Here is a 222,152-nt window from a genome sequence, read left to right on the forward strand (position 1 = left end):
CCTTGATGTTAGCTGAGGGTCTGTCCCAGTGATGTTGTATCATTTGTCTTTTAAACAACATGTGAACAGACCACACAAGTACCAGGAGGGCCGAAGCATGGTGAGGGATTAATTGCAAGCAACAAGCCAGGACCACCAATTTCCACTCAGCAGCCTTAGCTGTGCCCTGCAGTTCAGAAACACGACACGTGAGAACCAGCCCTGACAGCACTCACAGGCTATTAGCAGGGACAAAACAACCCCCTCTGTGCAAAACATTTCATTCTTTAATTACAACATGGCAACAGAAGTGACATAAGCCTATTATTTGATTTTAGGATCCTGTTCCCACCTATACCAGATGCATTTGTGCCAAGGCATTTGACTGTTTCTGTACTCAGCTTTGCCAGCTCCTCTTTGCACCTGGAATGCTTTCTCATTAGCAGTTTTTAGACTTTAATTTAGCAGAGTTTAGAAATGTTTCAAAGAGCTTATCTCATGTCAAAAATGTCTTTAAAGTAGATTTCTCTTAGATCACGGACTATAGCATAGAAAATACAATAAATGTTTAAAGTGGAATATTCTCTGTGTCCCTTTGCAGTGCTTGTTTTGCATTTATCAGCTCACAAGGGAAATGCAGGCTGATCACCACCAGTTTTATACTGCCTGGTTTCCTGTTGCTTTCACTTTCATTTATATTCAGTTTCCAAGCTGTTTTCTACAGTTACTTGTAGGCTGATTTACTGAGACCACAGGCGTAAGCTCTGAAATTTCAAACAATGAAAAAAGAGTAATTGAGATACTTTTTTTAAAAAAATAATATATATATATATATACCTGGTTTTCATAGTGACTTCAGATAGTGGAGAAACACCTCAGCCATTCAGCAAATACATTACACCAGTACCACGCTGGAGAGCAACAGTCCTGCATTCCTCCTGCCACGGATGCTTTCCCCCTTCCCCTCCCCTCCAGTTCCCCAGAGCCTGCACAACCATTTGGGTAGTTGCAGGGAATGAAATTCCTGCAAAATAGCTCAGGAAGAGAAGTTTCCATTTCAATCCTGTTTGGTTGCCTGACCTGGTGCGACGCTCGGAATTGCTTGTTCTGGGGCAGCAGAAATGAGGCGGTGAGGTGATTCTGAGGTTCCTTTTTCCATGGTGGTGACAGCTCATGACAGTTCATCACGTTCGTTGAAATGTGGCCTTAAGACCTTCCAGGATATGAAGGACCCTATTATCCTTGTTCTGCAGGACAACAGAGGGATGCAGACAGTCAGAGGACCAGGTGATGATTACTCCATGCAGACCTTTTGATGGTTACTCCATGCATGACTTTGAGCACACGTTCACAGGGCACAGCCCAAAGTGAGACACCTTTAAAATGAACCAGAACTTCTTGTATGGGATTCATCCTGCTTTACTGAGATGCTTGAAGCAGGCAGGCAGTGGCTCGAGGCTTCTTCTGGTGTCACTGGGCAGAGAGAGACCCTTCCAGAGGGACATTCATGCCCTGGCTGGGATGAGTGGTCCTGGGATGCTCCTCTCTGCACAGTGACTCCAGAGGAAGCCAAGAGCTCACAGACTACCTGCAAAGTTGAAATGAGTGTGATTTACTCCTAGGTACAGCACAATTATCCTAAAAAAGGGTTGTACCTTCCCTGGTCCCAAGAAGTGTCGTCTTCCTCCAAACCACCTCTGTTTATGTTTGCTACACGAAGGAAAAAAACACATTAGGGGGATCTGCCATAAACATGTAATACAAGTGTAAGCACATAAAGACAAACCTCATCAATATAATAATAATAATAATAATAATAATAATAATAATAATAATAATAATAATAATAATAATAAATGCATTGAGTGTCTGTAGCCAGCAAGCTTAGAATGACCCTGTGATGATTCATAGCAGTCACTTCCCTCCCTTGCCCCACAGCCCCCACAATTTGCTACAGCTCCAGTGGTCATTACTCACTGCAAACTGCACAGCTGGATAAACTCAGTGATCAGACAGGTCTTTCCTATTTCTAATGGGAATCCTGCCTGAACTCTGGCCTGTCTGGGTAGCCCTGGGAGAAATTAGCTGATTAAAAAAGTCCAGGGGGAGCTGCAAATTGGAAGAGTTCTGTACTTCTAAAATGCAATTGGCAATGCACCGTGTTAGTGAGTTATCACAAGACACTGCAGTGACCAGAATATTTCCTTTAAGGCATCTCCTTCCTCCGTTTCGTTGTCTGTCCTGGCTTTTACATACCCTGAGCTGGGGGGAGTGCTGGTTCTCCAGCCAGAGTTCCAGGGAAGGTCAGACTGGGTTAACACAAAGTACTTTCTGGTTTTCAGCTCTGTTACGCTATTTACCTCCCTTTTGCCTCCGAGTTTGTTTTACCGTGTGCTGCCCCCTCCCTGCTCCGTGTTTTTTCCTTTCACTGCAAAGAATGCTCTTAACTCCTAATACATTAGAGCTAGAATCTGGCATGTTTTGCCAGCAGACGCGTTCACTGTCACCCTGGGGGAATTCTTCGCGGTGAAATCCATCTTACTTGGCTTTCCAGCCCTGTGCCTGCAGACATCTCCATCTGAGCTGCATACCCTGTGCTCCTCAGACGTGAGAGTCAAGAGAGGAAAACAGGCACTTCGGAGGGGCAATTCATCTCAGCCTCATGTAGACATTTCTATTAGGTCAGAACCATGCTCTGTTTCTCTTCACTGGCTATAAAGGGAGCCTGGGGTGAGTGGCTCCAATGGAGGCCTCTATCATGCAGATGTCTATGGTAGGTGAGATTAATTTCTGTTCTGTAAGTCGATTTGAGAAGAAGTCAGTCACTCAGCTTTATTTTTTTTTTTGGATTTTGGAGTTTTACCTACTTTTATTATTTTTAATTTGCCCCTCTACTGCAGTAGTTGCAGAAGGGCTCCGATGAAGGCTAATTAACCTGCTGTAATTCTGACAAACCTTGACGACACGAGACCCTGCTGGCTGCTGCTTTGGCAACTCATGGCAAGCACGGGAGCCCTGATGGGTCAAAGAGAAGCCGTGGTGCAGATGATTCTTGCAGAAAGCTGCCACGTCACTCAAGCAATTCCATAGCATAGGCAATGGCAGACTTTGCTTCATGTGTGTTCATGCTGGGGATTCGGTGTCCTCTGCTGAGCATGACCTATCATCAGCTCAGTAATGACAAGGTGCAAATGTTGGCAACCTGGACCACAAAGCTCTGGGTCTTTTAATGTGTCTCTGGCGGCCAGCAAAAACCAAATGGAAGAATGATGAGAAGACACAGGCAGCTTGAAATCCGCAGACACGGAGCACTAAACCAAAACACCACCACGCTGCTAACGCAGATGTCAAAACAAAGCATGAGCTCTGGGATTCATCCTTTGCCAGTTCAGTGCAAACAATTTCGCTCACGGAAATTAAGCGAGGAAGTCTAGCTTCAAACACGGCCAGAGAATGAGTGGGAATGTGGATGACATCCAGCTCTTTTGAACTGGGTCGATAATCAAAGAGGGGTGGATAGTCACTGGGTAGCTGTAGAGGACAGTGGTACTTATTCCCCAGTGCTGCTCATGGGGCAGGGTTGACTGGTGAAATAGAGTCTCATCTTCTCTCAGTGATGAAATAGCAAACAAGGAAATGTCCATGAAAGGGTGTTTAATGTAACCTATATATGTATAGAACATCCTGGTCTAGGTCCACCTCTACTCAGGATCTCTTACCTTAGAGTCTCATGCAAGGAGACATGGTCAAACCCAAACTTCTAGCTACCTAGAAACTGCATAGCTTTAGGAACATACAGCCAAATCCAAGCTGGTGTCTCCAGTGGGACTTTGAGATTTAGAGTTTGGTTCCATTTCAGCTGGGCTCTTAGCTGGGCTAGTTTCTGCCTCACAGCTGACATGACATCTATCCAGCCAAAAGGCTCTGCAGAGCCAATTTGCGTCTGCACACCAAAATCCATGTAGTAGTTGGTGCATCTGTGCTTCCTCTGACATGGACACTGCCCGTTAGATGCCTGGGCTGAAGCTCAAGATTATTAAAGTCAAGATCATTGAAGTCAAGAGGGGCATTTGCACTGGCTCCTGAGGTCTTCACGTTTGGGTCTGATGAAGGACAGCAACAGAACACACCAGTTTTCATGCAGCCCCCACTCCAAATTGTCCATGCCTAGCTTTGGGTATCAGTAAAGACTGGGAAAGGCTCTCAGGGTTAGATTTTAGCAACCAGAGAGTGTGGAGGCTTTTGAGTGTGTGGCACACACTCAACACATGTGGCCTGCTGAGCCAAAAAGGACCCCACTGAAACAAACCTGCTGCACACCAACACTGTCACTGTGGGGACAAAATAGGTGCTCCAGGCTCGTGTCTTCACCTGCTAATTGCAGTCAAGTATTGCTCGCCCAAGGTTAACCATGGAATATTTCCTAGAGTGATGCTGAGTGTCCTGTGGAGAGAGTCTGAAGGGTGGTGCCTGAGGACAACATCAGCTAAAGACATTTTCCAGAACCAGTCTGCATTCAAAGAATCCTGCCAAAATCACTGCATGGCAGCTCAGATAACAAACACTCTCTTTCCAATAGAAGAAAGCCTTTTATTTTTTTATTTTTTTATATTTTTTTTGCCAGTGAAACTGTGAGACAGATCTTTCATCAGATCAGATCCACTGGCTGCTGTTCAGTCAATCTGCTGTAGCACTCCAGGGTAAAAAACAACCCTTCTGGGTGGAGATGATTGTTGTCTATTGCTTCTCTCTTCCCATTATTTTTGACTCTCCAGTCTTCCTGCCCTTCCTTTTTTCATGCCATTCTTCTGGGTCTTTCGCCTTGTCAGAGACCATGAGCATCCCCCAATACAATCACTGCAACCTCAGGCCCAGAAAAGTTTCTGCTTTGCAAAGAGAGGTGAAAGCAGGAGGAAGGCCCCAGATGTTGGCAGTGAACATAGCTATACAACTGCACTTCCGTACAACCATGATTGCCATCACAAGGAGCCACCGAGACTGATCTGGACCAGGGGAAGAACTTGCTTAAGGAGGACTTGGAGACAATGTGGCAGCAACCTGGTTGGTAGCATACAACAGATCTCCTGAAATACAGTCACGTAAATTGTCCTGTGATGCAGACTAACAGAGCAGCTTATTTTGTCTCTCTTCTGGCCACCTTTCTGCTTGCTTATTACAAAACACAATCCCTGTTCTAATGCACATGGACATGAAGAGTCAGGTTGGTCCTACTCCACTTTGTACTTACTATGGAAATGGTGACTTAGGGCTGGTCATTGAACCAGTTCTTAAAGCCTGCTCTGGTATGAGCTGCTTACCATGTGCTTCAGCAAGAAGTCAGCACTTTTAGCCAAGGAATTGTCTGGCCTATTTTGGGGATCCTGGGATCCTGTATTTTGTCATCTTAGTCACTCCCAGAAGTGTGCAGCTCTACTTTACCCATGAGGAAACTGCTGGACAATTTAATGCTCTTTCCATACAGAACCTTTGTCTGACAAGGAATGAATGATAAACCTGGAGAGATCTAGTTAGAGACCAGTGGATCTTGCTGTCTTTCTTCTTGGGAATATCTTTTTAATCTTCTTTCCAGAAGTCTGGTGTCTTTATCTCTGCTGCTACTGGTAGACAGAGCTCTGGAGAAGCTCAGTAGAATTTCAGCATGTTTAGTCAGTGCTTTGGTTCAAATCCAGGATGATCATGTTGGCTCCTCTGCCTAGGACCCCAGCAGCTGTATCAGTAAAATGAAAGTAACTCATTAAGGCAGAAATCACCCAGACCCTGGTACTCTCTCCCAGTATAAGGACAGCTATGAGGGTTTCCAAATTTACTGGCAAGTAAACACCGTGTAAATGGGAAGATCTCTGGAGAAACTGGGAATATGGGAGAAGTTGAAATGATGCTAGCATAGTTCTGTGGTGAAAGAGCTGATCTGGCTCATGCATCAGGCTTCTTGTGAGGCCCTTGAAGCAGTCAGTTCATCTTTCTGTCTCTTAGTTCCCTCTTTGCAAAGCAGGGATTTTAATATTTCCTTTATCTGTCTTGGCAATTACAGGCTCTTTGGGACGAGGACTCATCTTAATTTAGGTCTTAGCATCACAGACCCTTGGTCTCAGCTCACATTTCTAAACAAGTGTGTCCTGATTGTGTGACCACAACAAAGTGTCATACAAAAATCAAGAACTTGCATATCCAAAGAGCACAACAGTAGAGAAATACCTAAGTCTGAAGTCACAGCAAACAAGTTTTGCTTCAGCTGCTATAAAACAATTGTGCATTTCTACCTGGCCTCACTGTAAGACACAAGTAAAGCAGAGGAAGGAAAAACCTGTACAAACCTTTCTTATTGTTTTATTTTTTATTATTATTTCTTTGTTGCTTCATTACTGACTCATAAACCGTAAAAACATAGCAAAAGCTACATTTTCCTTCCTCCAGACTTTCAGATGCTGCCATTGGAATTGCAAGGTGGCTCAGGAGAAAAACATATTTCTCTTGGCACCGCGGCATTTTCTTTTCACACTGGTTATAACAGCAGCAAGCTGAGTTAAAGTCCATGGCCATTATCTAAATGCTCATTGACACTACAGAAGAAAACAGTATTGCAACAAGTAGCTGGCTGTCCTGGTGCTGAAAGTGTACAGACTCCATTGGAACAGCCACTGGGGAATTTGGATTTTTTTTTTAATTTTATTTATATTTTTTTTTTTACCACAGAAGCACTGGGAGAGATTCTGCACAAACCCAGTGCCTAGTCCACAACCTCACAACCAGAGAAACAAAAGGGTCAGGGGATAGACTTCATCTGCTCAGTTCTGTGTCCTGGGCTCATTTCCATACCTTGTATTCTGTCAGATTTGTTTTCAGAGCTGGTATTACAAGTCCTGACATCCTCTCCAGGCAAGCCAGATATTGTTCTCAAACCAGCAGATGCCTGGACTGGCTCGAGTGAGTGAGATCCTGGGTGTTTGCAAACTGAGCCCTAAAGATGTACTAAGAACAATGTGAATCTTGGATGTACACTGCAGCTGCATGGCACGATGGCTAAGTGACAGCCACAGGGGATACAAGAAGTCTAGCTGTGACAAAACAACTGCACCTAGATGGATGTGCCATCTCTTTTTACCTGTCCTCTGCTTTTCCTCCCCTCGGTAAAGCAGCTTGCAAGCTTTCAGAGATGGGGACTGCCTTCAGCAGGAGTCTGTGCGAGGCTCAGCCTATTTATAGTCATTTCCCTGCTTAGGACTGTTCAGTGCTACTGTGACATAAATAGTAAACTCTTTATTAATAAGCAGATAAGAAGCTCCCCAGGTCTTAGGTCACTTGGACTACATCCCAGTTCAGGAATTATCTCACAGGTGAGCTCCCCTTCTGATCACATATGGTCCCACCAGCAACTCCCACAGTTACTTACACATGAAAATAATATTATGAAAACATTTACTGTAAGCTTTAGATTAATTTGGTAGAATTTAGCAGCTGGAAATAACGAGGAGGAGCCAGCACCTTGCGAAGAGCCAGCACTCTGCAGACCACCAGCAAGTGCTCCACAGACCTCAGTTTGGAAAGTGATGAGACAGATGGAAGTCATTATTTTGTTTTGAACAAAATACCATCTGGGGCCAACATTTGCTGTCTGTTACTTCTGAGTAAATCCAGAGAAACTCCATCGTGTTCCTTAATAATCAGTCCTGGGACCGATCTTATTAAATATTTTCCTTAATGAACTTGGCAGAAAGAAAGTAGGCGCCTGGTCATGAGATCTACTGATGACACAAACTTGAGCGACTGCATCGCTGTTGCAGAGAAGGATCAGAATATGATATGGATGATCTTGGAGGAAGGCTGAGTGAGAGAAAAGGGTGTGTTTTAGCAGTAACAGAGGAAGACACTGCACTTAGAGGCTAAAGTAGAAACTCGTCGATTGGAGGTAACAGTAGAGAAAAAAAGGACCTGAAATTGTCTGTTCGAACACAGGGGCCTTAAAAAGAACAACTGCAGTTGTAATGTATCTCAAATAAGATGCTTGGTAAGAGTCTGGGTTGTTCAGCTGAGGAAAATGGGCAATTTCATAGGTTACATCTGCACTGGTTTATTAAAAATTCCCAAGACGATTCTCTGACCAGGGTGGTTATACCTATTCTGCCAACAGGGCAGCCCATGATCCGTGTCGACTACAGGAAGACCCAGAGCACTGCCTGAGAGCATCCCACTTGGCACAAGCTGAACCTTTGCCATTGATGTTCCAGCAACTGAGCCATCTGGATGACTGAGCACCCCTGGCAGCACTAACATCATGAGAGAAACACCATCAAAGGAGAAGAAACATGCAAGCCGTAGGGAAAGATGGCACCAAAAGCATCAGCTGTAACAGAGCACTGATCAAGTTTGGACTAGAAATTGGAGGTACACCCTGTATTTAGGTGTGCATGTCTGTACACATCTGCACAGGAGAGGAGAGGGACCACCCGTGGGGTGACCATTTCTTTCTAGGATGGTGTCCCAGTTACATCCAGACTGTTGCCTTCAGGAGTTGGTTACTTCTGTCCTTTGGTACCAAAGGCCACTAGAGAGACTTACACATCTGATTTATAGGTATGCTAGAGGAAATGCTACGCTAGAGGAAATTAATCGCACCCTGGAAATTTTTCAGACAACCTGTGAGCAAATTCTGGAGCAGACGTTGAAGGCATTCAGGGATCACACGCAGCCAGCTGCTAGCATTGCCTCCTAGAAGACTGTGCATCAACATCTAAGCAACGTGGTGTCCAACTTGGTGGTGAGCTTAATCCTAAGCGAACAGGACCGAGCAGACGGAAAAATCCCTCCCATCGCTGGGCTTAGAGCATCCTTGACTTTGACATGACGATATTATGCCAAGGCTCCAGCACTGGTTAGCTTTATGCCAGGTGTTGTGCTGATGTGATTGCAGAGAACCACTCAAATAACTTCTCAGGGTTTATACTGAGCTCAGAATTACTGTCTGCAAACCAGTAGCAAATATAATGTCAGTTTACATTCGAAGACTTTTGCCCAAACTTCTTTATGTTACAAGAACGAATCATTTTCTGAGTGGGGTGAAATGTAGCAGCTATACACAGCTCAGAAGAAGTACTTTGGTTTTACTGCAAACTCAGTGTAGCCTGTAAAGGGCAACATACGAGCAGAATACATAAATGTCAGTCTAGTGTCTCTGGTTGTCTGAATTTGGACTTGCACAGCAAACACAGGTTACACAGTGCTACATGACAGAGAGATCCCCAGCCAATGGAAATTGATGTAATCCTTGGAGCTTCACTGACTTACAATAGCAATAGTCTGGTTCATCACATTTGTTTCTGTGAGCACAAACAATGAAGCAACTTTTTTTTCAGAATGCACTTACCAAAGACTGTGACTTTCTTCATGAATACTGGGGATGCTACAGTGATTTTAGTAAAACCGCTGTCTGTTTATACTCATACAAAAATAGAACCAGAAATTAAAATTATAATAATTATAATAAATACAATTATAATAACTCCAAAACACGTTTTCCTGCTTAGGAACTCCTCGCCTAGTTAATAAAAGACAAAAGGGAAAAATGCCTCAAGTCCATGAACGTCCTTTGAGATTTGCAGTGCTGACAGTCTTTACACCTTGCTTATTTGCAGGGCACACCTGGTGTCTTCCTCCGAAGCATGGCTCTGCTGCTCCTGCTACAGCTGAGCATCAGCCTCAGCAGCCGGGCAGATGGATGGGCAGGGGAGAAATGCCAATTAGTGCATCCTTGAGCTGCTCAGCCAGCTCTAATTAAGACCAAAGAGCTTGTCTGTCTGTCCCTACCATGACAACCTTTTTACTTATTTATTTATTTTCGGTGCAGTTTCTTTTTCTGTGCAGTTTCTGGCATGGGTCAGAAAGCTGCTAGCACCAGGTATTGAATGACCCTCTGAGCTGGGACATGTGAGCCACTAAATAGCTGAATCTCCACCTCCTGCTGCTGGTTGTGCAGGGCTAAATCACAATGCAGAGAGAAGAGAGACCAAGATTTCCATGCGAGGTGATCTAAATCATGACTAATTGTGTTGGACCAGTGGTTAAGGGCACCAGGAATAACCAGAGAGCCACTGCAGTAGGTGCTGCATGGACACACACAGCTTCCCCCTGCCACACACACGTTTGTGTATGGCTGAAGGGGTAATAGGCAGCACACATGCGCACATGTATGCATACCCTTTGATCATCCTGGTTGCTTTTGTCAGGGTTGTTCAGCCTCAGCTGCACTCATTTTAACTTCAGCCAAACTCTGATGACATGCACATTAAACCCTCTCCTCTTTAGACTAGGGGAAGAAGGAACATTAACGAGCAAACTGTTTTCCAAACTGCACAACACAATTGTCCTTGTTTTACAGTGTTGTTTCTTCCTCACTTCAGCCTTGCAGCATCTCACCTTTCAGGCTTATGCCTTAGCTTTACCTGATGGACTGACTTTTTTTTTTTTTTTTTTTTCCCCAAGTTTTCCTCCTTCATAGTTGGGGAAGGGAGGGAGAGAAAAGAAACGATGATGATGATGCTTAGCACGTGTACCATGGGCCCCTGCACAGCGAGCAGCTGGGATGGTGTGCTCAGTGGTACAACTTTGCACAACATGTGCTTCATCTGTCTCTTTCTGCACTAGTTTCTTTCTTCTGTTCACTCCTCTCTGCTTTGATGATTTTTTTTTCTTGTTTTCCTGCCAACATTGCTTGAGAGGCAGGGTTTCCAGCTCTACTGCTCCTGGGCAGTCCTGCCACATGAACTGCTCAGCGTCATCAGTGTCTGGGCTATGAAGACGTTTAGCTTTGAGGTTACACAGCCATCTGGTTCGCCTGAAGACAAGCAGCTTCATTTCCAGCTCCAGAGCTGATCCACAGCATGACTTCTGTGGGGCCAAGGGCACCACAGCTAAATTAAGCTCTTTTCTGTTCTGCATGTCAAGGTTTCGAGTTCCTCCAGGCTTCAGTAAATGGGCAAATGGGATTCTGGAGATGCTGATGGCCTACTAGGATGAGGCAGGATGAGTCTTAGGCTTGCAGATGCATGGAAGGGAGGATGAATATCCCATTATGTGAATCTCAAGTTTGGAAGGTTTGCCTTGGGCTGGTCCTCCTGGACTCTCAGATTTCCTGTAAAGAAATGAAAATCTTGCAACTTCTGGACTCTGGTTGTCTGGGCAATCTGCTGCCGTGAGACTTCCCAAGCTGCTCTCTCCATCCCTTCATGTCTGGGAAGCCAACAGGACCCAAAGGGTGAAAAAAAAAAAGGTCTCTGGGGTGATCTGCATGGCTGGATAACCCAGACCCCTGGGATTTAAAGGCTGCAGGAGTTCCTGGTAGCTGAAAGCCTTTCCAAAACACCCATGGGCAGGACTGGCACAGTGATTTGGGGGGTATTTGGTTACACAGAGAGTCCTGACACTTCCATTCTACCTTGAGAAATCTGCCTTCGTATTTGGCTGCCCCAGCAGTGGAACAAGAAGGCCGGTGCCAAGCGAATACATCATTCACACAACATGTGGCTGCCGACAAGCCTGCAGGGCTGAGCTGAAGAGCTCGAAGCTCTCAGCCTGGACTGAGGCACGGTGCTGAGGTTGTGCAGTGCTGGCTGGGTGGCTGGTGATGCATAACATGGGATCGTGACATCAGCCATCATCGGGTGGTCTCCAAAAGATCACTGAGATAAGAGTTTACCTCCTTCATCCCCAGGAATGTTATTTCTGTACAGGATTTTAGACTGTAAGTCCCTGTTTGAGGAGATTGTAGGAGCAGGTAGGCTGTCCTGCAGTCCCACAGAGGTCAGACTAAGGGATAACCTCATGGGACAGGTCTGAGACATCTGGACAGAGCTTAGAAAGTTTTACGCCTACCTAGCACATTGCCTTTTTTCCCGCACTAACAGGCTTTAAAAACAAAAGAAAATAAATAAATAAAATAAATAAATAAATAATGCACAGCCCATCCGTCCTTATACTCCGGGTTTAAACATTGACAATCTCAGTAGCAGCATCTCAGGATCTGTCTGGAAAAGCTTTCCTTCTCCTGGAGGATTTACCCCTTTGCTGTATATTCCCCAGCACGTATTCCAACAGTCCTTCAGAAGCAGGTTCAGGCTTTCTGGTGCAAGGGCCCTTATCCAAACCAAATAATACGGAGTGCAAGAGGCAAGCAGATGAGTGCTAAAGGACTATGGTCTTCCCACATGTTTGCTTGGGCAGTTCAGACACGTTTCCAAAAACCACAGTCCCCAGAGACATTCTTCTCTCTGCAAGGGAATGCACTTGTTAAGCCAGGGAGAGAGAAAGCTGCCTTCTCAGAAATGAAACAGGTCATCTTCCAGCACTTGGAGGCAGAGACAGTGGCCACTGAGGTGGCCGAGGTAAAAGCATGCATAAACATCCATGCTGGAGCCACCAGCTCATGATAGCATGTAAGACAGTGATCTGGAGTTCCCTGTACTCCAACATGTTTTGTGTTCTACCTGTGAAGGTGCTGGAGCGTGGATTTCCAGATGAGAAGAGGACGGGAGGTTTTGTAGGAAGATTGCAGGGATTTGGGAGGGTGGCGGTGCTCACTGGGAAGGGAAGAAGATACGGGAGCATGAAGTGTAGGTTCTGAATTTGGAAGACAGTAGTAGGGATAAGGAGGGAAAAAAGCAGGACAGACAGCTCAGTAAAAAGGGAGTTTTTAGGAGGAGAAAGTTAAAAAAAAATAAAAAATAAAAAAAAAAGTAATAAAAATTAGGGAACCTGCTTCTAAATATTGATTGGGGATTGTCTCAACCCAAAAGGCTGGCAATGGTACAAACAATCTCTAGAAGCATCCCATATCCACAGCCCACATGAGGCAGTATCTATGGGTCCACACTAAGCCATCCTATAGCTACAGATGCTCGGCTCCATGAAATGATCTAGCGACAATTTTCCAACCCTGAGTGCAACTGGCACAACATATCTCATGTCCATACAGCTGAACTTTCTTACCTTTTGTCTCAGGTAGCTGGGTATTGGTTCTCTCCTGAGCCTGAAACTTACTGGCTTGAGACTCGTGTCCAGGATCTCTTCAACCTCCTTGCAAAACCACTAATTAATTATGTGGTCCTGGAGCTTGACACCCCCTTCTCCCACATGTACATGTCCCTTCTGGACTGCAGCTGAACTCTGCAAGGATGCATGACGGATGCAGCGCATAAGATACCTGCCAAGATACCTTTTGCAAAGGGTCCCTGAAAACACTATTACTCTCTTTGCCTCCCCATTGACCCAAAATACTTCCCTCACTGCCATAGGACAAGCGGATGGCAGCTCCTGTAAGCCAAGGAGACAGAGTCACTCACCAGCCCTTGCCCCGAGCATTAAACATCTGGTTGTTGATGCGGGAATGAATAAGCTAGAGGGCTGATGTGAACCAGATTGCTTGCACTCTGTCCAAAAATTCCTCTGCAAGCTTCCAGTGTCGACTTTTGGCTTATCTTTCGCACATAGGCTCCGTGGGCACTTTCTGGGAAACCAGGAGAAGTATGGGTTCACACCAGCTGAGAAGCAGGATTTGTCATGCTCATTGGGATAAGCTTTTGTCTGAGCAGACAGGTTTGGGCTTAATTAAGTGTGTCCTTAATTAAGGACACAGTCCTCCATGCCATTGGAGTAAGGCAAGGCTCTTCCGAACTCCAAATCAAGCAAAGCAAGAAGGGACAGGAGGAAAGGACCTGGGGAAGGAGCCCAGAGTGGGAGAGAGTGGGAACCCAAGGCTGGCTCAAGAGCCATGTTTGAAGCTCCAGCACACTCCTGCTGTTGTGCCTCGTTTGCCATGGTCAAGGGCTCATAATCAGCATTCACATCCTCCCTGTCCACAGTTCCACCAGATCCTGAGGATTACTGCAGAGCAGAGTTTGGTGATCAGTTGCTACTGAATCTTGACCCCTCTCTGAATGCAAGGAAGTGTATTTGTTGTTGTTGTTGTTGTTGTTTTCCAAAGCCCTCTTCCTCAAAAACAAATGAATAAAAGAAGTCCTGACCCAGCAGGAGGGAATCCCAGGTCTGCCACCACCTCTATCCCATTGCAGGTCCCACTAAAAAAGGAAGGCCACAACTTCAGCACAAGCCCAAGTGTGAGACAAACACTTTCTTTCCCCTCCATTTTTTTATTTTTTATTTTTGACATGTTCAAGTGATGAATTTGAGAAGGGATACCTTGCTTTTTAGAAATATTTTAAAATGCACTTAAACCTTGGCTGGATGATGTTCATTGTTCACAAATACCTCTAACTGGGAAAGATAGGGTATCTTTTCTAACTAGCCATTCTTGACATGACCTACAAATCTCAGGACTTCTGAAATGGTCATTGATCAAATGGGTCTTCAAAAATGAGTGTCCATCCTCCTTCTAATGGAGGCATGAAGGGAAGGAATTCCAGGAAAATAATCCATCAAAAGCTACTGAATTTATCTATAGCAGTGGCTGTGTCAAGAGGCAGAATCCATCTACAGCATTGATACCATCACACTCTAATCCTTGGTGCCCAACACTGACATCCTTCCCTTCTCTGCTTTGCCTTCCACAGAGCTGTGCTTTGTTCCCTGGATAGCAATGGTTGTTTGTAATGTTTTCTCAAGATGAAACCTTGAAATCATCCCAGAATCTAAACTATCTTCTCCTCTGGCCCATATGAACCACTGAAGACCCTTTTTTATAGCAGGGAGAACAGCATCGTCCATTTAGCATTGCATAGGCAAGATACTGAGTAAACATGGTAAGAAATTGTGAAGTTCCCTTGCAGCAAGGATGATTCAGATCAGACAAAGATCTGAATTTTTTTAGAAAAACTCGCTAACAGAGAGCAGGACTCTGGAATCAGCTGTCTGAGGTCTCTGTAGTCTCCAACACTACAAGTCATTAGGCAGAATCTCTTTAAGCATAGAGTTAAAATCAACCTCTGCAGGGAATGGCATTGGCATAGCTGATCTTTTCTTGGTCTAGAAAGACAAATCATGAGATCCTTCAGGATGCCTTTCATGTTTACTTCTCTATAGCTTCACAAAATTTCCTTTGAGGATAGCACAAAGTCTTGCCAACCCCCATAAAACAGTGCACAGCCCTTTGCTTCCCTTTTGGAAAGTCTGGCTGGAGTTAAAGAAATGGGAGGTGTCTATATTATTTTCTGAAGAGCATCTCAAGGCCACCTTTAGGACCAGGTGTGTCCTCTGTGCAGACAATCATTGTGCAAGACCACGCAGAGACCTCAGTGATGAGCTCAAGGTCCGTGCTCCACAAGAGCTCAGCATGACCTTAGATGCACTGCATGACCACCACCACCATTTTCTGCCTCCCAGTGCTGAGGAAATGGCACGAATCTGAAAATTCAGATCCCAGCACAGGGAAAGGACTGAGGTCCTAACATTATGCCTCGCAGAATCCCTTTGGAATTGCTAACACGGGAGCCAGGAGGAAAGGAAAATCATTATGTTATAACTTGATACATGAAAGAAGACCATGGAAAATGAGGGACCTCTCAAGTCATTTGATCTAAATGTTGCTGTCACAGGTACCCTGCCATATATTCCAATTCACAGCTTTAATATTATTAGAAATCTTTCCCAGAACCACATTCCTCTGATGCCTTTTTCCACTTCAAAGTACCCATGGCCCAATTTACATCCATTTACATCCATGCCAACAAAGACCTGAAATGTAAATTCCTCCTCTCCCTCCTGCATATTTATCATGCACAGCATAGAAAGCTCACCTATCCTGTCTACCCCATAGAGGGATTTTATTCTCCACTCTATTTTAAATATATATTTATATATATATATATATATATATGTAGGTATAAGCAACTATGGGCCATTTTTGACAAAACTGGCAGTAGCTCTTAACATAATGTCATATAAAACCAGCTCATTTTCTTATTAGCACAATTATAAAACTTCTATTTCCTTCCTTCCTGTTCACACCCCCTCTCTACCCTAAGCTGAAGGCAAAGATTTTTGTAATGATTACTGCTAACCCCTAACAACTCAAAAGAAATCAAGTCTGGCATATAGTGTCTTCATTAACTGTGTCTTTCAATAGATTATTAAATATTTCACATAGAAACACACACACAGAGATACATGTTCACCAAGAATGCATTTTTTAACATTATTTTATGAGTCTCCCACAGTGCCAAAAGAGTGAGTAGAGGAAGCTGGAAAATTCTTTTGGATCGTGAGGTTGAGGAGACACAATCTGAGAAATGTCGATGTTGAAAGTCAGAAAGAACAGTCAAGTCAAACTAAGGTGGCTTCTGGAGATGTCATCTAATAACTTAAACTCATACTGCATTTTATATCCTGAAGCGCTTTAAGATACAGACTGTGATTACTCATTTTCTTTCGTAATTCAGCTGGGGAAAGGAACAGTAGCCAAGCCATGTCAGTAACACAGCAGTTTTCAGGAAGGAATGCAAATACAGGATGAAATTTAGTTAAAAGGCAATCCAACCTCGAGAAGGTAGATTGGGCGGGATTCATCTCACTCATGTTTGGATGTCAGCAGTGTGTATGTCTCCATCCAGACTGGACACCCTGAGCTCTCATTTCTGTCGAAAGAAAGAAATGGCCACATGTATCACACAGATCATTTAATCTGTTTTAGTTATCTGTTTGAGATGAGATGAATCACATCCTGCATGCCCCTGCTTCCCTCTCTTGACTGCAGAGAGTCCAAATGAATAATTACTCGCAACATAAACATATAGGGTGGGATTTATTTCATGCATTGTAGGTTTACAAAGCACATGTTTTCCTCTGAGACAGAAATCCAGGCTTCTGCTCAAGTCAATGGAGTCCATGGTGCAAAACCTACTCAATATAGCAAATGGAATTTTAGGGTGCAACCCAGCCAAAGAGATACAGATTTTATACGTATTATATATTGTCTACTTAATGTACTTCATTTATTGTTATTCTTTGTTCTCTGTACTAGCTAGATCTCCTTTTACTCTCATGAAAGCCTTAATGCTCAAATGAGGGATGAATATCTACACTGAAAACACAGTTATTTGAGGTTAATCTCATTCCTGAAGTTAGATGGGATGGATCCCCACAATGAGATGGACTTGTTCCCTTATGGCATGCCAAGACTTCCCATATTCCATACCATACCTAATGATCAGATGTGGTCTACACCCTGATTTTTACATCCTAAGGTGAAACTGGTGTTTCCAACAGTACAATACCGCCAAGCATCACGCTGGGTTGCCTTCACTGTACTGCAGCTGATGAAAAATAGCTACAGGTTCTTCCAGAGTTTCAGATTTCCTTGGAGATTCGATGTACTAACACTGATGTCAGAAAACCTGGCCCTAGCAGAGTAAGGGATATTTAGAAAGTGCACAGTTTTTGGCACCAGTTCTGAGTCTTGTTGGCCAGACAATGGCTTCAAAAAATGGCAAAGCATCTTCAAAGTACTAACTGGCACAGTCCCAGATGAGGTGTGGTAGTTGCCTGTCTGGGGTTGAATTACAAAGTTAAAAGGTTTGGTTTAGACTGCTGTGACTTAGGTGTTGACTTAAACAAGTCATGGCCATGACTGGATCTCACGACTGAAGACTTGTGGCCATCCAGAGCCTGACTCAGTCAAGGTCTTAGGACAGCATCGCTCCTGCTTCCAGCTCCAGCACCTCCACAGGCACCGGCTGGGCCAGCACATGCTCCTGTGTCTCTGACACAACTGTGGTCAGGCAGCTGGATCGAGCTAAATGCATCTTTTCCACATACAGACCCTCTGCAAAGCCTCAGCTAAAAGTCTGTTTGGTTAGGAACACAGTGTGGAGCATGCATACCTCCATGGCAAAAATGCCATAGGCTTGAACAAGAGCTTGGAGGTATTTCAGCACAAAGTCATACGCCACAGGCCATTCTCTCTTAAGTCATGGCAGTATTGCTCCATAATCTTACTTTTCTTGCAGAAAGACAGAGAATATGTTTTAAAATGTCACGCACAATTCATGGAACTAACAGATTAGGCGAGACAACCTAGCAGGTTTGATCAGGGCATGGAAAATATCTGCTGAAAGCCACATAACGGAAAGGGAAGGGAAGGGAAGGGAAGGGAAGGGAAGGGAAGGGAAGGGAAGGGAAGGGAAGGGAAGGGAAGGGAAGGGAAGGGAAGGGAAGGGAAGGGAAGGGAAGGGAAGGGAAGGGAAGGGAAGGGAAGGGAAGGGAAGGGAAGGGAAGGGGAAAGGGAAGGGAAGGGAAGGGAAGGGAAGGGGAAGGGGAAGGGGAGGGGGAAGGGGAGGGGGAAGGGGAGGGGAAGGGAGGGGAGGGGAGGGGAGGGGAGGGGAGGGAGGGAGGGAGGAAGGGAGGAAGGGAGGGAGGGAGGGAGGGAGGGAGGGAGGAAGGAAGGAAGGAAGGAAGGAAGGAAGGAAGGAAGGAAGGAAGGAAAAGAGAAAGAAAAAGAAAGAAAAAGAAAGAGAGAAAGAAAGAAAGAAAGAAAGAAAGAAAGAAAGAAAGAAAGAAAGAAAGAAAGAAAAGAAAGAAAGAGAGAAAGAGAGAGATAGAGAGAGAGAAAAAGAAAAAGAGAAAGAGAAAGAAAGAAAAAGAAAGAAAGAAAGAAAGAGAAAGAAAGAAAGAAAAAGAGAAAGAGAAAGAAAGAAAAAGAAAGAAAGAAAGAAAGAGAAAGAAAGAAAGAAAAAGAGAAAGAGAAAGAAAGAAAAAGAGAAAGAAAGAAAGAAAGAAAGAAAGAAAGAAAGAAAGAAAGAGAAAAAAGAAAGAAAAAGAAAGAAAGAAAGAAAGAAAGAAAGAAAGAAAGAAAGAAAGAAAGAAAGAAAGAAAGAAGCATTTGATACACATAAACAGAAAAAGGTGCTTTGTTTTATACCCTGAGTGGGGTGTTGCAATTTATAGCAGATAGACAGAAAACATATGTGAATCATCATGTAGATTATATTTATATTGCCTAATGCTCAGGTTTGTTTGGTTGGCATTAACAACAACTCCTGGCTTCCTTTCCTATAATGCTGGTTTACTTTTAATAAAATCTTGCATTCACATCGTCTCAGCGAAGCATTCTCCTGGGTTGGAGTCAAGGGCAGAGAGAGAAACCTCTGTGAAATTCATTTCAAATGTTCTCTCCCTTCCTCCCCTCCCCTTTTAAATAAATAAATAAGTCAATGCAAGATACCCACTTATTGCTCTTGAGACAAATGCAATAAATAAATAAATAAAATGCAGGGGAGAGTCTGAGAAATGCTTGCCTTGTCTTTCCAGATCTGTTACCCTCCTGAGATGTGCTCAGCATGTTGTAGTACTCATACTGAGAGCTAACAATGAGTGTCAGTATATAAGTTTTGGATCCAAAGATGTTTCAAGATCACTAGAAAGATCAACTTTATCCTCGATTGTGGCGATAATGTTTGGAGCAGTGGGTGGGATGACAACTGGGAGAGAAGGGGGAAAAGGAGATAGAAGTGAGGGGGCTTTGGGAACTTTGAGAAGACTGGCCCCAAGTTTGTTTGTAGGTATTTCATAGAATGATAGAATCACAGAATCATTAGGGTTGGAAAAGCCCTCCAAGATCATCTGGTCCAACTGTTCCCCTACCACCAATGTCACCCACTAAACCATGTCCCTAAGCACCACGTCCAACCTTGCCTTGAACACCCCCAGGGACAGGGACTCCACCACCTCCCTGGGCAACCCGTCCCAATGCCTGACCACTCCTTCTGAGGAGAAATGTCTCCTCATTTCCAACCTGAACCTCCCCTGGCACAACTTGAGGCCATTCCCTCTGGTCCTATCACTGGTTACCTGTGAGAAGAGGCCGACCCCCAGCTCCCCGCACCTCCCTTTCAGGCAGTTGCAGAGAGCAATAAGGTCTGCCCTGAGCCTCCTCTTCTCCAGCCCAAACCCCCCCAGTTCCCTCAGCCGCTCCTCACAGGACTTGTGTCCCAGGCCCTTCCCCAGCTTCGGAGCCCTTCTCTGGACACGCTCCAGGGCCTCGATGTCCTTCTGGTAGTGAGGGGCCCAAAGCTGAACCCAGCACTCGAGGTGCGGCCTCACCAGAGCAGAGCACAGGAGGACGAGCACCTCCCTGGCCCTGATGGCTGCACTACTCCTGATATTTGGGACACTTCATATGAAGATGGTTGCACTCACTTGCCAGTCAAGAATGAAGGTTTGGTGGTAGCAGAGGTCCATTGGCTGCAAGTACAGGGCTAGCAAGGTGTCTACAGGATGGCTCCTCTTGCTAAAGGCAAGGAGCTGGGTGAAGGAAAGTGAAGGGCTCTTCTGTATCATCGGCTTCACACCTGCTGCAGGAATCAACTGTAGAGCATTAGCCACAGCAGAATGCAGTGGACCAGAGATGGCTGAACATCAGGGCCCAGAACAGTCATTGCTCATGGGGAATGGGAAAACCTGTAGGGAACTGCACCATTACAAGGTTTTCATAAAAGACTACTGTACTTAGTGTGTGAAGGCTCTGATTATACCGAGTAGAGCAGCTAGTCCTAGGAGACCTTGATTAGATTTCATGGCACATCATACAGCATTTTTGGAGGTCCCATTCTCAAAACCAGACTTAGAACGTTTACAATATGCAGCTCCTAGCTCTGAACAATTCCTGAATAACTTAAAAAGTGGTGAACTTCCAGCCTGGAAGTTGAAATGCCCTGTTCATCCACAGAAAGTGAAAGGAAAACCCATAGTGATCTTTCAAAGCATCTGAGCCCTTCCCTAAAAGGTCAAATCTTGAATCTGTGACAATTTTCCCCGACCAGGTATTCCTGTAATATCACAAAAGATAGGTCTGGAGGAAATAGCAAGTTTTGCCCAGTCCTTCTCCCTGGACCAAGGCAAGATCAGCTCTCCCTCCCACCAGGTTGCTGGTTAGCCAACACCAGTAATCTGGGAATTGTAGCCTTCCTCTGAGGGTGCTGAAGAACAATCATCCACGTGTGGCAGGGGAAATGGAGGCACAGGGAAATTTAGAGCATTTTGCTAGAGTTTTTTCACCTGCCCAAGGAAAGGGATGCCACTGGTCCTGGCATTCAATGTCTCCTTACATCCATTCCTCTCTCAAGTCAGATATCAATGTGTTTTTCCTCATTTGCTGCCAAGGACTTCACTTGTGAAACACAGCAAAATGAGGTCTCCTACAGCAAGGCCTGGTCCTTCATCCTCTTCCTCAGAGCCATGGGAAGCAAAAGCAATTATCTCTAATCTCCCAAGCCCAATCAATCCCCATTGCTTCTCCTCCATCACACAGATGTCAAAGCAGCTGTGGCAGGAGCAGAAAATGGGCTTTGCATTATGTCCAGCTGTTAGGCAAATCATGGAGTAGAAAGACCACATTTGGGATCTTTTTCCTTTTCAGTGCTGTCAGTCAGATGGAACAGCAGGTCCCTAAAACAGTTATGAATAACCATTAGCAGGAGAAGACTTTGAAAATGTTCCTTGTTTATACATTTGCTGGAGGGTCTAAATCCTGGTAGAGCTTAGAAAAATCCACCGTTTTCACTAAGCTTTCAACTCTGCTTGGGCAAAAGCTCTGCAGCCCAGGATAATAAATAAATGTCATGCCACATGTATACACATTTTCTTCCAAGGCTGTTTTCAATTTCTCCTTTCAGGCATGTTTTGCCCTGATGGTTCCCTTTGCTGGCTGTATAAGAACCAGCTTCAGCACGTCTCTGAAAGCTTTCCAAACAGAAAGCTCATTCATGTCCTCAGCTCAGAGATGAGTAACAATCTGTAGCCATGTACCTTAGGAGCCATAAAGCAGAGTGGACTGGATTGGAAAAGCTCCTGTCCCCCTTCCCACAATGTTTTTTTTTTTTTGATGGTGATAATATTCTGGAGGAACATGGGGTTTGAAAGCAATGCCCATTGAAGGGCCCTGGAGAGGCAAGTCCTCACATCTCTGAATTTGGCAGCCTCAGCCTCGTCTTATTCTTACTTTTGCTACAGATGCATTTCACGACCCACATCATGAGCTGAAGCCATGGGGTATTCGGGGCTCTACAAACCACTGAAAGTGATTTCACCTGGAAAGCTCTCAGAAAAAGGGTAGTATAAAAAGTAAAACCTAGCAAGTTCTGGAACTGCTCACCTCACCCATCCTGTCCTCGTTGGCAGGACAACTCAGAAGTACTGCATGCCCTTCCAGTCTTCCCATGCAGGCTGCTGCTGATAGATGTGTCCTTTGGTTGATGCTCCTTTCCAGTCTGGTCCATGGCAGCAAGCAGCTCAACAAAGACCCCAGGTTTGTGTGGTGAGACTGCAGAACAGCTCACAGCAAAGGCCCAAATCCACCAATTCAAAGCCCTTGGACACACTTTCATGCCATGGTCCAAGTCAGAGAGAAGTGGCCTTCCGAGGAGACATAAGGTAAAACCCTCATGGACACCAAGAGTAGCCATGACGCTGTTGACTTCAGCAGACTTTCAGGAAATATTTCTTTAATGTGTGGGTGAATGAGCATTGGAACAAGCTGCCCAGAGAGAGGCTGGGGGCTCCTCCTTGGGGATCTCCAGCAGCCGCCTGGACTTGGGGCTGGGCCCCCTGCTTGGGGTGGCCCTGCTGGAGCAGGGCTGGCACCACAGGGACCACAGGGACCCGCAGCTGCCCGACACCACCAGCCACATGGGGATTTGGAGATTTTGTGACTTTTGGACATTTTACCTGCAGTGCGAGCAGAGAGAGCAGAGATACCTCACGCTGCCAAGCACTGTGGCCACCCTGAAGTGGCAGAGGTATTTCCTATGCGTGTTAGGGAAGTGATCAGAGGGAAGCTTATTTGTTGTAATTTGTTTTTGTCTTCAAATCTTGGCTGGGTTTTCCCTTACAACAATAAACTGTTGTCCCCTTCCCCTTTTTTTAAAATGATATCATAGCAATAAAGCACTCCAGAGTGAATTTTACCAGACCGTTCATACACAGCATGGGTGGGTGAAGGCAGAGGCCACACTGCAGTACCACCCCCAGGCACATATTAATGGGGCCCATAAAACACACCCTGTTGCGTCTTCTGGCTTAATTATCAAATGGTTTCCAGATTTAAAGCCCCTAAATAGAATCTTTTAGAAGATCTACGTTCATTAGGTAACATCAAAAGCAACATAAAACATAGGAAATGGGAGCTGCCATTTCAAACTCACTGAGACATACATCAGTCAGGGGTTTGCTAACATTTTCTTTCATATTGGCCCAACCCGATTAAAAAAGGAAAAAGCAAATATATATATTTATATATATATATATATATAACCTAGCAGACAGAAACTGAATACACCAAAAATTATGTTTGTTTCCCTGACTGGTGGTCTGCTTATGCTCTCATGGTCCTGGCTGGTTCTCTGCTTGCTTGTTAAATTATAAGCATGTATAAGAAAGCAGAAAGAAAATTAAATTTTGAGGATTAAAGAGCACTGGCCACAATTTGTAAAAATGGAAAGCAACTTTGAGTACCTCAGAGTTTTGGGGTCCCCATTCTGAGGTAACTTGAAGTTGTTTTTAACTCCACATTATTAACTCCATCCCTTTGCCATGTCTCAGACAGGGATCTCAAGGATCTTTCAAAAGTTGGCTCTGTTTCACCTTGTTTCAGTCTCCTTTTTCTTGAATTCAAACCATAACAGGGTGGTGCAGTAACTTTCTTCAGATGTCTCTCTTTTTCATCATTGCCTACTTCAGGGCTTCTTGTAGCTCTTTTCATGGCATCTGGTACTGATCACGGGCAGAGACACAACAACAAACTCACTGGAGCACAGCGCTGGTCTGGGGTGGTCTGGAATCAGAGACCTCCTGCTCACAGTTGTCCTTTGGTCCCAAACAGTCCTGCACCCCTGACGGTGACCATCTGACATCATTCCTGACAATACCCTGGCTTTCTTCTAAGTCTTAGTTTGGCAAGTTTCACCAGCAAGGGAAGGAAGGAAAAAAGAAAAGGCAGCTGTCGGCTTTGTCAGTGGGATAGCTGGGAACCACAGCTGCTATGTTGTGTAGGTGACCTTCATGGGAACCACAAATCCCCTACGTGGGGGACTCACCACCTGTAAAATGACTGCCATGTGTCCATTTTTCTTCTTCACTCTTCTTTTCCCCTCAGATTTTAGAGCCAGGGACCCCTATATAAGCAATAAAGCCATTTTCAGGGATTCCTCAGGCTATGGAATAGAAATCAGGGGAAGAAATAATCTATACTTCAACAGTATATACAGTATCTTTACTTTCATAGATCACCTGTAGAGGCCCATGGCACAAGTAGGTACTTTAAGACTATCTGTGTCATTCTCAAGTAGATGACTAAAATAGTCTTCTATCAGTTTTCTAATATAAGTGTTTGAAAACAGCCAGATGACTTGCACTCTGGAATTGTCTATTTCTCTCCAGGAACAGTAAAGGGAGTTTTTCAAACTGCAAACTACCCTCAACATGTTGAAAATTATATGTCATTAAATTTACCCTAGGTCCCTGCCTAAGCTCTTCCTGAGATCCACAATTCCAAGAGAAGGCAGCAAGAAAACCCATTGTGCATAATAACATGGTTTGTAAAATAAGGCTGGTAACACTTTCTTTCTCTCCTCCCCATCCCATTTTGTCTATCAGTGCTGGAGATTCTCCTTTTTTTATATTATTTTTTAATTTTCAGAGTGTAGTGCCTTGCACATTACAGCCTCAACCTTGGTTCGGGTTACCTCTTTCTCTTCTAAGACAGTTCCTTTGCAAAACTAATGATGGTGGAAAACGTGCCTTACAATGCACTGATGTGCACCTTGGCTTGCCTTCGTCCAAGTTCAAACCACAAAGGTGATTTGAGCTAGCAGAGTCTGAAAATAGAGCAGTGTCCTTGAGTTCCAACCTGAGAGCAGTTAGGAGCATTTGGGAAGATCCTCAACTGTTCTGCTAGATTTCAGGCAGGATGAGGTCTCATAAAGCTGGAAAGAAATGGAACAGTTTGGGCCATAATTGTCTTCATAAAGGATTATATCACAGCATTACACAACTGGCATTACCAAAACATCATGCCAAAGCATCAAGATGGCTCTTTTGGGCAATGATGCACGTTAGTGGTGCAGGAACTTCTGCAGAAGGTTTTTCCTGAATCCCTTTGCCATCCACCTGAGCTGCGAGAGACTCATCTCTTCAGTCCTGAGAGAGTGGTATATTTCTTGAGTGCGAAATATGGTGAAGATTAGCCGGAAAGCCAAGCCATAGAATCGTTAAAAAGAGGGCTGGAAGGATGACGAGAGGTCATCAAGGCCTTTTCTTTCCCTCAAGGCAGGATCAGCTGTTCCTAAGCCATTCCTGACAGATGTTTGTCTAATATGTTTTTAAAGATCTCAATTGGTTTAAGAATCACAGCCTCCCCAGGCAATCTACCTCAGTGCTTAACTGGCTTTATTGTTAGCAACTTGCCTCTCAAGTTTAACAGGGCTCTCCCAGGGCTCTCCCAGGCATGGTTTAAGACCATGACTTCATGCCTGGCTCCCTGAGGATATGGAGAAGGGCTTATTCCCTTCCTCTTTACAGCCTTTTTTATATAGTCAAAGACTGCTGTGAGGAATGCTGGATAATCCTTTCTTACTGCGTTTTTGATGTCCAGGCTGTTGGCTAACTTCAGCTGCAGGATGAGCTCCCATCTATTCCTGTAGGGTTTACAGAGGGCTTTGAAGCTTTATTCTCACTTCTTCTGAACCAATACCCTATGAAGACTGTCGTTACCAGCTGTGTCCACTACGTGAAGTGAAGATCAAGCTTTAACACAGTCTATGTAATTCCTGTGCACATTCCTGCCCATCAGCCTATATGGTTCCCATCTAGGTGAATCCCACGAGGAAACTCAATGGCCCAAAGCGTTTTGCTTCATGTGTGCCAGATATGTCCTATTTGTGAATATACAAGCCTCCCTCCAAGCCTGCTTAAAGTCTCCCCTACTAGAGAGCTGGTGTGTTAGTCAGAGGTGGTATAAGGACGAGACGGCTTTCAGCATGGTGGGTAGACACATCTCACAAGAGGTCCCACAGTGCCCTCTTCTCTTCCTATCCCCAACACTCAGCCTGAAATGGCCATAATTTGACCCTCTGCACCCCGTGCCTATCATTTCAGCCCCCCTTGTACTGTCTCTCTGAGCACATACAAACACCCTAGAAAAAATTCCAGCCTGTTTGCCCACAGCCATGTCTCCTTCTGTGATGAAAGACCAATCTAGTAAAACCTCGAGGAATCCCATTACACTTTATGCTGGAAAAACAACCAAGCCTTGCTAGCAGGTCCCGAAGACAGATAATAATATATGAGATGGGTTGAGGCCAACAGCTGCTCCCGTTCCTCCTCTCTGCAAGGGTAGTCAGAAAGAGACATTTCCGACAAATTATAAATGACTTTCTGTAGCTGTCATCTTTTAGAACAGCCACAGAGTATTGTCTCACTGTGAATATAACCACTTTTTCTTTTTTTTACCTTTTTTTTTTTTCTCTGTACGCCCTCCCCACCACCTCTCTATCAAGGTCTGTATCAGTTTGGTAGCCTTCCATTATCAGCCCACATTGCCAGGCAGGAGACTTCCCTCCAGCCCCCAGACTGTTTTTTCACTTCAAAGGCCAGCAGGGAGTGGGAAGCACAGCAGAGGCCACATTCCTGCAATTTATTTGCCTTGCAGCCTGGTTGCCTCACTCTGTTTTCCCTGTCAGAGGTACTGGCAGCCCCCTCCAAGACCTCATCTTGCACTTGGGCATATAAAGTGGCTCCAGAAGAGAAAACAAGAGTGTGTCATACCCAGGAAAGGTCACTATCTCCTCCTGCGTGATGTAGACCTGCATCTCTCTTTAGCAGGAGTTAAAAGCCTGTTCCATCTACCCTTGGTTACATCTGTACTGCAATTCAGCTTTGTGCCTGGGTTGATCAGAGGATGAAGGCTAATGTCTCTGCAAAAATGTTGGGAATGGGAAATTCTGAGGTCCTGGTATGAGAAAAGAGACACAAATGTAAACCTGTGATAAAATGGCACCACTGGGATAATCCACACTTTTCTGAGACTCCTCTAATCCAGTTCAGCTTGATTGTGACTCAGTGCGTGGAGATGAAACCACCTTGTTTTGTTCACAGTAATTCAGGAGGGCTCACTACAAAAAATATGCAATGAAGGTGCCAAAGATTTCTGCCCTTCATGGAAGGACAAAAGCTGTTACGGGCACTTGTATGTAAGGTGTCTGTTCTCCTTGAACTTATAGCTGAAAGAAGTAGTGCTTTCTAATTTACTGCTTTTAGGGTCCAGGTGGTGCCTCTGTGATTCGTCTCACAGGACCAGCATTAAGCAGTCAGGAAGAATGGAAGAGTCATGGGTGATTTTCTCAAACCAGACTGAAATGAGAAAGGAAGTGAAGTTATTGCATTACTCCAGCACAACTACTTTCCCAGTGCCATTGTTTTTCCCATGCCTCTTTCTGTTTTATAGTGGGTGAAGGTTTTGTTCCTGTTCCTGCCGAAACCCAGGACATTCCCATGCTGCCCACCCCATGGAGTTAGGCTAATAAATGTTAACCAGCGACAATCTGTGATGAATTGACACCCTGTGCACCAAGAGATGGCTCACAAGTGCCTTGTGCTGTAAGCAACAGAAGCTCTACTCAATGCTCATTAAAGCATTGTAGAATATTTCTGGGCACAAGAACATGTTTAGCTGTGGTTTGGGATCCAACAGAAGCCAAGAACTGTTCCCAACAAGCAGTCTGGGTGACTAGTTATCTAGTTACCTAGATTTGGAATCTACCCAAGTTTAAAAGGATGGATGCAGGCTCTTCCACCCAGATGGGTTCAAAGTTACTGGACAGTCCCAGGCACATTTAATTTATTTTCATGGACATAAGCATTGAGTCAAGTCTTTGCTATTTCTTTCACCATGTCATACAAACTTTCTCATAAATATATTTGAGCTCAAGAGCCCAAGGTTGCCATGAAAAGAGTGGACAACTGGTAAGGTCCCTGTAAACTTATTAGTCCTTTGAGTCCCTTGGTAGAAAGAATTTAGTGTAAGTTAGTTCAAGAAGTAAAACCATAAGGAAATATTATAGAAGGAACAGATCACAGGCAAGAAAACATTAGATGTAGAGAGTTCTTACTTTTCTACATTAAGTATAATGTCAACAGTTTATGCTACTTAGCTTTGCCTTGACCACATTATGGCAAAACTAGTGTCTGGTTTCTCATTTCTATTAATGCAGCTTTCTCGTGGAGTTTAGATGATTAAATATATCAAAATAAGTAAGTAGGTAAGTAAAAACACCACCAACCCTGAAACATTTCACCTTTGACACCGGGATTATCTCCATTTTGAACTGAGGCTGGTAGTTTCCCTCTGGGACAGCACGAACCTTATCAATGGCTGGGATTTCCAGACTTATCCCTACCTTTTCAAAGGACTTCTGTTCATAGCTCCCGAGACAGTGATCACTGTGTAAATTTCCCAGTCGTGACTCAAGGTCTCACAGTGCTTGATGAGGCACAGGCACAAAATAAAGTGACAGCACATAACCCTGAAGAGCTTTTACGAAATGGCACTGAAGCTAGCGGAGGTTACACGGAGGAAAAAAAATAAGTACCTAACAGCATTATTAGTTGCATTATCTATCATTTCAGGGCAACTCCGCTGAAAACTGCTGCCACGGGAGGTGGTGTTTGTGTCTCTGTGTGTACGTGCCGACTGTGTTACGGCTGTGGGATCTGCATGTCCAAAGTGCACAAGGACACTTGAGCCTCCCCAGGCCCTTGGCTGCATCTTCTGCTCTCACTCAGCTTCTTTCCCTCTACTCATCCCCTGCCAAAACCTGGGCGCTCAGTGGTTGCCAAACATGCGATAGAAACATCTGCCTGCCAGAAAGGCATCTGCAGGGAGTCTGCTGCTGCTTCTTCTCCATGGGAGCTGACAGCCTTTGGGGTTTGGAAGGGTTGCCCAGCTCCTCTTTGTCTTTCTGCTGTGCACCCTGAGCTTGCACTGCCCTCCACGACCATAGCACTTTTCTCACTGTTTTCAGATTCCTGAATAAATTCAGACAAAGCCCATTTCTCCATATCCTCCGTATTTCTTTAGCACCTCCGTGTTTCCTACCTTCTTTGCTCATCTTCATGGCTCAACAGCCAAAGCCTCCATGTGTCGCAGTGGGAGAACGTGTTAAGCTGTAATAACATAAGGGATTATGGAAATTTACTAATTAAAGAAATCGCTTCAGGTACTGGGATGGCACTGGAGATCTAGATTACTCAAATCTTGAAGCTTTAGTTCAAGAGCTTCAGTTTCTCTGTGTCTTGCTTTCCCATGGTAATATTTCCTCTCCCCGCTCTTGTCTTTTTTATCTGTCTATGTAACAAGCTCAGTAGGTCTCAGCCTACATGTGTAGTGCTTGACATAGTGACATCCTGACCTTGTTTACCCTTTACAGGCTTTATTGCAGTAAAAATAACGTCTTTAGAGCATGTTTGGTCAGTCAGAGGCACCTTTACACATCCTTGGTACGGATTTCTCCTTGCACCTCTACCTCTGGCCATGAGATGAACCGCTTGGAGTCAAAGCACTACAGTGCTGTAACACAGAGGTAAATGAACAAACTTGAAAATATTTCTTCTTCCCTGCAAAAATGGAGGCATTTAGCAGAACCAGGAAAAAAAATACAAAAAAAAAACACAAAACACCACCAAAATAAACCGCCAAAAAAAAACCCCACACCTTTCCTTGCAGCAACCAAGAGCTGGTCCTGGACAGGAGGAGCAGAGCTGCAGATCCCAAGCACCAGCTCATGCCCATCTGGCGACCAAGTTTGCTGAGCATCACTCCAGAGCACACCGGCACAATTCCATCCTCCCCTGAAGTGTTTTTTTTTGTTCACTGGATCTGAGCCAAAATAAGAAGAAACCCGTTTCTTGCGATGGCTTTCAAGGAGCAGGAGGGAGGGAAGCTGCGTACCACATGTGTTTTGTGGTAGGACATCGTACCTCAGACCTATTCATCATTGTCCATCCACCCTGCTGGGCCCTGGCGGCAGGTCATCGGTGGAGTCCCAAACCCACTGCCCTTCCAGAAGTGATCAAAGGGTGAGATCGGGAACGGCGTCAGCTTTCCCGGATGGGATTACAGCCCAGCCGGAGCAGACGACACTCTCTGAGAGCTCCTGCTTTTCATCCCCCTTGATCAGGCTCATTTTACCGCCCTCCCAGCACCACGAGCAGGAGTGCTCATAGGAGGGGCAGGGGGGATGATTTGGGCACAAAAGGAGGACACCGGTGCAATTTCCAGCCAAAAAGCCTGCTGCAAACTGGTGGTGAGTAAGGCTCCCCCTCTGCAGCAGCTGTCATTCCACGGGACATCAAATGAAACAGCCAGCTGCCAAACTCTAAACAAGGTCACTGAGCGGATTGGAGCTGAGGTGAGACCAAACAGCATCCAGAAAAATTTACGGCAGAGGAATTCCACTGGGATCCATTAGCATGAGCACACGCTGCTTCTGTCTCATGACATCCCATCTGCCAGCGTGGCTGTGGGTGCCAGGGCAGAAGGTGCCAGGCTCTGGTCTTCTGCGGCTGCCCTTGGGCAGTAATGGGGTGGAAAGGGGTGGCCTCCTGGCTGTAGGATGCCTGAGTCTGCAAGTGGCAGAAAGAAACATCTTTTGTGGGTCCATTGTCTCCTGAAAGGTGAAGACTGCGTGCCTGGGGCCTTACAAGATTCAGGGTGCAAGCAGGGTCCAGATTCAAGGTGTGCAGTAGGGTCCAGACTGATGGCTAGGACCAGAAACATAGAAAACCCACACGTCAACCAGACAAAACTTCCAAAAACTAAAAGGGAATGGGGAAGAAAACCCCACCAGCACCTGGCAAGGTTAGCTTTGGTCCATGGAAGGGTGTAGAGGGAACAGGGGCAGCCTGTGAGCACCTGTGGGGAGCAGCAGCCTGTGTGCTTACCAGATTTTGGCACAAGCCATGGGTACGCTGTGCTCTAGGATCTCCTGCTGTGCCCCTGCAGTGACACAACTGTCCTGTGGTCACTGCTGACTGTGCCTCTTTCCCCTGTGCCAGCAGTGGGGATGGTCTCAGGAACATGGGACTCAGAAAGATCTCCTAAACCCAGTCTACTATCTCAGTAAGCACGTGCTACAGAGCCTTTCACAAATGAAATGCAGGCTATCTGAAGAATTTTGGCCTCCCCAGCTGGAAACTACTCTGCTACCCCCCTGCCCTCCTCTCCTCCGGAAAAAAACCTACGACTTCTCCCAGTGACTGCCTGAGACTTCTCAGCTCCTTTCCCTGCCTTACTGGCTTAGGTGAAAGGCTCAGTGTGTCAGCTGTGTGCTGGAGTTGTCACGGCTCCTTGTAAGCACTCCATATATTACGAGGAGTGACTCCCACAAAGGCTTTGCACTTAAGATCCATGACAGTGTTTTCCAGCGCTGCCTTGTTGCTTCCAATTACCTTGACATGGAGCTGACGCAGAAACAAAGATCCATGTCTCCCATCCGGAGACTCGCTGGAAGCTTCCCCCCTGACACCCTTGTTCCCCATCCTCCTCGTGGATGAGTTACAGTACAAAGGAAAGAAAAAAGCCTGCATCCTCCCTGGCCGCCTGCTTTGCTGAGCAGCCGGAAACTCACGCGTAAGGACGAAATATGTATGTACTGAGGCAGAACATGTCATATTGTTTAGATGTTAAGGGCAGGCAACAACGTAGGACGTGGCATGAATCACAGCTGCGGCTTGCCTGGAGGATGGGGTACCCCACAAGAGGCAGCTGGTGCTGATTATCCGGAGGAGTTCTCCTTTTTTTTCAATTCCTCCCGTTATAATAGGATCCAGTAATTCATCCTCAGCATGGGCTGCACGCCTGTTCTCTCTGGAATATCCCAGGGATGGGTTAGCAATCCATCACAAGGAGATAGTGAGCTTTTCCCCTTCTTTGTTTTTCCCCAGGTGACTTCAGTGCAGCCAATGTATTTCTACCACCTGAGGCACACAGAGACTGTGGCCTGGTGTGTTCAATCTCCGAGAAGAGGCATCATTAAAACCAGTGTTTCTAATTAAATAAAATGGAAAGATGAGCAGATTGACAATCAGGCAGAAAATGCAAGGAGTGGAGGTCTCAGAAATGCCTTGCAGTGGAAAAAAACCTTCTCATATCACGGCAGCTCACACAACGATATAATCCCATATCAGATCAACTGTCTGCCTTAAACTGCAACTCAAATAATTGTCTCTCTTTCTTTCCACTGGCAATTTGCATCCTGAAAAGCATTAAAAAGCTTTGCAAAACCATGAGCAGATGACCACGAAGGTACCTCCATCTCCTGAATGAAACATGGGGCACCGAACAACACAGCTGCCCAGGTGTCCAGAGCAAGAAGTGAGATGTTTCACACACCATTTGAAATTATGCTCTGGAAATGTAATGAGCAGCATCCAGCCAGGGGATTGTTCATTTCACTGGGTGGCAAAGTGAGCAGTGCAGTGATTCTGAATGCTGGTGGAATACACTTTGTACCAAATTTAAGTGTATCAAATTTAAATTTTTCGGTATATTTATTTGTAATATTTTTATCAAATTTAAAAAATCTACGATTCTGTGAAATTTAAAGTGCCTGGTAAATATATTCATAAGCAACAAAGCATCTTCACATGTTGTAGTTTTTGGAAAGTACTGCAGGTACTGCTAGATAGCAAGTTAGATGGATCCTTAACCCAACCCAACATAACTAAACACACTTAAAGGAATGACTTTTGTAAGGCCTTCCAGACAAATGCTCCAAAAGATCTGAAAAATCTAGACTTTAGTCTTCATCGTGAGAAAAGATGTTAAAATGAGAGGTGTAGAAACAGTCCCATCTTAACCTGCTCAGTCATAAAAACACATGCATAGTTGTGTTGGGCTGGGTCAAGGATCCGCCTGACTTGGTATCTAGCGGTGGCAAAAGTAGAGATTAAGGCAAGTACATGACTACGCTCCCAACTCCTAGCATTCCCGTTTAATTCAAGATATTTTCCTATACCCCAGGTTATAGTTTGGGGGCTCTAGCTTGAGTAATGTTCCGGATACAAACCTTTGGGGCGAAAGTGGGCAAGTCTCACCTGGGGCTGCTGAGAGCATCCCGTTTTTCTCCACCGACCTCCTCAGCTCATTCATCTCTGCAGCCCTGCTCCCAGGTGTTGACAAAGTTGGCGTGTCCAGCCACAGTAGCTTTTCACCAATGGCTGCTAATACCTCAGCAACCCATGCCATGTGGTTAGGAATGATTGCAGAGCTCTGTAGTTCATAAAAATTCCAAGATTATTAGTTTAATAATAAGTCTAGTATTTCCATGTCAGTACATTATAGACCCCCGGCTAGGCGTTTTAAATCCAGGACTATGAGAGAATGTTGTAAAGTCTCCAGCCCACAAGTCTGTTTTTTTCTTTGAGAAATAGGAAAATTAATAAGACAAGCTAGAGAATGGGAATAAATCCAGGAGACAAAGCTAAAGAATGAGAAGGAAGGGAAGAAAAAAAGAAAAAAAAAAGAAAAAAGAAAAAAAAGAAAGAGAGAAAGCAAAGGGTGGAAAAAAGCCAGAGGGAAAAAGATGGAGGCTGATAAATGGTTCTGTAGAAAGGCATATTGAAACTTTGTTTACAATCTCATGGTACCAAAGCGTGCAGTATTAATAGCCTTCGACACCCTGTAAACTCAGCAAAACTAATTTTGCAGAAAAGAAGTGCTTTCCCAGAAGTCTCCTCTTTCTTACCTAACACACATTTTCAAGGGCTGACATGTCCCCTTTCACCAAGACAGCGGCAAGGAAGTTGGAAATTTTGCCAGGACGCCTGGGGTAATGCCCCGCTTGCTCCTGCAAAGACAAAACACAAAAACAACCCCATCAGATCTTTAACGACCCTGACCGCCCCATAACACTCTGCTGGGACAGCGGGTCCGCAGGCGAGCTCGTACACTCCACTTGTGAGGTAGGCAGTCATTATTGTACCAGTCCAACAGCGGATGAATTGTCAGCTCTGCCAAATGTATAGAGTCAGACCACGTCCAAGGTCTATGTTAACACAATTCCCTCACCCCATGCCAAGGCACAGAAGCACCCACATGTTTTAGCATCCCCATGGGAAGAAACCATCTTTGGGCCAACCCTACCCACATGTGGTATTCCCCTAAAGAACAGAAGCCTCATTTCCCTCTTACCAGTGACCGTGATGGTCAGCAAAGTGCAGAGGAAGGTGAATTCTAAGGTGCCATACTTGCAGATCCTGAGGATGGAGGTGCATACGGTTGAAACAAAAGGGATTTGGGATGAGCTGAGATGAGCAGATGCAGATGGGCTTATTCAGGAGCACCAGCGACAGGGGCAAAGAAAGTAATGGGAATAGTTTTAACTCAAAGCTTTCAGTTAGCCTTTTGCCCTCAAATGAAACATTTTACATGAAATTTCCCCTTGTTAACATTTTCTGCGATTTTTTTTTTTTTTTTGGGGGGGGGGGTGGTGGAATTTATCTGATCGCCCTTGAAATTTTCCGTTCCAATGAATATTTCCCTATACATTATGAAACACCATTAGAAAGAGAACAAGAAAAGCTACCCCGGATTAGCAGGAATGGCAACCATCTGCACTGAGGGAAACTGAAAACAAGGGTCCCATTAGAAGCTGGTAAAGAAGGATTACCCCCTCCTGTCCTCCCCAGGCTTGTGGTGATCACTTACTCCAAGGCTGATACGTGTCTGTCTTTGGTTTTGAGCTTCTGTTTTTCTGTGGAGCTGAGAAATCCTGGAGCTCAGAAATCCTTCTCTCTGAAGCTTCACCGAAAGAGGTAAATTTCATAAAAAAAAAAAAAAAAAGTTGAGTTTGAGGGGATGCTTTGGGCACAATAGAATTTTCTGATGAAAAACACTGGTGGATGAAACACAGAGCAGGTCCTAACACTGCAGACGCAGCATCTTTGTGTGCCTCCTTCTTCCACACCAGGGTACAAAGTCACAGGGCACTTGCTTAAAGAAGGAGCTCCCCTCGAGATGCCTCCTTTCAAAAGACAATGGGCTGACTCCAGGAAGCTGTCAGGACAGCCAGTTTATGGGCCCTTGTCAGCCTCCAGTTACAGGTCATTCTCACCTCCTACCGCTGGTAACCTGAGCTGGAGCTCCCCAAAGAGAGCGAGATTAGCTGACAGCTGTAAAAGTCAGCCTGGGAGCTTGACCTGGTCATGCTGCCTCTGCCACATTTGCCCTCCCCTCTGGCTCTGTCACCGGGCTGCTGGCAGCTGATGTCACATTGCTGATCTATGTCTCAGAAGATGCAATTTTTTTTCTTCCCTGGTGAAGTTTGGTGTAGCTGGTGACTTTCTGACCCTTTTGGTAGTGCTGTGATTGTCAAGACCAAAATCAATGAAAACAAAACAAGGCAAAACCCATCGTTCCCCGCTCCCCAGCTCTCTGAAGGTCAAGGGCAGTCCTGCAGAGTTAAAGCTCCCCTTTCCTCCAGCCCTGCAACATCACAACAGGCTCTGCTCTACAACAGGCTTGTCTTGGCAGGCAGGAGATGCACCAGTTCTTGGGTTGAAAGGTTCTTGCACAAACTGGATCAGATGAGTCCTTTTCCAACTGGAAAGATCATCGCTGGGGCTTAGTGGTTTGCCGGTGCAAACCAAAACAAACAAGCAAGAAACTCTGCAGAGCCCTCCACTCCAAGTGGAACCTTAATCCAGATACTCGTCTGGCTTCAGTGATGCTGAAGAGTTGGCCCAGACTTGGCAGCAGAAAGCATACATTTGATGGAAAGTCATAACCATGGCCCACATGCTGACTCAGCAAGAGCATTCAGTTCTTCTGCCAGCTCTTGGGACTCTGGCTTGATTAGTAAGTACATTGGGATGGCTGTGTATTCATTAAACAATGTATTCATGTGCTTGCTGTCACCACATGGACAGCGAATTCTCTAATGACAGAGAGAAGCAACATAAAACACATAGGAAAGAGTTCATCCAGTGCATCTGTAACAGCACAGTGCAATCAGCCTCAGTGCTCAGCTCTGTTGTGCCAACATAGGACAGGATTGTACACCTAACAGAGGTTAGCTGGAGAGAAGAGCATGAAAGGAGAGCTCTGGTCATGGAAGACACATTGAGGTAGAAGCTAGATAACTTTTGGCTTGCAAAATCCCAACAGAGTAGGAGAGGTTTGAGGTCCTTCTAAGCTGTTTGTCCTTTTCAAAAGGAGTCCCAGTATTGACTGTTGCAAAACCATGAGGTTTGCAAGAAAACTGTAAAAAGATATAAGAAGATTAAACCACTTAATCTGCTCCCAGTAATAATGTAAACATGAATCTATAACAGGACATACATGCTTCCACTGTTCAGCTCCAACACAGATGATATTTGTTTATTTTTGGGGGTGGGGGGAGACTATATGGGAAACAGAGATTTCCAGCCTTCTGAGAACTGACCTGATGAAACTGGGAAGGCATCCAAAGGCATCTGCCGTGTCAGTGGAGGGTGAAGGAGGAGGCCTGGGGAGCTTTTGGCGTGCAGACCTGGTTGAGTAAGACTTCCACGGGGCTTCTGGGATGTATAGTTCAAGGGCAGCACAATAGGCTTGTGGCTTCTCCCACCTGCCTAAGACCTGGCATCCAGCTTGACAATGGTGAAGCTGATTCTCTCACAAAGGATTTGAGACAAAAACACACAGGGTTTAGCTTTTAATTGGATGTTTGCTAAATGTTACTGGAATACGAACTGATGAGAAACACATTGGTGTCTAACTGGCAATAGAGATTTATCTGTGGCTGTTCTTACAGTCAAGAGCTAGCATTTCTGAGAAACAATCTGTGCATGGTCCTGAATTTCAGCACAGGGTCAGACTCGTATTGGTGATATTCTGCTGTCCAGACTGGGAACAGGGCTTCCACCTCATCCCAAATGAACTAGCTCAGCCTCTGTTATCTCATCAGTTAAGAGGGAGGAGAAAAGTGCGTATACTTGTTAGGTGCTCTAAACCTGCAGCCTTCGGAGCTGAAACAGGGAAAGGAGGGGATTCAAGCATTGAAAAGTTTCATCAGTCTCCCTTTAGATATCCAGGAGCCTCTAACTGCCTTTAGATTGACACCCTTTGGCCTTGTAGTAGTCAAATATCACTGACTCTAAACAACCATCCTCTCTCTTTCTTTGCTGCAAGGCCCCAGAACTTCACATTTGGAACTGAGATCCTGTATTCAAGGTCCAGAAGGAGGACCCAGGGAACTACAGGCCAGTTAGCCTCAGCATGATTTCTGGGAAGGTGATGGAACAGCTAATCCTGGAAACTATTTCCAGGTACATGAAGGAGAAGAAAAACATCAAGACTTGTCAGCATGGATTCACCAAGGGGAAGTCACGCTTGATCAACCTGATAAGCTTCTATAACAAAAAGTCTCATGGAGGGTGAAAGAGCAGTGGATATTGTCTTCCTGGACTTCTGGAAGGCCTTTGACACATTACCCCATAAAATACTCATAGAGAAGCTGTTGGAGTAGGGGCTGAATGAGCAGACAGTGAGGTGGATTGAGAACTGGCCAAACGGCTGGTCATGGTGTGAGAGCTGGGGCTGCTGGGCCTGGAGCAGAGGAGGCTCCGGGGGCTGCCAGCCATGGCCACCAGCACTGCCGGGAGGTGCCGAGAGGCCGGAGCCAGGCTCTGCTCAGGGGTGCCCAGGGCCAGGCCCAGAGGCCCCGTGCCCAGCCTGGAGCCCAGGAGGTGCCCTCTGCCCCTCAGGAAGCACTGCTGGGCTGGGCGGGTGCTGGAGCCCTGGCACAGGCTGCCCAGAGAGGGGCTGGGGGCTCCTCCTTGGGGATCTCCAGCAGCCGCCTGGACGTGGGGCTGGGCCCCCTGCTCGGGGTGGCCCTGCTGGAGCAGGGCTGGCACCAGATGACTTCCAGAGTTCCCTGCCAGCCTCATATGTTATGGGATTCTGTGAGTCTGAAAAATAACTGAATTAGAAATATGAACCAACTGTGGCACCTGTACGCTTCACACTGACTTCCTCTGAAGCCCATGGTATTGATGATTCTGAGCAAAGGGACTGTATTCTTCAGGTTATATAGCACCATTTAAGATGGCATGAAGTCAGATCTTCAGTCCTGCCCAAAGACTATTGCACTCAACAACCCTACAGTCATTAGTCTGTGTGGGGCCTTTAACCTAAAGCCTATCTTTTATTATCCTTTGCCTTGCTTTCCACTTACGTGGAAGATATTAAAATGAGTTTCTGATCTTCTCTCAACAAACATCTGCAGTGGTGGCCCCATTTTCTGATAGCATCCATGGCTCAAAATCAGGATGGGTCAGATGGATTGGGTATCACCATCTCCTCACACCTAGATAGGCATGTAATAACTAATAAACTTTCACCTCAAGATCTATCCTTTACATCTATTCATGTTGAAAATATCCTCACAAAGCTTATCTCAAATTTTAGTGCTTTCCTGCACACTTTGAAATGTGCTGGGTTTCATGCTTTGATCAGGAGCAGAGCAAAGGAGCCCCTAGACCCCTTTAATACCAAGAAGCTGTTGCAGAGCTCCAAAAACATGCAACCCCAAGGAACCTGGAAACTGTAGCTTCAAGCCATTGCTATCTCTTTCCCACAGCTCCTACCTCAAAAGGCTAAGGGCAGCCTGGAAAATGTTCCGCAGAGGACCTGGCAATGTCCCTGAAGACGCCCATGGACTGCAAGGACATCTGTGGACAAGAGGAACTTAGAAACTGGAGCTCCTCTGGTCTCAGCTCCACAGCAGTAGATTTGCCCAAAAAGGGGAGTCCTAGAAGATGAGGGCTCCTCTCTCTACCCGTCAGGTGAAAAAGCAAGCAAGACGAGCTAGAAACGTGCCAACTTTCCATCAGGTCCTTGATAAAATCCAACTGTCTCTATGAATCATTCAGATTTCAGCTGTGGGTTTGTTACATTGTCATGGCGGGAGGTATGGATAAAACTGAGGCAAAAAGAAACAAACCAACAAACCCTTGTAAACAGGAAAAAAAAAATAGGAAAGAAAGAAAATCTGAGGATTTAAAGGGAAATAATTATTGCTGGACCCAACCCAGGTTATTTATCTAAAATCCCACATACCTTGGGGGCCTTCATCTGAAAAATGTCTAGCTTTTTTTCCTTTTGTTTTAACCAGACTGAAGCCTACAAGACAAAGATTTGAGACACTAATAACTGTGGCTGATTTCTGCCTGGATTTGTTTCAGCCCTCTGTCTCTTAATGCTAACCAGCAAAACGAAAAATAATTAATAACACTCAAAATTCTCCACACTGAGTGCGAAGTGCCATTGTTTCCTTCACATTCCTTGTGCTGATTCTGCAGGGCCCCAACCCAGCAAAGCAATCAAATACATGTGTAACACTGACAGCCTGACTAGCAGCTTTGGCTCCAAGGAGCTCGAGGCTAGTATTTCATCCAAAAAGGTGCTGGGCTATTAGTTGTCTGGATGTTGTATGGATGTCTTGAACAGGTTCTCGCCTTGACCTTGAGTATGACCATTAGTGATGATGTTTGATGTGGGCTTACGTACTTCCAAAGCTGGACATGATAATCTAGCCCTGAAGCCTTAGATGAGCTTCCAGAATAGTTTCAAGGAGGGTATTGGTTGATACAGAAAGGGTTGTGGGTTCTTCTGTGAAGTTACTCTTAGGCTGTGTCTAAACCGGTAAATCACACAGTGCCTGGGATTATTCCCAGGCATGAGAGCTCCCTGCTCCAAATGGTTTAATTTTTGAGATGCTTTTGGCACCAATTGGGTCTGGACCACTGGACCATTTCATGGACACCTCCCAGGCATGGCTCAGGGGGTAGCCCATTCTCAACAGGCAGTTTGGATGCAGCCACCTGGTTTTGGACAGCCAGAAGGATCAGCAGGATGGACACGAGACCTTCCTTGATGTTTGGTTTTGGGGCTAGAGAGCAGTGCTGGGCACGTCTAGTGTAGTAGTATAGACCCACTGACTGAATCTCTCTCTTACCCCATCCGTTACCCAGTGGGAACATAACTTATGGCAGAGATGTTTATAAACCTTTATCCATCTGGAAGTCATTATCTCAAAATGAAGTTTATTTGAAGAAATTGTATTAAATGATTACATGTTATTTTTACCTCAGCTAGAAAGCAAACTGTTGTACCATTGCTGAGAGCCTCTCTTTGGTCCAGATTTGTTTTAATATTTTATCTAGACTATCAGCATCAGGGTATGGCAGCTAATTTGGCTGCTTTGCTATAGTTGTCTGGTGGTCGGACATAATTTATTAAGAGTTTGACTCTTTATTTAGGTTTATTTGTTACTGTTTCTCTTCTCCATCTTCTGTTAGGTCTGCCTATTGACCATCTAAATTGTCTCTATTTACTTTCTGAATTTTGCAGCAAAGATTTGAAACACATATTAAAGTCCAGAAAGAAGAGAGAACAAGGCAGCTAAAAAATATCCCAGATAGGTTGCCAAAATATTGTCACTTGTGTTGTGTACTGAGAAAAAGCTGGACTAGACAGTTGTGGGGCTGATTCTGCTCTCAGCAAAAGAAAAAAAGAAAAAACAAGAAGGACTCAAGCAGAGCAATAAACATCAGCAAATGCATGGTTTTGCAGTCCAGAGGTGGACTTTAAGGATCATGCAATCTTACTGCACAACTCCAAGCCACTGATGGATAATTCATGGTCAAGCAAAGCCATGCCTTTTGAAGGGAAAAGTAACTGCTTGATTTAAGTAAGTTAGCTAGTGGGGAGTCTGTCCAGCCTCTGGATTTATGTCAAATTTTGGCTCATCGCCTCACACGTACCACTTCTGCAGCCTTCCCCAACCCATCTGCACAACTGAACCCTTGTGAAGTAACCTCGTTCTCTCTGCTCTTGATAAATGCCATCTCATCTTGCTGATATCCATCCTCCATGAGGACTGCTTTGATCACGTCTCTTCCTCCCCAAATAGCTCTTCTCGGATTCCCCCATCTGTGCAGCATCCGACCTAAGGCTCCTCCTTTTGGTTTCAAAGCCTGTCATCCCTCAGTCAGCTTCGGATTTCCCCAATGCCAGGTTTTGCATCTGCTGCCCTTTCCAGCTTTCTCAAAAAATATTCCTCTCTCTTAGCCAGAGCCTGGATTCATCAAGGCTCGTGAGCAACTAAAGTTCAAGAGACGGCACGACTCAAGTGCTCTGACATCTGGGGCCAGTAGGAGCCCTCCGCCCCTCCCGGGTTGAATCTCAAGAAGATAAAAGTGAGAGCTTTTGGGGCCCCTGCAGCAAAGGGGCACCATAAGTGAGTGTGAACATGAGGCCCAAGACATGAAAAAGTTGTGAAGCGGCTGACCTCCTGATATTTAGAAGTAGTTTTAAACTGTAAGACGTTTAGTGTGCTTCCTTTCTATGTATCATTGTTCCCCACTATACATCTGCCCGCTATGTTTTTGTTATTTTAAAGGTTGGAAGACCATGATTTTTTTTTTTCCTTGCACGTTATAAATTTCACCCTCGTATTATGTCAAAGGCCAGAAATGGTGATATGTGGACAATATCCTGTGTTGTGTTTGCACCACTACCAGCACAGCAGGCAACTTCTTCTGTATATAAAAAACAAAATACAACTTTCTGCTTTCATACCCCGTGGCCATATTTCCACCACTCCTCAGTGATTCCTTAACTCCTTAGTTCAATTCCTTTAACAAGCACGATAAATGTCAGCCAGATCCTGTGATTTGTATACGTTCAAAGTTTCCAAGCCCATCCCTATCAGCTTAATTTTTTCCTCTTTATTTTTCTTGCTAATGACATATTTGGAAAGGAATTCCATATTCTGGCGGGTTTAGAGGCATTTATTAATTACATCCTGCTCTTTGTTTATTAATGAGCCTGCGATCTCATTTTCCCCCGTTATAATTGTAGAGGGCTTTTATTTCCCTTAGCCCTCGCACGCTTTACATTAGCTCATAAATGTTTCCTTTCTTATGCCCAGAGATTTTCACTATTAGTTTAATTGACTGATGGCTCATCTTAAGTAGGGAACTGACTCATGGTGCACTGGAGCTGTCAGCAAGTGGACTAATTGTTAATATACTCATTGTGGGCAAGCCCAGCTAAGCCTGAGAGAGAGAAAAGAAAGTCAAAGCTGGGTTCCTCCTGTGTGCTTGCACAGCACCTAGTACAATACAGGCCACAGCTGCCCCAAAGTTTGCTAGGCGTTACCAAAATAAAAGTAAAAATAAGTGGTGGGGATGTATGAAAAATATGGGGAAGTGTTTCCACAAAAGCACAGTCTAGCTGCTTCCATTCTCCAAGTTTGCAGATGACCCATTTTCCATGTGATATTGCAAATTCTTCTGATGGAAATCCCAGTGGCTGTTGAGGAACCAAGTTTCTCTGAGTTGAAAAAAGTAAATAAAATCATCGATGAAAATATCAGAACACTGTCACTGCTATTGGTGTGGTCGGCAATGAGAAAGCTCTTGTGAAATGAAGACTACAGATGAGAAAGGCCAGCACTGCCCTGGACCAGGAGTCCCTCAGGTGATGGGTAATTGCGAATGGGATAACCATGCTGCCAGAAGCTGGCACCAGAGGAGACTGACCACCAGCTGTCAACCAAGGACCACATCAGCTACGCATTCAAACATTTGTCCATGTGAGATGAAGCCACGAGTGCCCTGACCTGGGTCCATCGGTGAGGCAGGGTGGAGCTGTGCTTCCCTGCACAAGGGTGGAAAGCCCCAGCTTAATGCAGCTCCTCATCCTCCTCACCAGGAGGACAACAGTTTGGAAGTCAGAGCCAGATCTCACTTCAGGGTTGTCTCTGCTAAGGTTGGCTTTGTCTCTTTTCAAGACGAGCTGAGTAAATGCATCTGGGAGGATGCATGGAGCTGTTGTACAGCAGTTGGGGGCCCAGGGTGAAAATGGGGAGAGAACTGGTCAATCTGTCACTCTGCTTTGTTGATTTTTCCTCTCCATCCTTCCCATGACCTCTCTGGCCTTCTCCAGACGTGTCATGTCTTATTCAATGAGCTCCTACATCAGGATCCTCCACCATCGAGATGGAGCAACCCAAGAAAACCCCTTGTGCAGCCCCAGAAGTGCCCTCACTGCACCACAGAAGCTGGGACAACAACTTCCTTGACTGAGCATCCAGCATGTCAAAGGAGACACAGCCTCGGGAGTCTGCTCTTCTGCCTGTTTTTCTCTCCCTCAGCCGCGAGCTTCCTCCTTCAGTCTACCCCTTTGATTTATCATACTTTTGCACTTCTGAGCACCTGGAAAGTGTTTTTGTCCCATTAATTTCAACTTGGAAGTTTCAGTGCTTCCCAGAAGAAAAATAAATCATTCAAGCTGGGAAGATGTGCCCCAAACAGCCTCCTCCCTTGTCTGGGTTCCCCCCTCTTCTGCCTTCCACTTTCTTTTCCCTCCTACCGTTCCCTTCCCGCTCCTCCGAGAGGGAAGAGGGGGTGATAAATGTGCCACGCAAGGTATGAACTTCACATACCAAGAGCAACGAGGTAATCCTATCTGCCCAAACATCATTTTGCTGAGCATGTAAATAAAGCTCTCTGCACCCAGCACATTTTCCACTGCTGCAGATGAAGCCTGTGGTCCCAGGAGATAGGACACTTGGCTGGAGGGGTCTAAACCCTGAAAGCATCTGCCTCCACTTCTCAAACCTTTGGTCCTCAGAAGTTTGAAACACCTCTGGATGGCCAGTATTGCACTGAAATTGCTTTTCCATTAACCCAAAGGTCTCAAGTGTCTCTTCTTTGCAGTATTATTTCTCCTACGAGCCCCTCAGGTTGCCTCCTAGCTTGACATCTTTCTCCTTGCAAGGAACTAACCTATAATATCACACATTTGATTTACTGGACAGAGGACAAACCTCAAATCAGGCCTTTTCCCAATTTATCAGGCAGAGGTATATAGCACTAAAATGTCTGTACTGTTGGTTTCTGTGGCTACTGTAATGCCCCAGCCCCAGTCCTCCTAGAACTTGCTAAAATTGTGCTGTGTAAGGTTAAATACTGCTGATATCTTCTGCCAGGATAAATCCTTTGTTTTAGGATGTTTACTAAAGACTTGATGTTAGGATTTTGTAATATCCTTCCTTCCCTCACCACTTGGAGAACTCATTCAAATTTCTTCCAGTGTTGAGCACAAGATGGACAGATTAGATACACTTGGCACTAAAGGAATTGCATTGAAAGCTATGAAATTCTTGTCAAACCATGGTTCCTTTCCTTGCCTTGCCTTGCCTTGCCTTTCTTTGCCTTGGCTTGCCTTGCTTTTCCCTTGCCTTTCCTTTTCTTTCCCTTTCCTTTTCCTTTCCTTTCACTTTCCTTCTTTCCTTTCCATTATATTCATTTTAAAGATAGCTTCAAACCCCCGGAGTCAAGCCTGGTTTAAAGTTTTCCACTATTAACTTCTCCTGCATTCAGTACAGGAAATACAAGGGGGGAACCACTCAGGCGTTTACTTCACAATTTTATTATATAACTTTTTTCTTTCTTTCTTTTTCCTGGAAATAAGATTTATGTGGCCATTCAGACTGTCATCTATCTGTCCCCCATGGATTTCTCCACATGTTGACTTTTCAACCCTCTTTGACAGAAAGCTGAAGTCTCTAAAGAAATTATGTTCCTATTTCTATGTTAAAATAAAGATCTGGAACTAGGAATGATTTCAGTTTAAGTAGTTAATTTCTTAAAAATTTTTATCCTATTAGCTGATTTTTATATGGCAAGTGTCCTACATGGGAAATCACAGTAGAGATGTACAAGAGAAACAAGGGAATTCTAGAGGTGTAGCATAAGACAACAGAAAATATTAAAATAAATCAGTTTTCAAGCAATCAACCTTGAGACATAAATCTATAAATACCACACTGTTCCTACTGCCATTCTTTGTTCTCCTACTTTCTGTGTGGATCCGAAATTGCTGAAACCCTGCTAGAAAGGAGATTCCCTCTGGTATTTCTAGTCTCGAAATGTCTGAGTAAGAAAGTATTGGCAATTCTTCCAGAAAGCACATTTTGACATGTTCTCCTGTTGTTTTGCATGCTGCAAACCCTAGGTGTGGCGTATACTTGGCCCAGCACAGAGGTCAGAGCAACCAGTGCCAGCTTGTGGAGCCTTCAAAACCACTGTCCCTCCTAACAGTGATATCTGTCCAGAAAATGTAGGATGCAGCCCTCCAGACTGCGGGCTTGGACTGCTTGGTGATGTCACCAAGAGCATATTTAGGACAACTCATCTCAACCTAGACTTTGTCTCAGTAATTTAAACGAATTGCTTCACCAAGTGCCTGTTTCTCTCCCTTATACTAAATATAAAAGTAATAAAGGTAAATGAGACTGAAAAAATAATAATAATAAATAATAATAATAAAAAAAGAACAATCATTCCAACAGGAAAACTGAAAAACTTAACAAAACAAAACAAAAAATTCTTTATTCCTGCTGCCCTTGAGAAGTTAGAGCACAGCATTCAAGAACATCACACAGAAGAGTCTTGTCCAATTCCAGAAGCGCAGCTCAACAGAACTTCATTTTAAAGGATTTACCGGGTAAAACCAACCTGGGAGAGTGAAAAAGCAGTTGAGTGTATTTTATGAAACAAGACGAGCATGAGTGCTCTACTTGCAGTGCCGTGAAGTATCTGAAGATGGAGGATATTCGGATCCAGAGGGACGTGGGGAGTGCGGTAGGTTGCATGTCAACGGGGGTGCTATAACAACACTACTTACACACTACATTGCTAAGGAGATCCACTTGGGAAAGCACAATAAATAACACGACTACTTAATAGCTCTGTAGTGCCTTTCATCCAAATATCTCCAAACACTGTACAAACATTTGTTAGAACTGCCGCTAACTCCGGGCAAAGTCACACTATCTTTGCCATGCAGCAGATAAGGAAATTGAGGTTACGTTATTTCCAGGAGCTTGTGACAGGGGCCAGAGAAAAAGCCAAGGGTCTTGCCACCTCTTCTCCTTTGCCCCATGGGAATGATGGAAAAATGGAAATGGAGATCTGAGTCCTTGGTAAGGCAATGTTAGGTCAAGGGACCATCCAACCGTGGCTTACTTTGCTCCTCCAGAGGGGCTCAGTCGAACTACAATGTAGAGAAAAAAAGGAAGATACTAGGAGGAAAAGTGAAGAAACTATATATTGGAAGCATGGTCTGTTCAATGTGTGGTATGTTTATAAATGCTTGGAGAACTGAAATCTTGAAAGCAACCTAAAGAGGTGTTCCCTTTGGCTCCACTGCCTTATCATGGTCAGGCTGTGGAAGAACAACCTTCCCTTATAGAAGGGAAAAATACATCTGTGCAGCAAGCTTGGGATGTTTTCCTCTCACCTTGCTTTTGGAGCTTACTTCAGTAACTTAAAAATGCCTTCATATGTTGGAGAGCATCTCAGACATCCCCACAGGGATGGTGGATATGAACCCATACTTACAGGAAAAAAATATCAACCTGTATCAGGAGCTGGAGACTGTGGGGGGATACTTCAGGGCATCAGCTTGCACTAGAAGTCCATAAGCAGATAGAAGAGTCCTTGAGGTCTGAACGAGGTATCTGGAGTTTGCTGTAGCGCAAGGAAAGAAGGGGCAGGCCTGCATCATGGGTCACCCGACCCAGTCATGGGATCACATGAAGAAGCCAAGGTGAGGCTGATCCTTCCTACTGACTTTAGCAGGCGTCTAGATGATGATCTCAGATGTCAACCACTACACCGAAGACACCTAAACTTGGGCAGATGACTCGTACCTTACAAAGCAGGTACAGGACTACAATTAGAGTGTCTAAACAACAGAGACTGTGATCTCTGTGAGCTGTGGAGCACCTTTGGCTTCAGAGGTCACCAAGAGTTGAGCAAAACTCTTTGCAGCCCCCAGGATAGGGTGCATCCATGAGACACAGCCCTTGCCTTTATCTAACAGCGATGCCAAGATCTGGGTGAGCAACGAGCTGTGAACACCAGTCTTTGCTGGTGTCTTTGAGTCTTTGCTCAAAGCGATGATAGTCCTCCCCTTCCAAGCCCCCACTGTAATGAAAGAGTCTGTTAACAGTAATTTTTTTTTTTAATGGAAAAAAAAAAGGAGGAATTCAGATTGTTATGTTTTCTGACCTACAGCTAGCAACACACAACCCCCCTTCTCCCTTTGCAACTCTAAAACGTTGATGTTAGTGTAACATAAGATGCTGAGGAAGCGATTCCTCACAAATATTATGATGGGGTTGTCATGTTGCGGTCCACGTGGAGTGATATACAGACTGAACAACAAACTGCCCTGCTGGGTCCCAGCCCCAAAAAACGAGTCTGCCTCTCCCGGCACTCTTGGAGCCGGTCTACTTTGCACATGCCGCGGGCTGTTTCTTCAAAGTGGCTCCTTCAGGGACCACGAGGGAGGAGGGATGGAGGTGTGAGAAGAACAGACAGTCCTCTCCCAGGGATGGGATGACCCATTACAGCTCACTTTAAATCAAGCAGCAAAAAAACACTGATGGGATCTTTGGTAGAGGTGGCTCAGCCCAAAGGAGGCAGAGGAGAGGGAAGCTCGTGACTGTTTGTGTACAGGTGGAGATTTATTTGGGAGGCAAAGGGAGTTTCCCCCATCCTTTTTTACTAAATAGTATGTGATTTTAACCCTGCATTGCATCCATCCCCCAGGAAGGCACTGCCCTTTCTGTGTAAGGAGGAGCTGAATAGCCCAGAGAAGAAGAGCTGACAATTTTACGCTCAGTTCAGACTCAAAAGAAACATCAGAGCTCCGGCATCTCTTAAAAACGGAGACACCTGCTTTAATGATATTCATGTCCAAGTCCAGGGGAGCTTTATGGGAATGTATCCCACTGAGAAACAACTGCAACACCAAAACTCCCCCCAAACAATGGATATCAGCTCTTCCAAGACTGGCTATAAACCTGTAGCCTTGTCCAACTTCTTTTTATGTTTATAGAAAAAAAGGAATGAAGAAAAATTCAAGAGCCCATCTGCTTGTCTCCTGCCTCCTCCTGGGTAAGATTCCCACCCCTGGAGTTTATTTCTCTTCTCTGGGACCAGGCTTTTGATTTGGCAGCTCGCAGATCACATCCAGCCTGCCAGACAGCACGGTGGACTCCTCCGTGCATCTCCAGAGCCGACAGTTTGGGGAGCTACCATGAAGGTCTGATAATGTTGAAATCCAGTCTGTTCAGAGTGTGACTTGGGATTAGGGACAGCCCCCAGCTGCCACAGGATGGGGCAGCTCCATCAGTGCTCCTGGAGCCCTCTGCTGCCTTCCCAGGGTACAATGACATCCCTGGGTAGCAGCCCAAGCCCACCTGGGAGAGCCATGGCATTATGGAGGATCTTCCCATTTCCAGCTGGATCGAGACACCAAACCCCTTGCTTTTATCCCAGGACCACTGTGACTGTGTTTCAGCGGGCGCCCCAAGCAGGACCAGGCTGTTGGTGCTGTAAAGAAGCATAAAAAAGCTGTGGTCCCTCTCCCCGTGGCTCAGGCATTCCTCCAGCTGCTGGTGCCTTTGAGTTGTAAAATTACCTCCCATGGGAACCCTCCGAAAGCAGAGCACTTGTGCAGCAGGCTTCTCCAAGAGCACATTTTCTCCAGAGGCATGCAAGCCTAGGGACTTTGCTGCTTTGGGAACTTTCAGAAGCTAGCAACGCCCCGGTCTCGTTTGTCCTTGTCCTATGGCACAGTACGGCTGATGTTTGGTATTAACACGTGCTATAGGATGATTAGAGAGAGTGAAGAGTAAATGTTCTTTGCACTGGGACCCTGTTGAAAAGTTGCCAGTGAAAGCAAGGGACTGAATTCAGCGATACACCTTGCAAATTTCAATCTCCAGTCCCAAGTTTCCCTGCCTCCCTCTCCATAGTGAGGGTCATACCCACTGCACGTCCCTTCTGAAAGCACCCAGAGCCATCAAAGGGCCTTCACTGGGAGCCTTCCCTGGCTACAACTACCCCAAAGGAAAGGGGAAGACCACCCTAGGACAACCCTTGCTGGGAATCCAGTTCTCCAGTCACTTCCAGTGCAGCAGAACACCCCCGGCTCAGTGGTTTGCCTTGCAATTGATGTTTTCCATGCCATATGGACAAGTTCTCTGCCAAGAAAATAATTAGGCACTGGCATGGAGGCAGCCCTGTGGGGAGCATGCAAATTCTTCCCATTTACAGAGTCTATGTGCAAAGACTCCAGATCTGAAACGGAGATGGGCCTAATTCCCACTCCACAGAGATTTGCCATTTACAATCCTTTCTCAGGTCGTAATCAGAAGCTCACAGATCCCTGCTATGCCAAGACACAGCCCCGCAGTGCTCCCTGTGGCTTCTCCCGTTTGTGGGGCCGTTCACGGGCCAAGCACACTGACACTCCCTGGTGTCTAAGCTGGTCAAATCATATGCACATAAACCCAGCTCTCCATCAAGATACAGCCAATACTACTTGCAGACACGCTGCAGAGATATTAAACTTCCTCGCGAGGCTCTCTGTTTTCCCCTAGCTGCCATAGTGGAGATTACAGCTTTCCACAGCATCTCCTACCCACACCGTTCACAACTGGCAATCATTTACACAGATTTTCACAGAAATCGCCGCCACCCTGAAGCAAGCATCAAAGGAACTACAGGAAATCAAACGGCATTGCAAGCTCTAACGCCTTCTTCTGCAGAAATAAGATATCACAAAGGAAAATAGAAGTGCAGCAACTCCACTGCAGAGAAATATGCTGTGGATTTGATGGCTGCATCTTCTTTTTGCTGCCAGGGTTTGATGGAGGTGGGAGCAATTTGTCACATCCCAGGAAGGTGAGGTTTGTACAATGGCTCTCCAAGCATGTGGGAGGGTGTATGTATCCATCTGATGGACAGTCTGCTTTCCCCCTAAAAGTTTTTGAGTGCCTTCACCAATTTCCAGTTAATTGGACAGAAAAGCAGCAGTATCCAATTTACTTGAGCTCCAGCATGTTTTGTTAATAGAAGGTTAAGGAGGGAGAGAGGCAATATGTGTGCCCTCGGAGGAAAAGCAAGTGTATGGTTTCTGTCCTTGTTAGACCCTACAAAATCTACATGGGAGAAGCTGTGGACATTTCAGCCACTGTAAGAGCTTCAGCAAGGTTTGTATCTAGTAAGCACTAGTAAGCACTCCAAAAAGAAAACAGAAATCATTTGAAATCAGTGTGTGTTGCTACCCACAGCTCACAGAACTACAATCCTTGCAGAGATCACAAGACCCCATTGCTAACTGTGATGGGTTGAACAGCTCCTAAGTTCTCCTCACCTAATGGGATAGCATCATATATTTATCATATTTCCTCTTTCTGCTTCCCTTTTAGAAGACTCAGACACTTCAATATCATCCTGACTGTACCTCTGCCTCCTCCTACCCACCAGCCCTCTGCCGACCTCAGCTTTACTGCTGGAGTCTGGCAGGACAATGCTGGAGTGAATTTGCACTTGTATCTCCTGCTGCTTGTTATGATGGCCTGGTGTATTTCTCCTGCTGGAGAGTTCATTTAAATTCTTACATTTCCAGCCAAGCCTTTGTAGATGAGAGAATCCATCTGTCTTGTTCTGTTTTTCCTCTTGGAGTGCTCCAAGATTTTCTTGTCCTGTCCCAGCCATGGTGTCCAAGTCATGCCTTCCTTGTTGAGGTACAGGAAAGATTTGTGTCGTGTGTGTCTACAAAGTTGAATTCTCAAACCCGTAGGTTTCCACATATCTTTATCCCAAGGTTTTGGGCTTTCTTTTCCCATTTTTCAATATTTTTAACTCTTTCTTTCATTCTGCAAATACACTAACGGCTGATTCACCTGAAAAATATCCCTATGCCATGCCACTGGAAGCTGGGACATAAAAAGGATTCGTGCAGGAGGAAAATCAGGGAACACAAATTGATTCTTATTTTTTTGTTCAGATGTTGTCTGTCTGTAGCAAATATTCTGCTTCCCAAAATGGTGTGGGAAAAAAAAAAAAAAAAAAAAAAAAAAAAAAAAAAAAAAAAAAAGAGCCGTTGTTCTCATCTATTCCCAGGTCTGCTTTCTCGTGTGGTTTGTGCCTTGTGCCCCCAAAGCCCTGTTTCTCTGCCTTCCCTTAACCTGTATCTCCAACATATCTCCATTAGCTGGAGAAAACAAGGGAGGAGATGAGATAGGATGAAAATATGAGATAGGAGATGAGATAGGATGAAAAAGCAAGCAGAAATCCTGAAAAAATAACGTGTAGACAGAATTGAATCATCTTGCTGGTACAGGTTTTGTCTTGGAAAGATATCAGGGTCTTCTGAAAGCCACATGAAGAATGTATTACCAGCACAGCTGGCATCTTCCACTTGGGAAGAAAGAAAGAAAGAAACAAACAAACAAAAAAAAAACAGCAGAAACCTTGTTCACTTCTTGGGTGTTTTGTTCAGGTTACCACAATGTGTTTTTTTGTCCCTAAAACATGAGAGATGTTAATTATTCCTTTCACCGAGCTAAAAATGGCCATGTACACAACCAAAGACTTTACCTACAACTGTTATTGACATTGAGCTGCTGTTGATGGTCTTAACCTTATGCTTTCTCACTGGTTGCAATCCACAAATCTCCATCCTTCCAAAAGAAGTGCATTGCTTTTTCTCTTTTTGCAAGAGTTTTGCATGAACCCCAGCCCTGGTTAATGCACTCTAATCAGCACAAGCAATTGAAAGAGTCACAGAATCCTGGCCTGGCATGGGGCTGAATTTCAGCCAGAGTTTGACTTCTGGAGGTGACTAAACCCACCAGCTTCAGTAGGGATGGCAGCACACACAAACAAGGGTCTTGGTGTGTAGGCATTGCTCAGCCCCTGACCTGGATGACACAGAAAAGCCCCCACGGGACACAAAGCACAATGTGAGTGGAAGCATTTTCTGTGACTCCCTGTTAAATTCATGCCAGGCTGGATCAGCAGAGGTAGCTCAGGGGGTTCAAGGAGGAAAGCACATGGGGTGCTTTCATCAGAGTGAGCGAGAGGAGCACATCCTTTCCTGAGACCACAAGGACACACCATGCCCAATTTCTGCTTCCAGGCAAGGGCAGAGAGAACCACAGACTCCTTTGACCATCCCTTCCAACACCTACCCAAGCAGATACATGTATTTGTGCAAAAAAAAACACCTATGCAGCCTCCTGGAAAGCCACCAAGATGCCCAGGCAAACCTTCATCCTGGGACAGGCAGTTGCTGTGCCTCCCACTGGTGGTGGAAAGCATCCTTCTGCTAACACCAGGCTATCGCTAAGCCGAAACATGTAGCAGGAGTCTCTGTGGGAAAGCACCAATTTATCAATCTAGCTGGACTGGAAATTCCTTTTCGGCGGGATCTGTTCCCTCTCGAACATGTGCATTGCAGCCCGAGGAATGAGCAATGCACATGATATCTCTTTTATGTCTGCCATGGCAGCCAGCCTTTTAATAATAATAATAATTTAAAAAACCTGCCTAGTGGCTTCACACCAGTCTTCCTAGACATGAGACGTAGAGAGGCAGCACTATGAGATGTTTGTGCCTGCACCTGTAAAACATCCATATCCTGCCTCAGTTTACTTCAGGGTTAATTGGTCATTATCTCTAAGATGCTGTAATGTTTGAACAACAAGTTTTATAAATGCTGCAAATCATTCCCACGAGGGTGTAACTGGAGGTTCCCCATAACTGCATTTCTCAAGATTGGGTTTTCTGATGCCTAGCAAAGGTTGTGCTCACCCCTCAGCCTGTCCTTCCGTTGAGCATTGGTAGGGTTTCTGTCTCCCACTTGCTTGCTTGCTTGCTTGGTTTCACAAAATGTACTGGAAATTCCTTCTCTGTGGCTTAAACTGGCCAACAGCCTTAATGGTTTTTGAAGAGATAAACAGACAGACATGTACTGAACATGACCATATAAGCTGTGCTTTCTTAGGGAGCCAAGTAAAAAGCAAGCCAAATGACTTCAACCCAGAACACCCTTAGAAAAGAAACCCTCATGGAGGTGATCACGGTGATGAGGATTAAGCGAGTGCAAGGAGAAACGAGCTGTGAGGCTAGTTGTGACTCTTGGGTAAATTAAAATAAACAGTGATGCAAACATGGGTGATATCAGCCATAAGGACTGCAGGGTCCCATCCAAGGCATTTGCACGCTGAGAACGGGATTTGGCTTCAGATTAATGATTGCTACTGGTAGTTCAGGGTAAATCACCACAAGTACATCCACAACGGAATAGGGAGGGTGGGTAGGATGGTAAAGAAGAGCAGAAACCAAAGCAGTTTGTCTCTGTCAAGTCCCCCATGTGATCTCTGAGAGCAATATGGTTGAGTCCCACCTCTCTTGCTTGGATGGGGAGTTAGAGTGTAGTCAAAGCACAAGAGTTGGCCTAACAAAGGTCAGGACATGGAGAGATGGTGCTGGGTGCTGTATCATGTCTTATCTGAGGTCTTTTTTTATCTGAGGTCCTCGCGGTGCTCTGCTTTCCATGCTTGGCACAAACCCGAGAGGTTGTGTCCACCTGGGATTGCCGTGGGGTGTCCATTTCACCCAAGGGAGGGATGGAGAAGGCACAGGGAGAGGGCTGCAAGCCCTGCTGAAACCCATCAGGAGGCCTACAGAGATGCTGAGCTCCCCTGAATGGTGGCCTGCAGGGGGTCGGGGAGCATTGGCAGCACAGGCCGGGTTGAAGAGGGGTCAGTTACAGGCACTTACCATATTGAAAAAGGATTTGCAGCCAAAGGCAGGGCTGACTGGAGAGCTCCCCTCCGGGACCACTTGCGGAACGAGTATAATTGCCTGAGCATTTAAGAAAATAGAGATCCATCTTTCTGTGCAAGTGGGCCTGCTGCTGGGAGGGGAAAGCTGGGGGAAGCAGCAGAATAAATACTGGGGCTTTGCGAAGCAGAGATAAATCCACCAGCAATGATGAAGCAAAGTAAGTTAGAGAGCTTTTGGAAGCCTTTCCACATCAAATGAGTAGTGTGTCCCCTGATGAGAGAGGGTGGCAGGGAAGTAGATTGATGGGCAAATGCTCCAAACAGTAGCATCCATCTCTCATAATAAGGCAGCAAAACTGCTCTCATTTCCTGTAATCTGATAACCCACCAGAGGAACGGGAAAAATGCCTTTAAATGGTGATTATAATTCCCGTCATGGTGTTTGCTGATAAAGTGGCCCCCCAACATAGTGTTATTATCAATCATGACTACTGCAGTAGCATCCTGAGGCTCCCTTGGAGATCATTACCTTCACAAGGAGACTGTCCTGTAGGACTCACAGGACCCTTATGGGAGGGAAGGCTCCACCGAGGTGAAATGAGTTGCCCAAAGCCTCCCAGCTGGGACTAAACCAAATCCAGATACCCTTTGAGTAGTGGGATTATTTTGGCATCATGCAGCCACAGCAGTGCTGGCTGGTGGGGACCTGCAGAGGCCTACAGGCCTACCTCCTGCTCAAGGCCAGGCCACCACAAGCTTCCAGACAAAAAGAACTAACAAGTTGGCGTGGTCATAACCACAGGTTTGAAAACCATAACCATGAAAGCCAGCATCCGAAAAAGCATCGCCGTCAAAGCTGTATGGTGCTGCATAATCTCATGAACTTCAGGCCAAGTGCTGGGGGCTGACAAGTTTCTGGCCAGTCAAGGCTCTGATGGTATTTCTTCCCATTCCTTCCTGGCCTGGGCACTTTGTTAATTTTTGGTTCTTCCCTTTTACTTCTTACTGTGTGTAAGCAATAACAGTACTCAGGATTTTTTATTTTTACCCGTATTGACATGTTACACAGCTGTAATGCTGCTTCTCTTCACCCAGGAATATGCATGCAAAGTGCTACGGCCATTACTAGCACAGTTGCCATTTGTATTTCAGAAGTATCTCAGCACAGAGCTGGGTCAAGTATGCCTTGTGCTCCATGCTTTATATCCACAGACTAAAGTCAATCGTTCCTCAAAAAAGCACTGACTGACACCAGCAGGTGACCAGGACCTCATTCCTGTCCTGAAGGACTCACCTCAGACATTCCCCATGCCCCCACAGCGCCTCTGAGCTGCAGTCCCCAAGTAGCACGATGGCTTTACCCTCACTCATTTCTCCTCCACCACCACCAAGACGTCTTCAGTTCTATTACCTTTGATCGTATAAGCACAAAAGAAGATAACACCCCAGCTGTACCCACCAACACTCACTGGAAATGGAGGTGAGGTGAGGAAGCTGTGGTGCTGCATGGCAAAGCCAGGTAATTGAGGCAGCGAGGGCAGCTGTTATCCCAAGGAACCTGCAGCATTCATCTACCTGCCTCACTCCTGCGGCTGAGCTGGGCTACAAGCCCTGAATCCCACTCCTGCTCTGCTTTTTGTCTCCTTTACATGATGAATTCCTCAGAAGCAGAACCATCTAGCCCAGCCATAAATCTGTCTTCCATGGAGCAAGGGAAGTGGCAGAGAAAGCTGGAAGAAGTCACTGGTGTTCCAGAATATTCATTAGTGCTAAGAAAACCTCTCTCATGTCCCCCTCAAAATAAAAAGGGGATGAAGGAAAAATGTCCATAAAACTCCTCATATCATAGGGACATAGCTCTATGCAGGCTGCTGATTAATTAGGTACCTAACGGGTGGCTGCTCCAGACAATGTGCAGGAGCAGCTAATGCAGCAGGCAGCACTGAATCACAGCCCTCAGAACAGGCAGAACAAAAGCCCCAGATTGCTTCGCTACATTTTGGTTATAAAATCATCTCTTCTAGAGAGAGTGTCGTGTTAAGCTGGCTCATGGTTTCAGGCACGAGGGTTGCCCAAGTCTGGTTTCTGCTCTGCAGCTGCAAACACCTCATTCCCAGCAGGTCTACCTGAAGCAAAGAAATATCCAAAGCACTGCCAGCCACGTATTCCCAAGGGCCAGGCTCCCACCCACCGCCCTGCTCCAAGCCCAAAACCTTTCCTGGTTCACTCTAGGCCCCCAAAGACATTTTCCCTCCCAGGCGTGGGTGGCTGAGGGATGCCCACCCTGCGGTCTGGGTGCCTTGAGGGAGACCAGATCAGCATGAGTACCTCACGGTGACAATGTCCCTCCTCTGAAGGTGTGCCCAGGCTACAGACCATGCATAAATCACCACCCCTGTGACGTGATGGAGTTCTCCAAAAGGATGACTAATGATATCTGCTCCATTTGCCACGAGAGGGCACTTTTACATTAATTCTCACATCCCTGGCTCCAGCTTTGTAGTCTGCCTGAATACAGTAGGTGACAGTGGGGTCCAATGTCCAACTCACCAGGGGAATTCCTTTTCTAAGGATGGGGCGGTGTGATACTCACTGCATTACAGGGGAGATTGCACTAAGGGACTTGGGACTTGTCTTGGTGTATTAGCTCTATACGGAGAGAAATAATAGCAAAGAAAACCCGCATGGTAAAGGATGCCACGTGCAAAGAAATTTTCTTCAGATGAAAAACTTCTGTAGGGAAGATTATGCAAAAATGCGATGTCTTTCAGTCCAGATGAAGGAGACACCTGCTTTCCAACTTCTCTAGGAAAGACTCTATAAATTAGCATTTTGGACAGAGTACTGAATCAACATTTGAGAAAATGGACAATGGCTTATACGTGCTGCAGACATGAGTGGTTCCTTTGCAAACACCTCACCAGCTGGATGCTGCAGGATAGAGTCCAGGCTGCTGACTTGGAGCTGATTAGAAACCTTTTTTTTTTTTTTAATCCCCTCCACTCTCCATCATGCAGTAGATGTGGAAAACTGCAAGCCCTGAGAATATGCATAGCTCTGAAATTACCGCTATTCATCATGTCCAATTGGCTCTTGGAGAAATCCCAACCGGTCAAGGAGTTCTGCAGCATAACAATAGGTGATTATCTTTTGCTCCAATTCATTTTGTCATGACAGCCTCCCAGCCTCTGCTGGACTCAGATTTTCATTGGGTTTCAAGGAAAAGTATAGAAGATCCCAGCAACGAGACAGATCTTTGCTTCTCGGGGGAAGGAACCTCATGTTTGGGCAAGAAATCAACTGTGCCTTTTAAGGCACTTAGCAGACACAATTACTATTTTGTGTCTCAGGTTAAAAAAAAAAAAAGAAATCAAAATGCGTCTTTAACTAAATTCTGCAGCTTTAGTCCAGAATAACCAGGTGAAAGAAGGCAGAGAAAGAAGGCAGAGAATGACAGACATGAATTAGATCAGCCCTGGGAAGGAGAGTCCTTTTCAATCATCTTTACCCTTTCTCATTTCATCTTAGTTTCATCTTAAGAATCCAACCACAGATATGAAACATAACATTTTTAAACACCATCAACGCTGCGCAAAGGGGCAGTAAAAATGCTGAGCAAACACAGAAAAAATCTCACAGAAGAACAAGGATGATAAGAGACTGGAGAAAATATGACCTGTGAGGAAAGACTGGTGGAGTGGTGACTCCTCAGCCTAGGGAAAAGAAGACCATGAAGGGAATGTGATAACTGTCTTGGCATAATTTACAGCGCAGCAAATTCAGGTTGGCTCCAAAGGAAATCTACTGACTCGATGGAAGAGAAATGCTGTAAAATCTGTACTCATTTCTGCTGTGGGATTTTGTGAACTGGCAGCACGGTCCTTGGTGTAGGTGGTTAGACTAAGAGCCCTCTTGGGCTTTCTTCTATCTCAAAGCTTTCTCTCCATGGCTGGGCATGGGGAAGGTCAAGCCTGTTCTCGCAACACAATTTTAAAGCCTTTCCATGAGCATCTTACATGAGAGTTTGTCCTTGCTGAGGGAATTCCAGCAGAGAAGAAGACAGAAAGAAGCAAAGATTGCTTTGTTTCATTTGTGGCAAATGTTCAGCATTTTACAGGAATACACTGAAACCTTCCCATCCGGATGGAGGCATCCCTGCTCGGGGTGTCCCTGCTGGAGCAGGGTGGCACCAGAGGGACACAGAGCTGCCTTCCAGCATCAGCCACTCGGGGATCCTGTAGCGAGCATTGCCTCAGCTGGGGCAGGATGCTCCGAGGTCCCTGGTCACAGCAAACACCCTGGAAAGCCATGGGCAGGTTTATAAAAAGCATCTCGGGCTCCCAACAACTTGACCACGGCTGCAGCCTCTCTCGATCACAGCAAACCACACACTGCAGCGGTCAAAGATACGCTCCAAAGAAGACCCAGCCATACATTTTTCAGCTTGGGAAGGCCGGAGGAAACTTAGGAATCCAAATCCAGCCCAACCCAGGGAGATTTCCCCAACCCGCTGCTTGCTAGCGCAGGGAACAAAGCCCACTTTCCAGCTGCAGCAGGCTGGGCTAAGATGGAAAGGCAGACCAAGGGCAGGGCGGATTCCCAGGGGACACCGCAGGCAGAGGCTCCAAATGCCATGCGTTGTCCTCCTGCATTAACCTCTTGCCTCCGAGCACCCTTTTTTTCCAAACACGGCCCTTCAGGAGAGTGCTGGCACTCCCCGGCAGGTTGGGGCTCTGAGTGGCAGCGCTATTTGCAGCAATCAGCTCTTGCTCAAGAGCCAGGAAGTGCATGGCTGAGGGGGCTAATTAACAAGAAGACATTTCGATAGCCTTTCCGTTTCGTGGGACTCAATGTTTCGCATTTGTTCCCCCTTCCCTTGTGTGAAAAAAAAACGTGTTACAGTGACTCTCGGAGACAGGGAGTGACACGGGGATCTCCGGCACCTTCCTGCTGGATGCTTTCGGTGAAGGAGTTTGACCCTTCCCAAGGAGGAGGTTCGTGCCTCGGCTGGCTGTGCATGCTAGGAGGGGAACATCTGCACCAGGGCAGCCTCCTCGCATGCAAGCACCACCCACAGCGTGTCTTCTCCCATCACGTTTCCCCTGCCACAGGCTCCCGAAGTCCATTTTGAGCCGCGGCTGCTGCAAGCATGTATCTGTTGCACAAGATTTGTCCCCATCACTCATTTTCCAGACACAAACTACTCCCTCCGGTCATAAAAATCAGGTCTCGGCACGCTTGCAACATGATGATCTGAGAACAGAAGGGTTGCAAATGCTCGGGGAAGCCTGGGCTTAAAACCTAGGTAAAACTCGGGAGAGGTAAAGGTGCAGATGATGTGCATGGGGGCGGGTGCGGGATGATCGGTGCTGAGGGCACAGCTTCATCAGCCCGAAGCCTCTGCAGCTGGACGAGGCTGTAAGCAAGGGCAAGGGCTGGGGTGCAGGTCTGTTTGCAGCTCACATGCTGATGGCTGAAAGCAGAAGCCGAGGTACCTCTGCTCCCCAGATGCACCGGGCATCTTCCTGAACCTCAAAAAAATCCCCACAAATAACCCAGCAACTTCGAGCTCTGGGAGAAACTCGTTGGCAATCCAATGCCAAGAGGGTTTTCTCCGACATCTAGCGGCCGGCATAGACACTGAGCGAGATAACGTGGCAGGAGAAAACAAGCCGTGCTATTACCAGGAAGATTAATTACAAGCGCAATACTACCCAGGCCTTCTGATGAAATATTTTACAGTATATTGCCCTCAGGAGAGCGACTCTTTTTACTGATTTATTTTAACCTTCACATTACGCAGATATGTTATAGACGTCTTCAGAGATGCCCTGGTGTTATTTGCCCCCTGACAGCAAATAATAAACTCTTTCTCAGCTATATAACATTTCCAAGGAAGCCCTTGACGTGACCAGAAAAATATCGAGGACAATTAAGTCACATGGCACTCACAGCCCTGTGGGAACGGGCTTGAGCTCTGCTCCAGGACTCAGATAGCATGAGAAACCCTGGTTCAAACGGAGTAGCAAGAGTCTAGGAGGTAGTCATTATTAAAGATCTCCTGGTTAAAGATCCTCTGGGGTCCCTCTATTATTTTAATAACGGTTCAAGCCAGCTTTACTGCTTCCAGAGGAAAGGAACGAGAGGAGCCTGCTAGCACAGAGGAGGAAGGGCTCATCGCAAGGGGACCTGTGCAGGAGATCGACTGCCTCTTGCAGGGTCTGGTGGGGAGCAAGGGGGTGTTGCTCACACAGCCTTGGGGGTCCAGGTAAATTCGGTCTCTCCCTTGCATCTCAGCTTTCTTTCTCGCTGGATGGAGCAATGTCACGAGCAGAGGTTGCAGGACATCATCACGGGGGTCACACAGTTAAGATGTGAATAAGGGGATTCAGGTTCCTTGGGGGGCTTTTCTGGCTTTGCCACAATCTTCCAAGTCTCCATGCCCAGGCAGCTTGTTGTCTTTGGTTCCCCATCTGCATTTTGTAGGACAGATCCACCCAAGCAGCGCAGTGATGGACTCACAGCGTGCCATCGGCAGCAGGGAGAGACCCTGACCTCCCTCGGGGTCCAAAATTGCTGTGGCACACACCAGAGCATGTTTGTACAGTGCTTGGCACATGCAGGCACAGCTCCCTGACTGATGCTCTCAGTCGCTGCCTCATTACAGACAGCAAATCCATCAGTCACCAGCCCACCGGTATTTGTAGGGTGGTTCGTGCCTCTCAGGGTCCCACCATGCCTCTGGAGGTTTCTCCACACCAGCTCCCCAGGAACCTGCTCTTCATCTCCCCTGCAGCCTCCTCATCCCACCCACACAGCAAAACCCCTCTCAAATCCTTCGATAACCATCAAAGTGCCTTAATGCAGTGTTAGGGTCCCACTCTGGCAAACCAACCGGCGTGTCCGATTTCTCTCAACACTGCAAGTGTTGGCATGACAGAATCATTGAATGGTTTGGGTTGGAAGGGACCTTAAAGCTCACTTAATTCCACCCCCTGCCATGGTCAGGGCCCTCTGCCCCCAGCCCAGGCTGTCCCCAGCCCCACCCAGCCTGGCCTTGGGCACTGCCAGGGCTGGGGCACCCCCAGCTCCTCTGGGCAGCCTGGGCCAGGGCCTCACCACCCTCATAGTAAAGATTTTCCTCCTTATATCTGATTTCTTTTATATTAAAGCCATTCCCCCTCGTCCTATCACTGCACTCCCTGACAAAGAGTCCCTCCCCAGCTTTTCTGCAGGCGAACAGACTGGAGTGAAGTCCCAGAGGTAGATCTGGCTGGTAGCCTGTAGGAACAGCGTGCCCATGAAGGAGGCATCAACATCTACGTTTCTGTGACCATTTTCTTGTCTGTCGAGTCCTTGCAAGGTCTGAGCACAAGTCTGCCCGCTCCAGCTTCAACCCCTGCTCTGCATGCACCTAATTAGATGGCCATGGGTTAACACAAGCACTTGAGATAACCCTAAAGGTGACCTTGTATCTCCAGATTTGGCACTTCCAACAGCATTAAGCCTCTCTTGCCCCAAAGGGAATGGTTTCTCTCGCTGAGGGTTGCAGCATCAGCTCTGCAGCCCCTTTACCAACACTAAAAACTCGAAGGAAAAGCAAAGCTCGCACAGGCCCCCGGTGCCTTTTTGCCTCCCTCCTTCCCGTGGTGCTGGAACAGATCCCTGCAAAACCACTTTGGCTGGAGAGCTGTTGTCAGGTCATTTTGAAAAGTTTGCAACACTTTGCAAATTGTTCTTGCTGGAGGTTGTACAATAACAGTGCCATTACTCAAAAAAAAAAAAAAAAAAAAAAAAAAAAACTATCCAAGAATATTATGTTAGACACAGGTCAGGTCTCTCCACCCACAACAATATTCCAGGAAGAAAAAAAAAATGGAGGAGGAAAAGAAATTGTTAAACACAAGCTAGAGATGACAATGAAAAATTTACCCTTAACTGTGTATATTTTTATGGAGAAAGGTTATCTATCCATCCATCATCACGGACAAGTACAGGAAAGAGCCTGTGAGTATTGAGATATTTATATCTGGCAAGTGAGGTTAAAAAATACTTGTATAGATGCATGGCTGTATCTACTCCGTCTCTGCTCCCCCTTTAGGTGTCCATCACAAACACTGCATAAACAAATTGAGGCTGGTTGTCCCACCTATTGAATCATCTGTGCTAGGGTGAAGTGAATAACAGTGTCTGTTGGTCTCCGGTGATGATAAAGGGAGCCTCAAACAATTTGTTCAGGTGTAAAAACCTCTCCTCTGCCTGGACAAACCCATCTTTCCGTCTTGTTTTCCCCATCTTTAAAGCAGAGATAACAAACGTTGGTCTCAGCAGCACTTGGGGATCCAGAGGGAAAAGGAGTGCAAGATGTAGGGATGTTGTCTGAGAAATAGCACCAGCATCAACAACGAGGTTAGTAATGAGAGGCTGATTTGTAGGCAACATTTTTCTGTAAACATTTGTGGGCAATATTTTCCATAAAAGCATTATTTTCCTGTCAGAAGTCAGTAATTTCCAAGTGAAACATTATTAAAGAAAAAAGGTGGTTATTCCTAAAAGCCATTCTTTAGATTCTGAAAAAAAAACACTTGTGTGGCTACAGTCAATGCATATTTAACAGCATTTTGGAGAGCTGAATGCAACAAATACCCAAAACAACATGCAAAATAAAACTTTTTTTTCCCATTCTGCATTTTTTTTTTCACTTTTCCCTTTTCTCTTGCCTTTCTGCTCAGGTTACCCAGCAGCAAGGAGCAAAACAAGGACTCGAGAGCCACCTAGCCTAGCATGGGTCTTTCTCCAGTGGCGCTTGCACAGAGGATGCTGTGTCCAGCCCATGGGAAGCAGCTGGTCTCTCAAGGCCAAGGCAAGCCTAGACTTACTGTTTCTGGGTCTGGAGAACAGGGACAGGGCTCTGGAATTGGGACTAGGGTTGGAAAAAACAGGTCCTGATGCCGCCTACTGCTGGAAGAAGACTCAGTCCATGGCTATGGCACACCCTTTCTAGCACAGGGGCAGGGAACACCAATTTCCAGGTGCTTCAGTCCACCTACTTCATGTCTGTGCTTTGTCTGTCCATGCTCCTGCACATTTTTAGCATCGTTGTGTCTTTGTGAGGGGCTCAGCAAACATGCAGTGCTGGGTTAGGTGAGGTTTTGCTGCCTCGTTGGGTCTTCAGGGGGATTTCTAACATTTCCATGAGGACTCAACAACATTAATTTCCTTTCAATCAATTTTTCCCTCTCCGCTGATCAGCCCTTTCTGCCTTTCATACTTTTCCAAGACCCGCAGCCTCATAAAACTTCATGGGAGAACGTTTCTGCCTGGTTGGCGCGGGCAGGAAATTGCTGTCGTTTTTCACTTCTTCAGCCTGAGGAAGTGTTCTCCAGCCCCGTCACCGTGGGCAGTGTGTACTGGCACCAGCACCATTCCCAGAGGGGTCTCAGAGCCGACAGCCGACGCAGAGAAGTGGCCAAGCTCTTTATTTGGGCTGGCACTGGAAAACCAACCTGGGTGCTTCAGCAACACGACCGCTTCAGCCGACCCCTCCGCAGCACCTTGGCAGGGTGGAGGAAGCTGGAAACCCCCCACAGCCTGCTAAAAATTTTAGCAGTGACCCTGTTACATGTGCTCGTCCTGGTTTGGGGCATAACACACACCGCCTTGCTGCTGTTGATTCATTGTGAGCACCCGCACCCCTGGAAAACATCCCTGCTTGGACATCTCTGATGGATTTTGACCACAAGGCCCCCGAGATGGACTCTTAGGGACATGGTTTAGTGGGTGACATTGGTGGAAGGGTGATGGTTGGACCAGATGATCTTGGAGGCCTTTTCCAACCTTAATGATTCTGTGATTCTATGACTCCCCCAGACACTGCTGTACGGGCAGAGTTAACAGAGAGGAGCTTTGTGGCAGAACACAAACATGAACATGGGACTTGCAAGTTTTGTCTTTTCCCTTCATAATTTAAGAGGAATAATCCCAGGCTCAGATAATCACGTTGGCTGGAGAGCCTCATCTCCTTGCTAAGTGTGTTATTCTGTTGGTTTTGAAGGAGGAAAGGCAGGAGGTGGAATATGTAGGATCCTGCCAGCCCATTTCTCCAGGACCCCCTGAGTCTCACCCGTGCCCTCCAGCACATCGATGACCCTCTGCCTAAGTCTGGTGACATCTACAAATGTAGCTGCACCCCAAATGTAGCTGCACCCCAAAGCAGCAGATCAACCCCTACCCCCTAGCCTTGAGCTATGGAGGCAGAAAAAGGTCCACCTCTCTGCCACACGCTTTGTCTCCAGATCTACTGTTCAACTCCATTGTGCAGTAACGTTATCCTCTTTAACCCCTAAATTCTTTCCACTTGCACACCTATAATAATAACAGGCCAAGGCTGGAGGTGCACCACGTATGATTTCAATGTACCCATAACCTCTGCAGCCTTCGGCAAGGATAAGCCCAACTTACAAGTGTTGGGGACTCGCAAGAGATGGCAAACACCTCTCTGACTTCACCCAAGCAAGCAACAGGAGAGGATGGTTATTTTGAAAATTACGTAAAATGTAGGAACTGGGGATATTTCATCTCATTGTCACAAGGTGGATTGAAAATTACAACGTAAAGCAATCCCTGGAGAAAGAAGCTTCCTTCAGGGAAGGAAAACTTTTAAAACAGAAATAAGGAGAACGGCCCCAGGCCTATTCTAGTGCCTGAGCTGAAGGGTGAGCCCCAAGAGCAGAGTCAGGGCTGCAACCTCTGCTTCAGGATCCCCAGCTCAACACAGTTGGGATTTGATGGGCTGGAGGGAGTTTTGGTAGAGCATCGATGTTATGACTGCCTTTGCAACGTCCTTGAAGATGGGACTGTGTATAAATATCTACTGTGAGAAAAGGACTGAATCTCGCTGTCCCACCATCCAGAGACCCTTGTTTGGCTCAACGAGCCACTCGGATTGTAGAGACGGATAGGATTAGCAAGCACAAAACACTGAATCGTGCAACCCTGTGCTCAGCAGAGATGCTCACGCTCTGCCTCTGCATGGTACAATGAACAACAACAAGCCTGGAACAAGCCAACAGCCTAAATCTGTCAGCCTTGGACCTACTCAGGCTAACTGAGCTGGGGATGAAGTGCAACACGAAGGTTGTGTCCATTCCCAGCTCCAGACAGGGCAGGAGGATGGCCTCACCAACAGGAGCCTCCCTTGTCCTCTTAGCCCAACTTCTTCCCACAGCAGCAGTGCTCTGATGTGCTGCCCTGCGAGGGACAGCCTTGCCCTGCCCACACAACGTCTCAGCAGGCTTTGGGAAGCACCGTGTCAGGCCACTCTTTCTCCTACCGTGTCTGAAATTCAATACACCAAGCGAAAAGCAAAGGAACCAGAGGACAGCAGCTCCCAGGAGAGCTGAATGACTGCGGATCAGCTGAGACCTCTCTGAGCTGCTTGGGCTTCAGACATCTGATGGACCCAAGTGCCAGGAGATGCTGCTTCTATTAAGTTCTGGAGGTTCACAGCAAATCTTTGCAGATCCCCCATGCTTCATCATTGATACCCATGCTGTAGATTGCAGACCCCTGACCTAAACTCTCCAGATTTGCTAGGCTTGAAAAAAACCTGAGGCTGGTCCTGGTGTATCAGCTGGTTTGAGGAAAGTCAAGCGGTTTCTCTCCTTCCCCATAAAACCTGAATAAATTTGAGGAATACTTGGTTGATGGTAAGAATTCACACCCAGCCATCATGCAATTAGCACATAAGAATAAGAATCGCCAAATCAACACGGTTATATCATCTGCTGTGATTTGTGGAGAGGATACTCGAGCCTTTGGACTTCCAGAAATGTTTCAGCTTGTGCTCTCGCTTGGAGTTCAGCACTTACAAAAAGGTTGACTCCACACACAAGTGAGTGGTGTGAACCTCCCCAGAATTATGAAGTTTTTCCAAGTGCTTCTAGCTCTCATGCCGTTTGGATAGAGAAATGAGAAGCATCGCTGCTTTAGGTCAATGTATGCATTATCAAGCCCTGTCTGGTTCTGCCTGTCCATTGCCTGCATCAGGATTTGGAGGCTGGTATGGAGGAGCCATCTGAGTTGTGGGGTCACAGCGTAGTTCTGGAGGAAGAGGGAAAAGAAATCCTTCTAGGTCTGGCTAGGTACACAGCTCTGGAGGAATGGCTGTGTGCTGCTCCTCCCAAAATCCCGTAAGGAGAAATAAAGCTTTCAGAGCAAGCCTTACCTCTTCTAGGCTTTCTCCTCCTCCTCATCTCTAACTGGAGCCCAGAAGGACCAGTTAAACCCTAGCGACCTGCAGTGCAAACATCCCCACAAGCGAGCACAACCTCCACCTTTAACGTCCTCACTCATCCTCAGGAGATGGCTGCTGAGATGTGTGTTTCACCCGGATGATGGCACAAAGTGCATCGGCTGCTCAACACCCCAAACACCCTAAAAGAAGGCTCTTGGAGCTCTTCATCCCCTCCAGCCCAGCTTCTGTCAGCTGGGTGCTGCAGTGCCCATCAGCTCAGCAGAGAAATGCACGAGGATGGTAGGCAAAAATCCTTTTTTTTTCAGCAGAGGGAGATGGCTCTGCATGCTTTGGTGACTCTGCAGCTAATCTTTGACATATATTTAAGCATTTTTGCAATGCAACACATCTTGGTTCCCCATTGCTGAGGGTGGACAGGCAGGGGATGAGCCCTGCTCCCATCTTCTCCCTCGTTTGAGGACCAGCCCTCACCCAGGACCCTCGTAGCTTTGCTGGCTCCTTGGTGCTGGTGGCAGCTCCTGGTTAATCCAGACAGGCACCTTCTTGACTCTGGTGCTGGACTTTCCTGGCAAGCAAGGAGCCGGGGGCAGCCAGGAAAGGAAACTTTCTAAGTATAAAACCCACCGCGCCTTCAGCCTTGCAAAAGCGTCAGAGCACGAGGCACACGGTTGACTCAAACTATTTATAAACCGAGACCCCATGGAAACACGATGGAGCCGAACCAAATTGCTCTTTCCATCCCGTCCCTCTCCCCACAGCCCGTCACCCCAGCGCTGTGGCACCTGCCAGCAGCCTTGGCTCCATTTTCCCCCATTCAAAATAGAGCTGAGTGCTCAAACTGCACCTCCCAGGAGACGAGGAGGTCCTCGAGGTGTGTGGGTGGTGGCCCTCAGAAAGGTGAAGATGTTTGTGCATGGTGCCTACAAGGAGGACACGTGGTGGGGAATAGCTCTACCCTGCACAGGGCTCCGAGGAACACTACGGGGTGGATGCTTACCCTTGGTTTTCCACCCCTATGGACACCAACAACCAGTAAGACCAACAACAACCAGTAAGACCAACATGTTGGTCATGTTGGATGGAGGCTCCAGCTCCCCAGGACCGAGTCACCAAAGACAGAGCAGACTGGGGAGCTCCAAGCCTCCAGCCTGGGCAGGTCTCCGTTCCCTCCATGGCATTTCTAAAGAGCACGCTTTGCAGGACTCTTTACCCACGGACCCATCTCCTGCTCCCCAGATCCTGTGGGCAAGGAACTTTTCAAGTCCGGTGCTTGATGGTTCTCTTTGCAGAGCTCACAGCTGATCCTCCCCAGAAGGTCCCGTGCTTTGTCAGGAAATTCACCGTGTTTGTTCTCGGGCTGTTGTGCTGCTCTTGCAAGTGATAATCCTGCTTTTAGCACACTCTTCTCACAGGAGCCACATAGGATGCTACACTTCCAGTGACTAGCAAATTAATTGGGTTTAAGATGTGTAAAACTTAAAAACCATCAGGGGAGGAAAGAATAGCAACCTTTTTCCTTTTTCCTAAGCTTTTTTATTGAATTCTCGGGGAATTACGGATACGTGTGATTTGGAGGAAGAAAAACATCCATCGAGCTGGAAAGGAGTTTGGGAGCCTGTGAAGACCACCCTAGGTTGCTGAGGCAGGAACAGGGCCCCAGGTTGTGGCATCTCGAGCCCTGAAGATCTTCAAAACCCTTCTGACAAAGCCCTGAGCAACCTCAGGTCAAATTGCAAATGGTTTTTTGGATGATGGCTAGCACCATCCAAAAAATTTGGATGATGCTACCTCTTCTCAGACCCTCCAGGAGCAGGGATTACGGTCTCCGCAGATCACCTCCTCTGATATTTTCTACTTCAACAGTTCTGTTTTGTTTTGTTTTGTTTTGTTTTGTTTTTTTCTAAAATATACAAGGTGGAAATTTGCTGTGTGCACACATTTCTTACATCCTCACTGCCATATCTCTTCTCTCAGCTAAGGGAGCTCTCATCACGGCTCACTGTTTCCAAACCTCATTTTTCCTCATCTCCTCCCGGGATGCTCCTGTACATCTTTTTGCTGCATGGTACCTGAAACCAGGCATTACTGACTGCTAACGCCTTCCCAAGGAAGGTAGGAATTATTTCTCATCCTTGTGCATCCTGCCTTGCTCACGCTTTGCGGCAGATGCATCTCTGTTTTGCAACAGCCTTGCCTCTGCCTCACCATCCAGCTGCGATGGGGAAGCTCCCCGCTCATCTCCTGCCACTCAGATCCCAAGAGGAGCCACTTCACGCTTCCCTTCGGGACTCTGCAAAGTTTTCCACTCGTCTTATGGGGAAAAAAACAGCCTCAAATTCCACCGGTTGTTTGAAAACCCCAGCTGAGACCAATCGGGGGGAGAGCTCGGTATCTTCGCAGGGCATCAGTTTCATCGCGGGGAGGAGGTGGAGGCGGAGGAGATGCTGTCCGTGTGCCAGATGGGCACGGATAAAACCCAGGCCAAGCTCTCACCTCATCATAACAGCTTATTAACCAGCAGGTCAATGGCCTGGGCAGCAACCCTGCTGTGTTGCAACCCTCATATGGATGGGGAAATGTGGGGGATGCATCCCACTGGTGGTGCTAACAGGAGCATCTCAAGTCTTATAATTCTTATAAGTCTTATATATCTTATATATCTCGATAAGTGAGCTTATTGAGGCTGTTTTCCTAGCACACAGTGTGGATTTTTCCCTTGCTCCTTAGAAAATGGGCTGAGAGGCAGCAGTTTAGGCTCCAGAAACACACTCAGACACGTGCTTGGCCATAGGACTGTGGATTCTCCTGTGTTTTTTAATAGGATCGTGGATGTTTTTTAATGAGCTTCTCTCGGGAGCAGCACTGAGACCCCATCTGGGAGCTGTGCAGGGCAGGGGCCTCCACCTCCAGGCCCAAGCAAGGAGGAAGGGGAAAGCATCGCCGCGCCGGGCAGAAAACACAGCTCCGCTTCGGCTCCCAAAACATTTTGGCATAACTCGCTAACTTGAATTTTATCTGCAAGCGTTTTCAGCCCGATACCACTGGGAATCCTGATTTTCCGAGACTTACCAACAGGAAATCCCTGAGCCGGAGGGTTTAGCTGTAATGAACTTATTGTGTATTCAAGCACTGAACGTCAATTTGGATTACGATGTCAAAAATAAGCACTGAGAGCATGCAACCGTACCCTGGGGTCACCTGTCAGGAACTCCAGGCTGAAATTGGCCAGATATAGACCAGCACAACCTTGATTTATTTTTTTTCCCTGTGCAAATACAACAGCCAGGACTGAACAAACTTACTGTATCCTGGAGATGAGCCACCTCCTCCTCTCCCCAGCGCTTTCTCCCACTTCACCTGGGGCTTCCTTGGCCAGGGATGCTTCATTAGAGGCTGTCCTAAGAGGCCAGGACCAGTCAGATATGCATGGGGAGGCGAAATCCCTCTATTAGAGCACATCTAAATTACCACCACTTGTGTCATTTTGGGATGCCACAGCCCCAGACAGAAATCAGGAGACCCATCCAAGACAGCCCTTGCTCCCTGGCCCTGGGCTCAAGACGCACGGGAATTTATTTGGGGCAGGGGGTGCAAGAGGAGAGGTGCATGGATAAATTACATGCAGGGAGGCAGCACAGGCTTCTGCTGCAGGAGGGGTGGTAGTGCCATGGGGGTGAGCAAAGAGACCCCACCAGGGGATGCTCAGGGGATGGCAGATCAGAAAATTCATGTCCTGGTTGCACCCCACGGTCTGGATTTTCAAGTCATTCCCGAAATCATTTTCAAGTCATTCCTCAGATGCTGATATATGATTTCTCCAAAAACAAATGTTTCGCTAAAGTTCCCATGTAAGCTCCTTCTTTGGTGTTCTCCCCATTAACTGTGCTGCTCGTTATGTTCTCTCTCATTAATTGCACCGCTTTCCTTGAGATTTCCTCCTAAATCCTTCCCGTGAAGGCTGCACGGCCACGTTACAGTTAGCTGGAGGGAGGAGCAACCTGGAGACAAGAAGCTCAGGTTTGGTTTCTCCAACCAAAGGACGTGGGATTGGAGCCTCCAACACAAATTTCCTTCACCTCTCCTCTCTCTCCCATAACCCCCAGCCTCGCTGGGAGGCTGGAGGTGGGATCAGCCTTTTATTAGCTTGAAGGAAGCAGGGAACATTGGGTTTGCCCATACACTCAGCTGGGAGGCTGCAGCATGTTCATCGAGGTGAGGGATGGGGTTTGCAGCCTCTTCTCTTCCCTGCAAATGTTTGGGACCATAAGGAGCCACGAAAGCTCGGGATATTGGCTCAGACAAGAGCCACTGACCTGTTTACTCTGGTTTTCTTGGGAGGAAGGCGGATGAAAAGCCTTGGGTTGTCTTTGCTTTGGCAGGAAGGGAGAGCTTGCTGGTGTCTGTTTTACTCGTCCACCTTTTGCTGAAAAACACAGCAGAGGCTGAGGCTGCTGCCTGCGGAGATGCTCGGCCAAAAAGCACAAAAAATGCTGCTCTGCTCTGCTGGCCCTCACCCTGACAAAGCCCAGCATGAGGCAGCAGCACTTCTCGCTGCTGCTGGAGGCTCATGCTGCATGCAGCAAGCCCAGCGTGATGGGCCCACGTCCTCCAGCACCTGATATCTGGTGAACATCAGGGCAAGGTGGATTAGAGCTTCCCCCTCAGGCCATTTGAAGTTCCCAACCAAGCTGACAGCATCTTGGACTTCTCACCCAGGACAAATCCAACCCCAAATTAGCAAACCTCCTCCACAGGCGAAGGGGTAGACAAAGAACTGCTTCGTGTCGTCACACCGTGCACTGCTGACAAAATTATCGCTTTCAAAACACCCCAGAGCCAAGCCAACCTGCCTGCATTTCCTGCGAGCCCAGGGCAAAGGTTTCTGAAGACGCACATGGAGGAGAAGATTGCTGCTGAGGGTTTGGAGCCGCACTTGCTGCAGTTCAGCATCCAGGGTTTGGTGAAGGAATCTGCAAAAGGAGGTCTCCTTCTGGTAGGTGAAGGGCATGAAACCCAAAGGTTGGATGTTACAACGAGGAAAAAGGTGCAGCAGGAACAGGGCTGAATGCTCTCAGGCTCAACTGGGAGTTAAGCAACGAGCTGCTGTTGCTGCAGAGAAGAGTTTTTAGCTGCCTGAGTTAATGCTCTGAGCGGTTCTTATCTGCTCCTTGCAACCTGTTGTGCTATAAAGGGCTTCCACACCTCTCTTAGAATCACAGAATCATTAGGGTTGGAAAAGCCCTCCAAGATCATCCCAACCACCCCCCTACCACCAATGTCACCCACCAAACCATGTCCCTAAGCACCACGTCCAACCTTGCCTTGAACACCCCCAGGGACGGGGACTCCACCACCTCCCTGGGCAACCCGTCCCAATGCCTGACCGCTCTTGCTGAGAAGAAATGTCTCCTCATTTCCAGCCTGAACCTCCCCTGGCACAACTTGAGGCCGTTCCCTCTGGTCCTATCACTGGTTACCTGTGAGAAGAGGCCGACCCCCAGCTCCCCACCCCTTCCTTTCAGGCAGTTGCAGAGAGCAATAAGGTCTGCCCTGAGCCTCCTCTTCCCCAGCCCAAACCCCCCCAGGTCCCTCAGCCGCTCCTCACAGGACTTGTGTCCCAGGCCCTTCCCCAGCTTCGGAGCCCTTCTCTGGACATGCTCCAGGGCCTCGATGTCCTTCTGGTAGTGAGGGGCCCAAAGCTGAACCCAGCACTCGAGGTGCGGCCTCACCAGAGCAGAGCCCAGGGGGACGAGCACCTCCCTGTCCCTGCTGGCTGCACTACTACTGACACAGGCCAGGATGCTGTCAGCCTGTTGACTAAACTGACAAATCTAGCTAAAATTCATGGCCCACACAGCATAACAGGTTGGATAAGACAAGTCTAAAGACTCAGCCCAGCTCTGGACCCACCCTGTTGTGGTAAATGTGGATGGGAAGTGGAATCAGGAGGCGTTGCAAGGACCTTCCGTACCCCTCGAACAGAAGGCCCATGGAGCAGAGCGACTCAGGGCCTCTGGCCCTCTCCCCACACATGGGGATCTCCCAGTCTTAGACATGCCCAGCTGCCCTTCAGCCTAACATTTCCCTTTTAAACAGGAGGTCCCAGACCACAGGATGCTTTTGTCCTCCTCCCGCAGAGGAACTGAAGGTTTCCTGCCCAAAGACACAACACAACACGGGGCAGGCGAGGACCAGCTACCACCACCCAGGAGCCACATTCCTGCCTTTCAGGCCAAATATTTTGGGGCCAGAAGCACGTCACAGCCCTGCATTTCTGCAGCTGTAGCTGCCAAAACAACTTTTAAAACCAGGTGAATTTGAGTTCTGCTGGGGGATAGGTATCAAGGTGTGCTGAGGTGGGCCATCAGTGGAAATCCTCATGTCTTTCAGACCAGGCGCCATTCCCAAGTGAAAGCTTCAAGGACCAAGTCAGACAGAGGCCAACTTGGGTCCTTGCCCCTGCTTCTGGGGCTTAAACCTCTGGGAAAGAAAGAAGGAACTCGGTGAGATATTATCAGAACATCCGTGCCCCCCTGTTCGCCCCATTTCCCTTTGAGGGTTTCCCTCCCTGTCCTGCATAGGGCACACACGACCGAGACCAGAGGACAGCTACGCACAAGGAGCCTCTGTCCTCCTGCCAGGACAGCTCCTGCCTCCCTCACAGCACCGAGGATGCATCAGGTTGCAATGAAATTTCACCACTGGTGCAAATTTGCAGGGAAAAGAAGATGGATGGGAGAAAATGATTTCTGAACCCACTGGCCGTGTTCTGAGCCAGGTCAGGCAGTACCCCAAAAGACATACCTAAACTCCACCAAGGCTTTTTGTAGTCTCAGATCAGAAGGCAGCCTCCTGAAAGCAAGACCAGAGGAGCAAACACTGGCCTGCAGACACTTTTTATAACCAGAGACACCAAAAATTGCACAGTATCACAGAGCTGACGAGGCCGACTCCAGCACCATCACCTAACGGTGTGAGCTGCCCTCGGTGGTGCTCCTTGGCGAGCATTACCCCTGGCACAAAAGGGGGATGAAGGCCATGCTGGTACCCAAATTAATGGCACAAACCCTTCTGACAGGTGTCCTGCGGGTGCCAAGGGCTGCTTGCTGCAGTCCCACGCCGCCCCTCAGACACACGCTGCGTACCACTGCTGGCAGGTGGAGAGCCAGGGCACTGCTGCTAAAAGGGCTCAAACTCAATTATTAGGGCACGTGTTAGATTTATTCCTCCTCTCACCTCTCCCCAGCCAAGCAAACTACACTCGGTTTTACCTAAAGAAACAGCCTGAGCTGGTCTCGGGCACTAAGGGTAATCAAGGGGGGTGCACAGCACCAAGCTGGGGGCTGCTGCGCTGCAGCTGGGTCACAAAATGTCCTCGCTGTCCCCACGAGAGCCACCAGGCTGTCCACAAGGAAGAGAAAACCCAGGCTACGTCCTCCTCTGCTACGAGTCCTGGGAGAGCATCGTCCCGTGCAGGAGCAGAAGGCATCTATCTGCTTGCTGGAGGGGGAAAGCAGCGCCCATCCACGTGGGTTTCTCAAGCAGTTCTCGCCTTAACAGACCTGCATCAATGAATCCTTTGTGATCCCCCAGAAAGCAATTTTTGTGATTATTCATTTTTATTTTATGGTGGGTAGTGGTTTAGGTTTATTTATCAGAGCCAGCGTGACCCAGAAATGGGCTTTTCCCTGCCAAAACAAAGGCCATCCAGGCTGGCACAGATGCTGCTGTCGTGCGAGCAAGTCAAGGAAAGGCACCTGGTTCAGGAATTCAAACGTGGTTTTATCAGGACAACTTCTAAAAAGTAACCTAATTGTTAGATTGAATAGGGCCCAGCAGATTAAAAGCCAGGTTAGTCAATGCAACATGCACAGGACAGATTTCATCTGCACCAAAGCTGACATCAGACAAATAATTACTTTGTAGAAAAAAGCTTTCCAATTTTTTATTTTTTTATTTTTTAAATTGGAAAATGTAAAACAAAACGTAAAACAAAATGTAAAACGGTGTTGCTTTCTACTGTACAGAAAATAAGCTGATATCGAACTAACCAGCAATGAAATCTTGCAGGAGTTGACTTTCTTGTTGGCATGTTACAGCCTTTTTGCACACAGGTTAGGACACAACCGAAGTAGAAAAATCTTCTTTGGCCGCTTTGGAGGTGACAAACCAAGGTACAGAAAGAGCCCAAGGTTTGCCTAGAAGCACCTCCAGCACCCTTCCAATGCAGCCCCTTTTACAGTTGTTGGAGCTTACTATTCACTCAAAGGTAACTGCCTTTCAGTAACGCTGCTCAAGGTTGCAAAACAGCTCAAAGAAAAATTCCTCTCCTCAATCTTCCCAAAAAAAAAGAGGGAAGGGAAGGGAAGGCCCCCAGCAGCCCCGTGGCATAGGCAGTCTCCTCCCGAGGCTTTGTGAGGAGCCTCCTGTTCAGTGGGACACCAACTTTTTAGGCAGAGGGATGCTGCTGGTACAGAAGGCGCTGGCTGAGCAGCAATGCCTCCCCGAGGAGGGAACGCAGCTGGAGGGACCCAGCTGCCTCCCAGCCCCACCACCGGCCATAGCTGTTTTTCCAGCTGCGTGCCATCTTTTTGGATGAAGGAGACAAACAACTGCCGCACCTTCTCCTGTGAAACGGAGCCAGGGAGGCAGTCGGGTCTTCCAGCAGGGCTTCTTGCCCAAATATTCACGTTGGGATCAATAGGGGCTTGGTGAACGACAAGCCAAAGGGTTTGGGGGGCAGGGGAGGACAGAGCACTTCAAATCAGGCTCGTAGAGAAAACAAACACCGAGGAGCCACCAACAGAAGACGCACAACTTCTGAGAGATACTAATCAGTTTTATTTTATAAATACAGATGAGCTTTCCCGCAATTACTAATTAATTTTTAAAAATAGTTTTAATGTGTCACTTACTATGGGATATTTTGTTTTCGCTTGTTTTAAATACCTGGCCAAGCAATGATAAGCCGACGCTGTTGTGCTTGCTATAAAAATAGAGTGGGATATGATCTTCCAAAACTAATATTCTCAAAAATCTCAGGAATTCCTAGTGAGGGGAAAAGATTGCAATGAAATGTTTGCTCCGTTTGCAGACATTTAACAGCGTCACAGCTGTGCAGGAACTGAAAGGCTCTTGACAGTTTAAAGCACGCCATGATAAATCATCTCACCTTCAGTCACGCTCGTTGTTTCCCTCCCACCATGCTATTTTCAAATAATTTACGGGGGGGAAGGAAAAAAAGTCACAGAAAAAAAAAAGCCATGAAGTGGCTGCAGTCTGTACAATCCCCCGTCCTTCACAGCAAAGATGCTCGACGATGCTTTACCCAGCCCAGCGATGCTGTTCCCCTTCGCACCTTCTGCCTAGGAAGTGACAAAAACAGCAAAAATTTGGGGACAACTTAAGGCCTACTGAAGATGCATCCATGGAAAGCTCTTAATGAAGCTTGGTGATATGGGTACAGAAGTTAACTGTTGTGTTTGACACATTAAGAGTTACAGGGCTCACACAGGAACGGCAACGCAAGGAAACTAGACTTCATTTGGTTGGGTGCCACCTGAGAAAACGTGCAGCTAATGACAAAAAGCCCAAGTCTCACTGATGCTCTACGAGCCTAATTACACGGGTTGCTTAATTACACTGAGATGTTCCGTGCCTGCCTAGGAGGCATCGCGACTTCGCCGCTACTCTTTGGGTTGCTTTGGAAAGTCACCACTGCACACAGCTAGAGGAAAATTAGCGTGCCCCAAGCCCGTCCTGTGCTGTTTCGCGTGCCAGATTTTACCCCTCAGTGTGCATGACTGACTCAACAGTGCTGAATTTTGCCTAAAGTTATTCTGCTCTCAGAAGAAATCCAGTTACAGGACAGAGTATCTTCTGCCCACCTCAACAAAACGTGCTGTGCTTGGTTCAGGTGTTTATTTCTGGCTTTCAATACGCCAAAGCACGGGGAAAGCTCCCTACCTAGCTCTTCGCAAAGACGATAGCAGTGCCCTACGCTGCTGCAGCACTTCCTCTAGGGACTTTTCACAAGGTTGGAACAGAAAAGTCTTTTCTCATGAGACGATACTCACAAACGTGCCCAAAATTCATGCCCGAACTGGAATTGTGTTCAATCAGGAATCAACCGTAGAAAGGCTCAATCCAGTAACTCAACTGCAGACACGACCGTTAAAAGCTAACAGAAGAAATGTGAATATAGCTTTAATACAATCATTAAGGTGTTACCTGGAGAATGCATATTCTAGAACAGTGCTATTATGGATACTGGTTCTCACGTACACATCTTGTTTCGACAACAGATAGCTGAGATTATACATAGCCACATTTTGAGAAGTTAATTTCGGCTAGCCTTACGGTGCAGTTAGGAAAAAGACTAAGGTCACTGGTTCAAAAAGAAAGCAGAGACCAGGGAGGAAAAAAAAGCCAGGCGTGATGAAGTGTTTTTTATTCTGCTATATATTTGTTTTGTTTTGTTTTTTTATATTTCTGAGCTCACAACCGAGCCCAAATTCTTGGGTATACAATATAGAAAGCAAGAGCAATGAAATCCAAACTCAAACAAATACCAGGAATCACAAAGCAGGCTGCAAATTGCTTTCCCATGAGTGCAGCTGAACACACGTGCCAGGGGGAACCGAGCTAACACCAACCTGCACCTCCAGCAGGAAGTTTCCTCCTTGAAAGCACAGATGGTAGAGTTAAGAGGATATTAATTTAGAGGAATAATGGTAAGCGCCTCCCTTTCTGCAGAGGGTGGAGTGACTCCACAAGTTCACCTAATTCCGAAGTGCTGACTGCGTTTTCAGTCTGGGTTTTTGGTTGTTTCTTTTTTTTTTTTTTTAATGAAGACGTTTGCACAGTACCTGGCAGCCCATGGTGGGCGCCGAGGATCACAGCACACCAACCCCACTCACACGGTGCCTTCGTTAGGCCTCCACGGATTAGCTTGGCCAGGCTGCACCTAAGCAAAACAGGGAACTGCTGAGGCTCTTGGAAGAAACCTTAAGGTGATTTAGTCCTCAAGGGCTCTGCTGGCAGGAGTGGTGAGCGTGGAGGAAAGGAGGAAAGAATGAAGCTGATCCTTGCACAAGGAAGCGCAGGGATCCCCCACGTGCTCAGCTCTTGGGCAAGGTTTTACCACCGCCAGCTGAAGACCCATCGGTGCAAACCAGAACTCGTGTGACTACGCAGCACGGCCAAGAGAAAGCTGTCCCCTGACAGCTAAGTCTTGGTGTTTCTGTAACACTGACCCCGTTGCTCAAGAAAACACAGGAGTACATGGGAAAACATAAAGAGGTCTTACCATAACTGTAATTTAAATTTTTTTCCTTCTGAAAAGACTAAAATAAATTTAGCTCTATATAATAATCAATGAAACATATTCATAGGAGGGCCTGATCAGCACTTGAAGTTTTTTTTTTTTTCCAGGAAAGCATTTAGAAATGGACTCCATTGCCTTAAAAAAAAAAACAGATTATAAATACCAGACATAAAAGGACTGGAAGCAGAATCAAAATTTACCTGGGCTGTGAATATACCATGATCCTGTGTTATCGTGCTCAGTAACAAGTCATTTTTTCTAACACCATAGGAATAGCTTTAAGGTTTTTCTTTTTTAATATATATAATTAATATAAAGAATAAGTGCAATTTTATCTCTATTCCAGATCACTGATTTCACCCCAACGTCTGCTCTCAACCCCCCTGTCCAAGCTCATTTGTCCGAACTTTTACGCGGCCTGCGGAAGCTGGACATGTTTTCGTTCAGTGCATAGATCCTTCGAGAGAACTCCTCAAACTCCCCTAGGACTTGTTCGTCACACTCCACCGCCACGGCGTGCTCCACCGGGATGGAGTTAAAGTCTTCGAGCTGATCTCCCGAGCTGAACCCCGTCGCTTCCATCCCCATTATCTCCTCTGCTTGCTCCACGGTGCAGCAAAGGACGGGGCCGAGTGGGGGCCGAAACTCACAAGGCTGCTCGCTGCTGGCGGTGCCAGCGCACTCACCGGGCAGCAACGCCCCGTTTATTGCACTAGTATGTCCTACGAAAGATTCCTGCCGGTCTTGGCTAGTGTTTAGGCTCCCGTTTTCTCCGTTCAAACTGCCGCACGAGTCCTCTCCTTTCTTGGTGATCCCTTTCGAGGAGTCCGCAGAGGTATCGAAGGAGGAAGGTATCGAGGCAGGTTTTTTATCCAACTCTCCCACGTGGGCTGCGATGGCTACAGGCTGCGTTAAAGCAGAGTTGTAACTAGGAGGAGGAGTCTTGTGCTGCAGTCTCTCGTTTCCCGTGCTGGCTCGTTTTCGGAGTCCTTTATCCGGAGAAGGAAGCCCACTGGAAAAGCCGACGTCCAATCTGCCGAAGCTGGAGCTCTGTCTCTTTGGAACTGGAATTGCACTGGATGTATGGTGTCGATCACTATAAAAGAAGGGAAGGATAAATCAGAGCTGTCAGGCGTGCTCGCGAGCAGTACAGATGTTTCACCAAAGGCTGAAGCAATTATTTTATCGCAACTCCGAGCTCCGTTTGGCCAAACCACTTGTATCCTAAAGTGCTAAAACCCCAAACGTGTTTAATGCCATATGAACTGCAGAAGACACCCCAGAGGACAGCTTTACTGAAAGCCGGCAAGATTGTGCGGGGAACATTTACAAAACTCCATGGTTGAAGAGTCAATCACCCAAGAAACCACCACATTATGCTAATTCGTACTGTTAACACCATTTTATAGGACCAAGCTGCACTTTATGAATTATTACTGTTGACCGTATATTTATGTATTTATGGCCTGTGCTGGGCCATCACAAACTCCTCAAAAGTGAGTAATAATGGTTGAATCCTCTACAAACTTCTTCCAACACTGGACTTTCCTGACAGCTGCACGAAGGAGAAAAGCGACGCTAACTTTGCTATTTGCAGGGGATGATTTTTGCCAGACCTTTTGCTTTTCTGTGCCAACTGTTCCAAAGCTTTTTTGGACAACTGTCAACTTCAGCTTCTTGAGGAACACGAAGTAATCAGGCTTAATTTACAAGTTCAGTTTTACTATTTCATACCGTTCCCCAGACCACTTACACTATCTCAGGGTCTGTAATTTGGAACATCCGCTTTACATCATCTGGGGCGTGTTATTTGAGTTTTCTTTCATAGGTTTAATCCTTATCCAAATATAATCACCAACCTGTATGCAAATAGTTGTACATTAAGTGCCCAGTTCATTTTCCTTCCTTTTTTTTTTTTTTAATACAGCTATTACTAACCTTCAGAATATACAACTACAATTCAACTGCTGTCAATGTAAATCTCCTTCATTAGCTTCATTTCAAAGGAACTCTTCCTCGACTCAACGCCCGATACATTTTGGGATTTGTCTTGCAGGGAAAAATCCTGTAACAGCGGTTATGAATAGCCCCTAGTGTGGATCCTTTTCCATCCCATTCTTTTTCCTCCACTTGTAAATAGGATAAGCTAGATTGCAAAAGGTCCCTCTGTGAAAAATAAGCGTCCCCACAGGAGGGCTGCTTGCGGTACTGCTGCTCTTTAATTTCCTTTCCCATCTTACTTCCTCCCAGGCTGCCCTTTAAAACACGTGTCGGGCTCGCTCCTCTCCTCTAACAACCCCAATTACCTCCAGGAAAGGCTGCTCGTCAGAATTTACAGTTGCAGACAGTGTAGGAGAGAGGTAAGTGCCCCACATGCAGCCAGCAGCAAACCCAACAGCCTTCTTCTTAGATTGCAACTGCAGTTTGACCTTTAAAATGCAAACTAACAACATTCACAGTTCTGTCTGCAAAGGTTCAGAGCATGGAGATGCTAAGACAAAAAGCAGCAAGTGCCACAGATGCTCATAAGTGGTCTCAGAGATTAGCCCTCAGTCCCCTTCTGACCAGAGACTTTTATACGTGGCTTTTAAATACTTTATCCAACCCCTGTGCAATCAACCATTACGTCATTTTACAAATAAATATGACAAACAAAAATCTGAGGCAGGGCACCTGCACGCTTTGCTTAGGCAATGTGCACTGCAGATGTATAGCAGGGATGGTCTGCTTTCCCCTCCCTTCCTCCAGCTTAGTCCTTTCAGCCTTGGCTCAGAAAATAAATGAGCACTCAGTGTTACAAATTTGATCAGATTCTGTTTATCTCAAGTCTTGGCTTTGTCCACATTTCCTCCAGGCTTGCTGAATCTTCCTTAAGAAAGAGCACATGGAAGAAAAGAGAGAAGTACGTTTCCAGTTTTAATAGCAAAATGCAGTAAAACAAATTCTTTTGCTCTGTATCAAGTGATTAGAATCTTTACTATCAAATGGTAACTTTTAGGAATTTACTCCCAAATTCCACGATTCACAAATTCCAAGATTCATAAAGCCAGATCATATTCAAGACGCATCTTTGGGTCAAAGGGTACATCATCCTTTGTTTACGTGAACGATTTCCTCAAGGACCAGTGGTATCTGATTAGTACAGGCCACTGTTCATTACGTTTTTCAGTACAAGATAACTAAGGCTCTCCTGACTCCAGAATTCACTCCAGATACAGAAGTTGTGAAGCTGAATTACCTCCCTCCTACCTGCAATGCTGTGATGTCTTACTACAGAGATGTGATGAGATGCACCTCACACTTTGAGTAGAAACAAGGCTGCACCTTGCAGAACTAGGCAGGAAAGGCTTCCCTCTTCTGCTCTCCCTACAAAACCGAGCCCAAAGCACAGCCTGGGATCACGCTGGCTGCTAAGAGGGGCCTATACCTGCCACCAGGCTCGAGAGGCAGAAAGCAGGAGAGCTGCGAGCTTCGTGCCCCAAGGGGTTGGATACATGCACTGCGGTGCCCCAGCGCCTTGCGGCTCTAAGTGCAGGGGACTTGAAGGAGTCAGGCAAAGAGGAGAGGTGGGCTACGTGCTCAGTCGAGCGTTTTAGGTTTGGAAAAAGAAGCAGTGCTGAAGTTCACGTTCATATTTTTTGTATTGTATTGTCAATTCCTGACAGCACGCCTTCCCGAGACTGCACCTACTTGACAGAGCTGTTGTCTTTATTCCTAGCACTGTTTAAAACGCTGAGCAGGAATGCATTTCAAAAAAAGGAGGTGGGGAAATTAAGGGGAAGCCTTTCTCATACAAGCTTGCTCTTCAAACTTAAAGGACATTTATTGCTAACCTCTTCCAAGAGAAATGGGCCGTTCTCAAATCTGATTCCAGCACAACACCCCCTGCAACAACAATACCATCATCCTTGGTTTCTATCAAGATGTCAGGGATGAGTCAATCAGGACTTTATTCCTGTTCAGCTGGAACCCAGAAGGGCTGCGTATCCCAAGGGAACAACCCACACATTTGAAATAAAAGACTAGGAACAGACAGACTAATTCATGTTGTACAAACAAAATGGGCTAACTTTTTTCATGCAGAACAGGTGGCAGACACATAGATGCATCTTGTTAATTTTTCTGTTGACAGTTTGGGTCCAGATTCACCAAGGGACTTCAGCAGCGATAGCAGAAACAGTCTATAAGATAGGTGCAGAAGTTACAAGATCCTCTATCCTTTGCATAGTGCAGAAAGACTTTGATACCAAAGTATCAGAACTGCAACAGTGACAGGTTCCTATGTTCTGATTTAGGCACAACAATGAGAAAGGCTTACGGGAAAGTCTGCCATTTTTCTGAATTTCATTCAACCATCCACAGCCCTGGGACAGGCGTTTAAGAGATCAAAACCTAATCCTGGAAGAATTTCAACTGTACACTGTGAATTTAAGTACAGATGAATGTTTCTCATAATAGTCACAAGGATATCGACTCTTTGCATGGTATTTTAGTGATAAAAGCTCTTGCCTGAGACGTAAGCAGGCAGAAAAGGGTCCAGACAAGTCTCATGACAACCACAGTGATCTGACCAGCAGCCTACAGACATGTTTGAGTGGGTCCTCCTGCTGAATATATCACCCTGCAGCAGAAAATGCAAGACCTAAAAAGCCTAAGAGCCATCTCAGATGAGGAGGTCATGTAGGGAGAGAAGAGCAGAAGGCAATCCTAAATTTAATCCTAGCTCCTGAAGTTGCAGAGTGAAACTGTCACACAAGATATAAGTAATTCTTGGAAACACCAAAACCAAAGCAAAGCTTTCACTATATGAATGAATAATACCTGCCACTGCTCTGTTTGTTGCACTGAACTGTACTTTAAACTTGCTCAAAGGCATTTCTCTTACAGTAGACTCTTTAAAGGTCAAAAATGACTCTTTAAAGGTCAAAAATACTCGTGTCAAAAAGTATGGCACGGGACTGCCTGCTTGGCAAACCCCAAATTACCTTCAGCAAGTGCTGATCAGCTTAGGCACAACAGCAACTCTTCTATGAAGGTGCAGTAGCAGCAGAAATTTAAGTGTCTGTGTAGACCAGCATGAAAACCTGTGGTGTCTAATTAGCTTGAGAGAAGCAGCTTTATAAATTGTTCTGGTGGGCATGTAAATTTAAGTTCCTCCAAAAAAGCAACATGCCTAAATTCCTTCGTAAATCTAGGCCTTGCGGGTAAAAGGGTGAGACATTAATTAGCGTGCGGGACCAGGAGAGGTTTTAAAGAACTTGTTATGACAAGGCTATTCAAGCTAACACGTTATGTTTATCTGAACAATACCTCTTTAGTCCCGCAGCCAAAAAAATCTTCCCTTCCTTCGTAAGTTGAACTGGCAGAATGATCTACACTAAGTGATCCAACAGACTAAATGTAGCAGCAATGCAGAGCTAATCTCCCTCGTTTACAAAATAACTTCCCAGTTCTTTAATAGAGTGCAGAAGGGCTGCCCCGTAGGGCAGTGCAGCAGGAATCATCTTCATTTATCATGTAAGCATTCAAACTAATGAATTAAAACAAAGAGCACTTGCAGTCAGGCTCCTTAAACTACGCGTGATTAAAAGGACCTTACTTCAGCCTGTGAGATCAGGTTTTAAGCTGCTGGAGACATATGCAGGCAGATTTCTGAAACCATTCATTGCTGCCAATATGACTGGGATGGGCTTTGCTTCAGTCAGGAATAAATATGGGGATAATAGCCCAAAGCTGGGAGAGTGGGAATGAAGTCAGCAGAATGGCTTAACTGCTTATCAAATACTAGCTGCAGCATGTAGATAAAAATAAAAGTGCATGGAGGACTTTGGAGACCAGCCACCTAAGAGTTCATTGCCTAGACTTCTTCCACAGTCACTGGATAGAAAAAACAAAAGTGCAAGCACTGGAGAGAAGGGTGGGCAACACCATCCTGCGAGCTGTTTATGGCACTGTCACCCTCTCAAGGTGCCTCTTCTTGTCCATGGAGCAACCAGCTTGGGCTGAGTGATGAACGTCTAGCAGGCAAGCCTGGTAAGATGCACAGCTTCCTCTATGCTTTAAAATAGAACAATGACAATATTTGCAGGCAAATAAAATAAAAACTAAACAGTTTTTAGCTAGAGTGGATTAAGTATTTAAGTCAAGGGATCTTAACCTGTTCCCTCGCCTTCTGCCACGTGAGAATGAGAAGTCAAACTGAGCTTTTCGATCAGAAGAAACGTTCGTAGAGAAGCACAGAGCTCAGAAATACTAGGTTGCTATTAAATTTTACAAAAACGAGCAGCTGATGGGGGGTCTCTAGCCTGTTTGCATTTTCCCCGAGGAAAAGGCTGTATCGTTACCAGAACTCACAGCACTGCATCAAGGCAAAGCCCAGAGAAAGAGATTCTTTATCAGCTTCACAGCTCACGGAACGAATAAGAAAAAGCACGTCATGCTAAAAAACTAACATCCAATTGCCCAGAAACTTTAGAGACTAAGGTATCCTCACTAGTGAAAAAAGTTTGGCATGCAGGAGCGCAGGCCTTTACTCCAAGGCACTACCTTGACCTGAATTACTTGGGGTGAGCTGGTTCAGCTTCCAGCCACAATTACTTGGTTGAACTTCTGAGACGGCAAACAGATGTGGACACCTGTCCAAAAGGAACAGCCTGTGACTAGTGGAGTATAAAACCTGGTTTGATGAACTGTCATCAGGCCTTAATGGCTTTAAGTCATCAAGTTGGATCAGACTAGCGTGAGTTACGTACAGGAGTATGTTGAATTGCTCTTAGGATGCAGGATTGCTAAATTAAAAACAAAAATGGAAGGGAAACTCAGATTTATTGGACATTACAGATAAGAGAATTACATCATCACCAGTCTCAGTGTTTCAACTGAATCCAAATCTAGAACATCAATTCATACATAGTCTAACTTCAGCTACAAGGCAGCACAACTACAAAGTAGCTGCCTTCTCCCCAAAATATTCATTTTTACTTATAATACTTAGTCCATTCGGGGAGACTTGCAGACCTGAAGTGCAAGACACAAATCCCATGCTGTAAGCATGTAAGTTAAAGTGATTGAAAGAGGACACAAACCTTCCTAAAGCTATTTTTCCCAGAGAACAGATTCCCGTTGTAATGTTTCCAGTTTTGATAAAAAGTTCCTTCAGTCAGATTCACTTGCAATTATTTAATCTGTCTGCAACGGGCACCGAGAAACTGTAAAGCACTCTGAGAGACAGAACACAATTCACAGGCTCAAATATGTATCTTTTCCTCCCCACAAAATGTTTCCTTGGAGGAACATTACTGGATCACAGCTGGTCAAAATACTAAATCTTGATTGTCTGGCCAAGAGCCAAAATCCACAGCTACAGCTCTTTGGTATGAGAATACTTTCAAAAAAATAACTTAAACACCATTTGATCTTTTTTGTTGCAAACTATGACCTCATGGCAGTAAGAACACTAAATGAAGGTGTTTAAGTTGGTTTATAGCCATCTGAAATGTTTGAAGCTCCAAGCACAACTCCGAGCCAATATCATGTCAACTGTGCTAAAAGCAATAATAGTTTCTCACCTTCTCAGAGATTACTGCTTAAATAATGCACAATAGTGACAGGGCTGCAAGGGGAGGCTGCCAATACAAAGTTAAGGTGAAACTGCGTCGTTTGGCAGCTGAGAAATTCTGACACACGCTTTTTTTCTATGAAAAAAATCATCATAAATTAAGCTACCAGAGTTTTCTTAACTCGAACATTAAGTTTTAGCCTCCTCTTGAATCTAGCAGTATATGAATCAAGAGATACCTCCAAAACTCAAATTTAATGATTAAGCCTTGGCATAACAAGTATTTTGGGGTAAAGCTTTTTGATGAAGGCTCCAAAGGACATCTCCTGACTACAGACGTGAATTTCTAAAGGAATACATGTAATTGTCTCCATTAGATAAGCCTATTAATTTATTCACTAGGAAAATATCTGCTCACTGGACAGCTCAAATTTGCAGCCTGCTCTGTACTTGCTACTAATAACCACAAATACTAACCCTCAAAGTTAGAGTAAACTGAATTGAGCTGAAGGACAGAAAAAGCTGAAAGTCTCTTGATTTAATGCAAGCATGATCCGAAGAGTTGTGAAAGATAAATCTGAACATGCAGAAAGGAATAAAATGATGTTCGAGTTCAAAACGTGCAGTCTAAGTAAAGATTTAGGCTCTCAAAAGCTGGAATATGCTCGAGAGAGATTTTCAGAGAGACTGCACAGAGTCTTTTGCATTAGCAAAAGCTGGTCTTAAAAAATGAGCTGCTTTTCTGGAAGCTGGTGAGACCCCACGACTAAGAAACTGGAAGTGGGGAGAATTATTCCCCAAAAGAAAAAGATTCTGGGCACCACAACTGGGATAGACTAAATCGACAATTCTGGTTCGTTATCTTTCACCTTCAGAAAGTGAGTCTGGTCAACAGCCAGACCTGATACCTGAAAAATGAGTTTTTGCACTTCTGTAGCCTCCGTAACAGCATGTGTGGGAACCAACACGCTTGATTTTCTTCTTGATTTCATCTACATACAATACAAATAATATTTTGCAGTAGGGGTAAAGGGAAAGAAAAGTAAACACGGCAGAATATAGGTGCCAGGAGAGACATGTAGAGGGAAGCAGAGCTTGTAGACCTGCAAGCTTGATGCAATAAATCATGCAAGTTGGGATGTGAAAACATGTATTAATCATTTCAGTGTCGTGCCTGAGAAACCAAAACAACACAAATCTCACCAGGCAGAGGGATCCAGCAGCAACGCAATTAAACCTTGATAAAAGGCTCCAGGCTCACCGGATCTGCAACGGGGCCAAGGGCTGCCCCAGGGCTCCAGGCAGAACAACGGAGTTCACAAAAGTCTGGGGCAGAGACTGTAAAAGGCAACTGCCAAATTTGCTGTGATAGAAGTGGGAAATAGTTGGCTCATCCACTAAAGTTGTGGGGATTTTTGTTTGTCTTTATTTTATGGTCTGGAGGAGTAAAGAAACTCTTTTGTACTCAGATCTAAACTGATACTTATCAGAGAAGGAGGTTAAGCCTGAAATAACTAAGGATTTAGGTTACCCCGATTATCTAGGGGATTCCATTCCACTCCAGGCTGCAAAGAAACACAGATGTTTCTAGAGAAAAGCAAAAATGATGAGTATGTCCTGCTGAAAGAGAAACTAAGCACAACGTGAGTGTTGGTGTTTACCAGTTTTCGATTTGACAGCAGTTCAGCAAAAACCCTCTACAGCGATAACACAGGAAAGTGAAGACCTGCAGCTGAGCAACAGAAAACAAAGCAGTCTGTGCAAACGAATCTGTAAATAAGAGAAACTCATCACTACCTCACATGCTCCTACTCTCCCTCCTGCAAATGAAGGATAACCTGGAAATACTTTGCTGACTACGGTCTGTGGCAGAGGGTATTGGATTACTCACCTACTGTATCCTGCAAACGAAAAATCCCTTCCAATCTTCATTTTAACAGCTGGTGGCTTTTATGCTTGCTTAAATATATGTAAGCAGATATTATTCACGAGACAGTGGGCATCTGTACTCCGCTACGTATGGGGCTCAACTGCAATGCCCGATTATGAAAGCCTGGCCAGTTTTCCCCCTGAGCTAGACTCCCTGTAAAGGCTCATTTCCATTTATATTATTAGGAAGCACTAAGAAGCCTTGTTTAGAATCATTAGCCTTAACAAAAAAAAGTTACAAATGAACAACTATGCATGCAAGGCTTGGAGGTGAGAAGGAAATGAGGCATAGACATTCATATGGGGGCAAGGAGGGAACGCGATATTCCCGGAGAACGATGCTTAATATTCCTGCATGTTTTGAAATATTGTCCCGCCAAAAATGTGTTTTGTCTTGCTAATGACTGCGTCTCACCTAACAGGGAGAAAAAAAACAACGCTGCTTGTATGAAGGCAAAAGCCCTAATGCCTAACTAAAGCTTCCGTTAACAGTTTTCAAGGCTAGGGTCTACGAGAAGAGAAGAACAGGTACCTACACTTTGAACGTTTTTCCCATATAACATGTCCCAGAGTCATCACAGCTCTGCTTATTCAGGGCTGAAGGAGACATTTATCACCTGTACGCCTCCCACCCCACAGATGAGTACACACGTGTGCCAGAAGTCATAGGTTAGGTGTTCTAGCCCTTCCTTTTCAGATCTGTTTAGGGGACCACACAGCATCTTAGGACTTCTAGATCACAGGGATGTACATCACCCACAAACTCGTTTTCCTGATGAAGAAAGCTTTTCTTTACACACCTTGCTAGGGGATAAGAAAAGCAGGGAGAATCTTTTTAGCTGTGGTTGAGATTACTGACAGTATTAAACCGTACAAGGGACTGAGGTTCCTTTTCTCAGGGCCTGCTTACTTCCACTGTCTTGCTGGCTGAGCTGAATTTCCTTTAGGCAACACTTCTTACAGTACTAGTCAAAGAGGATACTTTTTCTCCTCCTTTACTTGTTTTTCTTTGCCAAAACTATCCTCCCAGTCAAAGGAAATGATTCGGAAACCAGATTAGCTCCCATTGATCAGAATTCCTATACAAGGGATAAAGGATAACAAAGTTGAAGAGCAACTCAGAAATAAGGGCTGGAAAGTGCTGTGGCACAATGACATCCTACAGGATTTTAGTTGCTGTTACTCACTGCAGTACACATTTTGTCCCAGGGTCTGATACGGAGCAGCACTTCGCTAAGGCACTAGCCCTGTTTGAAAAGCCTGCTCCTATAACTTTCAACTGGAGCAGCAAATTTTTTTCCTCCTTTTTTGTACTGAAGTGCATGCATGTGATCAGAATCTGCCTTTAGGAGTGAAGTGTTCTCCTTCCCCCATTCTGTATATTGCAGGAAAAAAAAATACTTTTAGAGCCTAGCAACATTTTAGGAGCCTACTAGAAATCAGAAATAAGAATCTTTTCGAAAAGCAAAATCTTTTAAAGTTGCAGAATTGGGAACACAATTGAGAAAGCTGTGTATCAGCAGGGTTTGCACCTTGATTTCAACGACGGATTATTTATCACAACACTTTTTCTGCCTCAATTCAAGTGTTTCCATCACCAGAAAAACCTACCTTATATTGTGCTGCCCCTATTCTTGTCATGCAGAGAGTGACCAGAGAGTAGTCTGCATCACATTGCTAATAGAGACCTCGCTACTTCTGTTGGTTTAACACGCAAAGAATTCAGATACAATCTAAACAGCATTAGAAAGTTATATCCATTGCTATATACATTAGAAAGCATCGACTGTTAAAGCTTTGTGACTACCACTGTCACAATATTTACTGTCATTTCACGTCAGATTTTAAAATTTGTTCAAACACGGTTTTCCGAGTCTCCTAGAAGCTGTATATATGCCCCCAAAATATTCAGGTTTGCCTATTAGTGCTTAGTATTTCATTATCCCATTAGAAACAACTAGTTTCCTTTAGGAAAGCTGGCAGCAGCCTTCCAACCTAATTGAGCATTATCTGCACCAAAAAAAATGTTATTTCTCAGGTGAACTGAAGCAGTGATGGAGTCCGTGTCTATCACCAGGGCATCATCAAGTGATCTGGCACCAAAGAAACCAAACAGGAGTGGTTACCTCACACTGGACGGTATTTTCAACCCTTGGAGCATCCAAAGCATCTGCACAAGACCAGGTAACGGCACAGGGACCATACGTGACCTCTACATCCTTGGGGCTGGGGTGAATAATTAACCTAGGACTCCTAAAACTGCACAGTGCTATGTTTGGGTGGGATTCAGGCACCCAAAGAATGAAGATAGGAATGCAGGAAAAACAAATTGTTTAAGGAAGACAGTGTACAAGCAGTCATAATTCAAAGACCATAGATAAAAAATAAGAATATGAAGCATCTACTACCTGCAGAAGCACACTCAGTAGTGAATAGCCTTTGACATTTGCTGAAGTTTATGATCTCTGTGGTTTTAAGGAGAATTTCTCAAATCTCATGCTCAAACAGCTTCTGCAAGGTAACCCTACGCTAGCTTGGTCTTGTAACACAGAAACCAGTTTGCGTTGACTTTCTACAAAGACGGTGGAGAAGATTTTGGATCCTCCACAGCAAATCAGAGCAGAAACAATTAAGATTTCCCTGGAAGGCTTCAATAATGTTCAGTTCCTGGTTAACGTAGCTTCCCATTTAGCAGCAACACTCAACATGCAATGACTATTTTCCTTACCAGCGAGTATGCTCAGATGGTGTTGACTGTAATTCAGATTTCCATGCAGCTCACCTGGATTAAACTTTAAAACAAATGGGAGGGCAGACACTGACCAGGCTGTAAGACCTGATCTACTTAGCACCTTTCTGCCCTCCCATCCTCCTGGACTATTACAATACACAAGGTGCATCTACTACCAGCCCTTAGATGTAGTCTTAACAAAATACTTCACTGCCTTTTGGTAAAAACATTGCATTTTACACAGTCTTTTCCCTTCCACAAACCCCCCACAAGTGTCGTGGGCCCATCACATGAAAGACATTACAAAAGCAGAAGTTAAAAGCCAAAAAGATTTTACTATTTGTGCAGCCTGTAGTTTGAGAAAGTAATTACCTTCACTGAGCACTCTTCACTTGTCAAGAGGAGCTGCTTGTTTGTGAAAAATCTTTACCGTGATATTTCCTGTAGCATCCACCTCCTTTAAATTACAAGGTTAAATCACAAGGAAAAAGAAAGATACAATCATAGAAAAATACGTACCATCTAACCATTAGCCCAAGCTCCATGAAATTCTTCAGGTTAGGAAGAGTTTGCCTTAGATCTGGAGTACTCAGCCCATGTTGATATCTAAGCTACAAAAACAGGAAAAAGTAGAATTAGGAAGGCTTTCCAAACCCCAGATTCCAATGGATATAGTAATATGCTCGGTTAATTTGTCAGGTTTTTAAATAAAACCTAGGATAATCAAGCAGTTCCATGAGATCTATTACCCTTAAGGAAATATTCCATTTAATACTCATAACCTCAGATTAGCAAAACCCACCCAAGAACAGGGACAAAATGATCAGTCAATACGACTGTTAAACCTCATTACACTTTTTCCGTTTCCTATCTGTAACGGGAGAGTGGCCTCACAGCTTAATAAAAGTACAGTTATTAAGGGAGCAGGCTGACTTACAATGTCCCACATTCACCAATTCGAAAAATTTATTTCCATGCAAGTGTCGTCTGTCATCCTAAGTGTATCAGTGTTAGCTGGAATCAGTAGAGGAATTATTACAGCAACATCAACTAGTAAAAATACAGACTGTCACAGGGCTGAACTAAATCTGGGTTCTTTTAACAGTTTATATCAACATTTATACTATTTTCGTAATTAAACCCAATGCCACATGGCTCAGAGAGCAGGTTCTAACATCGACCTGCTTTAGCCCAAGTATGAATTCCTACCTGGAATTAAGGAGATGCAACCAGAAATTAAAAGCTCCAATACACTGACTCCATGCAAACTGCAACTTGTTTTTACCCTCAGGTTATCAAAACGAAGTACATACAGTTTAATTCACTGCTGATCATTATAAACTACTCACTTAAAAAGTCCCCGGCTAAAAACGCCTTTGAAGAAAATGGCACATGGAAGGAAGGGAAAGTCTTCAGGTTTGAATCCCAAAACTTCAGGGAAGATCTGCAGGGTGATTTACCCCTCGTGTGGTTCAAATATGGAAAATATCCCTAAATTCCAGTGTCATTATAAAGAATATTGGAATGAAGCAGTATCAAATTGATAGGCAGTTGTCAGCAGATATTAAAACCCTCTAGAAGTTGCACCTTGCCTCAGACCTGCACAAATTCGGTACTGATGAAGCTAGCTGCTAAAATATTGAATAATACCACTTAAATATTATATTTCTTTGAGCTACACACCTGTTTCCGTAATTCATGAAATCAAGATGTAGGCAAGCATCCTCTGAGTTAGAAAGGTTTCTGACCTGAACCAGGAGCCCATGCGACTTCCCCAACAAAGACCTAAACAGTTTCTCCATAGAAAAAGGCTCTTGAAATTGGGAATGATTTCTATGCTTGTCTGAGTTTTAGAAAGAAAAATTGCTTTGGAAGAAAATCATCCTCGGCACTGCATTGTACAACAGGAGGCCATTTATTACACAGTTTATTATTTCCATATGGACACAGCCAAGTCATATGGTGGGTCTAGGTTCATATTTTCTGCTACAGTGACGGAACCTGGATTAAGACAAGCATACAATAAAAATTACTAAATGATCACCACATTCTCCTGATGGGATTACAGTGGATTTGGTTAACCAAAGAACTAGCCTGGGGCAAAAAAATGAAAAAAAGCAAAAAAATAAAATTAAAACCATTACATTTGTTCCTCCTACTACAATCTTTTTTTTTTTTTTTTTATAGAATACCCATTTTTACAGTCATCCTTAAATTCTAAGGTTTCATACCATGAAAAGAATTGGATTAAAGGACCTCTATTTCCAACAGCCAAGATCAGAAGAATGCACTTGGGACACACTTGTATCAAAAGACATGTACAAAAACATTGCTTCTGCTAAAAAAATATAGTATAAATAGTATGTAAAGTTAGGATGCAAGTTTTGTGAAACCTCTAGAAAAAAATGATGGGTTTAACTTTATAAATTACATTCTACCCCATCTTTGTAATTGCCTCAAGAAAAGGGATATTGCCTTAAGTGACTTTATCAATACAAGCTGATGATGATATATTTACAAAGTGAACCTAAAAATCTCTCTCCTGGAGAACCCACCACATGCACAGCCGACAGCAAAAACAAATGTAGAAGGAGAAACCCTGAGATTTCTCTTTTATTTGAGAAAACAGAACTTCTCTTCCTTGTGCTCACCAGCAGAAGATGCAGAGAGAAAGGCAGCAAGAAGAAGAGCAGTGAAACAGAGTCTGGGTAGGAAGAGGAGCAGCAGGAGGTGTCTGCATGCTGTTCTGATTCTCCTAAGAAACAGTTTGATTTTCAATTGCTGCTGTTAAACAGCACCATTTCCACCCGCCCCACACTAAGTTTCCAAAGGAACCAAGTATCACTCACAAGCGCAGCGTTTTATTTAAAGATTAGATTGTTCCTCCAGGATATTACAGACCAGCCATCCAAAGAAAACGTGCCTGTTTTAATTTGAATGAACAAGCGCCCAAGATTTGTGCTCCCATTTATGACTGTGTATACACCACGGGACCGTAAGTAATCATTAATGATGCTCAGGCAATAAAATATTAATTGCCATTTCCTTACTAATATTTAGCTCCTCTACGCAGCTTCATTTTCCCAAGTGCTGCGTGAAATGCTGTGTGACTGAGCAAAATCACGGAGTAAACGCACCGGGAAACAAGCTGAAGACATCAGGCACTTCACAGAGCTTCCTAATTCTGCTCTCAAACCAGTCACCAGCAATTCTTACCCCACAGAAGCAAGAGGCAGCAAACAGGATGCACACGCTTTATGAAGAGTTCAAGACAGAAGAGCTTAAGGGTATTGATATTTAAGAAAATAACTCACCTTCTAATTTCCTTCAATCACAGATAAATTCCTTTTACTCGTCTCAAAATGAGAAAGTTTCAACATTTCACTGAGCTTTGTTACTTTGGCTTCTGGGGTAACTGAGAGCTTTCCAAGTTAGCTAACTCGAGATGTAAAGAGGGTAGGAAAACATAATGGCAAAGAGAGTATGGTTCTCTAAGATCTTTAAAAACAAACCTGAATTCATCTAATGTGATCCTTTTTTCAGAAAACTTGCATCTGTAACCTCTGACATTAGAAAACCTGTATGATAAACTTAATTTCAGTGTTATAAGTAGTCTTGGAAGAGAAGACAGTATTTGTAACTACTAGTAGGTAGCTGCCTTGAGTCTGCTTCTGTAAAGTCTCTGAGTTTTGATTTGTTCTAAGACAGTTTCGGGAAGCGCCTGTACAGAAGAATCTAAAGAAATAAGATATTAAATTCATATTAAGGACAATTAAGGACAAGTCTATCTTTATAAAAGACCTGCCTATCACACTAGTGGGTATTTTATATCATGCTCTGCTATTTCTTCCAGCATCTCAGAGATCCATAAACACAGAAACAAGCTGCATTTAAAACAACAGTTCCCAGAGTGAAAGCTTTTTTCTTAAAGCACACATTAACTTCCTACTAAAAGGCTTCTATTCTTTGCCTTTTGATGGAATTTAAGAGAATTGTTCCAGCTAACAAAACACCACAGCATTAGCTGAAGGTGAGGCTCAACAAACAAGTTCACCTGAACTTGCAGCAAGCAGGGCACAACTGGTTTAAACTCTTTGCTTTGCGTAGAAGAAATGTGTTGCATTGCTCCAGCTTCTACCTGAAGTTCCTTCTGTGCAGTGCCTGGATCGAAGCTCCCTGTGCCTCGGCAGGGAGCAGCTCCACCCCGAGCATCTCTACAATCCACTGCTGCTACCCAAACATCTTCCAGGTCATTTATCTTGTCAATCAGACAGCTATACTTAATTAAAATCATGTAAGATGACATAAGAGGTTACCCCCCTTCTAAAGATAACAGCTCAAAGATAAGTATTCATTCACCAGATCATGACAAGCACAGCCACCCCATTTGCCAATAAACTAAAATACAAACCTGCATGGGTTCAGCCACTCCTACAAACTCCATAAGGTAGGAAATACTAGAGCTATTAAACTTTTTCACTTAAACTGGCTTAAAAAGAAAGCACTTAGCTATCTTCCTATTTCTGCGTAATATTGGGTTGCACCCAAGATTGAAATTAGGGCTTTTGCCTCTTAAGAAAAATAACGATATCCTGCATTTAGGTGCAAAGAGTAGGCCATTTCCTATCCTAATGCCCGTAAGAGTATTTAATATCTAGTGGTACAAGAGCACATGCATTTACTTCCAAAGAGAAACCACAGAGTACCTGGTCTGGAATACCCTTTTTTTTTTTTTTTTTTTTAGGAGCTCCCAACGACTCCAATCCCAAACTCATCTGTTCATCATTTCCCACATTGCTTCCCCAGCCATATTCATCTTGTTCTAAGACACGTGGGAGCAGTCTCGTAGCTCAGACTGTGTTCATAAAGTTCAGGACACCGGCCACTTCAGTGCTTGCTGTGCATAATACTCGAGTCTGCACCGAAACCTGCAGCATTTTTGCACTTCTTTGGTCTCAGACAAGAGGTACTTCAGTCAGCAGGTCGTCAACGTGGTAGCGTGCTGTTGTAAAACTATCTTTATCTACACAACAGGGGTACCCAAGTCACTATTACACTATCCATGTTCATGTATTCTTAGGGCAGTTGAGCAGTTTTGGAATTATTTTCAGTTAAACGAGGCTTTTTTTTTTTTAATAGCTTCAAGAACTTAAAAGGACATCTGCTCCACAAATGCGAACACACACAAACAAAAATAGAAGCAAAAATGTTCTTTCAATGAAGTTCACAGCACTGGTTAGAAGCCAAGCATATACATAAGGTTTTCAGAGGATGTCAAACGCTGGGACACAAATATAAAAAGCAAGTTTTAATAAAATGACATAGTTAATTGTTTTACAAGATCCTGGATGACTTTTCGGAGTACGAAGGAGCACTGGCTGGGATTCAGATGACTAAGCACTGCAATAATGAAAACAGAAAGTGTTGTTATAATGCCTGTTGCTATATAAACAACCTTGGGGGATCAGTGAAATAATGCCTGCTGCTATATAAACAGTTGTGTGTGTTTATACCTTTGGGGGGAAATTATAAAATTTGAGATTATTTGCACTCTTAACGTGTTGCTCTCCTTTGTTTCATTAAGTCTAGCTGGTTGTTCCCCCCTCTGGAGGTTTACTGCAGAACCCCGAAGCTGCAACATTAGTGAAACACATCATGGTATCAATTAGCTCCTTAGACAGCCTATCTCAAAATTAAGAATTTAAAATTCATTTTGACTTTTCATATTTAAAAGACTGGCAGCGTATTAATATCTATCAAGATTGGAAGTAAATCTAACGATTTACTCCCCCAAGCTTCTTAGGAAGTAGGAGAGGTAAGAAAGCAATACAGCAAGTACTGAGATGAAGATTTGTTGTAAAGTTCTTGTCAACCTCACTTTTGGAAGGAACAGAGACTGCCATAGAAGTGACAGTCCTCATCCAAAATCCTCATCCAAAACAAGAAGTGCTCAGATACAGAGCTGTTTTTTACTGTTTTGCTGACTAGTACATTGATATGCCAACACCTGCCTTCCTCTCCCAAGTGGATTTCAATGCTGTTCAGAGGTCCACCTCGAAAAGCAGATGTTAATTTTGCAATTCTTCTAAGAGTACTAAACTAACAGAAGAAATAAGTGACATCAGCCACTTTGAAAATCCATGTACCTCCATTAATCCACTGAGCACACAAAATTGCTCAAGCTGACCCAGCATGCATAAGAAAAGCCTTCAGGAAAACTGCCTTCAAGGACTCCCATCACATTTAGCAATAACAAATAAAGCACACAAACAGGAATCAAAGCAGCAATGGGATAACAACTGTTTTATGCTGTCCCTTGAAAGGCTGCTTACAATCACACTTATTTTTATAACATGTTCGGTCTAAAACAGGCTGATCCCATCCCATTGATAAGGGAGAGGCTTCTAGGAAGAAGATATTCACCTCTTCTTTTACTTAGGTCTGTAGCAGTGACATCTGAGAGTCAAGATGCTGCAAGGTCACTGCTCCAAGAGGGTGAATGCTACATTTGGGAAACGTTGATGTTATGGCTAAGTGTCTGCGCACGTTGAGTTAGCATGGAGCTCTAATTCACTCAGTTCTCACAAACTACATCAAGTTCATATGGTAACTTTTTCCTCACCACTGGTTCTTGCTATCCCATAAACAATCTGCCTTCTTTCCTCCCTTCTCGCCCCGGAGGATTTTAATCCACGTCCATCTGAAAGGCAGGGGAAATTCAGGCATGAAATGCAAGTACAGAAGTGATTCAACAGTGACAAGGGAAATATTCTCTACTGATAACAGATCTACTTCCCTTCTACCTTCTGATTTACCTTAGAATTGCATTAAGTTGCTTCTTCATCTCGCATCCACAAAAACACAAAGCCTAACCATTATCTGCAAGCAGCAGCAGCCTGAATGTTAATGCTCAGCAAGCTGTAAAATCCCACCAGAAATTTACGAGTTTTCTTCAAATTTTTAAAACCGAAGTCTGATAATAGGCGATATTTAACACTGGATTCTGGTTTCACAGCAAGAGTGTTTACTGGAGATAGACCACAAGAAAATAAGGAAATCGGAGTACGTGTTTGAGTACATGCACAACACACTGCAGAACTAAACATCTCGATGAGCCAAAAGCTGCGTTTCCTCCAAGACTCTTGCTCGTACTAGTGAAGCCCTTCCTGACAGTAAATACAATACCTCTCCAGAGAGGTCTCAAACGTTAGCCTTCGTGGTTCGAGGCCGGTGTCCCAGTAAGGATATGGGAAACCACTGTCAGAGACAGGCTGAGGGAAACAGCCTCTTACATCGGTAAACTATTCCTGTAAAATTTGGTGGTTAGGGGGCTTGTTATAAAAATAACATAGGTGGGCCCCCTTGCCCATAAAGGTGCCTCTCATATACCAGGACCATTTTACAGAAAGAACATTAAAAAAAAAGCAATTTAGAAGATAGAGCAGTTACTGGCCTCAGAAAAGCTTCCCCCTTTCCCCAGTGAAGCACTCAAATAACTAAAACCACGTTTACTGTTCGGCTGTAGACTTGCTGTGCTGTAGCTCGATGAGATGAAACTATGCAGCATAACCTTTCCAGGTTCAGGTCAGAACTTAAAACACCTCGGCATCACAGCGATGTTTATTGGATTATGAGATGTGGGCACACTTACTTCCTATGACTTCATTCAGCCTAAATGTTTGTATTTAAAAAAATCACTGCAACAGGCACAGAACAAAAGGTTAAATGTACAAAAGCCACGAGAAAGACAAGTAACGCTCTGTACCTCTGTCTTACACGTACCATTTGCTTTATACCTTTAGCTTCCCGACTGCACGAGAACATTTTAAGTTTGCTTTTTTACCTACAGACACAAAAAGTGTAGTAGTTTTGTGAGTGCACAGGTAAGTACAGCGAACTGACCCATTTCATTAGGCTGGAAATCAGAGCGACTGTAACAGAAGCTGAGAGGCTGCGTGGCCTCACCAGGGCTACTCCAGAAGCCAGGGGGTGGCCGAGCATCTGCACATGCCTGTGAACACCTCTACCACCAACGAGGTTTCCTCACTTGATGAGGGTTCAGAGCCACGCAATAGTTTCCAAGCAAGTTTTTGGGAAATTTGCACGTGGTCCTACTCACTCCTTCAACATAAAATGGGTGAAACTGAGTTTCTTGGCAGTTTTTCTACAGCACTGATCCAGATCTGTTCCTTCTGAAACCTGTTACTTCAAAGCAAAAACGCTCTTGCTTCTAGAAAGCATCATTTAAAGAGCAAGTGATTAAGCCCGTACCAGAGACCACGCAGAGAATTTGGGGTTTCTCAGCTCCCTGCCCCAATGTTTCATCACCCCAGCTGAGTGTCTTCCCAGGCATCCATTACTCTACTTTTAGCAGGCAAAAGAGACTGATTTCTGACAAAATAGTAGATTTGGAATAAAGTGGAAAGACTTCTCATTCACGGAGTATAACATCAATAGCTTAACCTGGGTTAAGACTGTTTTCCTTTCACCACAATGCCATCCTTCAGCAAACACCAAGAAACGCTAAGCCACACCAATACTGGAAATAATTTCATATATGATAGAGAATATTTGAACTTAAAAGCTAAAGCCAGGGTCACTAAATCAAAATCTATTAAGCAACAACCTTCTCAAGAACAACTAACAGCTTATATTTAGCAAACTGAAACAGCTTTTATTATTACTATTTACACAATATTGAGAAATGTTTATGTGAATTAGGCACCAGGCCAAAGAAAGGTGCTTATGTTCCCTTTAGTACGTCAAGTCCCTTGAAAAATAAATACTTTCAAGCTCTGTATTTCTAAGCGTCCTGGACTGATCAAAAACTCAACGAGCCAATACATATCAGACACTTTTATTCCTTTTGTCAGAAAATGACTTGCTTGAAGTTTCAACCATGGTACATAACAAGCCTGAAAGGCATTTATGGGTGATTAAGCAGCTGTCATAGCCGCAGCTTTCAAAACAGGATTTGTGCCCTGATGTGCCAAATCCTATCCAGAAGTATGAGGCAGACCCTGCCCCACGGAGCACAGAACAACAGAAGAACAAAGGGCATGGGTGGATGGAGAAATGAAAACAACAACAGAAGCTCAGCGAAAAAGAAGTCACAGCTTGTCACTTGCTTGTGACAGGTGAAAGTAATTCTTACTCATTAAGCAAGCTGGGTTTCAGGAAAGGACAAGCCAGCGGCTGTATGTGTCCTAGCATGTTTTCCTTCCACGGAGAGATGGCAGCACAGCAGAAAGTGAGAAGGCTCCCAAAGGAAGGGACAGGAGCACAAACGAGGTCTGAATTCCACAGGTGCTAATGCTTTATATCTGAAAGTCAAGCTTTGTCTCCAGAGCACACACCCTACTCGTTAGGAAATATTATATACCACATCTTTTTCCTACACTAATATGTTGTGCCATGGCTTGATAACAGACTTCCCGCTCTCCTATCTCTTTCAATTTCAAAAGGCAACGCTTACATGAACTACAAAGAAGTTTAAGTTGGCAATCGTATGTGTGCATGTCAGCTTAACTCTATCAGGAGCCCATTTGTCTTTTGATTACTGAATCTTGGTTCTATTTTAATCACTTACTCATTTTTCTGATCTTTACTTAGCAGGCCAAAGAGCTAACGTGCAGAGACGATGACAGCTACGCAGAACACGAGTGATCTAACACCCAGAGCATGCCTGCCGGCATGCGTCCCCAAAATTATTTTGGAGAAGTGGCTCCAGGCACAGCAGGTGGTGCCAGCAATATCCTCCTACCCAACCACGTTGCCCAGGCTCCAGCTGCAGGTGCTGTGGTCAGTACGAGCTGGGAGCCAAGGTCTGCTCCTCGGCAAGCCTTCGCTGATCACTGCAGATTGCCTCCGGGCAAGGATAGGCAGGCTTTCATCTGAATGAAAGGGTGACTGCTGTTACAGCTAATCCAGCCTCATTTCAACCTATTTTATCTTGGCATGGGAGATAGGAAAGGAAAAAAAGGAAGCCTTCCAACAAGCTTGCAAAAAAAAACATATGTAAATTCCCCAATTCTAAATGATCTGGCTAGGTATCAGCCCGCTGCTGCCCTCGGAGACTTTCAGGAGTGAAACCTCTCCTAAAAGCTTTTGGCTCTGTGCAGCTGGAGAAGGTACTTTGTGGTTTTTCAGGTGCAGTCCCTTCCTCTTAACATTAAAATGAATGCTTGGCACTTCGTGAGATGAGGACTCAGCTCTGGCTTCAACCTGTGCTCTTTCAACAACACTTTTCCCTGTGCAGTTAAATTGGCCACAAATTCAGAGAGTGCATTCTTTCTGAACTGTACGTTTTATGATCCTAGTTTAGGGGCCTCATAAAAGATGTAGTGTGCAAGTCACAGTATCCTACGCTCTAAGGGTCATAACCACTGCATCTACACCGATACCCACAGAACTCTTTAAGACACTTCTGCTCGGTAGTGTTTATTGCCAAAACAAATTTCTACTCCTAACATTTCTGCCGTTCAACTTCCCATGGAAAAGTTTAATAGGTTCTATTATAAAGTTGATTTTCTCACATGGTAGATAGCCTAACAGAGCCAGGAGCTGGACATCTTGCCTCATTTCATGTTTAAGAGCTCATTTTCAGAGCAGTTTCTTACATATTGCCCTAGCACATAAGCATTTGACTTATTTCATGCAGCTAATAGAAAGATACCAGTTTTACCACAAACATTAAGAATTTTGCTTTTCTTCCATGCTTCTGGGAAGGTTACTTACCTCGTGCATTAGACAAGCTACAAGAACAACGAGCAGCGTTCCCAGGAGAGCAGCAATGGCTGAGCAACATCTCTATAAAGCGTGTAAATGTTGCCTGCCACCATGTGGACGCTGCGACTCTGGACATGAAAAAGGAGGGCTAGACAAAAGTTCCTTGCGTGGATCTCTAGTGCAACGATGTGAAAATAAACAAGCTTCCTTGGGAGAACTGACAGAAGATTGTTCGAGTGATTTTTTCCTGTCAAATAGCAAAGTTCATCTCTTGCTAATGACTGTCAGATGAAAGCAGAACTATTTGCTGGCCAGGGTTGAACAAACCATGCCAATGTGGATAGGAATATCAGACTAACATCACTCATCCCTTGTCAGACAAAACAAATCAAGGCTGGATCTGAAGAGAAGCCTTGACTTGTGAGACGATCCTGAACACGTATCCAACATGATCAGAAAAACACTCACGCAGTACAAACGAAGACGACTCCACAAGACCTGGAGGTGATGGCTGGGAACGTTTGTTCCGACTGCCACCAACTGCAGAGTCTCTCTGACAAACCCCAGTGATGAACCTGGTAAGGCTAGACACATTCGCTCCTCCACTTAGCCCTAGGGAAACAAAGAGTTGTAAAAGAGTCCAAAAACTGTTTGTTTTGTGAGCCTCCTTTCAACAGCCAGTAGCTGATGCAAGGACTGAACACCGTCGTTCCAAGGTCTTGTCCACTAAAGCCAGATGGGCTGGGGAACCCAGCACGAGAAGGATGTGGGGTGTTAGAGAGGGTCCAGAGGAGGCCACGAAGTTGATCAGAGGGCTGGAGCTCCTCTGCTATGAAGACAGGCTGAGAGAACTGGGGATGTTCAGCCTGGAGAAGACTCCAGGGAGACTTCACTGTAGCTTTTCAATATTTAAAGGGGGCTTATAAAAAGATGGAGAGCAACTTTTTGCTCAGGCAGATAAAGATAGAACAAGGGGGAATGGTCTTAAACTAAAAGAAGGGAGATTTAGGTTAGAGATTAGGAGGAAGTTCTTCACTCAAAGGGCAGCGAGGCACTGGCACAGGTTGCCCAGAGGAGCTGTGGATGCCCCATCCCTGGAGGTGTTCAAGGCCAGGCTGGATGGGGCCTTGGCCAACATGATCTAGTGGGTGGCGTCCCGGCCTATGGCAGGGGGTTGGAACTGGATGATCTTTTACGTCCCTTCCAACCCAAACCAATCTGTGATTCTATATGGAAGTTGGGCTAAGACTCCAAATAAGAAATCTAGAAGATAATCAACTTCTATCCCCTTTAGAGATTCACTGGAAAACCAAATCATTTCGTATGCAGAGCTGCAAATGAATTCATTGACCTCTTGACATGAAATAGCTGCAGTGAAACCCCTTCTGGCTGGGACCAGAAGAATCTAGCTCTATAGCTATGAAGTAATTATTTCCTCTCCAAGCAATCTTGCAACTGGATAAGGAATAGCGTGACTGGCACATATCATGCAAGAGACAACCTTGTGAATACCCAAAGGAATTGGTAGTTTCATGAACAAGATGGCAGACTCACACTCTCTTCAATGGCTATATGTTGTATATGTATGGGTTAGAAATAACCAATACAGGAGGAAAGAAGCCATCTAACGTCAACTCGTATACAACTTAGGGTCAGGCTTCCTCCAGCAAGGACATTGTGTGTGCTCATTAAGGACTCACCTCAAGAGGGATGGTCACTGAAGTCATGGTTAGTAAGGTCATCTCTTCATATGCAATGAAGAACCTACATCGAAGGCAGGCCTGAGCTGTTAAGACTCTGGGAATGCAGGAGGGAGACAGCAAAAAAGCCAGCAAGCAGCAGGAAAGCTTCTTTCTTTCTGCAGACACATGATTTGAGATTCAGACGCTGTACTTACACCCCACGCTTGAAGGTTATAAAAAATTTAAGGAGCTGAGAGCAAAAGGCCTGGAGCACCAAGACCTACGCTGCTCAAGGACTTGTGACACAAACTTATCATGGCCACCGTGTCCATGATCGAGATGAGCTGTGAGACACACACCACGTTTGGAGAGATGAGAACACTGTCCTGGAGATGTTTCCTTACCCATGCTGTGTGCTGTGCTCAGCTTGAGCAGAAATACTCAACTCTTCGGTGATGACTTGATATTTATCCACTCGAAAGGGAGGTTTTCATGGTGTGAACACCTATGCAAGAGTTCATTCCATTTTCCTGTTAAATTTTCACCTTCCTCTGATACTCCACACGCATCCATAACTCAGCAGCTAACAAGTTTGTGGGGCCAGCTACCTGTCAGTATCTCCCAATACCTAACACTTACGAGAGCCAACCAATTCACTGCCATTTTTAGCAACCGTATTCTGCTTCACCTCTGACAACGCCCTGGAATGACAGCGATTTTTTTTTTGTCCATATTATTGCACAAGTCATTAATTTCCCTTTAAAAATATCACGCTTGTATGTTCGTTACAGTCAAAGAGCTGAAAGCGCGACTGGAAATTTATGGTCTTACCTAATATTATCCAACATAACAAGCTACTCTGAACATCATGAGGGCTTCAATATTATGAATAGAAAATATGGGGATTGAAACAATTTGTGCTCACGTACAGATGGAAGTTATTATGAACTCTCGGAATTAACACACATTGTTTTGACTTCGGAATGTAACAGCAAAGCAAGTTTCTCCAAATAACTGCTCTATCGAGCTAGCACCGAGCTGCTTCTAATTCCAGCTGAATTCTCCTGAGTGCAAGATGTGGTTTTCATTGTTATTATCCTGCTGTTTTACAAAACAGTACCGCTTTATCTCTAGAAGAGTTTTGATTTCAGTAATTTTAGTTAATATCAACCCAGTCGCACTTCTTCCCCACTCACATTTCTCCTTGCCCCAAGAACTCCAGGTGAAAGAAAAAAAAACAAGAAAACTTCTGTGAAACTGGGGAAGCTTACACAAATCCTTTCAAGAAGCTATTTAAGTTGATTCAAGTTTTTCTGGGCTTTTTGCTTCTCACCCTCGGTGATCAAGACTTTCATGATGCATTCAAGTAAGGCAATGGAGACCTGAGCTCTTCCCTTAACTCTGCTAGAGCTGGTGGCGTTGCTCCCATCTTCCTCCGATCCTCACCCAGCAGTCAGAGGGAGTCAAGCATCCAATCCAGACTAAATCACGACAGAGCAACTTTGCTTGCAGGACTCATTCCCTGAATTGAGGCCAACGCTTTGGGGCCTTAAAAGGATTCCCTCACAGGCTGTGATGGTCTAGAGACCAGCTCTCACTGTCCATCCAAACAATCTTTTTACACGTATTCTTTTCACGCTCACTTGAACTAAGCCTATCTGGAAGCTTTTCTCGAAGCAGCCTTAAGATATTCTAAAACTATTACATTCCAGCCTCCAAAGGAACACAAAGGATTCAAACAATCTCAGGTTCCAGACCAAGTCAGCCCCTGAGCACAGAACTTTTGTGATATATTTTCCACGGTATCCATCTGCTACGCCAGATTTTTCGCACTGCTTTCACAACGTCCTCCTGGCAGAAGTATAAAAACTGCAATGTTTGACGAAGAATGTCAAAGCAAAGGTGACTACAACAATTTATGTGGACTTCAGTAACACTTTCCTGATTAAACAAGTAGTAGAATCAACCCCCCAACAAATTCTGATTTACTTTTATTATGTTTTTATATTCAACGGCATACATTCTCAACATGTAACATGTGAACCACTGGTGTTGTACAAACCATTTCAAATAGTTTGGCCATTATAGCTTGTACCAGCAGCAGTGACCCCATGCAAGCTTGGAAACTTTTAAAATACAAATACGTACTTTAAAATAAAGTCTTCGTTTACTTTTATGAGTTTAAAAACATGCCAATGATTTTGGAAATCAACTGCAAGGACTTGGAAGGCAACAGGAGTGAGTGACCATGAGTTCAACGGTTCACAGTCCTTTGGAAATAGGAAAAGAACAAAACCAGAATGACTGATCTCTGTCGGTCAGTGGTAACATCTCTGAGGAGACGAGTCAAAAAGAAAAAAAAACAGATGAAGTGACACGGTGAGAGTTCTGTTTTAAAAAAGAGAAGAGACACTACAGGTACAAGTGCCAACTAACCCAGACTGCAGGAAACAGACTACCAGCTTGGGCTCGATGAATAGTTTGTAATTTTAATTAAGAAATAAATCAGTACTTGCATGATACAACTGAACAGCAAACTCACAGAACCACAAGGGCAAAAGCCAGAAGAGGCTGAAAAGCAAAGCAAGCAGCATCACAACTCACAAGCGACAGAACGAACTGATGTATTTACACAAGTATAGATTAAGGACAGCACTGATTTGGTACTAACGGAGAGAGAAAGCTATCAAATTGTTTGGAGGAAAGGGAGTATTTAATCCCTTCTTTTGCTCTAGTCTTCCCCACGAAAGTCAAGCGTGAACAGCTGGCTGCCATTATTAATGCCAGCAACAAAGAGTCACAGTCTAAGTTATATTAACAGCTTGGTTAAGTGAATTTCCAAGATTAGCACGACTTGATTAACTTCATCTTAAGACATTTTAGCCTTTAAGTAATTTCAGAGCCATTGGAGGTTATCTTCCAAAATACACTAAGCACGGGCAAAATACCAGAAGTCTGGAAAATGGTAAATGCAACCCAAGCTTAAAAAACAAACCAAATGATACAGCCCAAAAACATTTCTCTAATTCAGGGGTAGAACAGGAAAGAAGTGATGGAAAGGAGAACTGGGAAGGAAAAAAAAACAACCAGAAATTAAGTATAAAAAACCGCAATGGATTTTTCACGAATAAAACTGTCAAACCAATCAGAGCAGCTGACCCTGCCCTAGGGTTGGGCAACAGCCTGAACAGCCTCTACAGGTCCCTCTGAGACCAGCTTTTTGGCTATTTTCTGAATTCCATACCAAATGTGTGGGCAGCAGGTATTAGTGCTTCTTGAATAAAAGTCTGTAAACTTGTAAAAGTTAAGAAAAAAAATCACATTCATTTGCCAAAGCAAAGGATGATTTTTAAAACACATAAGAACAAGGAATGAGGATGATTAGAGGACTTTTAAAAATTTAAGAGTCATACATTGGCAAGACTTTTCTTATCAAAAGTATAGAGGTAAAAGGGCAGTTAATAATAAAGCAAAATTAAATGACACAGTAATGAGAATGAGATGAATTGAGTGTAATGAAAATAACAGAAAACATTCACAATTTTCCAAACAGGGCATGTACGCTCACAGTATTTACTATTTGAAAGGGAAAATTTACTTGTTAGCTGGCAAGCCCTTCTTAAAGCAGCACAGGAGAAAGTCTTAGCACGAAGCAATAAGGCAAGTGAAGCTTGTGATTTGGAGAACACCTCCAAATAGTTCACCATTGTTCTCCATGGAAAACAGCATCACCAGACAGCAGATGCACACTCTCGCCACACTGACACTAAGCAGATGGTAGATATTAATAATAAAATCTTAGTGTACCAACCTGTGCTATATTTTTGTTGAGAAGATATACTCCATATTCAAACTGAAGCTTCTCCCCTCCTTTTGGATATAAAGGAAATCTGATGGGGAAAAAAAGCATTAAAGGTGAAGTTATTCAGATGTTTAAATGAACTTGAAAAAGACACAGACTCCACAACTGGAAAGGTAAAGATTTAAAGTACTTCCCTTGCCCAGGAACCCCCTCCAGAGGAAGTTATCAGGAGCCCTCTGCAACTCCAGTCAGCCTTTTAAAAATTGATGTCAAAATTCAGCTAATGAATTGCGTTTTCTGAAGTATTTCAGGTTTTTAGAAGATGCTTTATGACCCTGCCAGTGCTGCAACGTTCCTCTCACTAAATGAAGCGTGTTTTAAGAAGCACGCAGCGTAATATCAGATTCCACCATACTCCTTTGTATTCAGCCTTTTGCATTTGGTTAGCTTGCTTCCTAATGAAATCCTTTTAAGAAAGGCGTTCTCTTTTGATTAAGTTGTTATTTTGTGATTGAAAGAGTACAAATCTCTTTACAGACCCTTGCAGGCCCATTTACCAACACACCAAAAGAACAATTACATGGTACAAACCATTTTTCATCTTCGTGTGCTCTCCGTCCCACTTAAACCTCACGTAAAACCCTTCAGCTCCCTCGGACATCTGCCCCAGCAACCTTCTTCCCCATCCTGTTGTGAAAACCTTTCCAACAAGCTTCACACATGCAGCCGAGGCTCAATACAATTACAGCCTCATAGCTCTCACAACTCATGCAAATAGATTCCTAATGTTTAATTCTGTACTATTATAATAAACCATGGCTCTTAGTATCTAAGTGTAGCTAACAGTTTATGGGAAGAACCACAACTTATTCTGGTCTCAACTGCTGCAGGAGACTACAGACCCACCGCTGTAGCCCCTAAAGCATTCTTTGACATTCTCTGCGGAAACAATTTTATGTGCACGGAATATTTGCTTAAGTGAAGCAGTTCAAACTTTTAATACTTGTAAACTACCTTCCTGAGGACTGTCTTTTGACTCTTCCTTACCACCAGAGGCTGAGGTCAACAGTGGTCAAGCCGGTAATTCAGTAGGATCTGTAACTTAACGTTTATGGGAGCTACACCATGAAACCAACTTTTGTCTTCCTAAAGAACCCTACGTTCTGCAGCCCCTAATCAAGATGCTGAGGATATTATCTGCACTAAACCCACATTACATCAGAAAGCAAAGTCCCTCTCAAATTTAAGATAACAAACACAGGAGATCGATATCTACTAGAAACAACACACACTCCAGAGGGGTGATTACGCAAAGTGTATTTTAACATCAATCAAATAGAAAATCTTTACTGCAGCCCCACAGTAGAGTACATTTGCAGCATTTAAGGAGAATTATATAGCACCATTAAAGCTAAAGGTTAACAGGTCACGATCGCAGCAGATCAAATATTAAGATGTCAGCTTCAAGTTTTATGCTACTTTCAAACTCACTAGGTCACTTTAAGTTGAGGAATATAAAAATCACCTTGAACAGCATACATCTAGTTCACCTTGCTTAATAGATCCATAAATCCAGCTGGTTCCCCATGCAAGAAAACAAAACCTTTTGAAATGACCACATGCTACAACAATTCCACCGCGCGTTATCCTAAGTGTAAAATACAAATCAAAAGGAATTCGTTTCAATCTCTACAATTACAGTTACCCAAATGGAGGAAGATTTAGATTTAAAGGATACCTTTACAATTAACGGCATAAAACTCACTCAAGCTTGACAATAAAAGTGCCATTAGGAACACAAGCCCTGTTTCGGTATAAGATAGTATTTCATTAAGCCACTAGTAATGGGAACCACGTATTCTATTATTAGACACAGAGCCCTTCAACATATCCAGTAGAGAAAAGAGGATAAAACTCTTTCACAGTGCTCGCTACCATCTCTGACAGCTGAAATGGTGAAGATTGAGCTTTTTGAGCTTTTTTTGAGCTTTCTGTTTATCAGGTTGGTCTTCGTGTGTTTTTTCTTCTCCTTTTTGTTAATATTCACATTTCTAACTTCCATTAATTAATCTTGAAAGAATCTAAACTACATACATCCTCATGTCAGCTTTTATAACATAGTAAGTTACATGAAAGTCTCGAAAAACGTCAGTGGATGTCTTTGCATATGCACATTTATGACATACAGAAAAATATTACCAACTTTGATGTTCCGTTCTTTGTGTGTTATCTTGCTTGCCCATTAGGGCTGGTCACAAGCAATAAACTTAAGGGAGAGGAACCATGACATTTTACATAGTGCTTCACTGAGCATAATTGAATACAACTTTAACTCTTGGCTCCCTACGTGAAATTGTTTTTGCCTGCTTCTTAGAAAAGCATGACTGCAAGCTAAATCTCTTCCTTTGGCATGCTGTGTGAGGTTTTAGTTATGCATGCTCAAAAATTACAGTTGAAACTGACTCTTTTAGTAGCTTTATAATCACAAAACACTCAATAAAATGCAGAATGGCATCTGCCTGCCTGTTCCCCTTCAACATCCACCTTCCTGGGTTCCATTCCTGCTGCTGCGTTTGAGTGGGGTGGGAGGGAAATCATTAAGCTCCTTTAAAACAGAACATACCTAAGATGAGAATAAGTGTGATGTATTTACTGGAAAGAACAAAAACCAAGCCACAAATATCTGTTGTGTAATCACCAGAACAGACTGTCTGAGAGCAGTTACCAAGCAGTTGGGGAAGTCGTCAGTTCAAAAAGGGTTTCTGAAGTTGACAGAGATCACCCCCTGGCACAGAAGATGCATTTTTCCTCCTCCTGTCCTAAGGCCCTTCTCAATCATCTTCTGAAAGGTGATGGAAGAGGTTCAGAAGAAAGGAGATGTCGCTCCCATCTTCAAGAAGGACAGTCCAGGAAGCTCACCCTGAGCCCTGGGAAGGTGATGGAGTCCATTCCCCTACGCCACTTCCAATCATGCTATGAACAAGAAATCTGGGAGCAGTCACCACAAATTCACAAAGGGTAAATAACCAACCTGACTCAGTGGGTTAGGGGAGAGCAGCGGGTGTTGCTTTTCCTCTACTTCAGTGATGTTTTTGACACGGCCTCATCCCAGGCAAAGCGATAAAGTGCAGGCTAGATAAGGAAGCAGTGAGACAGACTGACAGCTGGCTCTGCTGCCAGGCTGAAAGGGTTGTGGCCAGCAGCACAGGTCCAGTTGAAGGCCAGTCACTAGACAAGTAACGCAGCAGCTGATACAGGGGTCAATCCTGTTAAATACCTTCATTAGTGACCCAGATGATGGGACAAGGAAGCACCCTCAGCACGTCTGCAGCTGATAAGAGAATTGGGAAGAGTAACTGACAGAAGGAGAAATGGGCGGACGACAATCCCGTGGAGCTCATGAAGGGGAAATGCCAAGTTCTGCAGAACAAGCCCAGGCACCAGTACAGGCTGGAACTGACCAACTGGAAAGCCTGGTGGACACCCTGTTGAACGGCAGCCAGCAATGAGCCCTCGTGGCAGAGAGATCCACCAGCATCTTGGGCTGTATCAGGAAGAGCATCAGCAGGGAGGTGATCCCTCCCCTCTACTCAGTGCTGGTGAGGCCATGTCTGGAGTGCATGGTCCAGTCCTGGGCTCCCAACAGCAGAAAGACGTGGGCATACTGAAGAGAGTCCAGCAAAGGGGCACAAAGATGACTGTGGTGTCTTTTGCCTTCCTTGAATGCCTCGTGCAAGTCTTGATCACTCTTGGTGAGAAATAAAGAGCCCAGAAAAACTTGTATCAACTTAAATAGCTTCTTGGAAGGATCTGTGTGAGCCTCCCCAGCTGAATCTGAGAGAAAACCTACTGTGAGGATGATGAAACACTGCAAGAGGCTGCCAGGACAGGCTCCATAGTCTCCATCCTTGGGCTTATTCAAAACTGACTGCACTTGGTCCCAAGGAAACTGCTCTGAGCAGAAAGGCTGGGAACAAGATCCCCAGAGGTCCTTTCCTGCTTCAGCTATTCTGTGATCCTCTCATTCTTTCCTGGCAAAGCCACCATGCAAGCACAGGCAGAAGTTGTGAACAAAACAGTTTCTGCTCTTCACAGTTCACTCTTCGCTCTTGTGAATTCTTGTAAAAATAGGTTAACATTTATCTTATGACTATGGAATATCACCTTCCACTAGTGCACAGACTTCATGAAACATAGCCCTGATACAACCTGAGTTTACAGTAAATATTCTGTATCTGTATCTAAAGAGCACATTACTGCCACACGTCAGCTGAACAGTAACTTTAACAGTAGCTCATAAAGAGGATCGTAGTTCAAGAACATTAACTTGATGCAAGAAATAAAAGCACAACATTTAGTAACTTATAACAGGTTAGCCCAATTTGGGACCAATTTGGAGTTGTCTCCGTATCTGTTTCCACTGCACTCAGGGCTATTCTTGCTCCACTTCAGACACCGGACATGTCAGCAGTAAGACCCTGTGCTGGGGAAAAGCATAAAGTGATAAAAGGAACAAGCTGGCAGGAGCGTGGACAGGCAGCTTCGGGACTGAAAATCTTTAGCACAATCGTCAAATTAGAAAAAAAGTCTCACTCTGAATTCAGAAGGTGGAGAACACAAAGTAAGAGTGATCCGAACTGCACACAAGACTGAATTTAGCCAGATGGTCAATACACGCTTTTAAGATCTAAGATAAAACAAAAAGGATTCTCAATCTTAAAAGCTTACATTTATTCTGGAAGTTTCACGTTTTGCTTATTTAATGCTAAAGGAGTGACAAATGTAATGTTTTTATTAATTCCTTTGAGTCATGTGCTCTGTTTTACAGGACTCACTGGGATACAAGTCAGATGAGCAGCGCTACCCAGCTGCACCATGCTGCAGGAACGGAGACAAATCCATAATAAATTGCAAAACACACATGCATTACATTTTTAGACACATAGCTCACCTCCCCTTTCATGGCACGTTGCTTTGGACAAAAGTTTTATTGTGGTATCAAAAGTACAAGAATGACAGAACAGTTTCTTCCACGGTGAACTAGAACGTTATGCTTACAGCCACAAAGCACACTCGAGGCTTATACTACCACTGATGTGTCCAAGACCCAAAGTTTTCCCAGATTCTCAAGAAGAGCTTTTGGTTCTCATTTACCCTGGGAGCCAGCAAAAAAATAAATTCACAGAGGCAGTTACAAGGCATTTTTAGTTCTGACTAATTTGTTTTAGCAGAGCTTGGGACAAAGATGGCAACTGACCTGCTTCCACCTTACCCTCTCCCCCCAACTTGGGGGATTCCCAAGGATAATTAGGAGCTCGTCTCCACCTGGAATCTTCATGCCAGCAAGTCAGTATCAACTGCTTTACTTCAACCCTGCTTTACTTCAACCCATCCCCTATAAATTGCTGTCACACTCCCTAAGCGGACATGAGCTGCTGGATAAAGAACACTTCCACTTAAACCTGGTCCTAGAAAGATGGACACAGAAGTCAGAAGGGAGCTGGCTACAAACAGCTCTTCAATGAAGAGCTCTCCGTCTCCTCTCCATCAAAGGCTCCTAATATTCAAATTGGTTATTATTCTTAGCACTGAAGTCTTCTGTGTAACATTGGATTCTGCTAGCTGCTGAGCAGTTCTAAGGACAAGAATTGATGAGTTTTTGAAGTACAGAACAAATTAGTTTCAGTCTATTTACACATAGAGAGACTTTGCTGATGGGCAGTGGGTAAGCAAACCCAAAGAAGAGGTCAAGGCTTAGAGTTCTGCTGATCTATGTGACCAAAGACATCTACTTGTAAGAAACTGAAGTGAGACTGACAAATCAAAGCTTGCACTCAAGGATCAGAACAGATTAGAGCAAGCCTACAAGGAAGACACTACTTTCCTTGTAAACTGCCCACGTGAACAAGGCTGGGAAAGGAAGAAATGGCAGCTACAAGAGTGGTTAAGCGAAGTGTCAACATTGGTATTATTTTACACTGTAGACTCCACGTGAAAGTTTCTAGAGTACTAAGCCTCATTAAAGCCTCCCAAAAGAGCTGTGAAAAGGAAAAAGTGAGGCCAAGGTTACGTGCTTTGTTCACAGCAACTCTGATGGGGAAAAGTAACCGCAAGGCAGTCTTTTAAATAAAAACGGGATGAAAGTCTACTCTTTCTCCAAGTCAAAACTACAAAACCAGCACCCCACCATCACGGACAGACATAATTTTGAATCCTTCAAAGATCCTGCAACACCTCATAAGTTTTAAAAGAAGCAGATATTGAATATTTGCATAAAGAAATGCCATTATAAGGGGTATTAAGCTTTTAAGTACCCAACTCCAGCTACACCAATTAACAGGACTCTTCAGAAGCCACTAGTTTGGAGTTGGTCTTCATGCTACCGAGACTTTGTCTAATGTGGTAGTCAAGAAGGGTACATCTTAAACATTCAGCTATACCTCCTAGAAACCAAAGTGAAAAGTACAGCCTTACTACAGTAAATCACATTTTTTAAGGTTACAGAGAACGTAGACAGGGTTCTAAATTGTCACCTCTCATTTAGAAGTCTTCCTATTTAAAAAGGAATTCAATACGTGCATTTCCAGTCAGTGTGGAAAACTAAGGGTGGCAGGTTGCCATCATTTCCACTCCAGCTGAATCATTAAGATGGAAACAGCTAAACAGAAGTATCCATGTAAAACCAAGACAGATTTCATTTTTCAGTTCAAATTGTAGTCTCTGTGTCTAAAACCATTTGTGTTCTGGTTCAGGATGGGGAGACGGGAGTTTCAATGAACACCTTTGCCAGCTGCACCTGTCCAGGGGGCTGAAGCCACCTCCACACCATCCCTGCAGTAATCCAGTCCAAAAGCTGCAAAATGCCCCACGAGACCACCAGCCTTCACTCCGTACTGCTGAAACTACCTATTCACCACAAAGAAAAGCACATCATTTTTTAACCATAAAGCAAAAAGTACAGAAAAATCCTCACCTAATGTCTCCAAGGTACGTTCAAACCACCTGAGGCTTCTTTCTAAATAAACTTCATCCCTCCTTGGGGTAGGAAGGTTGTCTAAATTACTTTCCAGCATTCGCTTCATCCTTATTTCTATGAATTGAGGTATGATGGGGACAACCATGATCTTCTGTTGCTAAAAGAAACACTTCTTGCAAGGATCTTCCCTTTTCTATTTATATTTCAAGATGAGATGCCTACTGTTTGGATTTTTTTTTTTAATTTATTTTTAATAGAGGTTTTTAGGTGTTTGTTTTTGTTTTTGTTTTTTTAACCTCATGCCATCTCTTACTCACCTTTGGATGTATGGACTAAATGCATTGTTTTTGTTGAAACAGCACGGGCAGGAACTTTGATACTATAGCATCTCCAGCCAACTGCTAATGAACACTGATGTATTTTAAAATAAAAAAAAATCTATAAAAAAGGCGAAGATTGCTTATGTCACACATTGATTCTGGAAAAACTAGAGTTTTATTTAAAGCTAAAATTCTGGTTAGCCAAATTTGTTTATTTTAGGCATTAGGTTTTAGTTTTTGGTTTTTTTTTTTAAACAACTCATAAGTAAACTGTCCTGGTTATTCTAACCACTAAGAATTGCCTTTTTCAGTTGTTCTCAGACAAATACTTATCAACCATCAAGATCACATTTAACTTTATATCCTTGTATGTGTTACTGAGCTAATCTTTAGCTGTTCTACATCGCAGCCTCAGTTTTCGATGAACTTGCAGTAAATCACCCCAGGACTCTTGCTTCAGTCAGATGTTAACTGTTAGGAAAGCTGAAAAAATCCTTATTCCATATATTTATTTCAGACCTCAAGTATCTCTTATGAATTCAAGCCCAAATACATTTTCAGTTGTGTTCTGTGATTTATGAACTCCTCTGTACCCCAAAAAAATCACATATGTACCAATATATTGGTGGCCAATTTTTATTGTCCAGAACCGCCTGTCTTTAATACAAACTATTTTTAAAGTTTAAGAAATTGCTTCATTTTTAACTGCTTTCACCTGCTTCTACTTTGGTAAAACACCATGTGTTTTAGATCTTTTATTCTCTTCTGTTCAGTCATTCTGCCATATCCCAAATTATATTAAAAGTCTCAAAATTTAATCTCTACTTCAGAAAGCTCTTTGGGGAAGAAATCAGTAAAATAAAGATTTTACACATCCCATCTAACTGTTTTCCATAGGCTGAAGCGTGGCACAGTTTATATATCGTAATACATCCCATTTGGCAAATCTAGGTGAAATCGCAAACTAGTCTGGAATTGCGTTAATTAACATTAATTTCAAAATAATGTAAAAGCTTGAGGACCAATAATATTTGTAGCTTTGCAATGTGAAGTAATAGCAGCATGTTTTAAGAAACTGAACAAACGCCTTCACAGAAAGCTTACCTCAAAATAAAGACTAAGAAGAGCCTGTTGTTGGAGACATGACACTTAAAATAAGTAGTTTAAGATAGGAGATGCATTTTAAACACCTAAAAAATACTAATTACATTGCATAGGAAACACGTATTTACCCATTAGTTAACTGAAGGTCAGAAACTTGGTTCAACAACTAGGTGAAGCCAATGTCAGTGTATTTTCACATCACCGTATTTGCTGCACTTTGACTACATCCTGCCCAAGTGCATCCACTGAATTTGGGACAGAACACAAACCTGAGGTGGCTTCATTCCCTTCACTTCTTATTTTTGAGGAAAGTAAGCAGAACGGCTGCAGTGAGATGACTGCAGTAGAGCTGGCAGAACACAGCTAAAACCCAATTATTCACTATTATACAGATAAAGAACTGATGTAATTTCTGTAACAGTCCCTGGGGTGATAGCAGAGAGTCATCCATCAGATCTAGGGAACAACTGTTCTTCACACACACTACCAAAAAACGGGGCAGTTCAGAAAATGATGAATTTCCAGCTTAAGCCCATGGACAGGATACCCTATATGAGGATAGAACTAAATAGCCCAATCCAACTAAGATAATGGCCTGAAAAAGTCACAAGTTCTTGCATGACAGGGTTGAAGTATGAGGCACGTACAAGAACAAGGTATGAGTACTTACTGAAGTATAAGTTTCAACTTCAGCCTCTTCTGGGGGGCTGTGAGGGGCAGGCAGGGAGGAAGGAGCAGTGTTTTCCCTCCAACCTAACCACATCCTGTTTGCTCACTGTAAAGGAATGTCCTATCTAGAAGGGAAAGCTTGAGTGGTGTAAGAGTGCTAGGGTCTTTTCCTACCTGAATAAAGCAAACCTTGAGAGCTTTTAAGTGAAGAGGGCAACCACTGTGCAGACATCTCACTCGAAACCTCTATTCACCAGGACATTTCAGATTAAATATTAGGAAAACAGGTTCCTAACAAGCCACAGCCACCAAAATACCCAGCACTTCCAACTCATCATCACTCCAGCAGATGATCACAGCAGAAGAAGCGTTGGCTGCACAGCTTCAAAACCTGTTTCCTTTTCAGATAAGCTATGCCAAGGATTTATCAGCTTCAGAGCAGAGGCTGGCACAGGTCTGAAGTAACGTGCCCAAGCAGCTGGTGTTTTTTGGAAGGAACACAACTAAAAGACCGCGGTATGAACCTGCCTTCACCACCAGACTCCTCAACCAGAGACGCAGCACAGAGTGCTGTGGATCCTCTTCATATCAAGCTACCAGTCAATGGTGGGGGTCACAAACTCACCTTGGGGTCACTAACAGCCTAAAAGGAGCAGCTAACTAGTCTGCCAACAAACAGCAGGATTGGAGAAGTTTCAAATGAAGAAGTAAGATCCCCACCTGGTGAGTAAAACTGAAAGTCAAATAAATGAAATGGCAGTAAAAAAAGATTACAAGTGTACACTTTGCTTTGTTAGCGATGAGATTAAGACACGAATATGAATCACAAGTGAATTCAGATTTGATTACTCTATGGTTTTTAGTCTCTACATGAGAGAAAACAAATACTTGTAAAACAAACTTGATGACAAAAATACAGACTGCCAAGGGAAAAAACCATATCCTCATTCAAACTTTACACAATACAAAGATAATTAGTTTACTGGGAAAGGAAAACATATTGGCAGTTTAACTGTATGAAGCGTATTTTCAAAATGCCTATCTGAATAGCTCAACAATAAGATAATCAAAAGCAGAAGCACTGCCATCTTTCCATTAAGAAGTGTAACTGTCGTGACCTTGCTCTTGGAGGACATACAATAGCTTCAATATGTACAGGCTGTACACAGGAAAAGAAACCAAAGACCCAGATTATGAAAGTCAAGCAGTTGTTGATAAGACAGTCACCGATTTATAAAAATATAAGGGTATCATTCTACTGGTTCAGCAAATAAGACTTTCACACACCTAAAAAGTACAGCCAGCAATCCACGGAACTAGCAACGCTGATGGCTTTTTGTCAATTGTGCATATCCCTGACATATTACAGCTTGAATTCAAGGCTTGCTGCATACTCCGTGATGGATGTCACACCGCGAGGACTATCTGTAAGGACAGAGCAGACAACCCCGCTATCAGAACTTTAAATCTCTCTGCCACCGAAGGATCATTTTTAATGAGAGGACACTTTAAACAGGTCAAGTCCCTGCTCCTTGAAAAATGAAGTAATGTTTTGAAAAATAATCTCAGCAGGAGGATAGAGTTCCAATGGGAGTAAGCTCAAACTAGTATGTCTTCACAAAAACATTTCTCAGCTGTAGATGTCCGGGGTCAGTGGTCTCATCTACTGCAGTAAACAAACTCTGCTTTCTCAGACTGGCCAGAAGCATGCAAAAGCTGTTGCTCCCAGAGTCAGTGTTAATAATATCTATGTGTACTAAGGAGCACTTGATCTAATTTCTCATCTACTCACCTTAATATATGCTGACCCAATGAAGGCAAAAAGCATTATTTTGGTGATCAAGAATAAAATAACCCTGCATCCTAGCTAAATATCCCCAAGAATGTGGAACGCAAAAATACAGTTCAAGATAAGTTCATGGCAAAAAGCATTCTTTGAGCAATAGTTGAATGCTTAACACACACTCAATCTACCACAAAGAATCAGCTCTGCTTTGACAGCTATTAGGTTTCTTAACAAACCGTCTCCCTCCATCTGATTTAAGTTTGCCAAGATTTCTTCCCAAAGCTGCCATTTTATTATCTCGGCTGAAGCAGCAAAGATGATTAAAGATTTCTCTGTCGAGTTGGAAGATGTCAGCATCAGTGAAAAATTATTCTTCACTCACTTGCGTCCTGACTTTTCAGATTGCTGTGTTGCAAATGGCTTATCTGCTACTGGACCCAAAGCAATAACCACCCCCTGACTTTCAGCTTTCACGTTCTTAGAAACAGGAGTGAGACCACAGAAGCGAGGACCATGTTTAGACTGAGCTCATTCAACAAGTGGTTTCCAAACACTCGAAAAATTATCCACATGCCTGCTCAGCTTTTCTCCTCTAAGTTGCAAATCCAGCTTTTCACACTGAAGCGAAAGGCACCACAGTTCATCAAGATAGGGAATTTGGAAGCAATCTTGTAGCAGAACTGGTTTGGAAGTAAGTTTTCCTTTACTCAGGTCCAAGCAGAGCAACTTTCTGCATCAGAACTTGAGCTGGCAATAACTGGGACTGTTTGACTTAGTTCTGCGTGAACCACACACAGAAAACTGGAAGCTTGCTTCTTTAGTGCAAATGAGTATGCCTTAAACATAACCCCAGCCCACTGAATGAACTGCTTCAACATGTGCAGATTAAAAGTACGCTTGGCCCGACTACTCCAACTTTTCCACTTCTCTCAAGTTTGGCCTCTTCAGCCAATTAAGAGCACCCCAAACTAGGCTAAACCAACCTGCTGGTTTGAATTCAAGGCTCAATCAACAAGCCATGCAAATATGTTAACGTTCACCACACACCGTACGCAGGGCTGCAGTCCCTCAGCCAAGCACTCGCATGTGTCAGCTTTAGCTATAAATAAACTGTCTTAGGAAAAACTCACTCATAACTTTACATCCTTGAGGAGTCCAGAAGCATTCTGAAGATCTGACAAGGTCACCTGCATTTCCTGTCTGCTGCGGTCTTCTGTTGCTACAAGACTGCCTCAGCCTGGTGAAAGATGACCTGGTTTTAATTATTCAGACATTTGCCACTTACCAAACGGGCTACAGCAATGAAAGAAAACCAGGCTTTAAGCCTTTGGCAGCCACAGAACTGCAGCAAAATTAAAGTATATGTAATAATATAAGAGGTTGGATGCATTCAGATGTTGTTTCCAGATCAAGTCAGGTGCCAGCAGTGCTCCATGATCCTGGCTCAGCTACTTCTGCAATACCCACCTAAACATCACAATAAAAAATAACAACTAATTATAATCTTCTGGCACACTTGAAGTTCACTACAATAATGAAGCTGACCTCCAGAAAAAGAAAAAAAAAAAGACTACTTAGGGGTCATGACCCATCATCACAGAAATATCCAGAAAGTTTCTTCAGGATCATACCTATCACTACAAGCTGCAAACAGGGTACACAACTTTAATCCTAATTTCTGTAAGAACCCAGTAACACAATGATAGACAGATGTTCCCTATGTTTAGTGACAACAGAAAGTGTTCAGGGGGGACAAGAATTAGCATAATTTAAAAAAGGTGCAGAACAGACAATTCCAACTAGGCACATCAGTGGACAACCATGAAACAACCTGCCACTTTTATTATGCCATCCCCACTCTTATGCTATTTCATCAGAAATGAAAAACGCTGATAATCTACACAGGTTTGCTTCAAAACAATACTTCAATTGCTGCTCAATAATTTTACAGAGAGTTATGCAGAAATTAAAGCAGCTATTTTTTTTCAGGACAAACAGCTTTAACTGTTCTCATTAGCCTGTCCTTCTGAATCTTGATTTTAGTCACTAGACAGTACTGACCGTCAAAGCTGTCTACTTGAGCTTTTTAATCTACTTGAGCCAAACCCCAGGTAATTGGCAGTATGCTCAACGTCACTCCTCCTTAAGCTGCTTCACGTAACTGCTTGGTTCCTGAGGTAGCCTTTGAATGCAGCATCAGAGCTGTTTGTGTACACACATCTAACAGAGAAGAGTCCTTGAAAATCTTTTCAAAGATTTAGTATGAATGAAAATGTAAAAATACAACAGAAATAATTGCTCTGAAAATGCATTTCACTTGCCCAGACACACACAAGCTAAAAGAAGGGTGTTTGAACTCTGAAGAGTATGGCTTTTCTTTGGTAAGCATACGTACGTCCAAGCTGTCTAATGTGATTTGATGAAATTAGTATTCTATTCTTAAATCTTCAACTGGCAGGTTGTACAAGAGTCATGTGAAATTTCAATTATAAAATAACGAAATCAAGTAGCTTTGAGTCAATGCAGAAGCTAAAAATACTCCCAAACAGATGACATAAATGTATGCTTCTGTACTCACTTTACTTCTGTACTCACTCTAAAAGGAACAAGGAGACCGATACTGTCTAAAAAGATTCAGTAGCTCCCAGCTTGCAAAATGAAGACATTTACCTTGTAAGATTTTAGCTCGTATCGCTAGAAGAGACCTGAGGGAACACTATCTAAAAACCTTATGACAAAGGCAGCAACACCAACGTAGACAAGTCTTGCTCCAGACATATCACCCCTTATTTTTTTTAATTGGAAACTGTGCTTTATTTAAAAATCTGGGAACAGGCTAACAGAAGCGTTAAATGCAGGGCTTGACAGACTGCATCAGAGCATGTCACAAATAGTTTGATTTCAGCATTCTTACCAGGTTTATGAGAACAAGATGAAGTGCTATGTTCCTATTCTGCAAGAACAGTACCAAGGAATTGAAGTAGGGTATTAAGCATGTTTGCCACTGGAGGTAGGAACATGCTGCTCTGCTAACTAGCTTAGATTTAGGAGTTCCGCATCCATAATTTCCTTTGAAATCTTTCAGAATCCAGAACTTTTGGGAAGGGTACTCGTTCCTCTTAGATATTTGATGTACTCTGAAGGTTTTGAAAGAGACCATTGAAGAAATGCGAGCTGTTTACTGAAAGTTGTACTCTTTCCTTACCTTGGTTCAGAAAGTCATATTACGGGAGAAAACTTACAGCATTTTAGTAGTATCAAAATAAGTTAATGGAATACAGAGAGAAAAGCTATCAAACAGGTAATTAATACTAATATCTACAAGACCATATATTATACACCACTGGCATGTATTCCCTATCTGGTTCCACCATCAGTAATGGGGCCAAATGGAAGAGAAGTTTTCACCACAGCCTCCTACTTCTGTACATTCTTTAGTACCAACATAACTGTAATGGCAGCACACAAAACTGAAGGCTTCCGCGAGAATCTTGTGACTTAAGTGGCCTTGTTCATTCAGGCAAACAGATCTGAGGCGGATAAAATATTCCCCAAATGTAACTTACATTCTGAAAGCTCTCAAAATGCTTGACCAGCTTATTAGAAGGACTTTAAAAAGCTGTTGCAGAAAGTTGAAAGATGAGTGAAGTAATACACTCATAATACAGTATAACATTAAAAACAAACACACGTACTTATGAAATTTCTCTTGAATGAAAACATCAGCTATTTCCCCCAGTACCCAATTTTTTAAAGCTCTTAATATGAATTCGGGGCAACCCCGAAGTCCAAAAAAAAGTATTAAGCCAAATAAAATGCTTAATCTAGTAAATAATTACGATGCAATGTGTTGTAATAAAGATTGAGTACACAGAAAACCTCACTGTAATTACTCAACAGTTTACATTGGAGTTAGAAAAGCTGTTTAAGGACAGGTTACTGAAGTAAAGAAATTTAATAATGCACGTTAATTGCTATGCTCTATTCAGTTAGGAGCACATGAGAAACATGAGCTATTAGTTTAGGAAGAAAACTGCCAGTTCAGACATTTGAGGTTTTCTATAGCAACTCAAGTCCTCTGAGAGCTGGCAGGATTGACTCTCCAATAGCTGGGAAGAGAAGACCTCAAGCAGGAGCTAATCCTGAAAAAATCTTGCAGAACACAGGTAAATGGCCCAATAGGGATTAATATACTTAGCTAAACTTTCTCCTTTTCAGAAACTGTTGTGAAATAAAGTATAAAGTCATGAGGGTTTGGAAGGCTCCAGCCAAAAGGACTAAACCTTCCACTTTGTCTCGGACAACAGGAAATTGGTTTAATCTTTATACACCCACACACAGACAGCTCTACTCCTCAGAAATGTGTTTTCCAGATATAAACGTTCTAGCTTGATACCCATCTGAAAGTGATGAACAGGCAAGAGGACGATCATATGCTTAGAGAAGTAAAGCTGAAGCTAAACACGTTAACGTTCTATTAAGTTATTAAAATGGTATCAAAGATTTCTTGGATAACTTACCCCAAAATCGTTTGCAGAACAATTACTATAGTCCATATTTTATCACGTCAGAACAGTTAAAGCTCAGCAACAGCTTAACTCTCGAGGCAAGTTACCTCAGCTGTCCTGCCAAAGGTCACTGAGCTTCAAAAAGAAATCAGACACTTCCAAGCATCCCAAACCTCCCAGTTATGCACAGTATGAAAAGACCCTTCCATTTCGACTGGGACTTGTAAGAAATGCTGTTAAAAATACTAAAATACTTTGATTGTACGCATCCTAAGAGATCAAGAAATTGAGGCAATAGAGACAGCAATTTTCTACAAGTTAATTTTCCTCCAGCCATTTCTTTTGCTCATTTCTCCAAATCTTGCAAATGAAAAACAAAGTTACTGGTGCTGCAAGCCTGACTTTGCAACCGCCCACAGAGACACAGAGGATCGGAGTGGAGCAGCTGGTCTCCCGCAGCTGGTCAGCACTGCATTCCTTTGAGTTCTGTGGTTGCAGGCTACAAAGTGGAGCTTAACCAGTAATTGCCACTATTTTCATATTTGAGCACACAGGTGGAAAGACAGTGGGAAAACAGGCAAGGTGCCAAAACGCAGGAGGCATTCGGGGAGTGGATTTAAGGACAGCAAGACAGCTTCCCAGCAGCTTAACAATAACAATAACCTAGATCCATGTTGAAAGACAATGATTATAGACCAGATGAAAAACTCTTCGTTGAATATTAAGTTGACTTATTAGTAGGTAACAATTCACAAAACTCTTTCCTAACTGTTTAAAAAGTCCTCCGTGCTAAAGACAGCTATTTATTTTGTCGCGTATCAAGCAGTACAGCAGCACCTGCAGCAACTCCCCACTGAAGGCTGCTTCTGGTGTCTGCAGCTTATTCCCATAGCCAGTAGAGAAATACAAAAGGCAAGTTTTCCAATCAGAAGCCACAACTTACCTACAAGGTCCACTAGTTAAGTTTTTCTATCATTATTAGATGCCTAATCAATAGCATTTGGCTCTCAGTAGATGTAGAACGACAAAACTGGACTATAATTAGCTCACAGGAACTCAGAAACTCCTGTCCCACACCTACTGAACACAGTACCAAATAACTTCATAATCAGTATCCCATCACAGTACCCCAAACTGTTCAAGTTTAGGTGTTTTTTGTTGTTTTGAAGAAAGTACATAAGTATATTTACGGCGTACTTACTCTCGTTCTTTCTCTGTCAATTTGTCATTGATGTTATCTTTGATTGTAGACCTGGAGCCCTTGTGGATTATGGGATACCTGAGTGGCACTTGTAAGAAGTAGGATATCATTGAAACCAAATGAGCGGTGTAGCCCAGGGCAACAGCAATGCTCCCATCATCTTTTGCTGTCAATAATAATAAAAAAAATCCATTAAATACATCAGTTGAATCTCAGTACAGACTCAGCACTTCATGAAGTTGTCAGAAGTTATAACATACAAACAGACACAAATGAAACAAATTTAGACTGCTTTATAATTATTTTCAGTTCACCATTTGCCTCTTATTAAAGGTAACAAAATGGCTGATGACATATCCTCCTTCCAATTTTACACTTTTGAAGCTTAAAGTTACTCTTCCCAAAGTTTGGTTGGGTCAGGGAGGGTAAAGAAGAGATGGAAAAGTGGGAAGAAATCCCAAGACATAATTCAAGACTGAAACTTTCTGCACTTCTCAATATGCAGGTGACATATTATCAGGGTCAGAAAAAAGCTGCATTCCTCCATAGCTTTACTCATTAGAGAGATCAGTTGCAGAGAGACCGACCCCAGGTTCTGCACACTGTTGTCTGGCAGTAAGTCGAAGAAGTTAGATTAACCCATTGTTTTAAAGTGTCATTTTTAATTTGACATTTAAGGTTGCAGCCTTAAAGCTTCACCTGCTGGGAATACACAGGTCTTGAGATTCAAATTACATCCTTTCTAGAATCCAAACACTAGCCACGTAAAGGCTTCTCCTTTCTGATTCAGTTTTTCCTTCCCCTCCTCTTTATAAGTGAACACACCAATACAAACACCACAACAGAATCATCCCTACTGACAAGGGAGTCCCGGGCAATTAACTGAGGGCACTCTAAGAAAGCTTTTAATGATGCTCAACAACATCTGAAATCATGCTGACTTCTAGAACAAGAGATGATATGTGGATTTAAATGTTAAATCCTTTTAAAAAAGGATTTTGTTAAACATTCAACCTTTGAAGCAACACTATTTTTGCAAATAAAATCACTGATACTTGAGATGCCTGACTTCTTAAAATATTTTCTAAGAGTCTGAACTAAGACACAGCAAGTTAGACAACTCTGTATTTCACTAATTTGAATGCCGAGTACTTCTTCCCTGTAAAACAGTATTTCCAGAGACTTTGATAGAGAATTAGTCATTCTTTTGTAAGGAGTTAATATCAGTAAACTGAAAACAGGCCAAGAGACACACACCACTGCCTTCTCAAGAATTACAGAACTGAATTCATTCTCACAGGTGCAACCAAGAAAACAAATTAATGTGTTAAACATTATTCCTCCATTATTCTAGCATTCAATATGCCCGCTGTTAGTTCAAATTAACTCCTCTCGGATGCCTTTAAAGAGTTAGATAATTGAGGTTTTTGCCCAAGAAACCATATGACTGGCAGAGTGAACAAGTACTAAGAGCAAGAAATTCCCAAGGGGATTTTTAACAAAGTTCCAATTCACGTCCAACACCTACAGATGAATGCACGCAGTTACCTGTATGACCCTTACACAGGCAGGCATATGGATTTGCTTCTGCAAAAAGATGATGTGCAAAGTTACAGTAGAAGCTGACTTGTAAAATCCTGCCACACCACAGCAGGAATTAGTGTCAGGAAGCTAAGTCATATTTATGCAAGATGTTTATTGGGTAAGTTCATCAGCAACCGCAACAAACTAAATGGAGATTTATGCACATCGCCTGAGCACTATTTATAGATTGAAACTAGGAAAAACGCAATTTTTTTCCCCCTAGAATCACTGAGTTCAGAAGGCAGCTCTAGAAATTGCCTATTCCTACCCCTCTGCTCTTAGCAGGATAAGCTACAGCAGGTTGCCAAGGACCGCAGGCTGGGCTCTGAGCATTTCCAAGAAAGGAGGCTCCACATCCTCTCTGGATAACCTGCTGCAGTGTATCACTAATTATACTTTGAATACAGAAGTACTTTAAGAGTCAGTTCCTAGCTAGCATGAAGGAAGTTTCTAAGAATAAATAATGAGCAAGCTTTCTTCCAGTCCAGACCTTTCCAATCAGAAATGTGGATCCTTAGCCATAATTACTATCAGTTTACTTAATTTTATCATGTTTAGAAGCAGTGTCAACTGTGAGAACCAAGTTAAGAATATCCAGCTACCTTGAAAGTCTTCAGAATTAGGAAGCTTGACTCCACAAACAAAGTAATCCTTTTGATCATTCTGCAAGTTTAAAATCAACAATGAAAAGTGAGAATGGGACAACAACAGCCAGAAAATAGAAGCCTGTAAAAAACCCAATGACAACAAAGCATCTCGTAAAGAAAAACTAAATATTCAATGAAACCCAGACAGACTGAGATAATGGTTTAGTAACATTTGAATTATTTGAAAAGTAAATGCAACTTTTTTTTTTCTTAAAGGAAGAGCTTTACCTTAATTCATTGCAGAAAAAGGTTTAGGCGCTCTATATTTTGACATCTGTTTTTGTGCACTCTAGTAAAGTTCAGCTAGCCTACTGTCAAGGTTACTTTAAATAATTACATACAAAGTGGCAAGTATCCATTAAGTTACAGTTATATACATTCTGCTCTTACAGCTGAGGCTATTTGAATGATGCTGGCATAAGTCCTCTCCGTGTGAGGTTTACAACTTAAGGACCAAATCCAAGAAAAAGTTGTAAAAAGCAATACGAGGGAAAAGTTTGATCCTACAGAAAAGCAAGGTTTGTTCCAGGTGTGAAACGAACTTCCTGTTTACATCAAATACACATTTTAGACCATCTGAAACATACCAGATCAATAGGGTAGATGTAAGACAGCTCCGACAGCAACTGCTTGCATCGAATGGTCTGCTGGGCATTTGTCTTCAAAAACAGCTCTCTGCAGGGGAAAAGAAACCAAAATCATTAGCTTCTTGGAAAGCTTTAAGTAAAGCTATCAACCCCAATCACCCCCACCCCCTTCAAAAAGGCAATTCTACAAGGATGGCTAAAGAGACAAAACAACATTTCATTTTCAGTTTTATATTATAGGCATATTTGGACTACAACAATTAACCATTACAAAGCAGTGCTTCACCAAAATAGACGTACGTTCTATCATAGCCTACACATGCAGGAGAGCCCGTTTCCATCTCTTCTAGACTTGCTACTGTTAATTATCACTTTCGATAACTACAAACTGTAGCAGAGAGGTCTTAACAGAAGTTTTAGGGCAACAATAAGGAAGAATTTGGTGCAACAGAAGTCCCTTCTGAAACCTGTATGCCTTTCCTGATTGCAGACTAGTGGAAAAAAAATCATGGGTCCTTTTACCTCTTAGCAGTGCATTCTTTTCTTAATTCATGCAGAGATTCATTATGCTCTTGAAGCTTCTGGTACTCAGTCTCAAACGCATTTTCTATATGAGGAAACAGGAAAAACAATTAGCATCAAATATTTTCTTCAATCTGAAGCTGTAAGAGTAGATACCGACACAAGCATTGGCACTAACCCTCCATTTAGTCTCAGGTGCCCATTTGCTGTGACATGCTGCCAAGCTGGGGAATGACAGTGCAGGAGGAGGCACACCTGTCTTCGTGCACCATACACCATTCACCAGCCAAGCACAACCTATGAAAGCTCATTCTCCTTTTACACCTGTTCCCTTCACGTCCACAGTAGTAGGGTAACTCCGTTAAGGCAGCTCAAGTACCGGCACTGGCAGAGTTAAGCAAACAACACGCATTTCATTTTCAGTAGCGACTCTTTATTTTGGACTCTACTGGGAATTCAAAGGTCCTGCAACAAGATCAGCCAGCCACGTAGTTTGGTTGCTGGTGAGCTCCAACCAAGACAACCTCATAGAGTTTTACTGTAGGACACTTTCAGAGTAAAATAAAATGCCAAGACGACCAAGCATTTCACCTTTCACTTACGTAATAAGCCATTAAGATTGATTTTTGTCTTCCAACACGTAAAATGGGATCTTAGACTAACAGGTACATTAAAATCCCTTGTGACATTAAAATATGGCTGCATGCCACTGTTTACTGCATTACAGTGCAACTCTTCTCATTTTCTTCAAAAAATTAATTAAGCACAGTTTTAAGGCTGCTTTAGAGAGGTGTCACGTTAAGAAATTATTTAGAGGCAGAATACAAGAATGCGCTGTCCAGAATTCAGTATAACAGATGGTGTAGAGTTTCTATCTGACTGTAAAATTTATCTAAATAAAAGTAGAAACACTTTAAAGCTTGACCAAAAAAAAGAAAAAAGACAAAACAGCACCTTCACTTTGATCACCATCATCATAATTTAGTGTAGTGGTTTTATGTGGCAAGGTTTTGGTAGCAGGGGGCTGCAGGGGCAGCCTCTGTGAGCATAGCCCAGCAGCTGCCCCATGTCAGATAAAGGGCAGTTTCAGCTGAACCTGAAGAGACCCATCGCTGGCCAGAGCCGAGCCAGTGAGAGATGTCTGCGCCTCTGTGAGAGCAGATTTAAGAAAAACTGCTGTGCTGCAGCAGCTGGGAGAGTGGGGAGTGAGAAGAAGCCCTGTAGCCACCTAGGTCAGTGCAGGAGGGCAGGAGGTGCTCCAGGCACGCAGCACAAGTTCCCCTGCAGCGTGTGAAGAGGCCCCTGGCGGAGCAGGCTGTCCCCCTGCAGCCCATGGGTCCCACACGGAGCAGATCTCCACGCTGCAGCCCAGGGAGGAGCCCCCAGTGGAGCAGGTGGATGTGGCCTGGAGGAGGCTGCGGCCCATGGAGAGCCCCGGCAGAGGCGGGGGATGTGGGGGGAGCTGCCACCCATGGGGGACCCGTGCTGGAGCGGTTTGCTCCTGGGGGATGGACTCTGTGGTACAGAGCCATGTGGGAGCAGTTCTGGAGGAGCTGCAGCCTGTGGGCAGCCCCGCAGGCTCAGTTCGGGAAGGACGGCATCCCGTGGGAGGGACCCCACAGGGAGCAGGGGCAGAGAGGGACCGAGAAGGAGCAGCGGAGATGAAGGGTCAGGGACTGACCGCAGCCCCCATTGCCCATTCCCCTGAGCCACTCAGGAGGAGGAGGTGGAAGAGGGTGGGTGAGGGGAAGGTATTATTACTTTGCTTTTGTTTCTCACTGCTCTAGCCTGTTTGTAATAGGTAATAAATTATTTTAATCTTCCTACGCTGAGTCTGTTTTGCCCATAACGATAATTGTTAAGTGATCTCCCTGTCCTTAACTCAAACCTCAAGCCCTTTCCATCCTATTTTCTTCCCCTTTCCCTTTGAGGAGGGGGAGTGAGCGAGTGATTGTGGTGGAGCCCAGCTGCCCAGCTGGGTAAAACCACCACAGCTAGGCTACTATGCTTCTGATCAGTGGATTATGAACACCTGCAACAGAAGCAGTAACATTTGTACACTCACCTCGGTCATGCAAAGTATTCTTTTCCTTATGCAATGAGGCTACTTCGTGACCAAGGGCCTTCCTCTGTCTCTCCAGTTCATTACGTAGCACCAGGATCTTCAGCTGTAAACATTCACTCTCCTTTTTCTATTGGAAGAAAAACAGACTTTAAGTAAATATAAAAAAAATTTTATTTAACTTTTTCTTCACATAACTAGTTCTGTAAAAGGGATGAGAGGAGGAAAGGGAAAAGTAGGACAAGACTAGTGTCTGCCAGACTAGGAAGTGAGACAACAGATAAGGAGGGACCCTAATCATTTTGCTACTTTGGATGGAGAAAACCTCAGCTTTGGTCTGTTTTGTTCGTCCTACAGGACATCTCTTCTCCAGTGCTCAGTGATGTAGCCTGGCCCAGGGCTGAAATAAAGAGATGGAGATGCAGCAGGAAATTTCCACAGGATAAGTATGTGGACAGTAACAGCAGAGTGCTAACAGCACAAGAATTCCCTGGCAAAGGGCTTGGTAACAAGAGAGGAGCTGAGCAATGAGGAGCCTGGGCTAAATTGAGATATGGAGCAGGAAAAAGGCTGGAAGTGTCTGAGCTGCGCTATTAAATTCTGTTCCCAGCTTCAGAGAGATGAGAAAAAAGGATCCACATGGGAAGAACACAGAGCAGCAAACAGATTATGTCATTATGCACAGTTATGTTAGAAGGATCCCTCCTTTAAAAGTTAAGGCTTTTTTTTTCCTGTGTCTTTAAAATAATCATTTTTTTCTTTGATGCGTTTTCTTCACTAAGAAATTACGCTTCCAAGTACAGTGAAGTAGAATTTTCTTCTATTAAAGGGTGGGTTGGTTTTCTTGTTTGGTTGTTTTTTTTTGGGGGGGCGATGGGGAGAATATAGTTCTTCTTTAATCTTTTTTCGCCCCACCATTTTCAGTTTGGAACACTTATTAAGAATAACTGAAGACCGATTCAAAATGGAAAAAGAAAATTTGCATCCCTCCAGTCCAGCCATATCCCTGGACAGAGCTCAAAACGTGAAGGGGCAGCCAGACATCGCTGCGAGCGTGGCTTCTGCAAGCAGCACCAGACACTGTCACTTCGTGTAACGCCGCCAGCTTTCACTTTTTCCCAGCAGCTAATGGAGATAATGTTACTTCAACGCTAACTGCATGAGAAAAAGGCAGCTCTTCCTGAACTCTTCCCTCTCCTTCTTATTTGCTTGAGTTACACATGTGCGCCCAGCCTTCTGGTTCAAGGCTCCAGCAGGAAACGTGACTCAGTATTAAGGAATGAAGCTATAGCTCACCCATTTATAAAGAGGGATGGAAGCCCAGGAAGAGTTTTGACTACTAAACAAAGGAGAAGTGGGTAATCATTTCCTTACACCACGTGCCATTTCACTAAGAAGCTGTATCATGCATTATCAGTGTCATTTCTGGTTCTAACATTGTTCATGTAGTTTTGCTCCACATATTTATAAGGGAAAAGCCTTCATATGGAAAGGCGAGGATATCCATAACTGGAAAAAGATTATGAAGATGATTAAAAGCTTTTTAGCAGCCAAGATACCACCAGAAGGCAAACAAGCTCCAGGTTGGAGTCACTGACAGGAGATGTTATATTGCTCTTAAGGGAGTTGACTTCATCTACAATGCAGCACTGCAATTAAGGGTTTTCCCCACTCTTCCATTTTATCAAACCCTTAATTTAGTTTGACACATCTTAAACCTAGCTGAGTACACTATGTTTTTGCATAGGGAGCAGGGTACAACAAGACGCAGATAGTAGATTCATTCCACTTTACATCCACCACAAGAACCCATCAAGATTTATCACTAAAAGTTTGATTTTCCTAATATAACTTATATTTCCTGTGCAGTTTTTATGCTTTTAGAGTATCAAAGCAATTGATATACAGCTAAAGTAGCACAAGCAATCTATAAACCCATCTGAGTAGCTCACACAAATCTGAAATCCGCTACATTACACTTCTCAGTTAAGTTTCCATTTGAAATGCCAGGTTTAAGTAAAGATCTTACATGCATGTTTTTTAAAAAACGCAGTTTTATGGTCAGTACATCATGGTGCTTCAACAAGCCCGCAGAATAAGATTTTAAGTGATCAAACTTACCAGTTCATTGCTTGTCGATGTACATCTCAGCTTTTCTTCAATCTCCCTTCCTATTTTCTGAACGGTTACCTGAGTCTGTTTAATTGCACACTGGGCTCTGTGAAGCCTGTAAAGAGAAGTCACAGCTGTTACTAAAGGTCCCCCACACATCCCAGTGTGGAACACACCAGGCACGTCAAAAACAGCCGAGGCAATGGGAATTTGGATTGCCAGGTTCGATTTTGAAATGAATGAGACGTTAAAAGAGGAGCTATAACTTACACATTTTACAAATAAGTGGTCAAAGCAAACCAGCAAGTCACTAAATTCAATCAAGTGACAGATGTCTTTCATTTGTCTAACTCAATAGATAATGCAAAGCAATAATTATAGGGTTCTCGTGTAATATTTAAGCTGTAACACAATGCATAGAGTGAAGACATGGGTACACGGCAGTTACCGTGAGCATCATTAACATGGGCCAACTTTAAAATAAAGCGCAAACATCCCTGAGATAACACAGAGGTACCCAAGTCGAAAGCACGAGGTCCACTTTTCCTATTCACAGCTTTACAATTAATTTCTTCTCCATTTCTTAGACCGTTATTCAGGCAGCCCTGGTGCTGGAATAAGAATTTAACTCTGCTAAGGCCCGGTCCGAACAGCAAAAAAGCAGTCAGAGAATCCCACGGCACGAAGTTAACATTTGGCCGGGCAAACACAGCCAACGGACCAAGCCTGTTCCAATACAAGCTTTAATGACCACCTCTGCTTAGCCAAAATTAAACTCTGCCTTATAGGAACACTTAATTTTTACTAAAAGGAAGGAAAGGAAGGCTGCACGTTTTCTGTGAGCCAAGGACCAAGGCGCTGCAGTATATAGAAGAGGCTGCTCAGCTCCTTCCTTATACATTTTCTAATACCTTCCAGATTTATGAGCAATCGAGGCATTGCTATTTAAAGTTTTTGGCGAGCGGTTTTTAATGGTCTGTACGCAGTTAGGTCGAGATAGCCAGCCTACATGCTTCAAGTGTGAGTAACCCCAAAGTATTGCCCCTCTCATACTGCCTCCCTTCATCACCCTACCTTTAGGCAACAGCAGACATTAGGGATTAGTTTAACCAGCAGGAAGACGTCATCAAAACCAGCTAGCCCAGCAAACCAGTACACGGAGAGGAGATAATACATGGACAACAGGGAAGAATTAGTGCTAGTGATATTAAACAAGGTCATTACCAATTCGGACTCTTGCATGTTATGCAAGAATATTCATGGTGAATACATTAAATCCAGAGCTACCTTTAGTTCCTTCACGCCATTGCTTTTCCTGAACACCACCCTCTGAAGTAGATTTTAGTTTCTTATTATAATAAAGGGTTGGAAATGAGGAGACATTTCTTCTCAGCAAGAGCGGTCAGGCACTGGGACGGGTTGCCCAGGGAGGTGGTGGAGTCCCCGTCCCTGGGGGTGTTCAAGGAAAGATTGGACGTGGTGCTTGGGGACATGGTTTGGTGGGTGACATTGGTGGTAGGGGGATGGTTGGACCAGATGATCTTGGAGGTATCTTCTAACCCTAATGCTTCTAGGATTCTCAGACTGTTCTGAAGATAGGCTCTTACGATCGTTTGGGGGTAGCTGTTCCCCACCTAAATCACATACAAAGCAGCATGGCTCTGCTGACTGCTACAGGGCTGGGGGCTTAAAAATACATATTAATAAAAATAAGAGAGACTGCTGAGGCCAACAGCACTGGCTAACCTAAAGGCTCAGTCCCACATCATGAATAGAGCCCTGGGACCTCCTGCAGCTGCACCAAAGCATCTTGAGGCTGTTGGCTACACAACACGTGCTTACACAGGTTAAAACCAAGGCTTGCTGCTCATCCCAAACGTCACCCAGGGCTCTGCTGCCACGTCACACAGCAGGGCTTAGGTTTCCTACTCCAACAGTTTCCAGACTGCCCTTTTGCAAAGGTCTGGAATGTTTTCTTTCCAGACATTAGGAATTCTTACCTAAAGGTAAGATGTATATGGAAAGAGCAATAACCGAGTGAAACGTACCTTTCCCTTTCCTTCATCCAATTTTACACTGGAAGAGCATTCTCATCAAGTCTGCTAGGCAATCAAGAAAGCACCATGGTAGTCTCAACATCACTCCACTTAGGTAGCAAAATCCCACTGCTGAGAAGCCTTCTGCTCGTTGAAAGAGTATTTATGAAACTAAATAAGTTGTTAGAGGGTCACCTTCCGTATCACTTTCTTTGATCAATGCTCAGCTAACAACCTACAGTTTTGTAACACCCAAGTACAAGGAACACATAGATATCTGGGATGACTCTCACACCAGTGCATACCGTAGGATGCTTCTTTATTTTTTAATAATCCCTACCTAAAAGTATATTCCCAACCTTGAGACTGCTGTACAGACTAATTCAGCAATCAAGCCTGTTTTTAATAAATGTTTTTTTTATTATTATTATTAAATGGTTCTCTTTTTAAGCCAAATAACATCCTGACGTTCCTTGCAAGATTAAAAGTGTCCTACAGTTAAACTCGGCTGCCTTGATGCCAAATAGAGCCATTTACACTGAGTCAACCAGTATCAGCAAGTTTTCGTTCCTGCAGCCTCTGTATGCGAACTGCTGTCCCGAGAACTTTAAAACGGTAACAGAAAGGTCACAGCCACATCTGAAGTTCAGCCTTCCAAGATGCAAATTTCAGGGACTTCATGTCACAAAAGCAAGAACAGTCAGAAATCTTCTTTCTCCAGCCGAAAAAAAAGCAGCCCACATGGAAATCTGCGGTCATCCGACTGCAGGATCACAAGCTAAGCCTGAAGAACATCAACTGGAAAATTTGTCTGTCATCTTCACAGGCACAATAGGCTTTGGAGGAATAAATTATGCCTGCACCAATGAACAGAGATCACCAAGTTTAGGCCATAAATCTGGATTAGAAGTTAGATATAATTAGCAGAGAGAAGTTTCAACACTAATTGTCCACATATTGTTTCCATTTCTAGCCTGAGCGCACGTCCAAAGCTACGGGCTGAAGTTAGCACAGTCTGTGCCTTGAGTGCAATCCGCCCGGGTTTAGTAATCGACAGCTCCGAGCCAACCGATGGCATAACCTGCGTGCTATCAGCCAAGGCAGGATTCTTCCTACATCGTTTAAGAGGGAGTTTTAGTATTATTGTTATTAAAATTAGCACTTACACAGCACTTTAAGAGCTAATTCTGAGCTTCGAGAGGCCACTGCTGGCCTGCTATCAAATTTCCTTCAGTGGTCAGGAAAGCCAAGCCGGTTACAGCAGAAATGCAGGTCTTTCTAAAGAGAGCTTAGCCAACAGTGTCGTCATTCTGCGCCTGCAGGCTGCTCTGGTGTCCCTGCAGCAGCTCACGGCCATGGTCAGCCAGCAGCAGAGTCAGAGGGACATAACCGTGGCAGATTTACTGCTGTAGCTTGGGGCCCCGAAAGCTGCTGCGTAGTTGTCCAAGCTCAGGTGAGTCCCACGCTGCTGCCTGGGGAAGCTCTGAAATCAAAGCAAACGTTAAAATTCCTTGCAGGGGGAGGCCACCCTAATCTAGTTCAGTGGTGAAGCTGTCATTCTGCTTCTATTCCCATATCACATCTTTCTGAGATGAGGGAGACTATGACAAAAGCAAAAACGTTCCCTTCCTTTGGGAGTTTAAGAGGCGGGGGGATGGATACCAAAACATCAGCCATGTACTGTAATCTAAGACCAGCAAATTCTGCATCCCTAATTGATCTAACAAGAACCTGCAGGCAAAAATTCAACATCTACCCTCATCGCTTCCTAGTTCCCCAGTTGATGAAATATGGGCTAACTGGGGTATTTCTTCAATGCTTTTCAAGTCCAAAATAAGTGTTTCCTCTTCCCCCCAAAAAGCTACTCTTTACCTTGTCTGTAAGATTTGAAACGTTTTTAGCATACAACGCCCTGCCAAGAAAAAGCTGAGTAATTTCATATCTTTGGACATCTTTAGGGTTGGATTTATTGGTCTGGCAGTCGATTCTACTTGGGTACTGACTTGGAAAAAGCAAGTTGCCAAGTTTAGGACTTCTTCACTGTTACATGACTTCTTTGCAATAACACCCTTGTCTTGTTTGCACAATAAAGTGGTTTTCCCAACTTCCCAAGGAAGGGGTCTGACATGATTTTACAGCTCAGGAACATGCTCTAACACCACGTTTGCTCTCTTTCAGCTTGCAACAAGCTCAAGACAATGTTTGAAGCTTCAGTTGAACCGCTTCCCTTTAGGACACTGCTGTATCCTCCTGTAAGCAAGGTATTCCTCTCGGTCGTGAATTGTTCTGCTGATTTACTGCTTTACATAGCAAGTTCATTCCTGGCTACAATCTTGAAAAAACAAAAGCTGGAGTCCTGTGATAGTTGTGCTTATTAAGCTAACATAAGTTTATATTCACATTAATCAAAAAGTCTCAGCTTTATTAGACATTTGATACCCTGCTTCGTAGTTCTATCATACACTCCAAGTATCTCTTTGCTTCCATCAGACATCTGGGTTTCTCGTGTACAAAACTTTAAGCCATAAATACCTCAATTAATTACAGCAGTCACATACTACGACTACTTCTCACAAGAAGAAATAAATGCCTGTAGTCCCATTTGCCAGAACAACCTTGGTTCACAATGAGCCTAAATTTAAACTGAGAATTATTACCAGGGATTTCGAAAACGGAGCAGAACACTTCTGGCGACGAGCAAGATGCAGGATCCTGGAAGTACAATACCCAATCCTATCATTAAAAAAAGCCAGGACTTTCCTAATAAATACAAAAAATGGAAAGTTAACTTCTTATATCAGTCCAGAAATTATATTATAGGGAATGCCAGCCAGCTATAGCATGTATAGCATAGATTTTTTTACATAGCCCCTTAAACCATCATTTGCTACATCTACTTTCCCACAAGGAAAATTTTCCTGATTTATTTCATATACTCCCTTTCCCCACTTCCCTCAGAAACCTATTCATTTTTGTCAAAAGCAGATGGAGGATGAGAGAAGACAGTAGGGAGTAAACAGAGAATAAAATGCAAGTCTGACTCACTCACTGATGGCATTAAACCTCTACATCAGTCAGTGCAGGAAGGAACTCACAGAAGACCAAGCTTTTGAAGCACAGATACTTTCCATCGCCCTTTCAAACAGCTATGAATTGACTTACATAGGTAGGACGAACTTTCTGAATAATCGAATCCATATGGACACTACAATAGTGGATGCTTTGAGCTATCTGCAAATGGAGAAGACGACAAAAAAGCTACATCCATCGGACTGGCAGCAGGGGAGGTCCTGGCCTCCAGCAGAGGAACATTTGAAGGAGCTAGCTAGCATACAGATCAGCCTCGATACACATGGGGTATGAGCAGAAAAGGTGAAAGTGTTGAAGCAAAGCATGAACCTCCAGAAATGAAGTCACAAAGCCTGAGATGTCTCCAGTCCTCTTATTCCAATTCACGGATATGACTCCACCACTGGGATGGATTTCCAACTTGTTCTTTTTATTCAAAGAACAAATGTAATTGTGACAAATAATGTAGAAAGTTTTTTTTTTTTCCTTTATACTCATGCTTATTGGTTTGTGTTTACAGAAACCTCACTGCCAGGGCAACAGACAGGATCACATTCAAGATGCTGCACATGGCAGAAAGGTAAATCACATGCAAATACAGATTTTCTAAGGGCATAAATACATAAAGAGGATTCCTACCAGAAGGACAGTGATGCTGGTAGAATCCTGCTGGCTTTTGCTGACATGTAACTTGCCAACAAATCTTAATATAAGTTTCAACTCTAGCTCCAAGGCAGTAAGCAAGCCTAAGACTACAGTTCACTGCACAAATGAAAAAGATGCATTAATTTAGGTTTAATAGATTACAGGCTCCACCCAAAAAGGGAAACAGCTGCTGTCAAGTTAATTGTGTTCTTCCAGATGCAGTCCACAAGCCTGATAAGGTGTTTGCAACAGCTGAGCGCAAGCCTTACCCACTGGAGGGGGAAGGAGAAACCCCAGTCAATGTTCAGGTGACTCCTTTCTTCAAGCTGTATATTGCTGTGCTTCTTCTGGAAGCCATCCCCAAACTCTGATAAATCAAAGTTTAATTTCAAGAAGTACAGTACTCTGGGGCTGAAGTAGAAGAGATCTACCACCAAAGGGCAGAAGGATGGTCCTAACTCTTACAGGAGCATCTGCCACTTCTCCGTCACGAGTGCATTGCTCCTACCCACTGGGTTTTTGGTTATCAAAGTGAGCATTTTTAATCCATTTACTTGTTCTCAAAGTGTAGTAAAGACCTCCCTCGAGGCGGTTATGTATTGAGACACGCATTCATTGCAATTTTTGCCCAGGGTGACAAATAAAGAACTTGGCTTACCACTCTTACAGCCATACTCAGAACAAAGTTGTAACTCAACTAAGGAAGAGTTCCCAGTGCAACTGTTCACAAAATCCTCCTTCTTAGACACTTTCAGAAAGTTATTTAGGTGTGACATGCTCTGTTTTTCAGCAACTCTAGTAAAGCTGTAACAGAGATGAGGACTGGGTTATGACTTCTGATTTACTTGAACTGATTCACTTCACTGATACCATCTTTTACATGCCATCAAAAAAGAAGAAAGCTATTTCTTAAGTTCTGCACGGCTCTGTGTAATTTCTCTCCAAAACAGTGCTCTCAGACTGAATTTGATCAGAAGCTAGCAACATCCCTATCCCACTCACACTGAAGATCTGCTACTGTAGGGGTGTTTTATTCCGCATGGCGCATTAGGAAAACTGAAGATAAGACCAACAGCAGAGGAAGGCTCCCAACTCTCCATTTACGTTCAAATCTCTTGTGCTTCATGGACTGTTTCAACTTGCTGTGACCCACGCTGTTCTCTCCTACAAATTTTGGCAAAAGTCAGGCTTGTAAATTGGCTCTTCTGATGACTGACTAGCCTCAGTGTCCAGATAGCTTAGCACCGCACCAGTAAAATGCCTGGGAACTGATTTCTCTGAAAGTCTGCTTCTACAGATCAAAATCCCCAAGGAGCCTCTCAAAAATTCAGCTCCCTCTCTCCTTCTCCATCACTACTTCCCAGGAAGATGCCACCCCGCGACTCCAACCCACGTGATTTTTAAGCCAGAAGAGATCACACTCGTTGCACTGTTCATCCACTTCAGTACTGCTTATTAAAGTACACAGAGGCACTCGAGAGGTCCGATTACAGTTCCTATTTATTTAGGCTGGCCTTAAGCCACCTGGGTTTTCACGTCCAAAGCCAAGGGGATGCCTGCCTGGTCTTGGCTGCCTACACAGTATGGACAGCCAAGTCTTCCAGGTGGAGAGCTTTCCCAGTTAGAAACATCAAGTCTGGCCATCGCAGAAAAACCACTGCACTTATCACTAGTAAAGGCATGTTTTAGGGGATGAACCTATTGATTTAAGAGCACCAGTCAGGCTAAGAGGAACCCCACAACCCACACCACACTTGGAAGAGTATTTCCACATCTGCTGGGAAGGGGTGATGGCAGCAGCAACATGACAGTCTGCAAGCCTGCAGCGTGAGCCAGCAATTTGGTTACTGAGAGACTCCCAGTGTCTTGTTCTAGCTTTTCTGTACAAGCATCAAGCTGCTGATGTGCCGCCCTCCTAGATGTGGCACTGCTCCTACCACACGACACCCATAAGCACAACATTTAGAAAGGTTTTGGCGAGGGCTATGACTTGGGATCCTTCTCTAAGACAGAGAAGGAAAAAGCTTGAAACAAGAGACTTAATTCTCAATGCATTTAAAATGCAGAAAGTCTTCCTTACCTCTCCTTACTCTGCATCTATCAGTATCCTAAGCAAAGAGCTGCTCGTTACTTCTGCCCAGGCAGAACGGCAGAGGCTAGAGATGGAAACCTACCTGCTGCACAGCTCCACTGTCAGAGTGGAGTCAGAGAAGCTGGGAGCTGTTTTCTTCCCGTTTTTCTTCATTTTCACCTCACCAGAAGTTCAGAATTGCTGCTTACAGCACCTATACAACTGCAAAGTCTGGTTGAGCAGCTGGCTGTCAGGACAGGACGCTTCTGCATTGCTCACGACTTGCCCCGTGCATCTCCTTGGCTGGAAAGAAGCCAATGCCCCCGTGACACACCTTAGCACCAAGCACTTCCAGCACAGGAAGGTCTCCCTCACTCCATCATTCCTTCCCCACTCACAGAGCTTATGAAAAACAGCCTCAAGCTTAGCATAGTTTCCAGCTAAAAATAGCTGCCCAGAGTCAATTACCATGTTTAGCATGTGCAATTCCACGGACTCTGTGGTTTCTGAGAAACTCCTCTCAGCTACTAATGAGTTTTTCAACACTAACTGCTTACATGGGCTGCACGCTTCGTCTCTTTACTCCTAGATTCAGGGATTAACTTGCATAAGGCTTCTGTTAGTTAAGGCCACTGCTAAAGGCAGAAGAATCTAAACACCAAGCAGTGTGTTTGTTAAAAAGCTTCCTTCCTAAGCTAGGTAGCGCCAAACAAAACCTGATTTTATATGGAGTCCTGACATTTTAGTCAGGATCTCTTAAGGTAGTTGATTTTACAAGCATCCCCAGATTTCAGCCTACTGACAAACACTGCCTACCTTCATGTTCCTCAATTCCCTTCAGCCCTAACTCATGCATTCTTCTTTAATTTAAGTTACCTTCTTTAAATTGAGTTACATTTCAAACAGCAAATCCTGAAACAAAGCCTGTCACTTCCAGCAAATCCCTGAACTATGACAGATCCTGAGAAGTACGATGAGAATATTTAAGACACTGAGGTGGAAGACAATTCGTAACAACAACTATTTCTACTTGTCATGTATCAACATGACCGTGCTCAATACTGCATAGCTGTGCATTTGACTCAAAGAAAAATGTGGTTCATGCAGGTTTCTTTGAGCCCCTAACCAGAAAGGTAATAACTAGTTCATAGTTCAGAAGTCAAGCTCTGCTCCTACTCAGGGCAACGTCTTGTCACTGGCCAGCTTGGGCCACTTAACGTCAGCAAACCTGGGCCATCAGTGCTGTGACGTGAAGCACAGGGCAACTGTTCACTGGGTGGTACGCCCTGCTTGGATAAATCCTGTCTGGGACACTGCAACCAGACTTACTCTCTTATCAGCAGAGCTGTGAGAAGCTGTTTTGTTTAATGAAGGCACAACTTACGTGCTCTCTGGAGTTACTCTTCTTTTCAATATTTCATCCTCTAGGTCAGATGGACGTCACAGTAGCAGCAGAAGCCCTTTCACACCCTAGTAGGCTCATTTAAATCAACATCAGCCAGGTTAAGTGATATTAACGTTCCAGCAGTTGCCCGGAGCTGCTGTTTTACACGCATCTCCAGCACTGATGTGGTACTAACTTCAGATTTTTCTTTTTATTATTTCTACAACCTTTTTCATTTTATTTTGAGCAAAAAATACAGCTAAAATGTTTCCAATTTGCTCTAACTAGCTTGCCAAATAGCAAAAACATGCCATCACATCTGCTGAAGGAATGGTTAAAGCCAGAGACTCACCAAATGGTTTGGATTGGAAGGGATCTTAAAGATCATCTAATTCTAACCCCTTGCCCCCCAGCCCCACCCAGCCTGGCCTTGGGCACTGCCAGGGCTGGGGCACCCCCAGCTCCTCTGGGCAGCCTGGGCCAGAGCCTCAGCGCCCTCAGAGAGGAAGAGGTTTTGTCTGGAGAGAAGAATATAGGAAGGAAAACCACGAAGGGACACATTTCACTAGTCTTTCCATCACTTTTTGTGTCATACTGAACTTGAGAGAATTTCATGCACTCACATATTTAGAGGCATAAATACTACCAGAAGCTCAACTGCTTTAAGTGTCACAATACCATGAAGAAACTGATGTAGAAAAAGTAATGTTTTGTATTCTATTGAGGAACTAAAGTAAAATTTTAACATAGAAGACTATGTCTTTTCTTTAGTGATTTGCCAGCATATCCCATCCCATCCTCTCAATACCACTTAATACTGGAAGGTCTATTTTGAAAAATTAAAGAAAAAAAAGAGAGAAAACTCAGTGAATACTAAATATAAATCTATTCCCTTTAGTACTGCAAATGTGCCAAGCGCTTGATTATGGAGACATGTCCAGAACATGACCTCAGATGCATTTGGCCCATCCTGAGTGTTATGTGAAAGGTGAAACGTGTTTCTGTATAACCCTATTACCACCACCTACATAACATTTAGAAAGCCTTTAAGTGACCTCTTTTTTAAGAAATAGGACAATATGGCCAAGGGGGGGGAAAAAAAAAATCAAAATTTTAGCTTTCCAGTTGGGGTGGTTAATTTTTGTTCGTTAGCCTTTTTAAAACGAACGACTGGAAGAACATTCGTCATCTCCATATGGCATGAACAACTTGTTAGCTGCTCTATGGTTGCCTGAGGTTCTTGTCCCTGCCCCAAAACATGAAAGCTCATGAGCTACAGGGGTGCTGAGAACTTCCTCATGTAAAGCTGAGCTGTCTGGGTATTTAAACTTCTCCTCTTGCTTAATTAACTTGTAAACCCATATAATTAAGCATCAGAGCACACAGGCACCATTTTAATCTAACAGTCAAGTTTTTCTACTGTTTGCACTCTGGCATTCCTAATTGATTTTTTTTTAATCAATGTAATCAGAGCCAAGCATATGTTTTTCATAAAGGCATGTTCACAAGCTTCCTAAGTTTTAGCTATTCACTTCAATTGAGAACTAAAAAATAATTTCTTCCCCAAAAAGCAGTTTTGACAGCTGATGGAGACAAAGTCCTCATTTTGCAGTCTGTAAGAGGTAAGGGCTGGACTAGAACATGGTTGCAGTCTTCATGTCGTACAGCTGAGCACAGTGGCTACCTGGCAGCATGGTTCCTTCAGAATAACTCAGATGTTGATACCTCCAGCACCGGGACCTGCTTCTTTCTGTGAGAAGAAAAACCAGGACAAGCTGCTCTTCACACTCACAATCTCACAAAGACGTTACGAAACCGCATGTGCAACTTGTGAGTTTTTACTACAAATACACCGTATCACAAGAAAGTCTTCAAAACGTGGGATTTATGTGACCAGATGCAAACCTTTACAGTGTAGACACATCCCTGTTCTCTTTACAGCCAATGGACAGAAGCAGGCAGACAGCAATTCATTTCCTCCCAAAGTGCACGTCCTGTCCAATGACTCACAACTCAAATTATGCCTGTCCCTCTCTTCCGGTTCTAAGAGGAACATGCTCATATAAAAACTACCTTTGGAAAGAGTTCACAGGCTAGTTACTCAAGTCTGGACTCCTGGAGGAGGTGACAAACTGGACTGCGTGGTAAGAGAAAAAGCACACCTGACAAGAAGAGACTAGAGATCATTAGAAAGTAGTAAATGCTATCACCAGGCTTCTGAAATAGGTATCGAGGGTAAGCAAGGGTAGAGAAAGTGTACCTGTAAAAAAAAAAAGCTGAGTTAATGTGACAGATGAGAAGGGAATTCAGGACTACAAGGAGGATCTCTCTTCCATTCCCAAAGAACTTTCCCAGCTAGGAAGGAAAGAGGCAGAAAAATAGCACCTATGGAAGGCCAGAAGTTAGACATTCCAACTTTTGCTGGACTAGACAATGCAGTATATACTCCTTGATAAGACACATAGAATCCACTGAAATATAAATATCAGGCCTGGTGTTGAGGACTGGAAAAACGTTCCTTTTAGGACAAGACAAAATAAAGAAGTTCCTCTTAGTTCAGAGGCAGAGCTAAACAGGAGCTACACCCAACAGCACACCTAGAAACTGCAGGAGTGCACCTGGACTCTCACTTCCCCAGGCCTGATCAAAGCACACAGCTCCGGTAATCAGGTTTCAGAACAGCACTGATGAGCACCCAGCAAGGGAAGCTTTAGCAGAGCTGACATCTTCATGTCCTGTCAGCTTTATGACAAACACTTTCAGAGAAGTTCAGATTTCACAGGGCTCCAGTTGGTCAAGTTCATGACCAGCTGGCATAACAGTGAATGTTTTTTCATTTGTGCTTCACACTACAAAGACATGTAAAGGAAACAGGGAAAATATTCGTGAACAAAACAATCAGGCTGACCAGCATACATTTTCTTCTTTCCTCTTAACAAAAATGTAACGTTAGGTAGTATAAAAGTTCTCTCCCAATGGATTGTGTCTGAGTGTAACCAGAACTTCCTAACATGCCCCCTGGTTGTTTTCCACTAGAAGACAAGCTAAAGACTGCCTTCTAAATGTCTAAGTGTTTTACAGAATCAAGAGAAAGCACATTTAAATTTTAAGAGAACTTATAAAAGACTGACTTCTGAGTAAGCAATCTAGAGTCAACTTTTCCTCCCACTTTCTTCACTATAGAATTAGGGCTACTGCTTCACGCAGGCAACAGTGACACCTACTGTTAGCACTACCAAATGACAATTTCTACAACTGATCAAATACGACTTCTGAAAACGTATTACACATTTGCTTCTAAAAGTTTTCCTTTTTTAACATACCTACTGTTATTGCTTCAGAACTGGAGTTTGCAAACTGTCCTGTTAAATGCCTTATAAACAACGTACTGCTCAAACCCATCCTACTTACAGTTTTTAAACCCTGTTACACTTCCCCACAGCTAACACTCTTGAACAGCTATAATTAAAACAGATCTGAAAAAGGATGTTGTGTTTACATTCATACCAACCTTTCATGTTTTTCACCAGAGAGACAGCTAAGGTGAAACAAGAGTGCAGTTACCATACCTGTCCTGTACTATACACCCCAGAATAACTGCTTCCTCACTAAACAGTTCTCTTCTGGATTACGAGAGATTATGGAAAATGTAAATTCAGTTCAGGGGTTCAACAGAAAAAAACGGTCTTTATTGTATAGCTATCGTATAAACTATAGCATCATTCAAGCTGCTTTTAACAAGGTGCTTCTTTTCATTATTTTATTTAAATCAGTTTTTGTGTTGTTGAGGAACACACAGTAAGGGCTTTCCAGAGAGGGTCCCTAACAAAGAAGCTTCCTGATATCAAGATCTGTAAGGCAGTTCCTGGGCCAGCTCTAGGTCAGTGTGCTCAAGTGTCCGCTGGCAATAGCCTAGAGGATACCAAGAAACACACATCAAGGCTCATCTTCTCATCGCTAGTAGTAAAGCCACGCTATCTAAATAGCTCCTTGGCACATTCCAGGCCCGAATTTTATTTAATTATTTGGAAAGGCTCCTTCCACATACCCAAATAAGTTAAAATGTCATGCAAAATATTCTCAAAAATCTTACCTAAGCAAAGAGAAGACATCGTAAGAGTTACGAACACAGTTCTGATCCACTTGGAGAAGACTATTCTTCAGGGCACCTGAGTGATCCTTAAGGCAAAGAAAAAAATGGTAATTTAAAAATCAAAAATGTTTCCATCTGGACCAAAAGCATGCACTTTGATAACAAATGACCTTGCATTTAATGCATTTTAGATCTGTCTTCATACAAGTTTACATACTGTTGGTAGAAGCAACTGAAGGCGGCAACAGCAGCAGCTCAAGTCCAGCCTACAAGAACAGTTACCTATAAGATGATAGGTCAGTAGCATGTTTGTCTGTGTTCTAGACACAGAACTTGAACTTTGTAATCCATTACTGCATGAAGTCATTTTATATGCAGGATGTGATTTACAGTACTGCCATTCTTCAGAGCTGAAAGCCCATTCCACATTCAGCACCGTGCCAGAGATGCACAAGACCATTAGGTAAGTCCTGTTCTTCACTCATGCTTCCATGTGTTTCCATGTGATCAAAGCAATCTGAAGCTTTGAAAGATGTGAACCGGTTTCTGGAAGTTACAAACACCCTGTGTCATCCCTAAGAGACCAGAGCCTACGTTCTGCACTAGAAGCGTGACACCAACACAGGCCAAGAGCCTTTCTTTACGTCACAAGGGTCCAATATCATACTTTGCCACGTCAGGCATAGCCACACAAATTCCATGAAATGCCACAAACTCTCAGAACTGGTTCTTCACATGACAAAGTGAATTCTAACTAGGTCAGACAAGCCGGCAGCATTGCCACAGACTTAACGGATTGCAGAAAGAAGGTGTTATTCTAGCTATGAAGCAACCCCAGGTGGTACGCATGATCAGCAAGCATGGTGATACGGATGTGCTCTGATACAACTGCAACAACCCCTACCTACGTATATTTTACCTGCCTCAACAGGCTGTTTCCATTTCAAGATGTTGAAATGCAGAGTCACACGTCAACATCTACTGACAACCGCATTAGCCACAGGCCACGCAGCTGACATGACTTCCCACCAAAAATAAGGCTCCGCTTAAATAAATCAGTAGATCTATACGCTACATATGAATCATACTGCAATAGAGGCACCGTATCAGCACTGCGTCAGCTCCTCAATCCCATTCCCAAGATGCTGGATCGATCTTAAATGCCGAAATCCATACATATATCCCCTAAAAAAATCCCCAGAAGAAAGACACCTTAAACCCTGATTCAGCTAGGATGGTGGAAAACTGAAAGCGTTTTATATCATGAGGTCTGCCATTTCATCAAACACTGCCTTCAGAAAGTGAGGCATGAAGGTTTTTGGAGAAAACGTGGAGTGGCCTAGAAGTTGCTGGGAGAAGAAAAGAGCTCCAAGCAGCTGCATGTTTTAGCCTCTCCTTCTCCTGCTGTAAGACTGTACTGAAAAATCCACAACAAAGCAGATACAGAGTGGTCTATACAAACTACTCTACCTTGAGGAAATTCACAGAAGATGCAAAGGCAAGGTTTCAAACTTACTTATCACAGAGGCTTACCCTTTAGAAGTGGAGTTTGTCTACTTCTCTGCTGCAATATTTATTACAGATACAGGCATGTCTATTTGTAAGCACACACAAAAGCCTTGCTTCTGTAAACTGGCCAGGATCTAGCTGTTAAATATAGTCTGTGCAGCCTCTACCTGTACTGATGTAGGCCACGTGCTCTAGAGAGAGATCATGTAGAGAGAGAGATCAGCTTTTCAAAGGTCTTACTGCTTGACTGATCGAAAACGTAGCTACAGCTCAGTGTCCCTGGATTATAACTTACTGTTCTGTCTGTCCCTGAGCACAGCCAAATGGTTCGAGTTATGGAGAGCTGTACGGGCTAGCTCTTGCTTTATTTCTTTAAGGAACCAACAGAAAGTTGGTCAAAGTAAAAGCTTTACCTGCTTCCCTAAATGCACTTTCTGAAAAGATATCACCACAGGAGAGAGGGAAAGTCTTATAGGCTAGCAACAGTAAACATAAAATGGTTGAAAATTTTTGAAAGCCAGGAAGACATTGAGGAAAAGAGGAGGAAAAAGCTGGTTCTAGGAAAGCCAGTACAGCACCTAGACCTTACTTTGTTAAAGCTGGCCAAACACCAGTGCTACACACAAACATTCAGTCTCAGATAAAACCAAAAGATTCAAAAGAATGCTTAAGGGTCTGGAATACTTTAAATCCAGGCTGACAGCTTCAAAGATCTGAAACTCACATCTATTTCTTATTTAGACGTTGGTCCAGCTCAAGCAAATCCTGACAGTTTCTCTGTATGATTATGAGGGAGAATGAAACCAATAATGAACAAGTGTTTTAACGGTCCCATATCAGAACCAAAGGAAACGGGAAAGCAGGAAAGGAGGACATGGCTGTTGCAACAGAAACCATCTACTGAAGTCTTCTACCAAAATCACTGCATAATTTACTATGAAATAATAAAAAAATCTTGAACAAATGCAGAAGGTGGAGGTACAATTAAGTGAGAAGTCAAATGTGATTAAGGTCAAAGCTTATTTGCTCACAATAGCTGCTCTGACCTTAAGCACACATTCGTTTACACAACCTCGTTGTAAATGCTAGGAGTTATATGAGCACTGAGAGATACCTACAGCGAAGAAGTAAAACCCTTCAGGGCTCAGAAAGCACATGGAAAGGCTTTTGTAACCGTATTTCCCAACCTTTCTCTCACCATGATCCAAGTATCCAATGTCACATGAAAACAACAACTTGATTAAGAACATTACCCAGGGAAAGTGTTTGTTTTCTCTTTGGGTACCAGGAATAGCTACGTTGCTGCTGGACAGAAGAGATGGGAGAATGGTAAAATTCCAAATCTCTCTCTATTACCAAGGATACAGAATTTAAAGGCCTTCTGACATTCAGTGGGGAAAACAAGTAAAGAGTCAGTGATATTGTAACAATGAAAATATGGTTCTTTTATCCTGCTAACACAACAAATGCCACAGTGTAAGGGCCTGGTTTACCTACAATTTCTCTACCAATTCTACGTCACTCTTTAATAGGACAGGAGCTTCCTACAGGCAAGCATTCTGAGCACCCACACATGTATTTTGGAGGTTACCTTATTAAAAAAAAGTGGGCTTGAAGGTTCTAAACCACTAAGGTGCATCACCTAGTGAAGATGTAACCTTCCTTTTTCACTTCAAAGTCAACAATTTATCAACTACAGCATTCCTACGTGGGCATGCTGCTCTTGCTGTTTGATTACCAGGGATGCATCCATCTGATCAATACATCTCCAGCATTAAAATAGCTGTGACAATGCTTGTTGTTCCTGTCCTACTTCAGACTGCTCTGATACTATTTTTTCCAGGCTCCCACCTCTCACTATAAATAAGTGGCTAACACAGCAAATAGGAACTTGTATTTTATGGATCCAGTGGTGCTCAGTAGTACCTCCGTAGTGCTTTTTGAAACACTGAGTTCATGAAGTCCCCAGAATGTTTCAGTCAGCTTCTAACAATTTCCTTATTTTGGCCCATAAGTGGTATTAATGAATAAAAAGGACATTTATAACCATAAAAACTTAGTTTCCCTATTAATAAAATGCACTTAATTGTAAGAATCCATAAATCTAGGTTGGCTATTTAAATGGTAGCTCAAAGGATTATTAAATTAATTAGGCTTACTTGGAACAATGTGGGAAAAAAAATAAGCTAGGAGTACAATGCTATAACTTTATTCATAATGAGATGTGTAAGAACAGAGGACACATCCAACACTGACTGATGTGTCTTTGTGTGCAGGGTTTTCATTAGACTTGCAAAATGGCATTTGTACACATCTATTTTCACAAGGCTTATTATGTGCCACTGCAAGGAAACCAGAACTGCTATCCCATCTGCCTATTACATCAAAAATTTCAATATGGGGCTTATGTCTTGAACTATTATGAAGACCTAACCCCACCCCCCCCATCAAAAAAAAGCTTCCCAAGAAATCAGGAAACATTGACACAGACAAGCAGAAAGTTATCAGGTGCAGCTTCCACAGTGACAGAGCCACACACCTGACACAAAAAATCCCTCCATACAGAAGATTTCAGGCAGTGCTTTATACACAAGTCAGTATACCCACCAAAGTGAGGCGGTATAATATTTGGGATAACCAGCATCAATAATTAGGAAATTATAAAGCAAAAGAGATTAAGACAGAAGTACCCCTTAGGAACACAGAGCTTCTGAAGGTACAGGAAGAGTTACCTTGTGCCAAGAAGTTTGGTTTGAACTGCAGACAAGTCACTTACATACAGGAGGTACGTACTATACCAGAAGATATTTAGGTCGAGGAACTGACTAAAAGCAACCAGAAGCTCGAGAACAGGATGACAAAATAAGTTCTATATTCTAGCTCTTGCAACTAGAATACATTATAGAGAAGGACAAAAAAAAGTGTTCTTCATATGCTAGGACTGTGCTTGCAACTTCGCTAAGAGCACATACAAGAACTACAAGAACCAAAACATACCTGGGAGCAAGACTAAGGACAGCACTACCATCACTGGATGAATACAAACCCGGATTACTAATACTAAAATCATGAAAACCTGGCATTGCATCCTGCTTCAGGAAAACTGAGTTAACAGCACCAGAAAGCAGAGCCTGAGCTACATACCGGAGCATTTGTATTTGAAGGATAACCTCCAAAATACCAAACACAATTTGGAGGCTTGCATATAGTCAGAGTTTTGCACAAGCAGCCACCTTGCCGCTTGCTGCACTCTCCCCATTTAAGAACAGCTACCTGTGGGGTTGATTATCCCCACGAGACTGGACCTTGCTGGTTCCAGCACACGAAGAAACTGTGTCAAAAATCATTTTCTCTCCCAGCCACAGACTCCTTACACAACCTATCCATAGGACAGAACTGTCACCTGCAACTTGGGATAAAAAAGCTGTCAGCTGTGCCATTTATATTAGGTAAGTTTAACCTTTTTCATCATCTATGCAGTAATCAGCATTGCTATAAAATAATTTGGCTGCATTCACTAGCTGGACAAACAAATATTACAGTGAAATGGTTGCAACAGGGCAAATAGCTTCAATTTAAGAGCTACAAATTCTCGTTTTAAGATCAATAACCACAACTTAATGTGGTTTTACATTCACCATGAAAATCAGTCTCAATAGCCCACTATTTTCAAGATGCTTTAAGTGTGAATGAAGTGTCTGCCTCAAGCAACAAAGTCTCAAAGCTTATTTGCAGTAATCGGGGTTTCCTTGGACTTAGAATGCTAAGCTCTAAGTCTCCCATGTATAGCTCCAACTGTCCAGGCAACAGAAGTGAGATAACAGCTCTGTCATGTCAAAAAAACACTCCTCAAAACAAAGCATTTTAATGTTCTTAGCACTCGAGTGTGAAGATTTAAGTTTAGAAGCTGAATTTCAGCTTGTCACCAGCACTAACAAGCCAGAACAAATAAGAGATCCTCACCTTCTGTTCAAATGAAGCTCCATAATAACCATCATTGAGACCAAAAATAATCTCGTTTGGGTTTCTTGCATGTATCTGCAAGAGAAGAAAAAAATCATTTTAAGGTCAACTTACTATGGCTTTACACTCCAGATGAGCATAAACTGCTCTATTTGACTGATAGTCAAACAGTTCCTCGGCACCTGCAATTCCAGGAGCAGATGAAACAGAAAAGTGAATTTAACCACAGAAAAACACATTTGCTTTACAGCTTTAGTAACAGTCACTGATTATGTTCGGCCATTCTACCTTGAGATCAGAAACAGTGGCCAGAGCATCTTTCCTGTTGTTGCATTTCAAGCTATCAAAAAAAATAATTAAGAGACCAGCAAATTAATCAAAGAAGCCTCAAGAGTAACTGGCATTGATGTGATATTAACCTAAAACAATACTCAAATAGGCTGTTGGGGTCATAATAGCTGTAATACTGAACAAGTTTTGCGTCTAATATTTTGCTGTTCATGTAAAGAACATTTCAAATAAAAGCATGCACTAGAGAATATTCTTTAGGGAGCCATTTTTTTCCCCTCGAGTAAAAACAAAGGGAATATTAAAAGACACTACACTGAGGGATACAGGGTCTGGCTGGGAGGGAATTTTCTTCTTCACAGTCCATATGGTGCTGTCTTTTAGATCTGTGACTAAAACGGCGTTGGTAACAGCAGTATTTCAGCTATTACTGAGCAGTGCTCACGCAGCATCAAGGCCACCTCTGTTTCCCACTCCACCCCTGCAGTTACTCACTGGGGGAGGCAGCAGCAGGTTTGGAGGGGGCAGCTGACCTGAAGTGACCAAAGGGAAGTTGCGTGCCACACAACATCGCCCTCCCCTCCGAAATAAAAACTAGGGCTTAGTCTGTCCACAGCAGCTGTTGCTCAAGGACTGGCTGGGCATCAGTCTGTTGGTGGGAGGTGGTGAGTGACTACTTTTGCATCCCTTCTGTGTTGTTTTCCACCCTCCCTCTTCTCTTCTTGCTTCCACTTAAGCTGTCTTCATCTCAACCCACGAGTTTTTCCTCACTCTTGCTCTTCTGCTAGATCTCATCAATTAGTCAGTCCAGAAGTGCCCGTTGGAATTATAACACACGATTTAAAAAGGCACCATATTTTTGTGGTTTTATTATTTGTGTGATAGAGGTTTCTTTTAAGCCACTTTCACTGTAAGCTTCACAATACAGAAAACGCTGTTCACCTCTTTCAAAAGGCTACTAGTAAGAGACAAACCAAACTTTTATCAATTCTCTAAATCTTGTAAGGTAAAATCTTCAAAATGAAGGTTTTTGACCATGTCATTCCTATGAGAATGAACTGAAACTGTAAAATACACAAATATTAAGACCTGTGTTCATTTAACTGTATGTACAATCACACTGCTACTTTCTTGAATCAATTTCTGCATTGCAATTTAAAGCACCAAGTGCTAGCGGTATCATTTGGGAGGCTCAGTCGGCAATGATCGCAAACTAAATAAACATTCAGCCAGTCAGGATTTAAAGCTCTGAAGTAAACTAACACAAATCTAGACGATAAGACTTTAAAGTTCACCCTTCAAATGTGTACATTTCCTTTCTTAGTATTCTATATTTATCTAGCTGTTTCATTTCTGTAAGTCAGAAGTAGAGAAGACCTGTTCCACATTACCTGCTGTCCCAAGTACTTTAAACCATCTAGGTTGACCTTCCATTCGATCAAAAGCTGAAAGTGCTCCTTCTTGCCGCCCCAGATCCTCACAACGAAACACGAGACGGATGTATCAAGACGATCGGGCATTATTCCAAAGTCCAGACTCCTCCATGTTGGATTCTGGTGGTATTCAAAGAGGGATAAGAACAACTTCAGCTGAAAGCAGTCATAACATCTAGGCACAATATCAGAATGTAGCAAAGCCCACGTCAAACATGGATTTTAGGAAAAAAAGACACCTAAACATCAGCCATTTCAGGGTTTACAAAGAGTTGAAACCAACAGCTGCTTCCTTATTTTGTTTTCAAGAGACAACTCCTATCTTAAATAGTATATGCTGTAAAATACTGCAGAAACTGTGAGCTCTGCTGCCTTCTATTACAAGACGCTGAAGAATTACTTCATTAATTGAGTACAGCCAAATCAAGAACTTTTAAAGTGGGAGTAACATTATTTTCCACATTATAATTTAGCTTCTGAAAACCAGGGTATAGCTTTCATTGCAAAAGTTGAATTAAAACTCTGACCTATTCCCCCAATAATTAAGTTGGCATAATTTATCTACAGGTTTGTTCCCGTTCTCCTCCTCTTTGACCGATGCTGATGGCAATCCCCAAGTGATGCCACAAAGAGCTCCTCTTCATTGAGAGATCGAGCTTGCATCTCAGCACAAAGTAGCATATGTTAAGCTGAACGATGAACTTCCTCCTATTCCACTAGAACTCAGATTTGCAAACACGAAGCACTCCAAGAGCTGACTCATGTCTGATAACATTTAAATAAGGATTTACAGAATCTGTTGTAATTGGCTCAAGCTACAACCAAAACCGAGTCAATCCAACACTGATAGTAGCAAGAGCCAGTTAGCAATTTTTGCACTTCCACAGGCCTTAAACCACAGGGTGTCCAAATACAGAAATAGGAAATATATATCTCCCTCTCTTGCTTGTTTTCCTGGTCTCAAAAATGTGAACTCCTCGAAAACAAAAGCAGGAGCAAAGCTAGCCAGTAAGTTTCACAGAAGGAATAAACTTAAGGAAGTTTCCCCAAGGAAAAGAGATGTTTGGTAGCTACTCAGACAAGAACACCAGGTCGTTAATACCAGGCCCACAGGAGATGTATGGAATTTGCTCAGTGCTACACCTTTTATATAGATTTTTGTCATCCTGTTTCCTTCACTTAGTTTCCCTTCTTGTTATTCATTTTCCTGATATGGAATAGGCAGAACTGAAAGTCCGAAGGTCTCAAGAAATACAAGCTTGAGTAAGGAGCCTTGCAGATGCAGACAGCTTTTTCTTCATTCAGAAGGCTTTTGAAGCATTTATAGCCCAGTGTGCCATAACAGTGCAGTTCTACCTCATTGATGCAGACATTAAAAAGACTTAGCAGGTTTTCAAACTGCCTTGCCCAACACTTGCAACATCCTACTCCCACAGAGACCTACCCCTTCTCAGTTGTAGTAAACTGTTCAGTTCTGGTCCTTCCACTGCTCTGAACTGGAGAATTTAGAAACTAAGATGTTCCCATACTCCGGTTTCTTAAAGCTATTAGCTCTGTAGAGAATATACATTTGTTTATACATGCAGGTAGATGTTCCTCACCGTTCACCTACATGACAAAAAGATTTTCAAAGAATCTAGCGGTATATCCTACAGCACTGTCTGACTCTCCCTTTATTTGGGAGGATGTGCCTAGTGTTTCTGCTTCTACACCACGGCTGCTAAACTACACGACACTTCTAATGAATCTGTACACCCAGCAAGTGGTATACAATCACCCTTGAATAAGCAAATTGCAGACATTTAAATAAAAACAGCTGCTTCTGTTGCTAACGCCAGAGAAAAGACGAAAAAAGATGAACTGTAAACAGACCTTAGGCATGACACATTCAGTTCTCAGACACTGAAAGAATACTTCAGTGAGAGAAATACATTTACTGACACTAGTAAAAATTCAGCTAACGTTACTTCGCTTATTTGGCATTCTCAGCATTTAAAGTGTTGATATATTGTAACTGATTAATGTTGAGGTTAAGCTTTTTCACATGAAAACGCGCTGCCTTTTGAGCTTTTAGTCCCAAATGCAGAGGTACCAACAGGTCATTGTTTCACAGCCGTATAAAACATGCATTTCTACTATACAGTCACTCACTCTATTCCTACCCTTGTGAAAAGAACCTGAAAAGGAGGAGGAGAACGTGATGCTCCTAACAGAAACAGAGTAAAAACATGCAATTAATGGTCACAGTACTCAGCAGAGAAACCTATACACTGCAGCAAACACACAATTTCAAAAGGAAAGGTTTTCTTATATGAAAGTAACTTACCAGAGAATTCTTGATCACTTCACTCTTATAAAATTCTAAAGAAAAAAAGTAAAAAATACCCTTAAATTAGTTCAAACACTGATACAAATCTTATTTGAAATTTAAAAAGCTAGAACAAGTAACACCAAAGACAAATGCCAGTGGGTCTAGGCCATCAGTAACATTCATAAGAAAGACTTTTAGTCAAAAACTTATTTGAATTTTAAACTACTCACTGACACTTACTTATTAAAAGTCGTTATTTAAATTTAAGTTTCATCTTTATACCCAAGATGATCCTAAGGAATTCCTGTGCCTTTGGTTTCTGGGGGAAAAAAAAAAAAACCTGTTCCAGCACTTTACAACATTTGGTTGCCATTTGTGACTAGTTTGTTACGTGACATCTTCCTGGAAGAGCGCAGGAGGGATAAGCTTAATTGCACTCCTTTCCTGAAGAGCAAGGGTGACCTGTTCCGGATGGTTAGAAAGTGAACAGCCAAATCACCTCACAGAGGTACAAAGAACCCTATGTTTAAGTGGAAATAAGCAACTGCTGACACATGGACCTTGGCTCTCCCAGCCAAAAAGAGCTTAAAGTCCTTAGGTGGACAACTACAGGCTGACAACCACCCTTCAGATGCAGTAATCAATTACAGGTTTGACCAACCACCACAAGACAGTCCAAGCAGGAGGCTCACAAGTTACATATTCTGACAACAGCATCCTCAAAAAAGCAAAGTTCAACTGCTAGAAATAAAACTTAGAAGCAACAAAAGTCATTTGCAAAGCTTCAAGCATAGATAGTATCAAAAAAAGCATAAAAATATGTTTTTAATAACATCTCCCCATAATGAAGAGCGATAGGCTGGAATGGAAAGCAAAGCATTAGAGAAAAATGAAATCTAACACTCAGTTATCAAAAGCAGCACAGATGACTGGATGCTTCTTGTCACTGGCTGACAATGCTATTTTTGTAGATCTTCGATAGTAGCAAGTACTGGTGTATGCTCTGTAAAATATCTGGTACCCACAGAGCAGAACGCTCTCTCCCACACAAAGCAACTCTTGCTCCAAAAGCTTTTGCTTTTCTGTGCGCTTGGAAGTTCCTAAGTTCCTTAAACTCCAATTTTTGGCTGGGGGAAAGGAGGGCAACAAAAATAGGTTTATCTAAGAAGCTCTACCAAAGCTGCCATCTGTTTTGCTTCCTTGCCTACCTACCCTGTAAGATTTTATGAGGCTCAGGAAACGAAAGAGCTCTTTTCCACCGTTAGTGTAGATTAAGCAAATAATGGCAGCAGGTTATCAAGGCAAAAAAAAAAAAGGACAAAATTAGTAGCATAAGAATTCAAACAGTAACTGGCAAAAAAGTTGGCAAGAAGCCTGGTTTACCTTTGTATATCTTGGTGTTATCACACAGGTGAAGAGTGAAGTACGTATCCAGGAGGCGATAACCATTCTTATTGATAATGTTACGCGCTGCAATATTCCTAAGATGACGAAGTCGACGCTAAAAGCGAGAAAAAAAATTCTTAGTGTGAGATTATTTATTTTTAAGTATTTTAATGATTTCCAAAGCATCGTCGTCACAAAAACACCAGATGCTCCACTTTTTTTTTTTTTTGGGGCAAAGAGCTAGCGTGAACATTAAGCATTCCGCAAAGCCATAATAAACTGTCTGGGCGAGCAACAACTATCCCCCATGAGCTCAGATTAAGCAATGCTGATGTACAAGACGAGCTATTCTTCGTGTCCTGTACATAACTTTTACACAACACATCCAAATCATCTCAACTATTAATTACTTCCCATCCATACGTGACACTAGTAGCACTGAACAGCAGCAACATCACCCAGGTGTTCTGCACATTTGGAATACTTTTTAATTATTTCCAACACAAACTAGCAGACAGATCTCTAACATAATCCACCACCAAGCCCAGAGCCACGTGAAACTGGCTGAACAAAGCTTTCTGAAGTCACAGCAATCCTGGAAACTGTTACAGCACCCTTAAATAAAAAACAAAGCACATCAGAAAGATGTATCCTGAAGTTCAGGGAAAAACCAAGGCACAGTCACACCCGAGATGTCTGTCAGCTTGGAGAAGTGAACCCTTCTCTTGGCTTCAATACAGTATGTTATTTTGAAAATTCTGGTCCACACGTTCTTGACTTGAATGAACTAAAAACGTCACCAAAATCTTCACTTTTAGTGACCTCATCCAACTCCAATACCACATTAGTTTGCTATAATACCGTGTCTTGGGGGGTGGGAACACACATCACATTTCCTTCTCTCTTGGTACCAGAACAGCTCTCACAGCTGTGACCAAAATCCTGAGCTTGACAGCACACCGAGCCCTTCACCTTCAAATATAGATCCTTGCCAGGTTATCGTTCATTTTAACTACTTAAAGCAATTCTGTAGGGTAGTCTAGTATTTCTGAAATTATTGCTTAGCTTTGCATCTTGTTTCAGCTTTGGAAACCTGCGCGTGCATAGTGAGCTGCCACTTTGGCTACGTGAAGCTCTCACCAAACCCTTCAGCATGGTATTACAAAACCCTTCTCCCAAACCACCTCTCAAGCCTACCAGTGTCTCCCCCACCTACCTCGGGGATGTGGACAAATGGCTCCCTGTCCTTTTGGGATGGCCACAAACCACCGACAAGCCTCAAACGAGTGGTTTAGTACGTCCTTTTACCACGTGCTTCTTTTCACAGCGTGCTTCTTTCCCCCCAAACCATGTTAATCTGCACGTCTGGACCCACCTTCAGAGAAACCCTCCTGCATCTGCCAAAAGAGGACTTGAAATGCTTGCAAAACCAAGAGACAGCGACTTGTCTGTCCGCCGTTTGTCCTGGGTTTTTAACAAGGGCTGAGAGGCCAGCATCAGGTTTGGAATCACGTGACAGCCGAGGGGGCTGTTATCACAGGAAGGAAAACTAACGTAGGAGGACTCTCTGTTCACATGACAGACCCACAGCCACTGGTGAATAAGCTCCAGCCTCATTGCTGCAAAGTCTATTTACGACTTAGACTGTAAAAACAGGGCCTGAGACAGGATGCCAAGAAACATCACAGCACCACTGCTTCCTAGTATATACAGGTAGTATAAGATTTAAAAAATAATAATCCTGTAAGCAGCTTAATTGCAAGACTACACAGTCTTTTGTGTTAGAAACTGGCATCAAGAATGTCAGCTGGAAGAATAAGGTTCACTTAAAAATCATATGGACCCTGTACATTATTTCAGCTCCAACCTCAAAGCTGTGCAGTTCTCCTGCCCATTTCATAAAAGAAACTCTGATGCCAAACACCCAATGAGGGCAACTTTCTCTGGGTCCTTTTAGGACTGCAAGCTCATTGTGTGACTGGTTCAGGTAGTGTCTTACTACGAAGTTACCCTCACGCGAAGTCAAACGAGTTTCTCCTCCTTTATTATATAGGACGGGGTTTTGAAAAAGCTCTGAAGCGTCATAACCTCCACTTGCGTCTTGAAGACCTCAGCCCAGTCCTTATCTCCGTGCTGTGCAACTTGGTTGCGCCCTTCAAAGTCTGGAACGTATCCTAAAATCTGAAGCCTCACTCCTTCCAAACCAGTTGGGAGAGCATAAATCTGGGGCTGTGAGACCACAAGGGCGCAGGTCTCAACCCAGGGCAGGTAACGAGTGCCTATTTCAATCTCCCACTTAGCCACCGCTCTCCTCCTCCCTTCTGTCCCACCACTTGCCCATTAGCCTACCTGGCAGGGAACAAGTTTCCAACTGTACAGACAATTTCCCTGTTTATTTTCATCAGATCATGACGAGAGAGGGACTTGGATCCTGAAAACAGACCTCCCAGTTGCCACTACATCACTGATGCCACATCGGATTATTCAGACTCCCTCGGAGCTCTGTGGAGGCAGCACTCGGAGCTAATTAACCTCTCCTGACCGAAGATAATTAGCTTTAGCCAGGAGACCATCAGCTACAGAGGCAAACCCAAGAGACGAGTCAAACCGGCGCTAAAACCCTTCACAGCCTTGCAGCTGCCCTGCGACAGCTACCTTTATTTCCGAGGTGTTTTCAAATCTCTGCTAAGTTTTACCTCCTATGTGTCTCATTTCATTTTTCGCTTGAGATGTTAGAAGATGCCCAACAAAACCTCGCTGTGCCGCAGCTCAGCTATCGTTGGCAGCTCACAACTCACCTGCTGCCAGCCCCGGGGCTTGCTCGTGCTCTCCTCTGGGCTCCTACCAGCACTGGTGCACTAAGGGAACGTGAAAGCCACCCACCTCTCCCCTTTGCTGGGTTCCTTTCACCAGAGCAGCTCCTCAATACGGTTCACGGGGCGGCTACGCCAGCAGCTGCGCTGATGACAGAGGGGACGGGGCAGCAAGGAGCAGCCAAACACTGATGGGACCGCTTCGACGACACCGCCAGCTTCAGCGACACGTGGGGCTACAGCCTGGTGCTTTCACAGGCCAAGAGAAAAGCGGCTCACAGCCAGGCAATGTGAAGTGACTGTGAAGCCAGTTTTTACAGAGAAGTGACCCATTACACCTCACCCTGAATACAACAGGTGTAAATAATCCCTTTTTTTATTGTCAGGTGAAGCAGGAAAAAGTAGTCGTTTCTCATTAGATACATGTTTTAGCTGTTTGTTCCGTTTATAAAAGTACCAAAAAAATCTTCGTCGCAAGAAGGGATCGCTTACAGATGAGATGTTCTGCAACCATTCCAGAACAGCCCTTCCAAAAAGCCCAATTTAAAACCAAAACACTAGCACTAAAAATAAATAAATGCATGCTTTGGCAACCTCCCGAGTCACAAAACTTGGAAGAGGCCAGCTGTGCCCACAAGCTGATTGCTCAGGATTTGCTTTCTTAAAATAAGAGAAGCAAAATATGCAGATAAGGACAGATAATTCTCACCACGAGCTCCTCAAACAGTTTACAGTCTATCAGCAACACAGCACCGAAGATCTCAGACACCACGCGAGGCATCTTAATAAGATCTCTTTCTGCAAAAATATCATTTTTCAGCAGAGCCCTGATCTAGCTAAGCTCTGACAGGCAGAAGTGACAGCATTAGAAAGGAAATTTAACTTCTCCAACAGCTCTGGATTTGGCACGCGCAGCCTCGGTGACAGCGAGTCTGGATCACTGCTCGGTGCGGTGGTAGAGCAGGTCTAACAGCTGATTTTAGGGTTTGTAACATGCAAGTTATTTTGATTGCCACAGTTGTCCTGGCCATTGAACTTCACAAGAAAGTTAATGAAGCACTGAAATTGCACGGTAGGCCTTATTATCATTTGATTTAACTGCTAGTCGTAGTTGTAATTGAGCAGAAGCAGCTGCTACGTAGCGTCTCTACAGTCACAGAACCACAGAAAGGTTTGGGGTGGAAGGGACCCTAAAGCCCACCTAATTCCACCCCCTTACCATGAACAGGGACATGTCCCCCGACCTCAGGCTGCCCCCAGCCCCACCCAGCCTGGCCTTGGGCACCGCCAGGGCTGGGGCACCCCCAGCTCCTCTGGGCAGCCTGGGCCAGGGCCTCAGCGCCCTCAGAGGGAAGAATTTCTTCCCAACGCCTCCCCGAAGCCTCCCCCCTGCCAGGCTCCAGCCGGTGCCCCTCGTCCTGTCCCCCCAGCCCTGACCAAGAGTCCCTCCCCAGCTTTCCTGCCCCCCCCTGCAGGCCCTGGCAGGCCGCTGGCAGCTCTCCCCGGGGCCTTCTCTTCCGCAGGCCCACCACCCCCAGCTCTCTCAGCCTGGCCCCACGGCAGAGCTGCTCCAGCCCCTGAGCATCGTGTCATCAGCTCGGTGTCATGAGCAAACCTGCTGTGGGTGCACTCGATCCCGCTGTCCATGTCACCAACAAAGATGTTAAACGGCACCGGTCCCAATACCAACCCGAGGAGCACCACCCACCACTGGTCTCCAGTTTCTTTAACCTACACAAAAGAAATTAGTTCTTCCTCCTACCTTGAAAGTAAGTGAACACAAACCAGTAAGAAGCTCATGATCCCTTAGAAAATAAAAGATACAGACCAGGTTCTTTTACACTGTTAGAGGTAAACATAGCTGCATGCTTGTAGCTTGTGATATCCCAAAGATACATAGAGGGGCTGCTCAGGAAAGCTGTCAAAAAATCCCGAGAGCAGACCTGCCATCAGGTTTCACCTCTCCCCTCCGCAGAGCCACAGATGTGGCTTCCTACAGTTCAAAAGCAGCCTCCAGAGCTGCTACAAAGCGGGACTTTCCATGCACTTTTCCATCCTCTGAAAAGTCAGGCGTCTCTTCTTATTTAAGGAAAGCACTCCGTTTTCACCATTCTGAAGAACTATTATCAGCTGTTTAATGTATCTGCTGTTCCCATTCAACGACCTTCCGGGAATCCTTCCAGATTTACCGCAGGCCATAAACAAGTCAGGCTGCTACGGAATAAAGCATTTTGACCAACATCCTTGTTAATACTCTGCTTTTTCATCAGATAATCCCACAATTCTTCAGCCTACCAAGTCTTCTGAGCTTTAAAGGCCTGAAAACACCCACTCCTTTATTGCTTCACTTCCCTCCACACACAGATACCACGATCTTTAAGCACCTAAAACACCACCCCAAGCATCCAGCTGTTTGTCCCCCATCCCTCAGTGTTTTCTTGTGGGTTTGTGCTGTTTCATGGTGAGGGTCAGAGAACGCAGCCAAGGTAAAATGAGCAAAAAAAGAGTTAGTTTTAAACTCGAGCAGGTTCCTCCAATTCAGCTCACCACAGATGTAACCACCACAAAAGCGGTGAACAGCAGGCGGGAGGAGAGGAAGGATAACTTTTTTTTTTTTTTAAATTCAGCAGCTTAAAGTGATCCATACACCACGCTCTGCTTCCCTGTGGGCTTGAGGAGCTGAAATGATAAGGCTAATCCAACAAAAAGACAAGCGAATATGTCTAACAATCCAGTACCACGAACAAAATCCCTGCAGAAATGGGGGAGAAGGCAGCAGAGAAGAGGGACAGAGTCAGAAGACAGAGGGGCTGTGCGCTGCTGTAGCCTGAACTCAGCTGCTCACGGAGCCACACGGAGCAGTGACTACCTATAACCGCCTCAAGCATTCCTGGCATTTCGTAATTATTTGTTCAAGGTGACACAATGGGTAGCAAAACCAAGAACGCAGAGTTCCGACTCCTGTCCTGTCTGCGCCACTTTATTATTCTCTCTCGCAAGAATCCAGCCACCCCAGAAGAAAACACAACTCCATCCAGGCTGGATGAGAAAGCAGTCAGACAGTTTGCTATCTCTGCTGCTGATCTACCACGCCACCAGCTCGGGCTCCAGCCACGAACTGGGAAGCTCAGATGATAAATGTGAGCAACAGCAAAGCCCATTCTTCCTCACACGAAGCCTACCGTTTTTATTAGCACTGGGATGAGCTGCTGGGAAAAGGGGGAGGCTTTGCTGGTCTTTATCCCTCACCTTCCTCCTACTGCCCTCTCTCACATCGACTCTTTCAGCAAACCTGCTCACGAGTTCCTGCTCTTCGCAGACACGTTAGCACTTTGGCACGTTCCAATCAACTTGCAGAGGTGTCAAAGGAGCCTCCAAACTAAAGCACAGCAAGCAGTTTAGTTACCTCCAGCAACAGCTGCAAACTCCTCCAGATGTTAAAGGGATGTCAGCATCCTGCTGCACCCATGCTCCTGAGCAGGATTCACAAGTTGTTGGAACAGTCTGGCTGTTAAGGGACCCAGTAAGTGTGAACACATCGTCCTGAGGGAAGTTTAAATTTGGCCAGGAAGAATTTTTCCAATCCAGCCATGGGTTTATAAAAGACGTCCTCAGGGCCCCTCCATCTTGATGCTATCAAATAATTCCCGGTGACACCCCACATAACCCATATCGCAGGCAAGGCATCGTACAAGCTCAATTTAGCCTCTCTTATTCAAGAACGAACCAGTAGATGGGGGAGGACGAGGGGGCACAACCTTGCCTTCCCATACAGTGTAAACACACAGGGGTGAAACCAGTGTGACAAGGCTGGAAACCATCCTGAACAAGCAAAGCCTAAACTTACAGAAATGACTTAAGGAGCACAGCGTTGCCAAAAGCAACTCAGCGCTGAGGGTTCTCCCAGCGGCCTGCTTACCTGAAAAGCCATCCATTTTTCTCCAGAAGTTGTATTATAAAAGACTTTCAACAGGCGCTACAGCCTCAGCACCAATTCTGCTTATTTAGCCGCAAACAGGCTGCCCTACCTGTAAGAATTTTTAACTCAAACACCATGACGTAGTCTTTGCCTTTAGACACTCTCTCCGGTTTTCAGACTGCTGCCTTTCTTTAAAAGAAATATTCCGTGAATTCTTTCCAGGCCAGGATCAAGCCTGACCTCTGCACAAGCTGCTACACATTCCCGTTTCCCCCAGCTTTCTTAAGAGTTTCCTAGCTCGCATGCTTGATGACCCGCAGTGACTCTGGAAGAATTTAAGCAAAATCCTTCCAGCTATTTTAGCATTAAAGCAGGGTGCAAAGATTAGTTCGTAACAGAAATGTCACTGCAGCAAATCTCATTATTTCAAACTCAACAGAACTGTGCTTTTCAGATCAGCTGTGTGGGTCTGAACACTTCTGTGGCTCTCAGCAGTCATTTTTTTGTTTCCTTTAAAGCATAAAAGCTTGAGTTATAAAAAGCTTATCAAAACATGAACTGTATTTAGCCAACATGAGCATCATTTGTCATCACAGCACCTTGATATTACAACATTCTGATTCCCCAGATTTTCACCATCTACCTGCTTTCACTTATGTGTACCGGTGTGAATACTGAGCAGCAGCCGTGTGACCTGAGTACTCAGCAGACAAATGGTAGACACGAATTCATACAGCATTCAGTTTCAGATAAATTTTCAGCCTGCCTTAAATTTTCAGACCTCCCAGAAGGGCTGGCCTAGCTTGCTGCAGTAGGCAAAGCCTTTAAGAGCAAAGCATTTCAGCTGCATGGCTACTTAAAACCCCTGCTTACAGTACTCGAGGAACGACAAGACGACGTTGTCTTCTGATTTGCACACTTGCTGGGAAGATTTGCGGAGTTTCGCAATGAAACATTCACTTTCCACAGTTCGTCTTTTGACGGCTCTGAGTCAAGAGAATCAAACATGACTTCGGGTCTATTTCAGAAGCAAAGCAGAAGCGTTTGCTATTCAGTTCTGTAGGCCAAACCATAAGGAATTTGGGGAATTCTATTTTCATGTCATTCCGGGACGCACTTGGAGGCAGCGAGGCCCTCACACAACCGTCAGTAGGTCAGCAAGCTATTTGCTGATCTCCCTGTAATTGCACCCCCTTCGTATCTCAGTCTCCTTGTGACAAACGATGGGATCCAACAGCAGTTTAGTAACTTCTTTGCCTTTTTAAGCACTTAATTTCCTCCTGGCAACCGTCTTTTATACCTGTATGAGTAACACCCGAGGCCCGCACCAGTTCAAAGACACTGTAGGACTGTAGCTGCATTTTTCCTGTGAAGATACAATGTGCATACAGACAACTCTTCTCACATTCCTCAAGATGTGACGGAAGGAACGACACGCTGGCTCTGTGCAGTGCTATTTACCTCAACTAAATAAGCACAAGACAAGACTACTTTCATCATGGGCTCAACATTTTCACAGCTGTTTAATTGTGGATTCTGGTTTACAGTTCCTTAAATGAAGGTGCTTCCCTTTTTTTTTTTAAAAAAAAAAAACACTTACAGACATCTGAAAGACTTTTGAAGGGTCTGAAACCTCTGAAACTCTCATTTGAGCGTGCTGAGACTCACTGGTTTCCACTCATCCATCTCTGCAACAGCTCCTCCTGTCCCTGCGCTGGGAAGTTCAACACGAGCGGTCAGCACATTAAAGATGCTGTCCAAAAGCCTTCCCCTGCTGATTCAGGGAGAACACAAAGGAGGAATGATAAGGAAATAAGAAGGCTCTGTATTTGACACGGCATATGTAGACACAGATGGAGAAAAATTGTTCTTGGAAAGCGAAGGAGCCCTTCACGATCTCAACAAAACATGGCAGCCTGTGGCACAACCTACGCCTCTAATGGCGATTAAAACAGCAACAGCAGTATCAGAAAACAATTAGGGGAGCTGACTGCAGAATGGCTACGTATTACTTTTCAAAGAAACTAAGCCCTCTGGTCCTTTCTCCCCTGCATCCTCTCTCCCAGAGAAGACTACAAAGACATTTCCTCATTATTTAATGACTTTACCCTGGGGAGCACCTCAGAAACCAAGTTCTACCTCAGAGCGAGGGGGTGAGCAGCCAGCGACCATGCAGGAGCAAGAAACTTCCTTTTTGTACACCATTATCTCACACAGAAAATCCACGGCCCTTTCCTAGAGCTCAGAACCAAGGAGACAACCAAGAACAAGATGGAAACGCAGTGCGGGCTCACTGTTCACCCTCTTCACTGGTCCTCTGCATCTTCATCCTTTTTCCCACGTCCCAAGTCAACCTGTGCTCGTCGCTGCAGAAGGAGCCTCTTATTTAAAAGGTGAGGTAGGGACAGGGACAGAAGGTATGGCTGTTCAGCCTCAGGATACAAACAGGACGGTTAGGTGCGACAAAAACACACAACTCACTTAAATGTAACGTTAACAGGAAGGATTCGATACCAAAATCCTAAGGCCACGCGGAGGCTTAGGCAAATCAAGCTCCGTCTCTGTATTATTTCAACAGCTGTGTTTGGTTGTGGTCACCACAACAGCAACAGCCCAAGCGAGCTGGCAAACAACCCAACTCCAAAGAGCAAGAACTCCCGGTGTGCAAGAAAATATTGCTCTGAACTGAGGCTGAGAAAATCCTACAGGCACTGACCCCACTGGCCAGACAAAGCCCCTCTTGCTAGGTGCTTATTTAAGGTACAAATAACAAGGGATTACACACATACAGTACTCCCATCTTAAACAAACACCTTTTACCACCAAACACCTCAAACAAACTCCCATCTAAACAAACACCAGAATATTTTCTGACAGCCCCCCCCTCCATATTTCCTAAATAAAGGATCAAATCTGATTTACTACAGCTGACAGAGCAGTCTCCTACAGATCATATTTAGAGATCAGTCTCCAAAACACAATTGCATTCCTAAGGGGGGTAAAGAAGTACATTATCCAAAGCAAAAATCTAACCCCAGATTAACAGGCAGACCTACCCCAGATTAACTGCAACTTTAGGGCTACAGTTCCAGTTTCACAGCAGCTACTTCCTCCTAACTGGCATCTGTCTCTGCCAAGCGCTAGACCTTGATGCAGCTGGAGAAAGCAGCGTGTGTGATCACCAGGTCAACGCTCCCACGTTGGTGTTTTACTGGAGGGTTTCTTCCCTCCCCGCTCCACGTTTGAAGACCGTGCGCGTCAGAGAGAAGTGAAAGCAGCATTCAAATGCACCACTTTCCATCTGCCTTTCAGATTTCCCCCAGTGCACTTTGTAGGAAAGAGGAAGTCGAATATTTAAGAGTCAGATTTGTTTTCATATTACTCACTGGAATATGTAACAATAGCTACATAAAGCTGCCTCCAAAAGAGATGCTTTTTGCATACTGTTTTCGCTGCAGAGCTGGTACGTGTGCAGCCACAAGCCCAAAGAGCAGGTTTCTTCACTTCTCCCACACACAACGCCTCGCAAACTCAGCTGCCAACACCTTCAATCACCCGTCTACACCACGGTGCCCACATTATTTATGAGCTGCGTGCATCTTTAAAGAAAGTAATTTGGAAATTTTCAACTCGTTCTAATTTACCTCATGTTGCTTTACCTCAACTCGCTTTGATCGCTTCAAATATCAAAAGCATGTACGTACCTGAGGTATTTAATTACCCTGGATCGTCGCTTCCGACTGCTAAAAATAAGCTGGGATTTACTATCAAAAGCCAGAAATGCTTTCAGTCAAGACGAACTCGTGTTCCTGGAAAGTTCTTTCCACCTCTTGCTTTACAGTTCACTTCACTTGCGACTTCCATTCCTTTGTGTCCTGGCTTCACACAGCTCAGTAACACGTTTCAGAGGTATTCACGTCAAGCTCATCCAACTGCTAGAGACTCCAAAAGCTCCAAGACTCCTCGATGTTTAGCATACATTACTCAAATAAATGGAGCTCAACGGGAAGTTTCTTGTACAACTACCCGCTTCTTTACAGTAAGAACCACGAAGGAAGAATATAAACCCCAAAAGAACCTTCACAGTCTTCGAGTTCAATCCCTTTCCATCCCAAGCAAGTTATGGAAGAGAAATCTTACGGTGTGGTTTCACACGCAAAGATTTCTGGGGGACTTCCTTCCTACCACTAGGTATTTGCTACAGAGCCTTGTTTGGCTGACTGAAGTTTTTCGATTCCTCAGTCTGGTTTTCATCTTCAGTAGTCAAAGCAAGGGACTTTTCCCTGCCAAGAATGTTTAGGACAGGGATAACCAATTGCTTGAGCAATGCTGGGGTAATAGAAAATACAACCTGGCCACACGACGGTTTTACCCAACTACTGGAAATACCAACATGCCTTCCGTGAAACCGGCCCACATCTAGTCTGACAAGTCCTTATCAGCACTGGGTACAAACAAAGGTGATGCTCTGCGTTTTGCTGGAGCTCAGAGAGCAAGGAAGCCTCACATGGCCCAACGAGGAACCAGTCCAGGTCCCATCTCTACCCTCTGCCCATGCAACGCAAGCTAGGCTGCTCCCAGAGTTAAGCTGGTACTGAAGCCACCAGAGTTATATTCACCAAGCGCTGCCCTTGGACTCTTAAAAAAAAAAAAGCATCAAATTCCAACTGGTTCTTTATGAATCCCAGTCTGAAAGTGAACGAAGGCTACAGAACGTCCCTGTGAAGTTTCACTAAACGTTTGCTCTGCCTGAACACCTGCTTCTGACCTTTGGGGCTGAAAATTCTTTGCTGCTCCATTCCACAGAAACTTTCATCGCCTGACAGAAGATGGCTACGAGCTAAAAGGCACAGAAGATGCTGGGTTACCTGATTTTGCTCTGACAATGTTCATGGCTACGTGCAGTGACACAGCTCACCCCTTCCCTTCTTACCACCACGTCCACGTTCACTGCAGCACTTCCAGCTCCCCCAAACCCACCCTCCTCTGCAACACATCCAAAGCATTTGAATCACTCACCTTTGAAACCCGCCTAGGACGTAAGCACAACAGGGCACACTGAAACACAATTTTCGAGCACTAAGCAGGAATTAAAAACTCTGTCAGAAGAAAATGAACTCAGAACATAGCTCCCAGTGCATCCCTTAGTATCTACAACAGCTGACTTTTTTTCCCTGTCCATTACCCAGAGAGCAGAATTCTTTTCTACATCAAGTTATCAATAATAGGGGTCCAAGAGCTGAACAACTTCCTGGGAAAGGAGCAGGTCTCGCTACTAGAGATGGAAGCACTACTTAGTCCCATTACAGGCACCAAATGCCTTATGTACAGTCTAAGCATCACATGTCATTTTCTCCAATAACTTGGAAGTAATTCACAGATGATTTCCAGAAGAAAGCCTCTTGCAGCTGCTCAGTCAGACCTGTGAACTTCACGACAGGAGCAGCCCAAACTTTTTACCTTCTAGCTGGCTGATAGTCAAGCAGCTGATGAGCTTTTTTCCCCACCCCCCCCCCGGCTGGTGCAGAGTGAAACTGCTCGGGGATGAGCTGTGAAGCATCACTTCAGAAGTGACATTTCATCCCAGGCAAAGAGGCAGTAAGCTGCTGCACGTCTGACTTGGCGCTCACCTGTTACACTGAAATCCACGCTGGGTTTTGTTTGCCTCCCCCCGTCGTAATTCACCTTGTTCACAATAAAGTAGTGAAGCTGGAATCAATTGCAAAAGTTTATCGGTTTCAGCATGAAGGAGAAGTTTAAGTGCTGGAAGCACTGGTGCTGAAGTCCAAGCAGACTGCTCCAGCAAGCTCCTGCCTCTAGCCAACCACACACGGTATCTGTTTTGGTCAGCAATTAACACAGTAACATCCAGCAGATCATTTGACTGCAGCGTGACCGGCCGCTCTACGTCAAAGACTGCATTTTTTGGTCCAAATTCTCCCACCCAGATTGTAAGTCCGAAAGGTCTGAGTCCCCCCATTCCTTCGAACTGCTTATAAAGACAGGACTGAAAAGTTTCTTCTACGCTTTTACAAACCAGTAAGAAGTTATCACGACGCTCCTGGCTTTCTTGCATCAAGCAGCCAGAAAGAGATAATGCTAAAGAATTTCTGCTTTCAAGTGCAGTTGTTTCAAGACTTTTTCAGTTGCTAGACTTGCTCTTCCAGGAGGGGGGAAAAAAAAGGATATAATGGAACAGTTACTTAAGGACACAAATTGGAATTACGCTTAACCAGATGCATTTCTTTACAGCTCCACCATCTATTTCTCCCATTTAAAAGGCAGAAAAAAGCAAAATGCACTCTTCAGCCAGGTCATCCTGCCTCTAATCAACATGAATTTCACAGGTAATATTAAATCTAAACTGAACTCACACCTTCGGTCATTAAAAGCACTCACCTCAAGTTCACAAGTTTGAGAATTTACTCTTTAGAGAGATTTATAACCATGACTTCGACCACCTCACATTCGTCCTTATACTCCAAGAAGGCAGCACCAGGTGCTCTGCAGAAAGCTGCCTACTGAAACAAATCGCTGGGTCACGTTCCGTGCTAGCAGGTAGCAAACAGTACCTTGCGTTACACAGCACCCGCTCGGATCAGACACATTTTTTGCATTATTCAGGTGGAGCACTAAACTGCAGTGACTTTTCCATTCGATTTCTCGTTTCTGCAGTGAAACACCCGCAGGGAGACAGCCCCTTGAAGGTATTTTGCAGTTCGGTAAGAGACTTCTAAGCTCAGGTAACAAATCATCCTCTTTCACTGTATTATCTGCGTATGAGACGGCAGTTTCAGAGCTTCTCGATTCGATGGCAAGCACTGGCACAAAATACAGACACACAGGCAGAGCACACAGCAAAACAACACTTCAGACTGTTGCAGGCTTCTGCTTGCTACAATTAACATCTCTGCAGCATCTCCACGAGCATCCTACAGAACTCAAACTAAATATTTACTTGACTGGAACAGCCTCTAATTGATGATTCAGTTTCTGTTCCTACGAACTCCTACAAAAGTTTCTACTCCCAGAGGAGAAAAAAAAAAAAAAAAAAGATTGTTTTGGTCTCACTTTCACAAATGAATTCCAGTGACTAATACTAAGGCTTCTCCCTGCAGCGTTCACTCGGTTCTTGCACAAGCCTGGGAAAGAATAAAACCAGAAATTTAGCAGGCAGAAGGCAGTACTTGATCCCCTGAACGACGCTCAGCACCCTGCAAAGTTCATCCAAAAGAGAGCTTGTGTTTATCTTCATTAACGCGGAACAGGCCCGCGTTTTAGAGTAAGTAGTTGCTCTCAAATCAGGGTCAGTACTCCCTCTGCTCCTGCGGCCAAGAGCCATCTCCATCCTTCCTCTGCCCCTGAGTGAAGGCCTGGTAAATCGGTCTCACCCCAAGGAGCGGTTACAGCCTCATTTCCAGCTGCCATCTATCGATTTTTTCCTCTCGCAATGCTTCGTTTTCACACCTGGAAGCACCCAGCTGAAGCAGCTCAGACCACGCGCCACCGACGGCGCAGGGGCAGCGAACCAAAACTTCCAGGGCGCGCTTCCCTAGCACAGAATTTCTGAAGAAAAGCAAAGGCATGCTAAGTCACTATCCCCCCCCTCCAGCACCGCTGTCGAAGCTGACTGGAACCACAAAGTAAGGCGCAGCAGGCAGGAGGGGAAAGGGCACAGGCCGATACAGATTGCTAAACCCTCGAGCAGAGCCTAGGCTACCTCACTTAACCTTGCCTCCTAACGCTGTCCGAAATTAAAGCGCTCGGCTAAGTGGGACGGCTGCCCAGGAAACCCAAAGCCGAGTATCAGCAAACAGGAAAAACAGAGTTAGGCGAAGGAAGGATGTGCTGGGGAGGGGACTTCTCACTCCTTTCCAGCATACGCCCCGCAGTCAGCCCTCCCACCCCTCCCTTCACCCCAAGACACCCCAGGGACCCCATCCGTTCACCTCAAGGCACCCCGGCACCTAAGGGAGAATCCCATTTTCACCTCAAGGGATCCGCATACCCCAGAGAGACCCATTTTCCCCACGTCCCAAGACACCCCCACAACTCAGGGGAACCCCCTTCACCCCGAGACACCCCCACACCCCAGGGAGCCCCCCTTCACCTCAAGAAACCCCCACACCTTACGGAAGCCCCTCTTCACCTCAGGGAACCCCTCTTCACCTCAAGAGACCCCCCCCCTTCACCTCACAGCTCCCCTATACCCCATGGAGCCCCCTCTTCACCTAAACACACCCCCAAATCCCAGGGAACCCCCCATTTCACCTCAAAACACCCCACACCTCAGGAGAGCCCCCCTTTCACCTCAGGAGAGCCCCCTCCTTCACCTCAGGGCTCCCTCACATGCCATGGAGCCCTGCCTTCACCTCAAGAGACCCCCAAGCCCCAGGGACCAGCCCCTTTTCACCTCAAGTCACCCCCGTAACCCATGGAGCCCCCTCTTCACCTAAACACACCCCCAAATCCCAAGGAACCCTCCATTTCACCCCAAAACACCCCACACCTCAGGGGACCACCCTTCACCTCAGGAAACACCCCCTTCACCTCAGAGCTCCATGGAGCCCCCTCTTCACCTCAACACATCCCTAAACCCCAGGAACACCCCCCCCCCCCCCCCCCCCCATTTCACCTCAAAACACCCTCACACCTCAGGGAACCCCCCCTCCACCTCAACACACCCCCAAATCCCAGGGACTTCCCTGTTTTCACCTCAGAGCACCCCACACCTCAGGAGAGCCCCCCTTTCACCTCAGGGAGCCCCCAGATCTCAGGGACCTCCCCATTTCACCTCAAAACACCCTCACACCTCAGGGGAACCCCCTTTTCACCTCAGGGAACCCCCCTTTCACCTCAGGGGAGCCCCCAAACCCAAGCGACTCCCCCCTTTCACCTCAGGGATCCCCCCCCTTCACCTCAACTCACCCCCAAACCCCAGGAACCCCCCCCCATTACACCTCAGAACACCCCACCCCTCAGAAGAGCCCCCCCTTCACCTCAGGAACCCCCCCCCTCACCTCAGGGGAGCCCCCAAACCTCAGGGACTCCCCCCTTTCACCTCAGGGACTCCCCCCTTTCACCTCAGAGCACCCTCACACCTCAGGGGAGCCCCCCTTCACCTCAGAGCACCCCCACCCCTCACGGATCCCCCACCCCTTCGCGCCTCCCCCCGGCCCGTCCCGGCCGTACCTGCTGCGAGGGCAGCTCCACATGCAAGGCCCGGCTGGCGGAGCCCGGGGGCAGGGCGGCGGGGCCGGCGGCCGAGCTCATCCTGGGTGCGGCGGGGCAGCGGCCGGCCGCCGGCTGCGCATGGACCCGGCGGGCCGCCCCCGAGCCGCCCCCCCCCGCGCCGCCGCCGGGCACTAAGGGGTTAATGGCGGCGGCGGCACCGACCCGCGCCGCTCGCTACGGAGCCATATTACCGCAGTGCCGGGGGGCGGGGCGAGGGGCGGGGCTTCGCGAGCCGCTCGCCCGCTCATTGGTCGGCGCTGCACGGAGGCGGGAGGACGGGTGGGTTTTTGAGGTGCTATAGGTTGAGGGCTGTGTCAATCTGCTCCGCGCTCCGGCCGCCTCTGTCAAACCGTTGGAAAAGGGAGCCCGGAGCTGATTGGCGCGCTGGCTTCCGGAAGGCGGGACGGCGCCGGCAGGAGCGGCTGGGGATTGGAGGAGCCGTGGTTTTGATTGACGTCTCTCGGCCCTCCGCGTCACGTGGTGGTGGGGAGCTGTTTATATCACGTGGGGGAGACGAAAATATTTTGCTTGGGGGGCGGGGGCGGGAAGGGAGGGGGGGAGATGTCGCCATGGCAACGGGGAGCGGCCTGAGCCTGCTGAGGGGCGTCCGGGCCCGGCGTCCACACAGGGCGGGTGTTGAGTTCCAAAAGGCACGGTCCCTTGGCTCCACCAGTAATCCACCTCATATCCCACCATTTCACCCAGTATCCCAGCAAAATGCCCCGCATCCCACCAGCCTGCCCCATGTACGCACCAACCATGTCATGTCGACGTGCCCCACATGATGCTAGCCCACCCCAAGCTGTCCCACAACACGCCATCCCACCCCACATCGTATCTACCTGCCCTTCATCTCGCCAGCCTGCCCCACATCATCCTGCCCAGCCCAACAGCTGGATCCACCCCACAGGATGCCAACACGCTGCACGTCATTCCAGTGCTCACACCAGTCTGCCCTACATGCACGCCAGCCCACCCCATATTGTGCCAATCTGTCCCACATGACACCAGCCCACCCCACACATACTCCAAACATCACACCGAGATGCCCCGCAACGCGCCGAGCTGCCCTACATCACACTAACCGACCCAACAGTTGGCTAACCCACACTAATCAACCCAACTGTTGGCCAACCCACCCCACATCATGTCAACTCACCCCATAACATGCCACCCCACCCCACATCACATCAACCCATCCCACACCATGCCAAACCACCCCACATCACATCAACCCACCCCACACCATGCCAAACTACCCCACATCACATTGACCCAACCCATGACACATCAACCCACCCCACATTGACCCATCCCACATCACACCAACCCACCCCACATCAGGTCAACGTTGACACCAACACACGAAAGCCTGACACAGCCCTCTCCACGCTGCCCACCTCCATCCCATCCCACTTGGGCAACCTCCATCCCTGACAGGAGGACCATCCCCACCACCCCCATACCGCGTCCATATACCATGCAGCACTGGGAGCGCCAGTCCTGTCCCCACGTCCCACTGGGGCCACCGGTCCCCACGGTGCCCTGCAGAGCTGGGAACGCCTTCCCAGCGTAGGCAGCCGCGCTGGAAATGCTTGTCCCCATCGCTGCAGGGACAGGACCCCGGGCTGGCTGCAGCAAACCAGCCGTCACTGCAGCACTCCGCCAGGAACGCCTGTCCTGCTGCCCCAGCAGCAGCACTGGGAATGCCTGTCCCCAGTGCGCCGCGGCACTGGAAATGCCTGTTCCCACCAGGCTGGAAGGCTCTGGAAGGGCTGAGCACAGCGTGCAGCGCTGGAAACTCCTGTCCTCTCCTCCAAGCGGCCCCGTGCAGCCTCCAGCCACGGTTGTTGGTGCGGACGTCCTCACCAGGAAGACCTCCGGTGGAAGGCCACCACGTCTTCATGCACCTCCACCGTTCATGGTCGTGCAATATTCATGCTGTGTTGATGTAGTTGTACCAATATTGTCTTTAACATGCATTTCAGTCTTGGATAGTTTGTGGAGAACATATTAAAAACAATTTTAAAAAGGAAAAATAGGGCAGAAAATCAAGTTTTCTGGAGCTGGATGGCCGTCCTTGCAGAAGTCATGCTCTTTCATCCTCCACCCTCCTTTCCCCAAAATACTTCTTAGGAGTGAAAAATAAAGCTGACAGACTGTCCCCTTGATTAGTGTGGGTGGTTTCACCACACAGTGACATATGAGTGGGGACTTTTTTCAAAACTTTAACTGAATCGGGTGATTCTGTGTGAGGGTGCCCAATAAATTTGATACCTCGAGCTTAGGTTTCAGACACTGTGAGCCTGGAGTTGTGTTTGAATTCTGGATGCTGCCGTCTCTGATTAGAAGAATTATTTCCAAACAGTGATGTATTTTTGGAAAATCTTCTGGGAACTAGTGAAATCTATTTTTTTTTTCTTCTTGTGAAAAAAAATAACATGCTGTTTCAGTATGTGGTATAGTAAAGTGCATTACTTTCAAGCATTCTGACTCCTAAGCCATGTTCTCAAGCTGGAGGTTTAAACATAGTAATTTTGGACCTGTTGTATCAGTTTTATTCACCTCCTGGTTTCTGGTTCATTACAATGCGCGTGCTCCTTGCTTTTGAACTCTATCTTCATGCTGGAATATTGAAACTTGCTTTCTAGAATGAAATCTGGTTTGGTTTTGTTTTGTTTTTTTGTTTTTCAGTCTTTATTCCAGAAGTGTGAAAAACATTTGGAACAACAAAATTTTTCGTAAAATCAAGAGACTTAGTAATGCTTTATGACTTAGAAATTCTTTAGATATGCTTCTTCCAGCAAAACTAACCCAGCTCAGAATTATGTATAATATCAGAGAAGATCGGAGTTGTAGGAATAGAGCTATTTCTGAGATAAAACACTAAAATGGTTTATGGAAACAGCATGAACATGCCACTGCTTGTTTGCCCAAAACATCAGAGGATTTAAAAAAATCAGTGAATCCTGAGATGATGGGTGTCATAAGTTGGAGTTATTCTGGGTTTAGTTAATACAGACGCGAACAATTGGACTCGCAGCAGAAATTCAATGCCTTGCTGCACAAACCCAACCGCTGTGACACTCCTGCAGGTTACAGAGAAACACTAAACAATGAAACACCACCACTGCAAAAAAAAAAATTAATAGTGTGGTAGGATATAAGCAACTTCAAGTGCTTTCTGTCCTCAGTAAACTAATACACTGTGACCAATTTATGCTGATTTCATGAATTCAAAGTCCATGCTACACTACAGTAGGCATTACCTGCAGAAAGACTCCCATGCTGTGGAGCAATAGCAGGGCTTTCCTATTTTTATTCAGTTCAATGAATTTCTCATTGAAAACTCTCTGAATTCTCTTCCTTTGAAATACAGATTTTGTTTAGCAAAGTAACATGACTTACTTCAACATAGCGACTCTCATGACCTGTATATGGAGATTGCATTTAATTTGCTGCTTAACATACACTGAGAGATCTAACCCTTAATTCAGGTACTAAAGAGCAAAATTTCCCCCAGAGGAAAATTCAGACATAAGCCTAAGTCAGCAAAGCCCATGTTAATTTATTAGTCATTTCATAGCAGTGGAACTGACATAACTCAAAAAAAAATTACACTTCCTGCAGATTTCCAGCTCATGCTAGTTGAGATTTTGGCCTCGTATTCCAAATTTCACACTTTCTATTCATTTATTTGTTATTATTATCCTGTCCTATTGTGACAAGGACCTGTTCACAAGGACATTACAAAAAAGGTATTTATACACGATACCATACCCACAGCAGTACTGAGGTCTTTTTAGGGAATACCAGGGCTAAGGTTTTCATTTTACATTTGATTTCCATCAGCTTTGACAGGTTAAGTCCAGCCCTTGCCTAGTTCATGTCACCATTCAACATGATAAAGAACCTAATCTGGAAATCCGGAGACACTTAATAACCTGGATAAGGTCTGAGTGCAAACAAAATAATCATCCCTTTTGGGCTTAAAATAATTGGTTTGCTAATTAATAAGGCTTGGCGGATTATTTTAACCAGAGTATTTGCAAGATGCACCTGGGGAGGGCCGTGGCTTCTTTTATCCTTGGTGTATCAGCAGTCCCACAGGAGCGGTCATGTTGGAAGAGTCCTGCAAATCTCAGCTGTACGCCCGGTGTTACGTAGGACCCTGTGTAATTTAGTGACGCCCTAGGAACTTGTCATTTGAATTTCTAACCACATTAAAAGGCCAGCGTTATCTGTCCACATAGTTTGCAAGATGACAGCACCACCTTTATTACGTCCCAGTGGATGTTCTTGGGTCTGTTTGGCATAACAGATTAAATTCCTGCAGCTGCAGCAAAATGCATCGATGCATGCAGCAGCTCGCCTCCATTACCTGCCCAGCTGCTGCTTTGTTGAAGTGAATCCAGCAAGCTAACAGGGAAAGAAAGTGTTTTCAGAAATATCACCTCATTTCTCGGAAAAGAGTGTAAATGCTAACTTACACACGTGGTCTTCACACGTGGTCTGAACTCACACCAGCAGCCACTCACTTTGACCTTCGGAAAGTTAGAAATGGTTTCCTCTGAGCGTTTGTTTGGAAAGCAAGGCCAGAAAACACCTTAAATTATTATTAAGAGAATTTTAAGATGTGTTAACAAGATAGGGTAAACTGTCATGCAGAATAAAGTGAATTTTTAAAAATCTCTGTGGAAAGCTAGATGAAACGCCACTCAGGAATATGTAAGTGTTGCCAGAAGTGCTGTTTGAAACTATTTCTGTTGTATCTGAACACACTCCTGTGTCAGTACTGCTCTTGCTTAGTGGCACTCAATTTGAGACACAAGGGATGGTGTCCTTTCAAATGAAACATGGTGGAGAGGGTCTGACTGCAGGTCAATTCTATTTAATAGATTATTTTATTTTGTTTTATTTTATTATATTATATTTTATTTTATTTTATTTCATTTCATTTCATTTCATTTCATTTCATTTCATTTTTTGCAAGTTTTGACATGCCAGAACCATTGGGAATGGAAGCAATGGCCTTGTGGCTAATTCCTACCCCTGCCTTAGATCGGCTCAAATATGCTTTTTTATACTGCTACAGGGTATTAGATCATTGCAAAACCACTCAAGTGAGCAAGCATACTTCACTAACAGATGAAAGAATTCCAAGTGCAGAACTAAACACTTAACTTTTTCGAGGTATTTAAAGAAGTGGGAAAAGCTTGAGCTTTGCCACTGAATGCCTGTTAAATAATGTAACTTATAGCCACAGCTGTGGGGGTTAAAAGAGCTTGTCCAGCTCTGCATTTGAAGACATCAAGCTTGAGCAACAGGGACTAACATAAGAGGCTGTGTTTGTGGGTGCTAAACCCTGGACCTGTTATGTACAGAGTGTTTTCGAGTCTGTGTTTCTAATTGCAGGCAGATACGTTTGCACTGTCCCCAGAGATTATCTTAAACTGATGGAAGACATTTGCAGCTACCTACTAAAGACCCTTATTTCTGAATGAATAGCAACATATATCTGTGATCATCAGCTGAAGGGCTGTCAGGATACATGCTAGTTCTGGTCTACATGGAAATGTTCAGAAAAATGCTGAAAATGTGCAAAGGTGTGTGCTCGAGTTAAACCACATTAAATCCCAAGGAGAGTTTACTAATTTGCGAGGAAATTGCCATTCATTTGCACTTCACAATCACTGTCAGCTGCATAAATGGTTTTGTTAATTGATTTCATTAACTTGTCATAAGTTTCCTGAGTGTCCCAGTACAAATAAACCCCACATCCGATAGAGTTCGTTGTATCTTTGACACGCAATCCAGCTATTCTGGTCACATTACGTGCACAAAGTCCCCTTTCAATAAAAGAAATCTTTAAGTCAGCTCACAACTGATAGACAATTTCCATGGAGGGCATGGAAGGGAATTCCTGGAGCTTTGGTGTGTAGAATATCTACATTATTTTCCATTATTTTCATGGAGAAACTTCCTGCTCAGACTCAGAGCAAACTGATGTTTAAATGATAGACTCATGAGGGAGACCAGCAGCAGCATCCCAAAACAAGGGGATCCCTGTGTCAACCCTTACAAACTGCCCTTGTTCCCACCTGGACAAGGTTGTACAAGAAGAATTGTTTTGTAGGCAGTGACTGTCTCTTTGCTATGGGCACATTAGCTTTTGGCACCTGGGTTCTTCCCCCATCTCCACAGCACAATTACTAGAGAGTAACAGCCAGTGAAACAAAACTAATTTCTGGAAAAACATGCAATGCTTTCAACCATATTGCTTTAAAACCATGTGTGTATTATTTCCTTGAAGTCTTCAATACAGTAAAGCATTGTGGTTTGGGGGAAAGGGTGTTGTTTGTCCTGCTGGTTTTTCTGGGTAGCTCGAGAAATGTGTTCAAAGAATGAGGCCACCCAACCAAGATAGGCTGATCTCAAACCTACCAAAGTCAACAGATCAAAACTGAACATCTTTGGTGCTTTTTTGATCAGGTGTATGGTGAAGTGAGGGTTTGCGAAAACAAAACTCCACACCTCATCAAGTCCTGCTGGCTTGGGATGAGGTTTACTAGATGGCTAAGACATGATGAGGATGGTGTGATCCAGTTCAATGGTGGATGCTGCAACAATACCAGCCCCTGCATCAGCCCTGACACAATCTCATCCTCTTGGTTACAGTATAACCTCTATATGTAAGCCTGATTTTTTATTTTGGAGAAGATATTTCAACCCATTTACTCCAGCCAGAGCGTTGCCGGTTAGTTTGGAAGTTGTTTGAGTTGGCTGGCTGAAAAAAATCCAAACAAAAGCTTATTGTCTAACAGAGCTGGAGGGGGGTGAAGTGGCAGGGGGTTGTAAAAACTCCCTTCAGAAGGATGTTATTGCTTCACCACTGTTGCCGTAAAGAAAAGCTCTTAACAAGAAAAGTTTAACGAGTTCAATAAATGTTCAAAGAACCTCGCAAAACCTTCTCAGTTTGGAAGCAGCGAGAGCCAGCTCTTGATAATACGTTGTGTTTTTGGGGTGGCAAACGGGAATTGCTGACACGTGAAGCCATTCTGTGATCTTAGCAGGTTTCACAGGCAAGGCAGAATTGGGCCAAGATGGCTTGGGATGTTTGAAAAAGGCCTCCTGGAAATGGCACTTGGGATTAAAGCTGTGAGCCTGCGGTGTGCTTACTCAGGGACACGTCTGCATTAAACTCACACAAGTTTTTGGCTTTGCAGGACCCATGTATGAGGTTAGGGTGAAGGATGGCCTGCGTCCTGCTCGATCAGGGCTTGGCAAGGTGGTGTTTTGCCCTCTGAATGCTGTTGCAGCATAGCTGGGAAAACATGGTGCTGTTTTGGCTCAGATATAAAACCAAAACTCCAGACAAAGCCCTTCGATGTGTTCCAGAATAGAAGATGCGCTGGATGAATCTTCATGATTACTGAATAAGCTTGGTAAGTTAACAGAGACTGCTGAACAAGTTTATTGCACCCTACAGAAAATGAATGTGTCATGGACTAAAAGGCAGAACAGGAAACAAAAAATAAGGGAGAGAATTAATCAGCCTGGGATAAGGAATACTACTTTCCAGTATTTTTCCCTCAGGGTTTTCAGTTGGCTATACGAGAAGGCTATATCTCTATTCACTAAATTGTATGCTTTGGGACCACACCAGACAGAGGAATTACAGGTCTTACCTTATACACTATGGTGTTGATCCATTTGGGGGCAGTCCTAGGGCTGTGCAGGTGAAAGCAGGACACCTCTGCAACTCCCCAGCCTAACAAACGTGCTCTGTCTGCTGATGGTATCGCTAACATGTCACATCTCCCGTGTGGGATTTAATTGGTAGGAGATGGAAAAGAAGCTGGAAGCACTGCTACAGGGTCATACATTGAGCTGAAGTGTTAGCCCCAATAGTCTAAGTGCATGACACAAAAACTCAAATGTTATTTTCCCTTGGGATAATTATTCTTTAATAGAAAGTTTCAGTGGATCTAGAAGACGAGCCATTGCTCTGGAGAAGGAACTGGTAACAGGCAGCTTCTTTGCTCTGAAAGCGAATCCACAACCTCGGACTTTGCTAATTTCAGAGAGATTAAAGAGAAATTAAATCAGTTGGAGCTTTCTGCTTGTTTGCAGGACGCTGTGTCTGCACAGCGACACCCACACCGAAGCAGCTGCGTGACCATTTTGCACATGGGCTCCGTCACCCCCAGCCACCCCAAAGTGGTTGCTCCTGGATCCCTCACTGGGGATTACATTAAAAGCCCATGTGAACCAAGCAGAAGGGTTTTTCTGATTTCAATAAGCCTTACATCAAGGCCAGAAGATGGCAACTCACCGCTGAAGAAGCACTGGGCCTCCAAGTCCCTGCAACAACTGTCATCCAAGCAAGAGGCAAAAAAACTAAGCTTCTGCTCAGGCATGGTCATGAAATATCCCCTGCCACATTGACAGGAGTCTCTGAAAGAAGTTTATCTTCTGCTTGATTTCAAGTCCCTTCCCTTTACTGTGTTTCCATCTTGCAGAGGTGCTATTCCGATTCCCTGACTTCACCTGATGGGTAAGGGTGCTTCCCACCCCGTAAGTGGTTGCATTTCACCAATGAGCAAAGCAAATCCTTGTGTGGAATATTTATAGAGCTCTTTCAAGCCTTTTGAGTTGAAAGCCTCTGCAGGATGATCCATTAATGAATATGAAAGAAAAAAAATCGATGCTGGCATTGGCTGGGAGCCCTCTTGCTGCAAAGCATCCCCAAGGCAGCATTTGTACTGAAATCTTTCTTGATCTTTGACTCGCCAGGTATCATTTCTAGGTCAGAACATTTTGACTGACTCTTTACTGATGAAACCCATACATCCATTTAGCACAATTTACTTCCAGTTTGTTGGAAGGCACATCCAGGCCCTCTGACATGAAGAGGAGGGAGAACAGATGGATGTTGTGGCTCTGATACCTGTTCTGATAAGGACTCCTAACCCTCCTGTTATTTCATTGAACAAGACGCATCTTAAGACACTCAGCAGCCCAGCCACTTGGTCAGGGGTAAACCTGTGGCCAGGATGGAGGCTGAGGGTTTGGTGTGCTCTGTCAGCATTATGGGCTCGAGGTGGAAGAGCTCATTTGACAGTAGAGAAAACAGGCAACAGCTATTGGTCTCTACAGAAATTCTGGTCAGAGAACTTAATGTCTGGAGAACTGAGCTAGTTTTGCCCAAACTCATCCTCTCAGGGCAGGGAGAATAGAAATAAACTTGACTCCAGTTCTTTCTGATGCCTGACTGGGAGAACTATGACTTTTTATTAAGGAACCTACAACAATCAGAATCACAGAATCGTCTAGGTTGGAAGAGACCTCCAAGATCACCCAGTCCAACCTCTGTCCTAACACTAACAAAACCTCCACTAAACCATATCACTAAGGACTACATCTAAACGTCTTTTAAAGACCTCCAGGGATGGCGACTCAACAACTTCCCTGGGCAGCCCATTCCAATGCCTAACAACCCTTTCAGTAAAGAAGTTCTTCTTAATATCCAACCTAAACCTCCCCTGGCGCAACTTAAGCCCATTCCCCCTCGTCCTGTCACCAGGCACGTGGGAGAATAGACCAACCCCCACCTCTCTACAGCCTCCTTTAAGGTACCTATAGAGAGCGATGAGGTCTCCCCTGAGCCTCCTCTTCTCCAGGCTAAACAACCCCAGCTCCCTCAGCCGCTCCTCGTAAGACTTGTTCTCCAGACCCCACACCAGCCTTGTTGCCCTTCTCTGGACTCTCTCAAGCACCTCCATGTCCTTCTTGTAGCGAGGGGCCCAAAACTGAACACAGTACTCGAGGTGCGGCCTCACCAGAGCTGAGTACAGGGGGACAATCACCTCCCTAGACCTGCTGGCCACGCTGCTTCTTATACAAGCCAGGATGCTGTTGGCCTTCTTGGCCACCTGAGCACACTGCTGGCTCATATTCAGCTGCCAATCAACCAGTATTCCCAGGTCCTTCTCGGCCAGGCAGCTTTCCAACCACTCATCTCCCAGCCTGTAGCTCTGCTTGGGGTTGTTGCGCCCCAGGTGCAGGACCCGGCACTTGGCCTTGTTGAACTTCATACAGTTGACCTCAGCCCATCGGTCCAGCCTATCCAGATCCCCCTGCAGAGCCTTCCTTCCCTCGGGCAGATCGACACACGCACCTAACTTGGTGTCATCTGCAAACTTACTGAGGGTGCACTCGATCCCCTCGTCCAGGTCATCGATAAAGATATTAAAGAGGACCGGCCCCAGCACTGAGCCCTGGGGGACTCCACTAGTAACCGGCCTCCAACTGGATTTGACTCCATTCACCACAACTCTTTGGGCCTGGCCATCCAGCCAGTTTTTAACCCAACGAAGCGTACGTCAGTCCAAGCCACAAGCAGCCAGTTTCTTGAGGAGAATGTTGTGGGAAACAGTGTCAAAAGCCTTACTGAAGTCAAGGTAGATCACATCCACAGCCTTCCCCTCATCCACCGGGCACGTCACTTGGTCATAGAAGGAGATCAGGTTCGTCAAGCAGGACCTACCTTTCATAAACCCATGCTGACTGGGCCTGATCGCCTGGTTGCCCTTCAAGTGCCTCGTGACAACATTCAAGATAATCTGCTCCATGAGCTTCCCTGGCACTGAGGTCAAACTAACAGGCCTATAGTTCCCTGGGTCTACCCTCCGGCACTTCTTGTAGATGGGCATCACATTTGCTAGCTGCCAGTCGACTGGGACCTCTCCTGATAGCCAGGACTGCCAATAAATGATGGAAAGCGGCTTGGCCAGCTCCTCCGCCAGTTCTCTCAGTACCCTCGGGTGGATCCCATCCGGCCCCCTCGACTTGCGTACATCCAAGTGCTGTAGCAGGTCGCCAACCATTTCCTCGTGGATAGTGAGGGCCACATCCTGCTCCCCATCCCCTTCCACCAGCTCAGGGTACCAGGTATCCAGAGAACAACTGGTCTTGCCGCTAAAGACTGAGGCAAAGAAGGCATTGAGTACCTCAGCCTTTTCCTCATCTTTTGTAACTAAGTTTCCCCCCGTATCCAGTAAAGGATGGAGATTCTCCTTAGTCCTCCTTTTTGTGTTGATGTATTTGTAAAAACTTTTTTTGTTATCTTTAACGGCAGTAATGTAACAAGAATGCTTTGGGGATAGCACACAAATGAAATCATGGGCCCTAAAGCCCATCTAATTCCATCCCCTGCCATGGTCAGGGCCCCCTGCCCCCAGCCCAGGCTGCCCCCAGCCCCACCCAGCCTGGCCCTGGGCACTGCCAGGGCTGGGGCACCCCCAGCTCCTCTGGGCAGCCTGGGCCAGGGCCTCAGCGCCCTCAGAGGGAAGAATTTCTTCCCAACGCCTCCCCGAAGCCTCCCCCTGCCAGGCTCCAGCCGGTGCCCCTCGTCCTGTCGCCCCAGCCCTGACAAAGAGTCCCTCCCCAGCTTTCCTGCCCCCCCCTTACTGATCTTCACCTGGACATGGAGCCGTTGACCACAACTCTCTGAGTGCAACCACCCAGCCAATTCCTTATCCACCGAGAGGCCCATCTGTCAAATCCACACCTCTCCAGATATGAGATCTTGGCACAGAGGCTAATAATTAGTTGGGTCAAACAAGACGGGAGGGCCAGGCTGCACTGTAACCTGGTTCAAGGCACAGCAGAAGTCATGGAGCAAAGCCAGGAAAAACTCCCTATGTCTCATCAGCCAGCATGAGTGGATCAGATCTAGGAAAAAAAAGAGGCTCAGTCAATGATCAGACCATGCACAGAGTTCAGATCCCCACCAGGCTTCTTTTAAAGCCTTTTACAGCCTGTCAAAACATCCTTATCCCTATGTTCCCAAGGCAGAAGGAGAAAAGAAAACCACAAAGCAGAGCAATCTCTGCATTGGCCTATTCGTTTCTTGCCCTTTCAGCTGCAAAAGGTGGTCTCATGAACCCCTGGCAGAAATTTGCCTATTTTCATGATACCAGGATTCTTCCTGGAAGGGAAAAACCTCATTTAACTGAGCTGTTGCCAACTAGCACCATTTTCCCGAGGATCATTTTACTACGTGAAGCTCAGAAGGATTCGCACTGTAGAGATTCATTTGTTATTCTGTGTGGCGCTGCTGCTTGGGCTAAACTGACAAAGTGTTTATCCAGACGGTAATGCATCCATTCCTCCTCTGTGCCTCCGCCTAATACAAAGCCATTCCAGGCTGGCTTCGTGGTTTCTCGGCATTACTACCTGGCATTTCCCCAAAATGCTTTTTTCTTATCGTGGAGTTACTGACAGGCACCTCTGGAGGGCAGCATGTCCTCTCTTTTTTCTTTTTTTTTTTTTTTTTTCCCCACCCCTTTCCTTAGTCCCTGCTCTGTTTCCAGACCTAATAAAAAAGATCCTTAAACCCAAACGGCCATGCCCTGCAAATGACACTTTTGTTTATCCTGCCTGAGTTAATGAGAGTCTCAAACCAAGTTGTGACATCCCACCATTTTTCCTGCTGGCATGCTAGTGCCATAAAAAATATCACCTCCCTGCTTTGCAGCTGGGGAAAAAGCAGCTAAATAATCCTATGTAACGTGCTCAGGATCCCCTATGGCTGGCTGTTGAGGCAGGAATCATTGTGGGTGGCCTGCATCCTATTCCCATGCTTTTTTCCATATAATTAGCCACCTAGCCTTTTTCTCCAGCTCTGTTTGCTTGAGTGAGGGCTCTGATTTGAGGCAAAGGACATAAGCTACTTAAAAGCACAAGGAAGAAGAGGTGGCAGTGAAAATCCCCCTTCTTTGAGCCGGTAAGGAGGCACAAACAGGGACAAAAACAGATTGAAAGGCCCCCAGCTGCTTTCCTTCCCCTTTGAACAGGCAAATTTGTGAGCCCAGCCCCAGGCAGAAGGGAAGAGCATCCTTGGGAAGGGGTGAAGAAAGAGGCAGAAAGACTGAAGCCAGAAGGCCCTGAGGGAGGGGACAGGGGCAGCAGGACTCTTGCAGGGAGGTCTAAAAGCACCAGAGAAGTGCAAATGCACTTTAACACCAAGCTAAACAACAGCAGAGGAAAGGAAGTTGCTTAGCTAAAGGCAAGACAGGTCCGCCAGAAAGCAAAGATGCCCATTTCTCAAAAAAAAAAAAAAAAAAAAAAAAGAAAAAAAAAAAAGAAAAAGAAAAAGAAGTACTAAGAACAGCTTTATGTGATCTAGCAGAAGCAGAATCCCACCCCTTGTTATGGCCAACAGAAGGTGCCTGGACAAGACGGCAATAAGAGCACAGTGCTTCTGATACCATCTCCATCCTTCCAGCAACCCGTGGCATGCCACCATCGAGTCAGAGGTGGCACCTTTAATTTCTGTTAATGCTTAGATTATTTTACATTTTCATCTCTCTTGTCCTGGTGCTGTGTACACCCAAGGCACCCCCTCCCCAAGAAGTGCCCATGTTATGTTGGCTAGGGAGGAAGCAGGAGATATAGGTGCCTGTATAGGTGCCTATAGTCTTTTCCTAAATCAGTTAAAATCCCTAAAAACACCACAGGCCAGGTGAACTTTAGATAAGGCTCTTATCCACTGGAGAAGGGAAAACTGACTGCAGAAGAAAACAACAGCTCAGAGGGAGTCATTTGTTCATGAGATCAGCTCAGAACAGTGCTTGAAACATGAGCCCAGCACGGACCTTGGGCACAAGATGAGATCAAAGGAAAGAATCCTCCTACAAACGGGTGGTAAGCAGCTAGAAAATAACAACATTCAGGAGAAGTTTCACGTTCGACCTTAATTTATAGGACTTGGTGTCCCCTTCAAGCACAGCCAGTTTTGGGCAGAGCTGGTCCCACCTTGCAGAAGGGACAATTACAGGAGATTCGTTAGCACAGCCCTGCGCAGGAATGGGTGCTTGTTTGGAGCAGCTCCCTCCCTCCTCTGCTTTAGAGAATTTGCAAGCAGCAGCTGTGCTTTGATATAAAACTTGATAAGTGAGCACGCAGCTTTGAGAAAGCTCCGAGAGAGCTGTCCTCCCCCAGGTCACGCAGAGGGCTCGGAGCAGAGCATCCCAGGGCTCTGCTCCCAGTTTCATGGCTCTCCTCCCTGCACCATTCTAGCCCAGTCACAGCAACCCAGCGTTAATATCTGCTAGCAGAAACCAGGACCAGATTTACTAGGAAGCAGCCAGGTTTATCTTCTAGACCAGGAGGCTTTCAAAGCCTATGGCCAAGCCTGAAAAAAGGCAAAAAATTTTTTCACTGTGAAAAGCGGCAGTGTCACCATAGCAAGTTTAAGCCTGTGCAAATAACAGGCTCACAGACCTCCCCCCCCCAGCCCCCCCAGCCCGACAGACAACAGGTTAAGCCCTCACTTGTTACTAAAAGAGCCCACATGAACTTTCCAGCAATGCATACTATTTCTGGAGTGTTTGCACCTCCTGTGGAGGGAGGCTGGGGACTCGGACAGTAGCTGGGAGGATGCAATCCTGCTCTTCCTTCACTAGGCAGCAGCGACAAAGTCCCTCGCTGGAAGGAGCAATAAGGCATGAATTTTATCTACTCAGCAAACAAGGTCCAGAGACAGAAGTAGTCAACTGTAGCTCCTTACACACCCACACCCCTTAAACCACAAAGATTTTCTTAATCTCATGAGTATATCATGTAGGAATCATGCAGGTAAGCACGGGTCTCCTTTTGGAGAGACCAACCCCTTTTCTCCCCATGAAAACCCAGGCACAGCTGCAATTACACAAATAATTGGTGTAACACAAACCCACAATACCCACATACCACAACATGGAAGAGACCAAAGCAGCCCACTGTTTTTGCTCAAGTTTTATTTCTAGAAATTTGTACAAAAATCGGTACTCTGTAATACAACGGTCTATCAAATATGACAGATGGACGTTTGTCGTCAGAGGCAAGATTCCAGGAATGTGAAGTACCGTCCTCTTGCATGGAAGAAAGGCACATTTTAGAGCTCAAAATACACTCACCGAACGTTTGCAAAGGCAGGTCCGACATGCAAGTAGTGCAATGTTTCAGGTTTACACAAACACACTGTACTCTGAAGAAATCTCACTACAAGCACTGTTAGCAGCCACGTAAACATTTTATAAACACTTTAAAAAGTCGCTCACCAGATCCTATGTGTGAGAAGGCTACTCCTTCACATTCACTGGACAGAATATTTAAAAGCCATCTTTGGGCAGAAGTTACTCCTAAGCTTTCCCCAAATGCTTTTTTTTGGGATCCAAAACACGAACAGTCCCGCTGCATTTACCCCTACTGGCTTACCCTAAGGGTCTGCAACACTGGGGCCACACCATTGCACCATCCCACTGCTCCTAGAACTTGTCCTCGGAGCTTCGTGGCTATGAAGGAGTCCTGTCTTTCCTGCTACATACCACTGTGCAAGTAGCACCTGGGACAGACCTGCTTCTAAAGTGACTTTCCAGACACAAGAAGTGAAGTTACAGCCACCAAAGTATCCAGTACGCTGTATGGATCGAGGTCTTCTAGACTCACACATCCTTTGGTTCCCTGCACCACACAGGGTAGGTGCCCTGCCTGGGTTTTGGCAGCCTGCTGGTGCTTTCAGAAGGGGCTTTTCCAAAGCAGAGAAGCCCTTGTGCTAGGTAAAGCATGTCTCAGCACAGCTCTTGTGCAACGTGCCTGCAATACTGCTCTCCTGGTCAACTCAGCCTGCTACTTTCTGGTTGAGAACCAGCTGGATGCTGCCATCCCAAAATAGCTTACACAGTAGATGTAGGAATGCTTCTAATCCACCACTGGCAATCCAACAGCATTATAGAGCGGATTACAAAGGCAATCATTTCCCCCATCCAAATCCTCACAGCAATGGGGAGTTGTGCTCTTTCGGACAGAAAGATGTTTGTAATGGGATTTATCTTAAGTAAATACTCTTTTTTTTAAAAAAAATAATTATTTTTGCAAGTGGTCTAGCAATACTTTAAACACTTTCTTTAAGAAGACACATACACCCACACATGCTTTCAAATGCATGATGACAGTTTGGACTCCTGGAGAAGATGGGCTGAATCTGAGAGAAGGAGGTGCTGCTGCTGAGCCAGTCCCTTCAGTTGACTTCCAAGATGTCAGTCTCTGGCAGACCAAATTTGCTCTTATACTTGTCAAAGAGTTTGATCAGGGAGTCCACGTACATGCTGTGGTAGAAGTCCACTTCCTTCTGGGATGGATTATCAATTTTGGGGATGGTGATGGGCTCGCCAACTGATAAAAAAAAAGGAAAGACCCACAGGTTAGGTTAAATGCTCCTGTATGCCCTGGAGATTTGTCCTCTAGGGCTACAGATGCATTAGCTCAGCACATCCACCCTGGCATAGCACAGCTTGCCATCGTGGTAGATGTTTACCTCCCCAATTTTGCTAGGCTCTGAAGCAAAACCATCCCACCGCTAGGATCTAATTTCAAGTTTCCCATTTTAGCTACACAAAGAGCAGCAGGGCTTGTGTGCAAAATGGTGGGGAATTCCCACTTGCTGCCTGCAGCCTAGTGATAAATCCCCCCACAATTAACAGGAACCAAGGCTAAAAGCTGCCGTTCTCATACTTTCCCTATACACAATAGCAAAGAAACACTTATTGCCCTAAAACCCTTGTTTCTTTGGAATGGAAGACTCAAGAGGCACACGTTCACGTTGCCAGCAGTAGGGCCGCTTCTGATTTTGGCTGTCCAAGACCAGAGAAGGTAACAGCCACAGCATTTTGTCCAAAATAAGCTCACTTGCTCAATTGCCTGGCAGAGTATGATGGGAGTCTTGCAGCCTCTGGAAGCCGTTGTGGCTCCTTCTCAGCTTGAGCTGGGAGGTTTCATAAAGAAGGGAAAACGGAGTTTTATAAATGGAGTTTTGCAACACCCCAAGACCAAGCTAGAGTGGGGATATAGCACAGATTCAAGTATGCTGCTACCTAGGGAGGCACACATGTTCACCCCAAAACCTTACCGACAGTGGTGATGGGTTTGGAGTACGGTAACAAGCCCCACGTGTTGGAGGAGAAGAGGCCACGGCCATGAAAGATGCACGGAGCAAAGCCAATGTGCTTCTGAAACTTCTTCTGAACCCATCTTCCCCAGGAACCCTCCTCGAAGATCACTTGCTTGTACACTTCATTCTCTCCGAAGGAGTAGACAGGAACCAGGTCCGCACTAGAAGGATGGAGAGGTGTTAGAACCCCCGTGCCCCTGGGCTGTGGTCAGTACTGCAGCACCACGTGTTGCTGTGCACTCTTTAAGGCTGCACACTCACAGATCTTATTGGCCAGAGCTTTATTTGCAGCACAAAGCACAGACATGGCAAGTCTGCTAGACTTGGCAGAAGACGGGACAGGTTCATGTGTTTGAGGCTTTGGGCATGGAGCTGTGCAACACAGCAAGACTGCAGAAAGTATCCATCCAAGACATCATTTTCCTTAGGGGATGAGACCACTTTTTGTATGCGAACAGTACTGCTCGAGCGTCAAGGTTGCCTCTTACCCATGCCGTAGAGCCAGTTTCACAAATCCTTTCCGGTTTTTCAGCGTCACGGAGTTCTTCCCCGGGGTGCAGTTCAGGGACTCCGCCGCTCCCCCCACCACGATGATGATGGCGTTGCCGCTGCCGTTCTTGGATAAGATGTAGTCTATGCTGTCGCGGTTCACAGGACATATACCTGCGGAGTAGGGGGAGATATAAGAACCAGCTGCAAGACCAGGAACAGCCTGGATGATCCTGAAGACACCAGCCACCCTTGCAATCAAGGCAAGGACTTTCTGCTTCTAGTTGAGTTGCCAAATTTCCCTGTGGTCATGGAAAAGGGCTGGGTGTCTTATCAGGCAGCCTGTTCCTTGACTACACAAGCATTTAATAGGACTGGACAGCACTAGACTTCGTCATAGACAAACTCCATCACCACCAGCTCTCAAAAATTTGCCTTTAAATGCAAGATTTCTGCAAGGATTTCCTTCTGCGCTTAGCGATGCACAAGGCAGTTATTTAAGACTTCCTCCCTCCGTGCAAACTGGAGTTGGTTTATCCTTAGGGTGGAAGCAAAGCAGCTGTGATTTTGACGGATACAAGTCTGAATCTGACCAGTTTCTCAGCAAAAGCAACTAGTGGAATAAGTCAGCCTGTGAGGATGCTTTAGTGATACAAAGAAAACAAAGAGACATCTAGTGTCGATTAATTTGAAAAATAATTCAAATTTCCCAAATAACATCTCAAGCCCTTGCATGAGAAGGGCAAGGTTCTCAGGTAAGTCCATATTCTGGGATGAGTGCCTGGGAAGGTCCTTTCCTCGATTGTGTGCTGGCAGGGGCAGGGCTGTACTACCACCCACAGCACTTCAGGGCAGGAAGTGCTCTGCAAAGCTGAAGCACCAGGCCTCACTCCAGCGATCCCATTCAGCCAGATGAAAAAGGGACCCTTTGACTTCTACTCTATTGCTCTAAAAATATTAAGAAGCGCGATCTTCTACCCCTCAAAGTCATGGTTTTACCCTACAGTTACTGTCTGAGCTTGCTCATGCCTCACATTTTTGGCTAGCATAAGCCAAGGAAAAATGAGATGCCATCATTTACATGCCCATCCACACAACTTGTCCGAGCTGCGCCGAGTACTTAAGGTCATTGCACCACGAAGGGCAGTAGTACATGCCATTTAATTTTAGAAGCTGATTCTGCACGTCTCATGGTAGTCACTTGAACCAAGAACTGAAGTGATGAATGGGTCCCCTGGAATTACCCAGGGCAGGCCTGCAAGCCTTTGTGCGTATCTTTAAACACAGGACGCCAAGGTCACCACCTCACCCCAGCTCCAGGCCACAGGGGAGTAGACCTTTCTCCAGATGGCTGGATTTGAAGATGGAAAAACCCATCCAACTTCATTCAGCACAGCTACAGCTGTCCCTGACCATGTTTCTCTGAAAGACTCAGCTGTGCTGGCCACCCAGTAGGATGTGCTGTGTTCAGTTTTGGGGCCCTCACTACCAGAAGGACATCGAGGCCCTGGAGCGTGTCCAGAGAACGGCTCCGAAACTGGGGAAGGGCCTGGGACACAAGTCCTGTGAGGAGCGGCTGAGGGACCTGGGGGGGGTTTGGGCTGGGGAAGAGGAGGCTCAGGGCAGACCTTATTGCTCTCTGCAACTGCCTGAAAGGAAGGGGTGGGGAGCTGGGGGTCAGCCTCTTCTCACAGGTAACCAGTGATAGGACCAGAGGGAATGGCCTCAAGTTGTGCCAGGGGAGGTTCAGGTTGGAAATGAGGAGACATTTCTTCTCAGCAAGAGCGGTCAGGCGTTGGGACGGGTTGCCCAGGGAGGTGGTGGAGTCCCTGTCCCTGGGGGTGTTCAAGGAAAGGTTGGACGTGGTGCTTGGGGACATGGTTTGGTGGGTGACATTGGTGGTAGGGGGGTGGTTGGACCAGGTGATCTTGGAGGGCTTTTCCAACCTTAATGACTCTGTGAGAGCCTTGGTACTTCTGCCCTGCCCACCAAGGCTCACTGACGACACGGCCCTGGCTATCAGCAGCACCGATTTATGTTCGGCCCTCTCACACTTGTCAGCAGGAGATTACTGCTGCTCACAGCACTGAGCATGGAAATCCTTCCTCCAGGAAATGCGACGAGACATGCAGACAAGTGGCGAATGCAGACTTGTGCTCTTTAGCACATTTATACAGTATATAGGATTTTCTGGCCATCTCCTTGTGCCTCAGAGGAGGCTTGCTATAGCTTTAATCTCCACTGTAACACTGTAATATGCAACAGTGGTTGCAAAATGGCTAAGGTTGTGTATTGGTACAGTAATATTTGCCAGGATTTCACTCAAAGTGGTTTGTCCACAAAACAAAGGATTCAGAGAACTATCAGTACTTTGCAAGCAACAGTTTCCAAGACTTTGCAATGACACCCTCAAGATTCAGTATAGGAAGAGTAAAGACAAATAATGGCTTTCAGAAAGATAATTTTGTCCAAGAGACCACACCTACAGTCTTCCTTAAATCCAGTAAGTACAAAGGGAGCAGGATTTCCCACTGATTTAACTGTACTGGCTTGGCTACCCCAGAAAAGAAACCCTTTCTGCTCTAGGATGTGGCTCTGGATGGGCACAAGATTTCTTCTTGTCACCTGTCACCTTGTGCAGATTGAAAGGGTCTTTTTTAAGCAGAATGGCTGATGCTGCACAGACAAATGAAGTTTACAGCTGTGCAATAGTCTGGAAAGCAGATCCCAGCTTCTCATGCACTGCTGTCCTGCAGAATTCCCAAAATATTTCCATCTAATGCAGGCAGACAGCAACCAGCTTGCTTCAGATACTGCCTTTTCTGAGCAGGGGCATGCACCTTTTCTACACCACGTCTAAGTAGTCTTCCTCTCCCTCACTTAATTAAGGCAGTAATCTAGAAACCGTCAAACCTAGACGAGCCGAATGCTGCTACTTCCTCACTTTTCCCAGCCACAAGTTAAGATCCAGCCAGAAGGCTGATACCTGTTTTAAGTACATTTATTGATGGTAAATGGTATTGATTATATATTGATTGCTCCAGGAGCAGCAAAAAGGTTACTTCATTGCTCATGTCATGGTCTTTCAAACCTTACTTCCTCATCTCTCCCTAACTCTTGAGCACCCTTGGTCCAAAAGGGAAGTTCAGGCCACACAAAAGCTGTTTCTGGAGGTTATCAGTGCTGCTTCCTCTGCCCAGTCATAACCTATGAATGCTCCATCATTAAAATAGTGGAGTCCATTAAAAAAATAACAAAACCCAACAACACCTAAAAATGTCATTCAGCAGTTTATATCACTGCCTATTCTCTGTGGACCATCTACAGGAATATTCCCAGGAAAAGGGCTCTTCTGAGCACCCAAATTCTGTAATTCTGGCAGGCATCTAAAACCAATTGGATGAAGAGGGCATCTACCACCACCATGAAGCTTGGCTGCATGCCGCCTTGTGCCATGAGACCCAGGAGCTCATGTTTCAAAGACTAGGGAATTCTTGGTATTTTCACATAGCGCAACTTCATCTACCAATACCTCCTACTACCAACTAGGATGACTTGTTTTACATAGTTGTGGCTGTGAAAGATGTAGGCAAGTACCAGATATCTTTAGTATGCCCTTGGACCAGAATATCTTTGAACTAAGGTTGAATGCAGAGAAGCAGCAGCCCTTGCAGCCTGAGCATTTATTCACAGCTTCCGTCTGACATCTATGGAGGTGATGTTTGTGTGATGCTATCAGGGAGAAGGGGTTGTACAGGTTTCTCCCACATTTTTTCACTTGAATCATAGAATGCTTTTGATTAAAGATCATCTAGCTCCAACCCCCTGCAATGGGCAGTGTCACCTCCACTAGATCTGCGTGAAAGAGGGGCAAAAGCATGGTTTGGAGAAGCAAAGAGCTCCTACACTTACCTCCAGACATTAAGTAGTCCCTCAAAATGGGCATCCTGAAGTTCCCAGCCAGGGTAGCAAGGTACGGTCGGATCCCGGGGAATTTCTGGCTGACGCCCGTGGCCTCTGTGCTGAAGTTGCAGAAGGCACCCAAGCCCATGATGCCATGTGGATGGTACCCAAAAATGTAATTCCTGGTGGTCAACAGATTGTGGGTTTTAACCAGCTAGGAAAGAAACGGAGTGAGCTCACATGAAGGCAGATGTAATGTAATAATAAAAAAAGGAAAATAATTGAAAAAATAAATAAATCAAGAAGTCCCCAGTACAAGTCCATCACTTTTGTCCCCCTTCCCACCGAGAACAGCCCAAGGGCTGAGGATATCAGCTCTCCTGGATTTCAGTGGCTGCATTAAGGGCTGCAGGTTAGACTTTGGCTCCTAAAACTGAGCAAGCAGAATAAGCAGACTGATCTTAGTCACTAAGAGGACAGGCAGCCAAGCAGGAACAAAGGCTGGTTGCAGTAGGCTGTGCCCTTTGTTTCTCCACTCTTCCCAAAGGTATTCTTGTAAGCCTCTTGTCCAAGCCAACCCAGTTCTTCATGGTCCTGTTAGCCACAGCTACGCCTCCTTCCAAACCCCATCTCGGCACGTTAGTGGCTCACACCCCAGTGAAAAGGGACAAAAATAATTAGTGTCCCATAACACGAGCAAGTTTGCTTAATATCTGAAAAGAGACCGAACCGCTTAACATGCCTTCTGGCCACCCTCCAAGATGGAAAAAGGCATGGAGGAGAGGCTTACCGTTGGAAACTGTTCTCCTTTCAAGAGATTTCACACTGATCTACACACCAAAAGAGCCAACAAAACACCTCGAGCCATCCACAGCAGCGCTCAGGTTTCTGCAGGATGCGCTCCAGCGGCAGTGACCATGCTATTTGGGGTTGTGCAATGTTCCTAACCTAATATTCCCTTCTGTCTCCACACCACGGACACACTGAACACTGAAATTTCCTTAACCATGCACAGCACAACCCATGCCCTGGGTTCCATTAGGGCCAGATAATTTCCCTCCCCCTATAAGTAACAGTGTCCCATGCATCAGAGCATCCTTCCCTGGCTGTATGCAAGCAGGGCAAGTGAGCAAATTAAAGGACTGCTCCATCACTCTGTACCCTAAAGCCCAGAGAAAAACCAGATGCAAGCCTTGTTTCCTCTGCTAATACAGGAGTAGGGATTTTAAATCAAAATTACTTGTTTTTCCAGTTGCAATAATAACATTTTTTGCTGGCTGCTGCACCCCAGCAGCTCTCAGACCGGGGCAGCACCTACAAGCCCCAGCTGCCCTTCAGCACGACGCTCTGACCATCTCTGCAGCCCCTGATTGTACATGCAAAGGTCGTGCTTTGTGTCAGCCCCTGTAGGAAAAAACCTGGTGTGACGCTGCGGAAAGCCGCGCGTTACGTACCCAGCTGCCGTGGCCAAGAAGTACTTTGGCAGCAGCAGCACGCAAGCCGGTTTTGTTGAATCATGCTACGGGGAGCTGAAGCCCAGTTGCGACATGCTGAGCGAGTGCCCAGAAATGCCATTCCCTCCTCCTCTCCCCACGCTCCTGCTGCTCTCTGCAGCATTTGCAGGGGTTAAGACAGCAGCTGCAGCAGGTTAGCCAAGCTGGGTGTCCTACCCCTGCACACCTTCCTCTTGATTTGGGGTCACATAGGGCTCTGGGAAGTGTCTGCAGACGTTTGGGGTTGCAGCAGCTCCGTAGAGCCTCATGGCTTATGTCACACCTTTATCCCTCTCCCTTTTTGCTTAATTAGAAGGTGACTTTGCTTTTCATCCCCTGGGTGCAAGGACTGTCCCTCTGCTTTGACCACCTTGGACAAATTGGGCTCCAAGACCACAGACTGGAAACCTCTCTCCCTGGAAGAGTGGAGGGAAAGGATGCAATGGCACAACAAGTAACCCCTCCATCCGTCACGTCTTGCTCAGCTGTAGGAGAGACCCAAGACCTCATCCTCCCTCTGCACCGAGTATCGCTGCTCTCAGAGGAAGGTGCCTGGAGCAGAGGGGCTGTCCTTGTCCCTCCGGAGCAGTAGGCACACCACGCGTGCTGTCCTGCTGCTGCCAGCCCCTCAGCCACGTGCAAGGACACCCGGCTCCCACGTGGAGCTCCTTACTTGCATGAGCCTGGCCAGACCAGTCAGTCTGTCTGTCTGTCTGCCAACATCTCCCGTTACAGAGGCGTGGAGTTGTGCTTCTCTTGGCAAGGATACGCTTGGTGCTCGGGAGCACGCTGCCTGCACATTGCTTGGTGCGAGCAATGCCGTGCCTGATTTTTCCCCCAGAGGTGGAAGCCTTTTCAGAAAGGTTCTCACTCTCTGAAGGCCTTTCCCGAGGCTCCCAGCAGGGATTTACAGGCTCAAAGTCATTCTGCCTTTCACATTGATGCTTTTCCCCAGCAGCTTGTCCCGCACACTTGCCGCTGCCCTCCTGCCCGGGATGCCCCATGAGAGATGGGCCAGCAGAAGGTGAGCACATTTCATGGCTGATCTATATAATGGAGAACATCCTCCTCCTGCTAGTTCAAGCCAGGACAGCCCCACACCACAGGCACCAGCCACTTTTGCCCATGCAGCACCTGCAAGTGTTGCTTAGAGCTGCTGCTGCATAAACTCAGCCCAGGGCTGAGCTGCCAGCAAAGGCAGAGCCTTGATGGCTCCCTAAACTTGGTCTAGAAACAGGAATTTAAGGGCTATAAGCACTTATTCCTGGCCTTGAGCACAAACGAAGCTTTCCTTAGGAGGCTGATCACTTCCCACTGCACCAACACACCCATCCCAGCTGCTGGAAACCCAGCCTGAGACTGAGCACACCACGGTGGGAGCAAAGGTCCATCCATCTGCTCGACCATTAGCACAGGCAAATTTCTTCAAACAGATCTAAGCCTGCCTGCAGGAGCTATAAAGCCATGTAATCGGGGTAAACAAACCAACCAGAGTTAAATATTTGAGTGCCAAACGGACCCGAAGAACAGCACTGCCAGTTGTATCTACAGGAACAGGAGGGGTAAATAATGCATGCAAGTGTGGAGAAAGGGGGCTGCAGAGATGGAGCCAGCAAAAAGCAGAATGAAAGCGAGTTGTTTAGGTGAGTGTTCACATCCAGCCACAGCAGCCACTGAAGCATGCAAAGAGCAGGAATTTACAGCTCCTCCTTCAGGATCCACAACTAAACTTGCGAAACGATGGAAGGACTGCAGCTAGCTGCATCCCGCCCAGCTGCATGGTGGAAGAAGCTGCTCTCCCCTTCCCAGCGATGCAAACCAGCAGCTGGAGACCCCTCCAGGCTCTGGGTATCACCGACGCACTACAACCCCCACAGGAAGCAAAACCTCCAACTGAGCAGGAGATGGAGAAGGTCTCACCACACGCATCTGGCGAACACTCAATGCCTGACATCACCAAGAGCCAAAGGTCTGCAGTCATCGCTATCTGAAGTGTTATTTGCCCTGGAGATAAACAGCGGCAGCTCCTACATGCACGGGGGAGGGCTCCTTTTTGCCTAAACAAGACCTTTGGGTGGTGGAAGATGCTAGGGAAGCTGCTGAGACCTCGCCTGCCTCTGCAGGGTCGAGTCAGGCACAGCACCATGCCCACGTCTGCAAGAGCTCGGGTCCCACCTGGTCGTTCAGCAGCAGGATTTAGCTCCCTGGCAGCTTCCTCAGCTACTTTGCGCGCTGCTTAGCGCTTAAAGCACTGTCTGCAAGGCCAGCCACTAAGCAGCAAACAAACTTAAGCTCCTGGTGCCCTAAAATAGCTCATCACCGCCGGAGCAGCCGCACGAAGCCCCAGCAAGCGTGTACGAGCTCCTGCAAACTCAGACTGGTTCCCAGACCCACTTGGTATTACAAAACACGACCTGGGTACCTCCGGGTACGATAGCCCTGGTGTTTCAGGAGGCAGATGCTGCTCAGTGAAGTGTAGAAACCGAGCCAAGTCATCATAAACAAGCACACCAGAGCAGAGCCTGCTTCTCCTGCAGCTACTCCCGTAAAGCAAGCCCGCGGAGGGTTGCAGCAGGTCTAGCCCCAAGTTACGACACACAGCTTTGTCAGGTGGATGCCAGTTACATTTCAGCCCGGCCAGATCCTGTCTGGTCCTCCAGCTTGAGCTCACAGCAGCTTGGCATGAGGAAACCTCAGCTCCCAGACCTGCAGCCTCCGAGGACAGCAGACTTTTGGCCTCCACACCCACATTTTTGGTGCTGCAGAAATGGGAGGTGGCTTTAATGATTTGGGAAATGATCTACGAAGCTACCTCCTATTTGGTTTTTGGACTATGGGTTAAATCTGCAGGTGGTACCTGCGCACAGCTCTGCACGCAGAGGTTGCAAAATGCAAGCTGAACATTACGAGAGCTGCTGGCAAAATTGTTCGAGGCACTGATGTGACTGGTCCCCGTTGTGCTCAGTGGACGTGTGGCACTGCAGACCTCAACAAGCCAGCCAGAGAGAGAAACCAAGCCCTGCTGAGCCCTTACAGGCAGCTGAGGATCCAGCCAGGGTGAATTTTGCAGCCAGAAGAAGATTCAAACAATGTTTGTCTCTACACCAATCTCCCACTTAATGAAGACAGATAAATAGTTTATCCAAGGAATTCCCAGGCCTTTCACAAGCCCAAATAGAAGCTGCCATCCCTCCAGTTCTGCCCTTCAGCTCCCATTTACCATTTGGCTCTGCAAACCTTGCACAACTCCACCCCTTTAGCAACAAGGGAATTACAGCCAGAAGGGGACCTTGCAAATGCGCGAACTAGCAAGGATTTACCTAAAACTGCAAAGAAGTTCAGTTTATCTACCTAAAACTGCAGAGTTCACATACCTGAACAGCCCAGTGTTTGCTAAGCTTTTAATACCCACGGTGGGGCTGAGCCACAGGGCTGGATGATGGGTGCCACGCAAAGGGACGGTCACGCAATGGGACCAGCCACCACCGGTGGCCCCCTTGGCTCAAAGTCTCCAGGAGAAACTTGCCTGCTTCGGTTTTCTGCAATATCAAGGCAGCAGGGCTTGTGGCAAGCCCTTAAAATCTCATCTCCCACACCACAGCCTGCTCTGCTCCCCTTTAGCTATGGAGCCGACCTGGCAGCCTGTGCAGCTGCAATATTTTCCACGTACACCTAAACCTGCCAGAATTACCCATTAAGAGCAGCAAGAGCGTGGCAAGAGGCTCGTTGGCCGGCAGCACAGTCATGCCCCTGGGAGTTCAAGTGACTTGGGAAGAAGGAATCCAGGCTGTGCTGCTTTGGCTTCCTGCAGGAATTGGATTCTCCAATGCGTGGACTCCCTTGGAGCAGGGTGGCTCGTTAAATAGCCATCCAAGGTGCCTCCCTTTTGCTCGGCCTGATCAAACACTTGCCAACAGCCTTATATAATAGTCCTTCCACCTGTGTGCCCTTCCAAAGAAGCATCAAGTTCCCCCCTTGCTGAATTTGCCCTCTGGTTCCTTCCGAGTCCTTTGGTGAATTTGGCAGCCCCCAGAGCAGAGTGGCAGCCCTGTCCTGGCTGCAGGATGCCTGAACTACCACGGAAAGTACGAGCACAAACCAGGGACTTGGAGCTAACCCCACCACTGGACCCCAACACCCCAAACCAGAGAGTTTAGAACTAATTTCACTGATTACTATGAAATAAGGCTTTTGGTGCATGGGCTTCATGGGCTTCCCAGTTATTCTTACCCATCGCCCTGCTGTCCTATGGAAATAACTGGAAAACAGACCAGAGCTGAGCTAGGTTTACAAGTAGAGACCAGAGCTAGTGCTAGGCACAAAGCAGGATTGCTGCAGCATGAAAAAAAAGCTAGAGGTAGCAGTAAGGTTCCTTTTTCTTAAGTCAGATTGCCTCAAGAAGTCTGGCAATAAAATCAGAAGCAGCATCTTCTGCAAATCATGATCCTACCATCATGACCAATGTATTTCAGATTTTTTTTTTATTTATTTTTTTTTTACCATCACAGCTGCTCCAAGCAGTGCTATGGCAATGCTACATAAGCCATGTCCTGCTTACAGTTCAGTGTCATGGATAGAAATAGTGAATGACCAAAGTCATCTTCACAGAGGTTGTTAAAACTGAGTCTAAACCAGAAAAGCTAATTGCACAGAGACAAGCTGGTGCTTACCCTTATTGGAAAATAATCCCTGAAGTACCTCCATATAGCCCAGTTTCTCACCCATTGGGATCTTCTTCCACCTGGAGAGAAAAAAAAAAAAACCACTCTTTTAAAGCCATTTCCACCTGGGTGCCCACCAAGAAACCTAGAGGGCTCCAGGCAGGTCGCTGCCTCCCTGGGGAAATCAACAGCTTCTTTCCTCTAAGGGAGTGAGACACCTACACCATTCACTAAAATCAGGTGAAACCAGCAGTGCTGAGGACTTTAAGGTACTTCAACAAGCTGAGCAAGGCCTGATGACAAATTTGGGGTGGGTCAGACTTGGTATTCTGCCGTAGTTGGGTGTCGGACAAGTCAAGGTAGAAACAGCTCGAGGTTAACCTCAGATTTCCCCTTTGGGGAAGGAAGGCTGAGATGCTGGAAGATTTCAGCAGTCTTTAGCACAAATCTCCACTGCTTAAACGTGGCCGTGAAAGGAATCACCAAAGCTCCCTGCCATTGCTGCAGTGGGTCTCGGAGCTGGTTTCTGCAGGCTTTTAGGAAATAGAAATAAAACTTTCTGATTTATTCACAGCAACACAGCCTCTGCAGGGGAGCCGTATCTTAATGGCCATGCCACTACCTGCACCTTGCAAGAGCTGGAGAGGGCAGCAAGATCTTTCGTTTTGATACAGATCTTCCTGATAGTGAGAACCTAAGCCTCAAACCCATCGCAGCAACGGGCTGTGAGCACCGTCTTGCACAAGCAGCAGTGCCTACAAAGCCTGCAGTCGCTGCTCCTGCCGAGGGCTGACGTTTGTACACTTCACTGAGTAAAGCTCCCAGCGGGTGATGCCGAGGAGGGAAGTCACCCATTACGAGGAAGCGCCGCTTTGTCCAAACAGGGAGACAAGGACACAGGTATCGGGGATCGATTCTGTCTTATTTACCTTTCTTTGGCGTGTTCCAGTCAAACACCAGCCAGGCTAAATATAGAGCAGCGATCACCCAGCAATCTGTGCACAGTATGTACATGAGGATTAAAGTGCAAGCAATACCTGGACAGGGTAAAGAAAGAAGAAAACCAAGTGGTGTCAGGTTTTGGGCTGCAGAGGGCATTTACCCTTGCACTGAGAGCCCCTTGCCTTTTGACCCTTCCATAATGAAGTCTTAGTCTCAACCTGATGTCATTAATCCTCAATCAAATCGGATTTAACTAAAAAAAAAAAATCATGATTTGGGACTGAGAGAGCTTCCTCCAAGGCTACCTGCTTTGAAGAATGTGCACGAACACCCAATTTTTGGTGTCTGCAAGTGTTTCTTTTCTCATATATCCAGCTGCTTTACCACACAAGAGTAAAAACTCAACCAGCACCAAGATTTCTTTGTGGCCATACACCACGGGCGTTTCTTCCTCAGCTACACGAACCTGCTGCTCGTTACACCAGCTCTACACCAACCATCCCACCAGGTTGCCAGAGATCCCACCCACAAATATTGGGCTTTTATCACAAACTAAAAGGGAAAGGAATGGCAAGACTTTCTTGACTGACTGCAGTCAGCTCGTTTCTGCACTTGAATTCAGTCTTGCTTGTATGGTAGGCATCAAGGACATCCACGGCTTCTGTGATTTTTCCAGAGCCAGGCAAATTCACCCTTGCCAAAATATCACCTCGAGTGTGCTCTGCGATAGCCACGTGCCCCAGAAACTGTCCTCAGCCACTGAAAGTTATGTTAAAGTCAACATTTTCTGCATTAAAAGCCAAAAGGTTTTGCTTCAGGCCACACAGTGCTACTCACCCATGATAAGGAACGTGAGGACCCATTGCAGCACAGAGATGATCTGCAGTTGTTTCTCTACTTTGGATTTGGATAGCCAGAACAAATCCTGCAGAGCAGAAAGAATGCTTGACCCTGTACCTAGAGAAAGCATAAAAGTCAAGTTACATTTGCGTACCAAGCACAGGCACTGCTTTTAGAGGTGAGTAAAGATTGCAATGTTATACTCTCAAATCAGACTTTTAAAATCAGTACCTGTGCAGTTTGCTTTTGGAGCAAGGCTTGTCAGGGGCTGACATTTCCCAGGGAGTTTAAGCACCTTGGGAGCACTGCCATCTGCAAACATGCAGCTGTTTTGGGGATGTTGGCAGGGATTTAATGGGTAATGTCAGTTCCCACCTGAGCAAGCCTCCAGCTCACCTGGCCATGAAAGCTCGGAGGGCACTAACACGTCCTAGCACACACCCCTGCTGCAAACTGGCAGCTCCTGGCAGCGGTGTTTGGTAACAGGGAAAACCACAAGAGTTTTATCCTAAGATAAAGCTCTGCCATCCCAAATCACAGGCAAGCACACGCAGGCTGTGGTCTGAGCTATTCCTCATCAGGCATGTGCCCAAGGCAAGCTCTGCTCTCCAGCCTCCTGAAGCCCAAGACCTCAGGGATCCACAGCTCCAAGGGCAAGACAAACTACCAGCATATTTCTGAACCAGTACAGCGGGAAGGAGGATTGAAAGCCACTTTTCAGAGTTTTCAACCGTTCAAGTGGGGAGAAGCCTAGTCAAAAACTGAACTGAAAGACCTGGTTTCTGTCTGAGGAACCTCTCACTGCAGGGTTTGCAGACAACCTCCAGGAAGAAGCACCTGCAAGTGGGTTTTCCTTCATTTCTCTTCATTACTGTGTTTTACGAGCACCCTAATTACAGGCTAAAATGCAAATCCAGCTGCTGGCCTATGAGCAAGTCGGGAGGCGTGTTTACATATTTCCCTTTCTTCCCTGTTATTAGAAGGGCTGCAGCGCTGCTAAGCAGCTATTACGTTAAATGCATTCAATTCTTGCTCTTGCTGCCGCCACTGCTAGTGGTGGGGACCACAGCAAGTGCTCATGCAGTAAGAATCTGGCTGAGAAGAGCCTCTAGAGCTTTGGTAGCTTCTACAAAGAAAGCTTCACTAATGCATGCTTTAGCTATGCAAAACACCTCTACCATCTTTGCTAACTCTTGCTGGTAGTGTAGGCAGCAGGATTAAGGCACCGTGGCTGCACCTGCAGATCTCCTGCCCCAGGCTTGCATCTCCTTTTGCTGCTCCTCTTCAGTGCCTCTCAACCTGCACATGGTCCTGAGGACTGAGAGCTGTCTTCCCAAGCATTTCTGCTACTAAAGGACACCAACAGGGAGCTGCAGCCTAAATTCAGTGCCAGCTCACTCCTGCCTAGGTGATATTTAATCTGGATTTCCACCTGAACTCAGTATCAAGCAAGCTGCATTTCTGCAGTTATACATTCCTATTGCACAGCTGGCAAGAAAGCTTTTTTCTTTTTTCCTAGCAATAACTAAACCCATTTCCCAGGTGAGGTCAAGGATGCTGTCACCAGTACCTTTCTCTTCGCAGTGAAGAGTTTCCCAGCTAGAAGGGAACGCAATGAGGTCTGGCCAGTCTGTTTCCAGGAGCAAAGCTTTTAGGGATACAGCCAGTGACACCACTACATCCTCAAAATAAGCCCAAAGTCTTAGAGCTGGTTTGTGACCCATAATAAAAGCCCAGCTCCATGTAATTGATCCTTGCAGCACCTGCAGCTACAGTACTGAAACATCTTTGGACTGAGGAACCCAACACTCCAGCCCTGGATCGCCTAAATCCCCTTCCCCTGGAGAAAACAACTGTTTAACCCTCCAAATGAATTTGGACTGCAGCATTTTCTAGATGCTTAACAAATTGTAGGCATCGCTAGCCCCACAAATAGACCAGACTGGGTAGCAGAAGTCAATCTCTCGTCTAATTTCTCGAATCACATCAAGCATTCAGCTCCTGCAGAGGGAAGGCAGAGGTTCAACAGCTCTGAGCAGGCTGCTGAGCACCTGCCTTGGACAAGTGGTGCCCTGGGGCAGCTATTTGCTGAAAGCAAAAACATCCTCGGCAGCAGTCAAGCTTCCCAACGCCAGAAGATCCAGTAGATACCACGGGCATCCATGTTACATTAACACTAAATTCCTGGTTAAGGATAAGGAGGCTTCACACGTGGGGTTTGCAGCCCCCACCTCCTTTCTGCCAGCCTCAGCAGCCAGCAGGCGTGCTGGAGAAGATGCTCCAGACATGGCGTGGAGCAAAAGAGCTTTGACAAGATAGAGACGTGGCTTTGGGACTAAACTCAGGGGAAAAATCCCACACTGGTACCTGGGTGCAGCTCTTGAAGGAAACCCCTTCCTTCCCAGGAAGGGACTGTTCACTTCACTGTTCACAAAGCACTGTTCACAAATCAAAGACCCAAAGGATAAATGAGCGAAGGAGACGCAATTTCTCTAATCATCAGGGGGCTCATTAGCTTCATAACCAAGTTTAATAAGGCCTATTAGACATACCCGTGATGAACCTTGAGGCAGAAGGACACCACACCCCCCAGCCTTTGGCATCCATCCGCATCAGTCCTTTCCCCAGGGAAGATGTTTAATCCTGGGGCAACGCAGCCCCCCCATCTTCCTCTGTTGCCGGCCCCAGGACCTTTTCCAGCTGTCCTGATGGATGGTTGCCCATTCCGGAACAGGGCAGCCTGCTGTTTGGGCTCACACCCCTGGCAACCCATTCCTATGCAGCAGAGATCCCAACGCCACCATCCCTGGCCTCACGGGTGATGCTGAGCTCCCTTGGTGGCAGCTCAGGAGGATGCTACGTGGCGAGATGGCCAAAAAAAGTGACTTCTCCAGAGGAGACCTCGCTGCTGCTGAGGCAGCAGCCTTCCAAAGAAGCTCAGGGCTGTTAGGCAGCCATCTCCCAGCTGGTGATGGGCTGAGTGCGTTTATTTAATTCCAGAAATGCTCAGGAGATGCTACTAAGGGGCTCATGGAGACAGTAAAGGGTTTGGCTGAGGAGGGGGGACACACCAGCAGCAAGGACCCAGCCAGGGACAGCATCTGGAGTGCTTCCGCCACAGCTAATTGCAGATCAAGCACTGCCATTTATCCAGGCACCGAGGCAGACCCAAAGGCTCCAGAAGAGGAAATAAACACGACTCGACACGTGGGCACCAGAAAACCCAGCCCACAGCACTCGGGCAGCAGGCTGAGTTAGATGAGAGGAAGCAGAAGCGTTACAGATACAGCCTGGCTTTTAACAAGCTCTCGGGGTATTTTTAACCACGACATTTACAAGACCACGAGCACGTTAACTCTCAGCCAGGAGTTACGCTGCATCACCCGGCTTGTTTGGATGAAAACCGTGGCTGAGCATAAGGTGCAAGTGGACGTTTGGAGCTACAACTTCAGCAATGAAGCTGACAAAACTAAGCTAAGCAAACCAATACTAGGACACTTGAGAGGAGCCAGCCTCCTGTCCAAGAGCAGGAGTCTGCACGGCAAGCTGCCACATCGAATATGATGTCTGTAAAAATCCCTCGAGCAACAGAAGGTGCTCCAGGGCTGGGCTGACTCAGCTGCAGGACACAAGATCTTCGCTCTTCCAGCCTTGTTGGTTCCCCATCTACCACCACAAACCTTTGCTATGGAAAGCCAGCGTGGGGTGCAGTTATCCTGTCCTGTACACAGCTGCACGGCACTTATATGTGCACCTAAATAATCCTGTATTAGCTGCAGTAAATGTCTCTGGAGTTCAGCGACAGAGCTAGCGGTGACGTGTGACAGCACCGTTTATGTCAGCCCCACCAGAAAGGAGCTGGGATCCTGCAGGGGGAATAAGATAGTTTGCTGTGACACTTATCCAGCAGTGAATCCATATCTTCTGGTGGCCCTGAGCTTGGCTTTGGGTCCGAGCAGTCACAGTTGGGGGTGAAGGGAGGAAACGAGGAGAGGAGACCCAGAGCAGGCAGGAGTTTGAGGTGGGGCTTGTCCAGCAGGGCTTGTCCAGGACAGAGGAAGGGAACACGCTACTACATCGCATCGGTGTGCCCAGGAAGGAGAGGAGGTGACATGAGATAAGGACAGACGCTTAAGGACAACCTCGAGTGCTCTGACCACGCTAGCATCCCTCCTGAGAGCCAGCACCTCCTCGCTGCCCTGCCAGAGAAGTAGGGCAGCACCTCAGCAGCCTCTGCCCGAAGTGGGTCAGGGCAAGAGAAGGCGACAGCCCCCTCCTACCCAGCCTGAGGGTCTCAAAAGTGCCATCAACCCCCAGGCACTGGTCCAAGGACCTTGCTATCCCCAACACGGGGCTGGTGCCTGAGAGAGGTCCCCTGCAGGGATGGATGGACAGGCAGATGCCAGCACCCAGGTTTTTATTACTATTTTTTAAAAGCAGATGCCATCACCCAGGGTTGTGTGGTTTTTTTTTTGTTTTTTTTTTTTTTTTTTTTAAAAAAGGAATGGTCACCGATGGTCACACTTTGCCAATCCATTAGGGTAGGGACAGATTGGTGATGATGCCCTGTGCTTGGGCATTGGGATGAAGCCAGATGCCGGAGAGCAGAGGGCAGCGTGGCTCGCTCCGGCTCATACCACAGAGGCCAGCAGGCCTTTGCACAGGCAGGAGACTTGGAAAGGACGGCCAAGGAGGTGGCGAGAAGCCTGACAGGCTTCTTCTAACTCCTGGAGGTGGTGGAAGAGGTAAAAACCCATGACCGAGCAGCGCCAGAGGTCCTGTGCACAAACCACGGCACTGTACTGCCTCTGCCCGTCTGAGAGCTGCAGGATCCCACAGCACACACAGAAACAGGGAAAGAAGCACAAATATCACTGCCAGACCCCCACGAGGCACCTCGAAGGAACTGACCCGAGGAGAGTTAAGGCAGCTTTCCACCACTAAGTGGGATTAGCTAGAGATGAGGCCAATCGCTGTCCCTAAACCACGCTCCGTTTTGCATTATGCACGTGTCCCAGATCCATCCTTAACACATAACGGGGCGGCCGCTGAGGGCTCAGGTCAGCCCTACATATTTTATAGGTCTCCTGAATGATTTATCCTCTGCGCTTGGCGTGCAGTTAGGCCTCAGTTTAACTGTTGGCTTGCTGTTAATTCGGGCGACCCGCCTCATCCTGCTCCTTGCACAAACGAGCTAAGTTGCTTTAGGGACCGGAGGTGGGTACTGGAAAGGCACTCAGATCTTTTCTGAATCAGTTCATGGCTGATCCTACAGTCAGGCCTGACGGCACCCCCAACATCTCTGGGTGCCATGTTTTTGGCATAGCTCCGCACCCACATGCGGGGCTGGGCACCTACATGCAGGGCTGAGAAGGACACGGGGCAAAAACAAGAGCAGAGGGCTTAATTCCCCAAGGTTCGGTTCCTCCCAGCCCTGCGAAGGATTTTTGCTCAACCAACAAGCCTCGCACAGGTCTCTGCAGCCCAGGAGGAATTACCGGTTTGCTCTTGCAGCCTTTTGCAGCACAAGGGTTGCTCGGGGAGCTTCCGCAAAAACCCTCCTGCAAAAAAACCTGGCTGCTTGCAAGCCCTGATGCTCCTCCAGAAGATCAGAAGAGGGCTACGAGCCCTTGATGAGCAAACCCTAAAGACTGTTGAGTTTCCTCCTGCAAAACCTCTGGGCTGCCCCATACTTTCCTCTGCAGCCTGCAGCAGGAAGCGTTGGGTGTCTGCAGGGTATCGCCGCCGCCACCCAGCTCGCCTCGCTCGCCGAGGAAGTCACCGAGGGTGCAAAAGCAAAAAAAAAAAAAAAAAAAAAAAAAAAACCCTCTCTGCTGCGCTTTGCAACTCAAACCCTCACTTTCCCACGGAGCGTTGAACCCCTCGTTGCAAAGCACTAACAAATAGCGACTTTTTTTTTTAATTATTATTGTTATTATTTTGATTTAAACCTGTTGATGTGAGCGCCAGCGTTACAAAACCGGGCTGAATTCATTGCTGCACACTCAACTCTGCCGGCAGCGCTGATAAAGCCACACTTCCCTTCCCACCACCACCAGAGAAGAAAAAAAAAAAAAAAAAAAAAAGGAAAATAAAAGAGGAAAGGCCTGTTTTGAACCAAGTGCCGCATGTTTGCAGGGTGCAGCGTCCCTCAGATAAAGCAGCCCCGGTTTTCGCAGCAGTTTCAGGAAAGCAGCCCGGCTCCCTAAGGTCCCTTGAAAGCAAAACTGCCGGGGGAGCTACCGCAGGGAGCCCCCCCAGGCATTGCACAGCGCTTTTTCCCGTCCCCCTTCTTAAAAAAAGCAACCCTGCAGGCAGGCAGAAGACGGACGGGGTTCCTAAAATCATCGCCGAGCCCCGCAACCCGCAGCATCCCCCCGGCCCCGACCCCCTTTTCGCCCCCCCCCCGGGTACCTCTCAGCACCCCCGAGTAGGCGGCGATGATGGTCTTCATCGCGGAGCCGGGCTCAGGTGCTCGCCGAGCCCATGGGATGGAGGCAGAGGGGGCTAGAAGGGATTTTTTGGGGAGCCCGGTGCCGCCGGGGCGTGGGGAAGGCGCCGGGAGCGCATCCCTATATAGCCCCGGCAGGAGGAGGAGGAGGAGGAAGAGGAGGAGGAGGAGGAGGAGGAGGAGGAGGAGGAGGAGGAGGAGGAAGAGGGCGGGGAGGGGCGGAGCAGCCCTGGCACCGCTGGGCTATGGGGGGGAGCACCCTGACCACAAGGTTTTTACCGTCTCTGCTTCATTCTCCCAGCCACCAACGCCATATCAGGGGGGGTAATCCCCCAAGACTCTCGTTAGCGGGGTGCACGTTGGGGTTTCGGGGTCCATTTCTTGCTCCCGTGCTCTCCCCGCCCTGCTCTGTGCTGATTTTAGGGTCCCCAGCGGGGTTGGGGAGATCTGGGTTCCTGGAAGGATCACGAAATTAAGAGAACATCCTAGAAATGTGCTTATCGGCAGCTCTCTGGGTTTCGTTAATCGGGTGAGAGCCTGCAGGTATGCCCAAGCCACCCCGAAAGCCTCATTTTGTTCTCCTAATGGGGAATTTTAAGGATCTACTGCTGAGTTATGCATCCATAGCCATCCAGGTGTTATTTAGGAATTAAGGTACTAACTTAACTCTCCTGCTGAGCCATTTCTATGTATTTTTACAGATGGGGCCAGGTCAGTCTGTCCCAAATCCCACAAAATAAAACCAGATTCCCTATAATGGGGTCATGTCTGGCCCTGTTGTTAAAAGGGGGGGGGGTTGGGTTCTACACTTCTGGAACAGGCTTATGCCCTTCCTCAACCCCATTTCATCTTTTGTAATGTGGAGGAAATAAAACCAACCTGCGTCTGAGAAGCGCTTTGAGATACTGCAAGGAAAACCCCATTGAAAGCAATGAGCATTTGTGGGCTCCCTATACATGGCAGACAGATAGCAATGATCACCTAAACACCCCCAAAAATGCTTCAACTTTTGCCTGCCTTTGTCGGGTTTGTGCCCTGCTGAGGCAGCACTTTGACCTGTGGCTCCTGGTGTTGCCACTGCAAAACCGCCACTTTTTGGCCCAAGGAGACAAGTCCACCAAGTGTTTCATAAAAATTCACATTTCCAGCCAACTCTCAGTTGTGGAGAGCTTAAATTGCATATTCAGAGGTGAAAAAATGTTTTTTTTGTTGTTTGTTTGTTTGCTTTTCCTAATCCCCTCTTTTGGAGCTGAGCTGGCCCGGGACTTGTTTGCTCCCCTTTGGGCGAAGGAACGTCTTCCAGGGGTTGTAATGGCCTGTCGAAATTGGTACGAAAATGGAAAATTACGAGAGCCTGTCTGTAGAAAGGGTCTTGCCCAAGAGCTCTTGGATAAGAGCTCCAAAGGGGAGCCCAAAATAGAAAGAAATCACCGACAAAAATACTGCCGAGTGAAAGGGGAATGATCTCCTGCACGTCTCTGTTGGCTTAGGGTTACCCACAAGCAAAGAAAAGACCATGGGAGCTTTTCTTACCATAACCAGGATAAAATCCTGCAAAAAATCACATTGCCAAGTGGTGACGGCATGAGCCAAGTGGATAGGTAAGTGTTAGTTTGCTGTTAGTGGGCTGAGACCTCCGGAGAGTTAAGGGTTGTCCATCATCCTTCTCTTGTTGGATACCCACCTTGTTGTACAATTTGGGGGTAAATTTTCCAAATCTTGATCATTTCCTTGCTCCATACGCCACAGTAGGGTCCCAACCTGGGAGAAAAGCTCACAAATACACGGGAGTAAAACTCATAAATATATATTAATAAAATAAATAAATAAATAGAAACCTCATCGTTTAATGGAGCAGAGGGTCGTGCAGGAGCACCAAGGCTACCATCAGGCTGAGCAGCAGCTCGGACACGTGACTTGGAGGCACAAATGATGACACTATATTTCTTGGGAAGAAGGAAAAATCAATCCTGGACCCATGGAGGCATGGCCGAGCCCCAGGACAGCGGCTGCCTTCACGCGACCGGGCAGGGAACTGGCGGCCACCCAGACCCTGTCCCTCTCCTTTCACCAGCGCTCCCCTCGTGACATTTTTTCCTCTCCCGTTCAGCTCAAGGAAAATCAGAAAGCGGACCCGAATGACAGATTAGAGACACCCTGGCTCTGTTCCCCATGCAGATACTGTTTCCCACCAGGAAGACGCACACCACGGTGCTCTTTCCGAAGATGTTTTTGCAAGTGCCCGCAGTTTGTTTTGCTCGGTGCCTACATTCTTCTCTCAGCGCAGCAGGCATACGACCCTGTATATTATTAACCCGCATGTGTGCAGAGATTATTCCTAAACAATAACATCCTTTCAAATACCCTGCTATTACTTCACCTGCGCCTGAAAAACAGGGGCTGTGCACCCAAGTAACACGGGCTGGAGGCAGCCTTCCAACTCCGGGCACCCTAAACAATTCACTGAAGTTTTAGGCTCCTTTATTTTATTTTATTTATTTATATATATATATATTTTTTACTGGGTTTAGCAGCAGCTGAACCTGGCAGCAAAGCAGCAACACACCCTCATGCAGTCACATTTTTTTAATGCAATTTTCCTTAGGGCAATGCCCATTAAAGCTTTTGAGAACGCTATATATATTTTTTTCTTTTCTCTTACTTTTTCCATTCGGGGATTTGGGAATCATAGGTAGGTTGTGGGATGGGACTGCGGGACTTAGATCCAGCAGCTGGCAAACAACACAGATGCCTTGTTCCTATAGGGTTATTTAGCAGCAGAAACTGCCCTATTTTTAAAGCCTGGCAGGGATCAGAGTTCAGTCCTCATCCACGGGCCAGGTGTTTGGGTGGATGCATGACGCTGCCTGTGTTTGGCGTGTGCTCAAGCTGAGCGTATCTATCTCTGTAATTCTTCTTCCCTGGCTTGAAAACTCAGAGACATTTCCCTGCCTATGGTCAACCCTCTGGTTATGGGTTTTTAAGCCTTCTGTTCCCAGCCAGTGTTATTTTGAATAGATTTTCATTTCCAGAGCGGACATAAGCTTCAGACACGGAGGGTTTGGGCCCTTGATCTGCCTCTATCTCCCCCTAAAAAACACCTAAAAAGGGTCTTTCCCCCCGTGTCCTCCTCCTGAGACCAGCCTATTTCTTCTGATGCCCGCAGCAGGGGAATTTGGGTTGGAAATAAGGATCCCCCCGAGCTCTCATAGCAGAAAGAAAGGAACACCCTACGGGAAGGGAAAGCCTTGCGTTGAGCAGGACTCGTCAGGCACACACCGTGGCCAAGCCATGCCCCACCAAGGAGCTCCCTCCAGACCTTCAGGTCACTGCTACCCTCATCTTGCATCTTCCCCTGAGCCATACTTATGCCCTTGCCCAGAGGGAGGGAAGTCTCACTGTGAGGGATGTAAGCAACAAACTAGGTGATAAGAGCTGGGGTTTCATGAGGAGTTTGAACCTGAGTCGCCAGGCCATAAGATTTACTTTGACAACTCGCCAAGCTTTCAAAACAGCAAGGAGACCCTTTCCAAGTCCTGCCAGGGTTATTTTTCCACCTGCCATGCCCATGCCTTGGGCCGAGCCTACTCTGTGCAGCGGGATGATCCCTCCAAAGCCCTGTGTCCCCTTCCCTTGCCAGTAGATGTAGGCATCAGAGCCCAGGAACTTCTCACCTGAACTTGAAATTTAACCTGAGCCCCAAGGTGGGAGGGTTCCTCTTTGCCTTCATCCTTCTTCATCCTTCTCCTGCCTCAATGGCAACAGTTGGCGGTCCAGGGAGTACTTATGGAAGTGTGGGGTTGGCTCAGACATCACCCAAGGGATGGGCATGAGCTTGGAGCCATGGGAGACACCCAGGTTGGGGAGATGTGTGTCCCCACATCCCTACATGTCACCTCCAGAGCTCCAGGTAAATCCCAAAGCTGTGTAAGACCCAGGCATGGAGATGTAAACCGAGATACAATCTGGCTGGGGAACTGGAGAAGCACTGGGGATTTGTGTGGCTGTAGGAACTTCCTGCCTCACGTCCTTCACCCCTTTCTTTAGTCTTGAATTCATCAGCTTCAAAGCTCACCTTGGTCCCTCCAGCTTCCTGGCCGTGACTTCTGGTGTGATCCTGTAGATCCTCTTTGTTAGGGTGTGTTGGGGATCATTTTATCACCCTGGGAGCACAGCAGTGCCCGTGTTAGCTATTCTGAATTGGCTGTTATGATTTTAGCAGCCTGGACTGCTGCTTCCCAATCCCAGAGAAACCTTTTCCCTTCAGGCAGAAGTCAGCCACGGTTCAGCCACACGGAGCAGGTGGCAACCGGGGCATTTCGGAGCTCTCCTGGCCCGTCCCTCCCTGCACACCAATGACCCCGGATCACACACTTCTCAACGGGGCACAACAGGACAGAAACATCCAGACACTCCGGCCAAGGCCATCTGCACGGTCCAGCGATCCCAGCCTGTTTTTTGCCAGGGTCTGGCATTGCACTGGTTGACCTTTGGAGCGGAATCCACCCAAGTGGCTAAAAAGGTGTCTGAGTCCCCACCCCGAGGCTTGATTTTCTCCTGGAGTTGTGCTTTCCACCCTGTCCTCAGCCCTCCTTGTAGCACCCCGCTGGTATCTCGCAGGTATTTATCAGCTTTGTCCTTTGGGGAATTTGCTTAGGAAGGGGATGTTTGCTCGGTGGTGCTGCAGAGCCTCTTCCCTGGAGTGATTTCCGCGCCTCAGGCATGCATCAACACATCTCTGGGATGTTTCCATCCGGCCACCCCTAGGCAGAGACAAAGAACAAGCACTGGCAAAGCTTGCATCCATCCACACCATGCTGAAAAGCCAGTGGGATTGTAGGGCAGCCCTTCGGGGCAGAAAAGGGAAGGGTAAGATCTCGGGGCATCCCAAGCGTGCCCACCCAGAGGACACTCGCTCGGATGGATGAGCACCTTGCAGGGGCAGCGACACCCACCCTGCAGCCCCATATCCCACAGGAATACGGCCACAGCCACTATTTCTGGTGCTGGGAGGACAAAGAGCACGTCCTGCGCAACTCTTGGGTTAATGGCATAACCCGAGCACAAAGTGGGATCAGCTCTTTTCGGAGCACTGGCTTTTTTTTTTTGTTCACAAAGTTAAAAGTTACTTAACGTTATGGGGGTTTGGAAACGCAGCCATTGCTTCTGCTTTGAAGCTGCACGTACACCTCTTTTTCACAAGCAGAAGCAAAGTTCAGGCCTAAGCTGCAAGAGATACTTCACAGCGAGCTTTCTGCTGGAGGACATTAAAAAAAAAATCACACAAAACATATAAAAATAATAATAAAAAAATAGCCGCACCCTCACTTATCCCCCCGAGACAGATAGGAAGATTTATGCAAGTGGCTGAGCAAAGCCAGATTTTGGCTGTTGGCAGCAAGTCAGGGTAGAGCTGCCTAGCTACAGTCTAAAATTAGAGCACCTAAAAATTAACTGTACGGCTAAAGAACTTTGGTCCCCATGCTGAACGGGTTCTGGAGGGTTAGTAATAGACATTTAACTAGCTCTGCTTCTAGTGTAGCTGGAAGGTTTTTTCCAGACAAGGCTTGGTTCAAAAAAATAGGTGGTTTTAGTGTTTTTTTCTCAGTTATGCTTGTTTATTTCATTAAGAAGGGTGTGAGGGAAGAAGGCATGGCATGGTTAAATATTTGGGGGAAAAAGATAGAGTTTCCCAGAGTGGGCCAGCTCCGTGTTCTCTTAGGAAGCATGGTGCTGGACTCTTTATTTCTCAAAAAAAAAGAGCATTTTCAGCTCTTCCCAGTGATGAAGGCTGCATTTTCCTACAGGCTTTGCTGAGAACTCCTCGCACCTTTGTGTTTGCAACCAGACTGCCTCCAACCATTACTCCTGTACAGGATCTGTCAGTCCCAAGACAATGAGGAAAAATGGATGAAAGAAAAAAAAAAGAGAAATCAAACATACAACACAGCCTGAATTTGTGAGGATGGAGCCAAGAGTTGTCCCATAAGATTTGCCTGCTTCTTTCCATCCTCAAAGCACCTTGCCAGCAGTAGCAAGCCTTCCTGAGCCATTTGGGGAGCATCACCCATGTGCTCCATGCACAGAGAAAACCTGGGGGGATTTCCCCCTTTGCCCCAGGCTTGGGGTTGTCTTCTTGGAGGCTGTCCCTTCCCTTGGCTGGAGATGTGCTGGTGCTTCTTAGAAATTGGGAGGATGCTCCTGGTCTTTCTATGATGTAAAAAGGGCTTCTCAGGATTGCCGTCAGAGAGATGTCAGTTTGGAGGCAGCATTTGTGATCTGTGCTACGTCTGGCTGCAACTTCTGTTATCAGTTTCAAGGCAGGATTGGACTTTTTGTGAGTCTTTTTCCCAAAAAAAGGAGTGGTGCTTGGTTGAAAATGCCTCCCTCTGATGAATGAAGAAGGATATTGAAATAGAAATTCATCTTCTTCCCTTGGGAAGTCCACTGAGCCGCACTAAAACCCTCCCGGTGGCACCCTGCAAGTTGTATGGCCGAAGGGGTTCGGGAACATCCCGCAGGATGCTGCGTTTTGATTGCTTCTGCCAATCTGAGTGATAACCTGAGCCTTCCCACAGTGCTAGAACAGCTTGCAGGTTATGTGCTATAAAAATCACATAATTTCTGCAGTGTTTTTTACAGTGCTGCACTTCCGGGGCTCCTTGTGGAGGTCTCATGGACCCCAATGGACTTGAGGACTGACTCACTCACTACTCTCACCAGAGGAGCCTCAGGCCCCCATGGTATTAAATGTAGGGGATGTATCACAGCCAAATGTAGAACAAGTCAGAATTAACACAGTCTGCAGGGAAAAGGTACCAGCCTGCTTTCACAACCCCGCGGGTCCCAGCAGGGTCGCTCCACGGATGCACGTGGGCAGCAGGCAGACTCAGTCCCACAACCCCTTAGCACCCGGGGGTGATAAAGTCCCACGGACTGCTTCTGGAAACGAGCCCCGTGCACCCCAGGGTTGCACGATCAGGCCAGGAAAGTCAGCGAAGGGTGGTAATCCCTGGGCTGAAAACTGGTATCTGCAAGCTGAAGGGCTAGATGTGACCTGCACACCCTCACATTTCTCCCTGCAGCCTCTAAATATTTTTTCTTCTCATCCCATGACACTGTGACATTCAAAGCACTTCTGTTAGTGAAATATAATAGAGAATTGAAATTGGAAGGGATCTCCATAAACCACCGAGTCTAGCTGTTAGACTACCTTGGGGCTGACCCAAGCATGGGGCTAAATAAAGATATATGGGGAGAAGGAGAAAGAAGAATATCAGCCTAGAAAGAAGCCAAGCAAATTGAAAATACTGATTATTTTAAAGCAAGCAAGCAGAATTGCTAAATTCTTATTTAAAAAAGAGAAATGAAGAGTTGATGTCTGGGTTTAACCAGTATTTACATGGACAGAGCAAGAGCCCTCTATATGTTAGCAGCGTGTCTCAGCGCTCCCCGCCGCATCACCTCTTCTTTTGGTGGCCGTCTCTGGCAGCCTTTAAGTCCCCTTTTGTTCCTTTTTAACCTGCCAGGCCAGCTGGCACCAGCTCCCCTGTAAAAAACACTTGCAACCCTGTTGTATCAGAGCTGGGATGTCCACATCCTTTGGCCAAAGACCGAGACGGGAGGGATTTCATGTCATGCTCGGAGCATCTGTGCAGCGCAGAGGTCGGTGCTGCCCTGGCACACGACACAGATGATGCCAGGACATGCTGTCGGTTCTCCCTTGCCAAAGGTGAGTCAGAAAATGCTCTCCATCGTGATAACCCAGAAAGGACACCTTCTCCAGCCTGATCCAGGGCTTTCCACTGCCTCCTGGCACACTGCTCAGCCAGTATCCAGCCAGAGGATGAACCACTTGGGCCAGTTCCCATTCTACTGGCATTCCCAAGCCTTTCCAGAAGGTCTTCAGAGACTAAAACACATTATGAGCTTAAATACAGGGGCAACAGAGTGAAAGGTGAAAGCCTGTGAGATATGGAAGATCAGGAAACCCACAGGTTTCCTAGACACCTTCTTTCCCCTTTGCTCTGCCGTGGGCATTTCAAATTTTTCCTACTTCTCTTCCATTGCTCAATATTGGGGTAGGATCTCAGGCTACCAATTTGAGGTCAAGTACATAAAAAGAGGCTGATTGCTCTTGTACAGATGACTAGAAACTGAGAATTTAATCTCATACAGTTCTACTGGGATGACACTTACAGCACCCCCATCCCATGGGATTGTTCTGATGCTGTTTGATTTCTGCTGCTCTCAGGGAGGGGATTAAGCTACTTTTCATGAAACCTACAAAAGCACAGATATTTCTTTGATCACATATTCCTGCACAAGCCAAGCAGCCAAATGATGATGGGATCAGGAAGGAGCTGGTATGTGTGCTTGGGTGCTTCTGAAGATGCTGGAGCTAAACACGAGCTTGGTCAGCCTGATGGTCCTTCAGCATGTCATGTCTCCACATATCACCAACTCTGGGTGCCTCTGGAACACTGCTGCAATTTTCTCTCCCAGCGTGGAAAAAGCAGCACAGGGGATTTCAGGTGTTGCATTTAGGAATCCCAGTGTATTTATAATCAACAAGATTTTCTTGTTCTGTTTGACTCTGCATGCTTTGGGGCTCCCCAGCCTTTGGTGACAGTGTGCTCTGGACAAAAGAAAATTAAAAAAAAAAAAAAAAAAAAAAAGGAAAACAAAGCAAAACTTCTTTAGGCTTGTCCAAAAACTGCCCAAAGATTTCCAAGGATGCTTTCAATTTCCTGAGCTCTAAGAAATTTGTCCCTCATCACCTTCTCTTCTCCACTCAGAGCTTCACAGCCTGCTACTGCCCTCCCACCCATCATCTCTTCCCCAGGTTGAGGACTCCTTCTGTGTTTCCCCTTGCGTGGAGGAGGTTTGTACATCTCATTTTCTTTCTGTCTTCCTCAGATGAGAGCTGTACTCTTTGTTTGAAAATTAACTCAGACATCATGAGTTGAGTCAGTGGTACATAGATGTTTTCTTTTTCATTCTTTATTCCTTTCATAATAATTCATAGAACCTTACTTGCCTTTTTTATCATTTTATTTATTTACTTATTTATTTTAAACTCTAGTGCTAAGCATTTTCAGAGGAGTACCCACAAGGATTTCAAGACCTCTTTCTCATATTGTGAAACAAAGTCCAGGTGTGCAGAATTGTCTAACTTGAAAATAATATCAGCTGTAAAGATGAAAGGTTTGGAAAAAAAAAAAAAAAGGAAAGAAAAAAAAAAGATGTTCTAAGGAAACTGGGTAAAAACTTACATGGGATTTATTGTCCTATGGGTCCCTAAAACAGACCCAAACCAGATGGAAAGAGCTGGAGGAATGAAGCCAGCAGGAAGTCCTCAAAGCCAGCTGCCTTCACCTCCCACACTGAGAGCCTCAATCCATAAATAATCTGTAAATCCTCGCTGAAAGCTTTGTTTCGGTAAGATTTTTGCTCTTATCACCACAATTTCTAATGCACTAACCAGAGCAAAGCATCAAAACCCAGTGATGGGCAGAAACATTGGACATTGGTATCAGTAAGAAGGAAGAGGTGTTGATCACTCCCTAGCAGGTCATGCTAAAGCTGTGACTGTGGACCTGAAGAAATGATTATTATCTTCTAGGTAACTGTCTTCTATTATTACTTCTCTTCTTAATCCACACTTATCCAAACTATACCATATTAATTTGTTCAGTTGGATACAGAAAAGCACCCATAATCATCTCTACTAATACTAGTGCGCCTGTGTACATACACGTATGTGCAGGTGTGTCTGTGTTTTGGTTATCATCTCAGCTTCTGGAGCTGGAGAGCACGAGGTTAATGGGGCTGCCATGAGTCTGAAGGTGCTTCTGATAAAAAAGAGCTGCTGGGAGTTGTCATTTGGTAGAAACATATCCAACTTTTCACTTACACCCCAAAGCTGTTGGTCTGTTCGTTGGCATTCCCAAAAGACTGGTCCATTTCCTTCCAAGACATCTCCCATGTGGCCTGGGTCTCACTGGAAAGAACAAAAACCATAAATTAACTTCCATCCTGGATGCTTTGGGGTGACTGAGACTCTCATTTAATCAATAATATATCATGTGCAGTTCCTCTGTGTTTTAGCAGGACATTCTCTGTCTTTGGAGGGTTTGTGGTGCGATGGCCAATTGTCGCAAGGCCAATGCCAGCAGCATCCTGTGGATCTGTCAGTAGATGAGGGCAATGGGCAACCCAAACTTTCCAGGCTGCCGTGCTTTCATGGAAGAGGCTCGTTGTGCTCCAGAGAGGTGATTTCTTGATGTCTTGGGGCTGGATGATCATTCATCCCCATGGCTGGAGCCCTGTAGCTAAGACCAGAAGCAGGACTCAAGCTAAGGCTGGAAATGGGAACAGGAACCAGGAGCAAACCAACATCAGTGACAAAAGGAAGCAGAAAAAATAAATAAATAAAAGAGCCAGGAGGTGGCTCCAAGCCCTGAAGAACCATCAGATAGGATATCAGACACACTGTGCTGCCCGCCAGGCAGGGATGAAGCACCCTAGAGATGCCCTGCCTCCATGGGCATGTCATCAGGCGGGTCAAAGCGGCTTAGCCAGAACAGCTGTCCCCACGTGAGGAGCAAGGATGTCCTCTGGGGACACCCCTGTTCCCATGGGAGAAGGGAATTTGCTGAGACTGCTCCAGCCAGCTTTACACCTGGGGACGCACCTTTTTTATAGGACTTACATAAACACCTCGAGGATACTTTGCTCCATAGGATTATTTGGTAAGCAAACATCTCTCTGCACAGAATGAGTAAACAAAACCCAGTTTCAAGATACTGCCTGGATCTCTTTCCTGTCTTTAACCCCAGTTTGTGGCCTGTAGAGCCACAGAATGTTTCTGAATGACTTAACAAGACCCCAGTCTCTTGCTGGTTTCACATAAAAAATAACCTGGGTTTGTTCTGGGTTTGTACAGAGACCCCTTCTTGATGATATGGTGGTGATGCAGATTGCCTTCCTCAAACCTAAAGGCAAATGCAGGTGCTGGGTTGGCTCCTCTGATTCAGTCAGCTCCTGTTATCGTTAGGGGTTACTCATTGCTTCTCATCAATAGACAAATCCATGGGATGTTCCTGGCATTGCCACAGGTGATTAATAGCTGTGATGAGCTGGTGGTCCCAGTGTGGCTGGTGCTGGGACGCATCATCATTTGCTTGCATGCTTAGAAGAGAAAACATCTCTGTTTTTCCTTGCCTTGCCTTGCCTTGCCTTGCCTTGCCTTGTCTTCCCTTCCCTTGAAGGGGGAAGGATCCAGAGCCCCAGAGGACTTGGGAAATGTTTATTCCACCCCTCTGGTTTATTTTTTATTTTTTATTTGCAGTTTAGTGACCCCTGAGTCTTTCACATCCTTTGGCACTGAAGGGAGCCAAGCTTCCTGGCCAGGATGAGACCATAAAACACCATTCGGGCATGGGGTGTCTCCTGCAGGGTCATCATAGGTTGAGAAACGTTTCAAAGGATGCATTTGGCAGCTAAAGTGGGCTAGGCAGCTGCCCCCAATCTTAGGGGCTTAGCCATAAGGAGGGCAGTGCTGTGGTTAAGACCCCAGGACACAGGGTGGGGTATTCAGGTCTCGGCTTTGCCGCAGACTTCCCGTGACCTACAGGGGGTCAGTTGGGTGGAGATGCCAGGGATTTGGGCCACGGGGGCCTGCTTATCGCTCTCTGGCCCTAGGATGCTCCTGGGCTCATCTTCATAGCAGCCTGGCTCCAACGGAGGGGTTCCAGGAGCTCCCCCCTCCAGGGATTAGGGCTCCTATTTACATGTAAAGTGCTCAGCTGTTCCTGGAAGCAAGGAGCTCGGTGGGGTTTGGAGGTAATGTCACGGGCCCGATAGAAAATAACGGCATGGAAAAAGCCTTAACCCAGCTCATTATTTCATCTCAGGGACACGGAGTGACTCAAGAGCACGTGCTGACCCCAGGGGAAGATTTGGGGTTGCTGACGAGTAAAATGAGGGGCTCGGTGTCGCCAGGTGATCCTGCTTAAAGGATCTCCGTTCCAGAAGGCAGAGGCTAAGCGCTTTGTAAACACTTCTGAGAATCCCGACCTCACGGTGTCTCCTCTGTGGAAGGATCCTAAAGCTGTGTTTACGTGCTCTTGGCAGAGCTCAAAGTACTCCGTGATGTGGAGGTGAATTCCTCCGGCACCCACATGCACCCTTGGCCATGAACCGTTTGTTTGCCATAAGCAGCCACGCTCTGTTCTCGCAAATACCTCGACGGTGGTGAAGATAAAAGCACTGCTTGCTTGCATGTGTTCCTCTTGAACTGTAGGCGATCAAAACAGACCAGTAACCCAGAACACTCTGTTCCCCCCAAATCAGGCATGATTTTTTTCTGTGCATGAGTTTTTTTCTGTGCATGATTTTGTTTCTGTGCACGCATTTATTTTTCTGCACGTGCATTTTCTCCTGTGCATGATTTTGTTTCTGTGCATGCATTTGCCTCCGTGCATGATTTTTTTGTTTCTGTGCATGCATTTGTTTCTGTGCGTGCATTTATTTCTGCACATGCATGATTTTCTGCTCATGCATGGTTTTCAGATGCATTGCCTGCAACCATTTTATAAATCCAAGTGATTTCAAATAATTTCCACGGTGCTTTGCTTATGTAACCTGAGCTCACACAGAACTTGAGCTGCTCATCAAAAATACTTTCGGGCTGCTTTTTGTCAGCTGTACCAGCCTCACCCAGGCTAACAAACCATGAATCCAATTAGCTCACAGGCATTACTTCGTGCCCCACACCCAAAGTGCTGGCCAGTGACAACCTGCTTTTACAGACTTTTCCCCTGCTGGCAAACACATGCTTCTTTTTGAAGGTCTCGTGCTGCCCGAAGCACGTGAGACCCCCCTGTGCCCCAGAGATGTGGTAGTTTAGCAGGTTGCTAGCACAGAATTAGGTGGCTTAGTGCCTCCGAGCCATTCCGTGCCAGCTGGGGAAGGGACGTGGGCAGCAGTAGGCACGGACTTGAAAAATGAATCAGATGTATCCACTGTTTGTCCACGCAGCACGTTGGTCACTGCAGGTTATTTCTGTGCTCGTGATTTTTTTATAACCTGACCAGGGTGGTCTGCCAAAGTCCTGTACCAAAAGGCTGGGTCAAGAGGTGCGCTCAGGTGATGGGAGATGCAGAAAAGCAGCTCCCTGGGTTCAAATCAGACAGAACTAACAAATTGGGGGAAAAAATAAAAAATAAAAAAAAAAGGGTCAAAGTGTCCAAAATCCTTGGGGAGAGCTGCATTTCTGGCTGTTTTTTTTAAAAGCTTTAATTGATTTTGAAAGCAAAGTGATGGGTTTCAAATGCTTTTGCAATTTGATTTCTTGTCTCGAAAAGGCGAAGGCTAAGCAGTGGGAGGGAAGGATGTTTAACATACCACACTCGGGGACTTTATTGAATTAAAAGCAGGAAATCCTTCAGCAAGCAGAAAACCAAAAGTTGTTCTCGTTTTCTGCAACACCAGGCAACCTTTTAACCCTGCTCCTAGGGCAGCAGAGCAGTTTGCGGGTCGAGCAGAAGAGATGCAGAAGGGCAAAGCATGTTTTGCTTGGCTTTCCTCCTCTCAGGGAATTAGCCCGTATTTTGTATTCGTCTGTTGTCAGAGGTTTTCTTTTGAGCCTCATGATCTGAACCCGCTAAGTAAGGCAAAGCCAGATTAGAGCCTCTGGGAACCGAAATCCTGGAGAGATGATAAGGGAATTGGGTGGAGGAAGAGACAGGCAGGTGAGGAATATCTGATAGGTACAATCCTATTTTTTAGCTTATTTTTCAATTTAGAATTTCTGTTGAGTCCCAAAAAGCTGAAATTTGTTAGTCCAACCTTGTCCATTCTGCAAGAGGGGTGCTGAATTTATCATTTCTCTTTGGGCTCATGTCTCAGACCAAAACCAACAGCAGGAATAGCACATGGAAATGCTGGAAGGAAACATGCTGCATGGTTTTGGCTTTAAATAATTCTTATTTTAGAGTGAGAGTTAGTATAATCCTAATTAGTTAGGATAATCAGTGGCTTGTGCCTCAAACTGAGCTGCAGAGTCCGAATCCAAACACAGAAACAGCCTGGGAGGGGTCTGGCTGACCCAGACCCTTCCCTTTCCTTGATGTTTGTCTTCTCTTGGGTTGCATCGGAGGGGTTTTAACCCTCCAGACAGCTCTGTGCAATGCCAAAAAGTCACAAAAGCTTCTCGTCTTATGGCGTTTCACTCACAGGCAGCTCTGGTCCCTTGAGAAGATGAGAGTTCGCATTGCTCTGAGCCCCCCCTGGAGCAGCAAGCACGCCTATGAATTATTATTCCTAATGTTATATTTAACACAAGCGCAGACATTGACCTCTTCGGTTATATAGGTCCCTGAGGAATCAAGGACACGTTCCAGCCTGTGAGATAAAACTGACCTCAGATGAAGCCAACTATATATATAGCCAATGCCCTTCTCTCACCCCTCTCCTCCAGCACCGTGGTCCTCTCCATGGGGTCTTGCATGTCCCCAGCTGCCCCGCCAGCCTGCAGACAGCTCCCGTGTCCTGCTGCCCATTCCTCCCTGGGATTTTTTTCCTGATCACCTGTTTTCTGTCTTTTCTATCTCCCAGGATGGCATCCCAGGCCAGGACCATCTCAGGCCAGGACCACCCCACGTAGGTGCCTCTCCAGCATCACCACATTGGCTCCACAAAGGGAAGCCCAAGATCTCCACCAGGGAACACATCCTTTTTGTCACTTCCCCATCAGGCTGGGACAGGGTCATGTCACTCCTGCAGATCTGATCCTTCATATCTGTACCAATGCCTTGTCCAGGGACTGGACCTCACGTCCTGCTTTCTCTCCCATCTCTCCATCTCCTCAACGCCACCACATCCAACCCAAATCCTTTCCCCCAGGTACAGGTGATTTCCACCCCATAGCAGCACCTCACTTCTTTTCCCATCGCATCGAGGTCTCAGCTCCTTGTCCTCACTCCTGGGGACCTCTCACATCCCCACACACCCCAGAGTGTCCTCGGGGACATCCCCATTGCTCCCCTCCAACAGTATTGCTGGGATCTGCTGGGATCCTGGCATGACCAGGAGCAGGGAAGACAGAGGAAAGGACAGGAAAAAAAAACAGCTGGAGTTAGCATAAAGCTTGGGTGGTGATGATTAGTAAAAGAAAAGGGTGGGAGAGAATCAATTCTCTTTCCCTGGTGCTTCGGCACCTCTGCCCTTCATTAAGGACAAAAAAAATAAGTCTTTTAATAGCAAACAAGCAAGAAATCATAGCAGGTGACCTGCTTTATTTGACAGGATTATAATGGATTAAAGGAGTGGTTTGAGATGTCAATAAGGGCTCCGTCCAATTTTTCCCTGTTACTGCTTGTTTTCCGGGAATAGGACGGATTTGCAGCCAGCCATTCAGACAAAGAATCCTGTGGAGTGACTTTATCAGTGCTGAGCTGGGAGGAAAGGGAAAAGAATAACCACCACCACCACCACCCCCCCAAGAGATATGGCCCTTACACATAATAACATCACCAGTTTAGGGGCGTCTTTTCCTTGCTAAGTGCAATTCTTGCAGCTGCAATACCAAAAGCCCTGGGTGCAATGAAGTGCATGTGCTCTGCAGGAAGCTCCTCATGGATGGGGAGGAGAGAGGGAGATGAGGGGAGAGGAGGAAGAAGGTGTTGGTGTAAGGTATAGGGCGATGTAAAGCTGATTTGAGCAGATGGCTTCCTGCCACCTCAAACTTCCACGCTGCAAAATCCCATTAAGTGTGGAGTTTAAGGAAGTTCTGGACATCAAGAAGCAGTGGCTATTTAAAGCCTTGATCACCTGCCAAACGGGGCTTTATGAGCCGTGTTTCCTGTCCCAGATCACTTCTCCCATCTCCTGGCTGTGCTCTCTCCTTAGGAAATGGCCTGGTTTGTGCCATGACATGCTTGGTGATGGGACGACATGCTCCCATGGTGTCCGAGGCATTCCTATCACGAGGTATCTGGGATTAAATTAATTACATTATAGCATGATTCCAGGAGCCAGGACCGAGAACCGCAAGCAGGGCAAATCCCCTGGAAGAGATTTGCCCTTTATAAAGGTTTTATTTCTTTCATGTCATAGGGGATGGCCTCATTTTGCTGCAGAGGCTGCCCAGCACCATGCTGGGAGCGTGAGCTTTCGGTGAACTGTAGTGCAGGAGGGGACTAAAGAGCCCAGAGCAGCTGGACACAAGAGCACCAGGCAGACAGCGATCATTTGTTGATCAAAACAAACAATATTAAATAAAAAACACATAAGCTAAGCAGAAATTACGGCTCATCTTCCCATTTTTGCAGCCTCTCCCTGAGCAAGGCATTCGGAGAGAGATTCCCATCTGTTATTTGAAGCAATGCCCCAAATTTTTTTCTGAAGTCAGAAAACTGAAAAAAAAAATGTTTT

The 222,152-nt window shown here is 45.3% G+C and overlaps 2 protein-coding genes across 5 annotated transcripts; both read right to left on the reverse strand.

Annotated features, from left to right (window-relative positions):
* Nucleotides 1–76,796: 76,796 nt before the first annotated feature.
* UVRAG (UV radiation resistance associated) lies at nucleotides 76,797–171,557 on the reverse strand. Of its 3 annotated transcripts, none has more exons than XM_040544621.1 (15): nucleotides 171,417–171,557; nucleotides 153,969–154,086; nucleotides 152,601–152,635; nucleotides 150,233–150,394; nucleotides 148,554–148,628; nucleotides 143,082–143,167; nucleotides 129,793–129,898; nucleotides 127,675–127,801; nucleotides 125,610–125,694; nucleotides 125,088–125,175; nucleotides 124,456–124,516; nucleotides 122,270–122,435; nucleotides 105,715–105,793; nucleotides 90,013–90,104; nucleotides 76,797–78,371 (listed from the first exon to the last, which is right to left on the reverse strand). In XM_040544621.1, the coding sequence occupies exons 1-15, from the start codon at nucleotides 171,540–171,542 to the stop codon at nucleotides 77,669–77,671; spliced, it is 2,109 nt and encodes a 702-aa protein (XP_040400555.1). In that variant the 5' UTR covers nucleotides 171,543–171,557; the 3' UTR covers nucleotides 76,797–77,668. The 3 variants fall into 3 exon arrangements, with proteins under 3 accessions (XP_040400555.1, XP_040400556.1, XP_040400557.1); XM_040544622.1 differs by lacking the exon at nucleotides 171,417–171,557 and adding an exon at nucleotides 169,896–170,045; XM_040544623.1 differs by lacking the exons at nucleotides 76,797–78,371; nucleotides 90,013–90,104 and adding an exon at nucleotides 94,727–94,893.
* Nucleotides 171,558–185,844: 14,287 nt separating this feature from the next.
* On the reverse strand, nucleotides 185,845–205,877 carry DGAT2 (diacylglycerol O-acyltransferase 2). 2 transcript variants are annotated; one of them, XM_040544626.1, is made up of 8 exons: nucleotides 205,676–205,877; nucleotides 199,259–199,378; nucleotides 198,409–198,516; nucleotides 197,489–197,559; nucleotides 191,335–191,539; nucleotides 187,422–187,596; nucleotides 186,892–187,094; nucleotides 185,845–186,158 (listed from the first exon to the last, which is right to left on the reverse strand). In XM_040544626.1, the coding sequence occupies exons 1-8, from the start codon at nucleotides 205,713–205,715 to the stop codon at nucleotides 186,004–186,006; spliced, it is 1,077 nt and encodes a 358-aa protein (XP_040400560.1). In that variant the 5' UTR covers nucleotides 205,716–205,877; the 3' UTR covers nucleotides 185,845–186,003. The 2 variants fall into 2 exon arrangements, with proteins under 2 accessions (XP_040400560.1, XP_040400559.1); XM_040544625.1 differs by lacking the exon at nucleotides 205,676–205,877 and adding an exon at nucleotides 201,814–201,983.
* Between the last annotated feature and the right edge of the window lie 16,275 nt (nucleotides 205,878–222,152).

This window comes from Cygnus olor, chromosome 1 (assembly GCF_009769625.2).
Source record: "Cygnus olor isolate bCygOlo1 chromosome 1, bCygOlo1.pri.v2, whole genome shotgun sequence".
NCBI classification, from domain to species: domain Eukaryota; kingdom Metazoa; phylum Chordata; class Aves; order Anseriformes; family Anatidae; genus Cygnus; species Cygnus olor.

Bases quoted from the DNA above. Each gene is read 5' to 3' on its own strand.
- UVRAG (XM_040544621.1), bottom strand. From the start codon at position 171,542: ATGGGGACAAGCATTTCCAGCGCGGCTGCCTACGCTGGGAAGGCGTTC. The intron at 143,168-148,553 runs GTGAGGATCTCT...CTTTGCCTTAAG, and splicing joins GAGCTTCATTTGAACAGAAG to GATCACTCAGGTGCCCTGAA. The intron at 124,517-125,087 runs GTATGTTTCAGA...TTAAACTTGCAG, and splicing joins ACATCTACCCTATTGATCTG to AATGATCAAAAGGATTACTT.
- DGAT2 (XM_040544625.1), bottom strand. From the start codon at position 201,874: ATGCGGATGGATGCCAAAGGCTGGGGGGTGTGGTGTCCTTCTGCCTCA. The intron at 199,379-201,813 runs GTATGTCTAATA...TGCTTTCTCTAG, and splicing joins TGCCTCAAGGTTCATCACGG to GTACAGGGTCAAGCATTCTT. The intron at 187,095-187,421 runs GTAAGAGGCAAC...CCATCCTTCTAG, and splicing joins AAACTGGCTCTACGGCATGG to TGCGGACCTGGTTCCTGTCT.